The sequence below is a fragment of the Hyalella azteca genome, unplaced genomic scaffold, assembly GCF_000764305.2.
Source record: "Hyalella azteca isolate HAZT.00-mixed unplaced genomic scaffold, Hazt_2.0.2 contig15387, whole genome shotgun sequence".
In the NCBI taxonomy this organism is placed as follows: Eukaryota; Metazoa; Arthropoda; class Malacostraca; order Amphipoda; family Hyalellidae; genus Hyalella; species Hyalella azteca.
The window spans coordinates 249239-514464 of record NW_025945243.1 but is presented as its reverse complement, the minus strand read 5'-3'; the positions used below and the strand labels follow the sequence as shown (position 1 = coordinate 514464).

At 39.2% G+C, this 265226-nt stretch overlaps 16 protein-coding genes, 1 long non-coding RNA gene and 3 other non-coding genes across 28 annotated transcripts in view; 12 read left to right on the top strand and 8 right to left on the bottom strand.

Moving 5' to 3' along the window:
- LOC108672848 (high-affinity choline transporter 1) overlaps positions 1–5201 on the top strand; it is a 14916-nt gene extending 9715 nt beyond the window's left edge. Inside the window, exons 11-13 of one of the 2 annotated variants that reach the window (XM_018160597.2) lie at positions 2814–2944; positions 3050–3224; positions 3852–5201. In XM_018160597.2, coding sequence (XP_018016086.1) covers positions 2814–2944; positions 3050–3224; positions 3852–3990 — 445 coding nt within the window. In that variant the 3' untranslated portion in view covers positions 3991–5201. Of the gene's footprint in view, positions 1–1315; positions 1416–2813; positions 2945–3049; positions 3225–3851 lie in introns of those variants that run through there. The other variant, XM_018160599.2, reaches the window with a different exon arrangement.
- A 1216-nt stretch (positions 5202–6417) lies between these two features.
- LOC108672823 lies at positions 6418–10933 on the bottom strand. Its single transcript, XM_018160564.2, has 2 exons — positions 10393–10933; positions 6418–7052 (listed from the first exon to the last, which is right to left on the bottom strand). The coding sequence occupies exons 1-2, from the start codon at positions 10774–10776 to the stop codon at positions 6501–6503; spliced, it is 936 nt and encodes a 311-aa protein (XP_018016053.1). The 5' UTR covers positions 10777–10933; the 3' UTR covers positions 6418–6500.
- A 2394-nt stretch (positions 10934–13327) lies between these two features.
- Positions 13328–28940, top strand: LOC108672836 (RCC1-like G exchanging factor-like protein). Its single transcript, XM_018160577.2, has 11 exons — positions 13328–14054; positions 14904–15050; positions 16164–16339; positions 17020–17122; positions 17810–17904; positions 18272–18456; positions 18943–19115; positions 24725–24886; positions 25395–25522; positions 25982–26113; positions 28361–28940. The coding sequence occupies exons 1-11, from the start codon at positions 13973–13975 to the stop codon at positions 28433–28435; spliced, it is 1458 nt and encodes a 485-aa protein (XP_018016066.1). The 5' UTR covers positions 13328–13972; the 3' UTR covers positions 28436–28940.
- A 53-nt stretch (positions 28941–28993) lies between these two features.
- LOC108672834 (male-enhanced antigen 1) lies at positions 28994–33872 on the top strand. Its single transcript, XM_018160576.2, has 4 exons — positions 28994–30677; positions 31058–31142; positions 31675–31820; positions 33372–33872. The coding sequence occupies exons 1-4, from the start codon at positions 30513–30515 to the stop codon at positions 33609–33611; spliced, it is 636 nt and encodes a 211-aa protein (XP_018016065.1). The 5' UTR covers positions 28994–30512; the 3' UTR covers positions 33612–33872.
- LOC108672833 lies at positions 33804–42401 on the bottom strand. The gene is made up of 6 exons (XM_018160575.1): positions 40543–42401; positions 39364–40164; positions 38913–39095; positions 38081–38212; positions 37631–37725; positions 33804–36582 (listed from the first exon to the last, which is right to left on the bottom strand). The coding sequence occupies exons 1-6, from the start codon at positions 42310–42312 to the stop codon at positions 36306–36308; spliced, it is 3258 nt and encodes a 1085-aa protein (XP_018016064.1). The 5' UTR covers positions 42313–42401; the 3' UTR covers positions 33804–36305.
- A 3386-nt stretch (positions 42402–45787) lies between these two features.
- Positions 45788–58713, bottom strand: LOC108672838 (mucin-12). 2 transcript variants are annotated; one of them, XR_001930930.2, is made up of 8 exons: positions 58604–58713; positions 54669–58288; positions 54241–54364; positions 53295–53742; positions 52040–53082; positions 48242–51671; positions 47875–47947; positions 45788–47613 (listed from the first exon to the last, which is right to left on the bottom strand). XR_001930930.2 is itself a non-coding variant. In XM_018160582.2 (7 exons), the coding sequence occupies exons 2-7, from the start codon at positions 58046–58048 to the stop codon at positions 47937–47939; spliced, it is 8436 nt and encodes a 2811-aa protein (XP_018016071.1). In that variant the 5' UTR covers positions 58049–58288; positions 58604–58713; the 3' UTR covers positions 45788–47936. The 2 variants fall into 2 exon arrangements, 1 of the variants encoding a protein (XP_018016071.1); XM_018160582.2 differs by having other exon boundaries at positions 45788–47947.
- Positions 58714–72739: 14026 nt separating this feature from the next.
- LOC108672813 (leucine-rich repeat-containing protein 4) lies at positions 72740–88495 on the top strand. Its single transcript, XM_047884401.1, has 9 exons — positions 72740–72840; positions 80063–80207; positions 82763–82981; positions 83114–83211; positions 84459–84588; positions 85745–85839; positions 86613–86727; positions 87329–87464; positions 87883–88495. Exons 2-9 carry the CDS (start codon positions 80070–80072, stop codon positions 88233–88235), a joined length of 1284 nt encoding a protein of 427 aa, XP_047740357.1. The 5' UTR covers positions 72740–72840; positions 80063–80069; the 3' UTR covers positions 88236–88495.
- A 235-nt stretch (positions 88496–88730) lies between these two features.
- On the bottom strand, positions 88731–132832 carry LOC108672839 (active breakpoint cluster region-related protein). The gene is made up of 15 exons (XM_018160583.2): positions 131706–132832; positions 126735–126871; positions 98424–98884; positions 97790–97978; positions 97311–97517; positions 96775–96888; positions 96397–96519; positions 95970–96161; positions 95257–95481; positions 94819–95008; positions 94246–94442; positions 93767–93933; positions 92846–92985; positions 92344–92584; positions 88731–92012 (listed from the first exon to the last, which is right to left on the bottom strand). The coding sequence occupies exons 1-15, from the start codon at positions 132719–132721 to the stop codon at positions 91781–91783; spliced, it is 3831 nt and encodes a 1276-aa protein (XP_018016072.1). The 5' UTR covers positions 132722–132832; the 3' UTR covers positions 88731–91780.
- A 1557-nt stretch (positions 132833–134389) lies between these two features.
- On the bottom strand, positions 134390–142898 carry LOC108672820. Its single transcript, XM_018160560.2, has 3 exons — positions 142737–142898; positions 134982–135151; positions 134390–134609 (listed from the first exon to the last, which is right to left on the bottom strand). The coding sequence occupies exons 1-3, from the start codon at positions 142783–142785 to the stop codon at positions 134556–134558; spliced, it is 273 nt and encodes a 90-aa protein (XP_018016049.1). The 5' UTR covers positions 142786–142898; the 3' UTR covers positions 134390–134555.
- A 2038-nt stretch (positions 142899–144936) lies between these two features.
- Positions 144937–156968, top strand: LOC108672832 (low density lipoprotein receptor adapter protein 1-B). 5 transcript variants are annotated; one of them, XM_018160574.2, is made up of 6 exons: positions 144937–145000; positions 152984–153056; positions 153643–153770; positions 154730–154902; positions 155047–155230; positions 155762–156968. In XM_018160574.2, exons 2-6 carry the CDS (start codon positions 153020–153022, stop codon positions 155858–155860), a joined length of 621 nt encoding a protein of 206 aa, XP_018016063.1. In that variant the 5' UTR covers positions 144937–145000; positions 152984–153019; the 3' UTR covers positions 155861–156968. The 5 variants fall into 5 exon arrangements, with proteins under 5 accessions (XP_018016063.1, XP_047740349.1, XP_047740348.1 ...); XM_047884393.1 differs by lacking the exon at positions 144937–145000 and adding an exon at positions 145692–145768; XM_047884392.1 differs by lacking the exon at positions 144937–145000 and adding an exon at positions 146355–146451.
- A 308-nt stretch (positions 156969–157276) lies between these two features.
- On the bottom strand, positions 157277–175433 carry LOC108672831 (GRB10-interacting GYF protein 2). 2 transcript variants are annotated; one of them, XM_018160570.2, is made up of 23 exons: positions 175351–175433; positions 173386–173683; positions 170130–170291; positions 169273–169598; positions 168949–169148; positions 168485–168667; positions 168061–168235; positions 167359–167797; positions 166465–167112; positions 165927–166106; positions 165129–165277; positions 164409–164937; positions 163384–163821; positions 163106–163206; positions 162791–162896; positions 162500–162624; positions 161799–162063; positions 160946–161131; positions 160620–160790; positions 160063–160120; positions 159353–159700; positions 158951–159180; positions 157277–158647 (listed from the first exon to the last, which is right to left on the bottom strand). In XM_018160570.2, exons 2-23 carry the CDS (start codon positions 173497–173499, stop codon positions 158549–158551), a joined length of 5232 nt encoding a protein of 1743 aa, XP_018016059.1. In that variant the 5' UTR covers positions 173500–173683; positions 175351–175433; the 3' UTR covers positions 157277–158548. The 2 variants fall into 2 exon arrangements, with proteins under 2 accessions (XP_018016059.1, XP_018016060.1); XM_018160571.2 differs by lacking the exon at positions 170130–170291.
- Positions 175434–181696: 6263 nt separating this feature from the next.
- LOC108672837 (guanine nucleotide-binding protein G(q) subunit alpha) lies at positions 181697–208675 on the top strand. Of its 2 annotated transcripts, none has more exons than XM_018160578.2 (8): positions 181697–182155; positions 194441–194625; positions 196005–196159; positions 198044–198172; positions 199074–199203; positions 199557–199710; positions 201275–201382; positions 204580–208675. In XM_018160578.2, exons 1-8 carry the CDS (start codon positions 182038–182040, stop codon positions 204660–204662), a joined length of 1062 nt encoding a protein of 353 aa, XP_018016067.1. In that variant the 5' UTR covers positions 181697–182037; the 3' UTR covers positions 204663–208675. The 2 variants fall into 2 exon arrangements, with proteins under 2 accessions (XP_018016067.1, XP_018016068.1); XM_018160579.2 differs by lacking the exon at positions 198044–198172 and adding an exon at positions 197551–197679.
- Positions 208676–215523: 6848 nt separating this feature from the next.
- Positions 215524–221680, top strand: LOC108672843 (mediator of RNA polymerase II transcription subunit 15). The gene is made up of 4 exons (XM_018160590.1): positions 215524–215608; positions 218598–218643; positions 219166–219917; positions 220285–221680. Exons 2-4 carry the CDS (start codon positions 218601–218603, stop codon positions 220657–220659), a joined length of 1170 nt encoding a protein of 389 aa, XP_018016079.1. The 5' UTR covers positions 215524–215608; positions 218598–218600; the 3' UTR covers positions 220660–221680.
- Positions 221681–224420: 2740 nt separating this feature from the next.
- On the top strand, positions 224421–238255 carry LOC108672849. The gene is made up of 5 exons (XM_018160600.2): positions 224421–224942; positions 234588–234614; positions 235092–235585; positions 236002–236148; positions 236414–238255. The coding sequence occupies exons 2-5, from the start codon at positions 234593–234595 to the stop codon at positions 237230–237232; spliced, it is 1482 nt and encodes a 493-aa protein (XP_018016089.1). The 5' UTR covers positions 224421–224942; positions 234588–234592; the 3' UTR covers positions 237233–238255.
- Positions 238256–242396: 4141 nt separating this feature from the next.
- On the bottom strand, positions 242397–243062 carry LOC108672825. Its single transcript, XR_001930925.2, has 2 exons — positions 242846–243062; positions 242397–242484 (listed from the first exon to the last, which is right to left on the bottom strand). It is a non-coding gene; the product is annotated as an uncharacterized LOC108672825 (long non-coding RNA).
- A 4101-nt stretch (positions 243063–247163) lies between these two features.
- On the top strand, positions 247164–247235 carry Trnam-cau. The gene has a single exon. It is a non-coding gene; the product is annotated as a tRNA-Met (tRNA).
- A 320-nt stretch (positions 247236–247555) lies between these two features.
- Trnag-ucc lies at positions 247556–247627 on the top strand. The gene has a single exon. It is a non-coding gene; the product is annotated as a tRNA-Gly (tRNA).
- A 1938-nt stretch (positions 247628–249565) lies between these two features.
- Trnaf-gaa lies at positions 249566–249638 on the bottom strand. Its single transcript has one exon. It is a non-coding gene; the product is annotated as a tRNA-Phe (tRNA).
- Positions 249639–253147: 3509 nt separating this feature from the next.
- LOC108672822 lies at positions 253148–256421 on the top strand. The gene is made up of 2 exons (XM_018160562.2): positions 253148–253229; positions 255564–256421. The coding sequence occupies exon 2, from the start codon at positions 255619–255621 to the stop codon at positions 255952–255954; it is 336 nt and encodes a 111-aa protein (XP_018016051.1). The 5' UTR covers positions 253148–253229; positions 255564–255618; the 3' UTR covers positions 255955–256421.
- Positions 256422–262236: 5815 nt separating this feature from the next.
- LOC108672824 (keratin-associated protein 19-2) lies at positions 262237–264891 on the top strand. Its single transcript, XM_018160565.2, has 2 exons — positions 262237–262268; positions 264420–264891. The coding sequence occupies exons 1-2, from the start codon at positions 262251–262253 to the stop codon at positions 264633–264635; spliced, it is 234 nt and encodes a 77-aa protein (XP_018016054.1). The 5' UTR covers positions 262237–262250; the 3' UTR covers positions 264636–264891.
- Positions 264892–265226: the final 335 nt, after the last annotated feature.

Sequence of the window (265226 nt, the reverse complement as noted above, 5' to 3'; positions counted from 1 at the left end):
TGAACAAGGCACGAAATGGAAAAGAATCGGCGACAGGCCACATCAGGCCTACACTTCAGCGCCGACATCACTATGTTATGTTATGTTATGTTAACTTATTGAATCCTTAATTTCACAATAATCGTTAATAAAGACGCTCCATAACCACTGAGCATTGGCGTGAAATGTTTCCGCCATCTAAAATTTTGTCGAACTATTGAAAATGTGCATGAAATGAATCATGGCTCTAATAACTCAGCTAGCGTTCAATGGTGTCGAAAACATTTTTAGGCTGAACTGCATTTCCACAAAGATGAACTGCGCTATGATATCGCAATGAACGAAAATATCATCTTACCAGACCGAATGTTACTGTGCTTATAATCACCTGATGGTTTTAAACTATATTTTATCTGCAATATTTTCCCTATTAATAATAACAACGATATGAAAAAATTCTATTTGATATTAAACTGTAGACCAATTGAAAATTGAAATAAACATTTCATATACTCACGGTCCACTAATGTCGTTTACCCCTACTCGATCATTCTTGCTTGCGGTGTGTGATGGAACAGGGAATCTTTCCTGTAGCATAATTCTAAGAGATCCAGATGAAGTGATGAGATGAAGCCAGACTCCACAAATTTACTTCAAGTTACATGGAGATAGACTTATCATTCATAAATATTATCCCTGAAGTTGGCGTTGGTGATTGTCTTTTTTGGCTTTTTCATAAGTCAGATAAGTAGCAAGTTGAAACTTCTACTGAGAGCTGATATAGTAAAAATACGTGATTTCATACTCGATTGGTAACGTTTGGCATTGTTATAAACAAAATCTTGTTTGGGACAATAACGAGTCAGTGGAGTCATGATTAAACCTTTTCATTACAATAGAGTGTATTCCTGCATGTTTGGATTGTTTCGCATTGAGTTCATCACATGAGTGACCATATGCATAGGATTATTTCAATGTGTTTTCAGTTCTGTTTGGTGCCGAGGATATATAAACAAGCCTTGTGTAGGGAAGTTCATTCATTCCCATACGTTCATGTTCTTTAGACTTTAGAGCGTCTTCGTACGATAAAATATCACTCGCCGCTGGAGTAAATGAGTTTGCGCAGGACAATAATTTCCATTCAATTGTATGGCCTCCAAAACATCGTTAACTAAGAGTACAAATAAGTTTTCATCAGTCATTTAGATGCTCCTTTGCGTGACATTCCCTTGCAAGTTCAATGTGAAGACAGCAACGCATTATTACGAGTGTGAGTAATCGAGAAGGAGCGACCACAATTTGTGTCCATCCATGCCTTCTATTTCCTATGTTTCAGCCAGAAATCTTCGACTCAATCGCCTGCTAAGGACACACTTGGGAGGGGTCCGAGCCGCCCAAAGAAGACAAGCGTCTGGAGCAAATTTTCCGCTCTCACGGTTGTTGTATGTCCTTTGTAATAATGTTCGATTACGAAACGGATGCAACATTCAACATTTGCCTTGCATGACTCGGGGAGTCAACTGAACCTGAGCTAATTCTAATATTTTGATCCTAAAACTTCATTCAAGTGTTGTTTAGAGTCTACAGTCTAACTTTTTATTCATATAACTGTTCAGTCATCAATTAAATATTGATTTGAGTTCAGGAGTTATGGCCTTTCATTTACTTGTAAGTCGCAAGAATTTCTTTTTTGCGTTATTTTGGGCATTTTAATTTAGAATATTTGTATCTATGCCATGTCACTTTGCTAACAGGAGCATTTATACTCTCTTCACACTCGTATTTATTCCCGAAGATATTAAATCCTTTAAACCTGCATTTGAGTCCAGTCTCATGATCAATGAATTTGGTAACCTTCCGTTCTCAGCTGTCAAAACATTTATCTACCTGCATGCTCTGGCAAGTCGAGCTAAGCATCGTCATATGACCGTAGTACCCATCTATGAAGTGCTGCATCTATGGGCAACATCATTCAAGCATCTTTCGACATTCATCAAGCGTCTTTCTCATTTATATTAAACATGACAAATTGTCTTCTTATTAATTCATAATTTACTCAAGATTTTACCGACCGGATTGCACATCCTTTTTCGAGCTCTCGGGGTCCTTGTATTGAGTGTTATCGTTATTTGCATGTTCTCACGGATATGGAAAATCTCACTTTGGTGAGAATACTTTTAATTAATTTTAGATTTATTATCTCATTTTATTAATACATTATTTTCATCCGTTACCACTTTTTAGCTGCAATAAGTCCCTTAGATGTGAAATACTAGGTGCTCCATATTTTTAATTCAATTTAATCATATTTTATTCTGATTTTGATGATCCGTTCCGGGAAACGGCTTGAATTAATGAATGCACATACCAACTCACTTGTTGTGCCAGCATTTTACTTTCGTTTGCCCGCCTGAGTTTGACGGCAATAGAACATCTCGGCAAAAGACTTGCAATACGAACCCGCGAGAAACGTATCATTTGGAAGCTCGTATCAGTCAATCAAGACATAAGTTCATTTTTTCGTAAACTGTGAATACTGATTTAATTTATTTAATTTTTCACAGTTTTTGCGAGTTACATTTGAAGCAACTTGTAATTTTTGTAGATAATTGATGGAACTGGTGGTCCAGTTGAAGTTACGTTTTCTCGAATGGCTTATCCGTTTCACGCAAATCATTTAATCATAATTAAACATCGGTGGATCGAAAGCTTCTAGCCAATATCGCTTTTCATGACTGCACCAACAGAAGAGAGCCCATTCATAACCTTAGCAGAGCATTTATACAGTCTTCTGCATATTCGATTTATTTTATGTCTCCGTGTTTTGTCGACAGTAAGCTGTGCGGAGACTTGGTCTACGTAATACTATTCCCCCAACTGACAATGGTGCTACACTTCAGTGACCACATCAATACGTACGGATCTTTCGTCGGCTTCTGCATAGGCCTAGCAGTACGGCTACTTGGTGAGTCAGCAGTTTCAGCGACTATGCAATGTCATGTTTCCTTAAATGCCAGACGAGATATGTTCAAATCGGGTTAAACTATGCTGAAAATTGTAATTTTTACAGGAGGGGAGCCATACATCCACTTGCCGGCTGTGATCCACTACCCGTATTTTGACTGCGCGAGAGGAGAACAGAACTTTCCTTTCAGGACCATGTCCATGTTGGCCTCACTACTGAGCATCATTGTTTTTTCTGCACTAGCAAAGATGTTTTTCAAACGCGGTATTCTTCCTCTCAGGTATGCAAAATCAGCAAAAAAAAAACTCTAATTACAACTCTGCTCTTTAACTTCACTTCTTGTTTGATTGTTTGTTTGTCTGTCTGCTACAAATCTTATAATCGATATTTAACACACTTCTACCTCTCCTATCGATCTGAAATTTTGCACACTTGCATAAAGTTGGAGACAATGCATGAATCAATTAAAAGAATAAATAATTTTAAAAATTAAGAAATAATTTTGTCTGTTACAAATCTTATAATCGATATTTAACACACTTCTACCTCTCCAATGGATCTGAAATTTTGCAAACTTGCGTAACGTCGGACACAATGCATGAATCAATTGATAGAATGAATAATTTGGAACATTTAATTTTGTTTGAAATTAAAAATATATACATTTTTTAGTATACGAAAATAAAATTAGAAATTCATCGTACATGTGCAACATCCGAGACACTAGGTTCTTAAGAAGTGATGTCTTTAAAAAGTAATTTTTAAACCCATATTATTTTTCATTTCAAGAGCTCTTCAACGCTTGCGATTGCAAACAGAGAAACTATTAGAATAAATATAATGTCATTACAGCTTCTTAAGTTCTTAGAAGCTGATCGCAATATTTCAACAGTTTTATTACCTGCAGGTATGACTTATGTCATTGTTTCGGACCGGACGCGGTTGTGCTACACGGACAAAAAGATGAAATAAGCATGTGCGAGAAATCTACTCTCTTGAACGAGCGACCGCGTCAAACCAGCTCGACAGAAGCCTGCTCCACTTGAATGCTTTTTACACGCTGATGATTGTGCTTGCAATTGGCTATAAGTGGAAGTTGACTATATTCTTATGACTTGAGCACGTAATAATAAGATGAGATTTTCATATTTAAATCATGTTCAACCTTGCCGTACCCTACCATACTACACAATACGCCGTTCATTTGTATCATACATCATCTTCGTATAAAAATAATTTAGCGAATGTAAATAATCAGGTACTCGTATTTTGCGCAGGAATATTATCGCAGAATAAAATATATACATCGTTTAATAATTTTTGCATACAAAATTATGTGGTATTTATTGTTTTCTCAAAAATGATCAATCAGATAACATCCCTAATGCGAGATATTTATCAAACTTCTGATGTTTTTAAACTTGAATGAATTTCTCTCAGCGGGGCAGCCGAGTGCTTCGATCGTGACGACAAGATTGGAGCTGTGCGTTGTGGGTTTGAGCCCCAGGTAACTGTAACATTTAAAGCCGATATCAGCGAAGGTTCGAAGATCAGCTGGCTGTGAAACTTCTGTAATGTGTAAAATCAGTGCCAGGTCAGACAGGCTTTACGTTCAGTAGAGATGTAACTATATTAGATTCTTAATTTATTGTTGCATTAATTGTGCGAGATCGCATTAACGTTACTTAATTCTCAGCTATGGCAGCTCTGTAAATACTCAAAATACATAGATAATAACTTTCTTCTTACTCATACAAATCAATAGATGCATCTACCTAGCTTTGATAGTTTAGACGTAGACAATTTACGAAAGCGGTGATTATATACTGAATTTTTGTTAGGCTCGTTCATTTGCATCGTCGTTAAACATTCCGACGGTAAATAGATCTAATTATAGTTATACATTTTCGTGATCTTATAATGTGGTAAATTATTTTATGGTATCTTTAATCTGATTTATTATAAAATTCTAATCTCCACCGTCACGAGCCCTATTTTTACACTGCATCATATCATTTTTTTTTGTCTCCAGTTCTTTCAATGTATTTATAGTCTACATTTTTATCACGCTAGCATGGAAAGTTTTTCTTCTTCACATTCACTTTGTAGTATTTTATATTCAGATTTATGAAATTTTACTTACATAATTGTGTATTTTATTTTCATTCCTAAATGATCACGGTTTTAGTTTGAGGAACACTCCTTGAACTAGGCAAAAGTAGGTCCAATTTTTTCCAAATTTTCTTCTTTAGATAATACTATTCAGAATTGAATTCAACCGGACAATTTGCAGCGATTGGCTTTGAACTTTGGTAAATTTTATCATTTGTTCTGATACGAAAAGAGACCAACCAAGATAGATAGAGCCTGGATAGTTGAAAATCTAGCTGTATTATGTCCAGCACATACATAATTATTATTTGAATATTCTCGTCCATATTTTTATGAGCAAGAAAATGATTTTAATTGGAATATTTGTCAAAATTAGTCTCATAGAATCCTGACAAATTTCGATTTATATTTTGAGCCCCCTTCTTTGACGGAATTTTGCATCAGTATAATGTTATGATTCATTTTGTTGGAATCAGTAAAGAAAACTGTGCAGAGTCTCATCTTTGTAGCCATTCTCATGATTATAATAATTAGCGATTATTATTTAATTGCCATACCATTATCATCTTCAATTTTATACGACCTCAAAAACTTCATTTAAACTAAAAACCTCACGGACTAACTACCCTTGAGACCTTACGGGTAAAGACCCTTTCTACTACGGGACTGACTCTGAAGGATTGAGACTGGCCAGAGACCAATAAGCCTCATGGCTGGGCCTCAAAACTGGCGTGCTCATTTCCACTAAACGCGCATGTGCTGGGATCGAGACTGAGTTCCATCTGGGCTACCGCTCGGCCGCGCTCGACATTTCAGTTACTCGTTAGCTTTTGAAGTCGTATTGTGCTGCCGCTCTTGCTTTACTAGCTGTTGTCACTATGCGCAGGCGAAGGCACAGGAGGAAAAAAGAACCATTTGATGCAAAGAATGGCTATTGAAAAGGTTTTCAAGAGGAAGTTACGGAAAATTGTTTCAAGAAATATAATCGAGAGAGAGCGATTTCTTCAGTTACTTGCGAATCCCTTCGAATATTTTCTATTACATCCATGATAAAGTAACGCTATTGATTTCTCGCAAAAAAACACACTTTCGTAAGAGTATTTCTGCTGGTGAAAGACTTGAAGCAATTTTAATTTATTGGCTACAGGTGCTTCATATACCCGACTGGAGTTCCATGCGAGAATTTCAAAAACATAACTCTGTCCCAGATAGAGTTCTGCAAGGCAATTTACAGCGTGCTGAAGGAAGAGTACATGAAGGTGAATAACAAATTGAATAGCTATGTGTTCTTCATATCTGATTACCCTCTGTAGGACTCCACTCTTCGCACGATAATAGGGGAAATAATTCTACAATGATTATAAGATTTTTATTGTTATTAATGGCAATTCCTTTTGAAATCCCTTGTGAAATATATATAAAAAACGCCAACCTCGTTATGTGATTATGTTGTTTTTAGATCGTTGAATCCTGTATTAGGTTGAAGCATATTTAAGGAAGCATAGAAAATAGTTTCGCTGATTAGTTTCTTTGCTATTATGCATTGGTGTCTATCAACTTTTGCCAAATCGTTGGCCATTGATCTGCCCCAAATCGAAAATTCATCTTCCTTAGCTTCCTTGAGTAATGTTGCAACCATTTGCAGTATTTCAGCTTCAGAATCTTCCGCGCGTTTTCGTTTCTGAACTTTATTTAAAGCGGGCCTTTCCTTGAACGCAACAGACTTCGGTGCATTTGGCTGAGACAGGGATGAGTCACTTGTTGGTGTAGGACTTCTCGTCACTCTTTGGGGTTGTACTGCTGGCCTTATTATAGCTTGTTCTGCTGTTCCTGATGAATCGAACTGCCCTTTCTGGGCAGAAGTGTTTCCTCCTTCGACATCTTCAAGGTTGGGCAAATGCACTCGCAGACATGTTGAGTCATTACTTGGAACTTCCAATGCATCAGAGAACATTAGTGACGTTTCGTTCTCATTTGAAGTAGTGGGAGTGCTGGCCTGAAACAAAAAAATAAGAAAGTAGTCACTACTACTTTCTAATCTACTAATAGTAGATTAGAAAGTAGTAGATTAGAAAGTTAGTAGAAATTTACTTTCTAATCTACGAAATACTAATATTTTATCCACTTAGATAATTCAGCGACACTGAGACCAGTAACTTGGATGTATTTCGAGTGTCTCAAGAGCAAGACAGCTGCCTCAGTTCGAATGGATAGAAATATTTTAACGTATTTATAGACAGGATGTACTCATTCATTTCCTTTGTTGCATAAGTTCTGGCATTTATTCGTTTTTTATTCTCTTGTATAAGGGTGTATTTTTTAGTGTATAGCCAGAGCTGGGCAGCGCTACTTGGAAATGTAGCGGCGCCACCGCTACATGCTCTAAATGTAGCGGGCGCTACCGCTACCGCTACATGCTCTAAATGTAGCGGGCGCTACCGCTACCGCTACATGCTCTAAATGTAGCGGGCGCTACCGCTACCGCTACACCCACTAGATTGTAAGGGGTTCTACCGCTACAGTAAAATGTAGCGCGCTACATTAGCCGCTACAATGCCCAAAATTATTGGAAATCTCTAAATATTTATTGTTCTGCTATTGGGATTTACTCATTAACATTTAATGNGTAAACAAAAGAGTTTTGTTGGAGGGTAGCCGGTCCCCTTAAGTAAAATCTAAAGGCTTTATCTATAAATGTAGCGGTAGCGCTGTAGCGGCAAAACCTCGTATCGCTACTTAAATATGTAGCGGGCGCTACCGCTACCGCTACATTGCCTTAAATGTAGAACCGCTACCGCTACCGCTACTGAAAATGTAGCGGCCGCTAGTAGCGGCCGCTACATGTAGCGCGCTACTGCCCACCTCTGGCTATAAACTAAAAAAAACAGCACTGCAATTCATCCACGCGACAACATTCCTTCTCGCATCGAAGCACCGACATGTGGAACAGTCTCCCCGATTACATTGTTGGCGCTCCGAGTATGACTATGAACGCGTTCAAGAACAGACTAGATAAAGCTATGGAAAAATATATGTTCAGACTTGAAATGCCTAGCACCATATCGAACCCGGTGGAAGTCTAGTAGCTATTTCAAACTATCGTCAGTCTTGAAAAGATCCGGTCAAAGGACAAGATTTTAGATCTTCTGTGAACAAGTCACGAAAAGTACAAGAATCAGCGACAGGCCAGATTAGGCCTTCTCTTCAACGCCGACATCACTATGTTATGTTATGTTAAAAGGACTTGAACAGTATTCCAGCTATTGCGGAGCGCCCAGTCGACTCTAAATTAACAAGTTTTGAAATACAAGAAGAAAAGGAACTAAAGCGCCTGATCGCTCTAAATCCAAACAAGTCATGTGGACCGGACGGCTTCCACCCCAGATTATTCAAAGAGTTAGCAACTGTCCGAGCCGGCCCTCTGAGGTCAATTTTTCGAAAAACTTCGAACGAAGTGATCTTGCTGGCTGACTGGAAAGAAGCTCAAATGACACCATTGTTCAAAAAAGGTTACAAAAACTGTCCGGGCAACTATCACCCTGTCAGTTTGACAAGTGTCGTTTGCAAGGTAATGGATTCCGTTGTGAGGGATCGATTGATCGATCATTTGACTGCTAATAATCTCCTATCAGACTGTCAACATGCCTTTTTTGCCGGTAGATCAGCCATCACTAACCTCTACTCTGAATGAATGGACCCGCCTGCTGGACGAAAGGGAGCCAGCAGATGCATTGTACCTCGATTTTGCCAAGGCATTTGACTGTGTCCCACATGAGCGGCTGTTGCGTAAATTGAAGTCTTCGGGAATTGAAAGTAATGCACTCAAATGGATCAGAGATTTTCTAGTAGGGAGACGACAACGTGTCAGTATTAATGGCTGGGTCCGTATCAGACTGGGCCTCAGTGCGCAGCGGCGTGCCACAAGGAAGCGTTCTCCGGCCTGTTTTATTCGTTGCGACACAAAAGTTTATGATACAGTGAAGAATACGTCGCAAAATGTACAGATGCAAGGTGATCTTGACAGTTTGTTGACTGAGCTGATAAGTGGCAGCTGTGTTTTTCCGCTGACAAATGTAAAGGAATCCCCCTTGGCAAGAATAATGAACAGCAAGATAATAGTATGAGAAGACACGGTTGCAACGACAGAATGATGATGATGTCGAAGTCGACAATGGAAAAAGATTTAGTAGTTAATGTCGACAATGAGTTGAAATTTTCTAATCATATTGAAGCTCAAGTTTATAAAGCCAATAAACGACTTGGACTGATCAGACGCTCTTTCGAGTACATAAATGCTGAAGCTGTGAAACTGTTGTTTGTCGCCGTCGTGCGTCCGAACCTAGAGTTTGGAAACGCCGCGTGGTTACCAAAACTAGAAAAAAATTTAGTCGAGAGTGTTCAAAGACGTGCAACAAGGATAATTATGGGATTAAAAGGCAAGCCTTCTGAAGAAAGGTTAAAGATTATGAAGCCCAAGCCTCTATTATCGACGTCTGCGCGGAGACCTCATTGAAGCATACAAGTATACTCATGGCTTATACAAGGTCCCAGAAGGATTACTAGAATTTGAAACAAGAACCAACACCAGGAGCCACGGCTATAAACTAAAAAAGCTGCGTTGCAATTCATCCACGCGGCAACAGAACAACTAGATAAATCTATGGAGAAATATATGTTCAGAGTTAAAATGCCCAGCACCTTATCAAACCCGGTGAAAGTTTAGCAAATATTCCAAACTATGGACAGTTTGGAAAAGTTCCGGTAGAAAGACCTATTTTTAGATCTCCTATGTACAAGTCACGAAAAGTACAAGAATCGGCGATAGGCCACATCATTCCTATTATTTAGCGCCGACTTCACTATGCTATGCTAGCCTAATAGCAGCTATGAAACGCAAGAATATTTTCAAACTTCTCATTAACATAGTTTTTCTGTGTAATAACATGCATTCGCCATGGGATTAAAAACAACATTATCTCATTATACCTTTAGTGTAGCTAGAAAAAGTAAATACAATAAATACGTCACAATGTTTAACCGTATCTTATTTTTGGTCTATAGATATAGATATGTATTATAGCGTGTTCCACAAATACTGCACCTATTACTTTTGTATTTATTTACTCTTTACTGAGTATACATACACTAAAAGTATAATAAGATAATTAAGGTTTTTTATTCGACGGACGAGTGAATGCATGTTAATAAATAGATAAAATATGTTAACAAGAAGTCAGGAATTATTATTTTCATTTGAATCAATGTATTTGTATTGAGAGTCGAATTAAAATAATAGTTTATTTCTAGTTCATAATAAATTTATAAAAACCACTTACCGAGCTTTCCATTTCATCCAGAGATGAAATTGACGGTCGTTTCTCATCTTCATCTGTGAGGAATGATAGTAGATTGAAACACCACAACCGCGGTATAAATCGATCCTCGGCATCGGCACAGGCTCCAGATTTCAGGATTTCATTCTTTTTATTCATCTCTGTTCTAAATTGACATCGCAGAGTGTGAATTTTTTTACGGATTTTTTCAATGTTAATGGATGTATCTAATTTCTCCAATTCTTTACTTATTTTCTCTAATGCTTGAATTCTCAAGATTCTGTCTTTGTAAATAGAACTTTTTACTTGCCAGAGGCAAGGTGCTTCTCTATATAAGTCGATAAGCCTTTCAGTTATATCTCTGCTCCAGACTCCATCCTGCGACATGGTTAGCAAAACAAAGAGACAGGCAATGGTTCGTATATTGGAGCGACAGCCGCACTTAACCTTATGGGACGGAAGTCACAAAGACACTCCCGCTGCCCCGCATGTGTGCGCTAGTCTCGATTCTCGAACTCTCGATGGGCCGGACTGCCTCAGTCTGGACTGAAAAAGCCAGTTTTTCAGGCGCCATTTGCGCAGAGACTAAATTCATAGTGGAAAAGGGCCTCAAGCCTGTATAGATCAGCAGCTGGAGCCTGTAATCTGATAATACTCATTTAATACTTGCGCAGGGTGGCGGTTAATTTTTTGATTAAAATAGGAGTCCATGACAATGACATGATGGTGGTAATTTTTTTTCAATTTTAGAGTATTAAACTAGAATGGAAAGTGAATCAACATTGTTCATATCAACATTGTTTCAACTTTGAAATTGCATTGAAATCTGACATTGAAAGTGCATGTGCGTTAATTAATTTAATTAATTAATCATGTTAACATGTTCTATTATAAATTTCATAGTATATATGACTATGCAGTATGCCGGGATAATGCCGCTATGCGCACTGTATTACAATAAATAAAATGAGCTGTATTTATTACCTATATAGAAATGCTACTTGCTACCCTAATAATAGGGCCTATTATATATATTCAAGCCCCTTTACTTCTCCCCTTGTTAAATCAAATCAATCTTAGCGGGAAGCCTGGAATGGAACCCCAACTTTGGCTTGTGTCTGCATGCTTTGCCTTTGGGTTTTTCCCAATTCCCACCACTCCACCAGTTAGGTACTACCAGAGACCAGACCACATTGAATCTTGCATTGCAATTTGCAAAGAAGTAGAAGGTTAAGCTATTCTATCAAAATTTTTACATCATAACACATTGAAAAGTCACTTCTATCTTCAATGACTAAACTATACACTGACTGGTCTAAATTAAGCCTGGTGCAATATAGGGCATAGGGTAAATGCGGTATATTTTGTCACATTAAGGACGCATTGAGAAATGAAAAACTATAAAAAAATAACCGTATGCGTTACTCAAGTTCTGTTTGCTTTAGGTGACTCTCTAAACACCATAGTACGCGTTGGCAACGATGAAACATCACACAATGTTGCCATATTTATGTAAAAGCCTTTAGAATGCAAACCTACCAAATCCCTATATTCCGTCACTGTGTGTGGCAATATTCGGCACGTGGTGAAGACTGAAGCGTATTCCGTCCACACTTCAAATTCTACTGATACGTAATGCCATCATCCACGTGTTCGAATTCCGTTTGCTGTGTGAGCTGTATTGGGATACAACACGGCTTTGAATTAGAACACTAATTAATATTGAACACTACTTAATTACGCTTTTAATTAACAACTATTAAGCTTTTAATTAAGCAAATTTTAATTTTTGTACATAGCTTGGAACGATCTGTGTGTGTCCAATTCAAGTTGTGATGGAATTAGTTTTCATGTGTCTAAATCCATTTCTCAACTTAATCATCTATTAATTTATTTACCACTTGAAATCAGCAAATACAACTTTACAAGTATACCTAAAGGATTCCTAATATATTCACAGATGTATTTAAAAGTCTCAAACCATAATATTCTTCCTATACAAACAGTTATTCACTATTTGGTAGAGCAAGGTCAACTGTCAAATTTGACACATTTTTCGATGATCTCACTGGGTAGCGTGCATTGGCTCTCTTTGGATCTCAATATTTTCCCGCTAGATGGCCAAGACCTAGTGTTTTGGCATTAGTTTTACGCTCAAATGTGTGACGTCACCATTTCAACCATCAACAAACGCATGGAACTAAAACAAAGCTTAATATAAAGGAAAAACTAGAGAGGTGAGGGAATTACCCACAATGACGGAATATACCGTGTTTACCCTAGGCTAATAAAGATAATATAAAAGTACATGCTTTTTAGAGATTTTGAACCAAATCCACCAATCAATGCTTTTTATGGAACATTCCATGACACACTAGCATCTTTCCTCACAAGACACACCAGGGTACTGAATAAACAAGGTGGACAGCGTCAGCCAACGGCCCAACAACAAGAACAGTTCAATGGACAAAAATGTGAACTTTTTCAAAATGAATAGACTTGCTGCAGTCAGGTTTTGAGTTATTAAATGCCTAAAAATATTAAAATTTGATGTTTCAAACTTACACTGAATGGGGCAGCTCAGTGTATAATGTTTGTATTAACAAGATTGTGGCAGTATGTTTGATCCCTGCTTCAGCTTTGATCCCAGTGTCAAATCTTTGTGGTGGCTGGACTGTAAAGTACAGCGTACGCAAGTGCAGTGAGTTGCATGTTTGAGAGTAAATCAAAACCAGCAACAAGGTGTGTCTGGTGTGAAAAGTTATGCCATGTTCAGGATCAGTGATAGGTGTAAATGTAATAGCCTAATCTTCTACAGCAACACCACTATAATAATTTTAAAATATATTATGATATTAAATTCATTTATTTCATTAGAATTCAAGAAATTTCAGAATGCAGATATAAGTGCAATCCTGCAATGCATGCGGACGCGGAAGGCTGGGTAGGGGTAGCTTGTGAGAGCGGTTACGTTTTTCCTACAATATGGGTCAATAAATTTGTGTTCTTGGCTGTGGCACCAATCTTGTGTTATAACATTCTCTATAGTAATAGGTAGATTTTGTGATCACTTTTTTTTTGTTTCAAACTTGCTTGAAAATTGTTGTAATCTTAAGTTTTGATTCTTCATAACCCAAAATGGTTTTCTGTTTCTCAGTCAGAACAGACCTTGCTGCTGCCCTCCTCACACTTTGGGGCCTCAGCCTGGTTTGACACTTTGGGCTTTTGAAGTTGGCCATTTTGGTTTGCTCAATACCAAAATCTTATGTTTCTTCTTATTTTTTTCATTCTTTTTTATTTTTTGTTTCTTGGATGAGCTGAGGGTCTGAGGCTGAGCTATGCAGAAGCAGAGAAGGCTAGCTCAGTAGCTGGGAAATTGAGCAGAAGCCACCTGTCACCTGTGAATCAAACAAAAACACCCATGAATCTGGCCAATTTCTCTCATTCTTATGACCTTTTTTCAATTTATCCTATTCCTAATTGGCTAATCTTATGGTATTTTCCTGATTTACTGACCATTTGGAAATAAAAAATACAGAAATATTTTGTTTCCTATTATCTCCAGACTCCTATCAATTACTTGATGCTTGCAATGCTTCCAAATACTGGTACTACATATTCACTATACAGGTATGGAAAGCAGCTTTCAAGAGTAAGCAGTCCATGTGAGTATGTTTATGACTGTGCCTTTCCCCTCATTTATATAGAATCGTAAAACAAAGTAATGAACTTATGATTAATTTATTATAGATACTAATATGCTTCTTAAATAGCATTATATATTGCACTAAACTCTCATTGCTTGGAGATATCTTGTTCCTAGGATGCTGAAATTAAACTTGACGTTTGTTAGAGGTCTATGTATATTGTAAAATCATAACTTTATTGCAACTACTACTCTATTCTTAGTTTTAAATGAGATATTTGTTTAATACTTGTGAGGTTTTTAAAAGATGTATACATATATATATATATCTTCAATCATTAATACTGTTAATGGATTTCAGGTGCTGCAAATTTGAGTGGGTTAACTTTAAAAAAATTGTATATACAGTATTCCTTTGTAACCATAATTGCTTTAAATTTATAATGAAACTGTGTTGCAACCTGGAAGAAAGACCTCTTTTGATCCAGTATGGTCAGAAATACCTATAACTAAGACATTTGTTTTGGAAATTCATGAAATTTGTAATTCAAGGGAAAAGTTGAATTGTTGCAGTTATTACTAGATGTCAAGTTTTAGCAAATTTTAATAGTATGGCCCCATGACTTGCTATTGCATTTAATTGGAATTCATGTTGTGTAGAAAATGTCAAGTTGAAAAATATTTATGTTTGCATTTGGATCACAAGCAATATCACTGACTCTTTTCAGCCTACAGCTAGATGAGAAATTGGGAAACTATAATATATAGTCATGCTTATACAATACTGTCATGAAGAATAGGGCTTGGCACAGTTTATTTTGTTGAAATATTTTTTACCTCGTGTTTAAATTTCCTCAACTTTCTGCAGGTCAGCGACCAGCTGCTCAATTGATTCAGTGCCTCCACCCTTTTCTGTTGGGGCAACAGAATGGTCAATGCTACAGCAAGGATAGCAAAAAGCTGCCACTCCGTGACACACTTGATCATGAACCTGATCTTGGCCTTGACTTGGAAGGTGATTTAAGTATAGAATTTTCTTGCAAGTTCTTGCATCAATATTACTATCATATATGCTGTAAAATGGGTTAACTTTGACCACTTTTTTTTAAATGATGTCATTCATTTACTAAATAAGCTAAACTTAAATTGAAACATGCAAAATACAGGTCTATACTTTAGCTTATCATCAATTTATCACCATAAATTGCTGGCTCCTGCCTCTCATAGTTTTGAGGTAATTTAAAAAAAAAAGTGATGGTCTTTGTTACCTCAGCTCTTGGGGTTTCTTTGACTGGGTGGTAAAATCAATTTTATTTTTTGTTAAAATAACTCCAAATAACTCCAGGTTTTGGTGCATTGTAGTAGAACTCTTCTAGTTACATATGCAAATGACAAATTTTAGGAAAGTGTCATAGTTTACAAATGGGGGTGCCACCCCCAAATGGGGGGAACTTAGACCACCTAATGGCAGCTGTGATGGGGTAACATTGATTGGCTTGGAAATTAAGTTAAAATTACCATATATAAGACTCTGTAGAGTCTGAAACATAAAGAAAAAATATTAATAGGTGTATCAAACATAAAATAGGTTATATAGGTACCTATGGTAATTTTAACTTAATTTCCAAGCCGGTCAATGTTACCCCATCATGGCTGCCCTTAGGTGGCCAAAGTTCCCCCATTGGGGGGGCGGCGCCTCCCATTTGCAAACTAAGACACTTTCCTAAAATTTGTTATTTGCATATGTAACTAGAAGAGCTCTACTACAATGCATCAAAACCTGGAGTTATTTTACCAAAAAATAATAAAATTGGAGGGGGTACTCCGACAGGCTTTAAATAATAGCTCTTTTTTGTGGGTCACATTTTTAATTTTTTAACCTTTTAGTTATGCAAACTTTTTAAATCTTTCTATTGTGTTACGTAGCCTCAGTATTAGGCCTTTAATGACCATAGACAAAATTTTTTTATGTCAATTAGTTTTTGAGTTTTGGCGGTTTTTGTTAAAAAAACGAAAAGTGGTCAAAGTTACTCCAGGAGTTAAAGTATCCCCATTTTACGGTACTTGCATAAATAAATGGGAGAGATAAATTCCATGAGCTTTATAATAAATTTTGCACTTTTCACAGAGCATGTGTATGAAGGCAAGCATCATAAACTGGGCACAAGGGTGTATATATGGGGTGTAGCGGCTCATGGGGCTCTGGGCCGTGCTTCATTTGTGAATCCCATTCTCTCCAAGCGTCAGACACCCATTGACTGTCGTCTTCACCCTCACCGGCTTGAATTTGGAGAAAAACACAAGGTGATATGGACATACAGCTATTTTACTTCAATAACCTTGTATGCTTCTTTCACAAAAATGTATATTTTATGACTCAGTAAAGTTATCATCTAGATTTGTTTCAAGTGGTCTTTAAATACCACATGAAATTTGCTATACATTTATGAAAAAGATTGCATGGAAAAACTAAATTTTATTATAATTCATTTTACTTAATTTGTGGTAATTCTTACTTAAACATGTGTTGCCATTACAAAATTGAGCAACTCGTCTCATTGCATGCGGAGAACCTGGATTGATAATGATACAGTAAGGCACTAGTATGGATCTACCTAGCTGCATGAAACTGCAGCTTGCAGTGAAAAATTTTCAAACTGTTATTTGAATGACTGAAATAGTTGGTTTGTAATTGATCAATAGTAAATCTTGACTGACAAAGAATTTTAACTGAAGGTGTGAGAATATTTGGAAAAAGACAATGAGGTCCACTCCACTTTTATTATGAATAACTTTCATAAACTATTGTCAGTTTCATACCTATATTTACATGTATTTTTTTAATAGCTATCTTATCTCATCGCCTACATTAAGAGCCAAAATGAATTTGAAAAATTTCTTGTAGTGGTAGTTTGAAGGTCGTTTGGGGTCCGCAATAATTCTTACTTTGTGCTAAAAATTTATAATGATGTCAATGTTTTCAGGTACTTGATGTCAGCTGTGGTTATGGCTTTACTGTGTTTGCCGTTAAGCCTAAAGGACAACCCTCTATTTTCGGCACTGGGCTGAATGGAGAAGGGCAGCTTGGTGAGAGTACCGAATACAGATCATAATTCTCATGCCAAAGTTAAGGAATTTATTAAACTTGAAAACATTGTTTTTGTCATGCTATAGTGCAGATCAGGATATCATCTCATCCCTGTAGAATAAAAGGAGTTGGTTACAATAACCATGGTAAAAGCTGACACTTATTTTTCTTTTGTGCAATTATTCCTTTGAATGTTAAATATCTCATTATTTATAACAAGTAATCCCGTATAGACAAAGCCTGAGTTTATTTCGAAGTACAAGGTACCGGTACTATGGGAAGAAAAAAAAATCTTACCTGGAAAGTAATGACCATTCAGAATGAGGTTTTATCTATGGAAAAAAAAGGGACAGTACAGAACTGCTTGCAGTAAGACTTTTTAATTATTTATAAAAATATCACTTTTACAAACTGTTGAAAACATTGAGCTTATCTCAAGAGTGACGAGCTTAGGCCTACATGCTTAGTAAGACTACAATTATAAAATAACAAATGAATAAAAAATACAAAACTCTAATTAAGTGTTAGGCGAAAATTAATTTTTAATTTGATATGAAAGTGTCTTTCATGTCTTTTTAATGTGATAACGATTAACGATTTAATGTGATAATGTGAAAATTTTCTGTATACAGAAGCAAGAATTTAATTTATATGCAAATTATATATCTAAGAGATATTTTTTGCAGGCATTCAACGTACCAAGAAAGGCAAGGACATAACTATTGTTCCTGAACCTGTACCCATCGAACTGGGGCTGCAGCAAGGTGATGCTGTAATCAAGGTAGGACTTGCATGCCTATGTTTGTGCTGCTGTAATTGAATGTCGTATTTACCAAGTCTGTTTTTATCTAACTTTGGTTTCATTTGACCGTATATAAATGATTTTGTTAATGGGTATGGAAAATTGTGAAGATTTTGCACCAATTTTCATTTCGTATGGGGAGCTGTTTTTATACTACTAATAAAAAATGACAAAGGTTTTATTTCGAACAACGTCCTGCATGGATACATTTGAGACATGCAAAGGACCTTAAAATTTTCGGAAATGTATGCTTAGAATCAAAAATTTTTCCTTGCTAATATATCTATGTAATGATATCAATAGTTAAACTCGTTTATAACGCTAAGCTATCGTGGACTGATGGCAGGTGTCATGTGGACGGGCGCACACCCTGGCGCTGGCCAAGAGTGGCGCGGTGTACGGCGTGGGGTGCAATAGTTTCGGGCAGTGCGGCCGGCCTGTTGTGCCTGACGAGGACGTATCGTGGCGTCGCTCTGCTATCCAGGGCCTGCCGCCCGATGTCGTGCAAGTGCAGGCTGGTCAGGACACCAGGTGATGGCGCTCTGCCATTCTTTGCAACTCTTGGTGTGAAATTATTTTTTTTGTGAATATCACTCCAAGGAACCTTAAGATGACGAAAATTTGAAACAGAGTTTAAATAAAGCGTACCGTTATTCAACTTGAATGCTAAGTAGAAAGAGAGAAGATATTTGATCATTCACAACAGTGTGATTCAACAACTAAACTCAAATGTTCACTTCCAGAATTCACATCATTTGGTTGCTGTTATTACATGCTGAGGTAAAATGAATGTAATTAATGCAGCTTGCTGATTTAAGTAATCTATTGAACAATTGTCAGAGTTTATTTTTTTATATCACTGTGTTAGTCAGGTCCATTTTTGATCGCATGTGCCTCTCTTTGCTGTACAATTATGTTTACGTTAGCATGATAACTTATACGCTAGCATAAATTTAAATTAAGAAGTATTTCTAGAATGGAACAAACATTTTATTCTAATTCTGTTTGATTGCACAGCTTCATGGTGACTAGCGGTGGAGAAGTGTGGTCGTGTGGTTGGGGCGCCGATGGTCAGCACGGCCGAGGACACTACGGCTCGGAGACGAACGTGGGACTCGTCAAGGGAGAGCTCCAGGACCTGAAAGTAGTCAAAGTGGCTTCCAGGGCTGACTGCGCCTTGGCACTTACTGGTAATTGCGCCTTGCAGAGACATCCTATATGTAATATGTTCCAGCAAAGTATAGGCTGCGTCAGAAAACTGACCGTCTAACAATGTGTCTAGAGCCAAGGTATGAATGTAGGGAGCTTAAATAGGATGCGTCTGAGATGACGGGTCTTCAAACTTTCTTCGCTCTACTTTGAGTCGCGATCATTCAGTAGACTGGAGAGCATCGCGAGTTTGCGTCGAAGCATGTTCTGGTAGGGTTGCTCCATTTTTTCACCTAACATGATTTACAAGCGAGCTGCAATAGTATTCTAGATTATGTGAAATTATTTCAGATTATTCTATTACGGGTACCCTGCATATTCTTGGAGCCAGATTCCTGGCCGAAATTCGGTTCTCTCGCTCTCCTTGATTACCGCAGTCAACTAGCTTTTGGCAGTGTCATTAAATGCTCATTACGAGCTGTTACAATGGCCAATAGCCATTAATGCGGGAAATTTTCAAGAGAGTAAGGCAGTCATTTTTGCAGTCTGCGCCGTTCTGCACGCTAGCATGCGGTAGCTGTGAAACTGTTGATCTCTGCACTGAAACTGTTGATCTGCCTCCGATCTCTGCCGCGTCTACGTCGTGGGGGTACCCTGGCCTGCGCGTCGGCCGGATGCCCGGCTTGCTCGCAGACCATGCCAAACGGCAGAGGCCCCCCCGCCCGGATCGCTACCAGACGGAGGCTCCTTTCTTCATTTTTTTCGACCAAGGGTCGGGGAACCTCGGCCTCCCATTCCCCCTACCCACTTCTATGGCCGCCTATCTTTCCTGAGGCACACTATGCCCTTCTCTCCTCTCACCTTTTCTTCCTTTTCGTCCTTCTCCTCCTGACCCAGGGTATCCATCCCAACCCTGGCCCGGGTCGCCATCCCAACCCTGGCCCGGGTCGCCATCCCAACCCTGGCCCGGGTCGCCATCCCAACCCTGACCCCGCCGACGACCCCTGCTCAGTCTGCTCCCTCCCGGTTACAAAGCGATGTTACTCGTTCTGGTGCTCCACGTGTAACGCCTGGTGCCACAAGCGGTGCTCCGGCCTTCGCTCCATCCACCTACACTCCGCAGACTTGTCCCCCCCGGCCCTCCCCCTTGCTGGCCCCCTCCCACGTCTGCGTCCTCCAGTTCAACTGCAACGGAATTCAATCCAGTGCAGTTGAACTGGCCACTTACCTCGCCGAGAACGATGTGGCGGTTGCTTGTCTCCAAGAGACCAAGCTATCAGCAGCATCCCGCCCCCTTCCTTTCCCGGATACGCGCTGAAGCGCAGGGACCGCCCCGGAGGGCACGGCGGTGGCCTCCTCATCCTGATCCGCCACGATGTCCCGTACACCGGACGAGACATCTCTCCCCTCCTACGCGACGACACCACCATGGAGGCCATGGCAATCTCCACGCCACTTAACGGCTCACCTCTCTGTATCATCAATGTATACATCCCACCGGCCTCCTCCTGCCCCCCGGGATACTCCCCGGAGCTCACGGGCATTATCTCCATCCCGGAAGACTGCCTGATAGTGGGTGACTTTAACGCCCACCATCCCTCCTGGTTTTCCCACACGGAAGACTAGAGAGCCGCAGCGCGAGGAACCGTAGTCGACGACCTCGTCGCTGGTTCTTCTCTGGCCTACCTCAATGAGGACTCCCATGCCCGCCTCCCCTCCCATGGCCCGCCTTCATCTCCGGACCTCGCCATCATCAGCGATCACCTACTCCTCAGCACCTCCTGGGCTCCACACGTCGCCCTCAACTCGGACCACCTGCCCATCCTGATCCAACTCCCTTCCTCTGCTGATTCACCAACCCCCCAGGCCGCCCGCTCCTATGCCAACTTCAAAAAAGCTGACTGGCCCGCCTACACGGCAGCCATCGAAGCGGCTCTCCAGACGGTCCCTCCCCCCACCTCGTGTGGCGGTGAGTCGACCTTGAGGGAAATCTTGATTGCTGCAGCCAGACAGCATATCCCTGCCGGTTTCCGCAAGGATTTCTCCCCCTCGGTCAACCCTGGCACCCGGTTGCTCATTGAGCAACGGGACGACATCAGGGCACGTGATCCAACAGACCCCCGGCTCCCAGATCTCAACTTGGAAATTAGTATTTCCATTCAGGCCCACGCCAAAACAACATGGCAAACACACCTTGCGTCGTGCTGCAGGCGCACGAACCAGTCCAAGCACTGGAATCTCCTACGCTCCCTAGCAGGAAAGCGTAACCGTCCTCCCCCCAATCAGCCAATCCAATTTGGTTTGAATACCCTCTCATCTCAGCGCAAGATCTCATCCACCTTCTGCAAGTTATTCACTTCGCTTGCCTCCCACTCCCAGAGCCCCTCCACCCGCTGCCTCATACGTAGAATCCGGGTGGAACATCCCCTTGACAGGGACTTCTCCCCGTTCACGCCCGACATGGTCAAGCTCGCCGTCGCGGCTGCCAAGAACTCCTCCGCTCGAGGCCCGGACGAGCTCACGGTCCTGCATTTTAAGCACCTCGGACCACGCGGTATCCAATTCCTCACCCGCATTTTTAATATTTCCGTCGCCACAGCCTCTATTCAAGCCATTTGGAAAAATTCAGTAATTATTCCAATTCTCAAACCGGGCAAACCCGGTAACCAGGGCTCTTCATACCGCCCTATCTCCCTCCTCTGCCCTGCAGCCAAGATCCTAGAGCGACTTGTGCTCCCTTACATCTCGGGTTCTCTCACTACCGTCCCCTCGCAGCATGGCTTCAAGCCGGGACACTCCACTGTCACCGCCCTCCTCCCGCTCGCGCATCAGATCACGACGGGCTTTAACTCGCGGCGCCCTCCAGCCCGCACAGTCGCCGCAGCGGTCGACCTCTCGAAGGCATTCGACAGTGTCGACCACCCCCTCCTCCTGAGCATGATCGCGGCCTCGGACCTAAATCACAACCTGGTCCGCTGGCTGTACTGCTACCTCCGAGGCAGGCAGGCATCTTGCCTCTATCTCAGGACCCAATCGCCTTTCAGAGCCATCCACTCAGGCGTTCCCCAGGGCTCGGTGATCTCGCCAGCCCTCTTTAATCACTTCATTTCCGACATCCCAGTGCCTACCCCCAATATTGCCTCATACGCGGACGACCTCACCATCTTCGTGTCGTCCCCGAGACTCGACGCTGCGGAGGCCGAGCTTGCCTCGCTCCTTCGCAACGTCTCAGACTGGTCGGCAGTCAAGAAACTGGCCGTGGCTCCTGGCAAGTCCTCGGTCACGCTCTTCACCCCAGATATGCACCAATCCCGATACAACCCATCTGCCACCATCTGCAACGGCATCATCCCACTGGACAAAACCCCCAAAATCCGAGGCGTCACCTGGGATACACACTTCACTTTCTCCCCTCATGCAAGAGCCATAGCCACGAAAGCGACGGGTTCTCTCCGCATATTAAAAGCCCTTGCTGGCACCAACTGGGCTTCTCCAAGGAGGACATAGTTGTCACCTACCGTGCCATCACGCGCCCAATTCTCAATTACGCGGCCCCCATCTGGTACCCTGTTGCCTCCCGTACAGCAGTTGCCAGCCTGCAGACTATACAGAATACCGCATTGAGACTAGCCACCGGCTGCCTCAAAATGGCCCCGATCTCCCATCTGCACCAGGAGACCGGCGTCCTCCCTTTGCCCGAGCACCTGGACCTGGCCTGCGCCCAGTTCCTCGCCAGCGCCCTCCAGCCCTCCCACGCCGTCTTTCGCATGGTTACTGCCCCTCTGGGTGACCGCCCTATGAAAGCCTCGATACAGTCGAGGTTCGGCCATCTTGTCATACCACTCTTGACAAATGGTAGCCTGCCTGCCGGGACATACGGAGAAGCCAAGCGGTCTCTCCGCAGGGAGATTACCTCCCGCGTGGCGGCGACTGCCGCCATAAACGCGGTCCTTGCTGCCCCGCCACCGCCGATTGCTTCAGTGGAGACCTCACTCTCTCGCCCCTACCGCTCAGCGTTATCCCAGCTCCGCTCGGGATACTGCATCTCCCTGGCGTCCTATTCCGCCAGGATCGGACGCTCCCCTAGCTCCGCCTGCCCGGAGTGCGGGGATCCTCTCCAATCTGTTCAGCACCTCTTCGTCTGCCCCGCCTTCCCCACGTCTCTCAGCGTCTCCTCACTGTGGGACAACCCCGTGGAGGCAGCGGCTTTCCTGGCCACCCTCCCTGCCTTCGCCCACCTCCCTCCTCTTCCGGTTTCGGTCCTCCGCCCATCACCAGAGCCTCCCCCCCGGCGAGCGTGAGGGTCGCGACCAACAACAACAACAAACTGTTTGACCTTACTGAGCGGCGAATTTTTAACAAAAAATTCAATATTGTCCGCACCAACTGGCTGCCGCCGAAGAGTTGATCGAGCAAGAAGTTGGGCCTCCAAACTGTATGTGAAGCTCTCCATGAAATCCATGCCATGACGCGATAACGTTCTACAACAATGAGGCTAACCTCCGCCTAAACAGCTGTGCCAGCAAACAGAACTTGCACAGTTGAGGTGCTTGAATGAATGTACATTGTGGATGGGTCGTTCTAAAAGATGGAGTCACAGCCCATACAGTGCGGACCTCCATGGAATTGTGATGGAAACCCTCCCTCATATTTTTCAGGAGGCTTTTGACTGGTACGAACTCAAGGTTTGGTTCCATGCGACAAATTTCCAATGGCTAAAATGACGATAATCCACAACATAAAGCTAACTTAAAGACAAGCATTTGGACCGCTATCGCTTGAACACCAGCTAACATGTACAGTGTTGTCATATATGATAAGGCCATGTTGTCCTTTTTCCGATTCGTAACCGCCCGACCACCTAGCCGATTTCAAATAGAATTTTTACAGCTACTTGCGGATTTTGAACCGCCAACTCTCTCCATCATTGGGATCTGAACCAATCAGTCACCCTGAGCCACGACATTCTCCGCTAACTGGCGTGCGACTTCAGAAATGGACTTGATCAATGCTCAACCAAGGATAGATTTAATATTGATACTAAATAGATTTAATTTTTAAAACTATATATAAAAAATTATCAGGTGACCTGTAAGGGCAAACTTGCATTGCACATGCCATATATTTTTTTCTACTAAGCCCTCAATAACTAAGTTGTGACTCACCCTGTACATTAGTTTCATTTGTTTTAAGGGAATCCACCTTTTTGTTTATTGAGAAAATGAATTAATATCTCTCAAATCTTTCCAAATTTAAGAAAAATTCTTCAGAATGAATTATTGCGTGTATTCTTTTTTTATTATGATATGTGTAATATTGATGTAACAATAATAATTTTGATGTGTCCATCTCAAAACATTATGTATGATATGGGTGCAGGATGAAAAGTATTTTTTTTTAATATTCACTTGACATTTTTAGCAATTTTATATTAATTCTTATGTCTGACATCTCTTGTTTTTTCAAGTGTCACACATTTGGAATAAATTGAAATTTTGTACATATGAGTACTACTTGTAATGTGGTTTTACAGAGAGCGGCTGCGTATTGGGCTGGTGACGACGACTACGGACATAACGTTTATTTTAAACTGTGTTAAGGTTATGGTGTATGATGCACTGCGTTATGGTATGGTGCTGTGGTGTTACAGAGAGCGGTGACGTGTTGGGCTGGGGTAACAACGAGTACGGTCAGCTGTTGACTGCTGCTGATGAGCCTCAGCTGCACACGCCGCGTCGTCTCCCCCTGCCGCCCACCGTGGGACGTATCGTTGACGTTGCCGCATCTGGGTCTGCTTGTTTTGTTCTCAACGGTGCGTCTCATTATTACGTTGGATATTTATATGATTTCAAAGAAGTTACATGAAATTGCTAGAAAATTCAATTTGAACGTTCATAGCATATAAATAGTAATAAATAAATATTTTTTCTCTTCTTTTTCGGAAATTTATATCTTGATCGGCTAATTAGGTTTAAGACAGATACAAGTCTCCCGGCATTTTATGTATATGGTTATCTTGGTTTGTCAGCAGATGGTTAACAAAATAAAAAAGTGAACGATACACACAGGAAGATTTAAACAACCATTGTTTGTAGGAAAATACCCATTAATTATGAAGTACTTCACCTGGCATTCTAAGGAGAGTAAAGGATGCGGTCTTGATCCAGATCGGGCTGGCTCGGCTCCCACGTTAAGATCTTGGTAGCGAATATATCTGCATGTCAATTATTCCTCTGAGCCGTGAATCTTACTGTGGTATTTTCATTGAGACTTCTTAAGTTCTTCGACTGTATACTATCTATTAATACTGCATGCTACAGATAAGGGAGATGTATACAGTTGGGGTTTTGGCCCTCTTGGCCGAGGCCCTGAGAACATCCAGTGCAGCTCACCACAACTCATCCCGCCTCCTTTGTTCGGTCGAAACGAGTTCACTCCTGACGTCAAGGCGAGTTGTGGAGATGAGGTGTGAAGCAATTAATATCATATGGATTTTTGAAGCCAGCTAGTGCCCAGATTTTGAGTCTACTCTCCTCATTGTTCTCTCTTGTGTTTTGTGACCTGGAAACATTTGTGTTTACTTCTAAAAGACTGAAAATGTATTTTGGTTTCTTATGGTGACCAAATGACCGTCAAAATGACGCCAATTTGCTGGGACAAGAAATGTTGAATGTGAAATATTGTTGAATCTTTCTTCTCACTGAAATTTTTTGTTAACTAATGTTTAAGCTTTCTTGAATTTTTTTGAAAATATGATAAAATGAGCGGTAACATCGTTTTCAATGAACAAGAACTACAATATTTTCGTTCACCACTATTGAAGTGAAAAATAGTTTAGTTTTTGTTCAATCAGCTTGAGTTGATGACAATCTAGGGTGCACTAGATGGAAAGTTTGATCATTTGCAGGTGGTGTCGGTGGTGTGTGGGGTGCACATGGTGACGTGCATCACAAACAACGGCAACCTATACTCCTGGGGGCGCAATATCGGCGGCAACCTCGGCTTAGGTCACCGCCACGAACAGTCTTTCCCAGTGCAGGTCAGACGTGATTCTTCATTGCTTTTTTTACTCTTGAAATTATCCACAAAGATTTTCAAAATAATATAACTTGTGCCTTTTTATTTGTCTGAAACTTGAACCATGTAATTTAAGAGTTGAGCGTAATGCTCCATAGATGAGAAAAGTCATTTCAGTCGGATCTTCCAGAGGGTGTCGTACTGTAGGTCCTTAAAATGCCTTTGCGCTTTAAAGTCCGACACAAATTATTTTCATGATCCAGCTCGCACAACTTATAGTAATAACTACAGGGCTTAGTTGGGATGCGATGGACAAATTTTTTGTCCATCATTTGCCTTTAGGTAGAAGGTGCGTGCCTTGCGATACGAACTGCTATATTACTTGGCCCAATAGTACTCGCAGAAGGGGACCAGTGGAAGTGTGAATTGAGTATTATTAGGAAATGAGCGCATCAGATGAAGCAGAGAGTGCAATAAACATTGTCCTCAGTAAAGAACGAATTCAGTAAAGAGGTGAATGCAGCCATAACAAGAAATGTGTGTTCGTTTACTCACGGGTGCGGAGTAATCTACTGCTTCCGTTGGTTAGATAAAGTTTCGTTTCCCTGCGGTTGGAAAACCTGATCCCAGGCCACGTTTTTCAGAACAGTGTTTGATAAAAACTTCAAATTATTGGTCAATTAGTTGATAAATAATTGTTTATTGAAATTAGGTAACTATTCCATCTGTGAAATTTGCTATAAAACGGTAAGAAAGCAAAATGTCTAATGATCGCTGCAGCATCATCACTATTTTTTTTGCGGTACAGAGATGGGCTGAAATCATCGTGGTGTGTTTACACTTTGCAAAAGCCTTGAATGAAGTTAATCGCGAAGTACTCTTCAGAAAACTGTGAGTACTGAGCCTGGATGATATTTGTTTGCCATGGATTCATAACTTCCTAACAATGTCCAAGCTGTCGTGGTTGGAGGCTTGACATCAAACAAAGCAAGAGGCGAGGAGGTAGACGTGGAGTGCCGCAGTGGACGGTGTTTGGCATAACCCTCTTCCTCAGCCGAAGTACATAATAGTGACCCACGCACTATATTCATCGTTATTTACGGACGACACGAGGATGCTGGTGACAGTACGGGTAGGCTAGTCTGCAAAAGGTTACACAAAAATACCCGTCCGCAATTTACGACTGGGCCTAATTGAACAGCGGGCAATTCAACGGGACTGAATTTGAAGTACTGAGATACAGTATTTGTGTGGAAGTCAGGATGGAGCACTGCTATCTGGCATCGGACGGCACAGTAATTGGGAAGCAACGCGTTCGCTACCTCGGAGTATCGGGCATTACATCGGTGACCATTTACCGATGTGAGCAAAATCAATTTTCACACTTTTCAAAGCTCTTATTCTACTGCTGCCAGCTGGGAACCCTGTTCAATGAGAGCTTCGTGCAACAATTGGAAGCGACCCAGAATACCTTGACGAGCAAGATAAGTGGAAAGATCGAGTTGGACTACTGGCAAAGCTAAAGTATCGTCTTCACTTACTGGAGAGGAGACGCCAGTATGTCACGTTATTCTGCACACGTTGGAAAATAATAACCGGTCCAGACTCAAAGTTTGTGAACGAGACCGTGAGCATGATGATGGATCACAATGTGTGAATGAGACTAAATATTACAATGCCCTTATTGTACATACATGCGGCGGTCTGATCGCTGTACACATTTTGTGTGGGAAGAATCCTTTTTCGTAGTGTGGCAGATGTTATTGAAACTTTCCCGATGAAGTTGAGAGGGTGAAGGAAGTTCATCTTGTAGAACTTCAAAAGACAGCTAACTGAGCACAATCCTTGATCGTCCGCCTCTAGCTCAAAACAATCGACTAGAAACAAGCATCAGCATCGTACATCAGCTTGCCCAACTAAGCGCATATGAGCATTACTTTTGTCTCACTGATACCCAGGGATTTGGTGGCGAGAACGACTTGGGTGCCGATGATTGGGGGGAGGGGGGAGGGCGTCGGAGACGCTGGTGGAGCTCGTGCGCGTAGCTTTACTGAAGATTTTTTTTTGTACAAGAACAATCTTTAGGGAAAGGATTGTCTTTTCTGAAGACAATCTTCGACAAGTGGGCATCACGAACCATGCCCAAGTTTCCGTCTGAGCGATACACCTTCTATTGCTGAACAACCTAGAAATATTTCCTTATCACTGCAGGTGTGAGAAATATTCTTACGCTGCAGGTGTGAGAAATAATATTTCATTCTCACTGCAGGTGTGCATGCTGGGTCGTGTGCTGCAAGCAAGCTGTGGTGTTGATCACTCTGCTGCACTCGCCCGCACGCTCTGAAGCAGCGGACAACCGCGGGCCCAATAGTTGGGGACTGCCATAAAGGAACGCTACAGTGTGACACAAACGAGTGTCAGGCCGACTGCGTTGTTGATTCGGCTTTGAGAAGTGATCGTCGAATAGGAATTTCTAGGAAATCTGTTATGCAGAAGAAGCATAATGAATATACTTCCAATTGTTAATTTTTTATTAATTTGTGACATATGGTATCGTTTCATTGGAGGATATGTGAAGGCCAAAAAACTTTTCGATGTTAATTAACGTTTTTGTTGACGCACGTAGTACGGTATTTGCTCCCATATTTTTTTAAACGAATTTTAGGCAAGAAATCTCCATGAGGAGACAAAAACATAACTGCCACAATTTAACCAATATATGCGAATCTCCTCCTGTTTGTACAAAGAATGTTTATTATTACCCTTTCGAACCGATTGATGCTTTGCCTCAATCGACAATTATATAAAATTATTCCATTTATAGCACATTTTCTCATGTATGGAAAAAAAGGCGCTATTGTGCTCGTCATGTCCGTCAATGTAGGTCGACGAGAAAATGCGCTCTCTGTCACTCACTGCAGTGAGTACTGAGTTATATTTTTTTTCATTGTGCTGGCTGCTGTCAAGAGAAAAAGCCTGATAAATTCGCAAGATGGTGTGTTGCTGTTCATGCTTGGCTTCCGTGTTTGCGAAATTTTATTAAATTAATAAAAATGATTGGCAATAATTCCTTGGACGAATGATTCAAGTTGAATGATGAAATATTGGCTTCATTTATGGTAGAACCATCGGCATGTATATATGTTGCTGCTGCCTCATTTGCCTCGATTTAGACTTAGCCAGTATTAAAATTACGGATGTGGGCGATTATTTATAGTCTCATGCGTTTGCAAATCGGCCAGTAAAGTTGTATTTAATTTTGAAAATTCCTTCTTGTCGAACGCACTAGCAGTACTCTTACCTTGTATTCAGTAGTGCGGATCGAATAATTAAACAATGTAAGCTTCGTTCGCAGTTTTTGAAACTTTATAAAATTGGCGTCTCTCGTAGTTTACGCCCTTAAATGTTCGGTTATTGTATTTTATATACGAGATGATCTGCAACTCTCACTTTTCCTGTTATTGAGATTCCAACAAATAGATTCGTTAACCTGTTCCCTGTCGTTTCTTCCTACAGGGGATGACCATCAGTTTCCCTAATTGTCTTCGCATTAATCGTTAGCAAGTGTGTTTTTAGGGATATTCGACCTGTGTATACTCTATTGAATGACGTTTAATTATGACCATTAAACTAAATATTAGATGAACGCAATAATTCCATGTTTTTTTATTTTCTATTCTATGTAAATACGTTTCGGGCAAATCGAACTAATTTCACTCGAAATATATTTCAGATGCGAAATCCATTAATGCTCAAATGGCCACTCAAGACATGTGTCTGGGTTCGTCAGAAGTCCTATGGGATTTTGCGTTCCTAAGAGCTTTGTTCCTGATCCTTCGCAGAGCTCGTTCTGTATGACGGCGGGTCTCAGTTGTTTTGTAGGCAGGGCAGTTGAGGGGTTGTCGTTATATATGCTGGATCCCTTGCATCTCCCTCGTTCATGCGGGCGACGTCCCGTGTAAGCGACTTTTTTTCGACTGTCTTCGTTGCTTCCGCCATTCACCAGCTCCTATTGTCTGCACAAGATGCTAATGCGGGTTCATTCTTAACGATTTCAGCGAACAAGCCATTTGAGACCTACCGCCTTTTTCGTGTGATGAGCTAAGAATTTTCATTAAATAATGCTTTTTAATTTGCTGGGAATGTTTATTTTCGACTTCCGGTGCAAACTAGCGGAGGTGTTAGTAAACTTTTCCTTCTACTTAATACCTTGACAGTCGTATTGTCTCTCTTTCCTTCTCATACTGATTGAATTTAAGTTTGTGTTTATATCTAAAACCTTGATTGCGGTAACATCGAGATTTCTGTATCGTGAAACTTTTGCTTCTTTTCAGAAAAATTTTATCAATCGTTAAAAACATTGAAGAGTGCAATAAGGTAGTAAAATAAGTGATTTAGTGCGCCTAGGAGCGCCATTCAGCATGAGTCCCACGCCAGAGCCTGACCACTCCGGCAACCTCTCCGACGAAGAGATGCCTCAGCAGCCGCCGATCTTCCTCTCCTCCTCGAGTGACGAAGAGCAAGAGGAACCAAACCCTGACTACCCTGCAGGGTACATGCCCATTGGTCACCACATTGAGGTGCAGGTGCGACTTTATTGCCACTTGTTGTTGCTGTTTCAATGAACTTTGTCAAACTTCACTACTTGGAATTTCAGTAGCCACAATCTTATAGAGACTCATAGGCTGAATTTTGTAAAGATCACATAAAATATGAATAAATTTATTTAGAATAACAAATTACGGTACCGTATTAGCTGTCCTCTAAATTACGGTCGAGGATGATCTCTCCTCACATCCGCACCGCTTTCGGATTAATATCAGCGTAACTATAAGTTTACAAAATGTTAACTCTTTATCGTAATCCTGATGAAAGCAAACTAGATGTGTTGCTGAGAATAGCCTTTACTAAACTTTGACTCCAGATAACTTCCCATGATTTAATTATAATTAAGATCCGTTTTCAGTGGGCGTCAGATACAGAGGAAGAAGACTGGGATGCCGCTTCGGCGCCAGTGCAGGCGCCAGTTCTGCCTTCACCTTCTGAGGCAGGTGAGAGTTTCACGTGAAATGTTTTGCGTGTGACTTTTGTGTTCCAAATTCAAGTGGAAGCATTGCTGAGAAATATATCGCCAACACAGCAAAGATAAAATTAATGTTGCTGCGATTCCATATTTTTCTTTAGATTTGATAACAAATTTTCCTCCACAAGTCGTATTATAGAAACAATTTTTGTCGAAATTTACCTGATGGTCTGAGGCATGACAAATAACTGAACAATGCCCTGGACCATGACGCTTAATGAACTCTGTAAAAACAGAAGTACATCGTTTACTTCCGCTTGCAACTTATGAGTTTTTAGCACGTACGAAAAGCTCGTACCGGGGATTTTATAATACCATTTCTCTTAATATGCTTAAATATTACGTATGCTTTATCCGATTATGACCGGTCGCCGCGTTGAAAGAACAAGTTCGTAAATTTTTCACAGCCTATCGATTCTAGGCCCTTACTTGGTGATCATATTCTGGTATCAATTCGGATGTTCGCTCTAATTATTAGCTTAGTCCGTTTAAAAATGCAGAAGAAGAGGAGATCGACTACAGCAGCTTAGCTGGCCTGATGGGGGCGCTGCAGGCGCACGGCCCCACTGTCGTCACGGACACTCACGGCCTCGAGGACGTTTATGCCAACGAAGAATCTCCTCCCTTGGATGTCAATCGCATAGCGGTGACTATACTAGAATAAATTAATAATTTTACTTAAAAATAACAGCTTAACCCTGCGTTCCGAATCCCGTCATCTCTAATCTAGTTGGTAATTATGAAACAAAAGCACTGTATGTAATTGAAGAAACTCCATTCAAACCCACATTTAGCACGGAACTCCCATTCAAGTTCAGCGTTTTGAAATTTAAGGCAAGCGGGAACTTTTATTTTCAAGTAGAATTTGCATTGACTAAATTTAAAATCAGATTTTGATTATAAATCTAACTCAGAATTCCACTACTAAAAAAAGGATCATAATAATTCTCAAATAATAACCCGACATGATACGTATCGCGGATACGTGCTTGGACTGCCCCTATACATTTACTGTGCCAGGCATCAGAAACAGACTTTAACAAATATTTATCTAACACGACATATACGCGAGTAGCAGTGGTGACGATCAACAATGAATCTGGTAGTAAAATGTAGATAACCAGTACGATATCTGAATAAAAGCATGTTTATTCAGAGCATTATTTTTACTTCATCTGTGAGGGGTCTTCGTAAATGCTGCATATAACATAACATAGTGCTCTTGGCGTTGATCGCTGAAGCGTAGGCCTCATGTGGCCTGTCGCCGATTTTTTTCCTTTTCGTGCCTTGTTCACAGATCTAAAATCGTGTCATTTGACAGGATCTTTTCACGACTGACGAAAGTTTGAAATAGCTACTCGACTTCCACCGGGTTCGATATGGTGCAAGGAATTTCAAATCTGAACATATATTTTTCCATAGCTTTATCTAGTCTGTTCTTGAACGCGTTCATACTTGGAGCGCCAACGATGTCATCGGGGAGGCTGTTCCGCATGTCGGTGATTCGAAGCGAGAAGAAATATATAGGAGACTAGGAAGCTAAGATTCATGAGTTGCTGACTGAATTGATAGAAGGCGCTGAGTTAGCATCATCAAGGACGTGAGAGCGAGATGGCGTTAATCGCTAATCCGTTTAGGATTAATAATAAATATCGGCAAAATTGTTAGTACTGATTGTTTCTCAACGATTGTATGGTCCTGTTTCATTATAAAATGTTAACGAAGATTAAAAACACCTATCTTTTTTACTTTCTCTTAATTTCAAAGAGTGATCTTGATTTCAGAAGTGGTGCTTGAAATTTTTGCCAGGGCGAAATAGTTAACAAGGTTATTGGTTTAGAAGTGCTAGTTCCGTCGTCAACGGAGGCGTTTTCTTCAAAAAAGGCTGCTACTAATAAATTGAAATTGGTTTCATATTAACAACCTTCAATTATTACCAAAGACATAGGTATTTTCAAGTACATATTTTTCAATCAGAACCTCCAACTAAAAGTCTGGAAGTCAGTTAGTTAGTTTAGTGGCTAATGTTTACTAGCGATTCAGCTAAAAAAGTCTGGAAAATTCTTCCAAATTTCTGCACTAAGAGAAGTTAAACTCGTGCTAGATCTGCATCTATTTTTTCAATATTTACGACGCACATTGTGTGCATCAATTTATTCAGCCAGCGAATATTGTTACTCTATTATTTCATGTGCAGAGTAGTCGCGTCGCCTCGTTGGCCATGGCAGCTGCGGTACCCTCCGCCTTCAACAGCGAGCCGCTGCCCAAGGAGCAAGAAGACGCCATCTTGAGTGCAATGAAGGGTTTTTCTCTGCCGGCATCGGCGATTCCTCCTTGGGCAGCTCAGGTACCTGATGATCGTCTGACTTCTATCATCAGAAATAAGCTAAGCGGGAACGCAGAATCTCGAAACTGCGACAGTTCACTTAATTCTTAACATTTCCTGGGAAAATCCTATGAGTAAACTTTGAACCCAAGAAATGTCTTTTAGAATTCCGTTTCTTCAACTCTAGGAAAGTTGGCAGAAGCAGATTCTTAAACGATGTACTATCCTTTGCATGGACAGCGATACAGCTATTAGCGGCCGTTGAAGAACATAGTATATTAGTTACAAGTAACGGAATTATATAGATTCAAGAACTCTGTATTTGAAAGTTTTTATCCATCTTTGCCAGAATTACATTCCTTTCCTATTTTACCCTCGTTTCTCGTGATCCCATAGGCCGTGAAGTCTATAAATTAGAACTGTTGCGGGACAAGCGGTGGCAGTTGCAAGAGCTAGCACATCATTAAACTACTTCAGTCTAAACTACGTATCGAGAGTCTGCTATACATTAATGGTTTCTCAATCGTAATCGTTATAATCAGATAACTTTGTACAGTAGTCACTTCTCACTTATTTAGCGGGCAACTTCTAGTCACTCATTATTCATTGGGTCTCTTGACGTTGCACGACGAGAACAGAAACGCAATAATCGCAGCATATATCCTTACGACAATACAGGAATCCTACAACATTTATGTTCATTAGCTTGTTGTATCAAGAGAGCACTTTAGCAACAGAAATATTAAAACTAATAATCGGCCCACCAACAAAACCCATTCTTAACTCAGCCCACGGCTGAAAATGAAAGAAAAATCGTTGCCTGTTATGTTACAACACTAATATGCACTGAATACAATTACGATGTTATTGACGAGATTTTCTCATTACTACGTAAACAACAGTTTATAGGGCGGTACACAACACAGAAGTTATTTCAAAGACAGCAGTAATGATACGAAGCATAATACAACACTTGGGCCAACTTGCTAGCGACAGTATTAAGAGGTGCACTGGCAGAATGCATCCCTGTAAATGGCCTTCATGATTCACTACACAATATAAATCTCTGCACTAAGCGGACGCTATATTAATTAAAGAATTTCATTATAATTACTTTAGTACCTATTCCAAAGTAGGGTAGCGGAAAAGAAACCGAATGTATCCCTCAAAAGACAAACTTAAGTAAAGAAGTCCAACAGGTGAACAGCAGAAAAAGACATCTTGCACATGTGTATAATAAATTGTTTTGCAAGATGCATGCCAACGCAATTTTTGGGCTGTGAACGAACAGGTGCGAAAAATGTAGCATTTAACTTAACTCGGTTGCATTGGTCGACATCTGCCTCCATTGATGAACTCGGAACGAGAATTGCTAATTAGAGAAAGTAAATCACTGCATAACTTAACCATTCGTCAAGAACATCAGCCGTGATCAACAAAAAAATGGACTTGAAGTAGCTTAGCAAAAAATTGTCAGCATAGCTACTTATTGAACATCCATGAATAACGAAAGACTAATTTTACTATCATAAATGATTGAACAGATTTATTCTATAGCACTGAAACAGGGTCTGATAAAGAAATTCGCACTCGAAAAGAGATATGAATATTATGCTAAAATTCTTCAGCACTTGCATATTTAATATTCGAGTGTTCATTTCTGCTACATTATTATGTTTTTCATCGTGAGAACAAATGGAAGCAAACTTCTGCACAATTCTTACAATGCGCCCTTGACCATCACAGACTACACGTGCAGTCCACAACAGAATGATCCCACTTCTTCACGGCGCCATAAATCTAACGCGTTGCGATTTAACGATCTGTCGAATTCTGGACTTAAGGCTTGAACCAGGTCGCAACAACAATTGAGAAGAAATAGAATATTTGGCGCTTAATTTTATCGGTATAACCGGGTTCTGGTCCTCAGTCAGACTCACGAATGTCCTTATGGTCAACGAACTACAAATTAAGGCTTTTATTAATTCGTACTTCGTCACCACAGTTGGAGAACTGCACTTCGTCACCATAGGAGAAATGTAAATTTGAAAGCTATGTGTCAATGACAAATGTAAACATTGAACTAAAATAAAAAACTTGAGAGTGGAAAAAGCAACTTTCAAAAGAGCGATTCGTAGCCCTCATGCAGAACATAAGATTGATACGAGAAAGGCTTTCAACGAAATCGCATAGCTCTACTCCAGAAGCGTCAAAGTTAAGGTTGCTAACATTCAAACGAGCACTAAGTAACAGTGCTCATCATTCATTATCTTCACAGCGCATGCCGCAAAGCTTGGTCACATGGCATGATCGTTCATTTTACTAGCTACCAAAAGCACCAGCCTCTCATTTCACTACGTTATTGATGACAAGTAGCTTCCTATTGTTATCAAATACCCAAAATTAGACTACCCGCTGATAAGCCACATAAAAAAATAGAAACGGTTAACGGTTTTGTCTACTAACAATGTAGTAACTCAAGAGATCAGCAAATATGAAATGCACGATTGTTTGGAAATAGTTACGATCTTGATGATCCACCTGCGTCGCTGGAAGAGATAAGACAGAGGGACAACAAATATAGTTTTCGTTGAACGTGTTATTCATGAGCTTTCATCGCTCTAAAAAAAAAGCATACAACACAAAAGAATAAAAAAAATGTATAAGAGAAATGAAATGTGCAACCTGCAGAACGATTTGAAGGAGACATTAGAGTATTCTTTAAATATGTACAGAAATTAGGTAAGAAATAATTTAGTAAGACACTACACTAAGTGCTAGTATTGAACACCAGTGAAGGCCGCATTACACGCCCGATGCGTCCATGAGGCGCTGCAGTGTTCGGTCGAGCTCAGCAATCTGAGGCGAGTCAGGCGAGACTGAAGACAATAAGCGGCGCCGCTCCTTGGTGAGGCGGGTGATCTCGTCGAAAATGTCGGCGTCATATTTATAGGGCACTGAAGTATTGTTGCCATCACGCCTGCTATCAGGAAGTACCTGTGCGCTACTGCCTTCGCCAGAGCTCCCGGCAATGGTGGTGCTCCTTACGCCACAGGAAGACGACATACCCGATTCCGTGGCCCTATAAATACCAAATATTAACAGGAGATATTTTTGTCTGAACAGTTTCCTAATCACGAGCTCCAGCAGACGCAATCGTGCAATAATAAAAAATCTAATCCTAATTAATTACAAAATGTAAGAAATAATAAGAATAAAATATCAGCAAAGGTTCATCGTGAAATATTAGTACCGTCAGAGGGCTCGCAGCATACATGGTAACAAGGGTCTTGTTAAAATCGTAGCATAGGTTACTAATTATTCACGTCGCCTCAGTGTTCATTAAAAATTTAGTTCATGGATCACAAATTATTGCCTTTTAAAATCCAGAACCAGCTTAATGATAATTTATGAACTATCGCATTTTCTTACCGCATTCATACATCAGCCACAAGATCAGGAAGATCAACTGTGAGTTGAATAAGCTCAGGGAGAACCTAACAGCAAGGCTGACAGGACACAAATAACTTCCCAACTAACTAAACAACTACGTAGACCAAATCTCACACTACCCGATCCCTTCTTCCCCAAGTCTCCACTATACTACTCAAATTTATTTTGCACTCTCTCATAGTCACAGTTCCTCCTTTCGCCAAACCTGCAATGAATACAATTTACTTCACTTTAGTACCCTCAATAACCTAAATCATCTCAATTATTAAACGTTTTTTCTCACATGCCTTTCATTCCACCGTCACGTATTCAATTTACTGCACATGTATAAAAAAAACATCCTCTCTTCCCTTAGTCATGTATGTAGGAGGAATTAACTCTAGGCATCGCTGCTCTATCGCCAAACAGCAAGTCCCTGCCTCCAATACCAATAGTATATAACACTGGCAGCAATATTGGTCACTAGGGATGGGAATAGAAGGGAAGGACACTGTGTTAAACATTTTTTGGCGTTACATGTTTGCGGCACACGATAGGCAACAGCTGTGCATAACCATCGCCATGTGCAGTGTCTCAAACAATGCCCCAAGTACTTCTTACCTATGCGGATTACAGGGTCCAATGATATGATATTCTTGAGGAGTTCAGCAAGCGCTGCTCAAGGCATTATAACTCACCATCTGCGGTGCGTGCTAGCCATGCCTCTTAGCCACTGTCTCTTGTAAAACTCTTTGCTGCTGCTGCTGCCACCGCCGCTATTTCTGTCTTCCTCCTAAGGACGAGATGAATGTCAACATCCCTCATAATTCAATACAAAATCAGCAAAAAAATAGCTACCAGCCAACATTTTCTCATTAGAACAATTTTCAGGACTTACGTAGGAAATTGTACAAGAATACACATTTACAAGTGGTTAACCCATCAAATATTCAAGAAAAAAATAGAACGTAAATGATCTACATGAAAAACAAACACAATTTTGAGTTGCAGTAACTGAGCAAGAAGCCAAAGAAATTTTCTTAGAAGAGGTGACATTTCCTAATAACACATTTCCTTAGATTCCTAAAGCCATTTCCTTAGGTTCAGTGCACTATGTACACTGAAGAATGAGAAAAAAAAAAACACACCCTGCCAGAAGTGATGGACCTCAATCTGTCTGCGGTGCGAGGCTCGAAGCTTCTCCTATTGCTGCACACTTGTTGTAGCTGAGAGCTCAGTGATGCTTGTTGCTCAAGGACATGTTGCTGCAACTCTAATAACTGCAACCAAAAAAAAATGATAAAAGAATCCAAGTTTAAATGGAATTTCGACAATTTACGTTCAAAAAATTTTTGTAATAAAAAATGATTATCTGAGGAGTTTAACTAAATTTATTAGCAGAATTAATTAGCCTAGAGCAGGAGAAATTATGTCAGAAATGTCTAGTTATAATATGATTAAGGTAGTGCCACAAGGCAGTATGACAAACACACCTTTGAAAGACTAACAATAACGTGGAAACATAAAGTAAGAACGAAATACTGCATACATAAATCTATCTTTGTCAGGATCTTGTTCATGGCAACAATGTTTATGTTTCCGCCCTATGCACAGGCACCATCACAGCAAAGTAGCTACTAAGTCGGAAGTATTTCACGTAACGCAACACTATTAATAATAGCACAATAGTCCTTCGTGTGATGGTTGATCCATACTGATCTCTAAAATTTTATGGCCTCCTCACAGCAATCCGTTTTAATTATTAATGCCAAGACAGGATAATAATATCCTTCAACTGAGGTCTCATCCAGCACTGGTTGTTGACGGCAACTGCAATAGGACATGCAAAACTGCACAAGCAATTGAAAGAAAAATAATTTTCACTTTAAATCCTTTAAAAAAGCACTCAGTGAATATAGGAATTATTTAAGGGAGTATCAGCTTCGATGACCAAGTAGCAGATTAGGACAATTCACAGACCTTATCTTCCCGGCGCCGTACGTCAGCTTCACGTTCTCTGAGGCGTCGCCACTGGTCCTCGAGCTCTGCTCTCTCCTCCTCAACCTCCTGCAGCTGCTCGAACAGCATCTCCTCCATACCTGCCACATGCTGCTTCCACTCTTTGCTTAAGGCCTCTTGCAGCTTCTTATCACGCAGCACCACCTACAATACACACAACAATATAACGTCCATTATTTACAAGAAAATTTGTAGAAAATGCTACTCGCTTCACAAATCTTGCACAGGCACACACTCGAAAATTTTCTCTCAGATATAAGATGGCATTAAATTGCACATAATTAAACTCGATTGATATACATGCAACCATTGATTTTAAATTGCATCAAGAACCTTAGAAACAGCTGAATTTAAATTTTTCAATTAAATTATTGTCTTCCCCTGACCATATATAATAACTATTGAGTAATACCTGTTTATAATACATATTTTTCTGAGCTTTTGTCCATTGATGCATATCTTCCTTAGCTGCTGCCTCCAACTCGGATCTTTCCCCAACAGGATGTTCTTCAGAATAAATTTCTTTCTCTCCACCATTTTCAGTAAGTTTTCGCTTCTTCATTGGAGGTTTAAGTTGATCTCTTATGAGTTGCCTTGATGCACTCATAGCAAGGCTGTTGTCCTTAATGTCCGATGCTTCAAAGCTGAGGTAGTTGCTGCTGGCGCTATTGTCTCGTGCTCGCTTTTTCCCAGAGTTGAGCGCTGCATAATCAATTGACACTTCACTGAGATGACTTAGGACACGTTCTACCTTTTTTCCATTTTCATCATGAACACTTGCAGATGTACTTCTGTTAACATTACTCTCAGATGCGCTAGGTAGTGTGGTGCATTCTAGCTCCACCAACACACCCACCACAGCACCACCTGAAGAACTAGACCCAGCAATGTTGCCTTTGAGAGGAACTAGCTCATATGAGCCCTCTACCTTAGTTTTTTCCCCAGCTGTAGTAGGAACAAGTGTAGACAAATCCACTGAACTTGCAGCCAGTTCTAGCTCACCAATGCAAAGCATAACAGAGAGGATGCAGTGTTGCTGTAAATACTGTGCAAGGTTGGTTGTAGTAGCCAATACTCGGGCTTGAGCACGCTCACCCGGGAACTCGCATTCACTCAGGTTGGTGATGGGGTCAGTGTGCACAGGACAGCCAAGTAATGAATATTGGAAATGTGGTCCTTCTTTGCATGATCGAAGCAGGGAACCAGGGATGATCTGTTGAGAATAAATTGAGGATATGAATTGAATTTTGACATTGACTTCTGCTATCTGGTAGTATCAAGTATTTAATTTAATAGCATTTTATTAAAAGAAGATTCAACTGTGGCACAAAAATTTTAAGCGCATATTACTAATGTCTATAAATAGAATTTATCATAGCACAGATGTAAAAATAATAAAATTATGACATTTTCATACTTCAGAATGTATATACCTACACACTTGTTTGTATTTTAGAATCATTCTGAAATTAATAAAAAAATTGTTCAAATAAAGTGCACATCTTAAGCAGGAATGAACAATACTGTGCATCAATCATCATAGACAGTGAAAACACAGTAAATGTATCTCATGCATGTCACTGTAACTCACCTTACTGAGTTGCTTGGCATATACTATTGTTATTGAGAGAAGATGCATAGAGAGTTCAGGGTGATCTCTGCAGGAACCAATCTCAAAGTAGCCTTTAGTTTCATTCAGCTGAGCAATAATTGGAGGTTGATTGATTTCAGAACGATCCACTACAGCTGCTAATCTTTCAGCAGCCATACTTGGTGAAGTTGTGCACTTGTCTTGAACAGCAGAAGAATGAGTCATGTGTGATTTGGCAGACTCAACAGGAGGTTCAGGCACTGACTGAAACCCTTCTTTGACTGATGATTTGCAGGAAACTTCAGCATTATTGATATTCACTGAGCCAGAAATTTTTGAAACCCTTCTTGCTTCAGTACTGTTAGGTACATTATCATTAAATTTTCTTTTATGGTGCTGAGGGGAATCAGGCACATGAAACCTGGAATGGCTTTCAGTTGGATAAAGGTCTCTATTGACTTCTTTGCTTTTCATTTCTTCATTTTTCATTTGATTCCACTCAGCAAGTTCTTGCCAACCTTCTTCTTCATCATTCAAATCTTCCATGTCATCTTTATTGCATTGGTCAGATTCAATAACTGGACTTTTACGCTTTATCAAACTAATTTCTTGATTATATCTGACTTTTTTCATGATTGATTTGTGGTCTCTTCCCAAAAAATTATGAGTGTCACCATTATATAAAGATGAATTTTTTTCATTTGGAGTTGCTCTCACCTGGTTTGCAGGAACATTTGACTGACCTGTTTCTATTGAGTGTTCTACAAGAGAAGTTGCTTCCTGAGCACTTGGAGACTTGCCAGAGCTGGAGTGATCTGAGCCATAGTGACCATCCATTTGATCTTCTTCTTCATAATCTTCAAGCTCACCTCCATCCTCTTCTTCTTCTTCCTCTAGCAGCTCTTCTTCTTCCAAGTCTTCCTCTCCTTCTAAGTCATCATCACAATCACCTTCATCATCACTGTCCACTAACATAATGGAACTATCACCTGACTGATCTTTTTTGTGACTCAACACTGCAGCCTTTTTTCGGTGCTCTGCCTCAGCAGCTTCACGATCTTCATCATTAAATTCAGCAGATCCATCTGACTCATCATTAACCTCCTCTTCCACATGACTTGAAGCTTCACAGCTTGAATGCATATTAGGAGAACCATTGACATCATGAGAGTCCATTGGAGTAGCACTGAAACTAATTTCCTCTTGATTGAATTGTAGAGAAATAGGCAACTCTTTATTACCATTACATGTAGATCCATTTGAATCCTTTGGCAATTCAGCTGCAGATGGGTGATAAGATAGTTGGGTGTCATAATTGGCAGAACTATCAATGGGCATCAAGTTGTTTTCAACTTCAACTTCTGCATCTTCCAATGTATCAGATACTAATTGACTGAATGCCTCAGAAATAACTGGCAGAGGAGTTTGGACGTGCAGTTGCTTTGAATTGCCTCCATGAGGAATAAGTTGTTCACAATCAAAACTTTCAGAGAGTTCATGTCTATCAGAAGGGTCAGCAAAGCGCTGTTGGATCTGCCCATTACTTGAAACACTATTCTTAGGATCCATGTCATCATAAAGATTGACTTCAGCTTCATTGTCCTGAGCAAACTTATGTTCAGCAACAGGAGGAGATGTACAATTGATACTCTCATGATTGCTTGAATCATAGTTGGACTGTTCAATACTTTGTACGTCTTCCACCTTGCATAGCGAGGAAGCTTCATCAAGATTATTCTTGTCCTTCATTGCCTCACCACTGACAATCATATTACATTGGGAATTTCATACAATCAGCATGAGTATGCCATAATCTGGAATGACTGAAGGTACAATATAAGCAACCAGCATCGATTGACCTGTAATTTTAAGCAAATGAAAAGATTATAACCATGACCAGCCACATTCACAAGTAAATCCAACAACTTATTATAACAACTAAGAGCAATTGTTGAAATGAACAGGCCTCACATAGGTCACAATTGGAAAGGAGAAAAAAGTTGTTTCAACATAAATTGCAATAGAATTTGACATACTGGGACAAGTCTATTTTGTTGAGAAGCTTGTTGCTCTCAATGCTCTGAACTACACTGGTTTTTCACCTTCACAAAGGACAAAGGTGTTTCAACATCAGCAACAGTCAGCATTGTTAGACAATGTGTACTGTCAAACTGTGTAAGAAGGAACAATTTAAAGAATTTTTGTTAATAACTTCTTAACATGAAACATTTCATAAATGACTTTGGGCTCATTTTAACCCTTTCCCAGGCACTTCAAGGCAGGCAGACATAGAAATTTGATGAAATGATGAATTTGATGAAAAGGAAAGCTATTCACCTTGGCTAGGTGAATAGCTACTAGTATGGAATATATCTACTTGGCAAGCCGCGACTGAATTTTTTGAGCCGTGGTTTTATGGATTTGCCAGCCGTGATTCCATTTCTACACAAACAGTTCAACACTATTTGGTGGAGCCTCGGGTAAGTTTCATTCAAGATGTCGTGCGCTACGTGTGATCGGTATTATTGCAAAAAATCGGTTTTCCGATGCCGACCGCCAAAAATGGATTTCAGATTCGTAATCTACACCCCAAAAAACATATAATTAAAAAAAAACACCCTTTTTTTTGGATGTAGTTAATCTGCAATAATACCTTTCATACCTACTGAAATTATATGATATTAGAGCCACGATATTTCAGACAAAAATAGGACTTTTCCAGACTAGAATAGCTATTCACCTTGGCAAGGTGAATAGCTTTCCTTTGATACAGTGCTCTGCCAGGTGACTGACTATAAATGAAAAGGTGGATCAAAAGTGGACAAACTGTTTCAATTATATAGTACCTACATCAGGTTTGTTATAGAATTAGTTGGATGTCTCTTGTAGTCTTGTTTGATAGACATCTTTCATTTTCATTTTATTTAATGGATTTTTGAAAAATTTTCCATGCCCTTTGTTTGTAATGATCAAGTTTAAGTTAATTATTTAGTTAACCAGTAGTCCAGTACTGTAGTAGGTACATATACCACATTTGGGGGCAGGGCTTAGGTATGGGCAAAACTAAGCTAAGGTAAGATTTTGTGACACAAAAATCAAAGAATGCTAATTTGCGAGTGGATATTCACAATAAGTACACAAAGTTGAGCTATATGAGACGTTTAGTAGGAACGAATATCGAGTAGTGCGGAGATGGTCAAGTAAAAAAAATCAAGTTAATTTTTTGTTTTATTTGTATTTTGTAGCTACTAACATTTAGTGAAACGATGTTCGTAGTTGCGAGGGCCTCGTACTGCTAGAATAAGTTGCAAATAATACTAGCACTTCGATCACAAATGCCACAAAAAACGCAGTTAATAGTTGTTGAATTAACTAATAGTAAAAAGAACACATCACTAACCATGGACACCTGTGAAAGTAAACGGCCCAGCAATCAACATGAATGTTGATGGCTTGATGCAAATGCAACGGCAAACACGCTTCCTGCAGCGGCTGCACCGTTTCAGAAACAACTTCGGTCTTCGGTAGATGGCGTTATTTCGTCAAGGAGCAACGCATATAAAGAAAATTTCATATACAACAACCGTCTTTTGTAAATTGAAAAACAAAGAACATCTAAATTAGGTGTATATAATGCTTATTGAGTTTTTGAAGGATAGTTCTACTGAATTTACGTTCTCAATAGAATCTGAAACACATAGGCGCGACATATAGCGCGGAATTAAATTGTATGAGTAGGAAAAATGGTAAAAATATTATGAACTGAATTTTACAATTTTAACTAACAAACTAATTTTACAATCTTAGCATGAATAAAATTCATGTTTTTTTGTGACCCAATCAATAAAATACAGTTCTAAACGTTGGCGTTTCGAGCAGTGAAAAACCATCACTCGCATAAGCTGGGCGTGCTCTGTGCTACAATACACGTTCTAAAAACAGCGTTAATATTCATACATGAAAAGTATGGGGTCACCATTCAGTAATTCACAGATATATCTATCATGTCTTCCTGTCCCTGTTTGAATGCCGACAGAATGGGGGAAGCCACGGCTTCCTGGGTCAGAGAGTTTCACAGTCTAGTACCGGGTGAAATAGAGTGGTGGTATAATCGCACATCCGTTCCTGATGTAATACCAACACCAAGAACTTCTGTTATTGGCCTCCTCGGGTGCTGCGGACAGCGGCTGAAGCATGTAGAGTGAGACACTAATGTCCACCGGTTCTACGGCGATTTTAGACACCATGCAGGCTTTGCCCGCTGCCCTTCTCTGTGCGGGAGCTCGTGGTCTAATTTTACCACAAATCACGAGGCTCTTAACTGTGGGCTGAAGAGTCGAGGATCCATCTCGAAGATCTACACTAGACTGCCAACATCGCGGAAACTATGTACTGTTGGTGCCACACGAAAGACGCGCACTCTATGATTATTCAGGATTCGGTTGGTGACGGCTCTCGCGGCCTCGCCCGTGTGGCCTTCGCTACAATGGACAACAAAAAGTTTCGCATAAGAGGTTTTTGATGATGGTAACGCCATGGTGAGACCATGACTGTCCACACAAACCTTTCCGGACCAAACCTAGCCCCATTAGCTGCAACAAGGTGGAGAGACGGGGTGGTGTGTGGAGGTTCTTGGGGGTGGTGTGTGGAGTTGTTCGTACTTGTTAAGCTACGTACTGGCAATCAGTACATAGAAAAACTGGAATTTCGCGTTATAACAGATTTTATGGACGAAAATTGTGCACGTTGATGTTCGTGTATTATGTAAATTGTACCGTATTAACGGTATTTGCAGTGTCCAATAGTTTTCCCATTTATTCTTTACTTCATCATTATAGCAGCCATTTCTCGATCAATCTCCTTGTTGTAGATATGTCATAACATATGTTATAAACTAGAATTGCGAAATAGGGAGGGCAATTCTTTAACCATAAGCAACAAATTCATTACAACCAACAAACTGCAGACTTAAAGAGATGACAGGAAATGGAAAAAGACAGGATCTTGTCTATAAAATAACTCCATCCTGAACAGACACTACTCGCAGATTCCTATTAGTACTATACCCCCTAGGAAGGAACGCTATAAAAAAGCAACGCCGCAGAGATTAACGAAACCTTCGGGACTTCAAACGAGCCGGAGACACTAACAGAGGTCGACTTAACTTTAGTTCCGGTACTTGGTTTTTGTGAAGCTACCAAAATGAGATACCTGTACATACTGAGGTTCTAAAACAAAAACAGGATTTCATAATAAAATTTCATTTGACAACGTAAATACAATTACAGTTCAGCATCAATAATAGAAAAAAAATTGAAAGTAACATCGAGACGAAGATGAACAACATAAGAAGCAGAGGTCTCTCACGAAGCAGGACATACATTGCTCTGAGATTCCAGAAGCGCAGCTCCACTGCAATGTGAGGCAGGATATTTACAATAAAATGTTCATTCAATCAAATAAACCTAAACAAAAGAATATGAGGTCATGAGAGGTGAACTTACTAACAAGTCTAAATATAATTACCTGCTCATATCTACTGAGTAGTTCAAGAAAGAATTAAAGCATTGATATCTGGACTCGTGAACAGAAACAGATAAGCTGTTTTGGCTGAAAAAAAAAAAAACAATCCATTGAGGTGATTATCCTCTTCAGTTTTTCTATTGGATAGAATGTATCAAAGGCCATCGGGGCAGAAAGTTTACAAAGTCAAATATAACAAACACACAACAGACGTGTTTTTATTTGACTTTGACATTAACAAGGGTGCAAAGAATATACATGACTTCAGGTACTACAAATGATTGAAAATGAAAGGAATAAGTACAAACTAATTATATAAAGTTAATCAAGAAGCATAAAACCAATGACTGGTAATAACATGGCATCCGCACCATTTGATCGTAAATGAGATGCCACACGTTGAAGAATTATTAAATTTCTAATAATTGGGAAGAAGTGAGAAGAAATATGGCATTTAACTGGAGTCTTGAAAACTTTCTAGACTGCATGATTATCAAGAGGCATCGCCTCATAAATACAAGCTGTTACATGAATGACATGACCAGCTGCCGTAACATCTTACGTTACAACATAGCAGTTGTAATAATGACGGGACGTTAATTACAGTTGTATTACTAGTTGAATGCAGCCACGATGCAAGACATGCTGGGATGGAAGAAAGAGGTAAGGACATGTGCAGGAAGTGCTCGTATCATTCGACTTAATACATTTATGAATAAGAGAGCAACGTGACAACACTGTATCATGCTACGTCAAGTTATGGAGACATTGCACCCATCTTAATGCCGAACAATGGCCGCTTTGTACAGTAAATACAATAAATCTAGATTTATATCCATTCTTGTGTACATCAACACTGACCGGTGTCTAGCGAAAATATAAATATACCTTTGAATAATGTTCTATCAGCTAACTATAACTAATATCTAACTTTGCATTGAGTAACCATAAAAATATACACAACGTCTGACAATACATCCTTGTACAGTAAACTCTTATTACAAAATTCACGGTACAAGCCATATTTTCTTCGTACTAGGCGGAAGAGGACAAGACTGTCTCATTTGATCATTGTAAAATGAAGGCGTAAAACTAATCTATTAATTCAAGACGCCTTATTATATAGAAGGCATAAAAGAAATCAAAAGCCTAAAAAACGTACGAGTCTGCTTACAAGAAGTTAGAAAACCGAACCTCCTACCTGCGCATACACTCAACGAGCGAGAACAGAGGATTTCATCACACAAATATTCAATACTATATAAAGACATAATCCCACAGTCGTGCATGTCTCAATTTCAAGTAGCAAAACAGCCTTACATGATTTCAAACAAAATGAAAAATGCTATTTATAATTTTAGGAGCAAATATCAAATAAAATTAACACATAACGAGATGAATTCATGGTATTATCACGGGAATACAATATAACGTTTAGAAACAGGTAAAAGTTAGAAGGTTCGTGTTCAGAAGTTCAAAGAATTTGAAGACAATCGAAAGCTTGGGGGTCGCTTTCCGTGCTTTATTTCCGCCTGTACTCAACTTCGTCTGAAAATGGTTTAAATTTTCATTTAGAAGTCGAATAATAAATCTAACAGAAATTTCGACAAAAGAGCTAGGTACACAATTCAATATGAAAAATCGTTAATGGCGTTTTGCTAGCAAAGCTGAGACGAAATATTTATTTTAATATCTCAAAGTGAACATTAAATTCAATTACAACAATTCGAAAGGCGAGAATGACAGTGAGCGAAAAAAATGAGTGAAGTGAAATCTGTAAGAAGTTAATAGCAGCAGTAAAACACTAACACGAGGCCAGGAGCAGGACAGAGCAGCTATGATGCCCCTCTCGTTGCCGAGAGAATGGACTGTCACCACCAACCTGCGAAAACAAAAAAAATTATTGTTACAAGTGAACATTGATACTGAGAATACTTCTATCAAGGTAAAGTTCCTTACAATTATAAATTCAAAGAAAAATTTATAAGAAACAACTGAGTGATTATTAAAATGAAAATAACTTTGTATCTAAATGTAATGTGCTGCCAATGGGGGCCAGCATATTGCATTTTCAAGCTCACGCAGCTAATGTCAGGTGTCACAAATGACACAATTTAGTGTTTTTCATGATCCAAACACTGGAAGTCGGCTTATTGTTGAATGGGGCTGAGCTCACCTGAAGCCTGATGAGGAGGAGTGGCAGAACTTGAGAGGCAATCAGATGCTGAGGGAGGTTTATGAGGAGTCGAGCTAACGCGCTGAGGCTCCTCATCAAGCCTCGTCGTGGTTACCTCAGCGCTCTGGTGAGATGGCGAGTTGGGCGACACCGATGAAGCACAAGACACGCGGCACAGCTGAAAATCTCCTGTGCTGCTAACGTCACAGTTTTCAGATTCGTTCTGTAACGTTTGAGTTGAAATGGATACTGATGAATGGCCAGCATCAGAGCAATTACTGCTGCTTGATAGTAGGTGCTGCTGGCCGGCAGAAATTACGGTGCCTTGGGGACTCAAGCCTGCAATGCTCGTCTTTGCTACGAGTGGCTGCTGCATGAACACGTGTTGCTGGTATGTCAGGTAGTCGGGCGCAAGCACGGCTGCAGGAGCGCCCAGACTCCGGGCGCTCATGACAGCTTGGTTGGCGTTATGCGCATAGAGATGCACGCCGCCGCTGTTGTTGCTCACAGCTGGCGGAGAAGATAGACACGTGACGATTTTTCCTCCTTCAGTGGAGGCGCCTTGAGATCTCACAGCCACCATTTGTTGAGCAGGAGATGCAGTAACTCCGACTATCTGCACGGGGTACGTGAGGCACGTGTTGGGATCCGTTGACAAGAAGGTGGCGTCTGAGGGAAGTATGACGCCAGGCGAAGCACTAGAACCCACCAATATAGCGGGAGGCTGAAGCGTTCCAGCCGTCAGAGTGCCTGCCATGCTCGGCCCCACCATCTGTACGACATTGATTGCAGTGGGTGCAGATGCAGCAATCATACTGCCAGCACTGACATTTGTGATCACTTGGTGCGTGCCAGCGCTCGATGCTTGAGAAGTGAAACGCGCTTGTGATCCAGTGACAACTAACTGCTGCTGCTGCGGTCTGCTGTTCACTATGAGGGTTGGCAAAATGTTTGGTAGGGCCTGGGAAGATGAGCTGTTCCTACGACGACGGCGCTTTCTCGGCGGTTGAGGTGAAGGTGCAGGATCTGGAGGAGTGGAGTGAGGAGTGGAAACTGTGGAAGATCCAGATGGGGAGCCAGTGCTGTCAAGACGTCCATCTGTGGTGACCACGTGTGCCACTTGGAGCTGTGGGCTGCTGCTGCTCAGAGGCAGAGGAGTGCGCGTTCCTGATGAGACAGGAGTGGCTTGCTGTGTGGTAACGAAAGCCGTACAAGATGTGGGCAAAATCTGCGCATTACTGCAAATAGCGCTGATGCTACCAAGGCCTCCAATACCGGCAGTTTGTTGAATGATGAGTGGCGTGGCTGACGGGAAGGGGTTGACGAGATGGACGAGAGGTTGAACAGGCTGGAGAGCACTCAGTGAAGCCACATGAGAAGCGTGTTTAGGGCCGCTGACCACCACAACACTGCTGCTACTTACTGCCACTGTCGGCTGCTGAACAAGAATGCCACTTCTTACAACACCGTCGTAAATGCGGTGGTGTAACGATGTCGCTAGAGTGCTTTGCTGCGAGCCCCCTACTGCTTGTGGCAGGAATGGAGGTGTGTGGCGAGCTGTGGAAGCAGTTACAGATGCAGAAGATGGTAAGCTACACGACACGCCATCCGATGGGAAAGAAGAAGCACTGGAGCACACGTGGGAGACAGGAGGTAAAGGAATGCTGCTCACAATGTTTTGAACCATTTCCAATGGCGTCTGCGAACATGTACTGCTAATAGGTCCTGGGCTGAGTGGTTTATTGCTACTATCGCTCTCATGAGCATTGCTTATAAAAGAACTGTGTCTAGTTGCAAGACGACCGCGCAATGGTGTATTTAGCACATCAGGGTCGATACTTGTATGATTATTTGGTTTAGTAGCCTGATTCTTCAGGGTAGCCAGAGATGATGCTGAAAGTGCTTCTGCGCTATTGGAGCAGCCATCATCAGGATCGGAAGTTGTATCGTTGCTGGCATCATCGTCGCCACAGTCCGTGTCTTGTGTGTCATCCTTATCCACATCAAAGTTACTCGTGGGACTTGCCCGCAGCACCCGACTCCTTATGGCGAGCATCTCTGTGCCTAGAGCCTGAGAGGCTTGGCCAGTTGAGCCAACGTTGCTCCGCCACTGCTGAGTCTTACAATCTGATGTAGAATGAGAGCTGTCAAAACTGATGCACGCTTTAACTCCTTCATTAGATTTGTCAGGAATATTAGTGGCTTTAGGACTAAAAGTTTTCCTAGTACTAGTGACGTCATCACTAACACCACTTGTCTCAAGCCTAGCTGAAGATCGCGTAAACGCCATTTCACCATTTGGTTGAGAAGTCTCCGCTTTAGAAAATGTCTTATGGCCAGGATTTTGGGTGAAACTTGACTGGGTATTCCCATCAGGACGGTTATGATGTACATTTTCTGGCGGAGAATTGTGAGCGCCTGCACCACTGGAAACAAGATCACACTGAGATTTGAGGTCAGGAACGCGAAGCTCGGAGGAAGCGGAGCTTGACTCGGGCAGTGCCCACTTTGGCTTTTTATCGGATTGGTTGACACTACTATCATTTCCCTCCTGTTTAACACTATTTTCTGACTCTGGCCGAGAAGGTATCACAGATAAGTAGCCTCGTTCACTTACACGCGGGGAAGACGATTTAGGTCTGGCAGGCAAGGACGACATCTTCGGCGTCGGCGTGGAAGAACATATTGCTGTGATAGTTATGCTTTCGGCCATGGACGGCAATGCTGATATTGAGCTACTTTTTGCTGTCTCAGAATTTCTGAGTGAAACGTTTCCTTCAGACTTGAGCTGCAACAAGCCATTTGGTAGTGTACAAGGAACACTGGGGGATCGTCCTAAAGTTGTTGAACCACAAGATGAAGTGGGCAAAAGCGTATTATTGGGCTTAGTAGAGGATGGAGGGATGGGAATGGAATTCTTCGATGAGATTGTCTGTAAAGAGTTATTGAGCAAATCTGTAGAGCAGTTCTGAGTCATGGCACTCGGCGGAGACCCTAGAGCGCCAGATGCTGACAAATTTACCACGGGACCATCTGACTTGAGTTCCACTGGGCAAGTCTGCCTAGGAAAAGCCACCGATCCTTGAGGGGAAAACTGACCTGGCCCACCGGCCATTGTGCTGTTCAGCATTGCGGTCTGCTGGGCAAGGTAAGCATTTGGATCCTCCAAGAAGGAAGGCACAACAATAGGAGATCCTTCGTCAGCAACCTTGGGACGTTTTCTTGCCCTGCTTATTGCAGCTCCACCCCCACGGCGTCGCTTGATGCCTCCAGACTTGTCATCTTCGGGTGGCCATTGAGAACCCATACGCGGCCCCATAGGCATTCGGTACCCTCCTGCCGGGGCCGGGAAAGGACCTCGCATCATTGCGCCGCGTGGCACCATGGGCTGCATCATGCCACCTCGCATAAAGCCCGGTCGACATGGGTCCTGCGGCATAGTATGACAAACATTACTTCATGACTAGTAACCATGATTTGCCTAGCAGAATTATTCAACACTTGGATTTGCCTAGCTGTCAACATGATTTGCCTAGCAATCAACAGTTGGTCTCACAGTTCTATTGAAATTTTTTTCTTGCAGTAAATATGATTGCACATAAATGCGACTGATGAATGGTAACCTGGTAAATCCTTTCATGCGTTTCATAACTGAAATTATTTTGCAACATACAAAACCAATGAGCCACTCAAGAATATTTCGGCTGAATAATTTAATTCCGTGATGCCAAATCAAAAATATTTCAATGTTAATAAGATATGACCTCACTGGAGCAGGTACACAAGCATGAGGCTCACCTGCATTTGATGTTGCGCTGCAAAGCCTCGTTGTTCAAAATGCGGACTTTGGAGCATCATTTGCTGCTGAATTGGGAAAGCCTGATGATGGATCATTTCTTGAGGCTGCATCATCATTTGAGGCTCTGGTGAAGGTTGCATCATCATTCTCATTTGCTTCTGATGCCCCATTTGCATAAACTGTTGCTGCCGCTGATGGCTAATAGTAGGACAAACTGCGTCATTTGAACCAAACCCGGCGTCGTTACCCTTTTTATTGTCAGCCAAGGACACAGACCTAGCGGCTGCATTAGCAGGTCCTCGAGCCGGACCAGCAGCAGTAATAGGCTCGGCTGCTGACGCTGAGCATGACACGACTGGTGCAGTACCAGCCACGGATGACACAAGCGACACGCTGCACGCCGGCGACGATGTTACTAGGATAGAAGATGACGTCGCGTATGCTTGTGACGCGGATAGCACAATATCGGCGGCGCAACTGGCGAATTTTTTAGGGGATAAGCTATTATTGGTGCCCATATTTCTTATAGATATCTCGGATATAACGGGATTTGGAATAGAACTGCAAGCAATTGTTGATGAATTGGCTGGTTTTGAAACCGGGACGTTCAACGAGGACGGATTAGATTTAGGCAAGTGAGGCGCAGCAGCCGAGATAGCAGAATTGGAAGAGGTATTCTTAATGGCAATACACATGGAAGTGCCAGCTATGGCAGTAAATCCCGTTGAAGAACTAGCTACGGCCAAAGAATTTTTCAAAGGGTTTTTTGAAGGCAAGCTGGAAAAAACGGATGCAGTTGTTGGCGATGGCGAAATTGATATAGTTTTAGATGCAGTTCCTGAGGCACTTTGAGCAGGCAACACAGAACTGCTGAGGGAAGCTGTTGCCGGGAAAGTAACAGTAGAGGAGCTCGTGACTACGGCGGTAGAGCTCAACACTCCAGGAGACTTGGCGATGGTTGCGAGGGCGCCGCTTGTTCTCAGGCTACCCGGTGACACTGTGCTGGATGAGCAGCCAGGGGGCGGTGCAGAACTATTCCCATCTGATAAACGGCATAATTTCCAATTAGCAGCTTTCATTCGAAATTAAAAAACAACAAAAACACGACAGAAAAAAGGTATATGAATGTGTAATTCCTGGCAACTAAGAAAATATGGATACAAAATATCAATATGAATAAGTACAAAAGATATACTGCATCGTTAACAATAACACTGAAAGAAAATTTTTTTCTATCCAATTCGGAAAACTCACGCGAAGAGGAATGTGTGTGGGTCGGCGTGACACCACCAGTCTTGGGCTGAATGGCCTGCGTCAGAGTGGCATCACTGGAGCTGTCACAACTGGCTGGTCCAGGTTCAGTCTTCGGGCAGGGGTCGGTTTGCTTGTGACTGGCGGCTGGTTGAGGGAGTTGGTGGTGGTGAGGAAGACAAGAGTTAGCGGACATTTGGTGATGAAGAGGAGGAGTTGCATGTGGTGGGTACCCAGCATGAGGAATGAGCTGTGTGTGAGGGCCAGCAGGAGACATGTGGTTGTAATGACACACAGCTTCATGACAGGGGCGCGACTGTAGCCCTAGGTGCTGCTGTCGGGTGGCAGTCATATGCTTGGTGAAGGCATCTGCCAGCTTGCGGCGATGAGTACACGACTGTAGCACGTCTTTATTGTTCAGCTCAGCCGGAAGTGTGGGCCGGTCAGGTACCTGAAATATCAAGAATAAGAAACCAATATGAAACATAGTAGCGCAAGTAACAAATGCACGTTCTATATATCTGTCAATTTTGAAAATAAATTAAATGCAATGATTCTGCACCAGAAATTATTCAATTCATAATTTGTTGCCTAAAGAAACATTATTATGATTTTTTTTTGTGGCAAAAGTCCATGTTCATATTTTTGTTCTGTAGTACCGGTACCGCTAGAGATATAAAGCGTCTTGCAAGAAAGTGCCCAATAGAAAATTACAAGGATAATTTCTGAGAGAGATTTTCATTTTTTGGAACATTTAGCCAATGGTTCCCACAGGTGCATTTAAAATATTGATTATTTGCACGGAATACCTTTAACAACATTCATTTATACGTATTGTTCATATTTATTAACAACATTCATATCTTAACAACAAAATCAACTGACTAAGAGTTGTTCTAGTTTTTGCCATGCACGAAGAAAATCTCTAAAGTGAGAGCACAGAACTCACGTTTGGGTCAAAACAGAAGACGCTGGCCACCTTCAAAGGACACTGCAGCCCACACTTGCATGTGCCTTCAGTAGTCAGGTATTGTGATACTGCAAGTGCTGAGCTTAGTTCATTTCCACTTGGACTGCACAAAAACAGACGATAAATCATTAAAAGACATTAATAGTTAATATGGTTAACAGGAATTGACAATGAATAAACAAATTTAATGGTTTCCATTCATTATTTCTGTAGTTAATTTGGATATTATTAAATCTAATAAAAAAAGTTCCCGGCAGCTACATATCATGAAAGAATCTCTTTCATGCAATATAATAAAACAAATATGTACCAGAAGATTCAATAATACAATCAAACCAAAGAACTCTTCAGCGCAAAAGGTTCACTTACACAAGTGAATTTAAAAAACAAATCAGTAGCTAAATTACCTGACATAGACAACGCGATTAGCTGAGATAATCCGCCTCCAGCCAAAGGGCACGACCACGAGAAGTGCTCCAGGATGACTTGGTGTGGAGTGCATCAGAGAGTTGTTTGTAGGAGCTACTGAGTAGGCGGTGGGAGTTATTTCATCTCCAGCTAGATTAGGATTTGAACTAGAGAAGCTTTGAGTATTTGCAAAACTGACATGACACTCCTTTGAAGGCACAACATTCACTTGACTAGATGTAGATAAAATTTTACACGCATTGGGGCTTTCGACCATCATGTGAGATGCATTAGGTGTTGATGACCTTCCTGACATGAGCTGCACGCTGTCACTGCTACCAGACCGCACACTTGAATCGACGCCACTGTCAACAGATGCACCGTCATATCCCACTTTATTGGTTTCGTTTTCCGAGCTATAATTGTTCGTGAAATTTGGTTTATCGGCATCAATTGAAGGACTTGGAGTAATACTGTGAGGCACAGGAGTAGAGATGCCAGGTAGCTCTTTTTGCTGAGGCACCTTCTCACATTCATTAACTGGCTGCCTTTGCTCAAAACTGGAAGATCTGCTGGGAGAAGGCCACACTGACGAAGAACTTTTTAGCTCATTTTGAGAGGATAGTTTTGAGCTAGTTGGGCCGTTATTTCCTTGTGCCGAATTCAAGGACAAAAAAGCATTATTATCACTATTAATGGAACTCTCGACAGCCATGTTTGGCTTAGTTGCAGTCCCAGTACCAGGAATCCCACAAGCTTGGCGAGGACCGTTGAAATTTGAATGGCTTAAACCAGAAGAACAGTCATCACGAGCAGTTAACTGATCTGTGTCAATGTTTGTTCTTGTTCCAATGAGTGCAGGCTGTGGGGAAGTGCTATTTTTAATATTACTCGAATCAGAGGAAATAGAAACAGAAGGCATACTGTAATTAGAGGCTAATTCTTGATTTGGAGAAATTTCTTGGTCGGACTTCATTGGTTGATCTCGCGTTGGGCGTTTTGCTGGCCCAATCTGTACTGCAGCACGAGGTATTGCTGTCGCCACAGGATGATCTGAATGAGGCAGCTGAACATCAGAAGTGCGATTCACGTTGGCATTGTCACTGGAAGATGAGCAAGCGCTATCACAACGTGGGCTCTCTTCACTTGCAGTTTGCGCCTCTGTCCCACAGCCTGGTTTCTCGCTACTACACACTACTCCTTTGTTGCCTATGCTGCCATAATTATTAAATTGTTGAGACGAATTGGCGACAGATGTCATACACGCCTGGCTCAGAGAATTACCTCCTCCATTAACATACATTGCCTTGGAAACATTCATCTGAGGCCTGGCAGGAGTAATCATAGAATTGCACATGAAAGCATTAGGATGCTGCATGTGTTGCTGGTGACACATGAACTGCTGAGGTGTAGTCTTGTGGTGAGCATAATGTCCCATATGATGCTGGTAGCCCATGGGCTGCTGGCAGTAGTGTTGGTTGGACTGTCCACAATTGTTAGCACCACAGACATCCATGTATGCATCTCTCGACATCATGACGCCGTTACTTTTGTAGTGCATTGAGCGACCATCCATGCAGTGCATGAGAGGTGCACCTGCTGGGGAACAGCCCGTACCAGCAATGGCCCCGGGTGCCCTCAAGGCTGGTGGTGACATCACTGGCCCACCGTATGCAGAGCAGCTTCCATCACCAAGTGAGCCCACACAGCCCATGCTTCCCAGTCCACTGGCACCCACCATAGGTCCTGGCAGACGTGGCCCGCACATCATTCGTGCGTGACACAAGCCCACACCACCGCTGGCAGACATGTTCATGCCACCATTACCTGGCATATTCATCCCATTATTGCTTAGCATATTCATGCCATTGTTGCTGGAGAGACTAATGTCATTGTTGTTAGGCATATTCATGCCATTATGGGTCATCATATTCAATCCATTGTTGCTCATCATGTTCATTCCGTTGTTACTCATCATATTCATGCCATTGTTGCTGGGCATGTTCATGCCATTGTTGCTTGGCATGTTCATGCCATTGTTGCTAGGCATGTTCATGACACTGTTGCTGGGTATATTCATGCCATTGTTGTTTATCATGTTCATCCCATTGTTGGTGGTCATATTCATGCCATTAGTGTTAGGCATATTCATGCCACTGTTGCTAGGCATGATCATTCCATTAGTGTTGGACATGTTCATGCTATTGTTATGCATGATCATGCCATTGCTGTTAAGCATGTTTACACTATTGTTGTTGGGCAAGGTCATACCATTGTGGCTTGGCGTGTTCATGCCATTATGGTTTGGCATGTTCATGCCACTGTTGCATTGGACATTCATGCCGTTAATACCAGGCATATTCACACCACCATGCCCCGTCATGCTCATACTACTACTGTTCATGCCATTGGCTGCCGTCTGGCCGGGAATATTCATACTGTTGCTGGAAGGCACACTTGTGCCGACACTGGGAGTCACGTTCATAACACTGCTAGAAGACTGGTTCAATGCATTCTTTGACACCACATTTATACCACTATTGATGCATGCAGAATTATTAGAATGAAAATTTATTGCACTTGGTGATACATTAGCAGCGTTTGGGCCATGGTTGTTGGCAGGGATGTTGGATCCCATACTTGCTGCATGATACTGGGTCATGCTGACACACTTCTTGACAGGTCTGTTCATGGAGTGGGAACCCATCATGCTCATTGCATTATTTGACAAACTACCAACATTATTGGGCATCATGTACATGGCGTTGCCGGGCATCATATTCATGGGAGCATTAGGTCCCATGTTCATTTGGCCATTGGAAGCCATACTCATAGCAGCATTTGCAGCCATGTTAGGCACACCATTGGCCATCATGTTCATAGCATTGTTGGGTACCATGTTCACATTGTTTGGTGGCATATTCATGGGGCTTCCAGGCATCATATTCATGGTGTTATTCGGCATCATATTCATTGCATGATTGGGCATCATGTTCATACTATTTGGACCCATATTCATGGAATGATTAACATTATTTGGAGCCACATTCATTACACTACCAGGCATCATATTTACTCCACCATTGGGCATTTGCATGTTTGCAGAGACATTCATATTCATACCATTATTGTGCATAATATTCATGCCACTATTTTGCATCATGCCTGTATTGCCAGAAGCCACGTTCCCTGGATTGTTACCAGCCATGCTCATTGCATTCACAGGAAGCATGTTCATTGTACTGGTAGGTGGCATAAGTGATGCCTCATTACTTGAGGCCATATTCATTGGAGGCCCATTGTTCATGTTTATTGCATTGCTGGGATGCATGTAGCCAGGAACTTTCCCAGCATCCCCATTACAGTTATTGGCATACATGCTGGCATGTGTGTGGCTCTGCAACCACTTTTTGACTAAATGAAGTAGTCAAAAGTGCTTCCACCTCAGGGCATAAGGTTTCTGAGGAATCACATATTTTGTCAGGAGAGATGGTCATGAGGAGAAGAGACTCAAGTGAACTTGTACAGAAGTTCACAATAATTTATTGTTCATGAAGATTCTTCATGGAGGAGTGTTGACAGGGAAGCTGCCTTCATTTCACATCCTGATAGCCCAAACCTGCATTACATAAAAAAATTAGTAACAACTTCCCAGTGATTTTGGCAGTGTGAAATAAATGGATTCACTGCTTAAAATTTTCACAGATCAAACAATATAATTTTTCCAAATATTTTCATACTGAGGGTTCAATTGGGTTTTTATGATTTACGGTATATATCTAAACAACAATCAAATATCATGGATCTCATTTACGTAAATTTATATAAATATTGACAACTCGTCACAAAAATGCTATATGGTTATTTCAAACTTAGGGTATGTGAAAAGACAATTAAATTCATGAGGCTAGCAAAATTACACAAAAATACTCACCACTTGAATTAAATGCCCATAAAGAAACCATCAAATGGAATTATGGCATAACTTCACATGGTTATTCCCATGAATCTGAAATAAAAACACTGTCAACTTTCTTAAAGCCACTCACTATGGTACTTAGACATTCATCACAAAAACATGTATATACTACGGACGGTTTACTATGACAATAAAATTATGCTTTAGAAATGTTAGACTTGCAATAAAAAATGAAAGTATAATTCAACTTCAACAAAATGGCTAATGGAGAATGAAAAATCCTTTGTCTCTTTCCATATTGATTGTAAATTGGGCTATATGGAGAAGAATATATAATTAAAGACTCCCTGATATAGGCTGCACTTCTTGATCTAGTTTTCTCTGGGGCAATGAATTTGGCATCCTCAACATACGGTACACTGTGTTGTGTAATATACCTATACTGAAAACCTGCAACTAAACATGATTGCCAAATAAGCACATGATGTCCATATAGAAAACTTGAAACAACACTAATATCTTGACATAAAAGGCCCAATTTTACAGCTTGACAATCAATTAATCTATTTATGCTTTTTCTCGAAAATGTTCAAATTACATATAAATGACAATTTTAGACCAAAATGGCTTGATTAATAGCAGGAGATAGATCAACATCTCAACCTAAAAGCATTGTAACAAACAAATGACCTTCTAATTGAATTCCTTTTCTGAGTCCTATCAATAAAATAGCAAAGTAGGTATCATGGATACTACTATACCAGCATTATTGTAACTAAATTTTTGAATAAAATCTATGAATATATTGGAAAATTGCAAATTAATTGGAAAATAAAAAGTTTTTTTTATGCAAATATGTAAGACTAAAATGACACATAACTGGCTTGCATATGCAATTAAAAAATTCCAACTTCATTATAAATATAAAATCTCTAAAGTGGTGCATTTTAAATAAATTTGGAATCTATGGCTGACTCATGCACTTTTGATAACAATTAGCTGGTAGATAACCTATCTAGCATGAATATCTTGCACAATGAATAATGTCACAAAGGCTCTAGTCTTGACCGTTATTACCCCATTTGATGCTGTATGATGTATAGCCCAACTAAAAGCTGGTGCTACTGATGGCTGTGACAGGCCTTTAACAGATATGCAGTCACTAATACTCATACATATGTGGACCCACAATGCATATAAACCTTTGTCTACAATTGCGTAGCCTGCATCCATATTTAAACTATTTTTTGTATAAAAAATATATTTTAAACCTTCATCAGAAATGATGCAAATATTAATTAGCTTGAACTGAATATGTAGTAGGTATATTAAAGGCTTTAAGACTAGAACATCCATTCCAGTTCATTATAAAATCAAACAAAGATTGCTAGTGATGCCTGAATATTAGTGGCATAGGAGGCATCTTGAATTGGCTCTGCTCACTATCAATATTTAGGATTAAATTTACTAGTAATCCTTTTAATATGAGATAGTTGGAAATTGTATATTGAAATGTCTTCCACATTGGCAACTGGAATTCTGTTAACCCACCAAAGAACAGAAATTCGCACAGTTGAATGCGTGATTTCATTGCATAAGCAAAAATGTTAGTTTGCTCCGTCAAATAGCTTACGCAGTGTGCATCATGTTAAACTATTGTTGGTGGCATGATTGATTATTAATTCATAAATGTTAATTTATTGTGTTTGACTTAAGATGAATTGCTAATGAATTGATACTTAGTCTAATTGAAATCTCAAAGTGTTGCAACCTTCTTTCTTGATTCTTTCAAGTGTAATTTTAATCCCTCTTATTTTATCCTTTCTATCTTAACTAAAATTTTTTTTACCGAAAAAGTGGCAGAAGTGGATTGAGAATAATACCGTATAATACCGTCAACGTATAATACCGTCAACGTATAATACCATCAACCAGGGCTACTTGGGACAGATTTGAACGATTAGTTTTAAATAACAGTTAATAACTTCTCATGATGAAACATTTCATAAACAAGTTTAGTCTCATTTTATAGCTAATTGGCAGGGCTATGGAATGGCGTTGTCAAAAAAATTCCATATGCTATTCATAAGGTGCCAGAGGCAAAATAGAGATTGTCTGGAGTAGCCCGGTCGGTGGGGGCTACTCGGGACAATGGGAATAAAACTTCATTTCAAAACATTTGAAGCATGCAGAGCCTACTCATCCATTACTAACAATACTCAGAAGTCCTCCTCTTTCATTGTAGATGATGTAGAATGGGTCATAAAAGCCAGGGTCGTAAACAAAGTCAGAAATGCTGGAGTGACTTTGGCCATCGTTTATGACCCTGCTTTTGTTTGCAAAACAAAAGCTTATTATTGATGGGATATTACTGTATTATTGATGTGATATTAAGGTATCCATGAACATGCCATTGAGCATTTACAACAACCTTGTCCACTGCAAGCTTCATATCAGCAGCCTTATAACATTTTTTTCCTATCTGTAAGCTTACAGGAAGGCTCATAATTTCACATCATTTTAATTGGGATTTCCTGTGATCATTAACTTCGCGTGATCATTAACTTTGCGTGATCATTAACTTGGCGTGATCATTAACCTTGGTGAAAGGAATGTTTGAGTGACAACCAGCCTATCTTTTGGAGAAATAAATCATAGTTTAGGTCAATTACTTTTCATTCTATAATGCCTGGTGCACAATTCTATACATGACATGCTATGCACAATTTTGTGATGACCAATGATGTACTAATTTTTCCATAAGTGAAATTTTTTTTGCTGAGCAAGGAAAATGTGATCAATATTCTTTGTTTTTAATCAATTTTTTTCGTAATTGAAGCCTTCGCTAACTGAGGTTCTACCCTCAATGCGTGTTTGGGGGTGTTCCGAATAGCCCCGGGGGGGTGTCCCGAGTAGCCCCGCCGTGCAGAAATGGCTGCCATTTCTTTTTGGAATGAGATAGGCAAATTCTGTCAATAACATTTTCAAGCTGACACCTGGGTGCAACTTTTATGTAAGTAAAATTTTTTAATACAGCGAATATTTTTTTTGCTACATACCTTAGCAGTTGCAACTTTACAAAACATAGTTTTTCACCATTTTTTTCAGGAATTTTTCAAAGCAAGTAAATGTAGTGTTTTTCGACTTCCTTTATACTAGATAGATAGGAAAAATAGTTACGTTTACACCACTATTTTTAGTTTTGCAATATTCCAATTAGTTTCGCTACTACAACAGTTTTACGACGTGTCATAGGCCTGTCCCGAGTAGCCCCGCCTGTCCCGAGTAGCCCAGGTTGACGGTAGCCATAATTCTTAGAATTCCATCCTGACTCAGGGAAAGGGGGCTGGAATGGGAAAAGATGGCAGAACAACCAATGAAAGTAAGTCATTGCCCTTTTTTTAAGTCATTTATGGCACTTTGGAACCAACAGAAGAAAACTAGGAAATTTCACAGTTCAAATCTGTACTTTCTTATTTCAATCAATTTTGGGAGTTGTAACGGTCCCACACGGTCACAAGCGTGGAAAACATCTACCTTTAGGGCCACAACAAGAACTTTCCTGCCATTTCTGGAACTGGGAAATTTCTGTCAGATGAACAGTCAAAAGGGGTAAAAAGGGACGGCAGGGTAATAAGGGACAGTCCTCCAACATTTTGTAGAAATGTTGTAGCAGCCAAACTAATTAAAATATTGCTAAACTAGAAATAATGGTGTAAAGTTCAACATTTTTACTATCTATGCAGCATATAGAAAGTTGAGAAATCATACATTTATTACCTCTAAAAAATCCCTGAAAAAAGTGTGAAAATGAGATTTTGGAAAAGTACCTCTGCTAAGGTCTGTAGCAGAAAAAATATTTGTCGCATTGAAAAAATTTACTTACATAAAAGTTGCACACTGGTGTTGGCTTAAAAACGTGATTGATAGAATTTGAGTTTCTCATTCCAAGAAAAAATGGTGGCCATTTCTGCAAGACGGGGTAATAAGGGACACCCCTAAAATGGCATTTACAGTAGAACCTTGGTTAACAAAGGCTCCAGGTAATGAAAAAATCAATTAACAACAAAGAATTTCGATTACATTTACCTTGCTCAGTGAAAAAATTTCACTGTATAAAAAATTACTGCATCAGTCATCACAAAATTGTGCATAGAATGTCATAGATAGAATTGAGCACTGGACAACAAAGAATGAAGAGTAATTAACCTAAACTATGATTTATTTCTCCAAAAAATATTATGGTTGTCACTAAAATATTCCTTCCTGTTTCAGGTACGTTTTTTACAATCTTTTTTGTTATAGGGAAATCACATGACTTGATTAAAATTGTGCGAAATTACAAGCCATCCTGTAAGCTTACAGATAGAGAAGAAATGCTATATGGCTGCTGTTATGAAGCCTGCAGTGGACAAGGTCATTGTCAATGCTCAATGGCATGATGATGATGATCACCACAACGTCACTCGACTGAGTGCCGCCCAGGCCCACCCCCCTCCGGAGCGCCGAGCCGGTCTTGCCACACTCTGACCAATTGGGACACTTCCACTGGCTTATTCCATAGATCTTCAGGCTGCAGGCTGGTTGGAATTTCAGTACACCCAAACAGATGTTGTGTGTTGTGGGTGTGGTTTTGACACAGAGGGCATGATGGTGTTGGGTAATTAGCCTCATAGATCTTATTGAGGTATTCTCTAAGCATTGGGCATTTCCCCGCCCTTAACTGCGCCAATGTACGCCTCATGCCTCGGTCCAAAGTCCTCTCTATTTCGTTTACTTTAGGTGCAGGTGCATTTAGAATCTTGTTGGGTGTTCTCGATTCTAGGTATCTCTCAACTGCGGTGGTATGCAATGTCCTCATGTTTCTATTCACCACCACGCTGCTATCACTGTTGTTGTTGTTGCATTCATACACTTTTATGCTATACTCGCTGTTGTATATGGTCTTTTTTATGAGTCTGATTGGTTCTTGGTTCATCAGACTTCTCAGTGGGTGTTCTTCCAGTTTGCTCTTCTCCCTCAGTTGCGAGGCCGTCATCTGCACATGGTTCTTCAGAGGCAGGACAGATGTTTCGTCATGAAGATGTTGTGCGTTGGTGTTGCGTGTGTGTCCTGTGGCAATTCTCAGGGCAGAGTTCTGAACAGTTTGTATTTTCTGCCAGCCACTTTGCAATGTTATGGGACCCCATATACTACTTCCATACTCCAGAACTGGACGTATCAGCGCCTTGTAGGTTTGCACAATAGTCTCCGTGTCCTTTCCCCAGTCAGCTCCAGATAGGGCTTTTAATATGTTGATGTTTTTCTTCACTTTGCTCGCAGTGCTTCTTACATGTTCAGAGTAGGTCATCTTTGGATCAAAAGTCACTCCCAAGATTCTCGGATGTTTTTCCATTCCCAACGTTGTTCCTCTTACATTGAGCTCCAGGTTGACACTGTACTGCTTGGGATCCGGTGTTAATAGTGTGACTTGAACAGGTGGTTGTTCTCTATCCATTCTGTAAGGCTGTTAAGGTATGTAGTGATGTTGGATTTGGCTGTCTGTAGATCTTTATGACTTGCCAATACCGTGATGTCGTCGGCATAGGTCACCACTTCAATTCCCACTCCTTCTTGCGGTGTTGGTAGGTCCGACATGCATATGTTAAACAGTACTGGGGACAGCACTCCCCCTTGAGGTACTCCTCCATGATAAGTTCTTTGTCTGGATTTGCTTCCGCAGTAGTCCACATAACCTTTCCGTCCTCTTAGATAGTTTGCTAGGAACTTAACAATCTGTTTAGGTATAGGTGTTAGCAGTAGCTTTTCTATCATGCTTTCATAATTGATCGTGTCGAAAGCGCTACTCATGTCTAAGGCTACCATTATCGTTCGTTTGGGAGGCGCCTCTTCATTAAAACCGGCACAGATGACATCGTTTATTTTGTGCAGTGCTGATGTTGTTGAATGCAATCTTTTGTATCCATGTTGGTGTTGGATGTTGGGGATGTCTCTTTCAATTTTGTTCAATAGAACTCTTTCCAGGATCTTCACAATTGGCAACAGGAGCGAGATTGGTCTGTATGACTTGCCGATCTTACGATCTTTTCCCGGCTTTGATATGGCTATTATTCTTGCTAACTTCCATTGTTCTGGTATGTTATTCCTGTTGACCACTTCATTGAATAGCCTTGTTAGGTGTTTTATGGCCACTGGTCCAAGGTGTTTTACGTGTACCGGTGTTATTCCATCTGGACCCTCTGATATCTTGCTTTTCGATCTTGCTATTGCCTTCCTCACCTCATCTTCAGTTATTACAACCTCCTCTCTCACTATCTTCTCTAGCTTCCTGTTAGTTGTTCTTTTGAGTCTGCTGCTCACCTTCTTTGCGGATCCTGTGTATAGCTTGGCAAAACCTTCTGCAATTTCTTTCTTGGTCTTTTTCAGCTTCGTTCCAAATTTGATCATGATATTAGTTACTCTTTCCTCGGTCTTACCCTGAATTCCCTTCATCACTTTCCAGTATTTATCCGTGTTTTTCCTTTGATCCCAGTCTTCTGCAACAAATGTTTTCCATTTTTCCCTCTTATGCTTCTTGATGTTTTCATTGATGTTGTTGTTCAGCTCTTTTACTCTCTCTGGGTCTTCTCCAATGAGTCCAATCTCTCTGGTGTTGTCTCTTTCTCTTATTTGTTCCTTTATGCACTCCGGCAGGGGATTTATTTTTAGTTTTACATTTCCTTGTGGTATGAATTTCTTGCTTGCTTTCCTTATTGCCAGTTCTATTCTCTTTGTTGCCTCTCCGATGTTATATGGTCTTCCATCGTCTACTGTTAGCATACTGTCAACATATTCTTTGTAGCAATCCCACTTTGCTTTCTTGAAATTAATATAGGTCTTCTGTTTTCTTATACTCTTTTCCTTATTGTGGGTTTGTATTTCCAGTATTATTGGGAGGTGGTCTGATGATGTTGTTGTCATCGTTTCCCATTTTTAGTATCTCTTCAGGTCTTGTGAGAGTACTGTGATACCGGGCGATGTTCATCTTTGTGTCTGATCAAATGGTATTCTAGTAGGTGTTTCTTCATTCATCATGGTCATATCTGAGGTGAGTAGCAGCTCTTCTATGTATATTCCTCTGGCATCTGTGATGCTGGAATGCCAGAGAGGAGCATGCGCGTTCACATCTCCTGCTAGGATGGTATCAGCTGTTAGTAGCTCTTGGATGCACTGGTTTGTTCTTATTTCATCCTGATCAGCATTGATATCTCTTGGTGGTATGTATATATTTGCCAGCCTCAATGTGAAGTTCCTTCCGTCTCTTATTTCCACTACAGATCTCTCTGCTCCATTAATATAAGTTTGGAAGTTGGTGAGCTCCCTGAATTGAAGATTGCTATGGATGTAGGTTAGCAACCCTCCTCCGCCATTTCCTTGTGGTCTGTCACATCTGACTGTTGAGTACTCTTCCAGTATTGGTGTTTTGTGCTGTTTTTGAAGTTTGGTCTCCTGGATCATTATGACATGCGGTTTCTTCTTTTGCACTACTTCCTTCAGTTCCTCAAGTTTGTTTCTTATTCCGTTGATGTTAAGCTGTAGTAGTGTGAGGTTTATTTTCCTCTTTCCTCGCTCCTTGTCCTTGTGCTGCTGACACGTCCACTTTTCTGTGTATTGCTCTGCCTTTATTTTTGCACATCTCTCATGAACCCAATGCTGCTCTCTTGCATTGCATCTAAGTGAGCACTGTGTCCTCTTGATGATGTTATTGCACAGGCTACATATCCACTTTGGACCAGGATTGCTCTCAATATCTCCCGCCAGCAGTAAGTATTCCCTGAGCCAGAGGACGGGTCTCCAGCTCAGCATCACCGAAAAAACGGTGTAGCCTGACTGCATCTTGTGATGCAGTAGGATGATTGCTGTGATTTGCATCCGAAGATGGTACTCCCACGACGTACACGCCACAGCATTGGGAGCTGCTCATCCATGGACATGCTCAATGGCATGTCCATGGATACAGTAATATCACATTAATAATATGGTAATGTATGGATAAGGTAATATTATATCAATGAAGACAAACCAATTAAAAATCACAGAAATTTTCATTTATTCTACATTTACATCATCTGCAAAGGAAGAGGAGGGCTTCAGAGTACTGTTAGTAATAGACGAGTACACTCTGCATGCTTCAAATGTTTAAAATTTAGTTTTATTTCAAGTGTCCCTTTTTACCCCATTTCCAGATTAATTCAGGAGCCTTTTATATTGTGTCTGGCCAGTGGTGGGCACAGTTCCGCTAATCCGCTAACCGCTAATTAGCAAAGCTAACTTTTTCCTTATCGGATTAGCTGTTCAGCTAACTTTGAAAATCTTTAGCAGACCAATTAGCTTCAGCTAAATTTAGTTCCGCTAAAAATGTTTAAAAATCTCTGATTTAATGCTAAGTATTGTAAGCTGTGTGCCCTGCCCACACTGACAGCTGACTCCATCATCATATGTACATCAGCCAATCACGCCTTGTGTTACTGCTACTGTGCTACATCATGTAGTAACACAAGATGCGATTGGTTGACGTAGCATTGTGTAATTCTGCAGTTCAGTTCACTTTGGATGGGACTCACGCAACACGTTAGTCTTACCTACAGTGTCAGACAACAAGGTACGTTATCATAAATATTATCATTCTACAAGTTTTAGCAATGCAAATTGAAAACGCTTTTGTTCAGCCAGAGAATGTTAACTTGTTGAGGAGCCTAGGGTGGCTGCGGATTAGCCACCAGGCTAACCGGGTGTTAGTAGTTCTTCTTTGCTGCTTCCTGAAAAAGAACAAATTTTATAAAATTCTAAATTTATATATTAAAAGTTAGTGACTAGCGGTTAGCGGCAAATTTCGCTACATTTTTTGGTGATTTATTGGTTTAGCATTATCAAAGCTAACTTTTAAGTTAGCGGATTAGCGGTTATCGAAGCTAACTTTTAGGTTAGCTGTGCCCACCACTGCATCTAGCACCTTAAAAATAGCATATGGAATTTTTTTGGAGATGCCATATGATAGCCCTTGCAAAGACCTTTAAAATGAGCCCAAACTTGTTTATGAAATGTTTCATGGTAAGAAGTCATTAACAAAACGCTCAAAACCGTCCCTTTTTACCCCGTTTGATGGAATTACCCCAGGGTGCAGAGGGTCCAAGCGCAAGCAGCGTCCCCATGATATGGTTTTTTAGCCCAAAGTATTGCCAGCCATTTTCAAGATCCGTTGCTAGGTAATTTTTAATAAGAAAGTGCTTTGATAGTACTATATCCCTTACTAACCATGCACCGCAACACTTACATACATCGCAACTGATTTCTGGACAAGCTTCACTGCATCCTGATCCTTCTGGCGTACCAGAATCCTTACTGTGTGTGCTTGCAGTCTCTCAGATTTCCAGTAATTTTGAAGTTATTTCTCATATGCAATAATTTCAATCCAAATGGGTTGGCAAGATCTTCAGAAGACGTAAATTTTGATACAGATGCACTGCCAAATATCTTTCAATATTCACCCACTTTCCGCACAGTGGGAATTACCTCCTACCTAATTGTTCACAAAAGTGCACAATCGGGCTGCAAGATTCCAATTGTACTTAAATTTTGTCACGTAGGAGCTGCAAGATTTCAGAAAAAAAAGTAGAAAAATTCCAATCCTGCAAGGTCAGAGTCATGGTGGCAAACAAATTTTTTGCCTGACTCATTTTTAGACATGTTCATAACTTTATAATTCATGTTCACTTTTTGTTATTTTACTACACTGGGCCCGATTTGGCATGTATTAAGTATTTTCAAATATGTTATGTTTGAATGTTCTACTTTTGATTTGATTAATGTTTTGTATCACAGGTTCACAATGGTAAATGCAATGGCTTCTGATTGCTGTTGCCACAACGAGATCGAGAAGTGAACAATACCCCCGTTTCAAGGAATACCAGCTGTTACATGTTAGATTGGGATTCAGTCACTATATTAAGATAAACGAGTTTGATCAAATATTGGTTATCTCAAATTTTAACAATTTTTTTCAGATGACAAGACAATTTTTACAGACAACCTTATAAATTTTGTCTAAACTATAAATTAGATACAGGCTTGTTAATCATAAAATAGCTTACTATATTACTTACAAAATTGACACTCATTTAGTTGAGGTCAAATTTGCTATCATGGTCATACATAACTTATGAAAACAAAAGACTAATGATATGCAAACTATGGCACAGCTCATTTAGATTGGTTGCTGTAATCTTTGGCATCTTGAAATTTCATAGATGATATCAAAGATATCGTTAAATGAATGTATATTAAATTGATTAGGCCTTTTTTTATTTACATCAAGTGAGAGACATCTCGGACAATGTCCAAGACGTAAGTGAGAGCGAGTGCCTTAGTTTATTTGAAAACCTATTTTGAGCATAAAATGAGAACAAAAAGCAGAGAAGAATTGTATTTTGACAAAAATTTAACAATGATTATTTGGGGTTGTGTTTTTAAGACATTAGGTTCCTCTATAGATACCTATTATTTGTAGGATATGTGATTTAGTATCACCAATTTTATGATAAATATACATATATACACTCCCACATTTCCATTTTAGATGTAACTCCATTACAATAAACGTAATAAGTTGGTCGTTTTATTTTTGCCTCTATCATTAAGGTTATTCTAAGAAATTACAAACCCCTTCCTGCATTAAAAAAAGTCTAAGAAACCTTTTGTTATGACAACATGCATCCCTGCTTGGTGTTGCTGGGATTGGTAATCCCTTATATTAGAGAATCCCATTGCAATTATCAAATACCATATACCAAGAATGCAGCTCCTGTACTGACATTGTCTTATCTGCTATCATTATTATTATCGAAAATGATTCGTATCATTTCAGAAAAGACACATTAAAATTCCTATTAAACATTTGAATAGCGTATCTTTGCATACTATAGGTAGTTAATTAGATTAACTTAGCTCAGACCTTGTAGCAGGTGTTAGCAGAGCGCATTATCATAACATACGTTAGTAGGTAGGGCATATTACCATAACATATGTTAGCTACGTTAGCATAGTGCATTCTCACATTTAGCACACATTAGCAGAGCAAGTTAGCGTACATTACCAGAGCACAATAGCACACATTAGCATTACACCATAGCACACTTTAGCCTTGCACATTGCTACACGCTAGCCAAAAATGTTGCTCATCTTAGCAGTGCCTGTTAGCAAACATTAGTCCAACCAGTCGTGTCAACAATTTTGGGATGAATTTTTGGAATGAATTTTTTTCATAGCAGGTCTAATAAGCATAAGTTGGACATTTCAATCATGAAAAAGCTAAGATAATACTCTTCAGCGAGCGCTGTCAGATTTAACTTAGATTTTAACTAGCACAATATATGCTCATTTTTTGCACGTTTTATTGCATAAGTTTATATAATAGAAACCAAGCTTGACCCTTTCAAAAACAAAGCTATATATTCAAAATACACTACTGCAAGCGCATAGGGCAGTGTTTGTAACTTAATTAATTCGTTAATTCATTTTTAATTTGGTACTTATAACTTAGTTTCAATTTCATAAATTTATGCATGGAAAAAGTGCTATGAAACTTAGTTCTGTAAATTTGTTTTAAAATATCGTACACGGTGTCAAATCGATATGTCAATTGCAAAAAAATCCCTCAACGAAGAGTTTACTCTAAATTAGGAATTGAAAACAAAATCCAGCGTAGAGCAGATGCGGATAGGAAAGGAATGAACGTCTCCTCTATGACAAACAAGAGCATCTATTTGGAAAGCATTGAACGAACTCAACTTCTGAATCTGATCTTTGAACATGAAGTTTTGAACGAGTGTTGTTGTTGCCAGAAGTATGTGAACTGGCAGCTGGCGCCGCCGCCACGTGTGGTTGTCGATGCCTGCGCTGCACTGCCAGTACCAAACTTGCATTGTCGTCTCAGCAGAGCAAAACCTACTAACATTGGAGACAGAGATATGTAAAATCTAATTTTAAAATGAAAATTTATTGGTAAACTGAGTTATATTTTGACTATTTACATTGGCGTTCATAAAATTGTGAAGCAATGCATATGCTTAATTTGCGTTCAGAAATTGTATGTTGACCCTAGAAAAATATATGTTCTCGATTGCCACTATGGTCAGAGTGCTATTTGGGTTGAATTGTAATCATGCCAGGTTTAGATCATTGCAAGGGGCTGTCCACAGTGTCCAGTGTGCAGAGAGTGAATATCTGAAGATTTTTGGAGATGCTGAAGATCTTGGCGACACATTTGTGATTTGAAAACCTTCTTGAACCTTTGGCTACAATTTTCTCAAAGCGACCTTCTCAAACCTTTGGTAACAATTTCTCAAAGCAACCTTATCAAACCTACGGAGATGATTTTCTCAGAGCAACCTTCTCAAACCTTCGGCGATGACTTTCTCAAAGCAACCTTCTTGAACCCCACACTCAGGAAGATGTATATAAACGGGGAAATTTCTCGCGTAAATCAATCTAATTATATTTTTTCACGCAGGCGTTCGTGCAAATCACGGTCATCGATTCCGCGCCGCGCAGCACTCGGCGCGGGCCATGGAGCCGTCCGACACAGTTCTGATTTAGACACAGTTTTCATCTGAATGGAATGGCAACATCGTCTGTAGATGATTTCAAGTAACGCTGAACCAGCATTGCTATAAAGGTGAGTGGGTAACGTAAGTTACGTAACCCCCATGTTAGTAAATAAAGGTGAGTGGGTAAGGTAAGTTACGTAACCCCCATGTTAGTAAGTCGCGAAAAAAATCGGTTTTCCGATGCCGACCGCCAAAAATGGATTTCAGATTCGTAATCTACACCCCAAAAAACATATAATTCAAAAAAAAAACACACTTTTTTTTGGATGTAGTTAATCTGCAATAATACCATGATTTTCTCCAGCAACCTTCTTGAACCTTTGGCAACCTTCTTGAACCTTTGGTGACAATTTTCTCAAAGTGACCTTCTCAAACCTACAGCAATGATTTTCTCAAAGCGACCTTATCGAACCTACGGAGACAATTTTCTCAACGCAACCTTCTCAAACCTTTGGTGATTTACTACCTCAAATAACATTGTTGGGTCGAAAAACCGGTCTTGGTGGATCAAAATAATACATGAACCTTCAAAATTAGAATTCCATCCTGGCTGCCGCCACTGGTGACTCACTGACTGTGACTGTCACCCCCAGACCAACAGACAACAGTTTTTAAATATTATTTCTAAAGAGCATCAAATCTGTGCAAATAACCTTAAGAAGTCAAAAATAACTTAAATGTTTAAATTTGGTCGATAATTAACGTAGTTTTTTAATCTCGCTACACTGAACTTAGACTTGAGGAAAACAGAATTGGGCTTAAATCTTAATTGTGATTTCTATTTCTAACTCGCTTTGGTTTCGATCTGCCTAATTAAAAATCGTTGAAAAATCAACGAAGTTGAATATATAAATGATAAGTAAAAAACAACATTTCAATACATGTAAAGAAATATTAAAGATTTAATTACGTTTGTTATGATTTTTAGACCATTAATTTCGTTGAATAAAATCCAAACAAACAATGAATCAACAACTGTTTTCCTTCTTGAGAACGTAAAATTTCCCCAATAAAATTAAAATACCCTAAAAATTAAAAATTTGTCAAATAATTTTCAATCCCATTCGAATTTTTATGGAGCACAAAAAGCTTAGTTAAGATTTAATAACGATATAAATGTTATTTTAATCAAATAAGCCGGATATAAAGACATAATAACAGTATTAAAATAAAGTTGCATAGTTCATTAATAAGCATTCCCAGCATCTGCTGATAAGCTTTTTTTTATGATTTTAAGACTATTCTCCAAAAAATTAAGTTAGACACCTGTAAAACTCGGGTTGCAAATTCTTTCTGTTGCATCGCATTACGTTTTGGGAAGCAATCTCATAGATATATGACATACATTAATATGCCTTTAGCTTATGTTGGCCAATATTCCCTTCGTGTATATCATCGATATATGATTCAGTAAATAGTTTCATTTAAATTAATTTTTGTCATATTTTAGCCTCAGTGTTCCCAAACACGAGCTGAAATAACAGGTCAGTGTGTGTCGAGTAGCCGCCAGGTTGAGAGGACGGCGCCTCTCTCAGCCAACATCGGAACATCGCTACAAGCGTTGTAAAACCAATCATCACCAGATAATCTTTTTAAACTCTCTCTCAGGTAATTAAAATAAAATAGCCTAAATAAGACACTTATTTTATTTGTAGAAATTTTAGTGGTAGGCGATTTCTTTGTAAGATTTAGAAAAATCATTTAATTTCGCACTAATTAATAAAAAGTCTGAGTATCTATACGAAAATGCTTTTCGTGTTTTTTTTAATTTAGAATTATTGAATAAACAAAGTATTAAATAAAAAACTGACATGTTATAAATATTTCGTACATTAATTTTGCAGGTAGAAAGTGAAATCCTACATGAGACAATTTCAAGTTAGTGGATAAGAAAGTTACTCACACTGCGAAATATAGTACGCACGTTAATTACGAACATTGATTTAATGTCACGCAACATCTATATTGAAGTAAATAAACCTCATGACAGGAGTAAAGTGTGATAGAATTCCCCTAAATTATTCATCTAATTCTACTGAACGAGTACTCATTGAGCAACATGGACCAATTAATACAGAATGTGCCTATTTTTACAACACTTCTCTTTAACTTCACTTCTTGTTTGTCTGTCTGTCTGCTACAAATCTTATAATTGATATTTAATACAGTTCTACCTGTCCAATCGATCTGAAATTTGGCACACTTGCGTAAAGTTGGAGACAATGCATGAATCAATTGACAGAATAAATAATTTTATAAATTAACAAAAAAATTTTTTCGGTAATAAAACAATTTAAATTTCGTCTGCTACAAATCTTATAATCCATATATGACACAGTTTGACCTGTCCAATTGATTTAAATTTTTGCACAATTGCATAAAGTCAGAGACAGTGCATGAATCAATTGACACAATAAATAATTTTGAAAATTTACAAAATTTTGATGTCTTAAAAACATGTTGGAAAATCTTTTTTTTTTAATATTTTAAAATAAAATTGGAAATTCATTGTACATGTGTAACATCCAAGACACTGGATTTTCCAGAAGTGTTGTCTTTAAAAAGTAATTTTTAAACGCATATTATTATTATATGTATCTAATTCCACGTTTGACTCAAACGGTCTATGAATATTGATGATATATTTCGATTGGAAGCGAGTGTAGTACATGACGATTGGCGAATTGTTAAAAGAAACATTTAATGCGTTATTAATAATTGTTACCAATTAGTGAAGCCAGTACCTCTATATTGTATTCAATGAACGTAACTTGTGAGATATTGAAACGACAATAAATCCATAGGTTAGTTAATTACCTGAAACTAAGTATCGATTAATGTTCGCCCTGATCAATTTTGACACCCTGTATTATTTTAATGGATCGCGCTAATCTAAAAATCAAAACAATTTGATGGCAGAAGAATAATGCTAATCAGAGCAAATTAAATTGTACTGAGTTTTAGCTTATACTTTATTGATATATTTATATCCGCAGAGTGGAACATAAGCAGTATTTCTCACTGCCGCTGTTTCGACCTGAATTTTTACAGCAAGCAGCGGGTACCAAACCCACAACTCACTGCGCCAATCTTGATTCTCTGAGCTTCAATAACACGACCACGCAACCTTTTCACCATTCTACTATGGATATCGTTACTAGTTTAAAATTATCGATCACATATGGTTTTCGTCAAAAAGAGCTCAGAAACTACGAATGGTAGTTATTTTCGCATCGCGATATTATTAAAATCTACAGATTTTACATTTATCCCTCACCGATGCAGTTAGCGCAAATTTCTAATTGCAGTAGCGATTGAATTTATACATAGCCGGAAAAACTGGCAAGAGATTCCGTGGTCGCGTTCAGGCGAGCGGGTCATTGAATAATATTTAAACATTACAAAATGCCAACAACTCCCGCCGATATTGTGTATGGGTTAGCGCGGTTATTGTTATGCATGGGAGCGCCTCAAGGGATTGGCGTGCATCTCAGGTGACGAGCGCAAGCGGCAGGTGCGCCGAGCAATGAGGCAACTGTGCGTCCGACGGACGTCGAGTGATGAGACCTTATTGGCAGACTGGCTCAGCGAGGTCTGTAGGACAGCAGACCTGGGTCAGGGTCTTATTGGCAGGCTGGCGCAGAGAGGTCTGCAGCACTGGGTTTGTATTAAGATTTTTCGCATCACCAACAGATTACTTACTGAGATAGATTACCTTCGGTTCAAGGATCTCAGGACCACAACGCTACGTCGAATCTGGTGGACGATTTCTGTCAAGAAAGAGGTTATAAATTGAACATTCTTAGGAAATTTTCTTTACAGCTCCCTTGTTTAAAAAATGTCTTTTCAGTTTTGTCTTAACAGTTTTGCAGACCTGGATCTGTCCAGACAAAATCTCTGCAACTGCAACAAATGATGCTGGTTGCAGAAACTTTGGCATGGCTAACTTTTTTTCCGACATCTTATCAAAGAAGTTGTCCCAATGATTGATGGTCGCGGGAAAAGCAAATTACGGTGAACTTTAGCTGGGCGGATATATTATTCTTTTCGGGTAAAATTTATATGTATGTAAATAAAATGCAGATTATTAGAGTAATAATAATATTTTGAAACAAAATTTAACTGAATAATTATTAGCATTGAGAAATCGGTTCGATAAATGATAATTTTGAAAATAATTAAGTATTTTTCGTAGAATTCATCAACATTTCTTCCGAAGTCCAACACATAATTATGATTATTTTCTTTGACGCTTATCTCACTGAGTTCTTGATAACATTTAAATTTGACTAAGTTACAATTTTTCAAGGTGGCTTGTGATGTGACCGAGGTTGAACGTATAAATGGTTAAGACAAGGGACACCGCAGTGGGAAGAGGTTTATTATGAACTGAACAACATCGTACATTGGTTACCACAATGACTGTTCTTATTGTCATACAGGTAAGCTAAACGCTAGTTAGAGGAATACCACACTTGAGTAACCTAAACACCACTTTGGTGCGCCGCCCCCTTGCGCTGCTCATATATTTTGTTGACACACCTCACATGTCAGCACGACGGCAGCAAGCCGCCGTGGCAATATTTCATGATTTGGCTGGACCAGATTACTCTACAGGTGCGAGCACGACAAATTTCTGAAGCTAAACCTGGATAATTATTATTCCAAGTCCCATGCAATGGTTTTGTTGAAGTTTATAAAAAATGCAAGCATTCCTGGGAATAATATCAGAATGCAAGTTAAAAATCACATCAGAAGTGTTTTGCATTTCTTTTTAGGAGGGAATCCAAATAAAGAAATTTAGAAACGAAGAAAAGCGCGTAGAAAACATGGTTGCCACGTTTCATTTATCTCTAAATCATTGAACTTGCATTATGAAGCACTAGTAATTGTATCTTTATAGATAATATTAACCAGAAATTGTCACTAGAGATCGCTACTAGTAACAAGAAATTAAGTTACTAGAGCTTGCGACTAGTAATAAGAAACTGTGTTACTATAGAGCTCGCTACCAGTAACAAGAAATTGTCAGGATATTTCGTTACTATTATCTAGTAATTGTGTTACTAAAGCTTGCAACCAGTCACAAGTAATTTTGTTATTAAACTCTGCAAGTTTTAATTAATAACTTATTTTAACTAATAACCAGTAACTGTGTCGCTTTAGCTAAAACGCGCAATAGTTAAAACTCTGCAAGTTTTAACTAATAACTAATTTTAACTAATAACTGGGTCGCTATAGCTGGCTTCTTAAAATTAGTAATTCTGTGCGCTATTATCTTGTAATTGTGTCACCAGAGCTTACTTCGTGTAACTCGTAATTGAATTACTAGAGCTTGCAACTAGTAACCGCGGGAATAACTTCAGTTTTGCAGGTCTGTGTGAACGCAACATGCAGAGAAAAATAACGGCTGTAACGAGGCGCTGGCGGTAAGCGCACTCGTGCGCCGACATAAAGCTCCGTGTTTTGCCTCGCGACTGCGATTGTTGACGATGTTTCGAATCCTCCTCCCTGCATTCAATGCCTAAATTTGTGACAACTTTTATGGTATTATTCGAGTGCTGATCCCTGGAGGGCTGAGGCGAGGCGCTGCATGCTGATGGCCAAGCCGCGACCTTGGCCCCTCGTGGTGCCAGCCACCGAACTTTCATTTGCGTATGAAGTTTAGGACAAATCGTGAGCATGTGAATATCACATGAATAAAAAATTAAATTAAACAGCACAATTAGCATTTGTTGATAAATAATACAGTGACTGACAGAGGCGCTAAAAGGAGGGAAGGAAAAAATTATGGAAGCCTTGGAAGAGCCTGTATGTATTTTACTGATTTCGAGGAATCACAAACAGTTCTGGGTTACTCGGACGTAGGTAATATTAAAGATATGATAATATTTATACAAAGAATATTTTCTTTTTTAGTGTGAAATTATATCCGTTTTGTTAACCATGCGAAATAGGGTATCTTGGAATTTTTATACACCACATACACTGAAATGTACGCGTGAAGAGTTGAAAATAGAACATTCTGCACATGTGGCAATATTGAAGATACATAAATCGTTATTCATTCATTTATCCACCAACATTACCAGTCATGGATAAGTTCAGCCTAAACCCATGCACTTAAGCGTAAATTAAACTATAGAGATGACTTTTGATGCTTTAAGTGGGATTTAATGCATTGGGAGATAATTCAGCGTGCATTTGTTATCATTTGGGGAGCGCGATCGCTCGCTCGCGTCTGGCAGTTGAAGCAACAAATGGACTTGTTATGCTGGAGCATCGCTCAGCTCCCTCGGCTCTCAATCAGTGGCCCGGAGACGTGCTATATATTCTTCGAGACGAGGCATTTCTTGCGCTGTGTTGGTCCATCCCGAGACTGTTGGCTGTGGCAGGCTAAATCAAAGCTTCCCACGATATTGGCAGCTGAGCAAACTTACTTTAGTGCTCGCGGCTTAGGGAGATGAGGCGAACGCTCTTCGGCTCGGATGCATTTCGTTTTCGGTTCTGCATGCATTAGAGATTAGTTGTGCTACGGTAGTTGTGTGAATGTGTGTTTTCTTCTATCTCACCTAGTAGTTGGATTTATGCAGAATTTATTGAGGCAAAAAGGAAAATTTTTGGTGCATAAATTCTGTTAGTAATAATTTATTAAATTCGAGGCTCATGCAGGCGCCGAACATTCAGCAAATGGCCATGTCAAAAGTACGAGGGGATCTTGAATAAGGCATGCCGTTAGTTTTTTTGCATACTGCTCGGTGGGCTGAAAAGAAATTCAAGATATTTTTCGCGTATCTTGCGAGTCATTTTTTTCTATTTTTTATTTTTGCTCCTGCGGTAGCTGCTTGGGTCAGTCGTACCAAAACTTGTCAATCAAATTATAAATAAAATGTCGTTGTTGCTTCAAAATGTCAATATGTCAGTAGAAGCTCAATTAAACTTTCAGCGTTAACAGACCATGTCCGAATGCCGAGCTTTAGTTATTAAGCCTCCACATATTCCAGTCCGACTGAATCCCCAACAACTCTAATTACTAGCGGAAATAATCGGAGTTTAGCGAGCCCGTCAAATGAGCGACATTACCGGCATATTCCACAGAAAACTCGCTAACAACTGCAGCTGCAGGCCAGGGTCTCCACTCGTGGCAGGTAATTGAGCGTCCGCAAAATTGCGGCATCAGAGCCAATGTTTTATAGTCATTTGGGCGGAGAAGACGCTCGGGGCTGCTATACCCTGCAGCTCTGACGAACTTTGAGGTGCCGTCACTTGTAAACTTAATTATTTTATCCATCATATACGTAAAGTTCGGGTAGTATTCTTATTTTCTTATTTGTTATTATTGTATTATGCTGAATAAGATAGGTTGGCGCATAATTTGTACAACATTCAGATATGAAAAATAAAATTTATGATAAGGATAAGTGATTGTTGTTATGCTGGAGCGTATCAGGTTATCAGGTTAAAAAATTCGTATCAGGTTATCTTCGCTATACATTGCCAAAGTAAGAACTTCCTTCAATAATAACTCTAAATCATTGCTTTATAATTCGTCGTCTCCAATTTTTCGTAATTGCATCATATAACTTGCAAATCAAAAAATTCCTGAATTTTGAAAGTGAATTTGTGGAACCGTATAAATGCAGTATTTCTATAAGCCGACAGTTTGTTTCGCAAACATTTCCCCTCGCACCGTTTACTCCTCTCCTTATAGCTCTTTTTCGAGATGAATTGTAATTTTTCTAGATTATTTTTGTTGTTGATTCTTCCATTGATGACCCTACGCAACTAGACTTCATCACATAATCTGCAAATGACTTTTGTTGCTTGACAAGCATTAACATCGAGCAGTCGCCGAACAAGACTTTTTGCCCGAGGTAATTGGGCAAATGTACAACGAAAAAAGTTATTTGTTTAGTCTAAAAATTTGAATTCAAATGAAATGAAAATGTTTTTACATTGATGAATTGTATTTAAAATCCCTGGACAATAGAACTGCAAGAAATAATAATTTCCATACGTGATTTGGCTAATTAACGCAAAAAAGTCGATTTCCTATGATGCCGATTCTAATATCCAGAAATCACTTATCGATTTCTCACTTTTAATTATCCTTGCAAATTGATTATCCACGCAAATTGATTATCCTTGTATATTGATTATCCGTGAAATTAATTATCGACTTAAATCAATTATACTTGTATTTTAGGATCGAAATAGCTTTTAGGTTGACAGAGGACGGGAAAGTGTCGAGATGGGAGGGATCAGATGGCGCATCAGCAGCTGCGTCTCGGGAGGACGAGTTTAGTCGAGTCAGGACAGACTGATGAGTTAGCAGGAGACCTAGGGTGAGACCTATATAGAGTCTTATTTTCAGAAGGATTCGCAAAAATAGACATGCATAAACCTATTTAGAACTCAAATACAATCCGTATCGCCGGGACTCTATGCGCAGTTAACTTCTAACTTGGAAATTAAAAAAAAAAACGTTAATATCCGATTACTCAGTCCGGTAACCAGGGTATGGAAGAGAACGGTTGCAAATTTTCTTAACATAATTATTTTACAAATAAGGTTTGTTTCATATTAATAAAATTGAAAATTTTAAGTGATCAAAGCAGTGAAGCCATATTTAATTCGTTGGTAAGAAGGGATTTTAGATTTTCTCAGCATTATAATTTGTGTCGACAAGTGCCTCTTTCTTTCATGTTTAGTTTGATTGCTCGTACATTTAAATATAATACATTTCAGTGAGCGGGTTAACGGTTTTGATGACGCATGCTAACAAGCGTACTATTCATGTTTATCTAACAAGCATATTATTCCCCTTCAGTTCCCCCATGACAATGGGGGAGCGGCTGCGGCTATGTCGGGTCATGACGCTCCTGTGGCTGCTGCAGCGCTGTCCCGGCCGCCTGGCTAGCGCGCCTCCCGCGTTCTCTTGCCCTGCCGTTTGCATCTGCCTCTCTGGCTCCCAGGTTAGAATCTTGTACTATGCTTCCTTAGTTTCCTTAGTATTTGTTTGGGACATAGCAGTCCCAGGCCACGATGGATCGCCGCCTCTGATAATCGTTCCTCCGCCCTCATTTGGGCCACCTGATGCACGATATATGAATGCGTTAAAAGTGATAGGGCGGTATGTTGGTTCTGAGGGACATATATACAATATATTGAGTTACAGGCTTTGAATTTAATAGTATATCGCAGAAATTGAGGAGGGATAATGTCAATTCAGGAAAGTGATTTATAAAAAATGAATTCAAGACGCTCGAATAGAATAGAGAATTGAAAAAATGAGAAGATAGTTCATACGCAATCATTCAATTCCGTATTTTCGCTAAAGCACTGAAGATTGATAATAACCAAGAGGCTCCTCAAAAAGGATTCTATTCCAAAAATAATAGTCGTTATTAGGAGGCAGACGTAGCCAGTAGGAGCACTTCTAACGGTACTTCAATTATTATTCTCTCTTTAAACGAAATTCAATCTTCCAAATTATGAAAGCTACAGCAATGAAAAATTCGCCAAAGTCCCCGTAGGTATGCCAGGGATGACAGAATGACGTTGTCCGGGTAGCGGGGGCCGCGATATGAGGCTTATCAGGCGGTCTCGTCAAGAGCCCTCGACAATGGACTGATGAACTTGGCTAACATTGCCTCGATATTGTGGGGGCTTGACTCCTGTCACGGTGGGGATGGAGTGGGATGTGAGAGAGGGGATGAGGGATGACTTATGCAGGGGGAAGGAAATAGTGGCTAAGGAGAGAATTCTGCGAAAGTATACTCGAGATTTAATTATTAGAGATACAAATGATTATAAACAGTAGAAAATATACGTTCAGCGTAACAGAATTCTATATAAACATTTTAGCGTTAATCCTTAATCCAAATTGTATTCAGCAGCAGTGTATTGTATTAGTATACATTCTACAATCGAAAGAGTGCGGCTCAGTTTCCTTTTATGTTGTTAGAATGACAGCCGAGAAGAAGTTTAGAACATAACTTTTTGCCATAGAAGAACACATATCGAAGAAAAGAATTTATTTACGTGTTATTTTTTACACAAAGTCAACGGGGTTTACTCCCAGGATTTAATTAACAACATTCCTGTGTGTGAGTTCAATAGTTTGAACTAATAATTTAAATGAAATTTTCAATCGCTAACGCCTCAGTTCTTCCGATTGAAACTAAATTGACGATAAAGATAAAATTTCCTTGCTGAATGCCTACTTCACTGAAATCTTGACAATAGGAATTAATGAAAGTGACTGTAACTTTGCAACAACAGTTTTACTTTTGAAGTGATGCCGGTCAACATTAACTCATAAACTTATTAACATTAAGCCATTGCACTTCTCCACGCATCATCATTCGTCAAAATTTTCATGGGTAATGGTAAAAAATGCAGACCACAACTCAGCTTTATTCCGCACAAGATATTTTGAAACATTCGAATATTTCAGTCATACTTCCATTTCACTCAAGTTTTGCTGAAGATCAGCTCTGTAAAGCCGCTCAAGCAAATTGCTCCGGGAAAAACACTGCTTTTATTCAAAATAAAATGGTGTAGAAGGGAGTTAAAAGCCGCAGAAATTGGAACTTGAAATAACAACTGATCTGATTGTGAAATAAACCAAAAATGTTGTTATTTGTAAATAAAACCGTAAATTCGGTGAAGCCATTTACATATTTACTGAGACATGCTTCAAAAGTAAGTCGATAATTCCTGAATTGAAGTTAAAAATCAACGGCAGCAGCAAATTTTGATCTGCTGAAATTCGGGGAGTTAATTAATACACCATTTAGATTAGCATGTTCTCAAATTAAATATTTTAGATTTGTTGATAAGCATACAGTTAATGACCAGAGAATGCATTACAATTTTAAAAGAGTTGAACAATTCTTTAGATTACATTGGTTGATCAAAAGGTAGGTTTAGCAAGTAAAAACATATCTTGAAGTTTCGAATGTAACAGCATTCATTATCAAGTTAGGAGAAGCATTGAATAATGCAATTTTGTTGGACATACGTACACAATCACGCAAATTGGATACAACACAAAAATTTTGAATCAGAAAGTCCATCCGCAAACAATCTCCAAGTTTAGAAAAATCTGGTAATTTGGAAATAGATAGCCGGGGTCCAGTCCATAATGACGAGGGTTCCAGCAATCGTTGGTCGTGGTTAATGTTGTGCACCTCTGCATGATGACGATGTTGGTGGGTTCCTTCAACACAGTGCGAGCGACGGTCTTGTGAGTTTGTCTTAGGGGGTTTCTCTGTCCTTCAGACTAACAACTCGATGTCGTGGTTGTTAGTCAATTACTACAATGTAGTCAAAATGATGAAGAATTTTTCAGTTCATCAATTGTACGTATGTAAACAAGAAAATTCTGCCATCTAATACTGATTTTAGAATTATATTCATTATTGTTTTGAACAAACCTCGAACAGAAACATATTTTATTAGTCCATATTATTACAGCTAACATAGAACATAAATTTGTACGGCCTACCTTGTTCTGTGTGTTGAGGTGCTGTGTGATGGAGCTGGTCTGAATTCAGTGCCGCGGGACACGCCGTCTCTGGTCGAGGAGCTCTCGTTCAGCCGCAACCAGCTGAGTAACCTCACCACTGACATGTTCTCCAGCTGGCCTAAGCTCAGAGTTATCACTTTAGATGGCAACCAAATACGATATCTGCAGCCCTTCGTATTCAGGGGGCTGCCTAACGTCAACAAAATTAGCGTGCAGGTACCTTTTGTTTTCTAACTCTTTATTGTGTTTGAGATTTACTGTACTACAATACATACATAATCATTGTTTTCAAATACTTACCAGTTGCTCGATAATATCATCATTAAAAATGCATGTTTTTTTCTGCAGCGTAACCCTCTTGCCGAGCTGCCGGCCTTCTCCTTCTCCAGCTTGGAGAACGTTTCTCAAATAAACTTGAGGAACAATCAGATCCGCACCATCCATGCGTGAGTATCAAATGTTATGCTACTCATTGCCATGAAGCTTTTGAGAACTTCGCTGCTAATTTAAGCTCAGCGAGGTTTCATCGATATGGCCACAACTACAGTCGGAAAGTTGGTCACGGTTCAAACAAATGTTCTAAAAAGCCTAAACTAGCATCAACATTACTTGAGTTACAAATTAGTTTTCGAATATACGAGAATATATTTCTTATATTTTTATTGTACCTGAGAAAAAATCTATTCCGTTTCTGCAACTTTTGTCTGACGCCATCGTAAATTGTATGGCTTATCATGAAAACTTAATTTAGGGTTTGCATCATTCATGTTGAACCATATGATTCGAATCTAAGAATTGTTAGGTCAACATTATCCAGAAATAACGTGGCCGGATAAATTTCCCAATGCCTGGAGTGAGAACACGATAGTCGCCGAGCACGGCTTTCGCGGTTTGTGATGTGGAGGAAGGATGGCCATTTGATTGTATTTTATAGCGTCGTGTCAGTGCGGGAGATGTGCTGGCACTGCTCTCGTCCTGCCAGAACAAGAGAAGGATAGCAGCGTCCTAGCACTGAATCGCTCGTATAGTCCGGGCAACTGCTACGAAAAGTAATAATTCAATTTCTTGAAATTTTCTTCAATAGTCAAATAATCTCATGGAATTTCACGCCCATTAGTTTGAATAGGAAGGAATGAAGCTCAGATGATAACGATCTTGAAAAATGTGCTATTTTGCATATCTTCTCTACCGACTAATCGCATCAGCCGAAGTACCTGATGACATCTGTGGGAAGAAACTTGATCGAAACAATAGTTACCTCATTTCTTTACTCTACACACTATTCTTTAATTGATTTTACCTGAAAATAAGTAATACGCGTAAGTTTACACAAGCTATTGAGGTGTAGAAATATTAACTTTAAATTAATTAAACCAAATTAATCATATCGACATTTGCGCCAAATTCTCTTAGATTCTCAACGATTGATATTACATTGCATAATGGACTCGCTGTTTGGTTCTTTGAGACAACTTTGGCTTAAAATAAATTGTTAAGGTTGATCAACAATTCAAATGTGCTTTGCAATTATCACGTATGAAATACAGATAATATTTTCGCAATAATATTTTTAGAAACATTAGCCTGCAAAACGAATAAAAAATTACCATCTTAAAAAAATCATTACTGCATCTTCATTAATGAGTAGCGACTTGGTTCATATAAAACATTTTAATGAGAAATATTCGCGCAGGAACGCATTCTCAGGATCTCGCAACATTGGCATGCTGTTGCTGCAGGACAATCCTCTCAAGTCACTGAAAGCAAAGGCTTTCTCAGGGCTGAACACCGTCCAATTCCTGTACCTGCCTTCCTGGATCACCGTGAGTAATCACCACACCACCAACGGCCCTAAAATGCTGAGGCATGTGCTGGGGAACTGACTGTAAACCGTGCATGCTGACTTCTCTCGTTTTTTTTTATCGTCAAGAGAGAACATTTTTTTTCTTAGAAGCTACAGATTAATTGCTTGCTTCAACAATCAAATTATGGATATTTCTCTAGATTGGAAATGGGCGAATCATAAGGAATGATGTAAAACATGAAGTGTCGTTTTCCTCGAGAAATTCTCAGATTTTGATCTCGCGGCCCACATCATGGGCAACAATCTAGAACAACACAAGAAAACAAAGTACGAGGAGCGAAGGCAGACATTCCAGTCCGATATGTTGTTGCAGCATAGGAATTCTGAACGAGTCCTTGCATGGTTACAAGAGACCAAAGCACTCGGCGGGAAGAAATAGAATCATTTTATTTCTCTGCAGTTAGCATTAATGAGGCAGGAAAGTGCGGAGCTCATTCTCTGCACTGCATTTAGAAGAGAGAGCTTATAAAGTGAGCCGTTGAGGTGAGTCGCTCAGCAATGCTGGTCAGGGGCGCCGCTTCAAAGCGTCGTCTAAAAACAGTGTTGGGCTGCGGCCGACGCGCGCCTCTGGGGAGACCCGGTGTTTCGATCGCGCCATTCACTTTGCACGCACTTTTTAGCCGCTGAGCTTTCAGGCGAATGTTAGTGCGATACGTGACGCTTTAGGTCACCGTCTCCCGCCCTCAAATGCACTTCTCTGGACTTTTGCTGACCGTAATGGAGTGATTTGGAAGTGGTCACGCCTCTCAAAGTGATGGCGGGGGAATTTCAACACCCTTGCAATGTAATGAACGAGTACTAATCTCAAATGAAATGACACAAAGTTTCAACTAACTTTAAGCTTGAAGAAATAAAAATTAAATTTCTTAAGTTAAAAGTTATAGTTCTAAGCAAAGCTAATTTGAATTTATCAGGGAAGAATAAAAACATTTCAAGGATTAAAGTCTCTACAGCGACAGCTTAAGCGATCCGAAAATTAGAATTGGAAGATTAAATGAGCATTTGAATTCTATGGACACATGATGATTCATGAAACATCTTCATACGGAAAATCAAACTAAGAACTTTAATAAAGTTTTTACTTGGCAACTGATGAACATGTGGCTCGCCAACAGGAGCTGGAGGCAGACGTGTTCCATGGGGTCATGGGTGTAGGGCTGCTCAAGCTGCAGAGCCTCGACCTGAAGGCCTTCCAACCTTACACATTCAGGTAAGGGAATTTTAGTATATGTTGGCAAAATTTGTTCGTTTAAGCAGGTTTCATTGAAGACCAGAGAATTCGTTTTATTGACAATTTTCTTATTATTTGTGAAAATAATAAGAAAAAAAATATTATAATATTAAATTAAAATATTAAAAATAAATAATAAACAAACAGGGCTAGGAATTAATGGAATTAATAAAGCAGTGAAATTTAAATTAATGGAGCAGTGCTTAAAATATTAATAATATATTTAAATGAAAAAACTTATAAGAAAATTGTCAATAAAACGAATTCTCTGGTCTTCAATGAAACCTGAGTAAGGGGATTTGTGTACAATTTTGATAATGCTAACTTCAGCTCGAGTAGCTATTTATTACAATTCAAATAAAAAATGTATTAAAAATAACTAATTCCTAATTTTAAGATTGTTTAGCCTGGTGCGCGAGTGAATTCGCAAGCCTGCTAGCATCTTTCCAAGGTGAATTTTTTAATATTTTAAACCTAAATCGGGTTGAGCCTTTGGCTTATCAACGTTGCAACTGTGCAGTGTGCACTGCTCCATTAATTCCGGAAGAATAGCTTCTGGAATCCCAGGTAGTGATGAAATACGTTCCGAGCTGCTTCCCTGTCAGCTTAAACCTTACTTATCGTACATAAAAAATTTGTCTTCGAGTTCACAACCAAAGGTTGTTTATTTGTTGCGTCAATAATAATTGAAGACGTTTATCATTTTTGTGCTGTTGGATTTAAAGTGAATATTGAATTTTGAAATTACACAGAGGCCTGAGCAACGTAACACAGATCTCCATCCAGGACTCGGACCTGGGCGTCCTGCGCAGCGACGCCTTCCAAGGCCTCAGGAATGTCGGCGAGATCCGCATGCTCAACAATAAGGTGATTAATGTAGCATGCTACTTAGTGGAGTGCAGGGCCTACATGCTCAATATTATCAAGAATGCATCATGGATGACGGCATGAACGGGCCTTCATGCTCAAAAATATGAGGAATGCAGCATAGATGAAGCCATGAGTGAGGCATCATGCTCAATAATATGAGGAATGCATGGATGAAGGCATGAGCGGGGCCTTCATGCTCAGTAAGTCGAGGGGTGCAGCATGGGTGCAGTAAGGAGAAAGGTCTGCATGTTCGTCAACAAAGTGACTGCTGAAATAAGTGGCAGTCAAGAGCAGGATCTAAATGTTTAAAACCTCTGTAGGTGCTCTGACCGTTACTAGGTAGATCTATTAAGCACTATATAAATTACCCTTTGCTAGTATTATGTGAGAGTTGATTGCAGAGTAAGAAAGTGACGTATACGAATTACAGTAATTGTAAAAATAAATTATATTATTTCGTTTCTTAATTCAGGTTACTCTAATATGATCAGTATCATTTATGCGCGGCAGAAAATGTTGCAAGCTAAAAAAATTTGAAACTGTGTAATTCCATTCAATAATGGTTTAAATTATTTAAAATTTACTGTATTGCGTAAAGGTTGACTCCCTTGAGGGTCTGCGGGTCGGTGAGGAGCTGAACGTGGACGCGGTGGTGGTTCAGGGCAACCACTTCCTGCACATTACGCGCCCCACGCCTCTGCTGCTGCAAGCTAACAACCGCAACGTCGTCACGGGTACGACGCAGAGATAATATCTTGAATTGCATTACTAGTTTCTATTTAGAGGAAAGTCACTGAAGAAAGTGACCAAATTGCAGTTGTAACTGACTTTTAAACTTGAGTGTTTAGTCATTGATTATTTAATGCATAATAAATTTGAATTTAGAAATTATTAGCAACTTGGATAGCCATCACGTTTCTACGACAAATGCAATCATACATTCGGACAAATTGATTTATTGAAGAAGTATAATTCAGAATAATAAATTGAACCACAAGCTATTTGAGAAAAACGTTAATGCTTTCAGAAAGGTAAAATAATTGATGAAGTCTTGACTTTGCTTAAAATCTACTCAATAAGTCTACAGCTAACAACCAATATTAACGGGTTACGGCTAAGAATGTTAGCTCAAAACCTCGATTTTATCTCCAGGTAACTTCTTCCCGTGCACATGTCGGCTGGCATGGTTGCTGGACACAGATGTGGCCCGCTCCACACCACAGTTCCTGTCGCAAAACTTCTGCGTGTCTCCTTACGCGGTCCACGGCGCGCCCATCGCGTCGGTGACTCAGGAACCCATAAGCCCTTGCCTGTCGTCAGAGCGCGCGCCGCCTGTTGAAACGCACGTGGAGGAAGAGCGGGACCAGATATACGGCTCCCTGGACGTGTTCCATCCAAAGCTACGAGAGGCAACAAGAATTTTTTCTGGTGCAGGTGAAACGAAATACTGTTCTCTCGTCTCAGTCCTGAGTGTTATTGTAGCCCCTATTTTCATTCTGAACTAAGATTGGACAAGTCCGCTCCGGAAAGCGAGATGGAGCAACAAAATGTGGTCTATCGTCGTTTTCTTTGGAATGTGAAACGATTTTCTGCTAAGAATACTCATTGATTGTACTTGTTGGAGATTTTGTAGCATCTAAGTTAGCAATAGTTGAACCCGGCACACATTCTTAGAAATGGGCTTCCTTTAACTGCCCCGAACATTTTCTCTGTGCTATTGTCACTCGCTAACGTGATTCGATTCGAATTAACGTTCAATTAAATATTTAACGGATTTTATTTCAGTAATCATCGTTTCGTCTATGGTATAAAATCGTTTTAGTATCCATCTCTTCTACCCAATCGCTTCAAGCTGCCCTCAACAATTAGAATACATTACTATTCAGAAATATTCTCAGTTCTCGAGCTCATGCTGAAGACTATGTGCCTACCTCAGCCCATGTTTTGTGGCTTAGTCATTCCTGCGATAGAAGTGTCATAAGGTAAATGAAAAAGTTTGTTACAGACGCATTTACTTATTTCAATAACAGACATTCATGCCGCGCATATTTATGAACGCTCCTAGCAGACTCGTGGAGAGGAGCAAATGATCGTCCCAGACTACTGGCAGACATGCTGCACAAAGTAGAAGAATAACCTGAAATCGACCAATCAAAAACTATAAAAAATCCTTCACTACTAGAGCAAATGACCATCTCCATATAACGAAATAGAAATGCCACACGGAAAATCGTGGCTAGTTTATTAGAATTCATAGCCATTGTCAATTTACGTGGCATAGTTGAAAATTTACGAGTCTAATTTTAGAAAATTACAAAATTAGGTGCTTAGACACTGCGCATGCGCATTACACTGACGAAAAATTGGTAAATAAAGCCGATAATTAGCAACAGGTCAGGTTAAGAAAAAATAAAAATACTGAAGCACATCCAGCAAAATTGAAGAATCAAATGAAAGCGTGATGGAATCATTACCAACAATATCTCCTAAGATAACAACGGTTTCTTTTAAAGACAAAAATAGGAGTTTGAGGTACGAGACGCTGGTAAGGAACAACCATAAGTATAAGCCGCACACGAAAACAGAACAAAGCTGGCCACCAGAAGGCAAACAAATATTTTTTACAGGCATCATTTGGCACAAGAATCATTTGCAATAAACCGGGTGGAAAATTCAGAGAGAAAAGTATAATTTATCCACGAAGGAAGGACACGAAGTGTTTGACAGTCATGATATATTCATACGATATATTTGATATAAATGCATGGTGCAGATGATGGCTAAGGTGCATCTACTGAATATTTAAGACTAAGTCTAAGGTACTAAGAGCTAAGTAATATCACAGATGGAGCGACTATGTAGAGAATCAGAGGCCTACACCATGAGGCGGATTACGGCCTCAAACTCGTGGCGCAGGCACCGTTCATTCAAACAGCGATGTGCGACGTGCTTGACTTGTACCGAGTTGTACGGCAACGCAAGACTTTACTGAGCGTGGCGTGGACGATCTCAAGGCATCTCTCGGCGTAACGCGCGACAGTAACTTCGTCCAGCTGGCGAGGTAGAGCCAGCTAGTGCACATGTCTCCGTCGAAAATTTCGCGGCACATTCCTCACATTTCCGGCATCAGAGATCCATCAAGTCGCACAAAAGATGCAACACCTAATGACGGCAGTCCCAGCCAACAACCCCACGACGCACAAATTACACAGGACACAAACCTCAACACAAATATAAAGGACATAAACCACAACGCGAACGAAATATTACGCAAACTGGATTATGAGAACAAACATGAGGGATCCACCATCTTAATTGCAGATGAAGTCATGGGTGAGACCTGATTACCGGATTTACATTGGCCACAATCTCGCAAGTACTGGCCGAGCACAGGCAAGAACGACCGCTTGTGTCGTACACATTAACAGAATAATATCGAGAGATTAACGGAATTGTTTTGACGAGTGACTCAACTTTGTAGATAAATATCAAAGCCATGCATCAAACCTGTAGGTACTCTCTCGTTATGACGGCCTTGGGTAAATGTGTTCCAGCTCGAGCTACTTGACGATGAGTGCAACGTTGGGGATGGGTGACCAGTTATACTATGAAGTCAAAGATTGAATCAATTATGGCAGATAAATCAATCGTTCTCAAGTTTTCACAACACAAAGAAGAGAAATCTATGAACAAAATTTAGGTGCTTTCAATGTTTTAATGTTAAGCACATCTAGAGAAATCTGGGAAGAATATCGAGGTTGATTGTGCGTAAATGAGAAAATCACCTTAAGCCGCTAGCCGAAATATTGTTCCATGCTCTGGGGGGGCAGGCAGTCCGTACTGTCAGGCGTCTCTCTCACGAAAAACCTACTGGATGAGGATGGCTACGGTCACTCACTAGAATTTATAAGTTGAACATTTCCTTACAGTCTATTTACATGCCACAAACCAACAAGTTTTTTTCTTAAGTGTTCGAGAAATTAATGATTTAATGGCAACAGCAGTTTTCTTTCATCATGGTTCTCTATTATCAGTAATATAAATATTGAAGTCTCGCCTGGATATGTCCAGGGACCTAAGAAGAAGAAGCATTTCTGAAGGTGCGGGGCGAGTAGAATTATATTTTTATATGTAAATTTTTGTGAAGTATATAATTCTTTCAAAATCATTTAAAAACGAACCCCGTTTGCTGCAATATCGCTTACTTGTAATTTAAATTACACATCTTCAAAAGAATTACAGACATTTAAGGGGCTGCATCGAGACAATCGAGCTAAACAGAACACAATGTAACAGTCGTTGCCAATAATAGGACGATCATCCACGTAAAAAAAAATGTCTTCCGATACATGCGCAGGGACAATTAACTTGTTTGTACTTATCCCAAGATCTTACACCGCTCCTTAATCTAAAATTAAGTTGGCTACGCCAAACTAGTGCAGTAATACAACTATTATCTGATCAATACAATCTTGGTAGCAGGAATCATTCTCGTAATAAGTTTATCACATCGACACTCACAAGACACGTTTTTCCTATGACCCATGTACAAAAAATGAGGTCATTATTAAAAAAATGGCACAAATAGAAATGCACTTTGTTCAATCTTGAACCGCAATCACCGTCGCAGGCAACGCGTTAAGGCGGTGACAAAACCTGTGAGAGAACAAAACGAAAACTGCAAAAAAAAAAAAAAAAATTCAAAAGAACTAGTATGAAGACAATTCTCCGTTTGTGAGTTAACTCTCATTTAATCAACTGTAATTGTGGAAGTATATTTTTTGGCTTTTATAATCAAAGAAATCCGGAATGTTTTCACGTTTGATAAGAAGTTAGAAACCAAAATACCGTTATCAAGCAGGAAATTCAGGCAAACTTGTCACATCTACTTTCGTTGGTACGTAGAAAGCTCCTAATGCAAAGTGAATCTTCCATATTTTCACACTCAAGTAGCTATAATTTCTCCGAACACAATAAAGGCTGAGAATACTTCATTATAAAATCGCTGGCACCACAAGTGAGCCTAGAATTAGAGCTCCACCTCCAGGAGCTACTCGACTTCATCGCTGCCGCCGCCGGCCTGTATGGGCTCGCCGCGCGCACGTCTGTGGAGGAAGAAGTGCAGGATGCCGGCCTGCGCCATGACGTCCATGGTGCCAGCAGCGAGCAGCTCTGCAGGGTCAGGAGTGCCTTGAGGCGGCGCAGGTCTCACTAACGTCGGCCCGAACACCGTCGCCAGGTTGTGCAGCGTCATCTTGTTCACGCCCTCCAACTTGTGCACTCTGTTGTGCAAATTACAATTAATAATATTATACATGAAAAAATGGTGTTGGAATGAATAAAGATCGAAAATGTAATTTAATAATTTCAAACATACGAAATAGATGTAAATGAAATAAAATTGCTTACATGTGTTTTAATTATATTATTACTGAAGAAAAAGTATAATTTCCTTAATGCTTTCGATTCAGTCGAATATACCCTATGTGCATAAAATGCACAAAATATTACTTGCTGAATCTCTTGGAAAATAAAATAAATTTAGATATTAATGTGACACGAAAAAAAGCATCTCTGCAATAAAACAATTGCGCTCTGTCTCAAAGCACTAACTTGACTAAGTGCTCAAGAAGGTAGACAATGATGGACTGGTTGACGCGCGGGAGTTGAGAGAAAAGTGCCAGTAACGTGTTTTTCTTGAGCTCGGGGTCACTGGAGACGTAGGCGTTGAAGAAGCTCGGGTACAGAGAGCTCGTGAAGAGCGCTTCAGGCAGCTCACGGAGGAACAGCTTCAGCAGCCCCGTCACCGAGTGGATGTCTACCTCTTTGATGAGCTGTTCGGCTTCGTACGGGTCTGATACAGAGAGAAAAAAAACGAGAATGTCAATTGTTTTGTATGAAAAGAGTTGTATGTCAGCTTTTTTGATTGGGTCTGAACAGCCGCGTGCATATATAGCATGGGGAGAGTCAAACGACGTTCAATCAGGAACTAATATGGGAATGGGGAAATCATTGCTGACCAAAAATTGAGGACGAAATCGCAAGAGAAAATAAAAAGCATAAGTCAATGGTTGCATTATTCTATCGGGAAATAGGACACGTGCATTTAACTCACTGGTTTCAAATGACTTCTTGAGCCTGGTAATGTCGGAGGACATGCCAGACACGCGGTAGATCCCCAGCTCTCCGATACCACGTCGCTCCACCTCCCGCACGCAGCGAGTTACCACGAAAGGCACGCATCGCTTTTCGCGTCTGCAAAAAAGCAAACATTTAGTAATGAGCTCTCATTTTGGATGGTGTGAAATTTTTAATGAGAAATATACCTAATTATTTGAGGTCACTTGATGGTCCTACCATCTTTGTCAATAGTAGCGAAGTTAGCTCGTGGCTTCAAGTTTCTGATGGGTAGCAGTTGGCTTGTCGATTCAGTGTTTTATTTAATAGACAACTTGGAGCTTTTGTTTCACTTCCAATGCTAAGCTAAGACCCAATTACAGCATTAATAAACACAACGTGGAGTCTTTTGCTTTCGGGAATTCGGTGTTATGATGCGATGGATGAACGCTACGTATAGTATTATTCGAGAGGGCAAGACATACAAGAGGTTAAAGGAGTAGTTAATTTCTGTGTTCATTTTGCAGCAATGAAACGAACATCATCGAGCACACGAGCTGTAGCTGTTAGGGCATTTTATCTTAGCAAAGCACCTCACCTAAGTCAAGTTGTTCACTCGCAAAAGATCGACTGCCTGCCAGTAAACGAACAAGGGAAGTAAGTTTGAAATGTCTACGGAATGCACGTGCGTGGCAACGATTAAGATACGTGGCTTCAATCCAACGATAGTTCATCTTCGTTCATTCCATGATGTTCATGACGTTATCGTTAAATGAACATCACCCGCTTAGAAGCGAACGTTATGACTTCAAGCCTCGCCACCGTGGAAACATCCATTGCTTAATAGCGCCCAGCAGTTCTCTGACGGAAAAAACTCTCTTATTCACTCGAAGATATAACAAGTTGCATGATAGCTCACTTGGTGACGGAAGCGATGGGCGCGCCAAATAGGCCATGAGGTTTGGACGTGGGCACTCTCCTGAGGGTGGCTTCAGGCGGTAGGTACTTGAGCTGCAGCGACAGCTGTAGCTCTGATATAGACAACACCCGCTCCTGCAAGCTCTCCGTCAGCCACGACGTCGACAGCTGAAAACCAGAACATATTTCCTTATAGTTTGAATTGCCATTTACTAGGTGACGGATTCAACCGTTTCTCTTAATGAGGGTTTAACTTTAAAAATTATTTGGTGCGGATAAAATTTTCCTAGATCCAATTCCGGGCACAAAATATAGCTAACTTTTCACTTCTTGGACGCATTGAAGCCCAACACAAAAGAACATTTTCATTTATAACAACATACACGTGATGCCTAGCTAAAAAATAGAAACAATATATTTAAAAATTCAGTGTAAATCCTCAAGAGCAAATGAATATATATACATGTTCTACAGACTCACATCAAGTTCAGCTTTGCCTCTGAGTTTGTTGCCGTCGGCCTCGGTTTGCTCGTAGCACAAAACCCTGAGCGTCTGCGAGCCCTCGAGCTCGATGATGAAGTCCTGGTTCCAGACAGGCTGCGGTCCCTCCACCGTCCGCGTCTTCGCTTTGCGGAAGAAATGCCCGTACGAGTCCACTTCGAAACTCAGAAATAAGCCTGAATAGACAGAAAAAATAGTCAAAAAATTACCTCTGATTAAAATCTGAATAAACAATAACTCACATAAATTTCGAGCAACTGGTGTTTATTGTCATCAAAGGAATTAAACAGATGATTAAATAGATATTTTACTTAGCGACATTAAATAGATTTTACTTAGGTTGAGTTTCATTTACAGCCAAAATCGTCAAAAGAAAACAGTTGAAACCAACGATAATTAATTTTATTACAAAGTATAAGAACAAATAGCATGAAAATGACGAGAAACAATAATTTCTTCAGCTGCATATACGCCCCATTGCTATACCTTCTCTCGCATCACCCCCTAACGAGAAATAATGCCACAGTCTAAGTGTTAGAAATAGAGACTAACTGGCAGGCTGGGCGAGTCCCTGCATGCCGGTGACGAGGAGGTGGAGGTCGCCCAGTAAGAGCGGCTCGTCGCGTCCTGAGCGCAGCAGGAAGTTGCCCATGTTGGTCTTGAGGAAGCTGCGGTAGGCGGTGATCCAGCCCTGCAGCTCCTGCGCCGTCAGCGAGTTCCCGCCCACGCCCGGGGTGTTGTTCTGCAAGAAGATTTTCTTCGTTGACGTGAATTGTAAAAACGCACAAAAATGACATTATTCATTGACTGATGGAAGAAGCGGAAGAGAGAGTGTTTTTTTTTTTTTGCATGGATATTAATCGCTTGGCAAGCCAAGAAAAGGTCGAATTCCTGCGTTTCCATTGACACGGAGGTCACTAAATTTCACAAGTTTATACTAAACACCAGGACGCAGTGCGTTACTTTACAGTGTACCAGATGACGTCATACCTGCAGGACATTAACAGCTTCAGTCCACTCATGTCGCTCGTACTGCGACGAGAGCAGGAACGTGTGGTGGAGGTTGGACAAGCATCGCCTCCCCACGCGCCACGGCAGAGACGGTGAGGCCAGGATGAGCTGAGCCTCGAGCTCAGAGAGGCGCTTGCGCAGCTTGTCAACGCGCGAGTTGTGCAGCAGACCGCCGCCCCCCGACTGCACGCCCCCCGTACCGCTCTGCACGATGCGTCATCGAAACAAACACTTTTAAGCCTAAGGTACGCTTAAAGACAGTTTCATCACTGTGTTGCAGTGTAATCTGGCAAAGGCCTACTTAGTTGGAACTACTCTTCAAATAATATTATTAACAAATGCAAATTTTTCTACGTGTTCAACTTGCGCGCTGACTAACTTGGTTAATTATTTTTCCGTTTTGAAAAGCATACACGTAAGATAATTTGTTGCATGTCTGCAGTGTACGATGTTTCACTATCATTAGCTCGAAGAAGTGTTAAAACGTTCATCAAGATGTTACTTTTCAATTACAAATGAATCTATAAAATTCTTGACTGACAAAGATAATGAATTACGTCAAAAAATAAGTAGTAGACGCGTTTAAATCATCAGCATCGCAACAAAATTTCCCCGCTTGAGCTAATCTGATGACAGAAATGGGTCAACGCGTCGGCTGGGGGAGGAGATACACGGCATTCATGTCGCCGTACCGGCTTGTCAGAGGAGCCCTCGAGGCGTCGCAGCTGGTCCCGCACGGTGGCCGCCTGACTCTTCAGGTTGACGAGGTTGGGTGGGTTGGCTTCCTTGAACTGCTCCAGGCTGCTGCACGCCTCGATCAAGATGTCGTGCAGACTGATGAACCACTTCAAGTCAAATGTGAATTTATCCGCTCGATTTGTAGCCTGCGTCGAGAGAAAATTTCAATTGAAAAACTTTGCGACAACGGGTTTTTTCTAACACTTTCCAGGTCATAAAATCCTCAAGATTTAAGTAACGACATATTGTAAGATGCCTTATATGTATTGTATCCCTTCAAACGACGAGTATTTTTTTTCTCTTCCTATTCGCCCCACAAAGGTAAAATATGCTGGAGTTTAAAAGCGGCCAGAGCGCCCCCAGTTTCAACTCTTATGGCACCTTATACTTGGCGCACAAGAGGACGTCGTTGAATAAGAAGAGATGGCGCAGCTTGCGACTGCCGTCCACGAGCTCCACGATGAAGGAGTTGCGCACGAGGTGCCGTTGAGGTCGATCACACAACTGAAGTTCAGGTAGAAGTCAATGTACAATCATCAGCGCTGATATCATGACTGGCAATAACAAGTAAGTGGATCACGACGAGGAGTAAAAATATTTGTAAAAATATTTCCATGAAAGAAAAAAGTTGTAATAGTCAGCATTCAGCTACAGTGACCTCAAGGAAAATTCAGAAGATCGTTGCTCTATGTAGTGATGTTATACTATTATACTAGTGAAAATCAGTACCAAAGTAGCGTCACGTATACGCATACTGACCGGCAGCATAGCGTCACTCTGTATCACAGAACAATCTGAGAGGAAGCTTTGGAAGAGCCGCAGGGCTTCCTGCAGCGACTCGCTGTCTTGCTCAGGCGTGTGCTTCAGTAAGTCCTGAAGGTATAATATACATAGAGTGCAGAGTGATGGCATATGTTCTAGAGTTTATTGCAAGATAAAATTACTATGGTATGTACATGCTCAGAACGTACAAACTGTAATTTTTTCCAGGTGACTGAAAAATGAACACATACAGGGCACCTATGATGCAGGCCACAAGAGAATTAGCACGAGTTGATTGACCATTATTTTTATATTTAAACTCTAAGCATTTAAATTGATTATAAGAAGATTTAATATGCAACGGCTGGTAAGGTTCAATTAACGTTACACTACAATATCACTTTGTAAATTATCTACAATTTGAATTAAAAATGGTACGAGTTTTATCTTGACACGGGAAAATTTAAAGTGATCTACGTTCATCAGACATCTGCACTGACAACTGAAGCTCATTAATGAAGCCTGTGACTCACGTGGAGCACGAGTGTATTTTTCTGAACCCTGGCGACGGGCCTGTGCAGGAGCTCCTCGAGCGTGTGCTCCTGACCATGCAGCGACTTGAGTTTGATGGAGCGGCTGATGGTCGCAAAGCAGCTGTTCTCGCAGCTGCAACGACGCACCGTCTCCACTGCACGCGAGTAGTTCGCCAGAAACTGCCCGTAAACCTCCAGCTTCTGAGCCTGCGAAAAAAGTCTTTCTTAACACACTTTCCTTAAATATCTCATTTTATAATTCTGCCCATGTCGAGAAAGATATTTTCATTATAGAACAGAGTACTTATATAGCACATATTTGTAAATTTACTTCGCGTGTCAGTTACTTTTCAAATTACGAAGACACAAATCTTGCGAATGCTACATCAAAATATTCATGATCTATAGGGATGAAGAACTGCATGGATGAGATAGACGCGGGATACTCTACCCAGCAACATGCACAGTTTGATTCGTACCAGAGATAGAAAAAGGCTGCCGATGCTGCTGTTGGGCGCATCGTGCTGGCTTGCGAGTTCCTTTAGGCCATCTAGGAAATCCTTGTGTGTGTTGTAGAGCTCAGGGATGCGGTAGAAGACGGTGGAATAATCGTCTGGGGAGATTACGACCTGCGACGATGTCAGCGTCGCCTTCAGAGCCTTCATGTACTGCACAAGAAACGAGGAATTAGAAAAGAAAATTCAAGCAAGGCAAGTCAACTAATGGAGATTTAGGAACTTGATATTTACTCAACATTAGCGAGAGAGTGATGGACAGCTCTGTTAATACACATTATCTATGCAAAGCATTGGTTCCCTCCATTCTTCACAAAGCGATGGAATGGCGACAGAAAAAAATCTTGAAGTTTATTTAGCCGTTTATTTATCCATCATTTTGAAATTATCAACATAATTTTGTGGTATATCTTAAAGAGTAACATGGAAGAGGTTTGGGAGCTACTAATGATAAAGGCACAGTCACACAATCCCTCACACTACACGACAACAACAAGCAACCTACTTTCCATGAGCACAAGAATACTCAGAATACTCAAGAATACACAAGAATACTCGCAGCACTCTCCCTCCTACGAGATATAACCTGGCGCCTCACCTGCAGCACGACCTGCAGGCACTCCAGGTAGACAGTCTCAGACTCGAGTATGGAGGCAATGATACAGCGGCACATGGTCAGGTGCTGAGCCTCCGCCAGCACAGGGTCTTCGGCCACGTCACTGAGTGACGCCCATCGTCGTCCTCCACTCTTGTCGTGACTGCTAATGCTGCTGTCGCTGCTGCTACTGCTGCTGCTCTTGTTGCTGTTACTCTTGTTAATGTTAACGCTGCTGTCCCTGCTTGTTTTGCTGCGATTCGTACCAGTGAAATCAGTAAGGTTGCTGTCCGCGCTAACTGAGCTGACGTTGCTAGAGTTGCGCAGAATGTTGTTGTTGAGGTGGTGGTTGACGTTGGTGTGGTTAGTGGTTGTTGTTCGAACGACACTTGAGCTTACACACGGCGGACTATCGGGAGCTGAAGGCATGTGGCTCGTCGATTCCACACTGCTGCCGTACACGCCTGCAATTAAATTAAAACCACGCCTTGACAAAAAATCGCGTTTTCACACAAGTCTAACACAAAAAAATCTCACTTCACTGAGAAAATGCTTGGCAGAGAGTGAAAAATACTGACTAAAAGTTTAACATTTCAATCAAGATGCGACAAATGATGGAATAATTCATTTCAAAATTTCAGGAAAGACAAAAGAAGTACCTAACCTAGTTAATACCTCACATTGTTCATGATATGCACAGCAGTATAAAACTTAAAATATATATAAATATAACGAATGCTAGCAAGACAGCTTTTTGACACAAAGAAAATGTAGCAAAAAAGGTACACAACTGAACACTTTTATGGACAGTGAAATCGAAAAAATATGCTGATATGGGGAACTATAAAGTTGCTTCCAGGTGCCGCGTAGAATAGAAGACATTCTAAGAACAGTGGCCTCAAGAGCAGCACAAGCCGGAGCTCGGGAGGCAAAAGGCGTGCCCTGATAGTCGTAAAAAGCGTGAAAACGCGACCCAACGACGCCATAAAGGAGACGCCGTCGCTGGTGCACTGCATCGTCGCCCTATGGACTCAAGAAATGCCCTGCCTACACCGACCACTCTTGTGTTCAGTGTGAGCCCACACGACTGCATTAAAAGCTCACTCAATGAAGATAGAAGGCTTGACAAGCATTATTAGATTACGTAGACGGCAATTTTACTAGAAAAATTAAATCTTTGCATAGAATCTACATTCTTTGAAAATGTTTTATGTGATTCTGTACGACTCGTGCAATTTATAGAGGTTTGATTATGGATCTTTTATTCGTCTGATCAATGAAGTAAATAAATAAAGCATGCTAATACATCAAAAGAAAGTCTCGAGATTGGTCTCGCTGCACCACGTACAAAGAAATTAGACGAACCGGTCTTTAAAAAAACCTTTCACCCGAGCTGGGTTTTCATGCCCCTGACATTTGTTTTAAATTAACCGCCATTGTGTGCTGGTAATCAGGAACTTCAGATATAAATAGGATTATTTAAGCACCACAAATATAGCATCAAAGTCATTTTATGATAAGCAAGCGTGCAGAAACTACTTATTAAATTATGAACTTCATCCTGCCTGTTTCGGATGTAATAATAGGAGGTCGTAAAGGAATATCACAATTGCCGTCTCCAGACGTGACTTCCAGGAGCTACGCTCACAACGCGTCCTGCGAACGCAATAAAGCTGAGATGGTTATAACGAGTGTAGCTGAAGAAGAGCTCAACAAGCCCACGGCGAACAAATGCATACTTCTATCGATAATGCACTGAAACCAGGGAATAAATCTATCTGGAAAAGAATTCGGGAACTTCGAGAACAAAAATTGACGGAAAAACATCAGGCAATAGAAGCTTTCATCGTTGCATCTCCTAGAAGATCTCTGAACCCAAAGAGGAAAAAAATATAATGACGGTTTACTAAATAAAGCATGGACCAAGTCAACGAAATTGGGAACGTAGATCTCCATTAAATAAGCAAATCTCTCGACAGTCACGTTCAGCCTCTAATGAAGGTCACAAGTAAGAAAAACTGTTGCTTCTTTCATTGCCGCTTCTAAGGGAAATGCTATTTTGAAGAAAGTCACGGACGAACGAACTCCAGACAATGTGAATCAAATACAATGAAGTCACGTCAACACTGTTTTCGACAGTTACATAGACACAACCACTAAACAACGAAACTGCCAGTAGTTCAACATGCGAGGGCAAGGTGCATTTTCGTTCTGCCTAGATCTGTACGACTGCCACTTTCATGGCATATTGAAAGTTTAGCCCAGGTTCTTACAAAGCACAATGAAGTGTCAAAACGACTCCATAACGTGAAGACAATCAGTGTTAATTTAGTAAAAAAAAGTCCTTATTAGAACTCAAATAAATGCAAGCAGAATGACTGGGCAGAGTCATTGGGTAGGAAAATTTTCTCACAGCAAAGCACATCACACGCAAATGACGGCTTGGATGTACAGCTCAAGGGACTCCACGGGAGGATATTAAGGACATCGCGTTCGCAGGCAGGGCTCAATACGCAAGGTTCAGAGCCACGCTAAACTTCAACGTCTTAAGATAAATATTAATTTGACCGAAAACTGATGAATTCTTAACGAAAAGTTGCTATTGTCCTCAAGTGAACTGAAATGAACTTGTTTCCACCTCTTTGTTAAAGACTATTTCGGCAAGTAGTGCCGAAATAGTCAGATCCTGAGTGCCGAAAAGAAAGTAAAATACTTGAATTTTTGAAACGGATAGTAATAATTCATTAGGGGCATTTTTAAAATAGATAAAATTTCACTTGAAACGAGATAACGAATAGAAAAAACGTCTTGTAACCATCAATAAGAAAGCCTAACTTTCTATGGGTGATATGAAGAGATGGTGAGAACATGCGCAAGCTCAGCAGCGTGTCGAACGATCCGTCATCCGGATGCAGCGAGTAGCAGCACCGAAGGAAGCATAGAAAGGATGAGCTAAGGCCGAGTTCCCATCGTTATATCTCGTGCTTAGTGGCCTGGCAACGTCGCGTTCATGTCACACTTTCAGTTCTTTTCTTGTTTCACGCGTTGGAAATACTGCTAAGATCTCAGTACAATTCTTCACCAGGAGATGCAATTTGAAATTTATAAGATGCTGAAGGAGGTGCACAACAGAAAGCGCAGCAGCAGCTGCAGGTCTGGCGAGGTTCGGTCAAGTAAGTCGCTGGTGTTGCCGGTCAGTGGCTAGCTGCGTCGACACACGAGAGCAGCGGACCGAATCCGGCCCACCTCGCGGCCAAACAGGATTTCCTGCGACCGAAGCTGCAGTGTGGGACACGCATTCAGGCTCAAAGAGCCTTATCCCCGTAGGAAGACTCAATTAAATGACATATGTATTTCACGGAAAATAATCAAACATGGCGAACAAAATCAATTCACATGTAATAAAAAAAACATAAAAACTTGCCCAGAATGTAATTTTGCATATGTTGATACCTCGGGTTAAATAGCCATAAGAGAAATCGGTACTGAATGGAACGACGCAAAGCCAGAAGTCGAGGTTTGCAAATTATATTTGTAAGCCAGAAAACTAGATTTTCGCAAGGAAGATTTTTTGCAAATGCAAGGAATGGCAGAAAGCCATACGAAAGACCTCATGAATATTACCAGATTATGGTAAACGGCAAAACGGTGCCTCACGCTTTTTTTTATTTTAGAACAGAAAGCTGCTTCAAAGTGTCTGTAAGTTATAATGGCGGTTTTCTTGTTATGGTAAGTATAAGAGGTGTTACTTAGCTAACTTGTTTAGCGCATAAAAATGTGCGGTAATCGCTGAACTATTTTAAAATCATCTATGATACAACTATCGTAATTCAAGATTTTACACACTCAGGACAGTTTTTTCAAATGAACAATATGAAGTGAACCCGAATTATTACTTAAAAAGACAGTGAAACAAACTGCACTCGGGAAGAGGAGGCGTAAGTTAGTTATTGCGAGCAGATTTTCCACTCTTCTGAAAATTCTGCCATTCGCTCGTTTTATTGAGAGGATTGACACATTTTTTCCAAGAGGCAATTTCGGCCTAGAAAGTTGGCAACGAACGGCATCGAAGAAACTTGCCGGAGGCCAGACATCCGCAGTGATGCTTCGATTGATGGTGCGCCACTGCAGCGCAGCAGTACCACCACTGCACCACACGGGTACAGTGCAGCAGTACCACCACTGCACCACATAGCGTTCAACAGAGCATCGTATATGAATGTTAGCCGCTGAGCTCATCGGCTGAAGTGAAAGTGGATTTACTTCTTAAGAGAAGAAAGCCACCACCAAATGAGCGTAGAATATTCACGGGAACTCATTTGAAAATAATTTCAAGTGATAAAATAAACAGTTTTTGAAAATTATGCATTTAAATTGGAAATAACACGAATTACAAAGTAATTTTGTGCCTAATTATTCTCTTGTACCGTTCTTTAGAAGTTTTTCGACAAAAACTAGTTTCGTTAAGACTTAATAAGCAAAATTCGGCATACGTTTGGCTGCAATGCCGCTAAAGATCGTACAAAGCAAGCTCTTATCTTATCACACTATCAGATTACTTCCATAAGAGTACCACACAGCTTTTCTTAATTCGTGGAAGAAATATCATCTGAAAATGGATAGTTAAATTCATTCAATACCACAAAGTAGATTGCCAAGAATTCCCCACAAACGGCATTGAAATGCGCAAAGAAGATCTACAAAAATTAATGAAAACGTTTATTAGTCATGCCCGAAGTATTCTGTCGCTTGGAAGTGCTTCAATGCTTCTCGATTTGAAATATAACTTACGCGAAAATTCCCAATCATAACGCCAATTTTTCAACACTGAATGAAACCAATACTCTTGGAAGATTGAGAAGTAAATAAAAGCGTACAGGAATAACATATGAGCTCACATGCCCACACCGGAACTAGTTGAGTACGTTAATATTTTAATTATCACCACATTGTCGTTTGAATTTAGTTACGCACGGAATTGAATAAGTGTTACCTACCCTGACCAATTTTATGACCGTACCAATCGCCGAAAAATCGGAAAATGAAGTAACTGATATAATAAAATGAAATAATGCTTAAACAAAAAAAACCTGCTCAATAATCGACATTTTTATTTGTATTCAGCAAATCTTGATTTACCGACGATACAATTCAGTGAGCGACGGTTCCACTTCCGACACAAACAAGTAATCGTCGAACATCTCCAACCAGTCAATGAAGTAATCTCAGCTCGAGCGGAAGCTGTTCAAGCGCTTCCAAGTCGCGGAGTAATTCCACTGCCGGCCTAACAAACGGACCAACCGACGACCACTCTTAAAGATTGAAGAAAATATCGAGGTAAGTTATTTTCGACTTGAGGATATGCATCTATCACCAGGTTTGGACCATACAATGTGTAACGAGAACAACTTGAGCAACCAATATTTTTTTAATATGCATGAAAAGCTCCCTCCAAAAAGGAGAGAAGTCAAACAGATGGAGTTCTAATTTCATTTTAAATTCTGATGGAATTCCCTGTTGCACAATCAATAGAGAACAGCATCAGGAAGCACGGAGTCCAGCAGCGGTCGATATCGCACCCTTCAAGCGATAATATCGCGCTTGGTAGATCGATACTGCGACCAGCATTCCTCTAAGCTTTGCACGATACGCAAGCGAATGAGCAGGGGTGAATTACCGCCAAAAACGCGTGGGAATAATGAGGAACTTAACTCTGACTGAGAAACACTGTGCACACTATCTAAGTTGAAAAGTTGCAATAAGAAATCACCACAATGCAGCTCGAATGGGTACGACAAGAGATAACCATGCAGAGTCGTGAGAGTGGATGTACAGGGTGCGGCGCGGGAACTTACTTATTTGAATTGCGCGCCACGTGGCGGCCATTAGTCCTAGGAAGGTGGCGCCATGCGCAATATGGTGCGCGGGCTATGAAGTTTTTCGTCCACTCATCAAGATGTAATATTCAAGAATTAAACTTGTAAGTAAACCCAACGAAACTTTAAATGTAGCTCTTTGTAAAAAAGAAAGAATTAAAACGCTATCTTTAATACTTTTTACTTTGTGATTTTTTTAAAAGAGTAAGTTCCCACGCCGCACCCTGTATTTTTATATATATATTATATATTTTTGTATTTCAGGAAGAACATTCGCTATCATTTTTTGCACGAAAATCCCTGTAAATTCAAAAAACTTACATAAAAGTATTCAGCAATGAGAGGCAGTTGTAAAACATGTTTCCTTCATCTCCTAAAGCAAATAAGTAACGTAACGCAGTAGGTATCTTTCTGGTAAAATGTATTAGCATGACCACTCAGAAACTTAGTTGTACATTACAAATAAAAGTTCAGTGTAAAATCCGAGGCAATTCTTCTCCACCATTCTAATTAAACATCTCAAATTTAGAGCTGCTGGTTTAGACCTCATTTACTAGAGAGTAGAGACCGCTGACCGTGATCTCTATGGAAGGAGTTCGTGGGAGGCTCGCGTATACACTTTTCCATGAGCCGCGCACACAGCGACTAATTTTCATTTACCAATCAATAGCCTAAAAATAAGTTAACTAAAACACAAAAGTTTGATCGTCGAAGTGCTATGCTCAAGCTCTGACAATGCGCTTGGCTATTTTTAGATAACAAACAAACAGTGACCGAGTATCTCTAGCAGCTTGCGGCGGAATTTCCAAAGTTACATTAACCAAATGTTACGACTTGAGTGTGTGAAAATTTTTTTCGCGACTGTAGAAGTAAAATGCTCAGCGGTTGCAACGAAAATGATGAAAAAGTGGTCTAAAAACGAAACAAGGTAGAACAATAATAGTTCAAAGTATTTTTGAACTAAAAAAACACTGGATCGCAAAAACAATCGAATATGTGACAATCGAGCAATTTTTTTATCACGATTTAGGTAAAAAATGCAAATGTATTCTGATACGATCGGATTTTTATATCATGCCCCCTAGAAATTGATTTAAACGCAATTTAAGCGTCGATCGGGATGAGCAGGAGACGGTGTAGTATCCATGATACTACATCGAAGGCTTCAAGCGAGTGCACATAAAACTAGATATTAATAATATGCGTTTAAAAATTACTGCTGAAGACAACACTTTTGAAAAATTCAGTGTCTCCGAAGTTACACATGTACAATGAATTTCTAATTTTATTATCAAATATTACAAAAATTAATTTCTAAATTTTATTTTTAAAATTAAAAAATTAAATTCTTCAAAATTATTTATTCTGTCAATTGATTACGCAAGTGTGCAAAAATTTTGATTGACTAGCGTAAAATTATTTTTACGGAAGTGTATTGACTACGTCTTTACGCAAGTGTCCAAAATTTCAGATGGATAGGAAAGGTAGAATTGTGTTATATATCGATTATAAGATTTGTAGCAGACGGACCAACAAACAAACAACAAGAAGTGAAGTTAAAGAGAAGTGTTGTAAAAAATACGCTGTCGATATTTTGCCCTGCATAAAAGAGGTTTATATATATACATATACATTTCAATAAAGTGAAAGGTAAGAAAACTAGAGGAACGATTATAGAATGATAACTCGGAAATTACGATGTCCGCCAAACCGATTATACAACAAGAAGTAAAAGTAGAGCGTAGTACTCAGAAGACGGGCCAGCAACAAGGAAGCTATGCCGTCGATGAAAGTGATAGGAGGGGAGTTCCGACACCTCCAGGAGTGAGGGTCGCAAAATGTGTACATAAACTAACTATTACTGAGTGCTAATATTTTGAAAAGATACGATACACTTCATTTAAAAGGGTGGCAAATAAAATGATGACACGCAGCCAGCATTATCCGCAGCATAGCGAGGTGGTGCATGCAAAAAAATGCATGCAAAATAAGTGTAGGGAATTTTAACCGAGAAAATCAGGGGCAGAATTCAAGATAGGGTCTGAATATTAATTATCAAGAAGAATGTCCCAGTGGCAACGGCGCTCAGAGGCTAGAACTTTGTTGCACTATTTTAGGAGCTCATTTTCCAGCAGGACTCTTCTATGCGTTTCTGCGCCACCCCAAGTAGCCTGAAGATCCTATAGATACATCAACCCAATAAATCGACTTCTGTCTGAGTACACACCGGGTAGAGAGTAAAAATGTAACAAAGGAAAATGCGTTATCGCGGTAGGAATAACCCCGTAGCGATCACGGCACAAGAATAGAGCGCATTCGAGTGCAGTGTGAGCGCACTCCAGTCAAAGCAGCCGCTCGGCACAAGGCTTGAAAAATGAGCTCTTAAACACGCGCACCGGAACAGCGGCTCTGCAAACTTCGGGTTACACGGACCTGCGCGTCGCTAACTCTGATGGTAGGGGAATATAGGATTTGGTATTTTTGTAATTTGGATTTTCAGTTTAGAAATGCCGAAGTTAGATTTGAAGTTACCCGTCCATTCTAGTCGGTCCAGCCTTTGCACCCACAGTGCCAAGCTGCGTTTTAATTTGTTCATCGGTATGATACCTTTGTTTTTATTTAGTGATTATTTGAATGTCATTTATTATGTTAAATCCGGCATAGTTAGATTAGTTTATTCGTGAGAAGTGTTTTTTTATATTTTGTCTGCTGTTCAGTCATTTTTTTAGATCTTTTATTTGTTAATATTTTCCTTTCGTGAGAGTTTGGAATTCAAATTCAAGAGAAATGATTCAAGAGAGTGGATTTGTGAAATCGTCTGTTATTACATGCCTTTGTTGGGGTCCATGTAACAGTGCTTAATGTACAGCTGGGCGAACCTGGGTGACCCCAGCACTGACTTCCAAAAGTCGGTTTTCGACTACTGCGCATTTCTTTTAAATGTATAATCTACACTAATACGTACTAAGACGCTATGCAAGACTACAAATGAGCTAAGAAAGATTTTTTTCAGAACGAGTGACGACGTGAAAAATCATGTAAGGCTCGTAGGTACATCATTATTTCTCGCTTCTAGTAAAGTAGTATTCAGTAATGATTTTGTCGGTCGTACAAGTCTGTATTTCCAGTTTTAACAGAATACACGGTGAACTTGATTTCATTTAGTTTAAACTCGTGGCACAGCGTCAATTCAAAGAGTTATCTGGTAAAGGATATTATGAATAGTATGTCCCGTATTCATACGTAAGTCAATGTATTACGAGTTTTATAACATTTATTCAACCTAAAGTCAAGTGTTGCATATCCGCTGTATGATATTGAGGGTATCATTAACACGTATCCAAACTGAAGTCAGGGTATTATGAGTACCTATCAAACATGCATTAAAACTAAAGTCAGGGTATTATGAACATCATAACACGCATTCAAACTGAAGTCAGGGTATTATGAGTATGATTGTAAGTGCTCACAGAGCAGGGGCTTCATATACGGTTCGTTTTGGCATTCGCTATATGTGGCAGGATAAAAAAAATGGAAGTGCCCACTGAGCAGGTTTTAATGAAGAGGCTTTGAGGAAGTAATTTAATGACGGAAAACCCATGTCGGGGACGGCTACAGAACACTGAACTGATATTGGCGGTTAACATACAATCGTGAATGTAACACGCATTCAAACTGAAGTCAGGGTATTATGAGTATCATAACACACATTCAAACTGAAGTCGCCGGGTACGCGCAGGCAGGGCAGGTCCGCGGGTGAGTTTGGCGCGCGGGCGCAGGCCGCCATAGGCGCGGCGGCGCAGGTGAAGGGCCGCCCGAAGGTCGCGCGCGGCCCTTGCAACGACCGCGCACACCGCCCCCTCTCCCCGCCCCATGCTTACCGCCCGAACCGGTGACACCTCAACCGGTCATTGCAACCACAACCTCGCACCGCACCATAATCATGGCCGCAGACGCACTCATGGCAAACGCAGGAGGAAGTAGGGAGCAGATTACCTTTAAGTTACATCGCTATGCAGAGATAATTCATATTATTTTATAGTGCTTTACCATTATTAAGCAGGATGGTAATAAATTGTGCGCGATTTTAAAAAGGTTTGCTCAGGAACAAATGCAAGTAGAAATGATGAGAAATCCTCTGTTTTACCACGGATGCTTGAATACGATGGTATGTCAGCGTATCAAAATCTAGCGGTAGTACACAACAAAATAATGAACACTGACATGAATTTTTTATATTAACACAGAAGCTCCGCATCCGTGAAGGCCAATCGCAGTCATAGGAAATGCCTGGGAGCACAAATAACCAGAACGCGCAGTGCATTTTGATCGCCACGATGCGACGGAGCGGCTGCCCCGTCGAGTGCCTCGCACGCTCCGAAGCTGTCCTCCACACTGTCTGTCCAGCATGAGTGTCACCTAAATATGGCATTCAATTATGACATTCAATTATGACACGGATCGAGCTGTGGAAGGTTCCGGATCAGGATCCAGTAACGAGGATTCTAACAGGGTTTAGATTCTAGACGAGGCTCTATGTCTCCGGTCAACTATGGATGATGCTTGCCTTGAAGACGATTAATTCAATACCTTCCACGAGTTGGTGTACTAAAGTAACTAAACCAAAGACTTGTAGAGCTGCTAAGTCATCATAACTTCAATCAAGGAAATGAATTTTTTTAGTATGATAAACGTAAGTGTTATTTCATGCAAGGCTATTTCAGGTAAAATGGATGAAATGCCAGTACTAAAGAGTTAATTCAGTATGCCTAAAATGTGTGTGACGCATTCAATGAACTACGCACACAAAACATGGTAATTGCCCAACACAGCTAACTCAAAACAGACTTTAAGAGTATGAGCATAACACAGCTTACTCAGTACACAGGAACAGAGACAAGCGTTCCCATAATAAGCGATAGCACGACACGCTTTCCTGGCAAAGCCGACAAAGATAAGGCGACCAGGATGAGAGGTCACGGATACACCAGCCAAGTACGTGAGGTCACATACGTAGGAAGTGATCGCACCCGTGAGCAAGACTTCGTGAGAACCCGAGTTCTACTAATTTCGTCTTCGAGGATGATGAAGAGTTGTCAATAACTTATTATGTCAACATTCATAATCAACTATCTTCTCTACATTATGTTTGTTCACTTCAACAGTCTGAAAATAACAGCATTCGTGTACAACATTAGTATCGAAGCTAGTGGAACAGAGTCAAAATGTGCAAATGCATTCAATGCAAAAAATCAACAAAAGTAAAAAAACAACGGGCGTAGAAATCCAAACGAATAATTCATAAAAATAAAATTAAAAACTAATGTATAACAACTTGTCCAGGTGTTTCTCAGAAAAAAATATCCATATTAATGAATCAAATGTGAATTCGTTGATGCTATGAAGGAAACCCGTATCATGACACGCGCAAAAGCCTGGCCCAGCAAGCGCAGCTCACAGAACTAAGAGAAGGTTAGCGGGCACAGAAAGCAACGCTTCGTCTGTTCCCGTTGCCCATGCCCGCTTCGGGCAGCTAAACCATTGACCTCAAAACCCCACCACAACCCTACAGTACATCCCCGAGTCCCATCTGCTCAGTCGTATACCAGAAATAGATTGCGACCTTCCCGTCGTGATTGCTTCCGTACAAATCCTGGATTCACGAGATAACGACCGACGATTAAAGCGCACCTGATCGCTCGACGCGTAATTATATCTTCGCACAAGCGGCCGGCACGTCGGTTAATCAGGACCCCGTTAACGGTCTCCCTACTCGACACAACGCTCGTGCAACCTCAACAGTTAGGAGTTCATCTCGAAGTTCGTGCTCTGAACTGCGAAATAAAATGCCGGAGATCTTCAGTTAACACATCTTTATTTCGGTGTATACAATCAAGTTGCGAAAAGGATCCAAGAAGAGGTAGCAGGAGCGGCACAGGATAGCTCATGCTTCAAAATGTGTAATTCCTAAAGTACATGCTGGAAAATTACATTCAAAGAAAAAACTGACAAAATTTGAGCATTCGGAACTAACGTCAAAATATAAAAAGTCAAGGTCGGCTTCAATTAAATGCTAAACACCTCTCCGAATTTTATCATTCATCGAGCTCAACGAATAATAAAGAATAATCAGAGATCTGGATCTAAAAACATTAATTCATCGAGAATAGTTAATATGAGTAGAACTGTTCTTATTCCTAAAAGATGATACAGAAAGAGAGTCGATATCAGTGGCTTACTGCCGTTAAGATAAGGAAAGCGGCTGACTCAAACCCACAAAGCAAGGAGCGACACACTGATCTTCAATGAACTTAGTGAGATGAAATTGCTCGGAGTATTTTCGACATAAATAAATCGGAAACCTTTTAATTGCTTCTATGCCGCTTTCACAGAGTTGCAGCTAGTAAACAGTAGATCACCACCATTATGGAGGGGTGAGATCTGCACCTCAATTGAAACTTAATTATTCCTCAGAATTCTAGTTGGGAAAGAATTTCCATGGCCAGCTAGTGAGCACTGTATTGTATAGCTTCCATGAATAGCATTACCAGGCTGATTTAGAAAGTAGGCTGGCGAGCTCTGATCCACTATGTTTGCAATTGCTTTTTGCAATTTAGATAAACTCAGCGTTAGGTAAGCAGAAAAAATACGTTTCTATTTATTTTTAAAATTTAAAAATTAATCACAACTTTTATTACTTCAGGCTATCATCGTGAATGACAACAATTTGAAAAATTACGGAATGAAGTACGAGACGAGGACAGATGCACAGAAAAAATGAGCTCAAGTAGAAGAGATCAACGAACTGGTCGCCAGCAGCAACGCTTTGGATTCACTAACATAAAAAATGTCGCCCACCTGATGCCTATCAAAAGCAATAACTTTTTTAGGACATCGTTGAACACACGAACAACTTCTTATGTGGATATTTTATTGAGCTGATTTTACCAACTGCAGTTCTTGATCGAACTTGGATTCGAACTTATGAACTAGGGATTATTTATATGTTGAAACTCGTTATAATGATTTCCATACAGCCATTGAAATATATGTATTGTAAGAACCAGAGTAAGATAGCCAAACGTAAAATAGCCAAACCTAAAATAGCCTTGTATGTACATTTTTGTTCTAGCAAATAAATTGATTGTTTAATTAATATTTCGACATGCTCGGAGCAACATAGCTCTACATCTATACTGAAACAAATGCTTAGTTTGCGACCTCATTAAAAAGTTACATACTTAAGTTTGCATTTAAAATTAGTTGCATCATAAAGAGGTTTTTACGAGGCTGATGCAACACGCCGTGCATTTCGATTGAAGACAAACCTGTGCAATTCTCTGCACCAAGCAACAGTTGTTGAGTGCCTTGCTGGCATTTACAGCTAGTGTGGAAAGCCTGCGGCTCCAACTTAACGACACGTTGGTATAATTAAACATGCACGTTCATTACAGTAATAACTGACTCGATGATTATTTGAAAGTTTTAAAGTAGATATAACAAGGCATAGTCCATGTTGCATAAGCTATAGCCAAACCCATGACGGATTAACTTACATAACATGACCGCAATTAAAAATAGAAACGTTGTACATATTTTTGTAAAAAAAATTATTCAGACATTTCAGGCGAGACTTAAATTTCATAAGAAAAGTGAATGTAAGGCAGCATCAAATGCTGAAGTGTTTGATAGCGAGTATAAGAGTTGGAGGAGAGAATGCGTGGCCCGGCCTGTAGGAGCCTGGGCATGACTCATTCAAGCTGACAGTCTCTGACTACTCTCAGTGTATCCAGGGGACGAGCGCAAAAACTAGTTCGTGCCACAGATTGTTCACGACAAGTGTGACAAGCATCACAGTAGCTGTCACTTTTAACGCGACTAAAATGAGAAGCCCGGATCATGGTTTAAAATCCAGTAGCTTCTGTGAAATGGATGACAAATAGAAGTTTCCATGCATTGAAACGAATTTTATCCTCTGAAAAAAGCACGAGGTCAAAAAGGAAGAACAAAGCCCTTCCTCAAATTGAATGATGATAGGAAAGACATCAACTGTGAAGTTGTTCAAATAGCGGAGAGTAAATTTTCTCGCTCTGCAATTACTTACAACAAAAATGTTGAATAAATTTTTGCAAAATATTTTACCCGTGCCGCGATGGGTGGTAAACGATATTTTTGTGTTGAATGATTTTCGCATACACAAATCAAAGGCGCGACATCAGATCAAACGTTCAAGCAGTATACATTCAGTGACTGCTATCAAAGAAACGTGATCCAGTGTTACTTGAAAACTTTTGATCGCCGATGAAAAACAACTAACATGATTGGGCTCCAGGTAAAAACAGGAACTCGCGGTGTTTGCAAATAAACGCAGGCCTGATTGCAAAACTGGCAACCATCAAGAGAGTTGTTTGGCTCGTAGAGCAGGACTAGAACAAAGCGCACGGCCGGAGAGCGAGCGCACTTCAATACACCTAAAAATTACGAAAACTAAAGATTGCTGGCCCAGTCTTCATTCAGAGGGACTTCAACAAACTGATAGCTCAACTCGACTCCAGCAATGAATTGTTCAAAAAGACAATTGTGAAATTCACGCAAATTTCTGCAACAAATAAAGCTCAAATTCAAAGAATTTGATGCATTATGAAACATGACACATAATAAGTAATCCTAAATAAAGGTACACCATAGGTTATGTCTGGCAACTAAAAATGTATTTTAATTTATTAAACAATGGTCCGAAACACTAACACTAGACGTCGTTTCTTTGACGTTTAGCTAACGTAACATTTTTCGAACGAACAGCCACGTCCTACACAATATAAGTTCTTTAATTGCTCAATGATGTTTTGCGCAAGTCTTTGAACAAACTCGAATCACAGTTTCATTCATGACGACTCTTATAGCGTATGACAAAACTATGAAGTACAATACAAGTGCATGTCGCAACACACAAGTCTCCGCCAGATACATGGACACGCCGAGGTATTATAAGGGAGGGCGCATGAAGCGTCACCTCGTTTAAAGACGACCTCATCCGACGGCGTACGTTGCGTCACGTACACTACGCCACTGATTTGAAACGTGACGCACCGAGAACAAAAAAAATTTGGATGGTAGAGTGTACTAAAATTACAGGCTGGTAAGAACTGCAGGAAGAATTTGTATATGACTGCTCAAGAGACAAAAGTCGTCACCCTTAAAAGTCGTCGGCCTTACAACAAATTAATGGCAACAACAGCGTTACCCTCCGACAGTGCAAAACAAAATTCAGAAATAACAAAAGAGGAGAAAATCCGCTAACTACTCTACGTTAATAATATTTACAACAGCGCAGGATGTATGTAAACTCGTCGAGCTGTAGTACTGGCCTTCCTTGCAGGCACCGCAGGATTGAGGGCGTCCGTAGCTCGATCAGGGAGCGAATGTCGGCATGAATATAACGGCCCTAGCGGCGCACTGGACTTCTCGTGGCATCTGGCGGCCACATTCCGCTTTGCCTTCAAATGAAAGACAGATTGTCCGCAATAAAGCTTGGTGTATGTCTACCTCAAGGTTAACCCGCATCAACACCGATTAAGGCAGCGGTAAATCAAACCACTTCTAGTACGTGTAAAATACGACTATGCGACCGCGATGACATGCACCGATCGATGTGCTTCAAGATCTCGAACTATAATCTTTTGCTGATAATGGTAAGATCTGCGCGATTATAAATATGTAACGAATTAAAAAATGCATGGACCTGTACAAGGAAATTTTCTAGAGACAAACTAATATTTCAATCCACTGTAACGAATTCAAAAATGCATGGACCTGTACAAGGAAATTTTCTAGAGACAAACTAATATTCCAATCCAGGCGACGTAATAAAAACTGAATTAAAAATCTGTGTAACTGCTCCTGAAGCATTAACCTACACAAATAACACGTTAATAAAGCAATAACTTTGTAACACGTTCAACCGAGTTATGTCATTAAAGCACTCAGGGAGGTCGGAATGATTGCATATTATGAGGACCACAAAGCCAGCATAACCAGCAAAGTAATCTCACAGTGCGGGGATCTGAAATCATAAAAGTTAACATTTTAAAAACTTTGGGACTGCGGCTAGATTTCGCTGCAAGTCTTGGCTGCGTGATTGTGGTTGGTTTCTAAGGCCGGATGAACTAGAATTGGTCCAAACATCGTTTGCTTCAGGAAGATAGCAAAAAACGAGCGTCAGGTCTGCATTTAACAGAATTGGTTAGAAACACAAAAAAAGTCTATATAACGATGAGGTAATGACTATGGAAAATATGAGCATGGTAGGGGTAATAAATATGAACGTGTTATAGAGCTTGCAAAAATTATATGCAAACATATAAGCATTCAATGGTGGCCGAATCCCGAATTGACAATCAGCAAGCACCAGAGTACATCGACGTTACTTAAATCATGATTAAAAGAAATACTAATCCAATTTTACGCGTTAGTATCACCAAACGACAGAGAAATAAACAAATAAAGGACACATATATACAACATTAACTTACCTTTGCACTTCAGAGAAATTACTTACCTACATTTCAATGTATATTTTTTCTTTTTAGGATATTAATGCAGGAAACACAAGCGCTTAAGAGCATTTAATGGTGTTTACAGTGGGGGGAAATAAATATTCGTACACTTGAAAAATCGTATTTTAATGTATGTAAGTACACAAACTTAACAGGAAAAGTGATTTAAATTATGTATAGAGACGCATAGTATTCAAAAATACTATCAAAAGAAATTAAATCTCAATGCAACAAAAAACAATGCAACATGTTCACTTTTCGGGGTGAAAAAAGTATTCGTACAAAACAATAAATCCGCATTATTTTAATTTAATACTCGGTTGAATACCCTTTATTCAGCTCAACAGACACCTGTCTATTTCTATACGTCTCGACCAATGATTTGCAGATGCTGACTGGTATTTTATACCATTCTTCTTGGCACACCACCTTAAGATTCTCAATGTTTGTTGGGGACCTTTTCTTAATTTGAATCTTCAAATACCGCCACAAATTTTCAATCGGATTTAAGTCCGGCGACTGGCTTGGCCATTCCATAACGTGTACATTTCTATCAGCGAACCATTTCTTTGTGGATCTTGCAGTATGCTTAGGATCGTTATCCTGCTGGAAAATCCAATCACCAGGTAGCTCTAGTTTCTCAACAGAAGTCGTCAAATTATTTTCCAGGATGCTCTGGTAGTTTGCAGCATTCATCCTACCATCTATAAGTGATATGTTACCAACACCTTTTGCGGAGAAACAGCCCCAGATCATGATGTTGCCACCACCAAACTTTACACACCAAACTCACCAAACTCGCTCACTCACTCACTCACTCACTCACTCACTTACACCAAACTCACCGTCTTTCCTCCACACATGGTGACGATAATTTCGACCGAAAAGCTCAATTTTTGTTTCGTCCGTCCAAAGAACCTTTTCCCAAAAAGCATAGTCTTTGTCCTTATGCTCCTTGACGAATTTCAGCCTGGCATCTCGATGTCGTTTCATTAGGAGTGGGGTCTTTCTTGGGGTGCGTGATTTTAATTCGTTTCTGTGAAGTTCATTGCTTATCGTTCGTTTGGTTACTTGAATTCCTGAGGCACTCAGGTGACTTTGCAACTCTCCTCGAGTAATCTGTGGATTTTCTTGGATTTTTCGTCCCAATAATCTAGCAGATCGTGCAGAAATCTTCCTAGGAACACCTGATCGTCTTTGGTTTTCAACGCTGTCACGGATCTTGAAGCGTCCAATGAACGAAGCAACTGTACTAAAAGGAACATTCAAGGGGCTAGCAATCTTCCTATAACTTTCTCCTTCCTTCCAACGCGATAGAATTAGTTGTTTGTGTGGCGGTATTTGAAGATTCAAATTAAGAAAAGGTCCCCAACAAACATTGAGAATCTTAAGGTGGTGTGCCAAGAAGAATGGTATAAAATACCAGTCAGCATCTGCAAATCATTGGTCGAGACGTATAGAAATAGACTGGTGTCTGTTGAGCTGATTAAAGGGTATTCAACCAAGTATTAAATTAAAATAATGCGGATTTATTGTTTTGTACGAATACTTTTTTCACCCCGAAAAGTGAACATGTTGCATTGTTTTTTGTTGCATTGAGATTTAATTTCTTTTGATAGTATTTTTGAATACTATGCGTCTCTATACATAATTTAAATCACTTTTCCTGTTAAGTTTGTGTACTTACATACATTAAAATACGATTTTTCAAGTGTACGAATATTTATTTCCCCCCACTGTATAACTCTCCTATGATAGAGTCAGAGTTCGTCTCATCCACAGGCGTTTCACTGAGCGCGAAGCAGAGGGCGGATCGCAAAATGTTTGGTTTCTTTGATGTTGTAAAAAAATTCCGCCCTTTGATAGGAAGCGAACCGTGAATATATGAAATGAGAAACAGAAACGTTAAAATGAATTGCAGTCATGCGCACCAAACTTTGTTATTATCTTCGAATAAAATATTAAGCCAACATATATATAGGGTTCGTCGAAGATGCACAATTTTCCCTGCGGTCTTCATAATGTGACTTGTGCGTATGCATATTTTTACACATCTTCGGAGGATTTATTCCACATAATTCCCTAGTCCTCAATGATTTTGTTTTTGAGTAACTAATTGCTATTCCTCGAAAAACTGCACAAACTCGTTTATAGCTTTGTTTAATCAGCGACAATATAGTCGAGAAATGTGAACTCCTTTTCACTACAATAGCAACCTCGCCATTAAGTAATTCATTACGTAAGAAATGTAAACAGTTTCCGAGTTCACAATTAGGATTAACACAAAGGATCCACCGAGCAGCGCAAATTGCGTCAACCCTATTGTTCAGTCAAGATAAATTGAAAGGATACAATGAAGTCCTCGAGTGACAAATTTTTTCATTGTATCGTACTAATATTTAGGTCATAATGCACTAATTTTCAAAAAAATATGATAATATTGAAATGAACAAAACTATCAGAACATCACATTCGGCTGTAGAAAACTCCGTCTTTTTTGTGAAATGAATTCTGGAGAAAAAATATTTCCGTGCTTCTCGGCACTTCCAGTCTTGAAGACAATCAGGCCACCGAATAAAATGCTAAACATAATAAAATGCTAATGAGCAGAAGAACAATGAAAAATCCGCTAATGAAAGTGGTAGGTAGATACTAAAATTTTCCAACTACTGACAGTGAACTTAACAGTGTTCAGTTAACCACGTACGCAAAGCACAAAAAAAGCTGTGCGAGGTGGCCTTGCTATAGTATACAGGGGCACAGCAAAGGTCATAGGTTATACGATAAGAGGAAATAAGGAAAGGTTCACGATAGGTCACCAAGTTGACCCCCATCACTCGAGCTATAAACACGACCTGGGGCCGCACCGGACTCATCCATGCAGTGATGAACATCGCAAAAATGCAACGCTAAAAGCATCAGCCCGGGTACGTGCATGGTTCTATATGCTTTTAATGCAACACGCTACAGACCAAACTGCGTACCAGGAAAAATAAGAAAGCGATCAGAATTGAACGGGTTTCCGTTCAGAAATTATACAATTGCAGTCAAACGTTCAGTTTAAGCAATATAAAAAGTTCGAGGTTGCATCCTTTCGTTTCAATCGACTACAGCTTCACAATTTAACTTCCGCCGAGCAATTCAAGATAGCTCTGTATGAGTATTTTTTCTCCTAAATTACATCGAACTGCCTTCGCACTTCATGGTTGTTCTTGGAATACCAAAAACGTCTGACCTACAGGGAATCACGCAGGTCCGGCATGAAAATTAAGGATGTCCAGGAATATGAGGATACATGGATATTCTGGTCAACTAATACGCGTCCTGCTCATACATTTGCAGCAGGAGCACGCGGCGCGAACAAGGCCATCGTCAGTCACACGAAGAGTGCGTGGGCGTCGGCCGAACAGAAATTTACCCCACAAGGACTTGTGCGCATTGCTTAGCCTTGTATGGGGATCATAGGTAGTGAAAAAATTGCTTCAAAATGTACACTGATATGTTACAGAGTTTAAATTACGTTCATTCTTTTGGCTTCAGCTGCAAGCCTAATCTTTTCAAATATTTTCGGCGAACAAAGTTTCCGGTCTTCCGTTGACCATGTGTCATAGGGAAAAGGCATATTACCTCCCACTGACTTCCAATTGGGAAAGATTCATTGATAAAACGATGCAATAATTCATCTATGGAGCACATCGCCTCGTCATCGAGGATGATGGAAGTGAAAGTGACAGAAAGATGTCGTCCGTGCGTTCGAATGAGGCTGCCATGACCCAATGTGCCGTTATAGGAGCCGTGTAAACGTCCGTGAAATTGGCAGCACACAAAATGGTAATCGCCTGATCCTTGTAATACAGCAGTTCCTAATGGATATCTTCCTTTCATTTACTGCAATGGGCCTTCGTTTGCAACTCAATTAATGTGACCTTGAGACTTGGCGAGCATTCCAGCAGTGAAATACAGAACGCAATCGCATTCGGGATATGAAGTTTATTTTCAGAACGCAATCGCATTCGGGACAGTATGAGGTTTATTTGCAAATGCAATCGCGCTCGGGATACGAGATCAAATTACAGAAAACAATCGCGGTCAGGATGCGAGGGTAAATTACCGAATAATGGGTAAGAGGATATAAGAGTAAATTTGTGTGAAACGCATATAAAAATATGCTAGGATTAGAGTGTCGATTAAGAACATCGCGTGTCGGCGAGCATAATTATTCCTCAAGACATAAAAGACATAAATTTTCGAATAAGAAACACGATAATAATAAAATAACGTACAAAAGTGAGTGCACTGTAAAATGAGTAAACAAATTTACGTACTTTCCGTATACCTTAAATTTCCTAAGACATTCCACAAAGCATATATTTTCGGAAATAACTTGTTTTGGATTTACCTTGTTTTGGAAATAACTTGTTTAGTTGAACACCACGGCATTGATGATGAATGCTAACAACTCAATACAATAACAACTCAATACAATAACAACTCAATACAATCGCTCACGCAGAACAATAAAGTCTCATTAACTGGGGGACATGATTACAGAAGCCAGCCCAGCGGCACACGGAAATAAGACCGCGTGTCCTTGTTTGCGGTGTTTACGAGCTGTAGCATGACTTACAACTCAAGCAGCATGAGCTGTAGCATGACTTACAACTCAAGCAGCATGAGCTGTAGCATGACTTACAACTCAAGCAGCATGAGCTGTAGCATGAATTACAACTCAAGCAGCATGAGCTGTAGCATGACTTACAACTCAAGCAGCATGAGCTGTAGCATGACTTACAACTCAAGCAGCCATGAGCTGTAGCATGACTTACAACTCAAGCAGCCATGAGCTGTAGCATGACTTACAACTCAAGCAGCATGAGCTGTAGCATGACTTACCACTCAAGCAGCCATGAGGTGGGGCTGGGATACAATGATAAAGAAGAGTAGCAGAATTCATGTTTGAATTTTAATTCGCACAGAAAATGATTCAGTTTTTACCGCATTTTCTCATTTATGAAGAAATGCACTATTGTGCTCGCCCTGTCCGTCTGTCTCTCCGTCCGTGACTTCACGTTTTCGTCGACGAGAAAATGCGCTCTCTGTCACTTACTGCAGTGAGTACTCAGTTATATTTTTTACTATTATGCAGTTCATGTTACAATAGTATATTGCAATTAGAAGGCACATCCCTAACTATGAAGACTGAAGATAGATAACGATCATTAATGCTCAAATTAAAATGAACGCAAAATTTTTCAACGTTTGTTCTGACGTCGTGTGAAGCGACTCATTTTAATGAAGTAAATATGGTGATGCAAAAAAACATGGCAATGGAAGCGAGAAGGTGGGAGTCTTGCCTCGCACGCCATACGTTGTCATGGCCCTGGCATTTCAGTGTGGACGAAGCAAAGCAATCGGGTCACGCCCTTGTCTGATCAGCGGTAGCAGAGGCCGTCGTAATGGCCATTAGCAAGGTGGCCGCGACCCTGCTATTTAAGCCACGTACGTCCACGTCTGCTAAGGGGTGTGTGGTAAGACAACACGAGGCCGGTGCAAACGGAACTGTAAACATGATATGCAAATTCGTTCTAAATATTAGGCTGCACCTCATAACTGTGATATAACTATGCCCATTGTCACAAGGAAGTGAAACTTAATTTCTCAACACACAGTGCTGTGAACATAATTTATTTAATTAACATGAGTGTTCAAACGGACATCAGAAATGAAATGTTTACATAAAAGACCCACGTAGTGCAGCCTTGAAGCATAAAAACATATAAAGAAAACGACTCTGGGATAGAATCAGAAGGGCCGAAGCATCGGTTCTGCAGGGACTGAAGCATGTACAGACAAGTCAGTGTAATGACACCATCGAGGAGGCGCGCACTCTCATCAGGTACTCTGATCTTGCTTGTCCAGCGCCATGGCGCAGAAGTGCGTCTCGCAATATTCACATTTATGTTGGTCGTGACTGCGACTAAGAATAGTCATTCACATTCGAGCAGAGGTAATGCCACTACTATTAGTATTTTTGGCAGTAAGTGAATACGTAGGTTTGTTTTAGTTTAAATCAATGATATTATGCTCATTCCATAATTTGGAAGACTTGCAGCTTTCCCAAATTATAGCTGCAAATGTCATGAGCTGAGCGAGTCCCGTTACAATTAGGCCATAGCGGTTCTCTTCAGAGGTGCAGCATTCACATGCAAACTGAGGCAGAGATCGAGAGCAGCGCTACAATGTCATACGTGAGGAGCGGGTTTCGTTCTCAGCAGCAGCACTCGCACCCAACGAATGACTAACAGAAGGCGCCCCAAAGTACACACTCGTATACATACAAGGGGTGGGGCCTCTGCTTCCTCACTCGGCAATGGGTCAGACGGCAGCTTAAATGCAGTGTGTAACTATGTAAAGTAAGCATAACCTTCTGGTGTTAGAACATGACTTCTACAAAAACTATCTTCGTACTATTAAACGACGTAAGTAACTGGGGGGCAAACACCGGTGGGCTCGTGCATCTGCCTCGACAGTTTTCTATGCGTATCTATCGTCAGAACCTAACTCATTAAGGAAGCGTGTGAATTTATCCTGAAATTTCTTAACAAATACAACAAATTTTATAGCTATAGCAGGCATATAACGGAACTCGGGGACAGATGATTTTTCAAAAATCTCCCTCAAAGATCTGAGGAAAAAATTCACATTTTCTGCTTCTGATGAACTAAGGGACAATTCTAAGAAAATCTTGCAAACCAATCTACAGACAAGAAGATTTATAGAGGCAATTTTCCCATATAAAGCAGGCGGAAATCGGAAAATATTGCAGAGACGGTAGCGATGTCTCGAAATACCTCCAATGACCAAGCAGAAACTGGTCGAGCTGAGCAGCGGGCCATGTTTGCTGGCACAATGCAACCCCTTCTCTCACTTACTTCGACATCGGCAGTCGACTGATCTGAGGATTTCCCACAATCCGAGTGTTGTGCTATCAGAGTTAGCGGCTCGACCGACAATCTGATTAGCGCACAATAATTTCTTATTAAGAGTAAAACTCGAAAAATAGAGGCCACTTGTGTTGAAAAAAAAAATTGTGGCAACGAGAGTAGTAACTTCAAAGTTATCCTGAATCAGACTAACATTCAGTCGTCCGAGGAGCACACGAGAACGCTTTAAAAAGATAGTGGAAAAAAACAACAGTTTCAAAGAAATGATCAAAGTTATAAGGTTTATTTTTACTACATATACTCTATCTAGGTCGATACAAATCTGGGAACGTTGATACCAGCCATGAAGTTCATCTATGTAAAATTGAGTCATGCGATTTGAATCATGTTTTGGCAGCTCTTTTTGTAGCTTCAATTAATAGCAACTTGGTACCAGTCAATGAATTTTACAGGTTTGTAAATAAAAATAAGTCGGATGGGGATAAGTCAGTCCTATAAGGTGGATGCTGAACGATTTTCCATCGAAATTCGCGTAGCACAGCTCCTGGCTGCAGAGCGTCATGAGCGAGTGCATTCAGTCAATCAGGACTTGATCGACCGACGCTGATGTTTGAAAGAGGACGCGCCGATGTTGCTTCCCAAAGCGTTTTTCGGCGATTTCTTTTGAAAATTTTATCAAATCACTTCATAATTAACAGCTGTAATACTTTATTGTTCAAAATTTCCATAGAAAGATCTGTCCTTGATTCATGCTGATCTGGGCGAAACAGCCGAGAAACCCATCGAGCGGAGAGCTTGCTCAGTCCCAAACTACCCACTATAGAATTGTGTGTGCGCAACAACACAGATCTCTGCTACAGATTCGGTGGTTATTCGCCTAACTTTTTCAATGAGATTATGCACTGCATATATGTTTTCGCCACAACATGCTGTGCGTGGCCTGCCTCTGCTGGGCTAATATTTGGTCTCGTTTCTTTCGCTTCTGAAGCGACTAATCCATTTGTATAGGTAGCCGATTTATTTGAGGCACTATAGTCACCACAAACTTGTTCCAGAGAGTCAATGATTTGGCTGTTATTCCACCCAAGATTCACCATGAATTTGATGTGTGACCTGGCCTCGATTTCGACAGATGCCAGGTTGCATAAACGGTTGTTGCTTTTCAAACAGCTACAATGTTTTTTAATATTAATTTAAGGTTCATGTGAGAACCACCTTGATACAGGATCGTTCTGGTGCATTGGCATCATAGTCTTTCTATAGAATTTTCAGTTATGTCTATTTTCCACGAACATTTTTAAGCCCTCTCGTACTACTTGAAAAGCATACTAATCTACACTGTATTGACCACTGATCAGGGGCCATACTTTCAAAACTCGCAAAGTGAACGTAAGTATTTACGCTCTATTTTCTTGTCTATGATTGGTGAATTTGGCTTGGAAGGCCGTCAATGATTGGCTGATGAACTTACGATCTCTTAACTTATTTTGAAGGTATAGGCCCAGGACTTACAGCGTTAATCCCGCACGTTCTGCATAGATAGGGGGGGGGGAACAGATAGTGGCCAAAACTAGGAGAAATCAATGATTCTCAATGAGCTAAAGCTCGCCGAGAACAGTAAAGTGAAGCCCAGATAAGGTGTGGTGACCAGGTTAAGTTTATTATGAGATTGCTTTTAAATATAACACTCGCAAAAAATTTCGTCAATATTAAAAAAATAAGAAACGAGTTGTCGTTGCAGACAAAAAATACGTAGGGCTAAATTCAAACACACTCTCAACATGGTAAAAAATGATGATAAGTAATTCTTGCCTGTCAGTTCATGACCTCAATGTTGTCAGTAATAATTACAAGCTAAAGAACTGTGAGGCGCACTATATAAATATATACGTATAAACTGCCTCGAGTGGTCACAGGCAAAACTGGTCGTGAAGAATGCCATCGCGAATAATATCTATACAATTCGCCAACTAAACTCCAAGTCTTACCTTGCGTATATCACAATTATTGAGCAGGCTGTACGCAGCTGTTAAGTATTTAGAGCACAATTTGCACGCGATCGCTGAAGCTGTGCTCTCGCGACTAGTGAATTTCTGACCACAGCACATTGAGTATATGAGCTCAGCGATATGGAGTTTGAAGGAGAAAAAGCGAAAGTGAAAACGATCAAGGTAATGATTTCATGCGATAAATAGACCCGATTTCAAGTAAGTTACTCTGAATTTTACCGCGTAGCGGTCACGATTAATGGAGCGTGACATGCGACCGCAAGGTCTATCACCATATATAAAGTGAGACTTTGACGCTGACAGTTTCAAGGACAGAACAGTAATTAAAAGCCTCCGATATGAAAGCCTCTCTATGCACGCAAGGCTCGGTTCTATGCAGCGGTCACTTGACCTGCGGCAACGGTGGCAGCTTTCCTTTAGCGCCTGGGACGTGAAACTGTGCGCGAAAAAAACAGGGAAAATGAAAGATATATGGCATCAAATTGACCCACTTCAGAACCGCGGCGTCGGCATCGGGAGACTTGTGCCCTACCAGGCATCATCACAGCAGGGGCACGGCAGGGATTATCGATCAAAGGAGCAGCGCACAAATTACTTCGATGGCATGATATATTGTACTTACTGGCGTCTTTATCATAGTAATTTGTTATTTCCATTCGAACCTCATAGTCCTTAAAAAGATGAAGCTTATTACCAAATTGCTTTTATTAACTGAGTAAACTAGACTGAATACTAACTTTGGGACGAAATAAAGTTTTACCGTCAAATTGTGCACTTGAGAATTAGGGAAAAAGTGAATGCTTTTAGCAGTGTGCAAGATATGAAACAATAGGACAGAATGAATCATTCAGTGTTATCAGTGAACGAAGAAGAGCAAACATCTGACCGTACGAACATCCTGCAATAAATATCCGGTGCCAGCTCATCGAAGGATTAAGACATTGAAGACCAGCAAATATTGGGTATTCAGCCTAGTTTAACTGCCAGAAAGTCATCAATTCAATGAAACTTTCCAAACACCAAGAGAACCCTGCCACAAAAATTAGACATGCACATACACTCAAACAAGAAGGCAGTTACCACAATTCCCTTCATTAATTTCCTCGCTTGGCCGCCAACAATCACGAGTCCAGAAAATTCAGATGACTTGAGGCTACAATGTAAAGTATATTCAATACTAAACGTGTTCTTAGAAAGACAAATGCAGGATTGCCTGGTAAAATAACGCTCGAAGCATTCCTAATAATTCTAATATACAAGTACAAGCTGCGGCTTCAAGGCGTGTGGTGTGAGGAGAGTCGCATACTTCACTTCGGCTGAAGGCTATTCAGGGAGTGAAGCTCACCTCCCGCATTGCAGGCATTTAACCTTAGTCGATGACTCCGTCCACTCTATGATAATTATATTCTTACTCAGATCTGCCTATCTGATTTCAGAGACCAAAGGTTAATAACTAATGTGGTCTAGGCAGTAGAGCATGTAGTGTTATGAATGAACTGCTTCCATATGTGCGCATGAGGCACTCGCACAGTTTGAAAGTTTAAAGTCTAGCACGAGCTTCCGTGACCGATCGTCTATGTTCAGAAGACAAGCGTACACCCGGCAATATTTATTGGTGAAAGAAAGAATGGTATACAGGCACTTGGAGTGAACATGTGTTGCAGGAGAGTTGGATTCGGCATAAGAATAACAAAGCAATTAGTCCGTATATCCACAAGATAATAATCAATTAACGGCCGCTGCTCGATGTTACGATAATTTGGATATTTCTTGTATTACAGCACGTAATGGATCGGCCAGAGTGAAGCTCGCTCACATAATTGGACACTGAGTAGCAGCTCAAGACCAGCTGCACCAGAGCCTACAAATTCCAATCAATCCTACTCAACAACTACGCTGCATAAATACCGTCCATCGTTAATTATACTTGCATTATTGGTTATTGAACTGATTATGGAGCTGTTCTTCAAAACATTCTCAAGTGAAATATTTTTTGTCGTGTTCTTTGTTTTTAAACTGTTTGTAAATGAATATATTATAGAAAGGGTGAGAATTATTAGGAATTTTAACTTACAATACAACTGATAAATTGTCCTGTATGCTAGACATAAAGTTGATATATAAGTCACCACAGGTGCTGACACGAAATTAAGAATTTTCTTTTCAGAACCTATTTAACGCCAATACCCATCAAGAAATCTATTTTTAGACACAATTTTAGTAGTGAATAAAATAAAATATAGAGCCTAATAAGCCTTGTGATATAACATGCACTAGAAAACTGTGGTAACAAGGGAAACGTATAAAATTGTATCAGAAACATCAAAGAAGATACTCAGCAACGCGTGCGAGCACTCAGCGGTCGGGACAGGGCTGTTGAGAAGCGCATAATGAGCTGCTGCTATAGGGCCATCCACTTTAAGGCCTTGCAGCGTACAAGCCTTCTACTTGCTTCACGAATGCAATACTAAAATTTTCGAGGATGTTGAAAGTTGAATACAAATTTTGTAGGTTGGATCAGATAATTATTTATGGAGTGTAAAATATTCAAACTCTGAAATAATAAATCACCATCTATCAGGTTTAACTCTGGGCGCCTTTCCATAGATAGTTCCAGCTGAAAGTAATGCATTCATTTACAACGAGGAAACTTACTCCATTTTTCATCGCAGCCAGCATAATATTTACATAATCAAACCGAGATTAAAATGCACAGGAAACATCTCGGCGCAATGCAAAGATACTATATTTTCCCAGACTTTCGGGGAATTTTCCCGAAATAAAACTTTAGAAACGACGCTACAAACTTGAAGGCACATCAGCAGGACGCAAGTAACTCCACGGCATTGCAGCCATAGTATAAAAATCTGCGAGACAACTTCAATAAGATACGTGCACGCAAGTAACGCAAGCAAGTGCGTGTACTGACCTGAGTCGATGTCGAGCGCAGCATCCCTGGCCTCCTCCTCAGGTTCGGACGACGGCGCGCGCATCAGACTACGCGACGAAGACACGTCCTCGTCCTCGCTGTCGTCTGCTTCAGGCACCTCGATGCCCTTACGTTGCCTGCAACACACATGCGGTACTATTAAAATATAAATATCAGATTTGAAATAAATAATAATTTGTGGAAAAAAGTAAATGAAAAGATACCTATAATAAGATTGCACAGATATTACTGTGGCATGCCTGCTCCCGGATAAGAAATTTAGAAAATCAAACTTCAAAGAGCCAAGATATTCTCATCAAATGCGACCATCTGGAAGCAATCTGGGACGCTTGATGATGAAACCGGAAATCGCAATATACAAGATCTCCATTCCAGAATTACAAGAGCGAAGATTTGCTGTTATCGGAATAATAATCTTTATACAATAACTAGAAAATCTCAAGCTAAAATTTTCACACACCGTAAACTTTCGAGACACCTCAACAAGTCGGGGGACGACGACAATAAGCTTTCGTTCCCAACGGAGCTAGACTGGCGAGGACTCTCTTCGGCGTCGTCGAGGGAAGAGTCCTGCGTGACGCGAGCGGTCGAGTCAGAAGTGCGGAGTGGGACCATCGCAATGCAGCAAACTTCGTTATGCTCGCTTATGTCACCAAGCTGAGGTAGTTTACTGGCAGACTTAAGGCAGCCTTCGTGTCTTCTTGAAGACGTGCACCGTAAAAGTATTTCGCTCGGCAGAGACAGGAACTTCACTCTCAATTCTTCCATCGTGAACGCAGGTTCGATGTCATCAAGGTTCGGAAAGTTCCTGAAGACCGCAGTGCTCGGACCAGCGGGGGATGATTGGTCGTGTTGTTGAGGGAAGTACGTGCTCACGGTTCGACGCTTGACAATAGGCGACGCAAGGAAGCGAGAGATTCTTTTGATGGTCGGAGATCGCAGGATCGATTTGTCAAATCGTGCTGTGCCCGATGTTCTCGAAAAGAGAGAACTCGTGGAACCCCTTTCTTGGCTTGATGATCTCAGGAGAGACGCTACTGAAGGGTCAGAGGTGGAAAGACTTCCGGATTCCTCGGCTTGACACGACGTGCTTGCCATTGTTAATCAGAGTTTAATTTACAATTAGTGTCAATTCATTACCACTTCGGATGAGACAGATATCTATAAAAAATTTTCACATTGAAGCTATTCCTAATCTACTGTAGCGGATAATTCACAGTGATGATAGACACGCCTGCGATTTATATAAAAATACTAGCACAACACACATAGACAATATAACGCATGAGAAAATGTATCGAAGATTGCAGATACTTTCAGATAAACAAAAGCACAGCATTCAAGCACAATTCCGTAAGGCTGCATAAAATCATCTTCTGCACCATACACCCGAGTTTGGAATCAACGTGTCAATGCTACGCAAGCGAATATAAGTGCACAATAATCTATTACTGAAATTATATTATTGATCCATAACAAGAATTGATAAATAAATAAAAGATTGCCAGCAACACAGTAGGAATGCTGCCAACATAAAGCAACCACCGTGAACATAGTCCAAGCCTGGTCTCCGCATGTAGGAGCAACAGAATTAGCCACAAGCTTTAATTATTACAAAATACGAAACTTGCTCGAAATAAATTTAAATCTTGATTTATATAAGTGTATTGAGTTTCAGTACTGCGAGGCCCAATCAGAAAAATATTCAAACCAATCTCAGGTAACGTAGCACCAAGGGATGGAGCGCACAAGAGATCTACACTCAGACTGCCATCGGAGAGAGTGCAGCGCTTGAGGAGACACAGCACGCCTATGATTGCATGACATCACTGCATGATGCTGCTGAAACGCACCTCACTTACCCCTCCGCCAACACATTAATTGAACATTACGGGGAGAACAACATTGAGACAAATGGTCCACTTGCTACCAGGGGAAGTTAAGAGTTCAAATTTCACAAGAATTAGCATTTTAAAACATTGAGATGCGTACGGTCATTGAGATGCGCCTGAATCACGCATTGTATCCACAAAAAGATTAGGCAACATAACTTTTATCACTCTGTGTCTGATATTTGGTACCGTAGTACAAAAAAGTTCAGAAAAATAATAATCAACTATAAGAAGCAGGATAGATCAAAAATTAATCGGCTTTTAAGCATTGCTATTTTTTAAGTAGCCTAATAATTTACAATAGCTATGGCCGATTCACTGGGCGTTGGTTCAGCAGCCGCGATGGGGTCAAGCACTAAGCAATATCAAGATCTAAGGCAACTACAAATGATGGAGTGCTGACAAACGTGGGGGTTTATTTATAGTATACACACCTGAAGATTACATCTCTCTGGGACAAGGTTTATTAAAAATTAGAAAAATCAGTCGGATGACTTGAAATCAAGTTATTCTTTTATATTATACCTCCTCTAATTGTATTAGTAATTGACCGAGTTAGAGCATAACCAATGCTACCGCAAACATTGAAAATAATAATTTAGGTATGAATAATTATCTTCACATCATTTCAATATCACAAACTTTAGATAAAATTCAATATTTTTATATAAAAATAAAAAAATAGACTAATAGAATCCAGCAACAGTTGAAAAATAGAACAGTCTAATGAAATTCTAATGGAACAAAAGCTGTATTTGATAATCACACGCGATGCGATGCGTCATTTGAGGCGGTTTTACCAGAAACTCAGGTTAACGTGCACCAGCTCATGAAATAAAAATAGCTCTTCATGTTGAACTTGTGATGCGCTAACAACGCCTGTCAAGGATCCTAGCACACAAAACTAGCAAGGATCCTAGCACACACTTTGAACACAAAATCTCAGATGTCGCCGAGTAGAAACCAGTTTATACGAGGCTGGAGACAAAGATTTGTCAAGTAACACATAAATAATAGCAAGACTACAGCCATTGCGCCTAGAAATGAAACTATCATTACATTGCTGATGGTTAACGGGAGTAAAACCTTTAAATACAGCACGCTTCACATGCCCATGCACAGCAGGCATGCGACGTGCCACTGCTATGACACGAGCACCACTTCACTGAAGAACACCGTGCAACAGAAGGCAGCTTGGCATACTCCTCCGCATCCCGGCATCCGCTCGAGATAATTTCTCATCTCTATTATTATCCCCAAACGAGATATGGGACGTCGCAACCACATCAACTCATTTTATATAGGAAATGACACCCGAAACTATATGTAAGCGTGTCATGCCGAAATCGCGGAATTGCTGATTCAATGGAATCGGCAGCCAGTTGCCGAATATGTATAATCAGCATTTCGTTACTGATTCAGAAAATTGGACGTTAGAGTTAGAACATAAATCGACAGCTAGAGTTAGAAAAGGTTGGGTCAAGTTCGGTCAAGTTCCTTTATATTTAAATAGGTATTAAAAAATAACTGGGCTGACTGACCTAACCCCAGATTCCTATAGTAATGAAGAGCTGATTCTATAGATTCGTCAACTGGCTACTGATCAAATAGAATCGGCTATTCCGCGATTTCGGCACGACATGTTGTGCCGAGCCGACACAGATATGTGCACCGACATAGATATGCTTTGAGATTGAAACTATTTTCGCCAGTAGAGCAATTTGATAATGGAACAATTTAATTTAACAACGCAATAAAATATGCAAAAGCTCGCGTCAAATGGAGTATGCAGAAAAATAAGGAAAACATTGATAGCAATAATTTAAGAGGGAAAATATTTCTTCTCGACTCTTAGCAAATGATTATACCTCTTAATGAAACTTGTATAAAACGAAGCGTATCCTGGACGAGATATATAAATATAATATAAATGAATCAAAGCTGTTAGGATTGTTTCTAGCATTTATTCAATGACACTAGACGTGTGCAGCATTGCGTTGACTGTGCACAATAATGAGCATTAGCGCCCTGAATAAAGTAGAAAACGTTCATCTAGTACTCGAAAGCATGGGAAGTAATTCAGTATTTTGTTTCTTCAGACCTCAGACATAAATAACACGATGATCATAATTCCGTGCAGCGGCAGTGATTGCTGATAGTGGTTTAATTATCCGGTGGTTTAATATGATAGTTCAAATTTCCTTTTAACTTACAATTCCATAAATAAACCTAAATTCACATTACTTCTTTTCGTTATATCTTGATGCGCTACAATGAAACCATGTATATACAGGAAATGATGATAGTATGTGGTGTTATAGATTTAGTGAGTTAATAACCCTGCATTCTTTTTTAGTGAACGTGTGAATTTCCGCAGGAGATAAGTTCAACATGAATCCATTCATTTTTCCGAGATAATGAACTAAAGATAAATGCAGACCTAGAGCCAGTCAAAACTGGATGGTTTGACACGTTTCTAGATACTTAGTGACTTTGATTATCGAAAATAATATTTTTTAAAATGTTCAGTGCATATACGTAGAATTCGATTTTTTATTTCAACTAACGAATGCGTCATCAACAAAAAGTTGTCTTTCGTATTTTGATTAGTCACACGATATTCCTGGAATAAAATTCATGCCAGCCCCTTCCCCCACTAAAGAGTAGCCTTTCTACGCAGAATTACTCCAATGCACCATATTTATATTACGTACATAAAGCCTATATAGTACGTACATGAGGCCTCCGCATGCTTCGTTGCTCAGGCCTCTTTCGACGGCCACAGCTCAGCACTGTCAGCGCATCAGAGGCAATAATCACATATGCATCGCAACTATCACATCGCAATGCAATAGAAAATGTTCAACAAATAATTTAACGCGTGAAATTTGAATTGAACATCAATCTTAAATCTAGCAATAATTAATTAACAAGAGTAAAATTCATTAATGAATCGCCACAAAAATTATCTTGCATTCAACTACCTCTACTGTCTCCGTCGTAGGAGCAGTTTCAAGAAGGACAACAAATACGTAGAATAAACAGAGCCACGCCTCACCTTTTGAGGAAGAAGTCGAGATTGACGTAGTTGCAGTGCTTGGGGCTATCGAGCGTGTGAGGCCCCGGGGAGCCGCAGGGGGAAGACAACCCCTCCCCCGACCCGCCACTCTTGGAGGCAAGGGACGTGCCAGACCCGCCAGACTTGAGGGTGTCGTAAGGCTCGTCATCTTCGTCAGGAGCAACCGTGTCATAGAGATGCTCCTCGTCGCCGCTGAGGTCAGCACAGTGCAGAGCGGGAGGCGTTGCAGGGCGCCGACCGCTGTCTACTGACGACGATGTAGAGGCAGATTTGTATAGAGCATTTGGCCGCTCCACAGAGGACTTGACAAACGGTCGAGTATTCAGCGGTGACACCTGAGATGCGGTTAGTGAAAGGTGGGGTAAAGGTGCGGGAGGGCGTGGCTCAGACGCGTCCCCAACTGAGGGAGGACGAGGCGTGAAATTTTTCGGAGGGACCCGAGGAGGCGATCTACCTTCTTTGGAGTTCTCGTCTCCGTCACCCGAAATGGGGATGACTGTTACGAACGAGGAAGGCTCGCAGCTAGAAAGACGGTGTTGTGACACTAACGTGGGAGCTGCAGAGGCTGCAGGCACAGAGGTACTTCTAAGGAAGGCTGCAGGCCTGCTACGCACGTTGCTGTTCTTGTTGAAACGCCGCGTGAGCTGTTTCACGCTGCTACATTGCTCCTCTTCTTCCCGCTCATGGTCTGGTGAGCTTCGTTGGCCCAAAACACTTTTAATAGTTTCGTCCACGTGTTCTTGGTCAGCGGTGTAAGGGGTATCTGCACCTTCACCTTCTCCTCTTTCCCCCCTGTTATGCAACTGCACATCTTCCACCAAGCGCTCCAGATACTCTACGTAGAATTGTTCCTTCTCTAGTTCCTCGCTCAAGATCGCAGCTCTTGCCCGGTGCTTTGCTAAATTTGCTCGCACGTCTTCTTCCCAGGCGCTTGGTAGTTCTCTACCAGGGAATCGAGAACGCCAAGCCTTATGAAAATCGTCAAATACACTCATCGCACACACTAAAGAAACGACACTGAGCTATCGTAAAGCACAAACATTGTCGATCTCCCGGAAGAACAGCGCACACCCACTCTGCCGCACAGCGTAACGTCAACTGCCCGTCCGCACTCAGAAGCCAGAATCAAATGTAGTCGTCCTGCAGCCGCGGGCCGACGCAACCAGGGCCACGAAACAGCCTTGAGGCTTTTCTTCATTCAAATTTTCAACTTATCATGCAGTGAACACCTTAATCGAAAAACAAAACTTCCATCGACAAAATCCAAAAGTGGCACAGAGGAATTACTTAACTGTATGACATTTTGCCCACCAATATGTAATTGTCCACCGTGTCAGGAAATTTTTGAGAATGTGTTCTGAGTTCACAGCTTTAGCAAGATAGATTACAGAACTTATTTCTGTTTAACATTCACCTCTAATTTAGTCATGACATGTGTGCAGTGAAAAAAGTTCTCATGATAATGCGTATTGTATAACTGGTTCGGAAAAGTGCATCGGTGTTAGATATAATCCCTTTTATTTGGACTAAACTGCACATCATGATAGGCGCAAGAGATAATATTGATTTTTAACCTACAAATGGACTTCATTTTCTCATAGACGAGCAGCTATGTCATGAGCACTTCCGTTATATTGTGCTTCGGTTATGACGTTACTGTACAACGTGCACTTTATTTTCATAGCACGGTTAATGTTGCACAATTAGTTAAATTTCTTAAGACTGAGATACCAAACCATTTGCTGGAATTAAGCTGTCTTATATAGATTTTCCTGTAATCGTTTTCCATTCGTGTTGCACAAATTAAATTCAACTGCCATAGATATCTTTGTTCATTTTTTCTTCCATTTAGATTCTATAGCGGATATCCTTTAGTGCCCAGGGTAATTTTGTCACGGAGCGGCGGCGTAGTCTCAAGAGTTGTTATTCAAGGGTTCCTTTGTTTCTTGAAAAACGAAGTCCTGAAGTATGAACAGTCGGGAAAGGCCCGCTGTTTAGATATACCAAGATGCAGATTGACCGTGAGACCCGCCGTAAATTTGTTCGAAACGTGCCGCACGTCTCCCGACAATTTTACAAATTTGTCCAAGACGTGCCCCGAATAGTTAAATAACTTGCACCTTCCGATTTCATGCATCAAGGAGAAGAAAATTTAATTGAATTTATTTGCGATATGAGCCGGAAGAACATCGTAAAGCAGGCGCTACGTAAATGTTTCTAGAGTAGTGAAACATAATAAGCCGATCAATTGGTGCAACCCATAAATAATTTTAACCGAAAAAATATAAATAACCTCTATAACACCAAAGAGTAAAGTGAAGTCAAGAATCAAATCTGCACTAACAGGAAGCGCCTACTTCCAGAATTACTTCGCAATTAATCCCAACACTGGCAATAGAATAGAAGTGTCGGCGATGAAGAAATAGGCTCCTGGCCTGTTGCCGATTAGTAATATTCTGTACTGAATTGGATCAGTTAGAATAAGTTTCTGAGCTTAGAATGAGGCTATGTTAAGAAAATGTTTTCAATCGGCAATTGAATACATGTGAGAAAAATAAAATTTGTTCTTCGAGAATAAAATCTTGCGAACATACTGGCAAGATGGGAAGGTTACCTCACAGGGATCTTCTTGTCAGGCACATTTACACAAATGATACAATAGCGAATGTAAATAATTTATTTCTACAAATACCGAGGAAGTGATGTTGAGAAAACCATGAGGGATAACTTTCAGGAAAATAATTGTAAAATATTACAATTGCAATTTATGATGTACATCGTTGGAGAGAACTGTTCGGAGGGACGTATTTACAGCAGATGTCGAGTTCTTCAGTCCTTGTAAGCAGGGCCCCACTCGATCTTAATGAGCTGACTCACTTTGGCCTGCAAACAACATTTAACGTTATTTTCATTTCATCATTGAGGCTGGTTGTCACGATTACAAATTTTTCTTTATAATTAAAAATTATAAACTAGTTTTTCAAATTAAGTTTCAAGGGTTTAATGTTTCAACAAATATTGAAGAAACAGCATTTGCCAATCACTAACAGGGTTAAATGCATATTATTTCCAATAAGTTATTAAGAATAATGAATTTCTACTGTTCTCTGTCAAACATCTACTAACTAATCTGAAAAAATTATGTCCATGAGTATTCTTAAGCCTGCATAATTAACAAGGAAACAAACAATTAATATGTCGATGATGATTTCATGCTTCATTTTCTTCAAGATATTCAATATGATTTGAACTCACGAAAGTGAGGGTGGCAGCGCAGAAGATAGCGGAACCAAGAAGAATCATGTTGTATTTGCTCTGAGTCTGAGCATAAGCAACTTGCCAGGAGCCAGAGGGCACAGGTAAGTCGTTCATGGTGGGGGGCTTGACGTGTGTGAGGCCATAGCCTGCCATGCCACGTCTTCCTGCTAAACAGAAACAAAACATTAGAAATGATGATAAAATGTGACACAATTTCACATTTTGAATCAAGTTGAGGAATCCACATTTTCTTGAGGATAAATGAAGAGTTTCTGTTTAGTGAATAACCCATACTTAGTACAAAATAAAATGAAAGCTTAGAAATGTTCAAAAAGAGTATTCTTGCAGAACATTTAGGCTAATGCTCAAATGTTTTTACCTTTTCTGTGGTATTTTTAAAGGTTTTATTTTCAATTTGTGTGCAGATGGGAAAAAAATGATCATTGCTCTACACAAATTATAGATATAAATATCCAAGAAGTTTTTCAAATTTTTCACAAGACAAATCTTGCTATGACCAAAAAAAAAAAAAAAAAGAAAAAACTTCATGATGTTATGGTAGGCAGGCATAGAGAAGAGAAAAATGCAATGAGAGCAGATACAAATATTCCAGCCAAATTAGGTACGGTATAGACATAAATCAGCCAAAAATCATTGTTAGAAAGATAGTGACTATCTGAGAATGCATTAGAACACTTAGTGATATAAGGTCAATACAATGATAATGCTTTATTTTAATGAAGAACATACAAATCCCTACAGATAGCAAATTTCATGTTTAAATATTTTCTGCTAAGCTCACACAAAAGTGGTTAGTTTGCTATTTTGAAAACAAACTTTGCAATGATAATTCTTTAATTATTCAGTAGTAAATCAAACAGCGCCAAATTAATGCATCTTCAGTGATTAAACTTAAGAGATCCTAATTTTACAGGTTTGTGAAGTAACTGAAAATTTTACTGAAGATGAGTATGGACCAAGCCTCAAAAAAGTTCATCTAAAGAAGAAAGGCTTCTTCAAACTGCATGACTAAGGTGCAGTATGCATCACGATGCATTCCCTTATACATTAACAGAGTTTAGAATAGTACAGTAGCATGGTACATAGTATGGGAAGGAGACCTGCTTCCTAGACAGACAGGCTAGAAGGCAGCAAGGAAGGTGTGACCCCCCCCCCCTCATAAATTGGCTGAGTGCTTTTGTCCCTGGTAGAGCTTTCAGGCCTGCTGTTTCAACAAGTTTATCGGAAAGGAATTACATCTAACTAACTTGACACTTTTCCAAGTAATTTTTGTATACACAGTGGGAAAATTTACCATCAAACGGGATTATAAGGGACGGGCAGGGTAAATCAGAACAGTCGGCCCACATTTTGTAGCAATGTTGTAGCAGCTAAACTAATCAAAATATTGCTAAACTAAAAATAGTGTTAAAAGTTCAACATTTCTACTATCCATGTAGCATAAAGCAAGCTAAGAAATCATACATTTACTACCTCTAAAAAATCCCTGCAAAAAAGTGTCATAAGTGAGATTTTGGAAACGTATCTCTGCTAAGGTCTGTAGCAAAGAAATGTTTGCCGTATCAAAAAATTTTACTTGCATAAAAATTACACACAGGTGTTGGCTTGAAAACGTGATTGACAGAATTTGCATATCTCATTAAAAAAAAATGGCAGCCATTTCCACAAGACCTGGGTAATAAGGGACACCCCCCAGGGGTAATAAGGAACACCCATAAAAATGCATTTACAGTAGAAACCTGATTAGCAAAGGCTCCAGTTAACAAAAAAATTGATTAACAACAAAAAATTTTGATTATATTTACCTTGCTTGGCAAACAATATTTCACTTAAGGAAAAATTGATGCATCATCAATCATCACAAAATTGAGCAGAGAATGTGACAGATAGAATTGTGCACCAGGCAACATAAAATGAAAGTAATTAACCTGCACTATGCTTTATTTATCCAAAAAATACAATAGTTGTCACTAGATTATTAATATCTGTTTCAGGTATGTTTTTTTTCTGATATTTTCTGTTACAGTGCATTTACGTGACCCAATTAAAATGGGGCAAATTTACAAGCCATCTTGTAAGTTTACAGTTACAGAAAAGTGCTCCACGGGTGCTGAAATGAAGCTTGCAGGGGACAAGGTCATTGTAAATGCTTAATGGCATGTTCATGGATATGGTAATATCACATCAATAATATGGTAATGTATGGATATGGTAATATCATATCAATAAAGGAAAAACAAGTAGAATCACAGAAAATGTCATTTATTCTACATCTACATCATCTACAAAGGAAAAGGAGGACTTCAGATTGCTGTTAGTAATATACAAGTACATTCTGCATGCTTCAAACGTTTAATAATCAAGTTTTTTTCAAGTCTCCTGGATTAACCTGTTCCCAGGGGTAATTCGGGATGCTTTCATTTTCCATCTGGCACCTTACAAATAGTATATGGAATTTTTGAAGATGCCATATGATGGCCCTTGCAAAGAGCTATAAAATGAGCCCAAACTCATTTATATCTTTATGAAATGTTTCATGGTAACAAGTTATTAAAAAAAATGCTCAAAACTGTCCCTTATTGCCCCATTTGGTGGTACATGGATGAATTAACTGCTCAAAGCAAAGCAAATTGACCATTTGTTCATTTAAAATATTTTTTATTGCAGCACATACAAAAAATTGCCAAAGAGTACATTATATTCCAATTTGCAGGGATTCAAAACTCTTCAGATGACATTAACAGATCAAAAACAGGTCTCAGCAAGGATTTATAATATATTTATAATTCAACAACATTTCTAATGTATTAACATTCATATTCAAGTTAATAGAAGCATTGATTCCATCAAAGAATGAAATTTTGGTAGACATAAGTAAATAATACATCTAAATAGGATACAAGGAAATTTTAAATAGAAAAAGATGGCTTTGGTCCTTTGGAAACAGATAGATGGAAATGTTTAGGTTGACTTATTTAGGGTAAACATGGTATATTCCAACATCGTGGGTAATTCCGACACTTCTCAACTTTTTCCTTTATATTAAGCTTTGTCTTCGTTCCACGCATTTGTTATTGTTGATATAGTGACGTCATACTATTGCACGCCATACTATTGCCAAAACACTAGGTCTGGGCCGTCTGGCAGGAAAATGTTAAGATCCAAAGAGAGACAGTGCATGACAGTCACTGCACGTCACCTAGTAAGAACATCGAAAAACGTGTCAAAGTTGATAGTTGACCTTGCTCTACCAAATAGTGATAAACTGTTTGTGTAGAAAGAATATTATGGTTTGAGACTTTTAAATAAGTCTGTGAATATATTAGGAATCCTTTAAGTATACTTGTATTTGCTGATTTCAAGTGGTAAATATACACAGGGCATCGGAATTCTAACACAGGGCTGCCGGAATTAGTCTCACAATATGCCTAATTTAGTCACACACAGCATCTGAATTCAGGGATTTTGTAGGTTTGAATTCTAAAGGCTTTTAAATAAATATGGCAACAGTTTGTGACATTTCATTGTTGCTGCGCGTAGTGTGGTGTTTTGAGTGACATTAACTGATGTAAACCAATCAGAACTCGAGTTGCACATATGGTGATCTATTTATAGCCATTCATTTCTTGCTACGTCCTCAATGTGTTGGAATATACTGCGTTTACCCTACATTACATTAAAATGATTACATTCTGTATGATATTTGGGCTGGAATGAATGATCAAGCAATGGCCAATGGGGATTGTGGAAGTTGAAAATTTTATGAAATGACATGTTTGAAAATTGCAAACCGTGATTTTTTCAATCAAATAAAAATTGATGACATTCATGATTCAAGCAGCAAGATTTCATACCTACTGAAATTATATTATATTATAGCCGCAATATTTCAGAAAAAATAGGACTTTCCAGCCCTGTTTTAGCTAACCTAGCTATTCTTAATAAACTTCAAAATGCTATTGCATTGCTACAACCTTAAAGCTTAGAGATATAGGGTAAATGCGGTATATTCCGTCACATTAAGGACGCATCGAGAAATGAAAAACTATAAAAAAATAACCGTATGCGTTACTCAAGTTCTGTTTGCTTTATGTGACTCTCAAAACACCGCACTACGTGTCAGCAACAACGAAACGTCACAAAGGGTTGCCATATTTATTTAAAAGCCTTAGAATGGAAACCTACCAAATCCCTATATTCCATCACTTTGTGGCAATATTCGGCACGTGGTGAGGCGTATTCCGTCCGCGCTTCAAATTCTACTGATACGTAATGCCGTCATCCACGTGTTCAAATTCCTTTCGCTGTGTGAGGCTGTGAGCTGTATTGGAATACAACACGGCTTTGAATTAGAACACAAATGAATATTGAACACTACTTAATTACGCTTTTAATTAACAACTATTAAGCTTTTAATTAAGCAAATTTTAATTTTTGTACACAGCTTGGAACGATCTGTGTGTGTCTAATTCAAGTTGTGACGGAATTAGTTTTCATGTGTCTAAATCCATTTCTCAACTTAATCATCTATTAATTTATTTACCACTTAAAATCAGCAAATACAAGTATACTTAAAGGATTCCTAATATATTCACAGACGTATTTAAAAGTCTCAAACCATAATATTCTTCCTATACCTACAAACAGTTATTCACTATTTGGTAGAGCAAGGTCAACTGTCAAATTTGACACATTTTTCGATGATCTTACTGGGTAGCGTGCATCAGGATGGAATTCTAATATTAACTGTTCATATATTATTCCCGATACACCTACACCAGTTTTTCGATACAACATTATTTCAGGCAAAAAAGAACTTCTTATAGGCTTAAAACACGTATGGGTATGCTAAGTTTCTATAAGGTAGGCTAACTCACTTGGAAATGTTGTGTGCCAGCAAGGCTGCAGGCGCAGCTTCCACTCAACAATTAAAATTATACAAAGTATTAGTTTGTTAAAGATTTGTCTCTTAATATGACTGCAAAGAAGTAAACTTAATAAAGTAATTACAGCTACCGTGACTACGCTGTCAAGCAGACTTTTCGATGATGCATACACTAAACACGCAATTCATGGGAGCGAGTGCGAGACTACATAGAGCAACAAAACAAGGCGCCCGGCATGCAACTGCAAAAGCAAATGACGATCGCGGCAGCGGCGGCACGGATCATAACGTTAATATAGTCAATGCAAGAGAATGATTAATTATGATATTTCTGATAGAGATTTGAAATATTTTCGGAAGCCTAAAACTATAACAAATTATTTTGTTACTTTGACAGGGTTGATTTCAAAATAAATATTTTAATGCAAATTCATGAAAAATGTTTAAAATAAATTGAATAATGTTCATTTATATCTATAGGTGGGAGTAATTTGAGTAAACAACTACGAATCGATTTATTATCCTTTAAATAAGAATCTTTGCATTGAAACTTCTGGAAGATGTGTCCACCGCAATATTTGTACAGTGGTATCAAGAGTCAAAGCCCTCAACTGATCGTTGGATGGCTGCAAATATGTCGCATCATTCTACCTATTACAGTCAATAGAACCTAAATAAACTCTGTTCATCGAAAAGCTTATGTACCAAACATACGTGGTAGTACAATAAATTTTGAGATCTCCAGTCAAGTCATGAGATTTAAATTCATACTCATAGGTGATCTTGAATTTCTGCACTGCGTTCAATTAAGCAATTTGTAAAATCATAAATTTCAAATAGGTACCAACTTTTTCAATTTAATTCTGAATGAGTCGCGTCTGTTGAATTCTAATAGGGATCATTAATTTTTGCATCGTATTTCTGAAAATCAAGTATTGCATTTCTTTTAAATTAAAAACATTCTTTTACATAAAAAAAAAGATTTTTTTCTTACAGCTTCTTTGATAATTGATGATCTCACTCGTATAACTTAACACGTTTCCTGCGACGGCTCTTTTGCTGCTATGCACGACACCTGCAATGTGACCCACCGGTGGGTCCCAGTCTTCTTTCCATTGTTGCGATTGTGGGTCCCATCGCATTACAAGAAAAACATTATCTTCAGATGCGATGGGACCCACCCGTGGGTCACTGTTTTTCTTACCTAATCAAGCTGTAACATATGAGAATAAAACTCTGACAACCTCACTCCGAGCTATCTCAGATGCAACTGAAGTTATCGTACATATACCACCGTCGCAACAGGAGAATAGCATCGATATTGGCCGTCGCCGTACACGTAACACAGTGGTGACCCACCGGTGGGTCACATCGCAGGAAACGTGTTAATATTTTAAATTTAATGATTTTGTCATTTCGATGACTAAACTTTCTTTGGTTCATTAAAATAAAATAATTACTGCTTATAAACAACCAAAGTTTTCTAAAAGACACAAGACGTTCGAAAACTCCCCATGGGAGACAAAATCATTCAGGATTTGTAGTGAAGTGAAGTTATTAAGACAAATTCGACATTATAGGGCAAAAACATGAATAATTTTGTATTTAGAAGCGTATCAATTGGTGTTTAAATTTTGAAACAATTTTCCATCATTTAAATGTTACTGTGAAATGTGGATCAAATCTATTTATTATGAAATTGAACTTTACAAGACCAAAACAAGGTGTCTGACACCATCTTGTCTAATGTCAACAGTCAACACAAAGTTGCCATACACCGTGAAAGATTAGCAGTTTATCCCATCATTCTGTGTGGATTCGAGAACTTTGTTGGTATTGGTGAAATCGTGAGAATTTTCTGCGAAAGTTTACGTAATTTTTATTTTTTATTTTGGAACATATTCATTACAAAATTTGTCGATACGGATACACGACTAGTGATGTATTGGAGGGAAGAGTCACCTACTTTTTATCGGTTTTCGAACCACACGCAAGCGAGTTAGAGGAAGTGCAGCTGTCCGGGTGTCCGCACCCACAGTTTCTGACGAGCTCAGTGTAAGAGTATGAGTAATTGAGTATCAATTGTCACTTCGGTGGAAGGTGTAAGGTGGTAAATTTTTCGATACATTTTCTTTTGTTAACATGATAATATATTACCTATACAGAATTCCATACTGGGCCGTGCATCGTCTCTCTTTGGATCTCAATATTTTCCTGCTAGATGGCCAAGACCTAGTGTTTGGGCAGTAGTTTGACTTTGACACGCAAATGTATGATGTCACCATTTCAACCATCAACAAACACATGGAACTACAACAAAGCTTAATATAAAAAAAACTAAAGAGGTGACGGAATTACCCACGATGTTGGAATATACCGCGTTTACCCTATAAAGGCCTATATTACAACTCCTTTTTTTATCAAAATAATTATAAATATTTTGATGAAAATCTATTGCAATTTCCATACATTTTCTTTTCTTGACAAATTCTAAGCAAGTAGGAAATTAGAATTTCAGCAACTCAAATTGGAAGGTTTTCAATGGAATTAGACCCTACACTCAGGACTTATTTTTATTCCTAGATTAGAACTTTTCAAGTTATGAATGTAATTTAGCAGCTCCCAAGTGCAAAGTGACAAGTTTTCTAGATATTTGGAAATCTTCCGGTCCGATCTTGCAGTTCTATTAACAATTACATAAGAGATAATTCATCGAGATTCTTTTATTCATTTGAAAATACCTACTTAAAGTTGGGTTTTGTGACAGCATAAGTCAAAATATTTAGTCAATCATGTCAACTCAATGGTCTTTAAATTTTCTCAACAACGATATCTCAAAAACTTACCAATAGATTTAACCAAAAATCTCGACGCATTCATCCTAGCTGCAATCATTTTAATGGCAAACTAGAAGAAACTTTAAGTGAAAAATATTTTTCACTTCGCAAAGACTGCCTCGCCTCAATCGCCTGTGACTGCCGTAAAATCCGAAATGATCTGTAAGAACCGTGCGAATGAACGCTAAAATAATAAAAATTACCCTAAAAGCACTAGCGTTCAGCAGATTGATACGTCGTGAGCCAAAAACCAAGGTAATTTACTGCGAACGCTGTCCAGAACATTTTTGTCTGCTCCATTTTTACGTTCGCACGCGAGTTCGCTGAAGTGTCGAATCGGTCTTAAACGCTAAATTTTGTCCTCCTTTGCATGCCTAACAAACTTAGCAAAATGTGTGAAATGAGAAATATCCGTATTATTGTATTAAATATATATTAGAAACTCTGTGTTTGCTCAATAGTGAAGAAATTTTAATCAAATTTCAGTATATTGCTAATTATTATGTCTATCAGTTGCTTGGGATTCTCAAGAGGACATGAACGGCAAAATTGAAGCTGAGATTTGGGGTTCGAGATCGCAAATAGCTCTTGAAATTCAGCTATGTCCCAATATACTGGAAGAAGAAATATAGGCCCACGACTTGAAGTGAACCATTGTATGGCAGTGGGTTCAAACACTTTGTGATAGAGTACCACTTTAAGGGATCGCATCATCGCACAGTCACCGCGTACCACCAACTAATCATAGCTAAATGTTAGACATCTAAGCTGTCATTAGACTGCTATCATAGCTGTATTTTGTCGCTAAAAATTTGCGCCTCAATTACGTAATTTGACTATGAACCACTGGGACTTAGCAGGTGGCACGTGGTACAGTTGCAAAACTATTTCTATGATATCGAAGTCAGTATTAAGCAGTATTTAAAAAGTTTGGGAAGCAAGAAAGGCTAACTAATAATCGTTCATGAACCCGAAAGTTCTAACGATCCACAGTACCCGTGTTCCACTATTCACTATTGGTACCTATACCATAGATAAGAATCCACTCACTTAGACATTGAAAATAAATGTGCGAATTTGGACCAAACAAAAGTCAAATGAATGAAGTAACAAAAAGGTACATGAAATAAATTGAACAATCATTTGAAGTGACGATAAGTGAACACTAAATTCATTCGCCTCTGAAACTTTTTTCAGGTGAAATGGCGACGTATAACGTAGTCTCTTGTAGAAGAAGAAATCATTATCGTCAACCATTGGAGTAGGGATGTTCATGGAGCTCATTGTCATAGAGCCGGTGGTATCGAAAAGCTTGTTAAAGATTTTGACATTGAAGAACTGACATCATGGCCTGGAAATTCTCCAGATCTGAACCTTTTCGAAAATTTATGGGCCTTCCTAAAACAAAAGGGTAAACACAAGCTCACTTCTACAAAGGACTTACATTACTTGACTTTCTTGAATGGAACTCTTCTGATATGAACATCATTCAGAATTTGGTTTCTAGAAAGCTTAAGAGAATAGAAAAGGTTCTTTGTAATTGGAGTCAGCACTGCAAACATTGATACCTAGAGGAAATTTGACATAGTTCGAATTTTTCGTGTGGGATTTCGTTCTTGGTAATGTTTTCTTTTTCGTTCAAGTTAAAAATAAATATTTGAGGTTTCCTGATTTTATTTTTTAGACTACAAAATTAATAATAAAAAATATCACTTGTTTTGCTTTGGCCACGATTGTGTGTTGGCCAAATAAAAGTTTTGGCCATGATTGTAAATACCGGGCATTTTATGCGTTTTGTCCTCTTCTTATTTTTCGTGGTTTTAAAAAGCATTACGAAATTTGGTTTTGGGTCAGTAGAAATACGCACCGAAAGATAAGCTAATGCCACACAGATTATGAATGTGATCTAAGCCTGAAAATAAATAGCCTCAAATTCAACTCTTTGAATTGGAAAATCTGTAGAAATGAAGTTTCTTCATGAAGTTAACACTTCAATTGATATTTGAGGCAAATTATACAACAGATTTAATTATGGATATGATGATCGTTGTTTTCGCTGAGCCGGTCTAAATGTCGTCAGTTTTCCTGGCTTATAAGTAGCAAAGTAGTTATCACTACACCTGTCTCAGGCGTCTCAAGTAGAGCTAAGACCGCTTTACGATAAGCAAGATACGAGAAACTTATCGCTCTCTCAGTACTGTTTCGGCGATCGTGGAGTGCTCGTCGGGAAGTTTTAGTGAGCCATACATTCTTTTAGTTGGTTGCATGTAAAAGTAAGTTTTGACATCTTCTTTAAATCGATTTTAACAGTCAAGGCTTGTGGAGTATGCTCTTGCCGCAAAAGGTTCATTTTTTATTCCATATATAGGAAGAATTTCAGAATGCTTACGGCAGTACGGTGAGTGATTAATCATAACAACTCAACGCTTGACTCTTATTGAAATTTTGGTACCTGCCAAGCTGCGTTCACTTTTCACCAAATATATTGAATTCGTCGACATTTTTGTGTAGAAAATCTAATAATAATTTTAATAAATTAAAATTGTTCAGGAGCTTAAGAATATTTTATGAGGGCTTCAGCCCACTAAAATGGGCCCATCGACCCCACTGATACTGCATGTACACTTCAGCCATATTCTTTTATCCCTTAATAATCCCTTCTCAACCCTTAATCACTTGAGCTGCATATCTGATTTATTTTAATGTACAACGAGGCCGCTGCTCAATGGATTGTTTCCTACTAAAACGCTGCTTGCTATTTGACATGAACTTCCTCGTACGCCACTGCTTTTGAATCTCGATGCTGACTCCCACAGCTGCCAGCCAATTGTACTTCACATTGAGATTCATGGACTCATAGATCACAAATAATTTCAAGTGAATTATCCTTCGCAATATATGCTGGGACAACGTGTTTAAGGCAGCCTGTTGTGTCAGTCCTGCGACAGAGAGAGGGTGGCGGCGACCGCGTGGTGTGACCGTGTGACTAGCACGCAGCCTGCCTGGGCTACCACTGTCAGTGTACGCACAGCTGTGCTCCTGTCAGTTGTGTGTCTGAGTTGCTGTGTAATTGCAGTGCAATTATGCACTACCCTCGTTGTGTTACACACGCTTGTTGTTAGTTATTGTAGCAACGAATGTGAATTGAGATTACTGATATAGCCTGTGTTACCTGCCCTGTGAATTAAAGCGACTAGACAATCTTCGTCGACCCTTCATGCCAAGTCACACTAATAAAATGCTACTGTTTGACCTTTTCATTATTGAAAATATTCATTTAGAACGAAGTTATGTGCCAATCATATAATGACTGCATGTAATTGAATAATAGAGTGAATAACTGAACGGTACTATAATGTTTGTGGGATAATTGTCAGGGAGACGAGATTGTTTAGAAATATTCAGTAGCAGCTGACACAAGACTCGTCATTAATCTTCAAAAGCTTTGAGAAATTCAGAAATTGCAATCCTTATTGATTAGTAGATTAAACAACAATCGATTTTTTCACAATTTGAAACTTTTATGAACATCCGAATTTCGCGGCTCCTACTTGGAAGATTTCAACCCCAGAAAAAATTCATCCTCTTGGATTTACGTGACACTTTTTCAAGGTCATGACTATGGTTAAGGAGAAACATCTGATAGAAGGAGAGAGTCAATTCGTCAATTGATTATTAGAACGACATGACAAAAGAGCGATCGCTTACAAAAATCATTAAATATGTAAGTTTGTTTAAATAATGTATCAGAATTGAGTTAAAGGAGTTTCAAACTTTGATTTGTGATTTTTGCTAACTGCTAGAAGCCGTTAAGCAGAAAAGAATGACGCAGTAGACCGTCTGTGCGCTACTACCACCACAACAGCACCAGGTGGCAGATTTGGGTCGCGCTCCAGCCACCGACCCATAACCTTGTCCAGTTTGTCCCGTAACTTCCGTACATTTTCAGGTTGTATTGTATACAGACCAAAGTCTACGGTTGAATATTACAAACACTCCAAATAGGAACTAATATAGACGTTTACTTTGGGTTTTCTATTTGAATACTCGATAGCTTGTAAATTTTTACTGCAGCGCAGATTAATTACTTTAATTAAATAGCTTTTATTATGATAATGAACTTACAAGTTACCATTTAATAATTGTTACGAATAATTGTAATTTGTGCGGATGTCATTAAGTATCATACTTACCTTTAAAACTCATTGCATGCCGTCGTTTTGAGGACGCATTTCACCGCGATTATAATTCAAGACGACCACTTATGTTTAATTGGCGTCTATGTCTCAAGATAATAGCATAATAAAGTTTTTTCCTCAGAAGCTGGGGTCTAAACTCACTCTTAGGAGTACATAATTGCAGATCATAATTCGAAACCTTGAACTAATAATTTAAGTGGAAATTTTGTGACCATCATGAAAGATCAACCAACGAAAGCCGGCCAGTCAAAGGTAAGAAAATGACATTTCAGCGTAGCGGAGGTACACGTTTCTAACACACGGTTTCCTTATGGAATGGCAGAAAGATTTGCTGGGCCTTTTCGACTATTAGGTAATAACTTCAAGGATGAATTGTAACATTTTTGCCAAATCATTTATTAGCATTCAATGATTTGACCTTTTTAACATGTTATGTGAACTGATTTCTCTTCCTTTATTAAATTTCAAGTCGTAACTTTCTGCTATACGCATTCGCATTATGCTGACGTTTTTCCATTAATAGAAGATTGCTGATCGTCCAAACTCACTCGTTCCCTTCTGCTCCTGAAGCCATTGTATTGCACTAAACACCGTACTACATCGCACTATCATAGTACGTATGGTACTACATCGTAGTTTACTAACTGCAATCTTCCTGCTCGTGAAACCATCGTATTGCATTGAAAAATATCGTTCGTAGCGAACTGCAAACTTTTCGCTAGTTAAACTATCGTAGTGCACTTCTAACCCTCTGTTGTGCACGGCAGAACGAAATTCACTGCAGACCATCGCAGCACGCTGCAATCCACAATAGCGCACTGTAAACCATAGCAGTGCACTGCAAAACATCATGTTGCACTGTAAACCATAGCAGTGCACTGCAAAACATCATGTTGCACTGTAAACCATANCAAAACATCGTGTTGCACTGTAAATGATAGAAGTGCACTGCAAAACATCATGTTGCACTGTAAATGATAGAAATGCACTGCAAAACATCGTGTTGCACTGTACACCATAGAAGTGCAGTGTAAAACATCATGCTGCGTGCTTTGTAAACCGTAGAAGTGCACTGCAAGACATCATATTGCACTGTACACCATAGAAGTGCACTGCAAACCATGGAACTGCACTACAAACTTTCCTCCAGCCTAGCGTGATCCGTGAAGGCACAGCGTCTAAAATGGCCATCTGTCGGAGAAACTGATGCGTTCTCAATTTTTCGTATACAAAGAATTGTTTTCCCCATCAATTACAAATTTTCTTCGCTGGAATGACAAATTTGACAGTTTTATTGAATTAAAAGTGATGGTGCAAATTATTAGGGGGATAAAGCTTGGGATCAAGCAACTTTTAAGACGAAGTTTTCGATTAATTTGCAAGAAAAATGTTTATATGATCCTATATACTATCTCACCTGATGTTCGTTTCGTACAGGCGTTATCTCAAGCATGGTTACTGGAATGTGTCACGATTGATTACGCCCAATCGAAACACGCATTTTATTAAGTATTAGTCTTTAAATTTTGAGAGAAGTTATGTGTCTCTGAAGGACGAAATAACGTGTCTCCTTCATCAGTGTAATAATTTGTTGTTATGGCAAAATAGCGGGTATCCCGACATTACGGTAGCAACTGTATTGCGGATCGGAGCTTACCAGGAATTAGTTATTTTATGTATCAGGGTTGTTGTCTGTAAGCTACCATCCTCGTCGGACGTTTCTCTCTGATCTATGCTACGGACAAACTGATTGCTGTTACTTCAATAAAGTACTAATTGGCAGCGCATGATCTGTATCTATGGATATGTTATGGCTGAGGTGGAGAACCAACTGAAAGTCTGCAATCACCCCTGACCCATATAGGATATGCGGTCCTCTTTTGCATTATCATCTCATGCAATAAATTCATTCATAATTCCCAAGGTTTTTGGCTATGTTACCCACTTCAAAAACGATCTAGTGCCTTGATCGATCACGATATATCATGTCGATTTTCATTGTGATTATTCATGAATGAAGTTTCCACACACAGTGATGCAGCAGTTGACCTTTCGCGTAGAGCAGCTTTCACGGATGCGCGTGCAATGATTTTGCAAGGCGGTTCTGAGTGACAGTATTCCATACATGTCACCCGCTTTAAGCCTAACTCTAATAAACTCTTTTAAACTGTTTAATATAATATATTTTTATCTGCCTGTCACGTTTTTACCAACAAAAAGCGCCAAGAAATATTTAGTTAAGAATGTCCTGAGGAATTGCTTCGGACCGACAAACTTGGAACTGAAATTTTTGCTGGTCTTTCGCTGAAGTTTAAATTTAAAATGTGAATAATGAAGTGTTTCACGTCGAGCATAAAAGGGCACGCTGCTGTTTGCTCGTCGCTTCCCTGCACCACCGGAAGGACGGATGACCAACAACGGAAGTTGCTCCATGCGCGGCTATAGCTCAGCCGTTCTAGCCAGCATCGAATGTTCTAAAACATACCAATCTCTCCTAGCGCATGTTAATTTTAATCATCCATTGTTTTTTTTTCTGTGCGTGTTAGTCTCGATGGGCGGTTTGACAAGCAGTGCATTCAGATGCTATTAACTGAAGTGAGCCTTTAAAAATTTAGTTAAGAGGACCGTGAAAATGTATTGTATTGTTTGGTTGCACGTATAGTTCAAATGATGAAAATTCGAGCAGTATTTAGAGCAAACTCGTGTATCTAGATGATGTTTGACTGGTACGATCATTTGAGGTACCGAGCCAGCGAGTTGCAGCAACCCTACACAGGGAGAAACAAGTCGTTTTCTAACTGTCACCACAGCAGCGGTCCGTTATGAACCGCTCAACCAAGAGCCTTAATATTGTCTCGAAAATTCTCCACGCCATCCAAGGTTACTTTTTTTCGCTTAAAAAATTGGCTCATTAGATTCCGGTTTCGATGATTACTTTTTTGACTGTCAGAAACCACTGGAATTAGTGGAATTACTGTGGAAACCACAGTAGCTACATTTGCCAGTCGAAATTTGGTCAGTTCAATGCAATCTTCACTGACAAATTGACCATGATTCGCAGCTTCTTTGGAAAGGTTTATTTTCAAGCCTTTAATATATAAGAATATTCCGATTCCTCATGCAATGTTTCGTTTTGTGCTAATCGTTCTAAAAATATGTTGATTTGTTTAATGAGGATATCATATCATTATGCCTCAGCGAACCTTATATCAACAGCTGTGTGAAATATCTATATTGCTTGTGTCTGAGCTTAACTTCTGTCTTTATATATTTTCTTTGACGACCGTTGTTTTTCTCACCCCATAAGTGCCCAGAAATTATGAATTGAAGACACAAATAGTAGAGATGTGAAGTTACTTAGGATAAAGTTATATCAAGTCTGTTGCTGCATTAATATATAATCGGTTCAATTTCATTCGATATCCGCTATTATTTTTACGAAACGGTCTCTTTTATTGAGCCTTTAGAGTTTAGTTCATGCACGACGCTTACACGAGGCAAAATGACAATATCTTCCAGAGCAGCCTAGGTGTTCATTACATTCATTTCCTTTAAAGGGAATTGACACTTGGATTGTCATTTTCATTACGCTTTGTTGCCATAAATTGTCTTACTTATTCACAGGCATTTCTTAAACGGTAGAATCGTCCTGTCGTTCCACATTACTTTTTTATGTTGTGGTTGCATCTATTGCGATATTATTGAGTATTAACACAATTTCCAAGTGAATACGTCAGATATTTTTTAGGAGGTGCATAGCCGGCTGCCGTCTTTTGTTCTCGCAATGAAGGCGCAGGAATGGTAGCTGAAGGTAGCCGGCATAACAGATCCCGACGCTCCGTGCCTCTGCATGAGCTCCGCGCTCAGCACGCTACCTACTGGTCCACCGGTCGGCTATTTTCATGAGGTTGGTTACTCTGTCTAAACGACTCTCCATTATATTTCGTCTCGTGGTATTCGTGTTTCGCTTACTTATGCGCGTGTTTACGATAAAAATTTCACTAAAAAATTCTCCTAAGCTACTTACGAAAGATACAATCAATGACCTGAAAGTCAGCTGGAAAAACGAGGCTAAAAGCATCTGCTGCGGCCGGCATCGACATCTAACCTGAAAATTCCTTAGTCACATTCAAATATCTTCTCACAACTTACTAAAAATTTTTTGAGTGTGTGAACATCTCGGTGCGCTCTTTTCTTGTATTCCAGTGGAATTTGATTTACATATTTGCTCTTCGTCTCTATCTCTTTAAACCCTTTCTAAAAAAAAATTTCTAGGAGCTGATGGGTTGCCGTCTAATGTCTTCCCGCGATTGCATGCGAGGAAAGTGATCACCTAACCGCCACGCTCGGGTGACATTTGCGTGCACCTCTTGATCGTAGTGGCGAGGATCAGTTCTTTCCGCTCTGGATAACTTGATCGCACTGCCTTACTTCCTGTTGTGTCATGATCGACTGCATCTTCACCAAACGCGTCGCTTTATTGTCGTGCTCAATGATGTAAACATTCATTTACTTGAAGATTGCAGCTTTTACTTAAGAGTAACGGAGTAATAGAATTAAAATTTAAATTGAGATCGCCATTAGTATTTATATACACTATATTTAAGCATACATTTCACTGCATGTAAACTTTTATTTATTTCCAGTGAATGCTGTAATTTTTAAAAAGTAGTGCTTGAATTGATGGTTCGCAAGTCACGTTAACTTTGACTGAAGGCAGGACTTCTTGCATGCAACTGCTTCATCAATTCGAGAATCACGCAAATCGGCGCGAAGGAAATGGCTTTGATTGCCGCACAAAACTGCCTTTAGTTCTCTGAGCGTGGATCGACTGTACAGTGTACATAACCTTAATATGAATGGTGAGAGAATGTTACACAAGCAGCGCATGTATGCCAATGTACTCATCTTTCTCATCCATCACCAGGCTACATGCAGCTTTGCCTATTTCTAGAGAAAGTGCTCATAGTTCACTGATAGGAAAGCGACAATACCGCATCACAATTTTGAGAACTAACCTAGGTTTCATGCATCTAGGCTGAAATTCTAGGGAGCAGAGCATTAAGAAGAAATTAAGCAGAATTAGAAATAAAGAAAAATTATTCTTAAATATTGTATCGTGATCTCATGACGTTGCGTATGGCCCACTCATTTGGTGACCTCAATGACCTCTCACGTGCGCGGGGTACGCGTCTGGCGGCCAGTGAAAGGTGGCGTGACATTGCTTGGTCCTGACGGCGGCTAGTGCCTCCATTGCGTCATGCCAACTCTTGCTAGCCTGCATCATAACTCATAGACGTTATTTCTTTACATTTTTTGCAATTGTAGATTTATTGCTGAATAATATTTAATTTCTTTCATTTGTCATTATGTTAACGTCACTTTGGCGCCGAACAAAACTTTTGGCTGTTGCTTGAAATTGAATTAAAAAAAAAGAATGCGCGCAAACTGTGATTTGACGTAGCTTGTCATCTGTGAACATTTATATCATGAGTAACAATTTAACAATTTCTGAGCGCATAGACAATTCTAGAGAAAGTGCATATTTTTATATTCGCATCACGTGTCAGCCACGAGCTGTAAAGGAGCACGTGTCCCTGAGATGAATTTCGAGGTGAAGTCCTTGAGTGCAACAAGCGTACAAACATTCCAATCATATTTACGCCATGTGTTATTTCCTTTCCAAACGACGTGCAAAAATTGAAAGGCTGTCAATATATTGTAGAATTGTCTGGAAATTCTCGATTGTACTCATTAGATGTTTATGTTGCAAAATTATTGAAATAGATAAAGCAGTTTGAGCGCAAAAATTAAGTCGATATTCATTGCTCTTGCAATTTAATTCCTCTAAAATTATATAATTTTTCATTAAACTTGCGCCAGCGTATAATACTTTTATTCGCCAGATCGTTTCTTTCATGCACATCGAGGGTGCGACGAGATACCCATTCCTGCACAATACCCATTTGTGCAACTTAGATTCCATGCAATTGAGAGACTAGATGTTTTGGTATATGTTTTAGATGCGCGTGTTGACGATAGATTTGTTTGTTGTAGGTTGAGACGTCTTCGCAGCCCCCCAACCCTGACAAGATGAGCGCTGACGCTACCACAAGTGAAACTAAGACAGGTGCGAGTAACAAGCAAGACCCTATAACTACATACAATTTTATCCTTTTGTAAATTAATTATTATTGAAAATTGATTATAATTAAGTTTTGTAGCAAGCAATGAATTAGGATTAAAAAAGAAATCCCGTAATTGTTCTCAAAATATGCCTGCAGCAAGCGTGAGCTGATGCTGTACAAACTATCATCTGCAAGGCGCACAAAGTAAATTCAAAGCACGGGATCTGTACTTCAAAGTCAATAAATATCTACACCCAATTACTGTTCAGTATTCATCGCCAAAAAATGTATATTTATGCTAATTGTCACTAATTTTCATTTGCTTACAATATATACTCATAAATAAAAATACATATTTTTACACACATAATGAATATAAACTCATAGCTATAACTAGAAAAGAACATGATAACTGTTATTTTCCCATTTATTCGCATATCTTAAATTATTTGCGATATTCTGACTTGTTTCTCTCGCATGATTCAGCGAAGGTTTTAAAAGGATTTCTTTACGAATATCATTTGGTAATAAATGCGTACATTTTTTAACAACTATCAATACAACCGTCGCATTTCATATTTCTGACAGAGAAAAAGGCGAAGGAACCGCCGGCCGCTGCTGAGGCCAGCACCAACAAACCAACCATCAAGTTCCCTCAGACTTTCGAAGTCAAGTACCTCGGCAAGAGGGAAACTGGTGGTCTATGGGGCATCAAGGTGATCATTCATGCATATATCGCTTAAGTTTGTGGTAAGGTAAAGCCTATATCGGCCTTACAGTTATCTTTTCTATTCTGGTAACTTATCGATTAATCCGGCGGCTATAGGAGATGAGTGGAACTCAGTCTTTCGCACGATATTAGCCGTTGTTTCAGTAAGTGTTTATTGCAAATACATGCTCTAGAATTTCAGAGATTTTTTTTAATAGAATAGGATTAATGTCTTTATTCATGGCTCATTCGAGTCCAATAATAGGCTCTTGAAAAATAACTCGCTTAAACTTCCATCTAATTTGTGCAGGTGAATTTAGTTCAGTTCAGAAAACATTACTATATTACTTTCAGAAAACATTAAAATTCAACTCGATTCTTCCTTGCCATTTTTCCAATCAACACTGAAATTGGTTTAAAGTGACTCATGATAACGCCCGTCAGCTCGACCTAATTCTTGACCGAGAAAATCATGGCCGCAATGTTGCAAGACGAGCCAGCTTTACGACCCGAGTCAACAATAGTGGGCATTGACCTTTGCTCTATAAAATTAATTTACTCATAAATTATTAAAGTTTGAAGAAATGATATAAAATAATTGTTTGTAATTATACTGCTAAGCCCTTATACCTTCATATTCTTTACAAAATGATTTAAACTAAGTGTTATAGCTTCAAGGGGCCTAGGTGCCCCGAATATCTTGTTATACACAAGTATCTGTCATCCACGTATACGTATATATCATCGTTCACTAATTGTATTTATGCTTTTAACTATTATGAAGTACAATTTTGCATTCATTATTGCCCATGGTAATTTAAACTTGACATATCGGTTGCAGCAGTCGCTAGATTTTTGTTGGTGACGCAACGTATTCAATAACACGTGCCAGCTTAACATTGAGGTGGAATATATAAAATTAATCCTACTCTTTTGATGATTTTTGTTGCTATTCGCATTGAGCAGCACACCAGACGGCCAGTCGACGAGATGGTTGAGAGTGCAAAGTCACCTAAAGCGGGCCAGACTTTGCCATTTCTTCACCTTGAAGTCAGCGAAAAAGGGGTCAACATCACCGGCGCGCCAAACAATCTGAATAAAAACTTTGTTGCCGGATTCCATCCCATAGAAACAATAAGGTGACAACTCGTACGCATTTCACTAATTATAAGTAGCCTGATGCATTCTATAATTTTCTGTAGTTAAGAACAAATTCGGCCGAATTGATATTTCTTAATGAAAGATTTAATGAATAGAAGTTTAGTTCATTTCATCCCTTCCAGCTACGGCGTACAAGACCTGATTTACACACGCGTGTTTGCGATGATAGTCGTGGATGACAGCTCGTCGAACCCTCACGTCAACCGCCATCCCTTCCACGTGTACGCCTTCGTGTGCGACTCCCGCCACAACGCTCGTCACCTAACCTTCTCCCTCGCACAGGCCTTCCAGCAGTTCTCTTCAGTGGTGCGTAATGTTGTGACACTTCAATTGAGTATAGTTTACGATTTTTAGTTACATTTTTAATCTTAAGTCACGGAAGTTTAAAAATTGGCGACAGGACTAACTTGGCCTATTCTTCTGCACCGACAGTACTATAGCGTCATGTGCACACTTTTTATGTCATTAACTTGCAGCTACCTTGGCCTAGTGGCCATTTATATACAGCTGCAAAACTTGCTCGGCCTTTCGAACATTCAAGTGAGTACTTCCCTAGTAATTCAGATATTCAAGTGACTGTTTCCTCACATCATGAGCATAGAAGTGACTTCTTCCGCGCAAAATTCGTCAATGACATTGGGCACCTCAATTCTCTTCATTTGTTTCCTCATTTATCTGTGACAGTCTTTAGTGACGGCTTCCACTCTAAATTAAGTTCTTAGAGGTCAATTCATTGCCTTTTGTTGGATAAATATTGATACCAACATAAACAATAGTATTTATAATTAAGTTTGATGTACTTGTCATTACTATTTTGATTGATTTTCACATGCTCAGGTGAAGGACAACCCCAACAAAATCAAGAAGTTCGCAATTGATCTACGATCTCCCGAGGAGAAGGAGGCGGACCTCAAAGAGCCAGATTCTGAGGCCTAACGAATGCTTAGAGTGAACTGCTCATTTTGATAGTTTGAAGGTAACATACATAGCAAGTTTGGGTATAGTTTCTACCCGTTCACAGACGGCTTTGCGACATGGTTGAATTAATACATATATTAATTCAACCTTGGCTATGCGATACCAGATATACGGATCTACAGAAACAAACGGCATAAACGTGAGCGTAGGCCACTTCAACGTCTATAACTCTATATGATTAAAGATCTTCAAGCTTCATTTAGGACGACATGCAAGCTGCAAGTTTCAACTTTTAGTTTCCTTGTCACAGCGTATAGTATACTAACGAATATGGAAGTTGCAATTTATAAATTTACTCGACCATTTAGATTCAGAAAGAAATTTTCAGTACGTTCAAGCATTCCAGCTCATCGTCTTTCTGCAACCGAGGCGTAAGATTTTGAATCGCTTAATTATTTTCTTTGATATCTTCAATCCAAATAAAAAGCAAGCATTCTCAGGTATGCATAAATACCATTTTTTTCTAAAGACTATATAAATTTACAGACACCCGCACGACGTTCTCAACCTATTTCAGTTTTCTCTGATGTAAAGTTCATATTCGACGCTCGTTGCTCTCTCATTTGACTACATTCTATTTATAAGTTATCTCGTTCAGCGAACAATCATATCTACAAGGCTGTTTATATCAGATAATATAATTATTCAATAGATATACTGCAACGTTTTTTGCCGTTGCTAGTATAAAACGGATAGTATATTAAACTAAGACGATACAAATGAAATTATTCTGTGCCACGCACCGCTATAAATACTATCAATAATGGCCTTCTTCAAGATTTTGTAAAAAATGATGTGGATTTTAAGAGCCCAGCTGGAATGCATCTCTCGTAGCTTGATGCAACCAGAAATGCAATATCGCATATAATGGCTCACCAGGAGTTTATTGTGCAAAATTTTTAGTACTAGGTTTCAACTTCTTCAACCTAGTAAGGTTTCAACTTCTTTAGAAGTAGCTACAAACTTAATAGCGATGTTTAGTTGACCAAGTTGATTGAATGTTAGTCAACTGCTCTGAAATGTATTCTTTTAAATTTTTTTTACGGAATATATATTAAATATTTAACTTGCGTTTCAAATCATCAGCTGTTCAGAAATCAGGTGAAAGCATAAATGGAATAAGAGAGTATTACGAGGTTATGACATGAACTGAAAAAAGTTGGCCGATAACGGTAAGAAGAACTGGGGAGAAAAGCGCCGATGAACACCGCATAATTCCTAGGTCCATCATTACCAAGCACCATTCCGTGAACTGCTCGTATAACTCGAAAATTCGAAAATATTGCGTCAGCGACAAAACACGTAAAAAATACTGCAACATACGCGAGCAGAAATGAAAGGATCACTTCAGAATAACAGGAAAGAGAAAGTACGTTCATCATGAACCATATACTCCACACAACTGAGTACTTTTCATTCCTCACATATCAAAGTTGCCTGCAATAGAGCAAAAAGATTGCCAGACATGATGAGCTGATCTGCTTTGTAGGATCCACGAGTTTGTGCGAGCGGCTCCGCTTGGAGGCACAGTCAAAGGGTCAGGTACTCAGGAATCCGTTCCTTAGCAGTTGCAATCGTATTTTCCCAGTTTCACCAAGATCGTTCCATTGAATTCCTCGCTACAAAAAAACAGCTTAGAAATATTCAATATTCTTCTCGATGACATGATAAAATAGAACCTGACTTGTAAGAGAAAACATCATTTCTTCAAGAGAAAAATAATTCCCGACTTTTTGTCTAATTTTCATTTACGAGAAGGCAGAACTTGATAATTTTATGTAACATTTCTTGCATATGTTCTTATGTACGGCACTGCATTCTTCGGTACTAACAGAAAGAACAAAACCAGTAAGAAATCACGTCAGATGTAACACAAACTCGCGGAGAATTGCTAGGCTGTGCTCCTCGTCAAAGAAAATTCAAACGCGTCCGTGATTATAAAAAATAACGCCATAGTTGTACAAACCATACGAGTAGAACATTCTATACTCGCATCTAACACTCAAACTCGGACTAATATACCGGTAATGATAGAAAATTCGTACCAATTTCCATCGAGCCAACCGGCACTATGACTGTACGACTGATGAATGCGCCTTGTTGTCATAAAGCGAATCTTCGCTTCGACAATCAAACGATAGGGACGGCGCACCTTCCGTTTGTGACAAATTCTTACGCATTTAGTCAACCTTATCGCAAATAAAACCAGATGCAGACTCTTCAGATGCAGATTTTATTCGTTTCAGTAGATAAATAAATATTTATGAAAAGTCAACATTAGACTCTTTTAATATACGTGTATGAATTTATTTAGGCTGTATCGGTGTTTGAGGCAACAAAAAGGACCCGCTTAAATTCGCATCTCTAATAAGCAAAAAGATGAGCACTCAATTGTACAGCAAAAAGTGAACATGGCCAGTTTTTCGAGAATATCGTAACGTAACTTAAACGACGAAAGCTCACAGATGGAGATGTAAGTGAACCCGTTAATTTACGGCATTTTAGAGCAGCAAAAATGACCAACGCTAGTCTTATGAGGAACTCTTTACAACTACAATTGGACAGGTTAGAGGGCAGAACCACTGATTAAGCCAAGAAAAACCCAGGTAGTCGACAGGATAGAAGATGAACAAAGATATTGGTTCACTATTGAGTGATGCCGTCACCACTTTTGCCTCCCACGGTGAAGCCCAGCAGACCACTGTCAACTTTTTGGATTTTCTTCTTGCCTTTTTGCTTGCGGTTCTGAAAAGAAGCCATTGGTGCGGAATTTTTTCAATTGATGAAAAAAGCACATGAAGTTGCTCGTGTGAAGAAAACATATTTAGCTCTTTTCCGCAACTTCCAATGATTTCACATAATAATGGTTGTAAACGCAAAAAAAAAAAATAACAGAACAATTAGAAATTACGCTAACATGGTAACTTGCGTAATTATCTTGGGAATGAAATTGTGTTTTTCAGTAAGGTCAAATGTCAGAAGTGATTCCAACTTCCCGCAATTGAGGGAATTTTTTACGTGAAATTCATTGAACCAAGCGAGCCTCACCTTGGTTTCCTGGAAAGAATCCGATGCGGGATTGATGGCAGGTGCCGGGCCCAAGATGTTGTCGTGGGCCATGTTTTTCAGGCGCGTCGCGTTCAGCACAGCGCTACGACGCTCCAAATAAGCACGAGCAAACTCGCGAACATCGGCGTTGTCGCCCAAGTAGGAGCGGATGTAGTCGTGAACTTCGTACGGACTCTCAACGTCACGTAGGAAGGTGATGAAAGTTGGTACTGCAGTAAAGTAAAAACTCAATAATGAAATAATTTGAGAAAACAGCATTTAATAAATAAATATACTAGTAAAATTAATGAAACTGGATGCAGTATGGGGTTTAGGACGAGCGACATTAAAGGTTCATTAATAACGCGATAAAACCTTCAATAATTAGTAATTTTTGCCCACCGTCAATGCCTGAAGTAACCTTGAGCTTGGCAAGAATTGCGAAGCACCAGTCAGCGAGATCATCATCGGGGCCCCCAACGCCCTCCGAGAAGATTTTCTTGACCGCATCTTCATCTTTATTTTTCTTCTTTGAAGCTACTTTTGAAGCTAGGTTGGTACTTGATGTAGTGATCTGTTTGTTGTTGAGGTTTTGCTTGACGGTCGTCTTATTCTGTTTGTTGGCAACTGGTGGCTGAGCCAGAGGCGACTTGCTAGCACCAGGCTTAGCAGGAACACGCGTGGCAGCCACAGAAGCAGCAGTCTTGGCGCCTGGCTTCTCGCTGTTTACCGTGTCCCAGAAGCCGACTCCTGCACCGCACGAAACTATTAGTTGACTGTCAATACTTGCGAAACGTTTGAATCAACTTAATTGACCATAATAACACTTTTTCATTATTATTGGTAAAAGAAAGTTAAGACACGTGAGATATACAAAATCTCGCACATAACAGAAGCCGTTGTCGACCCACAGGAGAATGTAACTCAGGATTGACATCACTAAATTGATTCACGATCACTCAATTAAGTTATTGATAGTAGGCACAATTTCTTTCTTTCACGCATAACTGACAAAAAAGCTCGTGTATAGATTTGTTATGCGTTCTACAAGAAACAGGAAAGGACGCGAAGTTAAAGAGACCTAGGCGCTGGGTCAGAAAGAAATTACTTACCCGCGGACGCAGTTGTGTTGTTCCATGCAGATCCACCGCTGTTGCTCTCGTTCCAGTTCTGATGAATTATTAGCTTGAAAATCATAATTATACTTCGCAAAATTATTCAGAATTTGATAATAATAGAAACCAACAACTGAAAATGAGCATCCAAAGCTTATGGAGCTTCTTTTCAAATTTCCGAATGAGTTCATTAACAACGTAAAAACCTAATAGAATAAAAATGCGGAGTAATGTTTCTTACGGAAGTAAATAGATATCAAAATCAAAATTGATTCCCCATATGGATTACTTAACCAATTATCAAGTGCAAAGATGAAGTCAGAACACTCATTCTTGGAGGTAGAATCTTAGTTCATCACCAATGCCGTCTTTCCAACAAACTAAAATATTCGAAGAAAATGGTTATAATTTGATGATTAAATGATTCATTATATAATAAATTCAATATTCATTATGAAACATTTATTGAGATAAGTTATTCTTATAATATGAATAAACCCTGTTTCCATGTTAGAATAATCGTGCTAGATGACAATCGATCGCTGAATTTCTACCTTTCCGGAAATGTTGCCATTGGGGAGAGTAGGCGGCAGCGCGTTGTTGCTAGCTCGTGATGCCCACGAGAGCGGCTGGTTGCTGGCACCCCATGAGCGACTTCCTGCGCTGTTGGCACTCGGGTTGTTATGGGCATTGCCTTTGCTTTCCACCTGCTCGCGGGTCTGTCGCTGAACAGAAACACAATCTCGTCAATAAAAAGCATTTGAATTCTCTATACAATACAATAGCAATGAATGGCTTGGTTAAAAACTCGGTTACAATCTCATTATAGTCAGTAACTTTAAACGAAGATATTACAAAACAAGAGATATTTGCAGCTAACTTTTTTCATCTCCTTTTCTTCCTCGGCTTGTATCTGTAGTAAGCTTTTGACGCTGGAGCCACTGCCACCGTCTTGTTTATTGGCCCACTTAAGCATCATGGACGAGGACTTTTTCTTCTCTGCAGCTTCCCGAAGCATTTCTTGCTTACGAGCTGCTTCTTCTTCTTTTAGCAGTCGATCTCGTTCCTGGGTATTAGTAAAGGGTAATCAGGAACAAGACTGAATAAATAATTTAAGTTAGTAAGGAGATATAGAAAATAAAAAAAATTTCAGTAAAATTAAGGCCCTTTTAACCAATTAAGTTAGTTTCCTAACTTAAAAAAAAATAAATGTAACGTAGTATCATCACAGTAGTAGTCACCACTATCAAGGGAGTATTGTCATCTAACAAGCGGCGGAAGGTCTCATGTGACCAGCGCACTGATGCTAGCAAGAATAAAAGCTTAAAGCACTTGAAAGACGCTAAGGAAGGATAGGTGAACAAATAAAATCCAAATGCATCCTAAAAGGTTTCGCTAGCTCGCGACGGCGAGCGTTGTCCGAGCGTGAAAACAAAAATATATGAAAAAACTCTAATTTCAAACACATTTTAACAACTGGGAATTCTTTCCGATGCCACGAGCTCGGTACTGGGAGCACTTATGAACAGAAACCTCATAGGACTTCGAGGTACGACTAAAAGCAGTTAAAAAATGAGGATTACGCCTCAAACGAAGATCGTGGACTTTTATCTTGATATCTGAATACAGCTAATATTTTCTCAAATCATTACACTAAATTTCCATCTGAACATTTTCATGGTAGGTACCAAGTTACTGGAATGCAAACCCGATCACATGAGAGGAGCACTCACCAGCTTCTCTTTTTCTTGCTGAGCTTTTTGTATATGCACAAGTGATGGGGCTTTTTGCCCACCATTCGCTGTAGGAGTAGCAGACGCAGCTGCGTTGCCCCAGGCAGCTTGTTGCTGCTGCTGCTGTTGCTGTAAGCGAGCTGCCTCCTGCTGCTTAGCAATCTCTTCTTGCTCTATCATGTGCATGCGTTTTCGCTCCTCCTCTAAAGCAACGCGCCTCATCTCCTCCTGTTGCTGTTGTTGCTTGCGTAGTTGCTGCTCTCGCCTCCAGTAACAAATTTGATCCATCAATCTCTCAAATAAACATGGCCAATGCATGCATTTAAAAGCTTAATTACCAAAAAAACTCGCTACTTTGCATGCCAAGTGAATAATCTGTTTTGATTATTGTGATTGTTTTTCCACAAACAGCAAATGCATAAAAGAAGTTGCTTATAATTGCTGAATTTTCCAACCATTGCCGGCATGTGATGAGAATTTTCATAGCCGTACACATCTTACATAATTTCGTTCATTATTCATGCTGGTGACAATGCATCATGAACATGTCAAAACAATACCCCTAACAGATATTAGGTAGTAGCCAACCCAAAAACATCCATAAATTGAGAACACGCACCTTAGTGAACGCAATATCACGCCGCCTCGTAGTAACATTAATTTATATAATTTAAAAGAGATGACTAAGGTGATCCACTCACTTCTTTTCCTCCGCCTTTTTCTTGTTCTCCTCATCAATACGCCTTTTCTCTTCTTGCTTCCTGATAGCCTCTTCCTGTTTCAATTTCTTCTTTTTTTCTTCTTCCTTGCGCTTGGCTTCATTTGCCTGCATCAAACACAATTAAGGATTTTACTTTAATATTAGCCATTCAATTGCAACAATCAACATTCACTCCTACTTTCTACGTCAAACATAAAAATCCAGTCTCACACTACTTCCCACAAACCAATTAGAAGTACTACATCAATGAAGGTTGAAAAAAACGACGTACCTTCTTCTTCTGTTCTTCTTCCAGCTCTTTCTTCTTCTGTTCTTCAAGCTGCTTGTTTCGTTCCTCTTGTTTCTTATTGGCTGCTGTCTCCTCCTCTTTCTTTGATCTAAAAAAAGGATTTTGTTGATAGTTTTAAGAGTTATAAATGACAGCAAATTAATTCAACAAAAATTTCACATAAAAGGTCTTCATTAATAAAAACAGAGTTTATTTTATCTGTCCCAGCATTGCTTTCATATCTCTCATCACATATCTTTCAAATCTCTCATCACGTATCTTTAACATCTCTCATCGCATAAATTTCATTTCTCTCACCGCATATCTTTCCTCTTTTCCTCCTGTTTTTTGGCTTGAGGTCGTTTCTTGTCTACTTCAATAATTCCAGGCTCCGAAACTTCTGGCGTTGCTGCCTGAGTCTAATAATACAGAAATGTACCATAAATGTAAGGAATTAAATCAATCTAATAATTCTTTTTTCGTACCTTTTCGATGAACAAGCACAAAAATTACTATCCTCTTTATAGTAATTGTAAATAAGCTATTATCAATAATATTAAATATATAGTGATCAACAGATGTGACGGCAAAGCTACCTGTTCCTTTTGATGCATTTTTGTAAGTTGTTGCATAAAGGTTTGCAAGACATCTTCCTGCGGCTGGTGAGAAGCCGTCAATAATGTAGTAGTAGTAGCAGCAGCAGCGACAGCAGCAGCAGCAGCAGTAGCTCTGTTCTCTTCTGCAGGAGCTGGGGCGACGGGAAGCTGCGAGCTGAGAGCAGAGCTAGTAGAGGGGAGCTGCAGACCGCTGCTCAGTGATGAAGGAGTAATGATCTGCTGAGGAAGAGATGGCAAGGCAGGGAGAGCGCTGCTGCTGCTGCTGCTCACGTCCGACTGCAGTTTGAGCAAAAGTTGTTGCAGGGGGTTGGGCTGGGGCGTAAGTGCCGCTAAAGGTTCCATGGATGCAGAGAGGTCTGGCATAGTCAGAGGCGTGTTGAGGGGAGACGCGCTCTTCTGACTCAGACCCACCGAGCTCTGGAATTGCAAGTTAGCAATTAATCAAGTCTTCAAACATAAAAGCGCCACTTAACACTTGTGAATTAAAAAAATATTGGGTGTATTGGGTGATTTGTACGTAGGTATAAGATAGAAAAATATTATAAAGATGACAAAAAATCTATCAAAGGTTGATTGGAAATCACAACTATCTCACATAATGAGTTGCTGATTGAATATCATTCTGATGGCGGAAGGAACGTTGTGATCATCGGAAATTCCCGGAATCAAATATCATTTATCCACACTAAGCCGGTCTCAAATTACCAGCCCACTGCAGCTGACGACAGCAGCGCTGGTAATTTACAAAAAAAAAAAAACAGGTTGGCAGTAACAGACCACGTGCGCAAGAGCCAAAGAAGGAAAATTGGACAGAAGCCCTACTAACACAACTCAACCCCACAGTAAACATCGCATTCAGGAACGATCATTCAGAAACGATGCACATTGGAGCTTAAAATTCCACTAGACATCTGGTGGGAATCAGTATGCATTTCTGGGAAGTAGCATTCGGATTTTATTTCACATAGATATAGTGCACGACTACTTGACCAAACCACACACACCATTTGGTTCACTAGTTCTCTGATGGGGTCACGAGAGAGGCCCGAGTGCTGCGGTTCTGGCAGAGTTACAGGCAGAGGCTGGAAGTGAGGCGAGTGGCTACTTTCAGATGTCGAAGCTGCTGAATGGGTGGAATGTTGAGGCATGTGCTGCAGCTGTTGTACTATGTTACCAACATTGGCCGCAGTTGATGCAGCAATGATAGAAGCAGGCATGGAAGCGTTTAGTTGTAGAGCTTGAGCCACGTTGTTGTTCGTAACCTGCTGTTGCTGTAGACTGGGGGCGGCAGCTACGGCAGACAACGAGGTCTGCGACAACTGACGGTGCAGATGCTGTGGCAGGTTCAACAGAGATAAAGTAGCAGCGGACGAGGATGACGGATTGAGTAGAAATGAAGGGAGTGCAGGAGCAACAGGTTCAGATAACGGGATCAGGTTCATCCAGTGCTTCATAAAAAGGTTCTTTTGGTCCTCATTAGTAAGCAGGTCCCAGCCTTCCATAGCGCTTAGAGTGTTTATCAGTTGAGCCCGTCTGCGGACACAAGGAAGATGAAACTGAACTAGGCGGTTGCAACCTGATAAGGCAGTTATTTGGCTAATAAAAACATTCAAAGGCTAGTTACATCATGCTATCTGAATTCAGAAAGTTGATGAAGACAAAAATCCTACAGACTAAATAGTTGCACAAAAATTGTACCACTATTTTTTGCAACTTTTACATACCTATTACTGAACTGTTGATTAAATATTTGCATTTGCACATTATAAACGTTGTATGCTTGCTCATATGCTTCTTTTTCAGCAGCTTGTTTTTGAAGAACTTCTTTTTCAGCATCTTGTGGTATCTGAGGAGACTCCCGAAGCTTGGACATCTGCTCAACAAGCAAGATTTTACTAGTAAATGGGTACACATACAGCTATTCAAATTAAGTATGTGAAACTCAACCTACAGGTGCGCAGAACAGCCATTGTTGAGCATGGCAGTTCATCAACTCAACCACTCACTTTATTTCTCAAGTTAAAATCGTTGATTTTAGTTTAAGAAAATCGCGTTTCCAGCAAAAGTACAAAGATAATTTATGAATTTCATATCCCAATTGGAGGCATTAGAATATCACCTAAAATAATGACTTACGCTAGAGAACTAGATATCATGCATCGTAAGTAAACCTTTTTCCTTTACAAGCAATTTAGTCGAAATAGTCACAAAGTCTGGGACTGAAATCGGCGCGGTAGGATCAGTATCAACATCTTGTAACTAATATTAATAATTGAAAAACGACAAATCACCACCGGGTGAAAAGGTCGCTCGCATGTAGTAGGTAGATCCCCCACAAGAGGGAGACGAAAGGAAGTTGCAAGGAATCCCAACCCATTAAATCATACCTACAAATTAGACAGGTTTATCGAGGTAATCACTATTGACGTTGCATAGTGAGGAGAAAATATTACGCTTTGGTTTAGATAAAGACAAATTTATGGTAAACATATTTTACATTCATCACTCTAATGAAATCTCACCTTGAGAGGAGGAACTTGACGTCCAGAAGCAAAAGGTACTCTTCCAAAAACCATTTTAAGATCGCCCAGCTTTGCAAATTTGTCGTCACAGTCACGCCGCAAGAGAAGATCGTCACCGAAATAGCCACTCTCGTACCACGACGCCATTGTCATGGCTGAGAAGGGGCCTTGAACTTCTTGCTGTAGGAAAAGCATGATTTCCCGGCGTTGAATCAATAAGTGGAAATAGTTTTTGGGCGTGAAATCATTCAACTTTTGAAATGAAAGGGGGGACCGACAAGATGAGGCTGAACTTAAGATTAGATAATTGATTTATCTCGCGGCAGTTTTAGAAAATATTAATTGTTGATTCCCTATCAACTTTTGATCTAATTTATTCAACCATATCCTTTATATAACTCTGCAGGTTAATAGTATTAGTTAAAACAAGTAAAAGAGCAAGAAATAAATTAAATCTATGAAATTAGCTGCAACATTAGACAATTGCACAACTTGCAATCAAACAAAATGTATGGAATTACATCCCCGTATCACTGACCTGCGGATCTGTGTAGTACCACTGAGGGGCGTCGGCGGAAGTGTTATCAGCCAAAGGCAAGAAGCCTGCAGGCGGCGAGGGATTAAGGCGGCGCTGAGCATTGGCAGATAGGGGGTCACAAACCTTGGGTTCCTCGTCTACTAATTTGGCAACGAGATCATCGGCGTTGAGCGCCATGTGATCTAATTCAGGTTCTCGCAGTTTTTCCTCTTTACTGGAAGAGAGGGAAGGCTGAATAATATGACCAACTAAATTCCTTTGCGCACTGGGGAGTTGTCCGCCAACGCCTGAGCTCTCTGACGTATACAATCCACTAGAAACGGCAGGTTCACTTTTAGAATGTTCCAAGTGATTTACAGGTGGTCGTAGCTGGAGATTCGGGTTGACTTCTTCCGACGTTTCCCGGCGATGAGCACCAGCAAGTTTGTCCTCGGAGGCGCTCTTTCTTGTCCCAGGCAACTCCATCATGACTGGGGCAGGATTCGTTCCTTCAAGGTGAGCCTGGCTGCTTTTTTCCGAGCTGAGAGGAGAACTTGAGTCCTCATGACTGCTCCGGCTATCGCTTCGACTATCGTCCGCATAACCATTCATTAGAGGCCGTCCCTGCCTACTCTCGCCATGCACTTCTAATGCTTCTGACAACCGTTTCTGGGAATTAAAAAAATAAATAAAATTATCAGGGAATGAAAAAAAAATTAAATGATCAAATTATCCTTTTTTTCCAATTGAAACCACGCAGCAGCATAATCGCAAATTTTCGACAATATTACTTCAAGGCTAATCTAGATTCTCAAGATAGGGGCAGCTTCAAGTCAAGCAAAAGCTACGAGCCAGAGATATACCTATATAAAGTGACAACTAGAAGAGCTACGTACGATGAACTACGGTACTCACTTGCGGGTCATTTGAGTGGAGATTTTCGCCATCAGACGTAGTTCGAGACGCGATTGTGCGATGGAAACCGTTCACTATTGAGGATGCATCTTTATCTCTGTTGCTACGGGATGGATCTTTAGAACCACTGCTGTGCCCATCAGAGGAAACCAAGTCAGAGGCCAGTAAATCACCAGGTCCCATACTGCCGCTCTTGTGTCGAGCTCGTAAGCCTCCAGCCGTAGCAATAAAGCTATTGCTACTGCTAGAATAACTGCCGCCCGCACTAGAGTAAGTTGTGCCGCCTACAGAATAATGATTAGTGCTGCTGTAAGCGCTGCCCGAAAAGCCGTTACTGGCTCCATGATCGTCATCAGCACTGCTCCAAGAAGGAGTTTGGAACGCTCCACTGGCATCGAAGCTTCCTCCACGCGGTGCTTCGTGGCCGATATCCGTTGCCCTGTAATGTGAATTCACAACAACCTAAACGACTATTACTTTGGGTTATTCGAAGCTAAAGTTAGGAGTGAATTAAAAATGTAAAATAACTGCAACTAAAACCAGGATGCACCAGTAGTGGGTCAAGTAACATTTTTAGTCCTGTCAGTTAATAAAATGAACAAATAATTTTTCCAAGAGAAGATAAGAGAAAATTATCTCTACTATCAAGCCAAATGTAGTGAAATGGTGGAAATTTACTAAACGTAACAAAACCCTACTCACCATTCTGGAAGTCGGTCTTCCTCGCCCCAATTGCGTCGGTTATCCCAGGCTGGCCTGGTGCGCTGCTGCCCGCGTCCTCTCGACGCCCCGTAAGCATATCCCCCACCAAAGCCGCTCGTCTCCTCTCCACCATCCCGGGGCCGCCACCCGTTGCTGTTGCCTAAACGACTAGAGCCTGATGACATAGGCTACCGTTAGCCTCATACTTCACTAATTTCATACTAGAAGGAAACACCGAAATCCTACATCAACTTATTTCATATGACAGAATAAACTTTGCATTACTGCAAAAAAATATTACAACTAAGGGTGAACTTCTTGTTCAACTATCTTAGAATTGGTTTCAAGCTCCAAAATAGAGAAACTACTAATCATGATGAATGTCCGAGTAACACTTGCATGTTCTTTTGAATATTTGACGTACCCCACTTGTCAGACTGTGGCCGGGGGCCCAAGGCTGAGCTACTCAAGGAACTGGAGGAGCGCCATTGCTCCTGCAGCCCCGTCACGTCTCCAGAGCCTGAACTCAGGTCACGATTACGCCAGTTTTCAGTGGAGGCTCGACTCTGCTCTTTGCGGGGGCTTGAAGCTCCCCCACGATCCTCGCCTGCAACAAGATTAGATTTTATAACTCCAATTTAACAAGCAAATCATGATTTTTTTTTTTAGTCTTTAAAGAAATTTTGGACTTAGTTGTACTGCCCATTCAACACTAATAGAAGACTGCCTTAGAGCAAATAATGAATATGAAAAACTGTAAAAAAGAACAGGAGGAACAAGGCAACTTTTACAACAAAATTATGATCCAGGAGCAAAAAATGGCACAATATCGTGTACAGCTTCCCCATAAACCCCGATGAACAAGTCCCATAGCTACAAATAGTTTACCCTGCAAGGAGCCTCGAGACGAGTGATCGATATTTTGCGAGGAATGATAACCAGACCCCGATATCTGGCTGGAGGGTTGGTCACCAGTGATGTTAGGTGTTACTCCCCACGCCCCCAACCCGGCACGACCATCACCTCCGCCTCCAGAAAGCCCCACTCCACCTGACAGGCTTGATGACCGCTCAAAGCCACCACCTCGTCTGCACACAAAAAAATGACCTGCATGAGCATACGGCAGTCACACTCAGCTAATAAATTGGCAGTACCTGAGAAAGAACAGAGTTAATGTTGACAAAATGCAATGTTCTGACGCCATTAACTCACCGCATGGCCATGCCAGGTGGCGCCAATTCCCTGAGTCCCGTGCCCCGACCAGACTCGCCGTCCTCCTCGTAGCTGAGACCACGCATGTAATGCTGGGTAGGGCCGCCCCTCGCTCGGCCCCTTCCACGGTCCATGCTGCCTCCTCTACCACGGCCGCCTGGCCCCCCGGCACCCAGAGAAGTGGCGCCACCCAGAACACTACCAGGCGCCACCAGCCCACCCCCTCCACCGCCGCCGCCACCACTCACACCACCACCACGTCCCGTGTTGCCGTTCGCCATGAAGCGTAGGGCACTGTCACTGTTGATGTTGCGCTGCCACATGCGCTGCACACCACACAACATTAGGTCATTCATTACATGACATTGTACAAGTCTTTAAAGAATAACCTGCAGAATAATCAGTGTGAAGCTACGGCAAATAAGACTCATAACCACAAAGTACATGCCAAGATCCCCCTAACTGTAGGACTACAATACTGCCATCGCCCATACAATAACAAAGTTTTCAAATCATGACATTGTTTGCAAGCAAATCAGACAGACAACAGAAGAAGCCCACAAATAAGTTAGTGAAGAGCTTAAACGCAGTCAAAATCTTGACAAAAGAACACATCTTGCATGACAATGGCCCACGCTGGATGAGACATGTTTGAAGCCGAGTAACTTACATATTATGAAAAGCTGAGTAACAGATAATAGGAAGCTCAGTATGTTATAGAATAAAGACGATGCAAAGCTGCGTAAGTTACAAATGATGAGAACTTAGTTATATTCACACTGAGGAGTATGAAGCAGTGAAGAGCAAGTAGGAAGCCTAGAGAGGGACTGAAAAGAAGTTCCTAGAAGTGTCTTTACCTGCTCTTCTTGCGATAAAGAAGTGAAGGCGAGGGGAACAGTACACTCTTGATCCCCACAGAGCCCAGCTGGATCATCGACGAGATGATCAGGGGGCGCCTCCATGCGCGAGCACAACTCCAGCATCTTCTCTTTGCTATAGCGGTGCTCGGCCACGGCAGGCTGCGGTCACCACACCAGGTCAGTCCTCCACATCCCAACCACAAAGCAACTCCCACACATTACCCAGCTAATGATTACCGTCCAAATAAATACTGCATTCAACTCCACTAACTGTCGATTTGTTAATGCTTGCAGTTTGACCAACAGCTATTTACAAATTTCCAAACAAATTCTATACAAATGTCAACATCTTCGATGCTGAACTCAATGCTAACCAAATCCTAGTTTACACACTGCCCATAGCTGTTATAATCAAAAACGAAATCCGCAATATTTTCTTACATGAATAATGGTCAGTAAAATTCATATTGACAAGTCAATTAGATTTTTGCGAGATTGCATAACCAAATAGATGATAATGACCAGAACTTCAAATAGATGTCTACAATTCAAGTTAGACCAAAGTTATTGATCTATTTTCTTCAAGCAGCAAAATCTTACCAACAAAAAATTGAATATTTGCAATTTTTTAGATGAAATAAACAAATTTCAAGGTAGAACACATCACTAGAAGAGGTTTAGCTTAGCCTTTGCAGCAAAGTACCCGCTGGCAGAAATCTCAGTTAAAAAAAATTGTTCAATACGGACTAAACCCCATCAAAGCAAAATTGAAACCTTAGTTTCTACAGCTAATGTCTCAAGCAATTGAGACAAGATTTACCTACTTGGCCAATAGTTCATATAAACAATGAGATTGTCCCTTTATTTGGTGTGGTGATGGTAGTCTCTAAGAGAAAAAAGCTGTCGCAAGGAAAGTTCAAGAAGTGGCATGAAAATGTTTCAAGAAACTCAGAAAGCAAGCAGGAGGCAAATTGGGGATGAGTAGGAAATGAAAATCCACATTTGAAATATAATGCTAAGCATGATCACTTTGCTTCCTTGAGTATACCTGGTATATAAAGAGGCTGAGGAGGCATAACTTATCAGCCATGCAGCATTTGGCAAATAAAAAAAAAAAATCTGCCAGAAAGGCTGTGCCATTCATAGTGATAATATTATGAAATTACAAAAATTGCATTATTATTTGAATCCCAACAACAACTATTTGAAAAAATAAACGATTTACAAGCATAATGCAAACAAAGTTATGACTTAAATGAATGAAAGTTGATGCATGATGAAAATGTGGAAAACTTTGTTCCAAGCAATGAAGGTTAATTCAAGAACCTTACAGTGGGGGGAAATAAATAATCGTACACTTGAAAAATCGTATTTTAATGTATGTAAGTACACAAACTTAACAGGAAAAGTGATTTAAATTATGTATAGAGACGCATAGTATTCAAAAATACTATCAAAAGAAATTAAATCTCAATGCAACAAAAAACAATGCAACATGTTCACTTTTCAGGTGAAAAAAGTATTCGTACAAAACAATAAATCCGCATTATTTTAATTGAATACTTGGTTGTATACCCTTTATTCAGCTCAACAGATACCAGTCTATTTCTATACGTCTCTCTGTGGTACAAGACCCAAGCATACTGTGGTACAAGACCCAAGCATACTGTGGTACAAGACCCAAGCATACTGTGGTACAAGACCCAAGCATACTGTGGTACAAGACCCAAGCATACTGGGGTACAAGACCCAAGCATACTGTGGTACAAGACCCAAGCATACTGTGGTACAAGACCCAAGCATACTGTGGTACAAGACCCAAGCATACTGCAGTACAAGACCCAAGCATCTAGAGGTAAATAATCCATGAAAGCATTAATGAATAATCTGGCATAAAAACTGGATGGTCAAAGCACCAATGCAAACATCATTCAAGCAAGCAATAACAACCTTAAACCTTATATATACCATTACTTTGTTGCGAGATACTCATACTATGAAGTTCAGGGCAGATCACAAGGCAAAATATGAAATAACTTGTGTTTGGTAATTCAAATAGTATTTTTTGTTACTGAATCAATATAGAAACACAAAAATAATAATTGGAAGATAGTAGGCTGGTGCGCAATAGAATTCAATGTAAATGAACAGAACATATTCAAGCAGCACATCCAGATCAACAATGATTGCATTTTATGAGTATATTTTAAGGAAGTACAGCACCTGATTGATCTCTGTATTTAAAAAAAATGCTGATTATGACGAGGCTAAACAAATGCTTCAAAATATGACCTAAGTGGAATAATACAAATCCAAAAGGAAAGTGTGTGAGGGTCATTAAGTAGATTTAAATGCAATTTTAACCAAATGATTCCAATTTTAAATAAAAATCTCAATTGAAACATTAAATATGAAGATAGGTATACAAACAAAAATGCTAGTAATTCTTAAAATGTACAATTTTACTAATTGAAACCATCACTCCTGCATTACCCAGCATAAGATGTTCAATGATTTATATAGTGTGTACTACAGCAAATCCCCTCTGGAAAAGTGTTATTGAGGTTTAGAGACCAGAGTGATCACTAATACTTGAATTACCCCCAAGAAATGCTGTAGCAAAGTGATCACAAGGTTAATCATACTTTAAATAGGCTTTGAACACTTGTCTGTGATCAAACTACCTCAATTCATCAACTCTACCTAAAGTGCTAAAATAAGCTGCATCCAGCAAAACCAATTGCTTAAAGAAAACTGAAACCTAAGGGTCATTGTCACTATTGACATGAAGAATAAATTGAAGAATAGGGTATAAAACTTAGGCTATTGAATTAATGGATTAAAATGTATATTGGAAAATTAATCTTAAAAAGCCCAGGAAACATTTAACTTTTGTGAAGTTTCTTCATAATTATTATAGAAACCATGTCCCTGAGAACGAACAAGGGATCAACAAGAACAGAGAAAAATAAAACAATCTCAAGCATCTGGTGAATTTTTTCCCAAATTTTTGCAATACAATAGTAAAGTCAATAAAAAAAAATTAGGTTAAAAGCCACATGCACCATAATAGAAGATTATGCTTGAAACACATCAGTATAATGAGTTTTATAATTCCCAAAGTTGCCAAATTCTGAAATAATGATGTGCAAGATCATAGGAAAAACTCGACTGACAAACACACTAACAGCATTCAAATTCAGCAAGTTTTTTCCATATATTATGAATGTAATTACAACATTTAATCTCTTGCCTTTTTGTTAGCAGGAACTTGTTGATGACAGAGGAGTGCACTACCACCAGCTTGGCCACCATAGGAGAGTTGCCTCATCCACTCGGGTCCAAACTTGAGTTCAGTGTCTGACATGTCGCTAACACGAGAGCAGATGCCAACAGTGATGGCAGTGATGATGTGAAGGTGGCGGCTGGCAAATGGACTGCTTTAGATGAGCACTTCAATGATCACACCACTATCACGATCAGGCCCAATTTAGATGTTGTATAGATGATAGGTAACTTGATGGTAACAGATGATACTTGAACAACAAATCCTGCACATATATCATCACAGATTAGGATACCATTTTAGACATTTTTCTAGTTATTCAAAATGAGAACTTTCAACAGACATTATGGTAATTAAGGAAGAGAAAATACAAAGCCTTTTCAGAATGTTATTTAATGCAAGACAAATTGGCTTTAAGGAGAGATCATAATGAGCTAATTTGCCATCAAATTAACTTCTTGGAAAATGTATAACATTGATCTTCATATAGGACGTCTGAACAGGTGGCATTGTGGCTGAAGCACCCAGTGAGTGTAACAAAATAATAATAATAACAAAAAAAAATCTGGGCTTAGGATAGCTCTCAATTTTACTTAGCCTTATGTTTCTAAACAAATTTATTTGGTAAAATTTAGGAAAAATGAAGCGTTTCACTTTGGAAAATTATTTGTGAAACTATTATTTTTTACCAATTCTCTGAAAATTCTGTCAAATTTTCTAGTTTGCTCAGTGATTAGATAAATATTTTTAACACCAATAGCCAAGTCTATAATTAATAATGTCAGGCAGCTGGTGAAAAATTCAAAAAATCAGGAGTACATAAGTTTCTTGGGTATTTTTTTATAATTGCAGACAAGAATGCATTCTTTTTTTTAGTTTTTACTGATAAATTAGTCAAGGGCTATACTAGAAGTGCTGTGGGACTGGGGGGTGAAATTGACTGAATCTGCAAGCATCTGCACTTTCATCTTATTTATGGTTGGTTTCCACCTAACTTCCTACTAGATTCCTAGTAGATTGTGGGCCTAAAAAATATATTTATATTCCAATTGCTTCCAAACATGGTGGCAATCCATAGGTTATTCAAAAGAACCTGTTCTTATGTCATTTTGAACCGATCAACGCTTCTTTACGGACCGATCGTAAAACACCTTCACCGGCAAAAGCTTTTGCACTTCTGAAGAAAGTCAGCTGACAGCTACACTGGCCGTGGGGCGTGGTGGACCGAATTTGAATTTGAATCCCCCCCCCCGCTGAGCCGGACCGGTCGATGCTCTTGCAAACGCATACGTACTCACAATAATTCCCTGCCACCATGCTTCCAAATTCAAGGAGAATGGTATCAATTTCAACAATTTGTAAGGTGCAAAGCAACAGTTAGCAACTTGCAAGTTGAGCTAGACTATCAAACATAAAGAACTTGGTAACCACTTCTCTGCTTACTAGTGCTTAGAATATGAATTCCAGACTTAAAAGTGAATGTTCTACAACCAAAGTAAAATGAGCGAATGTGGCATGACAATCGACGAATAATGTCACGCGGAGCACATGATTTTGAATGATATTTATTGGCGCAAAGCACAAAGCGGTTAATTCCGGCGCTTCGTTGTCATCAATGTCATGATTGTGCACTTGCTCGAATCTTGACAACTGAAATGCTTAGGCAAGAGCAAATAATAAATGCCACTAAACCATGTTTCAATTATCAATGCCATAAAAAACAAATTGTCTGCCCAGTGCCCACTACAAATATTTTCTTTTCGAGACTTTTCACATCGTGTTTTGAACCAAAACAATGGAGCCCGTATGAATTGTATTGATTTTTTCAAGCAAATCAACGAGTTTCATAATACATGCATGGTGCAGGTGAAAGTTTCACGTTGTTATTGATCCCCAGCATTCAACAAATAAAATTTCGAGAAGATCATTTACCAATGATAAATGCGTAGATACTCGCAGTAGACTCTTCTGACAAGACAAAGATGGCTGAGTTGGGCTGGCGCATGCGTAGTTGCGTGCTTTGAAACAAATGAATGACGATCAAAATAAAGCTATCCCTCTATTTTTTCGCATCGAGATGAAAAAATGTAGTAGATTTCAGAAAAGAATAACACGATGCCAAATTTATGTCAGAGGTTTGTCTCTGTATGCGACAATCATTGTTATATTTATGAAGAACTCTAAGGAATCAGCAATCCATTTCGAGAATTTTGCGTGAACTATTACGGTTTTTACAAATTAGCATGCTTGGCATGCCACTGGCTTCCACCAGCCTATTAAAGTAGCTAAGACGAATGATGCATAGCACCAAACATTTTTAATGATCGCAAAAACCACTGCGTGACAAAAACCGCTCACGCATATCGGCATATGTTTCGAGCACTGCGACATACTGTAACTACACCGAATCGACACTTCTCCGGACCGCCCTGCGAACTCCGGAGAAGTGTCAATTCGGTCACGCAAGGAGAGTATTAGCTAACAGTATTTTCTCATCCGCAAGAGTTAGTGCGTTGTTAGAAGTCGTTGAGTGATTTTTGTGTTCGTTAGATGAATAAGGAACGTGGCAATAATGTCGAGTTAGAGGAGGCTTTTGATGTAGCGGATGACGAAATCGTGGCGACTTTATCTGAGGAGATGACAAATGTCGTCGATTAACGTAGAATTTGGGCAAATAACTAAGAAGGACGGAGAAATAACTTGAAAAATATTCGCCATTGTTCCGTGAACTCACTGAGCCGCGCATATACGTACATCTCGGCTCTGCAACTGGTGTCGCTTTTCGGCGCAATGCATAAAAACTAACCCTTTTAACTGCAAGTATCCGCTTCCAACTCACTTTTCTTTGTAAAGGTATTAGCCCGATAAATGCAGTTAAAGCACTTGCTGAGAATACTTTTAGCGTGAATAACCGCCTTGTCGCGGGCTACTGCATTGGCCATCCCAACGCTGCGACACGAGTAACACGACTGAACCGAAACATAAAATTCCTTCACATATAAGGTGCTTGTACACAGTGATAGTGCAGACGGCTAGTAAATCTGGCTAGTGTCGGTCGCTTGGTGACTATCCGGCTAGTAAGCCTGTACACACGAGGAGAGTATAAGGTGTTATTCTAGCCCTTAAAAATACAGCGTCGGGAACAACTAAACCCTGACTAATAAGGTCTTCTTTCCGTTTCAAAATACTCGTTTCTCTCTTCATTTTGTTGGAGTAACCATCATGTAAAACATTACATTTTAATTCATATTTTTGGAATATTTCAAAGAATAATTGAATATCGTCTGGAATCCACTTTGTTGGATTCCTCTTAGAAACATTATCGTTCAAACAAACCATGATTTACGTGACCCAAGATACTTCACAGGAGCGGCACAGATTCTCTCACCATGGCTGCATCAGCGCTGCTAGCCACTTCTCCAGCCAAAGATATCAACACATCGTTGTCTCTCTCGGCCGCGCCTCGGGCACTTGCCGGCGCATGCCTCTGAAGCGGCTGAACCCCTATACACGAGGCTAGTAGCGTGGACAGTTCAAGCGCCCGATGAACTAGCGGCTAGTACTATCCCTGTGTACAGGCACCTTTAATTAATTAATTGAAGTATAATGTTTTCCATGATTGTTACTCCAACATTAATCCTGTGAATCAGATGACACGTAGTTTACGCATGCGTATTCTTATTAATTTTGGGGTCTTTTTATTGCTAACTGGATAGTTACACAACGTTAGATGCCTAAAATTTGACATTCATCTCGGCCTCATTAGCTACAAAATGTATACATTAAATTGTATTGCGGGGAGCAAAGTCTTATTTGTTTATTGGAATTCCCGCTCCTAGGGGGATTGTTCCTGAGCGCCCCACCGCTGAGCTCGCGGTGTCTGACTGCAGGTCTCAGTTGTGGGGTTAAGTTATTAGGTAGGTAGGATTCCTTACATTTCCCTTCTCTGTCTCTCTCGTACGGGCGGCCGACGTCCCGTGTAAGCGACCTTTTGTTCGAGTGTCTTCGTTTCTGTTGCTTTTCACCTGTCCCTCCTTGTCACTTCGTCTCTTTGAGATGCTAACGCTGCTTCCTTCGAGCCAGCTTCAGCGGGCGGGACAACTGAGACCTCCCGCCCCTTGTGGGTGATGAATAATTGAGACCTTCCACCTCTATGGTGATGTTCATCTTGACTTTCGGTGCGAGATAGCTAAATAGCTGAAGCGCTAGTAAACATTTGGCCACTAAACTAACTAACTGACTTACTGGAATTCCGTTTTTACAAGGACAGGGAAATTGAAGTCGCGGTTGTTGTTGTTGTAGCAACATCAACCACTAGTCCGCTCCGAGGCCGATGAAGCGCTCCACATCGATAGGCTGCGTCCAAAGATCGAGTGCCGAAAGTTGTGTCGGTTTGGCCGGGCAGTTGAACAAATGTTGTACGTCGTGTGGGCCGATTCCACAATCCGGACATACGTTGTTGACATTGGTGTCGATTCGGCTCATATAGCTGTTGAGCAGGTGGCACCATCCCGACCGTAGCTGGGCCAAAGTGGTCCTGGTTGCGCGCGGTAACCGACGTTCCTCCGCGGCGATGGGTGGTGGGTAGCCCCCGAGCACCACGTTCGGCTTGTAACCGGCTATTCCGTCTGCTACTGCTCGTCTGTGTATGTTCATCAGGCATTGTTTGTATTGTGTGTGGTCGGCGTTGAGTACTTGTATGTATTGACCAATTTCGTACAAGTAGGATGTTACATCTTTCCTGATATTTCTTGGCGGTCGCGGTTGTGTGACGATGTTCCGATTCGGGTGTTGGGGTTGATGGTCGTGTCGCTTTCTAGACTCGGCCGTAATGAATAGATCCTTCAGAATAAAATAACCGACGAATACGTTTAAAATTATGAATCTACCGACATATAATTCAATACTAAGCCTATCATTCCCCTAACAACGACAAATAACATGAATGCTATTTGTCGGCTCACTCATAAACAAAACTGTTAAGTCAATACTTTTAGAATAGAATAGAATAGAAGTGTCGGCGCTGAAGAAATAGGCCCATGGCCTGTTGTTTGGTAAATCGCTTCCTGCATTTTTAAGATCGTAAGGTTAGCTAAGATAATTTAAGTGTTGTTTGCGTCTAATACAACAATGTCCAAACTTCGATAGCTTTGCACTCACCCAGGCGAACACGGGAGCAGTCACGTAGGACTGTGTAACTCCTGATAGCTTACCGCGTTTCTATGGGTACAAAACGCAAATTTATCAGCAGAAGATATGTATATCAAGGCAGTCATGATATACCATGTAATATTTCACTCGATACATTACAAGCTTGTACGTTAACCGACTGCGTACACAGCAAGGGAATACTCGGTTACATAACATAACATAACATAACATAACATAACATAACATAACATAACATAACATAACATAACATAACATAACATAACATAACATAACATAACATAACCTAACATGGTAACAGGCAATGGTTGTAAATCTGTGCCACATTTTCTTGTTTCTATGGCGAATATTATTCATAAGTAAAAAATATAAAAAAACTAAAGAAAGTTAAAGGCACCACATCAGCACTATTGGGACGAATTTCCATTGCAGGTTTTCAACGCATAAGTTGGTCAAATCGAAACCGATCATGACGAATTGAAAATGGACATATTTTTTTACATTACGCTCATTCTAGCATCGGCAGAATTTTTTATCGATACTTTTTGTTTAGACCCCGCTGCACGCCTAACTGAGGCGCGTGACGACTGATGGTGCGTTTTACGTAGTGCGTATAGCGCACTACAGAAAAACAAACAGGACAAAAGTAATTCTGACAACGCTTGCAGGAGTTTATAGTGAATAAAAGACTTCCTTGCTATTTAGGTGAAGATCGGACTCAATCGACAATTCTACGGACCCGCCTGCGAACTCGCTTGCGGACTCGCGCAACTGGGACACTCATAATTCCTTCAATACATAACGGATCTGTATGAATTTCGGAATATGAGTTTTAATTATCGATACGCTGCCGCAGGGATTATTACAGATTTTTACATGACTTATTTATAAGTTAAAACCAATAAACGTATTTTTTAAGCAACTGGGACACTCATAATTCCTTCAATACACAACGGATCCGCTCGAATTTTGGAATGTGAGTATTAATTATCGATACGCTGCCGCAGGAATTATTACAGATTTTTACATGAATTATTTCCTAACCTAACCTAATAATAAGTCATGTAAAAATCTGTAATAATTTCTACGGCAGCGTATCGATAATTAATACTCACATTCCAAAATTCGAGCAGATCCGTTAAGTATTGAAGGAATTATGAGTGTCCCAGTTACTTAAAAAATACGTCTATTTGTTTTAATTAAAAAATAGTTCATGTAAAAATCTGTAATAATTCTTGCGGCGGCAGGAGTGTCACATGTTGCGCGAGTCCGCTGGCGAGTTCGCAGACGGGTCCGTAGAATTGTCGATTGAGTGAAGATGTTAAAATTTATAACTAATTAACTCGTTAATGTGTATACGCTTATCGTTTGTCTCGTGTTAGGAGGCAGAGTCGACGCTCGTTAGCTCTATCTTACTGACTATTGCTTTAAACCTTACCCGAGTGAAGACCTCTTGCTCAAACAGTTTTACCAATTTTGTCAACTCTTGCTTATCTATACCTTAATTTGAGTTTGTGCGAGTGTGTTTTCATTTTATTTTGTTCAATTTAATGCATGTTAGAACTTCTGTGTTTCGCTCGTTGAAGATCTTGCTTTACCGGCTTTACGCCAGTGCTTTGAACCCGTAGGGGTTATTGGCTCCTTGGAGCTTCGGTGTATACACCGATTATGTCACATGCCCTGTGCTGTGAATTAACTGCATGCTTGCATGCGCTTTACTCTCTTTAAGTACGAGCGAACACTCCTATTACTGTTTTCACTATTTTCTTCCTAATAGTTCTCTCCATGAGAACTCTTGTCTAGGGTTCCTCAACGGAAACAAATAGGTTTGTCATTTTGATTATTTGAAACTGTTATCATTATTCTGAATTTATATTATTCTTTTTCTCGTTTCCTCCTGGCTTCGTTCTGCGAACCAATTCTCTTTGCGGAACCACAATAAAAGTTTCAACGCTTTCTTTGTTTTTGATTTCCAATTGTACCAAAATTCAACAAAGATCGGCATCGATTTGATGAATGTATGCGAGGGAAACTTAGAGTTTAGCGCGCTAATTAAAAAGTAAGCGGAAAAAATTGTCGATGCTAGCATTGGCGTAATGTCGAAAGGTATACCCTTTTTTTAATATCGTCATGACCAGTTTCGATTTGACCACCTTAGGTGTGAAAAATCTATCATGGAAGTTCGTCCCAATAGGTGGCATACCAAGGAGTATGAGGGCATACCTCTTGGTATGCTCTCATATACCGTTTGTTGGACGAAAGCCACTGGTTAAAAGCTTCTGAACAAACTAAAATTATCGGTCCTAATATAACCACAGTCGTTCATACAAGTGGTGTAAACGAAAAATATTCTCGATATCTTCTATAATCAGGTCAATTTTTTATTATGATAATACATTTATTTCGTAAGAATGGAGGAAACATAAACTGAATTGCAATTTTTGACTTTGACTTTGACAATACGATTTAAGGTCCCTGACGGTCCTGTTCATCGGTCGACAACAATTTTTATCAGCACCGCGACCGTCGCGGTGTTTTGTACAGATCGACCATGGCTTCCAGCTCCGACTTCTTATTACTGAGCGAGTCCACATTACTGTATAAATATATGCACTGCCTATTGTGTTCAGCCTTGTCTTGCAATGGATCTGTCTTGATTTTAAAGCTATGTACATTGGGATCATCCCTTGCTAGGAGTTGCCCTGATTTCGGCTTGGCGATTGGGAAGAAGACTTTTCGTACAGTTTAACATATTCAAATGAAGATAATGCTCGTTTCTAAGATATTAGTTTGAAATCCAGCTAGTGCGTAAACGAGAGAACAAAATCATAGAGATCCATAACGAATCGCAGGCGGACAGCGTAAGGCATTTGTTTTCGGTGGCACTGGGGCTGAAAAGATGCCAAATAGCACAAGAAGTGTAGTTTACGAATTAATTTCATTTGATTTCTCTATTTAAATGTAGTATAGAATATATCAATCAAATAAAAAAGAATATGAATAATATCTACTAATCACATTATTCAATTCTGGTGATTTCTACTTCAGTTAGCCTCTAATTTTGGTAGCGATAGTACGGCATTTAGAAATTACTCCGGAACTTATTATCTAGAATTTTTGTCCCAACAGAACAACCTGCAAAGTCTTTAGCTATGATTGGATTAGGAAACCTTTCAAGTCTGGTCTGAGCTGGTCTGTGAGCTTGTTCGGAGTGCGGTTAAGCTGCTATAAAAGCTCCTGAAGAAGTTTGATGTTCTTCAGTATTGGAGTATTTTTCATCGTACGCGAGTCACCCAGCGGCCTGTCCCCACCCAGTTGCTTATGAATCTTGTGAATGCAGCAGTAATGATTCGGAACTATTTTTTCTTTACGTCAAAAAGAGGTTAAGATTTCGTTTTGTTTGTGCGGTTTGTAGTTTTTAGTGTTTTAAGTTTTGTTAGTTAAGTTAACATGGCGTGCTGTTTGAGTGAAGAAGCAAAAGAACAAAAACGAATAAACCAAGAAATTGAACGCCAATTACGACGAGATAAACGAGATGCCAGAAGAGAACTTAAATTGTTACTTTTGGGTAAGTTTTGGTAAAATGATATTTACTCCCTCAAATTTTTTAGGCAATCATATAATTTACATCCATTTTTGTTTCACTCCAGTTCATTATAGCCTCAGCCCTCAGGATTGTGGAGGATAAGTCCTGCACGTTAAAGGCTCAAACTCAAACTTTACCTGCCTGCCTATAATGTGTTTGATATTGCTATCCTAAATCTCTGTATATACAATTTAAAAATCAGATTTTTTGACCAGAAATTGCATAAGTAATTGGTTTTGATGACAGTAAAATTGAAATTCAATGATCTTACTACATCACCATTGATCAATGTAGCCTACTGTTTAGTTTGTAAGGTTTTTACCTCTAGGATATAGGTAGGCTAGCCTGTATGAAAAATTTTCAATGAAATGGTGAAAATGCCTTGATGAATTTGATCATGAAATGTACCTCAAGACATAGTGGCAAAGCAGAGAGTTTTTTAGACTCTCCCTCAAGTTCATTTCTGAGTCTTATAAGTAGAACAGTACAGTATCCTGGATACCAGCATTATCATACTTAAGAAATTGGTTTAAATCATGGGTAAATGAGGAAACTAAAAATAAACTGATTCTAAAAAAGCTCTGGTTTGCCACTATGCCTCAAGGTGTTTGTTATTGAAATCACATCAATAAATCACTAGGCCAATTATCAAAGCCACTAAAGTTGCCATCTCATTAAAGTTTCCATGCTACAGTGGACCACTGTGCAGACTGCAGAGAGTGGTTTAATATCGCAAGATCTTTGGCGACGCTTGAGTAGCAAATTTTACGCCTTCAGAAGATCTTGCTGACACATTTAGATTCCAGGTTTCATAGTGTGGCACAAGAGTTGTTGTAATAGTATCTCAGGGATCATCTGGTCATTGAAAATCCACATGCCACTCGTTGGTCGGTAGGTTTTCCAGTCGTTAGTTGGTAGGTTTTCCAGTCGTTAGTTGGTAGGTTTTCCAGTTGTTAGTCGGTAGGTTTTCCAGTCGTTAGTCAGTAGGTGTCTTAGTCGTTTGGTCACACGTCACTTAACAAATCATCGTTAATAAGAAAATAACCTCAAGGTTTTGTAAATTCTATTGTTAATATGCAACACACCACAGGTATAATGCATTAATGGTTTAATTTCTTTACACCAAGCACCGTGCCATCTTTACTCCTGAACACTGACGGTGACGGTCTGACCGGCGACCGCTTCTGATAGTAATACCTACGTAAATATTGCGCGTAATCAAACGCAAGCTACCTATCCCTAAAATACGGAGGGCGCAGCTGTCTCGGAACGGCAAACTCATTTTAAAATACAAAAACTAAGGTATTAATTTTGTTTCATTTTCAACTCTTTATCCTATGCGGATTGCATCGAATTCCTTCCTTTTTAGCGTTGTCAACTGCACCTGACAATAAAATATAAGACATCAATGCAGCACATTCCAATATGTTAGAGTAATCGGCAATACTTGAAATTAAAAAAAAGCACAGAATAGTCAAATGAAGCTTGTGCAATGTATAACAAGCTACGACAACATTCTTGGTTAATAAAAGGGCTTTCTTTGGTCAAGAAGTTCAAGTTAACTTTATTTTCAGGAACTATTCCTACTAGACTACCGTACCTGAACTCGCCATCAAAAATTGTTAAAGTTAGCTCTCAAGATATAAGTGATTTTAGAGAAACTGTAAATGCTTTTTCCGCCATGACATTACTAATGAAGGTTCATTTTATGTACGGACAAGTTTTGGGCAAATTCTTTGTCCTATCCAAGACTTTGCTCCGCGCGTACTTGTTCTTTGCCCGCATCCTAATGTCAGTGAATATTTTGTTTAATTTAGCTAGTAAAAAAATGGCATCATTTATAATAAAAAAAGTGGTCTAAGTTACCCCATTTTACAGTACTTCAAGGGGAGAAGATGCACTCGAGAGCTTTATAATGAAAGAACATTCAAGAGCAAACACGGTATCGCTTTTTGACATGGTTAAGCTTTCCACAAGTGGATCACTCTCACCATCGATTTCATTAAGAAGCTTTTCTTTCAGCACACCGCGATTTACGCGGAACATTTTGCGGCCAACATCGCTGAAAAGCTCCCCCCAATTACCTATTCAATGAACTTCAATCGTATATAAAAACAATACATTTCTGCCCATGCTGCTCCGTTTGGTTTGGTCAACATGGTTTCGTGATTTCGATACTTATCTAGTTGAAAAAATTGCACTTCGTAGCTTTTAACTGATCATTTAAAATCATTTGCTAGTGCTTTCCTTCTAGCAAAATTACACTTCGAACATTTTTGCAGCAGGTAACGTGGCATGGTGGTAGTGACCAGATCTATTTTATTATCCCCATCTACTGAGCATATTTCAATGAAACTTTGCGCGTGAAATGAAATAATTAATCTGATGTGTTTAGCTTGTGATAAATTTTATAACTTCAGCTCCAATCACATGCCACACAGCAATACGTGCAAGAATTTCCTGTGGCGATTGGCGAACAAATTCTTTCCGAATTGCTGAACAAATCTTAATAAACTCAAGAACTCGGACTCACTAAAGATTTTCGCATGTGTTCAGTCGTTCAGATAGCAATATTTTTTCGAATTACCGCTGCATTCTCAAGTTATATGGCTGATCATTAGACATTCATACGAGAAGAGCTATAATCTATAGGGAAGGAATAAATTTTGAATAGAACATCGACTTTAAGCCTTCAAGTTTGAGGTCTAGAAATTTATTACTTGCTACATCCTATTACATATTACTTGCCTATCCAGGCCTATTTATTTAATGCCGAAGATACTATACTACATTCAGTCAGCATGTTACGAATGTAATAGTTTAAAATTTTCTCTGGATATTGTTGTGATCGGTAGATATTGGTTATAATTGTGTGATTAATTTTGCTCTTTGTGCAAAAACTACCTCCATTTGTACCAATGGTATGAAGGTTACAGAAGAGGCACACAGAAAATTTTATTGTAGTCAAGTTTCAACTTGAAAAGAAGTCAATGACCAGCGCCATCTGTCGGATTTTTCTTCCAAGCTTTAACACATAGGACAGACAGAACCAGAATTTTGTAAACTTGTGACTGATAATCGGCGGATGCGATGCTGTCTTGTACATTTCTGTTTCAAGCGGTGGCGTTACTGGCATCTGATGATCTGAAACCAAAAAAATACCTGAGTGATAGCAGTCAGTGTATTATTTTCCAAAAATATCGTGTATTACATTATTCATAGTCGTTGTAATATATAAAATTAACTATCAATCCAGGTTTGGAGTCATTGTAATTACCAAAAAATGGTCGTTAACTTTACAAAAAGTCGTTGAAATTCCAACGACTCCTGCCACACTATGAAACCTGGTTTAGATTGAAATTCTTGCATTTAATGTCAGTCTTTGGCCAACTATTTAGAAAAAAGTAAGGTTTCCAGTATGTTGGTCCGTTGGATGGATCAGGATGCAGTGAAGCTTTCTGGAAATCAGTTAAGAGGAGTTCCCACCAAAAAAATGTAAACATCAAGTTTACAATTAAGTAGGTCCTGGTGCGGTCACATTAGAGTGGTCAGACTGCATTATCACATGTTTAGTTGACACTTGCTCTACAATCAGACTGTTTTTAGGGTAAAATTAGTTATTTGGGGTGACATGTGCATGCCACCTTGTAAATACGTTGGTTGCTTGTAAATAGTTTTTAATTACTCAGCATAAATGGCTTTTCATTAAAAATTACCCGGCGATGCATCTTGAAATTGGCTGGCGACGCTTTGGGCTTAAAACCCATATATTGGCAATGCTGCATCCACCCTCTGCACCCTGGACAGTGGAAAGGAAATATTTCTTAAGAATGAAAATAGCCCCAGGGCAGGATGGAATTCTAATAATGAAGGTTCATAGCTATATTATTACCAATCCACCAAGACTAGTTTTTTGATCTAACAACGTTATTTGAGGTAAGAAAAAGAACTTACTTGGAGGCTTAAAACACGCATGATATATCTCATATGGGTATACTAAGGTTAAGCTTCTATAAAGTAATTAAACTCAACAATTAAAGCTTGACTTATAAAAAGTATTAGTTAGTTGATGATTAGTCTCTTAAGTTGACTGCAATGAACTAAATTTCATAAAGTAATTACAACTACACTGCCAATCAGACTTTTCCATGATGCACACTAAACATGCAATTCATGGGAGTGAGATTACATATCACAAAGAAAGCTGGCATGCAACTGATGATCCCAGCCCAGAGCCCAGTGCATATCTACTGGAATGATCATGGTTGCTGGCAGGATGGAATTCTAATTTTGACGGATCATATATTATTTCAACCCACCAAGACTAATTTTCAATCAAACGTTATTTGAGGCAAAAATATGAACTTCTTAAAGGCTTAAAACATGAATGATAACTTGCTCAATTTCTATAAAGTAATCACTTGGAAGCATGGTGGCAGGGAATTATTGTGAGTACTTGTCGGTCCACCGCCCTGCGTCGGTCTTAACCCTTCGCAAGGCACCATGCCCTTGGCCCTTGGGCCCCTCTTGCAAGTTGTAATGGTCTAAACTCAACAGTTCAACCCCATCCCCATGATCTCATCACTACTCCTTTTAGAAATATGTGGAGTTTCGAAATTGATAGTAATAAATCAATAAATATTTGAACTGGGAAATTCCTTAGTTACTTACGTTGGTTCCACAATGATATCAATGACGTAAAAAATTACAATGACATCGGTTAAGCGGCCATGATTCTAGCTTTGCTAAGTCCTTACACTCTTACCTCGTAATTCATGATGTTAGAACTTTGATATTCAAATGTTGAATATCTTTCAAGTGTCAATATCACAATCAAAATTATTTCACAATGAGAAATATGTTATAATATCACAATCGAAAATATTATTCACAAATAACCATCCATTTCAATGCCGAACTGGACTCCCATCTTCACGCTAGGCTGCTAGCCATATGTTTACATACGTCACAAACGGTGACGTATGTCGTCTCACGGTGACGTCACACACAAGAACACATGGAGACAAAAAAAAGCAATATTTTGCTGTACCAGAAAAGTTTTTCTGGAACATTTTGAGACTGTGCCTAAGCAGAATACGATATTAATAAATTATTAGTGAAGATACTAACAATAAAGTAGTTCATTTGATGGCTGCTGCTAGCGCTGGCATCTGAATACGGGCGTGCCACCTTTGTTTAGAATTTGAACAATTCAATATCTCACTGCAACACAAGTCAATACATTTGAAAAATTAGTAATGGAAAATATGATGCTGGAACACTTTAAGAGACCGGACCTAAACAGAATACGATATTATTATATTATTAGTGAAGACTGAAGATACTAACAATAAAGTAGTTCATTTGTTTGCCGCTGCTAGCGCTGTCATCTGTAATATGTGAAGCTTCTATGGGTAATTTTACTTCTATGGGTACAACTTCTATGGGTACAACTTCTATGATCAATTTGAATCATAAACATTTACCTAATGCAAGAAATTAGCAATCAATAATTCAAGGTTATTTTGTAAGTTTTGTAACAAGGGAAGACTACATTAAATACAAATTGGCAACTTATGCTAAAAAAATGCACTGAAACTGGGAACAGCTGTGACAGAAGGTGCCAGAAAGCGCCATCGATTCATTTGTCATTTTTTATTTCAAATCGCTTTCAGTTCTTTGATGCTGTTCTTTGATGCGTGGATTTTGATGCTGTTAACATTTAAATACTTGAAAGTATCTCTGATGCAAGCAAGAAATACTGGCTAAATACATTTTAATTTAGAAATTAACATCAATCGAAATTACTGTTGTTCCGGGCTGTGTTGGTTCTTGCAACCAATTTTTTGCATCCAGTCGCTTATAATGAAAATAAAATTGTTTAAGCAAGTATTTCTTGCATTAGAGATACTTCAAAGTTTGTTAATGTTAACAGCATTATAATCGATGCAGAAACGTACATTTTTATATAGATATTAAAAATTTAGGCTCTTTGACTCATATACTATGGCCCTATGGGTCTAGGATTTCAAATGGATGCATGTGTTCAAATTCAAATAAGGCCCGCCCACGGCCAGTGTCAGCTCAGCTGACGAACCGCCCCTTTCTTCAGAAGCAAGAAAGCTTTTGCCGGGTAAGGTTGTGTTACATGATCGGTCCTTGGTCCGTAAAGAAGTGTCGATCGGTTCAAAATGACATAAGACCAGGTTCTTTTGAATAACCTATAGAATTGCACCATGCTTGGAAGTTGCATGCCTGCACCTTGCACTCAACAATTATACTTATAAAAAGTATTAGTTAGTTGAAGATTTGTCTCTTAGGTTGACCACAATGAACTAAACTTCATAAAGTAATTACAACCACGCTGCAAAGCTGAGTTTTCCATGATGCACACTAAACACGCAATTCAGGCGAGCGGAACTACATGTCATGAGAGCCAGCATGCAACTGATATAGCTTTATTTCCTCCTCCCGGGCATAATCTAGTGGACAGTGGACAAGTGGAGTGATCATTGTTGACGGTATCCAAGTCCAACTAATCCACTATCATTTGTATATTAGTGAAAGAGATTGATTAATTATGTTATTTCTGATAGAGGTTTGAAATATTTTTGTAGAAATCTAAAATTCAAACAAATTATTTTGTTACTTTGACTTGGTTTATTCATAGGAAATATTCAAATGCAGATTCATGAAATGCTCTTAAAATGAATCAAATGATATATATTTATATCCATAAGAGGGATTAAATAATTGCAAAGCAATTTAACATCCTTTAAATAAAAATCTTTGCATTGAAACTTTTGGATGATGCAAATACCACAATATTTTTACACCATTAATTAGCATTATCTAGAGCTGAATGTCAACCTATCATTGGATGGCTGCTAAATGTTGCATTGTTCTACCCATTACGGTATATAGAACCTAAATAAACTTGGTTCATCAAAAGGACAAAAAGTACATAGTACAGTAAATTTTGAAATCTTCTCCAGTCATGAGATTTAAATTCAAACTCATAGGTGATCTTGAATTTGTGCATTGCATTATGCAATTTGTAAAATTATAAATTCTAAATAGGTACCAACTTTTTCAAATTGATTCTGAAAGCATAACAGCTATTGAATTCTAACACAGATAATTAATTTTAGCATCGTATTTCTAAAAATTGTGTATTGCATCTCTTTTAAATTAAAAAAATTTCTTTCACATCAAAATCAATGAGTTTTTTCTTACAGCTCCAATGATGATAGATGATCTTGCTCATATAGCTGAATACATTAAATTTAACGATTCTGTCATTTCAAAGACTCCATTGATTACAGAACTTTAGTTTTCACGAGTGTATTCAAGAACAGTTTCTGAAATAGTAGGGACATTTCCATTACCATTTATAAATGAGGTTCATAAAATACTTACCAAATCCAATCATTGTCATTTTATTCAGGATGTACCATAAAATGGGGTTACTTTGACCGGCGGGGTAACTTTGACCACTTTTCGTTTTTTCAACAAAAACCCCCAAAACTCAAAAACAATTCGACATAGAAAAATTTTGTCAATGGCCATCAAAGGCCTAATACTGAGCAGGGTTGGCGATTTTTTTGATTTTTTAAAAAAATCAAAAAAATAAAAAATCAATGATTTTTTTGATTTTTTCATGATTTTTTTGATTTATTTGATTTTTTTGATTTTTTCAACTTTTTTGTTTTTTTGAAGTGGTATTTTTTATGTTGCAATTAGCCTAACTAACAATAACAGTATATGGATCATAATGGATGGCTAAAAAGGGCACTTATTGCCATCAATAATGGCCAACAGGCCAAGGTGGTGTTTTACTTAGGGATTTTGGGGTAAACGATTATTGGTAAGTCTATTCATTAGCTTTGTAAAGTTTGTATGGAGCAAGGTAATGAGCTAAATATTGACCATTTAACTGGCTTCAATATTAACTTCAGGTTGTGGTGCATTGTAGTAGAACTCTTCTAGTTACATATGCAAAAGACAAATTTTAGGAAAGTGTCATAGTTTGCAAATGGGGGGCGCCGCCCTCAAATGGGCAAAATGTGACCATCTAATGGCAGCCGTGATGGGGTAACATCAACCGGTTTGGAAATTAAGTTAAAATTACCATATATAAGACTGTAGAGTCTGAAACGTAAAGAAAAAAACATTAATAGGTGTATTAAACATGAAATATGTTATATATGGTAATTTTAAATTAATTTCCAAGCCGGTCTATGTTACCCCGTCAGGGCTCACATTAGGTGGTCTAAGTTCCCCCATTGTGGGGTGGTGCCCCCCATTTGCAAACTATGACACTTTCCTAGCCATGCCTCACACTACTCTCCAGCATGCCAGAGAACTCTCTTTGAGGGTCAATTTATGGATGAACCAAGCATAGCTATGTGCACAAAAAAATTTTTTCCTTTGATCGTAATGAAAATTACACCACTGAAAAGAGAAAAAAATTTAGAAAAATATCATATAAGTATGAATTAAGTAAGTTTAAAAATGAAAAAGATATTAATTTTTTCTTATTTTCAATTATACCGCAAAAATGGACCAACTTCTGTCACTTTTTTTGGAAAAACTATCATTTGTAGGTTTCCTATAAGCCAATTTCAAAGTTTTTAGTACAATTGGAAAGCTTATGTTGTAGGCTATCTATTCTAACTAGAATAAAACATTTTGGTTGAGACTTTGACTGCAGGTGGGTGGGGGAAATGGGTGCAACTGCTAGATATGAATGCTATAACTTAACTTAAAGGCAGAATTGGATGGAATAAATTTCAGTTTCATGGTCTTGGCCTCATAATTGAGCGTAAAAATATGAAATTAAATAGAATACACAAATAAAATTTACTAGTAATAATATGATTAATTTTTATTAATATTAATTCTTAACTAATTATAATAAATATTAGTGAATATTGATATTAATAATAATATTAAATATGACCATTATCGTCATGTCACATCTCATCTTGTCTTGTGCCTCATCTCATCATCTCGTCTCATGCCTCGTCTCATCTCATCTCGTGCCTTGTCTCATCTCGTCTCAAGCCTCATCTCATCTCGTCTCGTGCCTTGTCTCATGCCTCGTCTCATCTCCTCCCGTGCCTCATCTGATATCGTCTCATGCCTTGTCTCATCTCGTCTCATGCCTCATCTCATCTCGTCTCGTGCCTCGTCTCATCTCGTCTCATCTCGTCTCATGCCTCATCTCATCTCGTCTCGTGCCTCATCTCATCTCGTCTTGTGTCTCATCTCATGTCCAATCTCATTTCTTGTCTCACATCTCGTCTCATGCTTGTCTCCTTGTCTCATGCCTTGTCGCATGTCTCGTCTCACATCTCATCTCAAATCTCGTCTCATGCCTCGTGTCATGTCCAATCTCACGTCTCGTCTCATGTCTCATCTCCTCGTCTCATGTCCAATCTCATGTCTTGTCTCGTGTCTCGTCTCGCATCTCATCTCACATCTCATCTCATGTCTCATCTCGTAGCTTGTCTCATGCCTCATCTCATGTCTTGTCTCATGTCTCATCTCATGTCTCAGTCTCGGCAGTAGTTCAGGACCAGCGTACCTCACTGGCTCATGACTGAACTGAACGTAAACTGTGCGACAGGACATGGTAGAAAAACTGTCAGAATGGCTGCAGAGCTCTGAAATTTTGAGAGCATGCTCTAAAAACTATAATCTTGATTTCAAATTATCTTTCATTAATTTCAAAATATGATATCAATGTTTATTTCTATCACAAATCTTACCCCTTGCACACCCCAGCTAAGCAGGTACATGTACTTGATAGACATTTCTTGAAAAAAAAAAAATGGTGTCATCATAGTTCAAGTTTTTTTAGTTCGTTTCCAAACACAAGTCAATCAAATTAAGCAATCATTTGGGTGGAACTTTCAAAATTAAATACCTTTCGCGCGCCGATGCAAAAAGTGGCTGTCCGCCATTTTGCCCGCATTGTTTACATTTGTGTGTACTTTGTGCACATACCTACCAAGCACTTCCATGTTACTCTCAACTTGGTATATGCGGCATTGATTTCCAACAAGTGGGATGTCAGTAAGCACTAGAGCTTTTAACCAGCTGAGAGGGTAGATTGCACATGAACCAAGTAGTGGTCATTTCTATTTCAGACAAATGTGGATTGGTTGGGGACTGTGGAGTCTAAAATTCAAATCATTGCACTGGAGTCTCCTCCTGCAGCGGAGCTTCACTTGCCCAGCAAAAATCTTCTCGTGGAAAGCGGTATAATTTTTGGATATAAAAAGTATCTTCCTCGCTGCTGGAGAAGAAATCCTTTGGACATTGCCATCTGCTACACATTTTTTCTTAAGTGCAAGTGCCGCAAGTTTCTTTTTTCTAAAGCACAAGTGACGTTGGATGAAGTGCCAGTAGACCTTGAAATGCAAACTGATATTATTAAAAAGAAAGGAGAAAAGTCAGCTCCTTGCAAGGCCATCAGGGAAGAAAATAAAGATGGATACTATCCTCTAAACATCTTGAAGCCAGCATCCCAGACAATCCAGCAAGGACAATTTTTCTCTCCAAGATAGCAAGTGCTTGATTTGTGGATATGATTTTTGTGGTACTATGTATATACCTCACCACTTCTGACAAGTCTTGAACTTCCATTTTATCCTATGATTGAACAATGAAGAAATATAGTGAATTTTCTCAAAAGTTGGAACATGAGTCAACCTTGCACAAGTGTTCCATTTAAATTTCAGCTTCTTGATGTTTTGATATATAATTTATTTAACAGGTTTTCAGAAAGTGTGGCATTGTTTATGGTTTTGGTTGTATGAAAGTTTATGTGGCTTTGACATAAGCTTCTTTGCAGAAAATATTATCTTATTCTTGTTTCTTTTTTAAAAGAAAACTTAGTTTCTGTCCTCTCTGCTAAATGCACTACCGTATCAAACATGATTTCCTGTATAGTGTCTTTATCTAGAAATTGAGGATTTGAGATCTCCGAATTTGCTTAGAATACTCAAATTAATCATGTTAAGTGTTCAGTTGAATTTGTAATAAATATATTGTCAAAATATTAGTTTATTTGAATTTTTTCTCCCTAAATTATTGATTCATACTACCAACTTGGAAGGCTATAAATAAATATCATGATTTTGTTGCTACTAATTTGAATTTGTATGGCATGACCATAAAAGTATGAATGAAAATAAAATGAGAATAGCATGACCACAAAATTATGAATAAAAATAAAATGGGAATAGCATGACCATAGAAGTATTATTAAGAATAAAAAGGGAATAACATGACCATAAAACTGTGAATAGAAATAAACAGGGAATAACATGACCATAAAAGTATGAATAGAAAAAGGAATAGTATGACCATAAAAGTATGTAAATAAGAGTGTCAATATATAAATATATCTCTGAATCTTCTTGGCACCAGTGGCTAGAGAACATTTACCCACATCATTAGATGTTTGGTCGTCCCAAAAATTGTGCTAGTATATATTTTAGACTCATAATTTTTTAATTGATTCCATTATTAGTTCAATTCGATGCAAGTATAAGTTTTCATTTAATGAATAGATTTATTTTAATGTGTTCCCTATTAGAATTTTTCAGTAGCATTTTTATTTTAGAAGCAAAATTTTCTACACAATAGCTATTTTTAGCAGTGTTGAATTAATGTATGACAGAAGCTGGATAGCAGCTTAAGAAAAAGCTATATATTTGATTTTGAATAAGGGAATTTTTTTTAGAGAGAAATGTCAAAGTAATGAGTAAATTTTGTACAGTATACTTTCATTTACATTTCGCACTGACTGTTGAAACACAGAACTTTATATTTACCTGCGGTTCCATCATACATACATTCATACTTGAAACTTGATTTCATTACCATGGGTACATTGAGTAGATACAAATGCCCAAACTTTTTGTATGGTCATTGCCAAAATAAGTTCAATTATCCAGCAACATCTTTTCAGGAAAATTTTTTCATGGTTGGTAACTGTGTAAATGCGTTTCAACTGCTGTTGAAATGCATAAGAATTTATCTTATATGACCACATCTCAACTTCATATAACCTAGGATATGTTAAGATATTCAATTAACCTATTTTTTCTTAAATCACTTTATAAGGGAGATATTAATCAAACATAATCTCTGCACTTAAGGGAAATACAAGTTTTTTTTATCTTCTTCAAATCACAATTAATGAAAGCATTTTTCTTTGCTGTATATACAACTCATGTCTTTGCTGTTTTGCAGGGACTGGAGAGTCAGGCAAATCAACCTTCATCAAACAGATGCGCATCATCCATGGCTCAGGCTACTCCGATGATGACAAAAGAGGCTTCATCAAGTTGGTCTACCAAAATATCTTCATGGCCATGCAGTCCATGGTGGATGCTATGAAGCTCTTGAATATCTCCTATGGGGACTCACAAAATCAAGTGAGATTATCTTGCTCATTTTTATCAAAGTTATATGGCTCAGAGGGAGGTTTCAACAACATTTGGTAGATAACTCTGTGACTTCTCTGTTGTTATTTGTTAATCAGATTATTTCCGTTGAATAAAAAATTGTCAGCATGTAGTGGAAATCCCACACATACCCTAAAATGGGGTAACTTAGACTACTTTTTTTTTTAAATGATGCTGGCCATTTTTTTACTAGCTAAATTAAACTTGAATTGAAACATGCAAAATACAGGTCTATACTCTAGGTTCACTCACCATAAATTGCTGGCTCCTGCCTCTCATAGTTTTTCTGTAATTTCAAAAAAAAAAAAAAAAATGATTTACCCCAGCTCTTGGGGTATCTTAGACTGGGTGGTAAAATCAATTATATTTTTCGGTAAAATAACTCCAAATAACTCCAGGTTTTGGTGCATTGTAGTAGAACTCTCCTAGTTACATATGCAAATGACAAATTTGAGGAAAGTGTCATAGTTTGCAAATGGAGGGCGCAAATGGGGGGTTCCCCCGAATGGGGGAACTTAGACCACCTAATGTCAGCCGTGAAGAGGTAATATTGACCGGCTTGGAAATTAAGTTAAAATTACCATATACAAGACTCTGTAGAGTCTGAAACATGAAGAAAAAACATTAACAGGTGTATCAAACATGAAATATGTTATATATGGTAATTTAAAATTAATTTCCAAGCTGGTCTATGTTACTCCGTCAGGGCTGACATTGGGTGGTCTCAGTTCCCCCATTGTGGGGTGGCGCCCCCCATTTGCAAACTATGACACTTTCCTAAAATTTGTCAGTTGCATATGTAACTAGAAGAGTTCTACTACAATGCTTCAAAACCTGGAGTTATTTTACAAAAAAAAAATAAAAAAAATTGGAGGGGGTACTCCAACAGGCTTTATATAATAGCTCTTTTTTGTGGGTCACATTTTTAATTTTCTAACCTCTTAGATATGCAAACTTTTTAAATCTTTCTATTGTGTTACGCAGCCTCAGTATTAGGCCTTTAATGACCCTTGACTAAATTTTTCTATGTCAAATATTTTTTGAGTTTTGGGTGTTTCTGTTAAAAAAAAAACGAAAAATGGTCTAAGTTACCCCGGGAGTCTAAGTTACCCCATTTTATGGTATCTTACATAATCTGTTTCCATGAGATACAAGTTGCATTTCTTTACTATTTCAAATTATATTTCAAATTCAAATATAATTTCATCATCATCACAAATCTTGTGAATGAGTAATTGTAATTGAGTAATTTAACTAGTTCTTTCTAGCCCATTGTTGTATGTTTTTTGTTCTATAATGCTCTGAAGCCACTATGGTATTTTACTTCAATTGTTGTTTCTCATACTCAGGAGTATGCCACTCTAGTAAAGTCAAAGGTGTACGAGAATGTGACAACATTTGAGGAGCCTTACATAACAGCCATCAGAAGCTTATGGCAAGATCCGGGCATACAGGACTGCTATGACCGGCGTAGAGAGTATCAGCTCACTGACTCTGCTAAGTAGTAAGTGGGATAAGATCTTATGTCTCCCATCCTCTTTAGCTATTTGCCATTAGTGTACAAATTATGACTCATGTTGAATAGTGTTTATTGTTGCAAAAAAATAACTTGCTGCTGTAAAATTCTTGAGGATGAAATTGTTTGTAAAACTGCAATTTCAAATTCTACCAACCCTTGCATCACTATATTCATTAGAGTAATTTAGCTTTCTTTTAGTTATTATGATTATATTATTATTGATACCATAATACTGCAAGTGTTGTATCTACGTCATGAATAGGTAAATTTTTAGAATCGTTTGAACTCTAGTTTTGCTTTGGTAAGTTCTTATGCATTTTTCCTGTCAAAATGCCATTAATGATTCTTTTATTCACTGAAATATGTTGAAGTGCCTTCTGCCAGTTAATCTTGATAAGATAAATCTAAGAATTTCTTGAACAAGTATAAACTGAATTTAATCCATAGATCCCAGGTTTTTTTCTGTGATGTGTAATTTATTAATACGAGTGCTCAATTATTACAGGTTTGAGAGCCTAAGGTATCTCAATGTCATTTCAAGGCTCTTATTTGTTAACAGTGAATGCTGTTCATATTGTAAATGTAGGTACTATTTTAAAAATAATCTTAGCAGTTTTGAGCAATACTTCCACAGTATTTTCTTGTTTCTGTCCTTGACTCTTTGATTTCTGCAGATCTTTTTTTAAAAGCCTTAATGATGTGGTAACTTATTATTAGAATTTGATTTGATCAACAAGTCTCTACTAATCTTAACCATTCTTATCACACTTCTTGTCTGACACCAACACGCGCATATGCTTATCACTATTTTTGAAGATACATTATATTTCCTTGAGCCGGTGATTAAAGTCTTGGAACATTTTGGTTCTCTTTCATTCACTTTTGCTTTGTAACCACCAAGTGTATTGTATTCTACTCTTCAGTGCCGAAGCAACAGGAAACATTGAATTCTATAAGCATTTCATCTGCTAATTCTTGGTGGATCCATTTCAATAATTCTTTGCGAATTTTTGGTGAAAGACTTCAATCGCAACCAGATTTATCACACTAATAATTTTTAACTCAGTGACACCACAGACTCATAACTCTTAACAGAATATTAAACTTCTGTGCCTTTGATTAGGTATGCTTACGAGTTTATGTACCTATTTATTTTTTTTTACAAATGGGACTTCAAATTTCAGATTGAAGTGTAAGTTCATTCTCAAATAATTGTATTCATTCATCATCTAGTCTTATTCAATATACTAATTGCTCTGCGGTTGTCAACGGCCAGTGAAGCTTTATGAAAACAACTGCTTATGTTGATGCTCCTGTTGGCTGAAATAATGGGTGATGTGTGATGTGTTAACGCTGCCATCTCGCTCATTTCCCAGCTATTTATCAAGTATAGACCGCATAGCAGCTCCTGACTACCTGCCTACTGAACAAGATGTACTTAGAGTGAGAGCCCCCACAACTGGTATAATAGAATACCCTTTTGATCTGGAAGAGATCAGATTTAGGTAAGGTAGGCACGTGGCTGTGCCGTGGTGCATGGCTTCATGTTAGCTTCTAGCCACAGACGATTTGTTGTAAAATTACTGCTGCTGCTCGTGCTGCTGCTGCCGCCGCTGCCGTGCTGTCTATTATTTTTTTCATTCTTGTTTTCTGTCTCTTCACGTTAGGAAGTATTTATTGCCATGATTCTATTACGTAGACTCTTTTTCGTTATTGCGATCTTGGCATGTTTGTCTTTTTTTTCTCTGCACTCATTCTTTATTTGTTCCTTCCAATTACTATTGTGGATGTCATTCATGCTGTACCGTATTTGATCATTTTACTCTCATAGCACTCTGAGTGGCATGTTTTTCTTTTTCTTTGTTCCAGCTACCTCGATGATTTGGAACGAATTGTTGACCCTGAATTCTTGCCTACGGAACAGGATATTCTGAGAGCTCGAGTACCCACCACAGGCATCATTGAGTATCCCTTTGATCTGGACTCGATCATCTTTAGGTAGAGTCCCAACAGCTGCTCAGTGCAATGTACTGTTATACTCACAAGACTAGTAACCTACAATGAGACCGGCGTCTACATCAGACTGTGCCATGTGCTGCTCATTGTCTCATCTTAGTTGTAGCTTATTCATGGAATGATTCATGGCTTTGAGCTCCTAATTTAATTCTTATTTATAAAATACTCCTTTTTGTAGCTTTGTAGTAAGGCAATAGTTGACTATTTATTCGTGTTTCTATCCGAGTCTGAGCTCTAGTTTCACAAGACCTACAAGGCTTGGCTGTGTAACTGCTACGTCTTGCATGTTCAATTTATTGTTTTACTGACTTCAATTATAAGTTTTTGCTTTGAACAAGCAATGTTTGTGTTCGCAATCAAGTTAATTTTATGTGTCCAATAAAAGTTGGAAATATAAGTTCCAATGGAGTATTAATTTTTATTTGAAATAATCAAAATCCTTGCTGTCCGTTTTGCATGCCTTTCACTGTAATTTGTTGCAAGATACGTATTGCAAAATTTGAATTTTTTGTTGCAATTTGCGATTCAGAAATGAAGTGATATCATTTCAGCCTAACTTTGATGTCAATGTTTTAGTAACTGAGGCATCAGGTCAATGTTTGTGTGGGTAGATGTCCGAGTCGTCTTGCATCTTTTAACTTTACGTTCCTTTAGCACGAGTGTCGTCAATATCTTTAGGGCATGTCCACTTTAACGCGCAATTGAAGAGATATTTAGACTTGATCTAGAGTTCATATTATCTGCAGTTGAATTACTGAATTCTTTGTGCATTGATATATTGAAAATATTTTTATACAAGACTTGGCTTTTTTTTTGTACTCTATAAAGTTTGAGCTTTTTAAAAAATATTCTTGAATTATAAAGAGGTTTGGGGGTGTTGCAGAATGGTCGACGTGGGTGGGCAGCGGTCAGAGCGAAGGAAGTGGATTCATTGCTTCGAGAACGTCACTTCCATTATCTTCTTGGTGGCGCTCTCTGAGTACGATCAGATTCTTTTTGAATCTGATAATGAGGTAATTATCAGGTTGGCTTCTCATCGCCAAAAAGAATTGCATGCATCGCCAAACAGCATTGCATGCACGGTGCCGTTGGGTGAAGGGTGAATTGAACAATTTGAATGTGGCATTTGTCTCTTAGCCCATACTGCCTGCAGGGGGCTGGTGAGTGCACCTTACTGTTTCATGATTAAAAAGATGGATGAGCACCAGCTTCATTTCACAAGTAAATTTCTTTTTAGGACAAAACTTTATATTTTATTCATTATCAGTTTATAATAGTCTGTGCTAACATTTGCAATGACTTTGACATGACATTTCCGTAGGGATACTCGTTTACTTGAGAATTGATTTTCTTGCTTGCCTGGCAGAACCGCATGGAGGAGTCGAAGGCGCTATTCAGGACGATCATCACGTATCCGTGGTTCTTGCACTCGTCCATCATCCTCTTCCTGAACAAGAAGGACTTGCTCGAGGAGAAGATCTTGCACTCTCATCTAGTGGACTACTTCCCCGAATATGACGGTAAGTGGCCATTTTTTTTCAAAGAAGTTTTGCAATTCAATTTCTTCTTTGGTAAAGTTCCGGTTAACCCTCAGAACTACCTAGAAAAAGCATAAGAATGGAAGTAGTTGACTACCAAGTTGAACCTTCTGCGTCGAGGATAATTGAGATCAAGATTGGCGTTTGTCCTAAGTACTTTTAATATATTCTGATATCGCTCCTAGTGGATTTAGTAAAGGTAAAGGTATCCAACAACCTAAGCTGTTGATAAAATGAATGTTTCTGTGCAAGACGTCATGAAGATAAATATTATTAAAAGATATACAATGTGGGTTTTTTACTGCGGCTCTGGATGATATTAGGCCCTAAACAAGATGACGTTGCAGCACGGGAGTTTATCCTACAGATTTATCTCAAGACTAACCCCGACCCTGACCGCATGTGTTATTCTCATTTCACATGTGCCACAGGTCAGAGATGATTGCAACGTAAAGCCCTCGCGCGTGTTACGCTATGTCTACGGCTATATTATCTATCATTAATGATTATAACTAAATACCTGGTAACAAGGTTATTATCAGTAGAAAAGAGGTTAATGCTGACAATGTGTCACGAACGATTGCCACGTAAATTGCTTGCTTGTGTATAATGTAATAGCATGTCCATGGCTATGTAACTCAACGCCAATGATTAAAATAATTATCATCTTCAGTAAGGGAAAGGTTAGCGTTTAAATTACTGAGGTTGTGTCTTTGAATTTATAGTTTTTTATCTGGTAATTGTTTTTAATGAGATTTTATGAGCGCTCTGGATACTGTTGAAAAATTCTGCGTAATTTGTACTGGTAGTTTTATTATTTAAGTATTCTGTTCAGTATTCATATGGGCTCTAACTTCCAGTATTTTAACCTAAAAATATTAGTTTTTGTAAAGGTCGTAATGGTCGCCAGAAAATACAATAAACAACTTCGATCTCGTGTGTCTCCGCCACTCGTATTCTAACATGGCAACTACTAAATACTTTTTTGATATATATTGACATCTTCGAGCGACATTTATAGCTTTCAACTGCTCACCCCCTTTGCATTATCAAGAGATTGGTAAACCCGAGTTACGCGGTATGTTGACGTGCGTGCTATGTAATTTTTGACGGAGTGATTGCATTTTTCACTCCCTGCAGTGTGAAGTTTGGTTGCTTAATTTCTAATTACTGTTTGATTAATCCTGACTCTGGCAATGCTTGCCACAAATCTGCACTGCTGGACCCTGAATTAAGGTTCCCAGAAACTATCAGGTTTTGAAATGTTTTTAGAAATAAAGCTCCAATGTATCAAATTAACTTCAAGATCACGATTGTATGACAGCAATTAATAACGCATCACTGTTGACGTGTGAAAAATTATTTACTGACAGTCAATCATGCATTGATACTCGATCGAAGATGTACTGTTATTGGATCCCTGTACATTCTTGCGCCGTTGTAGTTTCATATCAGCTTCTGTAGTTGAATCATTTGTTGAATAGTTCGACCAAAGTATTTAGTCGGATCATTAGTTGTATTCTTTACTGCTATTTGCTTCTTACAGGTCCAGTAAAGGACGCCATCGCTGCACGCGAGTTCATCTTGAGGATATTTGTTGACCTCAACCCTGACCCTGACAAAATAATCTATTCGCATTTCACATGTGCCACAGGTATTGCTTCCTTGTATTGCTTCCTTGTATTGCTTCTCTTAGTCGTAGTTGGTCTCGACGTATGCGTGCGTTGTTACAGCTCAGGTAAGTTTGCTTTGCTTTGCTTTTTCCGGAGTTTGTTTTTGTTCGTTTTCCGAGTGTAATCGTGATTCTGTTTCAGTCCATGTTTTCTTAACCATGTAGAGCAGATGGGGTTACTGCTTTTGACTATTGACTTATTCTTATTCTCGCCCAACGTGAGCATTATTATTCTATTCATAATAAAGGAAAAAACTGACATTATAATATAGGTCTGATCTATTGAATGCTTTTTGAGCATTGGACTTGTGCTGTTTGATTAATGAGAATTTTAGTTCTTAATACGCAGAATATTGTCTTTCAAGCATTCATACTGATACTTAGTGATTTACTTAATTGATGTTTGTGGATGCATGATATACTGTTAAATGTCTACTACGTAGTTGTTTTGTGATTTAAAATTCCGTTCTTTTGCATGTTGTTTGCAGCTTCTAGGACACTCATTCTCCTCCTATTTTGTTTTCTCTTGAATGTGCTGCATGGATAACACTGTCCTCTCATAAAAAAATTTCCTCAAATATCGACCCTCAATGGTTAATCTCTTTATTCTTTTAACACTCAGTATATCGCTCTATCATCAAATGCTTAGTAAGCATATTAATAACATCGTGGAATGTTCTTGGTATGTTGTTTCGTATTGTTTGAATGGCTTCATATTTTCTTGCAACTCGATTGATGCTACAGACACGGAGAATATCAAGCTTGTGTTCTGTGCCGTCAAAGACACGCTTATGCAAAATGCTCTCAAAGAATACAACCTGGCCTGAGCTAGACTCTCCGCCTCCCTTCTTGCTCCTAATATGTCTATAGTATCTGTGTCGAATGTTTCTAATGTTTGATTATTTTTTCTTTCTGCATGCACTAACATGAGTTTTGATTTGATTTAGAGTGTAATTTGCTTGCTAAAATTTGTACATTTCTAAAGCTTATATTAGTGCCAGTCTAATACTAGTTGAATAACTAGTAACTGTTGAATGATGGTGTTTCCTGGCTACCACGACGCGTTTTTCTGTAAATATATTGTAGGGAATCATTCTAAGTGCTGAGTGATCAGCTAAATTCACACAGGAAGCTGAAGTTAGCTGCGCTTCAAGTAGTGTTCTGTCTTCTCAACTTCGGGTGTTGTCTTCAGCCAGGGTTGGTGATTTTTAAGATTTTTGAAAAAAATAAAAAATTGATTTTTTATTTTTCATGATTTTTTCAATTCTTTTTCAGTTTTTTTATTTTATTTTTTATGATGCGATTAACCTTCTAACAATAACTGTATTTGGATGGCTAAATAGGGCAGTTATTGCCTCCAAGAATGGCCACGGTGGTGTTTACCACTTTTGGACTTTGGGTAACCATTATTGATAAGTCTATTCATTAGCTTTGTAAAGTTTGTATGGAGCAAGGTAACGAGCTAAATATTGACCATTTAACTGGCTTCAATATTAAACAACACTTCAGGAATGCAGATCTTTTAAACATTGAAGAGTCACATAACAGATGGGTAGCTAATAGCACAGTGCACAACACTATCAATGGATCTGCTTGTTTTATGTCCTATAAATCTACCAGACTCTACCCTCTGAATACACCGACTAGTAGTGACTGACTGCACTGTTCCCATTTGATTCAGACCAATAAATCAAGATTAAACATAAACTGAACAACAACCAAACCAACCTCAAACGACTTGAAACGAGACTTATGTTATGAGAAAAGCTAACACTGTTTGAAATTAACACAATTCAAACATTTTATTTCCATTCTTTTATATATAGTTTTATAATTGTAATTGTTTTTTTCTAGTTATAAATTCACATATTTGAAGATTGAAATTAAATATTTTAATAAGTATACTCATATTAGTGTGGAAAATCTTTCTAAACGCTGAAAAGGTCAATACAATCGCAACCAACCCTTCTTATATAAGCTAGATAACATATGTAATGTAAATTGTATAATGTAATTAATATATAACAAATAGTCAAATAGTTAGTTGAAGATTACTTATAGTCTTATAAGAATTAGCTAAGCTGCTAGCTATGTACAATGTATTGCAACACTTGATGCCTCTGTACCAAAAATATACAATTCATTGGAACGTAATACACACTAAAGGCAACAGGGTTATATTCCAATTTGTCGTAGTAAATTTACACTAAACCGTGAATAACAATGCCTCAAAATAAATTAAAGACTGCCACTCAATATATTTTAATAAATAAAAAATATAAAAATCGAAAAAATGAAGAAAAAAAATAATTTTTTATACAAAAATAAAAATATTTAATCGCATGATTTAATCAGTTTGATTTAATCATGGCCAACCCTGTCTTCAGCCTACACTTCTTGCTTTCATTTCTGATTATCATTTCCGAATTTTTGTGAGCATGAAACGAGCAGATTATGACCATAAGAATTTAAAATTTTAGCAATTTAGAGATCTGCGTAATCTAACGTATTACCTTTATTACATGCTGAACAATCATTTCATTATATTTATTGTAATATTTGGACAAAATTTTACTTTAGATTACGGTACACGTTTGTATTCTTTTATTAATAGCATTGCATCAACAGTTCTTGAAGCCCAGTCCTGCTGCGTTGTTTCTGTTCTTAATTTCGAAAACCAATCCTCCTGGACTTAGCCTATTTTTCCAGTTTTTATTTTGCCCATGCGCGTTGTTGCCCCATGATGATCTTCACTTATTGATTTTTTTTTTACGAATTTTACTGAATTTTTCTTGCATGGGTTGCATGCTCTTAAGTCGGGACTCTCACACTGTCGGAGGTAAGTTCCTGTCTGTTGATTGAAAACGAATGATTGATCATTTTGATGTTATTTGAAGATTCTAAATAATTGTTTGGCTAAACCTCTATGTGTAGGTCATAACTTACGCTTCCGATCTAATTTTTTAGTCTAGATACGAACTAATTCAATCATCACGAGATATTGGTGCACTTAACTTAGCCAAGTATAAGTTCTCATTTAATGCCAGCTTACGATATTATTTCTCTTCAACACTAATTTCTGAAAATTTTAAGCATCAGACACGAACTTTTGAGTAATAGTTATTCAGTGTGTGCATTGGGTAATGTTGCTGCTTACTAATCATTTTGGCATTTTTCAGACACGGACAATATTCGATTCGTCTTTGCGGCCGTGAAAGACACGATCCTTCAGTTGAACTTGAAAGAGTACAATCTTGTGTAAAGATTGGTTGCACGCCACGACTTCTGCGATGCAAATCTTTCTGAACCTGCGGCCTCGCTAAGCCACAATAAGGGACTTCTAGAGCCACTGCAACAAGCCTCAATGACCCACTGCAAGAGTTCTCACTGGGTCACTAATAGATGCATCATTGGACAATTGCTTAAAAGCCTCGCCGATATATTGCAAGGGGATTCATTGGGCTGCTACTGTATGCCTCCATGTGGTTACTGAACGTGCCTCACTGGGTTACACGTTGCTGGTCCATGGTTTATTGCACTGGTCCACCGCTTTAAAGAGCTGACTTGAGCCACTGCCAATGGCCTCGCTGGGTCACTGCCAAGGGCTTCTCTAGGGCACAGCTATTGGTGTGAATGAGAATGGGTAACTGCTATTGGTTTTAATATGACCGCAGTTTTTGACTTCATTAAGCCATATAAGAAGTCTTGCTATGTCAAGCCTAACTGGAGATAGTCGCGGTATCGCATTGCTTCATAAACCTTCTGTTGCAATTCTGATGAATTGCTGTTTTTGAAGCACTTTTTAAGTGCATTTCTCAATAGCCTCTTCAAAGATCTTAGGTAAGACGCGCGCCATGCGTCTCCCACTATAAGTGCTTTGACCACAGTAACCGCATGACCCAACAGCGGTTAACAACATAACAGTGTTAATGCATTTTTCTTTATCTAATGAACCCTGGGATTATTCAGGGTTATTTCTCTATTAAATTTGTCAAATTTTTGCTGCTGCACTATAGCGTTCAAGGTGTTTCCCCCATTGGAATTTCGTTTTATATTGTGGATGCACATCCTGTTTTGTGAGAACTGCAAGCAGTGAGTGCAGTGTGTTGTATTCTATTTTTCCTAGTCTACTGGAGCTAATGCCGCACACGCACAGTTGTTGTCCTAATATTTTTTGTTTCGAATTAACCTCTACTTCATCATTTGTTCCTTGAATCTTCCATGTCGCCAATACTTTGCTACATTTCGATGCATTTTTTTCAGCCTCATTATATTGACACCATAGCTAGTCATCACTATGCAACAATTTGGTCTGAGAGGTGTTATTTCTCCACTAAAGACCACCGATTAGACGAAGTCATCAAATCAGTTGTCAGCGAATTCTACTCGACACTATTCGCTTGCTCTCACTCCAATTCAATTTCAATTCTACTATGCTTTTCTGTGTTTGTGGTCAAGATCGTAACACTGTCACATGAACCTATAAACTCAGTCATTCTAGCTGAGTTGGGAATATTCCTTTTATGTAAATTTCAGTATTTTTTTGGACTATTAACGTGGAGGGAAAATTTGTGATGTTGCTAGTTCTGTTGTTTGCTTTATTGCTTGTACAGCGTGATGGTACCTAGGTAGCGTGAGCGCGTCCTGTGCGAGTGTATGTGCTAGCGTGTGCGTGTGGGCTGCTGGAGATATCCGTGCATTCCCTGTGGCAGTGAAATACTTGGTGTTCTTCATTGTGCTCATTTCTTCTCACCAACACAACCACCACTCGTGTGCTGCTAGTCCTGCTACACACTCCCCGTACTGTCTCACTTGCCCTATCACGATCATGAACTATAATCTTTTTTTCTCAATTGTCCCTTGCCACGCTCGTGTACGCCAGTCGGTCTCCGAAGAGTGCATCGTGTTCTGTGTTCTGAACTCATAGCTTGATTTGGGCGGCTCTACTGTCGCGTCCCTTGTGTAGTAAATAAACTAAACTCTGTGCCAAATCCACACCAGCTTCATGATTTGCTCCTGTTGTGCTGAGAGCCTTGCCATTGAACCCACGTGACACCTCCGTTTAGCTATGTGTCGTCCCAGACTCTTCTATACTAATTCATTTTACGATGTTGGTGGTTGGGTGATAGTGTGTTACCTCTAAGCATTTAGTTATTTTGTTGACTTTGATCACAATTTTATATATTATTGACTATTTAATTGTGTTGCTGTCATTGGAGGATTTAGGCTTTATCAGCAAGATAGCATTCGACGCCATTTTTTAATGCTGTCTCATTCCGCGTACGAATAATGTCTTTACCTTGTCTATACTTTTTCCTTCGTCTGGCTTCGGTAAATGTTTTTTCCGGAAAAAGATGCTTTATATATATATAGTGTACAGTAATAACGTTAAAGGGCTTTTTTTTTGTTGATTTTCAACTCTGTTCTCATTACAGAATTGATTTTTTGGGCGTATTATGCTATTGGTACGTTTCAGTCTTACTAAATACGACATTACTTGGTCATATGTATTCTACTGCCACAGCTCGTGTTAGGCAATTTACGTGATGATCAACTAGCTTTGAGGTGAACTTGTGAAATGAAGTGACTCGAACATAGATTGCAGAATTAGTGTCTCTCAAGTCTTTCTGATGGAGCGACGTTTCAGATTCCTTTGGTGTAACCACCTTACTGAAATGCAGTGCGTAATTATACTGTCATATTTATGGTGCACTGAATGGGATGCATTTTGGGTGATTTGAACTCTTATCAATGATGAAACAGTAGGTGAAATGATGATAGTTATCCTTACGATCTGAATGAAGCTCCATAGTGTAAGAAGAGATGTGAGCGCATTTGTTTTCTACATTCAGGTGCAACGTTGCTTGTACTAATGTTTGCTAGAATTTCAAAGAATAGGTTATTTCTTCATTAATATGCACCAGACCGCGGTCACACATACTCGTATTTTGTTTCTTAACTTGAACTAACGTAATTGGTTCTGTACCGGTTGGTGACGTAACAGACTGTAATGGATTGATGGTAGAATTTTCCTCTTCATTTGGACTTGCTCGGCGCCTCTAATTGACTGCACAGGCGCGGAGTGTTGAGTGAGCGCGCCGGACCTCTAGTGCTCGGCTCATGACATCGTTCAGAAGTCCCACTGAGAATGACGAAAGTCTTGCTGTGTTGGATTTTCTAATGTTCGTGTATTTTATGTTGTATGTAGGTGTCCTTATGTTATTTAGCATCTTGGTTTGGCGAGTGGTGACAATATGGAGCGCCCTAGTATGTTTTTTGGCGTGAGAAATTACTACCGTCGATTGTCACCCTCGACTGTGGAGTAAGACAATAGGGGTTTTTCAAGTGATTGTTTCTTACTTTATTACTGATAACGCTGTCTTGTCCTGGTGTGGTAATCAAGACTCGTTTTCTTCCATGCGCCTCGTGCACGGCACTTGTCGTGTATGCCCCAAATATATCGATAGCCGTGCAGTGCTTACAAGCAGCGCCAACCTCTCGGCTACTACATTTCTAGAGGCGTCCCTGATCTCTCAGAGCCTCTGAAAGGCGCGTCACTCAATCTTTAGCTCCTCGTAGCCTTTTTAATCACTTGCTCTTGATATTAATCATCCCCTTCTGTTGTGCATAACCTCTTCAAAAGCTTTGTTTAGTAGCTGCTGCTGAGCCCTGTTGTGCACCATTACGTTGCTCCTTGTGTCGCATCAGTTAGTAACTGCCTTCTAATGTGCGCGTCAACTTAGGAAAGTTGCTAAGCCAGCACTGGCAGGAGTCTATGCTACCTGTCTGCCCTCTTAGGAGCATGTCTCATCTTAGTGAGAGGGGAGTGTATGGGCGCTCACCTTCCCCTCTCCCAAGGCCTATGCATTTACTTGCATCGGTACCATTTTGTAGCTTGTACAGAAAACCTTTATTGTATCATTTTTATGATGTTTATCTTGAGTTATTTTATTTTTGGATTTTTTGCATTTGTACTCACAAAAGCAAATTCGATAGTTTTTTATTGTACCAAAGTATATTGTTTCTTGATTGGCTCGATGCGTTGCGTGTGCGACTTGAGCTGTGTGGAAGCGCCGCCGAGGCCCCGCTTCCGTGCCCCTTGCTTGTGCAGCCGACGCTGCAGTCTCCCCCCAGCTAAGCGCTCGGCCGCTCGGGGCTCGCGTGCCATCCATCGCTCATTCCCATGAGCGTTGCGGCACGAGTGCCTCTACATCGCACACACATCTGCATCAATTGCCCCCTTCTGATTTCCCAATAAATATTTATTGAAACTAATTACTCTTTTATTTTCATGATTTTCATTCTTGATAAATGACTAACGAGGGAATGGCGCTACGTGAACTGGTTAAACAAATGTTAGTTAGGTCGAAGTGTACGTTTTTATCGGCATATTACGGACGACAATGGAGATTTCAAATGTTTTCCATCGGTTTTCCATATTTTAGTAATGTTTTCCGCTGAGTAAATTTATGGATAATTTGCCATCGGCTGTTGCACGTACAGCGATTTATTCTGCATTTCTCGAGAAAGCTTGATTGCAGTTAAAGTTTAAACGAACGTCGTAAACCATGATATTAGATGTGAAGTTGCCTCAAACAGCATATTCGATAAGCTGATCGAACCAAATTATTCCAACATGAGCCAAAGCCCATGCCACGTTGCAAGCACCCGATTCAAACCTGAGTGAATGCCTCAAGAAAACACTGTTATGTTAAATACATGCGTTCGATAGCAGTTCTTGTACTTTTTGGCATTTCTGCCTTGAGGAATATTGATGCCAAAGCCATCAACGAACAGGGGCATCCTATTGTGATTTCATTTACAATGAATATTTTAATGCTCGAAAACGATCTTGGAACCTTGGTAGCCGCCTTCACCATCGTTAAACTTTCTTAAATTCAGAAGAGCTAAACGACTGAGATCTGAAAGATAATATCGAGTGCCGCTGAAAGTTTTGTACGGCTGCTAAGAACCACCTGAGACCTGCCATTTACTGGATGCGTTAATAATCATCAGGTTGATTCAATGTACTGTTAGAATTTAATGGTGGGCTACTGTGACAGATGAGTGGCGTGTGGCAATCGTTGTAAATTTTCAGATTATGTTGTGTCAGGCAGTAATCGTTTTTGAGAGGTAAAACGTAACTGACGTAAATCGTTCATGTCCCAAAAGTATTCTCGTACCACCCGATGTGTCATCGCGTAGCTAGGGAACCAATGCTCCAACATTGATATCTATTAAGTTCTGTGGGGAGAAGTAGATAGCTAGGGAATCAATGCTCTAGCATTGATGTCTTTTAAGTTCTGTGGGGACAAGTAGAATTAACTCTTGTAGAATTATTTCCACGATGTCTGTAGGAGTTTCCGTCTTATATGACTTGATATTTTTCTGCGCGAACATAGTTTTTAGTTACTATTTGAATGCGTGGCATCGTTGTCGTGATTGACAATTGCGTTAAAAAGTAATTAACGATTATATTTCTGGAGACGGGGCTGAAAAACGGCTTGCCTGAATTTCCACGATCTTGCTGCTTAGTTTGTATGAGACCTATGACTGACTTCTTATCATTTCAGTAAGGAGCAAATGGCCTAAGCCCCATAGACGAAAAAGCAGACGAATACAGATATTATGTTTTTGTTGGAGTCTGCTCTCGAGGCAACTACCTCATGCACAATGGTCACCAGACATTGGTCAATGGGCGCGAGGTTTTAGGCCCCAAGTTTCTTCAATTATATGGTAACATATGATCGCGCAAGCTAGACGGATGTTGTAATTAATAACATTTATGGCTAATTTACTTAGGTTGAATCCATTTATCAACCACCAATATTTTGTATAGATAATAATCTTGACACTTGTGGCAGTAACTGTTTCTCATGATGATATCGAATGCAAGTTTGATCCAACCGGTCGCTGCCTCACAACTACAGCTCTCGAGTGGCGTAAGCAACCTTCTGGTGATTTTCCTGAGTTGCTATTGAATATATAAGCCTGCGGTTAATTGTAGGATAACTCTATCCATATTAATGTTGCACAAATTTCTCTAATTATCGCCAATGAAAACGTAGCTTTAAATAATTATCTTGAATTACTTTCCACTCTTCAACACAATAATACTAAATTTTAGTGTTATGATTGTTAGCTTTTGTTAATGAGAAACGCATCTTAAACCGCTAATCTGAGAGTTCGCTCAACTTTGGTTTGGCATTGTTCGTCCTCCAGTTTCTACTGTCGATGTTGTTATTTTTTTGTTGTTGTTGTATAATTCACTTAATTCGAACTGGCGGCTCTTGAGACGTCGAGAGAGAAAAGTGAGGCGAATTCATATGATCTGTAGCCTGTAGGGCTCCATTAGCTGGAAGCTCTCATATGATGCAGCATCCACGCGCGCAGCAGTTTCCGACATGATTCACGATCGTTCTTTACTGAACTTATCGCAGGACAGTGCAAGGCCCGCTTTATGAACCAAAAAGTGGCCATGTCCTGAAGCTTTTAACCGTTACCTGGGCATATCCCGAGGTTGCTGTCCTGACTAGAATGTAGGACCTGCATTGTCCTAACGCTCAAACGGGTTGTGCAGACCTATCCTCTATATCCGCTCACTGCAGTAACTTAGCTTGAGTTGTAGCCTGTTGCTGGAGCCGAACATGAATTCTCGTCTGCAGTCTCATTAGCTACTAAGTTTGCAATCATCTCGTGCTTCTCCCAATAAAACTGTAGAGAAAGGTTATTGTCTCGCACTTTATGCCGAACATTAATTTTTTAATCCGTAGCAAGTTTCCATTATTTGGTTTCTAATATAAATGGTTTCGGTTTCAAATGAATTTTTTTCTTGGTTTTGATGGGATGGCAAGATAGGTGGTACTGCCACCAGAGGTAACAGGCTTTTTTAATTTATTAGCATGAGAGAGGTCCATGAGATTATGCGAATAGATGTCTTCGAAGAATTTAGTTGCCGTTTAATTTCGAAATTCAAATATCTTCTACTGGTGGTAGTAAATCTTTTGAAATATTCGTAGAAAAAACGCAGTTTTATATTTTATATTTGAGTCGATCCTGCTGTACAGAAGTAAAAGTTTGAGCTTCAATTTGTGTCTTAATTAATTGTTAACTCCATTGTGCTCTAATAAATCGTCTGTGATATCAAGAATTGTCGGGAAATAACTGTCGGGGTTTTTTATCTTTCAGGACATGTATAGCATTAAAAGCTTAATTATGTAAGGAACACTAAATGTTGCGCTTCCCTCGTCCATCTGCTAACCAGAGTATTCAACAACTAATTAAATAATCTCCTGCTGAGCATTAATTTTAAATCATTATTTCTCCCAGATTATGGAAATCCACGAATTCAGCGTGTGTGCAAATTTGGGCAGACGATAACGTAGGACACGATAACTGGTAGAAACATAGCTCAGGATTTCTTTATAACGATCATGAGATGAATTCCATAATAATAATTCTCTTATATCTGAATTTTCGGGTGCATTTGAGGCCACCTTCATTGTTAGGGCGAATTTCAGGCCCAGTGCAATTTAGCGCAGTGGCCGCTGACTTGCCAGACAAATGCTTTGGTATCTACAGCGGTTATTCAACCATCCCACAGCCAACATAACGTTGAACACATCCGGACTATTGTAAGCTAAAACTAATGCGAGATTAACAACTCTCGTTCGGAATGAGCAACTGTCTACCAATATTATGATCAGTTCGCGTTATTAAATCTGAAATTATAACGATTTTTTTTCTATTTCGTCATGAGAAGTTGTCTAGAATATTTGTTAATATACTACAAAACAATACACGTAATGAAATATTTGTTGTATAGATATTATACAGGCGTAAAAACAATGAAAATAACTCTATGATCAAACCAGGAAAAATTTGGAAGAGAAGGCATCTGCCTTATTTTCCCCCACTATTTTCTTTATACCAACATTACTCGGACATGCACTGCCCGATACCATTCTTAATTATGTAAAACGTGTTAGCCACGTAGACCACATTCTTTTTTATTCTATGACTTGTGAGATGAGTTTTTAGTAGTAAAAATCATGCATATAAATTAAAAAAAATGTTTATCGGAGTAAAATAAGACAGTCAGATTTACGTATGGGTATTTATGCCTTCAGATTAAAGACCAGAGACAGAGTAACCCTCAGGAATGCTGCGACACGACACTTTTGCGGGTTCCTGCGCGACAATGAACTTGATGCGCCTATATACTTCAGATGAACGCAACCGGTTCCCCCCTGCAACGAAAGCCGCCGACGTGGTGCAAAACCGTTACCCAATTTACACCTTACCGCGAAAACCATATTTATATTTTAAAGTCATGAACACATAGACTATTTTTTTCAGATTCCCTTCTCACTTCAATATCGACCTCATAGGCATTGATGAGATTCGTTTTCATGCAAGAGAAATCACTCTTCGTGCAGTATTTAATTAAACAATTGCATTAGTTACATAGTTTGGACATTGTCACGTGGAAGAAATTAACGTCATTATTTATTGAACAAAATGTTTAATCAATGATAAACACATTTTGAAGCGCTGTTAAATTTGTTTAAGTCTACGGATTAAAATAAACATGTTTCAGTGAAGTAAGCTCATTAAATTTTTAGGAACATTCATTTCACGTTAGTAATTAAGAACTCAGTCATCGACCACACTGCTATGAGTTATAAAGACGTCCGTATACTGCGTAAAAGTCATATTTGCATGCAGTCTACATTCTCTGAGTTTCATTTTGTACCGAATTAGAAAAAATCGTCTATGGAGTAATATAATATACTTTTAATTTTTGACACATGAAGATAAAAATTATCAAGCACCATGGATGGACAAATTGACGAAAAAAATTTAGTTATTTGCATTTTAAAATTGTGCTTCTACTATTGCATTTGTCTGGAAGCGTCCCACCGTGCAATGACTCACTCAAATCCTATTGAGCTACGACGATTTTTAGCAGCTGTATTTAAAAGATCAAATGATGGAGACCATAATTGAAGTCAAAGGGCAGCTGTATGGCGAAAACATGTGGATGGTGTTGTGTTCACTGTGCCTCAGCTGCACAATATCGATTCCAAGAAGGTGTTCAATTTGATATTTTATGATCTCACTTTGACGATAACGCAAAGTGTAAAATATGTAATGATATTTTTTTTTCTGCACAGGTGTAAATTTTTCAAAATAAGAATCCATGCTGCACTATAATCCTGAAGTTATACTTGTCTGATGCCCGAGTCTCATAAACAACTTCAATAAAGTAGCACGATATCTGAGACCAGGATCGGAAAATGGCGTACGGCAGATTACAAGTTATTTAGTTATTTAGAATAAATTAGCTCCGAATTAATCTGAAATTCTGAGCATGTTTTTCAAAATCCTAATGTCAGGCTGTGTCTTAAATCACTGCAAAAGGTATTTTATTATCGGTGAGCGACCCCATACATTTATGGTCTTGCTGCATGTCAACGACATTTTTTGCGGTCGTTATTTATATAGGATGGATGGTGGCGGTGTAAAAAAAAAGACCAATTGGATCAGGTAAGCGTCGAATGTGGCAATGTAAAATAATTGCGGCACCATTACTAAAATATTTATAATTTCATCTGCTTATTAAGCTCCCATTAGTTACCTATATACGTACACTTACTTACATATTAGGTTTTCTTTCATAAGGCAATTTGAAATAAAGTAAAAAAAGTGTAGAGTTTTTTTAAGAATTCGTCGGTAAAATGAAGCGCTAGCGTGTGCAATAATGAAGAGAAAAGTTGCGTCCAGTGGTCGCTGGGAAAAAATGAAGCGGCACATAAAATAGTAGAACAATATTGGCCTGTGGTCAATTCAAATTACAAGCCACAATTATACACAATGCAATCAATAAGCATGGTCAGTGAATATCCTTCTAATTTTATTTTACTTTCGGCCTTTATTTATTCACTAAAATATCTTTTAATTAACATTTTAGTCGACTAAAACACTTTTTTATTCGACCATGCGTGGCTGGATTGCAGACGTTTTAGGGAGTTCGTTGTGCTTCCTAACATCAGACATTTCATGCGCTTCAACATGAAATTCACGGTCAATGTTTATTGAGTGTATTATAATTGTGGCTTGTAATTTGAATTGCCCACATGCTACTATTGTTCCACAATTTCATGTGTCGTTCCATTTTTTCCTAGCATTCATTAGACACAATATTTATTTTTTATTATTGTACACACTATCGCTTCTTGTTACCGACGCAGAGCCTAGATCTGTTATCATCCCTAGTGGGATGATCACAGTTTCAATTCTAATTGACGATTTAAAGTCTCAATAAAAAATTTAATCTTGTTGCCAGATGCTGAATCCGTCACGGTCGATGCTCGGTGTCACACCGAAGATGCTTCAAGGGCTGGTCACTCGTTAGCCGACAACAAAGGACCGTGAACTTGAATTTTATTCAAAGTTTATTAGAGATATGCAATAAGTGTTGAGCGCTGCAGCCCTACACACGTTACTGCAGGGGATGATCACTCTCGGCTCTTGTATTTTATGAAGTCCTTAGGGGAACAATGAACAATAAAGACCTGGCTGCACTGATCATGCAGCTTGCTGAACTTGGGCCCAAACTTCTTCATAAATTTTGCGCTCTAGTGTGTCGTAATATTATACACTTTAGAATGTAAGTGCAAAATTCATCTGAAAAATATCACCGAATTTACAATATTTGTTGGAAACTTTTATTTAACAACGGAACAAAAGACTTTAGTGTACGTGTATAAAATTATTTGGCGCATTTAAATTGTAGTTGTAGGGGCTATTCTGTAATTCGGAATAAAATCCTCGGTATAGATTTCGATACTTCAGGCTCTGAAATTAGTATAATTTAGAATAACTGCATTCGACTAGAGAGATCAAAGATGACCTGATGTCTGCCGGCGGCGAAGGCACTCGGCGCTGGGCGCGCCAATATAATAAAAAAGACCTACAGAAAGGATAGAATATACTTATGTAAATGCTGCATATAATGCTGTTCTATGCAGCCACCAGGGTACCAGGGGTCACCAGAGAGCGTTATTCCCTTCCCGCCTGACCGGAGCTATATAAAAGCTAGGCCAGGTTCCCAACACCGCAATCACATCTCAACCCTCGCGGCCAGAACCCAGCACGTACACGAGCCTCGCGTTGATACTTCGTCTTGCAGCACGACAAACTCCGGTGAGTTGCAATAAGGAACTGTAGCAAGCAAGTGAAAAGTGAGAGGCAGGTTGAAAAGTTGTTTGCCAAACTCTATGATACATGTAGCTCTCATCTTTTGGGTTGAAATAGTCTCGAAAGTATTTTTTCCTTTTGAAGCTAATTCAAATATAGTGGTTTCAAGAGAAAATTCAACAATGAAAAAATCTTGAACAAAAATTGGATTCTGTTATCTGCAAGCCTGATTGATTATGACTGGGCTGTACTTGGATTAAAATAAGCAAAATGTTTCAATAAAATATTTTACATTTTCGCCCGCCATTAAGATACTCGTGCTTAATCAACAAAAAATTAACAATATGTTTTGTCATGCTGCATTTATTTGAGAAAGTGAAACAAAAAGACGATGCTATTTTAGTTGAAGCGGGAAATTTCCACAATAATTTACATGATACGAGAAGCAGATCTATAAGAAGTGTTCCTATGTGATTTAGGACCACCCGCACCTGCAGGCGTCTAGAGCAGGACGACGTGGCGCGAGCTTCGGTCCGCCCGAACAGAACTGGTTCATCCCGTTAATGCTGAATTATTGGCCAGGCAATACGAGAAGGTCGAAGCCACTGCCGCAAGAGGGAAAGAAAACCCACTCTCTGGCGTATAACACGCAGAAATTTAGAGATATTATTTAATGCAAATAATTGTGTCTGAGTAACGCATGCACAACTAAAGCTGCACCATAAATCAATGAGCGAGCAAATACTGCCCGCAGTTGAAATTGTAACAGCACAATATTTTCATAGCAATAAATTCTTGGTTGAACTTCAGCTCCGGCTATGAAAGACGCGGCATATATTTAGTTTTGTTCATTTTCATTTCCTCTGAAAAAAAAGTTTTTTATGAATGTCGACATGGTGCAATTAATTCGTATAATGTGTGTCGCGATGTGAGATGAAAATAGTCATAAAACCGTTTATCTGTTGCCTCATTATTTGCTCATTATTCTGTTAAATATTTTATATCAATATCGGTCAGTCTACATTTAACAAATAAAGAGAGATCATTAAATAAGAGCATCACTGTCTTGTCTGAGAATCACTGAAAATACCGATCATTCAAATAATAATTTGATGTTTGTTTTGAGCTCCGCTTAATTGTGGTTCTTCTTCTCTCTAGTTGAAGTGAGGAAATTATAACTGAAGCGAATTATGGGTAATCAGCAACAAAAATAAAAAAATTCTTGTTCAACGACTGATGCTGACAGCATGAGAATTCTTTGCACAACATTTGTCTGATAGCATTTACAATATCAGACTAGACTGCATGGTATGAACATTTTGTTGATGTGAAATCCATTCAACACGCAAACGACAGCGGAGAGCTAAACACTCCAACGATCAATTAAGTGATTAATTAAAGTCTAAACAAATTAATAGCAATTCGTCGATTTTTCATGTGTGACGCGGTAGAATTCAAGTCGTATTATGTCGATAACAGATTTAGGACAGCAGATTTGAGGGCGAGTTCATTTAACATATTTTCCAAAATATTAGCTTATGCGATATGTTAGATTCTCTTCAAAAATTTATTGAGCGTTGATTGTAAAATTTCTTGCTAAATATACTAAAAATTTCAACAAAACATTCTCTCTGCATTCAAGCGAAATCGAAAAAAAGAACAAAAAAGCTATATAGTTCCAAAGACGCACACGCATGAAAGACAATTATCATACATTAAAAACTTAATACAATTGCACAAAGAATGCAAGACAAATGAATGGTAATAAATTAAGTAGATAATGAGATACAGTCTGACGGAGAGGACCGAGCCGTGCTTCTTCCAGCCTGTGCTCGGAGACGTAAGCTGGGGCGTCTGGCCGGGAGCTGGTGAGGCGTGCAGGTCGTTGACCAGAGCCGAACTGCACGGCGCCCGAGTCTGCAGGCTGCAGTATAGATTGCGGTCAAAATTATAGACTTTAGTGCAGAACAATTTACATCCTAGACTGCACGGCAGTCATGACATTTAAGATGGTGCCTAATTTTAAATGGTTATTATAGTCTCTTGCCGAGATCAACAACTGCCATCGACGTCCTTGTCAAATGGACCGGGACCCACAACTGCAGTTTACCTCGTAGCCTCTGGCCTACCCGCAACTTCCGTGTTCCGCAACACTCTGGTCTCTGGCTTGGACCCATAACTGCAGTGTACACTGTACACTCTGGTCTCTGGCTTGGAACCATAACTGCAGTGTACACTGTACACTCTGGTCTCTGGCTTGGACCCATAACTGCAGGGTATACTGTACACTCTGGTCTCTGGCCTGTACCCACAACTGCAGTGTACACTCTGGTCTCTGGCTTGGACCCATAACTGCAGGGTACACTCTGGTCTCTGGAGTGAGCTCACAATTACAGCCTAATCCTGGTTTATTGCCTATGCAAAGGCAAGCTCACAGCGTCCACGTAATTGTCACTGAAGGCGCTTTGGATGAAACAATATCTTGGGAACACGTACGCAATTTCAAATGTGCATACATTGAATACTAATGCGTAACGTATTTTTCTCTTTGCCACCGCTTCAAGGACACAACTTCAGGAAGCGCGCGCTAATTGCTTGCGTTGTGAACTGCGAAACCTGCAAACTTCGATTGAAATCTCGAGTCGGGGTGACCTCAGACGAGCGGTCAAGAGAAGGAAGTACTAGTTTACCTTCAAGAGTGAAAATTGAAATCACTAAAAATTGTTACTTCATTACTGGTTACCCTTATTTGTAGTAAAGATTTGTTCGTCGATTTTTATAATTTTTAGGGGGGGGGGGAGATTAAAACTTTGAAAATGCAGGTAATATATATCTGATTGAATGCAAACTATAGGTCGGAAAACTAAGCCCACATGACAAGAAGAGATGTTATTTAGACCCATAAACATAAAGCACATTATTCGTTTGATTTTTAACTTAATTAAGGCAACATGAAGAATGTTTATGATGTTCACGATTACCTTCCCATCCACAGATCATGGAGCCGAAGATATTTATTGCTGTGGTCCTCATATTATCAGGTAAATTGGTAGACGTGTGTTACGAGGTCGTATATACATACTATTGTAATTAAACTGAACCAGATGCACGTTTAATTCTGCATTTTTAATTGGAATTTCTGAATAATCAAACTATTTACTGAAACCAATCAATAATTTAATTTAAATTATTAAATTGGAGAAGAGTTATTGACCGATATCTTCGTGATGACATCATTCGTAACAGTTCCTGACATGACGCATGACATCACTCGTAACAGTTCCTGACATGACGCATGACATCACTCGTAGCAGTTCCTGACGTGACGCATTATACCAGTCTTAACAGTTCTGAATATATTAAATTTCTTGTAACAATAAATTATAATTATTTGCATATGAATTCCATAAAACAATTTTTCATAAATCCCTACTCTGGAAATTCATTGTTATTTTCATCTATTATTGTTTGCATTATAACAAAAATATATTTTGTTATAAAGTTAGCCGTTCTGCCGTACCTTATATTTACCTCGTTTTACACGTCCGTTTGATCGCCTGCAGTGGCTACGACCTGCGCCGACGCCCGTGAGAGACGCGGCAAGGTGTGGGTGAGGCGGGCGAGACAAGTACAGCCTGGGTCGTCTGTGGTAGAGCAGGCGGTCGTCACGAATGTCTTGCGTAATCCAAACACTGCAGCTGAGTCTGCGCCTGTCGCTGCTACTCGCCAGGCCCCGCAGTACCAACAGCAGGGGCAGCAGCAATACCAGCAAATTGGGCAGCAACAAGTCGGACAGCAACAACAACCATACATTCAGCCGCAAGGAGCACAGCAACAACTGCCCACAGTGCCGCAGCAACAGTACCCACAGCCGCAGTACCCACAGCCGCAGAACACACAGCCTCAGTACCCGCAACCTCAGTATCCACAACCACAAGTGGTACAGCCACAGCAGCCGTACCCTCAGCCTCAGGTGGTACAGCCACAACAACAGTACCCTCAGCCTCAGGTGGCACAGCCACAACAACAGTACCCCCAGCCGCAGGTGGCACAGCCACAACAACAGTACCCCCAGCCGCAGGTGGCACAGCCACAACAGCCGGTAGTGCAGCAGCCACAACCGTACCCCCAGCAACCAACACTACCATCTTACCTGCAACCCAACGCCATCGTGAATCAAGTCACCCAGAACGCACCCTCGTACTCGCAGCTTGTGGCGGTGAAGACCTACGGCTCGGTCCTTGAATCGAAACTTCCGTCCAATGCTTCGCGGATTCGACCTAATCTTCTAGACGGGTTTTCCTGCGCAGGAAGAGTAAGAGCACGTTCTTGCTAAGGGTTCTTCAGAACTCTAATACAGTCTTTGAAATGAGAAACATTTGAGAAATTATAATTCTAAAAATGTAACAAAGCGAAATTATTTGTGAATAATCAAGCGTTTTATTGTTTTTTTCTTCTTAAAGCTCATGTGAAGAATTTTTCTTCATCAACCGTATGCACTAGTTAATGTTTAATTTTCGTTGGGAATATTTCTCAGTTGGCAGATTTTTTATTAGACTAAAAAAAATATTTGCTAATTTGTCCTTATTCATTTAAGAGCTGTAAAATTATTGTTTATCGATGATATAAAACCACACATTTTACAGAAGATGTATTCCTAACAATCATTCCGATTTTTACAGATCTATGGATATTATGCCGACGTTCTGAATGACTGCCAAGTCTTTCACGTTTGCTATCCACTGAAGTCCGTCTTCAACAATCATCCGGATGTCCCTGACATAACTTATGACTTCAGTTTCATTTGCAACGATTTTTTGGCTTTTGACCAACTATCCTTAACTTGCGGCTGGGCCACGGAGGTCATCCCATGCGAAAACGCCCAAGAATTGTATGATGTAACCAACCAGAAGTTCTTCAAGATCCCTCCTCCTGAACCGCAGGGTCAGGGAGGATATGTTGTTCCCGGCGGTACACCACCTTTTTATCCAGGGGTTCCTCCGCAAATCGGTACTCCGGTGACAGGAGCGGTTGCGCCCGGTACATTCCAAGGCTGATTTCCAGGAAGCTATGCTAAAAACTTGTATCTCTCCCAGGCACTATAAATTAATCATATTTAGCCGAAAAAATGAGTTGATCACCGCTTAATAAGCTTTTGACGTGCGCCTTGCCTGAAATCGAAACTCATTCGTACAGTCTTAGCTACATATGAATTGCTTGCCTACACAATAACAGGAAATTCGCGAACTTGAATGATATGAGCTGACAGTTTTTGATACATACAACAGATATTTAATACTATAGGGAAAAATTTCATAATTTATTATGTACTTGAATAATCTACTCGCAATCGGGGATGAAAATACAATTCAAGTTTGGAACAAATGTTGCCGTTTAGACTTGCCAGTGGGCGGAAAGTACAAATAGGATTCAGGATTTGCATTCCAGTGTATGAGATGCTCATTAAAAAGTATGTTATTTCGATGCTAGCATGTAGGAGTTGCTTCCTGAAGTTAATTTCAAGTACTAAAATGGTCTTCTTATTTTAATATGAAGATAAATCTCGAACAAACCTCAGTAGCTGCAAGATATAATGATGTAAGATCATTCGCCATTTTTATTTTGGGCATTATTACCATACGTACTTTAAGGGATATTGTATTAAGCATTGAGGCGTTTTTCATTGTTCTTATTATTATGTTACAATCTAATAATGACCATATTGTTATGATTTTATTTACTATTGCTCCGGCCGGTACAGACATACTGAAACGGCAGCATAAGGGATTTTAAACTGTTAATTCTTATCCAATCAGCCAAATGCATGAATGTGGTAGGAATGAACCTCTTTACGTAACTCATTGTCTAAATTATGTTATTTTAAATTTACAAAGTTCTTGTTTGTTCATTTTATTTTTAATGAACCATTGGCTTCATACTTTCTTAATTTTTTTTACTGCCGAATGTGGTTCCGCCTGACAAATGGTAAATCGATTGCTTGCTTGGATTGCCGAAATTGATCGAATGATCATGCTTTGCTGCACTTTCATTTAATTGATAATAAAATGAAATTACGTATACATTTTTTATTAAAAAACCTATAAATTTGAACAGTACAAAGTTGCTTCATATTATGTGAGCGCTAAAATCCTGAGTTGATCACCGAGAGGTTGATGGGTCAGACACATCTGCATGAACGGAGATGGCATCAAATTAATGTTGATATAAAAACTAAAAAAGCATTTTCGGGCGAGTTGTCAACCAAGAAACGGGATAACTTATTACAAATATCTTTTTGTAACTGCGCACTTAGAGTAATGGGCGAAACTCGGTCGTTTTTGACAGTTCTAGCTAGGATACATCGCCTGGAAAATAAAGCTGGAGACCTTTTCATTCGAAATTTAACTCCTTTCATAACATCACTTGAGAAGTCGGAGATCTACCAAGAAAGTATGGGTGGTCTCCGGTATAGATGCCCTCATATTACAAGTGATGAAATTCAGAATGATATCTTAAAGAATTGTCAATGGTGAAATAAATTGTTCGAGCACGTAGAAGTATTGCATCGAAATTTATTGTAATCTATGGAAAACGCGAAAAACTTTTCCCCATTAATCTGATATTTTATATTCGTGGGACAAGTTGAGGGGAAGATAAGTAGTGCGAGTCACGGTAATACAATACCGTGACCATTTGCTTTATGTTAACATTATTAATCATTTTTCGCGTGAATAAATTGCACAAATACTTTGCTTTTCAGATTTTAACTGTCTAAGTCTGACCACACCAACAATTCCATGATGACTGCAAACGAATAGGTTGCCGAATAATTTCTGTATAATTTTTACCTCATTTAATATGGTAACTTATCTGATTAATTTTCCCTGTTTTTACCGTGACTGAGCGCCAAACATGGTTGAACTAATACAAAATGATCCACACGCATCTCAGCCTTGCGGATGTCGTCATTGTCGTGTATTGTTCCGCCTGTGACGTCACGGGTAGCTAAAAATGTAAATATTGCTCGTAAACTACATTCAAAAAGTGTCCTCTTTGCATTAGCTCTATATATAACTGACAACCTCGCATTCCTGAAAAATGATCACAATGTCAACACATGTCTTGCTCAACACATTGCCGCTGTCCAATGCAATTATTTCGTGCGGTAAATCAAATAAATGGAAAAGAAAACAACCAATCAAGTGGACTGACTTCTAATGGTTTTTAACGGAGACCCTTAATTAGGCTGAACTTCAAATAAATGGCTAAATAAAAAATGAAATGCCCCTCCAATATATCACGTCATTGTCGACCTTGCATTCGTGAATTGCTGTTATTTTTGCCGTTTTTATTTATAACTCTGACGCTTGTTTAGTTTCTTGTTTATAATCAATATAATGATTATATTGATTATAAACACTATTGATTATAACTTTCTTGCCATTCAATGAAATAACTAATCGTGTTATATCGATTTGAAATATGGAAGAGATGCATTAAAAGGGTAAAAATAATTAATAATATCAATCAAAGAGTAGCATAAATCCACTTAACCGACAAAAACCGAATTTGTTTGAGGACATTTTAATTTTTTTCAGAAAATCAGACGAACGATCAAAGAAGTGGCAGCCATTAGTGAAGCACGAAGCTGCATGATAAGTCAGCACCCAGAGCCTCAGGCCGGAGGTTTCATTATCTACGTATTCATCTTTCCGGGCGACAGAATTGGTTTCTGACGCTGGCATGGTTAACACAATTATGGACAAATTTTAAAAAATTTGCGAATGTTTTTTCTTTTTTAAATTACTTTATAACCGACACTTTTAACACATGCTTGACGTCACTTACGACATTTGTTTACGTTTTCCGATATATGTGTCGTCACAGTAAAGATACGCAGAACGGTGTCGAAATTTCTCAAAGCATGGGTCAACCTTATATATTTTGACCATGGCTCCAACTATCTTCATGAAAATTGTTTTGGAAATTTAAAGCCTTATTTAGCTTTGATTGAATCTGACCTTACCAAATTGAAGACTATTTTTTGTTTTGGTGGACTTTAAACCATTATTCACTGGAGTAGGATCACAAACATCCGAGAGACCTACAAAATATCATGTGTACCTTAGATATTTACGGCGTTCGTTGTAATTGCCTGCAAAAAACATTGTGGCTTTCTACCTTTATTCGGATTTATAAATGATTTTAAATATAAATAAACAAATTACGCAGTGAAATAAGTAAAGAGCTTTTTTGTTCTACAGAGATGAGCAAATCTCCTATAGCGATTTCCTAAAACTCAGGAGATGTGAGACAGAGTAAATTTTCCGATTCGGGATGAGTAATTGCCCAAAAATGTTTTGGAACGCCTGGATTGAGTCCATTGATATCGGTTTGAAACCTGAAGAAATCCCAAATACGTTGAAGAGGAACATTGAAGAGGACTATACGGTTGTTACGCGTAGAAAGAAACGCGAGCAGCGGCTATGTCTGTCGGACGTCGGTGCAAATGTAGAGTTGGAACTATAGCATGGAGGCTTTTTCATATATTAAAAATGAGTGGGAAGTAATGTCACTTTCATCGAACTTTTTGAAATGTTTTTTTTTTCGTCGGATTAGTTGGGTGACGAGTTTCACGTGTAAAATCGGTGAAATATTGATGGGTACTTATATACTTAAATAACTAAACGTTCAAATTCGTGCAAGGGCGGTGCAAGGACGGTTCGTGCGATAGCTGCAGATCGAGGTCGCCTCGCATTCAAGAATCCTTATAGCGGAGACTGGCTGGTACAAGTCAGCCACAGTCGATCTCCAGGTCAGCAAACCTAACGCTTGTTTTATTCAGATTTAAGCGCAAACAACCGCAGTCAAATTCCACTGCATAGCGTAAATCTATGCATTCACGTGAGAGTGCCTCACTATCTGATAGGTAAAGCAGTTCAGTAAATATAAAGTGAGAATAAAGTTTCTTCGTACCTTCAAAAGGTCGCAGAAGAACTTGGGGCTGCAGCCAGTCGCCAATAAGGTGAGCGCTCGCGATGGTTCATAACTGTTCGCTTGCGGTCACACGCTTATAAAACTATGCGCACCGGCGCACATCCTCACATTGAGCTTCTAGCTGTCTCGTTCGTAGCACTGTCTCGGGCGCGCTCGCGCGTGAAAAAATTTCCATCATAAGTTTAATTGTTTTACTGTGGACCATATATTGTTCGCCCCCAAGATAAGACGATCGCAGCGTCGAGTGAGCGACGTGCTAACCCTGTGTCCGGAAATCGCTTAGGTTACAAAGAACTGCAACCCGTTCGCAAAACCGGATTGGCCAGCGTTCAAAAGAGCGCAGGTGAGTATCCCTCTCATATGACCCCCCTTTTTGATGTTATTTTGTCCTGAAGTTTAAGTGTTGTTTAATTTCTGAGTGTAGCATTCAGCGGTACAGCTAATAAATTTTTATGATCCTACGTACTGGCTTTTTTAGGCTACCCCAAATTTGGGGTCCCAATATTTGAACGATTATTCAGAGGGTTGACGACGGTTGATATTATTTGGGTGTTGAAACATTGAAATGTTTATTGAGATTATAGAATTTACAAAACTATGCACGTGGATTGAAAGAGGAATTCGTAACAGTGCACAACACTCCGTGTTACAATTAGTGCTGCGTTAATTCGGGGTCTAAATTGATTGTTTTAACGTAAAAATTAATTTATTATATATTCAGTTTTCAAACGAACAAGCGACAATATTCTTAATTGAGAACCTAAGTTAGCACGTATCCTCAATCAGATAACTGAAAGATTATTCTCTTAATTAACATCGGAAGGATTAAAAAACAATCAGGAACATTGCTTAATCAAAATTATAAATGAGATTCAATATTTTGTACTACCGTTTGTTCTATGGATAGCTACGAATTTCTTCTGCAGGACGCTTTGAAAGCAAAACTTACCGTAGCCTCATTCTTTTAATTGTTTAACTTATCGAAGCTGAACCCGCCTGGAGCGAAATCTTCCAGGTTAACCATAACTACGCCTTGTTACATGCATGACGCGAGCGCTTGCGAAGTAATAAATGCGACTGCTCCAAATAAGTAATGCCTCAACTGATGAATCCAGCGTCTATATAGTTCTAGGTGAGTCATGTCGACCTGGTTTACGTGGAGGATCCTTACGGTAAATTTGTTCACAGAAGTCGAAGTTTATCCGGTGATTTTGGTAATTCGGTTTGTAGTTCAGGTTGCGTGATTTTTGCATAAAATTAACAAGAATGCTAGGCACTAAGATAAGGATAACATTAACTTAGTTAATTTAGCAAAGGCAAAATTACGAACAGAAGAGTTTCGCAGAAGCCGCTGCGCCATTTGTAGAAGATATGAGTACGAAAGTTTTGCCTCGAATATTCTGAAATAATTCTCGCAAATCTATGTAGCATTATGTAATTTTCAGAAACATGAGTATCAGAAAAAATTATTTTAGATGCAAACATATGCTAATAAATGGAAAAGTTTAAAGCCATTATGCAGTTTTTCTAAAGTTTCTCTGACGTTCACTATCGCGCAGGAGCGTTCTGTCACAAGTGACCACAATGTTACGGTGAACCGGATTCGTTATCTTGTATTGAGCTCACCGTTACAGCGGCGGTAACTCAAGAGATAAGGGCACTAGGTTGATCCGGTCTAAGCAGCGATCCGGCCTCCTCTCCTTGCCCCTAAAATATGCAGATACAACCTAAATTTAAACCAGCATATGTTCTTAAATTCTGTATATCTATTGATTTTTTTTAAACGCAGGTGAAATGCTGGAATGCATATGCCCTGGTCTCATAAAATTCGTACTGAGCATTGTTGCAGTAGACCATACTAGGACTCATTTAATTTAATGCTCAGCATATTGAACCATATTCAAATGTTTATGCGCATCGGGCAAAGTTCCATAAGGAACACGAACTCCTAATCGAAAAATTTATAATCAAAAATTACTTGATTTCACATTTTTCTAAAGAAGTAATATAATGGAAACAAAAATATTTAGCATCCACCGGGGGAATTCTGACTCAGTACTTTCACTCTAAAATAACAAAATTCATCAATTTTTCTTGTTGGTGAAACCTTGTAGTTCACCGCTCTGTTCCCAAACGGTTCTCGAAGTTCGAAGGTTGCTCGGAGTGGCGGCTCGCCGGCGTCGGAAGTTCGCCATTAGCAAGTTATGCGAAGCATCATCACCAAACTGCAAATTAACCTTCGCCCAGACCGCCCGCCATAACAGTTCCTGGAAGAAAATTAAAAATCAGGCGTGGAATTGCTGCGGACACCACACCAACACGCACAGCTGGCGCAGGCCTTCCTTGTAGAGGCCGTCGCAAGAACAATCGAGTTCGCGTATCACAATCATACCCACAGCTTTTGGCATTGCACTATTTTGTTAAGCTGGTAGATGTAAAAATCAGATTCAAGTTTGTTTATTACCTATATTACTAAACAAACATGCCCGGCATTCACAGTTCTAGTATATCGTGATAAATGTAGCTTTCTTATCGATTATTGAAGTATAAAAATTTCACGGCACACAGAATTTTGTATATATGGTTATCATTCTTGCAAGATTTTCAGACTCTGATAAAATTATTCATTCTATTAATATTGTTGCCTTGGCAACTTTTGTGGTAACATTTCTAATATAAAAAGAAATGAATGTAAAGGTTATTGATCAACTAAAGAATGGCATGCTTTCCAAGAAATGCCATACGCCCAACCAGCAATTTAATCATTTTCTGAGAATTTTTTTTAAATCTCACCATGTTTCTTAGAAAGCAAACTGAACTGATAGCACAGCAACAAAGGGAGATTGTGTTCGACGCCTATACGCTTTTTATGCGCCAAGTATTGAACTTGGCAGCAATAAGTTCATCTCTTAGGCAAACAATAATTTAATTTTCCGTTTAATTGTGCCTGAGGATATCTTGCAAAATTTCCATTTCGGAGCGTTTTAGCAATTCAGAAAAGTTTTTTCTTTTCAGTCACAGGAGATTAATTGCAAGCTTCATTGCTCGGTTGGATCTGAAAACTAGAGTATTTAAGTTGTTTATTAAAGCCGTCTTTCATCTAGAAAAATACTATTTCCAATGTTATTTCCGTAGCTTTACCGCTGTTAGTCTTACTCTACAAAGTTATGCGGCTAGGTTATGAGGGCATTTATTACGAGTACAAAGGATAACTATCAGCTTTACAAGCCAGTGCATTGCAGTCTCCCGTATAACCTGACTACTAAAAAAACAATTTATTGTAATTTTATTGCAACACATCTCAAAAATATTCCTGCCGTTTAAACCGAAGCGTATCATTCATTTATGACGTGAAAAATGAAAAGGTCATCGTTTAAACTTTTTTGCTAGGCAATTAGAGCGAGCCTGCAGAAATGCCCCTCGAGCGGGCAAGTGCATAGCCCGTAACGATTTATGGAAAGAATTCAATGGTAATAGTTTTTATGTGTTGATGTGGAGGTCGCTATAACTGTGGTGACAGTGGGGCTTCTTATCCTGTGTTCCAGTAAACCGGTCATGAACCTGTGGGTCCATGTAACAGCAGGCGAGCTGGCTGGCCTTCCCTCTGCATGTGATCTTGTGCGAATGCAACTTGTGACCTTTGCTAATAGTCTTTGCGTCGCTGCTCGATATTTATTCATAAACGCAACTTAAAATTGCTGGAATTAAATATTTTTTTATTTTGTCTCGAGATTAAATTTGGCATCCTTCTCCGAAGCAAGTTTTATCTTCCGAGTAGCCTTGACACGCATTATTTTAAGAACGAATAGAAAATATTTTATTTGATGAATTTGTCGTATTAACTACATTTTCAAAGTATTGTTCTTTATTTAATATTTCACCTATAGTGTAAAAGTCCATCGGCATTATTGAGGTATTTTCATTTCAACATCTGGCAGGTATATACTGGTACTTAATACCAAATGGATAAAATTCGTAATTTTCTAATCTCAAAACGCGATTGCTTGCATTTGTTTTTTTAATTGCCGATAATGTTGGTGCCCAGTATCGTCGTGCATCCAAACTCAGCCGGAGCGGACTGATTTCTTTTTTTTTAACTGGCAATCCATTGCCCAGAATAAAGTCAAGCCTATCATTTGGTTGGATCATATGAAGCCGTGCAATTTAGGTGAGGCCCGGACACAGGTCATCAGATTATAGTTCCCAAAGAATTCAGTAATAAAGTTGTTCCGGTATAAGTATGACGTCGAATTATTTATGAAATTTTACGACATTATTTATTTTATTTCATCATCCTGAGTTTGGATTTCCTGTCGGACCTCACGATTTTCTAAAAATTAAATCTGTTGATCCAATTTTGGCTTGCGTTAACAATTGCAGTTTCATGACTCTAATTGCTAAATTTATCATTTTAGTAAAAATTTAACGATATCACGCTGGTTCCCCAAACTTGAAGACTGCTTGCATTTTAATTTGTGCATCATCTATTTATGTCTTATTAATACCTACGTAGAGAGCACGTTAAGAAGACTTTCATTCGGATAAATGAGTGAGAAAATGTCTAAAATGAGTGACTTGGACCAAATAGCGATGCAATTTTTAACATAGTGGGGGCTATCCAGACCCAGTGTGTCCGGGAAAAATGCAAGTTGGTGCTACTTGGAAAAAGTGAGGCACTATTTGGTCAATATGAACCATAAACTTCTCTGAGTTTACCAGTGTCGAGCAGCATTCCGCGCGTCGTGGCAGCGCCTCTGGAGGCGCGACGACTGGAGAAAAAATATCAGCCTCTGCAATATAATTTGGTTGAACAGTTACACGCCTATGAGGTTGTAATTCTTGCTCATGCACCTGACACAAAAGATGACAAACGGGTTGTTTGCGGACAAATAATGTCTAAATTTATGATGCACTGCCGAAAACGTTCAAAGAACTGTTAGGACAACCAGCTTCGGCTTTGCAAAACGGCCTCCAGGTCCTTTTAACATGCGATTTCTTGTCGCATGTTCTTCGAAGGCTGTTTTTACTGGATGGGATTAGAAGTGCATCCCTCTAAAAAGTTGAGAAGTTCTGTTACGGACTCTCAGCGGGAAACACGAGATGCATAGAAATGTGACCTGACTAGCGCCGGTGCCTATGGTTGCCAGGCAGTGCTTGATGATTATCATTTAATGAGGACCAAAGTCTTTGTACTTATATTTTATAAAGAACTAGGAGCTTAACACGGCGATGCGAGGTATTGATAATGTAAGAGATTCGAGAATCCCGCGATTAAAAAATTGGTTAATAGAAAATAAGATTCCTGGATTCCTTTAGCATGGCTATCGTTGTTCTGATTCCCGTCATTCTAAATGCCGTTAATAAATAACAAAGTGATGTATGTTCGTTTTAGGAAAACAATCAAATTTGAAATTCAAATTAAAGTTGATATTTTGCATCGACGAAAAAAAGTATCAAAATAGAAATCGCATCTTTATTTATAAATCCAATTAAATGATCAAACTATGGCTTCAGATGATGAACATTTATTGATAAAATTTACATTTTATGACGTTTGCATCGTAATATTGCTGTCGAATTTTAATATATTATATGGTAATTTGTGACTGAGCGAACTCATAAAGAATTTTTTTCCGTGAACAAATAGATAAGAATATGGTTATTCGGTTCCTTTTGATAAGGATCTAGTATTAACTGATCACTTACAAACTGATTGAATAAGCTTTGTCTTAAGGTATTTCAAACCTTAAAATAAATAAATGAAACTTCAAATAATTTATTTACGTAACATATACTGTATTATTGTACAGCATCTAGAAGAGATGCGAGCGAGTTCGATGGAAGGCTATTTGAAGATTGCGCAGGGCGAAGTTCAATCATGATTGTTGGTTACTGATTGGTGAGCTTCCCGAGACAGGAAGCTCACTCCCTAATGAAGATATATCCTATATAGGCGCCCGAATAGCCCCTATATATCTACGGCGCCAGACTTCAAACACATACAGAAACAAATATATGAACTTTGACAAATTTATTTCTTTGATAAATAACAGATATTATTTAGGTTATGACAAAAATATTTAGTGTGATAACAAACGATGCGGTGATCAGGTAACTCTATTTAACTCTACGCAAATATGCAAAAAAAACTACTGATGCCTAATTCCGTCAACAAATATTTTTGCAATTATCATTTATGGAAAATATTAGCGTTCACTGATAATTTCTGCTTTGCTTTCTTTAAGGTTCCATCAGTCTGCATGATCTGTCATCTCTGCATATAATGTTCGGTATCACAAATATTTACCGTATAACATGGCAGTTGTATTTTCGATGCAGCCTAAGCTAATTCAAGCGTGGCTTGGATACAAGGAAAGTCTTTATAAATGTCACAGTAATTGATTGTCCCCCAGTCGCCTGATTGTCTCCTAATGCAGACACGCGTAACATTATCAACATTATCTGGAGGCAATGCACTTGAAGCTTCGGTGAGCGAAGCGCTACTCTCGCCCTCCTATAGGACCTGTGTGATGTAAGGTCCTATAGCCTGCCTGCAACGATGCTAGTCGTGTTACCTGTCTTGAACCTCCTCAGGAACACAGGGTGTTGGGTTGCAGCCTAATACATGATGTGCCAATCAGTTGGCGGCTAGACCATTGTCCTCAACCACAGTCTCAAGGTCAGCTCATCGGCGGCACATCGTTGTGGCAAACAAGAAGGAAAAAGCAAATGATTTGTGAGAACTTGAATTGTTCGCTCCCTGTGGCCTAATATCCTCTATTAGGCCTTGTGGCTGTAATTTTGGATTTTTTTACGAAATAATTATGTTATAGATCCTGATTCAACTTTCTTTGCCGCGGAGCTAATATTGAAGGGTTTTAGTTTGCATTAATGGGTTTTAATAATTTAAAGAGTTAAGACGTAGGTAAAATTATCGAAATAAATGGTTCAAAATTATTCTAGTGGAACCTAGGTGTAGAACGGTTTCCGCGTTTCCGATACACGGGAACTTGGTCATTGGAACGAAGGGTCGGTTAGGTGCTAACAAAAGAGGGTCGGCCGAGCAGTTAAACAAATGAAGTCGACGAGCTTGAGCCAGCCGCTTGGAGCTGCGCCCCCCATGACAGCCTGAGCAGCCCCTGGAGTTGTGTCAGTCACGGAAATGGCGTTCTTTCACTCATCCAAGGCGCGCTGCTTCACTGAAAAAAGTGAAGGAAGTGTCCCACGGTTCGGATTCCAGCCATGAAAGTCAAGGCTGTGATAGGTGCAATTATAATCACATAGATCCTTGGTCCCGCAGGAAAAATGTGATACGATACTATGGTACCGAGATACTGTGGTATCGGGAAACTGTGATACGGGAAAACTATGGTGCCGGGGCACTACGGTGCCGGAATACTACGGTATCGAGATACTATGATGCCGGGATACTATGGTGCCGGGATAATATGGTACCGGTATGTACTATGGCACCGGGAAGTTATGGTACCGCCCGCCGCTATCGGTATCCTACGGTACCGGTATCCTGTGGTACCGGTATCCTATGATACCGGTATCCTACGGCACCGGCGCTGGAAGGCAGTGGGTGACGTTAGCTCCACAAGCATGTTGACCGAGGCCGCTGCTGCATCCGCCTGGCGCTGCATGGGCGCTGCGTGGTGAGGTCGTGCAGCGGCGCGTCCAGGGGCGCAGTGCGGAGTAAAGGAGCAGTGACCCCGCCACTCCCTGGCTCAAGTGCCATCGTGCATTGCTATGCTTTTAGGCCGTTTTTTCTTATATATGCTATAGCTCCAACTACTTAACAACATATAAGTACTTGGTCATGAGTTGCATCGACGGAAGAAAAAAGTCCCGCTCACATTTTTCATTGCCTTATCTACAACCCACCCAGCCACAAATGCATCGCAATGACCAGAACTTTAGAAATTTTATACGAATAAATCCTTAGACCAGCACCAAGAAGACAAGATTGTAAAGGCTGAGGTAGAAAGATTTATTAAAGCTCAAAATAATTGCCAAATATTAACGACTCTCTTGTGCTTCAAGATGTACCCTTTGATTCTGGAAAAATGGCTTTGAACAAAGCCTGATATCATAAGACCAATTTTTAGCCATTTTGTAGTACTGAAAAAAAAAACCCTAATCATCCAACCCATGCGATCTCAGGACCAGGAAAACTCATTTACTCTTGCTTTACGATGCCTGCAGTTATCTTTGCTTTCTCGATGTCTGTAATTAAACCAACAATTATAACCTACGTACGAGACACCGTCAGGATCTGGCTCAATTATGCGTCGGAGGTATGCGCGGCAACGCCTTTTGTTTGGCACAAAAAAACGGTAAAGATGAATTTGATGCCACGACGCTTATTTTTATCCTTTTTCTTCTTTTCGTAGAATGCAAACAACGCCGTATTTTCAATGGCAATGTAATATGTCGTTAAACCAACAAAGAAAAACAAAAATACTAATGTCAGCCATTATTGAATAAGTAGGAGTCATCTTTTCTAATCTAAAATTGGATGATTTAAATATTATTTCATTGTAGGTGTGAATATTCACGCCTCGTATTAGCTGGCTTGTCGAGTTGCTACAATGACTTCGAAAGCTAATTTAGCGAATTAGTAATTTCAGATCAATCATGAGGTGATTTTGTTCCATAGGATCGAGTGTATTAACAACATCAAAAAATGTAAGGCTTGTTATGATGGGTTGAATTTCTTGTATGTAAAAAAACCTATGTTGTAATTGGATAAAATTATGTATTTTAGCCAGTGCCCAGTTCAAGACTCTTTTTAAAACTAAATCATTGTCTAATCATGATAACGGGTGCACCATAAAACATAAAAAATTCGTCGGCGTGGCTCCCGTAGAGCAGTTTTTACAACCAATTTCTGAGAGCGAATAAATAAAGAGCTTACATTTAATCATAAACTAATGGGGCATTTGAGACCCCGTCTCTTGCAGTAACGGTACGCATCGCTATCATTTGATCGATTGGCCTAATTTGCATCACTGGAGGGCTAAGTTTCATGCTCAGGTGGTGCTTTGGCTGACAGCCGTTTAGTTTAAATGGACTTTCAAACGATATAAGGTATCAGCACTGCTATTTAAAAATAGTACTCATTTGTATTCGTTGAGTCTAAATAAAAGCAGACAACCGCTGTCGATCCAATTATTAATGCAGGTCTGCATTATTATGACAAAACATACGAATAACAAGAACAATTTTGATGCCGATAAAATTAATCCGAAATTAACTCACAGGTTTGTTGGAGACGCAGATAGACAAAGACAAGACAAAAAGCTACTTTATTTGCTAAAATATTTGATGTTGAACCCAGCCTTATTTTCTTTAGACAAAATGTTCTAACTTTCTTTTGTGGTACAGAAACACTCTAACCTATTTGTTCTCGTGAATGAACCTTCGGCAAAAATTTGAGGCAATCATGAATCTTTAGAAATAACTTAACGGGATTTGATCGACGGGGTCATGAACCACAAAGGGAAGTAAGACGAGTATTTTTTCTCACGACTGCCGTCGAGGAGCAGAATACAACGCGCGAATGACGTTCGCAGCCGACGATGTAGCACGTCAATCATATATACACCCACCCCTACACGTCACACAACCGCTGCGTAGAGAAACCTGTTCATCGTCCCACACAGAGACGTGTAGGTTCGGTAGGAGAAGTTGAAGGACGTGACAAGGCACGTCCTTAAATTTGCAGTCACATTTCATTTTTAATCCTCAGCAAATTGTAAATTTTGGCTTGCAATAGCAAAGAGAAATATTTTAAATTCCAATCTTACCCTATATTGCAATACAAAAATGCAAAGAACGGAAGGAAGCAATGAACGTAGTCCATATATATGACTTGATATGTTTCTTTTATGACCAAATATGTGCTACTTTGATGAGAAAACTCCTAAAAACTTATGATTAGATTTACCGATCTACGTAATTAATTCCTCTTTTCTTTTTTCAGGGAGGATGAGAATCCTGGGGCTGCTATGTGAGTAATTGTTGCATACTTCAGATACCGCATTAGTATTGCTATTGAGTTCCGTTAGCGGTATAACTTTTCCTCGTGTTGCAGAACACGAGTAAACTTGATGTTGATGGAAGAAAAATTGTGTGTGGTGTGTATATGCGTTTTATACTTGCTGTATTTAGGTGGCAGGAATTTTTGAGAATTTTTAAAAGTGTACCTATTCACTGCAGCAATAGTCTCATGACGTAAATGTAGTTCATGAATTACTATAAAGACTAGCTGATCTAGTCCAATCTATAATAAAAGGTTCATTCATTATACGAAATTCTCAATTTATAAAATCGAGAGACATTTCGAAATATTTGACATTCAATAAGTGTTAGAAAATTGTTATTACCGTTGTAGGAAATAACGCAAAGTGTGAACAAAAGTCTTGCGGATTGAATCTTTGTTTTCATCATTATACGCCTCCGCTAAAGTTTGTTATTTGTCGTGCAGGCGTCGTGAGCGCGGTGCTGCTGAGCGCAGCTGCAGACTTCAGCAGCCGTTCATTCGGTGGGAGCCGCACCCGACGTTCTGAGGAGCTATCCCCTAGCGGTGAGCTCGGCGGGAACCAGCGACCTATCATCCACAATAGGCCTTCAGTTCGGATAACTAACGCCCACTCGGGGGTTGATGTACCAGCTGAATATTTCGCCAACCAGCGTCGCCGAAAGTTGGTTTCTCCACCAGCGGAGCGCAAGCGAATTTTGCGCCGTGTCGGACAACGGCGGCTGCCAAGACGTCGGCCAAGCGAACAGAACGCCGAGTCGAGCTCCGTTAACCGCCGCTTCGCTCGCAAGATCGTCGAAGGGACGCTCAAGAACGTACGCGGGGGCGCTCGCCTGATCAGCGCCAGAGGGAACTTCAACGTGCCGCTCGTCAACAGACTCATTGATAATGCCACGTTGATTAGACCAAACATAGTGGAAGGCTTCAGCTGTGATGGAAGGGCAAGTTTTAATCTTTATATATTTTATAATATATTCCTTTTGAAAAGTTCTGGAAATAATACAAGTTTATAACCCATTTTACACAAATGAAATATGCTTGAAAGTCTTTTGACAAGTATTTGGAATAAGTAGTCAAATGAATAAATTCACTTCAGCCAGATATACTAGCTTGACAATAAAGTTTAAAATCTGGAATGGCTAAAGAATATTATTCATTCCTTTTAGTAGAACCGGAAATTGTCGTAGTCATGAGTCTCTAAAATTGATTTTGATAAGTACACAATTGTATACGTCCGATATTCGTCACTAAACTCAGGATACGAATTAATGTAAATTACATATAATGTTGTTAACTAACATTTGATAACACTTTGTTCTTCTAGAACTTTTAAACTTATTATTATTATTGTTTCCAGATTTATGGGTACTACGCTGACCAACTTAACGAGTGTCAAATTTTCCACATCTGCGTCCCCTTGAAGCAAATGTTCCCGGAACGATTCACCGACCGCGACGTCTACCACTTTTCCTTCATCTGCCCGCAGTACACAATCTTTTCTCAGGTAAATTCATGTGTTCTAGATCTGTTTTAAACATTTTGTTTAGTTACCTCATAGTGTGCCCATGATAAAATACAACGATTTTGGGTGTTTATCAAGAATATTAATGAACCTTTGAGAACATTAATTAGTAGGCTTGTTTACGAAAGTGGCTCAATGATGTTAAGAATGATTTGGTTTTTAGGATGCAGCACATAAGATTCACGAAATTATATGAATTTTAAACGTAAATTGTGTTGGTTGTCTGTACTATTATCATTGTTCACAGGATGCGATGGTGTGCGCATGGTCTCAGAGCGCAGTTCCGTGCTCTGAAGCTCATCATCTGTACGACATGAACAAAAACTTCTTCGTGGTGTCAAATGACGTGCCTAAAGAACCAGTGCAAGGAACTCCTGTTTCGGGATACCCACCGCCTGGCAGTTTTCCTCAAGGCCAGAGCCAAGTGGGAGTTTCTCCAAACTTCCCAAGCAATCCTGTGCCTATTTCAGTTGGTAATTTACCAACGTACCCGACCCCTGGTGCAGGTGGGACACCCGTCAACCCTGTTCCAGTAGGGGTGCCTCCAGCATACCCGACCCCTGGTGCAGGTGGAACACCCGTCAATCCTGTTCCAGTAGGGGTGCCTCCAGCGTACCCAACTCCCGATACAGGTAGACCACCTGTCAATCCTGTTCCAGTAGGGGTGCCTCCAGCATACCCTAGTCCCGGTGCGGGGGCAGTGCCATCCAATACTGTCCCCGTTGGAGTGCCTCCTGCGTACCCAGCCCCTGGTGGAGCGCCAGAAGGCTCGGGCTCCTCTGTCGCAACTGCCCCTCTTCCAAACTCGATTCCTGTGGGTACAGGCATTCAGCCTGGAGCTTATGCAACCTCAAACAATAATGCCCAGCCTTCCGAAGCCGTAGCCTCTGGGTCGTCAGTTGATCCCGTGGTTTCAGGCGCCCCTCTACCAAATTCCCAGCCAGTGCCTACCAGATTCCGATCAGGCATTGAAGAATTCACCGCCATTGAATCTGCGGAGACCGGAACGGAGTCAGCCCCTGGCTCCACGACTGATTACCCTTTAGACGCAACTGAACAGCCATAGTATCACAAAAGTGGTAGCAATTGTGATATAATCTTTGAAAACCTCTTGGCAACTATTGCATATTTACACTAAGGTCATTGTTTGAAAATTTCTGTATGAAATTTTGGGATCAGGGATTCTAACGGATGTTCTATTTCATGTTCTAAGTTTTCGTTAGAAAAGCACTAGAAGTCGAAAATTAAACTTAAGTGAAACTGCAAATAGAAAAATCGCCTTATTTATTATTTTAGTCTTCACTTATGATGTTAATGGAAACTACCTTTATTGCAATGTTGAATGTTTCCAGTTTAGGCATTATGAATGGCATTAAAATTAGTCTTAGTTATAATTTGTTGTTATTAATATGAATGCTTGGCTTCAAACAATATTCATGAGGTAGCTGTAATCATAGATTTGTCTTAAATATTTTATATTGTAACTTATGTTACTATTTTAAACAAACTTCACCGAGTTTGTCTCAACATTTGCCTATTGAAGAAAGAGAAACTTCAAGTATTTTAATTTACTTTTTGTAATTTACTTTTTAGAAGTTAGATTAATGGCCAACCCTGTTTTACACTAGCTTCATTTTTACGCAGTGTGTGTGAATTGATTTCACATAAGAAAGAAAAATCTTTTATATGGTATTCTGCATAATTATTAAATTTATTGTGTAGAAAATATTCCACAATTTCAGTCAAATTTTAAAATTAACCGGCATCACCCTCTCAGCGTTATTTAGTAAATTAGTAAATTTAGTAGATTTAGTAAATATCATTTTGATTCGAAAATACTCGTGTAAAAGTACATTAGCCTTGCCAGTTGAAGCACATTTAGCCAAAAATAAAGTCGGGTTTTTCGTTCTGGTCCAAGTGATCCGAACTTTAATAATAACTAGAATGTTAATTACGGCATGTAGTTAGAGCACGTTATTCAGTCATTCTTGATGCATAAATTATAGCAGAATGTAGATTCCGGTAGTAGTTTTCTCCTTCCACTGTGCAATATATGGTCCAAGACCAAATAAATATGGCTAAAAGCTGAGCTGTTCACTTTTTTTTTCACCCCGAAGTTTAGGGTATGAATTGAATTTTACCGGATAAAAAAATATTTTAATATTGATGCTAAAAACAATTTCGATAAAAAAGTCTTAATAAATGTGTAGCAATTACTTTCGCGTGCAATCAGAGCCCAAGTCTCCACGTAAGAAATATTGTATCGTATTGGAACGTTAAAACTATCTCTCTTTCATATGAACTTGTTGCATGGAAGCTTTTATTTGAGTGTCGTTGGTCAAAGACCCGAGCATATGGAGCTGCGAGGCTCGACGAGGCCGCTGGCGGACGCCGGGCTCGTTTAGTTTAGATTCGGCATTCAAAGACCTAGTTTACGTTGTCTTGCTTGCGTTGGTCTTGAATACTAGGTTGGTTATGTGGATATACTCTATAAAATGAATATATAGGTTGGTTTAAATGTAAGCCTTGAAGGCCTTACGCAGTTGTACCAAACTATTTCGGTCATTAACCTCTGGACGATTGAGAATTTTCGGGCCCTAGCTATCCTTGAGGCGCTGACAATAACATAGAAAAAATTTTATTTTTCAAATTGATCAAACTAACTTAAGTACCAGGACATCTGGAATTTAATTAGCAAAATTAATTAATAAAAAATTCGTTAGTAGAAATAGGACTCAGTGGCGTAGATATATTACGGTGGACAAAAATAATAATGAAATGTCTGAAATTTAGCAATAAATAAACTATAAATTTATTCCCGCATTATACAATTAGCTAATTTTGCACTGCACAACTTTTCAGAACTCGGGAGTAGTCAAATAACTGCCACTCATACATCATATACTCATACATCATATACTCATACATCATATACTCATACATCATATACTCATACATCATATACTCATACATCATATACTCATACATCATATACCCATACATCATATACTCATACATCATATACTCATACATTATATACTCATACATCATATACGCATACATCATATACCATACATCATATACTCATACATCATATACCATACATCATATATTCATACATCATATACTCATACGTCATATACTCATACATCATATACCATACATCATATACGCATACATCATATACTCATACATCATATACTCATGCATTATATACTCATACATCATGTACTCATACATCATATACTCATATATCATACACTCATACATATATAGAAGCTGTGATCTGGCCTTTAGGTTAAGGCGCCGCAGCTATGAGTCTGTCCCGCAGAGATACAATGTGGCAAGGCTTGGCCGTATACATGATACGAAGCTTCGTATCTATGATACAAGGCTCATCTCTGCCCTGCAGTGAGAGGCTCACAGGTTCTCTGCAGCCTAGAACTCCGTCAGAGTGTGAGCTCTGAACCTCAGCCTTTGGAGGAAGTCGCATCGCTAAAAATTGGTCCACTTCAGCACTAAATATATATGATTGCTACATTAAACATAGCAAAGTGGAGTATTATTGATTATTGTCCTTTTCAAACAAAATTGCAAGCTTATGATTATTTTTACTCTCTGCCAATACCGTGAGGGTTTGGTGAGGATCTCACTTGAATAAAAAAATTTTCGTGCTGATGTCACCGAGATTCATAATTGCAATAGACCAAAATATTCAGTCAATTGTTATTCTATTAACTATGAAATGGTAAGTACAGACTAGGAAATATGATCTCTAAATACGAAGATAACAGCAGGTGCGCATTTATTTCTGTACTGCATTGGAGATTCTGTTCAAACCCAACGAGTGTGTTTGTGTTCTGAATGATCGTTGCTGGAGATGTGGGAGAGAAGCTCCTAATTATAATCCCATACCGACAATTTTGCTATCGATTCTACAGTGAGAACACAAGTAATAAAGTCACGTTTATTCAACTGCTGCAGCAGACTGTGAAATGATTCGCTTTGCATTTTTCGGATAGGCATCGGTAACCACTTAGGCACTACATATTAAATGACCATGAATACAGCATAACATGATCGGAGGAATGCAAAGCGGAACTAACTCCAGCATGGCTCCCCTTTTCAGTGAATACAGCCGGCATATTTAGGGCACTACATACTCTCATATACTGGGCACTATATACTGGCATATACTGGGCACCATATTTACTGGCATATGTACTGCATGGGCACCTCGCGCCTCCCGCAGCTGTGTTCTGAAGACTTCTTCCATGCAGCCGGGATTATATCTATTATCAATAAAGGTGAACTTGAAAGACACTTTGAAAATTATAATGTGCTCTAATGCGTCACACTACACTTGCCATGTCTCCACGCCCTGTATAGTTTGGGAACCGCTTGTATTGTGTGCATTCTAGCGCCTCGTGTACATATGTATAGTGCAGTCTGGTTGAGTGTACATGCGTCTAGTGTGCGTTATTATTGTACAAGTTGATCTAATAGTTCCCGTAAAAATAACTGCTAGAAAAATAGGTTCCCCCTGAATAATTTTACTGGGAACCTATTATGTAGCACAATGAGCGTAAGGGGGAGGTATACCCTCTGAAAAAAACTTTTTATGTTTACGGCCGGATCTTTCTGAAACTTCACGCATATATGTAAAGCCGCAAAAGAATCACATTTTGTTTGTGTGATTTTTTTGAAAAAATGCATAGAAAACGTGAAATTCATAGAAAACGGAAAAAGGGGCACTACGGAAAAGCCTACTCCTCCTAGAGTTTTAAAGCTACAGCGATGAGACATATACCATTCCATTTGTAAAGACCATACCAATCGATTACCGAAGCCCGATTCTCGATTTTTGCCTTAGTTTTTTTACACGCATTTAAAATTTTTTTTTATTTTTTCTCATTTCCCCCCCCTTCCCCCCATTTTGAATCCAAACTATGCACAAATATAAAAAAGGGCTTCGTAAATCGATAGGTATGGTCTTTACGAATAGAATGGTATATGTCTCATCGCTGTAGCTTCAAAACTCTAGGAGGATTAGGCTTTTCCGTGACAAAAAGTTGAACTTTTCAGGACGGCGCGACAAAGTTCCGCGTGCCTTGAAATAGTGACTCAATGTAGCATAGAGACCAAACTACAGTCCTCTGTAGCCTAATTCCACTCAAGGATGCTAGCAGCGACTTGCAGCAAACCTCTCCCTACGAAGCGAACAGGGTAACTGAGGCTTGATGCCAGATACACCAATATATATAGTCTTGGCGATTGAATTACCTGCCATCTATTTTGTGAAGGAAATCCACCCCCCCGCCCCCCTTTAAAGCGCAGCCGTGTGCGTAAAAATTCACTTACAGCGATCGCAGTAGTATCGTTGAAAAGCTCAGAATGTCAGCTTTAAGATGAGACTAAGCATGTAACTGCAGCGCAACTCAAGTAGAAATTATATTTAAAATGCTCAGCAGCTAATTACCTTTTATCTAATTAGTGAAGGAACTCCCCCACCCGCCCCCTTTGAAAGAGCCGTCATGTAAGTAAAAATTGTCGTACAGGGATCCCAGTGGTATCATTGGATAGGGCAGAATGTCAGCTTTAAGACGACACTAAATACCAGAAAAGCCGTATACGAAAATTTTAGGGTATACCTCCCCTTAATAGATAATAGGTTCCCCCTCAATAATTTTACTGGGAACCTATTTTGTAGCACAATGAGCGTAAGCCTTGAGTGCGTATAGACATTATGTACGTGGGTTTAATGTGCCATGTGTGTAGGTCATGTGTACGTGAGTCTGCAGTGTCTTTAGGTCTTGTGTACGTCAGTCTGGTATGCGTAAGCCTTTGTAACGTCTTTTTAAGTCCTTTTTGTCCTGAGTGCGTTTATCCGGTGTACGTAAAAATGCATCAGGAACTTAGGACCTCATGCAATCCTCTACCCTCTTCTTTGAAAAATTATCTCCATACCAATTTTACGATAGAAAGCGGTTGGTTCATATATTTTTCATAGTTTTAACCTCACATACACATAGATCGAGTGGACTCATACTTATTGCAACAACTTCAAATATTTCAAGACAATTAGAAATCTGTTTTCGTAACACAATGTTGATCTTTGAATTTGCGACAAATTTATAAACTGATATTCCACTCAGCGTCCGCAACTCCCTCAAGCTTCTCAATTAAAATTTGAGAAAGATATGAACTTTGGAGGATAAAAATGAATCTCATTCACAGTTTCAATAAATATTAATGGAGAAAATGTGTACATCTACAAGTTGAAAAGTCGTCCGTCATCGGCTGCTCTATTTTGTTGTCCTGCACAAAGAAGTGATTTGTTAATTAGATTTTTAATAATCAATTGCGTCTAAAAATTTATTACAACAATGAAAAAAAATAGTTCTCATACAAATAAAACTTTTCGCATGATTTGTAGTCTTAAACGAACTATGTAGGGAAACGCATCGTTAACATCAAGAATTTTGGGTCGAAAGTGAAATATAACGTAAATTTTCATAAATGTTAATTTCTGTCCAACTACTTTTCTTGCCGGCACTCCCATTCAAAAATGACACCGCTTTGCTCGTTATCCGTTTAAACCGTTTAAAAAGTTCAACTATAACGTACTCTGACGAACAATTTTAGTGAAAATTGGTCTCAGAGATGACTCAGAACGCACCAGGGTTCAGTAGTAGTCGTACCCGCCATAGCCAACATCTAAGAAGATGTCATCAACGTAGTGGTGATGGTGGTGATGGTGGGGAGCAACGCCTATGATGTGGCCGTGTCCGTAGCCTCCATAGCCGAGGAGATGGCCGTGGTGGTGATGGTGATGGCCAAGGCCTACTACGGTTGGGGCCGCCGCTGCATAGCCTGCCAGCATCGCAAGGCACACCAGCACAGCGAGGAACAGATCCTGGGAGAAGAAAAAAATATTCATTAGGAATAAAATGACAATTTCTTTTTATTTTTCCTTCTCATATTTATAACGCGTAAAATTAAGCCCTAAAAAAATCTGTTTACAGAGCACAATGAAAGTTGTTTGCTCTAAATGTTGAAGTTAATTCAGTTAAAATTGTAACAAAGTGCAAAAATTACCGACAATAATTAGAAAGAAGCGAAAACGCAATTCGATATAAAATTATGAATATTGAGAAGAGAAATGAATTGCAATATGAAGTTTACTTACATACAATTAAATGAATATTGTTTTAAATCAGTCAATTGCAAATCAAGTGTTAAGTAGTTGTTTTATTGCGTACTGAATGACATCGTTGTTTGTTGCTAATATGCAACTGCACAATCGCATGATCATCGTTTAGCTACTGTCATTATTTTGCCCATTGAAATCGTGAATTATTCGTGATTTCTGTTCAAGGACGGCGTGCAACTCAAAGCTTAACGCCGTTCACACAAAAATAGGAGTAATGAGTCTACTTAGAATTGAGCCGGAGGTGCCTCATAATATGTTGCATTAACTCCGTTCGTTAACTTGAGAAAAATCAACCCTTATTTTCCTCATGTTAAGAGAAGTGGAAATAAAGAATTATTTATCCTATCATTTAGTATAAAATTATTTCTTCCCTGTGCCCGGGCATATATGAAATTTGATAACTAATTTGACAACAGACGTTCATAAAATTATGCTTTGATATTCTGTTATAAATGTCAATGACCTGAAATTACCATTCGAACGTCTATCATTTAGGTACCGAATTAAGTTCTGTCTCATTTAAATGAGCTGTGCCTCACCGTGGCACGTGCCATAATCACGAAGTCGACGTCGCAAGTGAACTCTGTGCCCGGGTCCCCGCATTTATATACCCGGTGGGAGGAGGTCATATACGACCACAGGTGCGCTGGCCAATAGCGTGACGCTCGATGCGTAGGACAACAAAGTTGTGATGAAGGAGGAAGTTTGTCAAAAGTTTGTTCATGAGGTGTTAGTATAACGGGGACTGACAACACTAGCTTGTAGAGCTGCATGTGTTCAACTACCTCACCGTTTATTTGATTCGAATATTAAAGATAATTCCTGCAATAGTAAGAAAATTGCTGTAAACCCGGTTCGGGATTCTGGAAATTGGGTCCGGAACTAACTGGCTTGGTCCTTGGCAAAGGCCGTCTGGGTCCTTGTAAAAAACGCAGCATCACATAAGTGCGTCAGAGGGTAGGGATAAATTATTTATGATAAGCCTTTGACTTAGTTTGTGGATGAAATCCATTTGGGAAAATTGATAATATTCTGCTTATGTGCAGTCAGGCAAGCAGTTGAATATTTAATTATATAGAATTATGTACGAGGGAAGTTGATCAAATTTTAGCGTAGATGCAGCAAGGCTTTTTTCTGCATTTAAATTTTGAGTAGCAGGATTGTCGGTGTAGTTTGAAAAGCAGTCTAGATTACGCGAAAACGGGCACTTTTTGAAATCTTTATCCTATGGGAGATCAAATAAATAATCTACTAGAAAAGAAAAAACTACTTGAAATTCACTAATAAAACTACAATCTGTTACATGGCTCCGCATAAATATAACCTGACTCGTAATTAAGGATTACCCTGTTACTCAGCTGTGCGTAGACGCGCATTACGAAGAGATGCCTTCATTGCTGCATCGCGATGATATGCTCTTTGCATTGCAATTGATGCAGAGAGTTTTCTATCTTAATTATGCCTTTCCGAACATCAAATCCGTCCATCAAATTCGCAAATCAAATCAAATCCGCTCATATCCGCCAGTCAAATTTTTTTCCGCCCATCAAATCCGGGCACCATGCATGGCTAACTGAATTGCAAAAAATGATAAATGACAATTTCGGTAAAAGGGAAATACCAAAAAAAAAAATAATAACATTATAAGGACAATTTATTCAGATCATCTTCATCATCAATTTAGGAAAGAGGTATAATCAATTTGGATGAAAGAATTTTCATTTATTTATTTAAGTGAAAAAATCATAATCTCAATATATTTATTATACTGTTGCTAATGCTTTGTTTTTTTTTCAGATTTTAAGCGAAAAAAATTCCTTGCAAATTCGGCTATCGTGTTCATTGTTCATTCTATTCTATCAGAAGGTATGATCTGAGAGGCTCGTCTTTGAAAAAATGCAATTAATATCAGTCAATTTTTAGGCATTTCTCATTTGCTATTATATTTTTTAGAAGACTTGCTGTCTTAATGCATGATTAAACTGATTTTCGGAAAGCTTTCGTCCTGAAAGCTTCTTGGTAGCCAGTCATTATTTTGTTCTCACTCATATTGCCCATGGCTACAGCAGCGCGTAACTTTCACCACATTCTTTGGCCTTGAATCGCGGCTATGAAGCGTCGCAGGAAAGAAAGATTCGGTAGTGCTGAGGCTGAATGAGACTGAAACATTCAAGGCAAATGGTGAATGAAAGCAAGGAATAACTTTGAAACAAAATGTATGCCAAAAATAAATTAATTAATGTCTAATAATTTGGTATTGAAATGCCTTTTTATACTTTATTTCTTACGGTACAAGATTAAAAATTGATAATAAAAGGCTGTATGTCAAAAACCTTGAAATACAATTCCTTCTCGAAAATCCTAATGTTGGGATAATTCTTTTGAAGGTAGAGAAAGTAACTTTTTTCCCCCAAAGACAGAGACTAAAAAATCCGGTACCATATACATGATCACGCATTGCAGTTCCAATTGTAGCTTAAATTGTAACTTCAATAATACATTGCACGGGCAAAGATGGATGACAATAAGTGTGTTCAGCTTGATGAGCAATTCTTTACAAAACTAGCGTCCATTGAGGCATTGGTGAAACTAATGAGGGATATGCTTTGGAAAGTGTAATCGCGAGTGTTAAAAGCTTCCAGAAATTTATTTATTTGTAGAAGATGGACACCAGATAAGCTAAGAGGAAAGGAACAGGTTCATGACATCCTTTTCGCACAGAAGCCTTGCGCTGGCCTAGATCTCCTGCCAAGAATAAGTGGCCGCCGGGAGCCCGGGATGGATTTCAACCGGGTAAATCGAATCCAGAAAAACGCGGATTTGAACCGGTTAAATCGAACCCAGAAAAACGCGTATTTCAACTGGTTAAATCGAACTCATCAACTCGGCTACAGACGTGGTCAAACAAATATCTCACTTGAATCTGCTTCACGTTTGAACTTTTCTCGTTTAATTTTCATCACGTCTATGTTGGTACATTTCAAATTTGCCTTATTCAAGAAATGAGTGCGGAGGTATCATAAGAAATCAAAAATCATAAAAAGATGAAAAATTAAATTTATTTTCCACCAGTAGAAGGAACGTGCCATTTGTAAGGAACTAGTTCGTGCCTGCCTTGAATGGTGCTTGAATTATGTCGTGATCCCCGCTTGTGTTTTTCAGAATTAAATTTTAGTGATTTATTTATTAAACAATAATTATATATATAATTACACAAGTTTATGACCCGAAAATTGTACTTAATTTTGCCATAATCCTTTTCATCGCATCACGATCAAATTGCTAGGCAAACCTCTTGACGTGATCGCTCGGAGTCCTTCGTGTATAAGCATTATCATCAACAAAGTCCTGTGAACAACACGAACATTTCGTCGCTCGGAGCTTGATAATTTCATTATGATTTGAAGTTTCATATGGAAACGGACTAAATCGAGGATAAGAAGCAAAGTTTTACTCGCATTGCGCTCTGTTAAGGTGGAAAATATTTGGACTAAAAAAATAAAAGATCCAATCTCATAACTCCCTTAAATTCAAGACCATAACACGCGTGCAAGTGATTTTTCCGAGTCCAGGTATGAAGAGGCATCTTGAAATTTATGGGATTATCTTTGCTATCGTTGCCATCTCTCACTCGTTTTTCTATTATAGATATAAATCTTGGTCTATTTACAATACAATGATTTTAATTTCTCGTTGATTGTTGCAAGTACTCTTGAATGAAAGTTTTACTAATGCAAGCCTTGATATTATGCATTTATGAAGTAATGAATGTGCCACACGGCATAGCAGAGTGGCGCAGCGGAAGCGTGCTGGGCCCATAACCCAGAGGTCCGTGGATCGAAACCACGCTCTGCTAAACATTTTGCGGATTCCTTTTATGACACTCACTTGTCACTTTACTGCGAATCATATAAAATAAAATTTTCAACAAATCTTTATATAAGATTGGTACGTTTATTTTAGAAACAGTGACAAGAATTATTAAGACTTATTTGAACACTAACCGAATATAAGTTGTTTAATTGTAAATTGGTTTACTATCATGTGCGGCGGTTGCTATTGCAGAAATTTGACACAAATTTAAATTATGAGGCCAAATGTCAAGTTTCAGTAGTATAAATACTAATTTTGTATTTCATATAATTTATTATTATAACATAACAGATTGTTCGACAGGCGATGGTGGTATAATGGTGAGCATAGCTGCCTTCCAAGCAGTTGATCCGGGTTCGATTCCCGGCCATCGCAGGAATGTTTTTGCGAGAGCGTGCATGTTTTGCCTCCAAGTCCCAGATTTACTTGTAGCTAACCTCACACGCGACCTGCTATGTAGGCATGGAAGTAACTTACGTGTCAGTAGAACTGTCTACGTTCCATGTTCTGACCAATTGAGACATTGCTCTGTCTACGCATATTATGTAATATAATGCAATATAATATAAGTCTCTTATACACATCTAGATGTGTATAAGAGACAGATATACCNCTATTTGTATGCGCCCCTATGATTTACTTGTATATCCGACCTTTAGAGTATGAAGATAGCCTACAACATAACACTCGTTTCATACTAGCTCAGTTCGTAGCCCGCGTCAAAACTGCCCACAATATTTCGGTGCGTAGATTTATGTCTTCATATAAGTTGTTCATAGTTCTGATGATTATTTGTTATTTTTGAATATTGTACGCATACGATGAAGTTTATAGGGTTAATATATTTTTTTGTTCCTACAGATACAACTTTTTAATCCAATAAAAGGGAAATTTGTTGTTGAAACCGTGGATATCCAAAAAAACGCGGACTTACGTTAAACCAAACCCCAACAAAACGAAAAGCGTTTTACACATAATATAATATAACATAATATAATATAATATAACATAATATAATATAATACAGGGGCAGTGCGGGCACGTCTACTAACGACACTTACCGTGTCGAGATGTACCGGGAGCTGACAATTTATTCTTCTTGTAAGAATAGCGGAGGCCTTGCGAAACTGAGAGGAAAGGGTTGCACCATAAATTGTAATTCGATCTTAAATTAAATGTAAATTGAAGATTAAACACATTCATTTAGTCTTCCACATTTCGCAACGAGAGTACACCGAGAGAGCTATGCAAAATTTGAAATGCGAGTTTCAATAGTTTTTTTTTTCATTTTATAGTATACCTCAATTCATACATATGAACGTAATTGTAAAATTACAGGAATTATCGAACACGGGTGCTGGTTATCCTTATATTATATTATATTATATTATGTTATGTTATGTTATGTTATATTATATTATATTATATTATATTATATTATATTATATATTATATTATATTCCAGGATACTTACCGTGTTAGGGTTCTTACCTGGGCTACAATTGTTTTATTAATAAGAGAATAAGAAGCCATTGATAGACAGATAAATTTTTTTCTGTAACAATGTATTATCTATAGAATATTGTATTACATATGTAATACAACATGTTTAGCAAATACGACACATACAACATATATATCATATTCAGAAAATACAACATGGTTAGCAAATACAACAAATGAATTTTTCTCCAAGTTCTTATTTAATTTATAAGACGTAATTTTTTTCTATATTTTGAAAACAAGAGCCAAATGGAACTTATATGATCTGTGTTTATTAATGTGATTATTATTGTAATTGTTATTGTGGTTTTTAATGTAGTTATTATTATGATTATTATTGTGTTTATTATTGTGGTTATTATTGTGTTTATTATTGTGATTTTCATTGTGTTTATTACTATAAGTATTATTGTGTTTATTATTGCGATTATTATTATTGTTTATTATTGAGATTATTATCAACTGATTCCAGGATTCAGGATTTTAAAACTACTGTAATTTACGATCTAAGGTAACGTCGGGCTAAGTTGCTATAATTTAAATCACTAAAATAATAGCGAAATGTACAATTAACGATAAATTTGAGTAATCGACTTTTTAGCATCAATAGTCTAAAAAGACTTTTTTTCAACTCACAGGTCGAGTTATTTAAAATATTATTTTGTTTAAGTGATATTGTCTGCTTATTTATTTGCGAGAATTCAACTTGAGCGGAGATATGGAAAGGCATCACTTGAATCTCTTGTAATGTGCGGTCACAGTACATAATCATGATACTGCATTTGATTTATATTAATATTTAAAATTACCTGCCCAGACCCGGGATCGAACCGGGGACCTTTAGATCTTCAGTCTAACGCTCTCCCAACTGAGCTATCTAGGCATGAAATATACGGCGGTATGTTCCTCACTATTTACTCATTACATCAATATTTTGGCTCGGAAAAAGTTGATATTGCGAGAAAAACAAGTGAATGCTATAATTCTTTTGAAGTGTATGGGGTTTAAATTCATGCGTAGTAACAGTTCACTAGAGTTTTACATCCAAACGTAATGTTTAAATTTTAACATGAATGAATATGGCTTAATAACAATTGTTCTTCAATGATAGTTGATGCACTAGTACTTTGTTGTTTTTTTACGTTGCCGCACGTTAGTATGAAATAACTATAAAAACTAATCAGAAATGAGGCGAGCTTTCGATGCTGATTGAAATAATTCTGTCACATTCGCCGCCTCAATTTGATTCATATGTTATTAAACTCGACATATATGATGTGAGTACAGAAATATTTACTTATTTTATGAAACTGAACTACAAATTTTGGAAAATTCCATATGATTGGGAACGCGCATTAATAATTAATTAATCGGAACGCGCAAATGATTCCCATGATTAATTTCTTCTTCTTTATATATCATAATAAACATCAATCATTGAGATCAGCTGTATTGTATTATGTGCATTGTACCCATGCTCGTTACTAAGGACACCCAAATTTTGTGCATGAATGACTTTGAATTTTACCCGCAAAACCAAACTAAACGAGGTGCCGTGTCAAGGACGTGTAGGACCAGCCACTAACCGCGACTCGAGTCCAAGTCTGAAGCATGTCATTGTTCTGGGAATGTTTGGCAGGACGGCAGCGGGCGTTGGTTACGCGAGATCAGCGCTACAGGCGCCGGCAGTGAACCGTCTCGTTGCCTCGTAAAGCAGGGCAAGCGAACCTGAAACTGACGTCAAAGAACACAATTTTCATTACCAGAGGACGTGAGGCTATGCAGCAATTGTTTCACGCTTGTTTGATTGCTTAGTGAAGCCCATCGTTGTCCTGTACATGGTGAACAAGCCTTGCAGTACAATATAGAGCACGAAGAGTAATTAATTCCGAGCTGAACGATTGTATCTCATTTTTGCTTATTTCTACAGAAAAATTAATACTATTTGTACATCGATGATTGATCCTACCATGAATTTTAATTTATTTAGAATTTAGGCATAATCTATTGAGTAATATATATGGAACATTTTTAACGAACATAATGGGTTCGTAGTCATCACAATATGCGGGGAAGGCAATATATACCTCTTCGTTGCTTAATTGTTGCATGTTTGCATTCGATATTGTTTGGTAACAACGCATGTTTTTGAATGATCTCATTCTCGATGATTGATAGAAAATAGAGTTAATAGCGATCAACGACGAGCGTTACGAGAACATCGAAATGGGAGGAGTTTGTGTTGCAATTGCGTAAGTGCAAAAATGGAAATTCGGAACTCAACAATGAAAAATAAAAAAAAAATCAACGCAGCTAAACGTGCTGAAAAAAGGGTATGCCTGAGTTGACCTCTTTTAATATATTTTATTTTTATATAAGAGAGAACTTTTTAAAAGTTGAGGTGTCGCAAGTTTTTGTAATAAGTTTTAACCGTTTGTGGTAAAATTTCGATACTTCCTCAAATAGATAAAATTTCATGAATAAACTTTTCATGGCGAGTCACTTAAGTTACAGATATATTCACGAATTTCAAGTCGTTGGAGCAGTCAATTGAAATTTTTTCGATGCATTTGAAAAATTGAAACAAATATGTATCGCATACACATTCCTAATTTCAGTTCGTCATTTCTTTTGAAAAGCCTTGATTGCATTTCGTCAGGTTTACTGGCGGCACTACCAACTAAATGTACGAAACTAAGTCTATCGAAAGAATACAGAATTAAAAAGACAATGGATTTTCAATAGATATTTTAATTGAGACATTTATATAGACGCTCGGCAGGAAAATAAGACAGTATAGACAGTATATCAGACGTTTAGACAGTGTCAGGTGCTGCTTGTCCAAGCATGTACTCGCTACTATTGTCACTTTATCCATATATAGTTATACCAACAGCAATAAAGGAATAATCTGATTGTCAGAGTTCATTTCCATTATCCAACTGAAGTGCTAAGAGGAAATGAGCACACCAGGATACACTAAGATAAGATAATATATAATGGAAATAGTTGATTCCCTCGGACAACCAGTTTATTAGCGACGCGACACTCCTGACGAAAGACGCTATACTTATATTGACCGTTTAATTACTGTCTTTGGTGTGACGAAGAAATATTGTTTATCCAGCGTATCTGTAGGGATGTCAATTCCTTCTATAGGGTACTATATCTATAATAGTATAGGTTGGCAGAATTGGTTTCTTTGAGCAGGTTTCCGTGACTCAAAACCCGAAAATTTTGTTTTATTGACAATTTTCTTATTAATTTTTTCAATGTATCTGACAATATTTTTAATTTGCACTGTTAAATCGAAAAGCAGGGTATACCGATGGACACTTTTATTTCGTTAAAGACGTTTCGAAATTTAACGACGTTTCGAAAGTATCAATCATTCGTTATCAAGTTACAAGACGCATCAAGTGATTTAATGTGGATCGACATAAGAACAAAGTCATGTAAATAGGATAATATTCACAAATCAGTGTTTGTCGAGAAATAATAGCCAAATCATGAAAATATGAAGATGAACAAAAATTAAAGCACCAAAAATTACTCTGAAAACAGTCTCGAGGTTCTGACAAATCTAGTAGTTTGAAGCCTCAGCTATCGCTTGTTGGTTGACGTCGGGGCTTCGCATGACGACGCTGGTGCATTTTTCCAGCACCGTACGCTGTGGGCCTCCATCAGGTGGTTCCTTGGTCCACTAGACTGAAGGTGGCACGTGAGACGTCGGCTTATAGTCGTATAGTTGTTATCCCGATGTAGTCCATATTAGGGAGAAGTCTACAGCCTTCTCTATTGCAGGGAAACTAATAGACTACAATAAAATCTCTTGAAAAGCCCCCGTTTTTTTGCAGAGGCTATTTTTCATTGCAAGATTCGTTATTTTCTATACTTTGTTATTAGTTACGCTTAAGATGTTGTTGGGTACGATGGATTGGGGGATCCGTTCATCTGCTTTATAACCGCTGGTCATTTGATTATTGTAGTAGCTTGTTGTGACGTTTGCGTTAGTCTCTGGTTCATTGTTGAGTCTGTTGATTTACGTTAATCAACATCATATATCTTTAGGAAGTTATCAGCAACAACACAAGAGAAACATGACCTTGTATAATTTTTTGGAGGTCAATGTTAAAATTTTCAGTGGTATCCAAATGCTCGAACTTAACGAACGAAATTAACTTATAGCTTGGCGGCGCCAACACGCGCTCATGTTATGCTCCGATGCCGACGTCGCTGCCGGAATTGAATTTCTTTACGAGAGTAAAAATGATCAAATTATCGGGGGCAACAGTAGCCTGAGCTCAATGTCGGTCGCACTTGCGATGCTCGGGCGGTTACGCCACCACAACCGACGGTCTCGGTGTAGACTGAGGACGCCTGAGTTGCTCGCAGTATAAAGGCGGCCACCGCAACCGTCTGTTATCAGTGTACTGACCCCAACCGCAACAGCAACATGAAGCTCATTGCTCTGGTAAGAGTATTTACTGGTTTATCTGACTCGTAATGTAAAAATTCCAAATTACGGGATGAATTTTTATTTTGTCGGCATCGACTTGAATTTATTGTTCCAAAAATTTTATAGACACGCGTGAATACCAAAAATAATGATGAAGTTCACAATCACCAAGCAGTCCCGACTTGACGGATAATTTTTTTGTAGAATTGATGAATTCAAATGAACGATTTATATATTGAATGATTTTCGTCTATCCGGCATTCATTATAGAAATCGTGTGTTAATACGGGTAGGCAAATAGTTCAAGTTAAGCGAATCAAGAAACATGAAATTCACACCCCTAGGGAATGCTTTCAATTTCAAATTAGTTAGAATAGTCTAGTTACTCACTATAATTTAAGAAAATTAATCAATTTGATGTACATTACATATTTGGACAAAATTTTACATCTTCTTTTATGATCTCCAAAACATGTATACGGATTGAACACTGTTTTTCAAAATCATCTTTCTATATATTCGTTTTGCTAGAGCGAAAAAAATCTATCTCTGAATACAGGATTTTTCGCCGTTCTTTTTTATTAAAATCGGTTTCTGTAAAAGTAAACAATACGCAATGATAAACGGCCTCTATAGGTTTCAAGGACAGGGGCTGAGTCACCAAGTTTTAAGGACACAGAGGGTTAAGTCCCTTTGATTCGTGATCATATTCGAGTTATTAATGACTGGTTGTATGATTATTCATTTAAACTACTATTCATACCGCATTTTTTAAAATTTATTTTCATTTGGAGAAAAAGTAAGAAATTAGCCTATAATTATTTAGTTCGCCTTAGGTAATTTTTAGGGGCTGCATGAAGCCCTCTGTAATGGGCCTAAAAACGCTACGGACTTGATGGAAGGAGATGGTTTGTTGCAATCAGTCGCGTTGATAAATTCGTTTTTGCAGTACGGAGATTTTTGATGATTTTCGCCCCCTCAAAAAAATTCTTTTTTAATCGGACTCTCAGTTATAAGCTATTTTACGTGTGAATTTGTGATTATGATCCTCATGTGATGCGAGACTGACGACGTTTGTTCAAAATTATTTTGAATACTTTTTATGAAAGAATAATTAGTAACAAACTATGAAATCTATTAAGCATTAACTGTTATATTAACCATTCTAACTACGATTAACCATTTCTAACTAACGATTAACCATTTAAAACTACGATTAACAATTTTTGTGTAATCTCAGACGAAACTATTGAAAAATGGAAGGAAATCATTGCTAATTTAATCAATAAAAGGAGGAACTTCACTTAGTATAACAATTTCCAAATCATCACAGAAAAAGTAAATTTCTGACTGTTGCTGGCACTCGCTGAAGTAGGACATAAGCGTTATGTCGATTCCGACATCATTTGTAATCTCGGTTGATTATGTTGTGTGCTACTTAGGCATTCGTTGTCAGTTAATACCACGAGTGGATTCCATAGAAAAATATCGAATCTCGGTGGTACTTAAAAAAAATTCCCCTAACCCCAAACCTCATTCAATCACCATGTACAGTGGTGATTCATCCGTATACGACTACCCATCACTTCGCAATTATCGAATTCATGAAGCACAATTTTAAACATCGTTCATTTCACCCTGTTCAATAGCTAGCCAATATTTGAATTGATCTTTTTCATTCGTGTAAGCAATTTAGCCACTTGGTCAATTAACAGAGTTTCTTCAGCACATCTTTGAACAATACTTTTTGGGAGCAAAGTTGGGGTGCACGCGTCTTAGCTGCATCTTCGCCAGTCGGACCCAATATTTTTCTGCTGGAAACAAAAAAATTCACCCATGACAAAAAAATCTTATCACTCGATGCCTTAGTCATCAACTTCGTCTGGTAAAATAATATACGCGTTCGGTATAAAATGGGACGATTCTAAACTAATGGTCGAACATTTGCTTTGAAAATTCTTACTTAATTTTAAGTAGTAATAGGTTCTATGCTTCTATCTCTCAAAAGAACCGCGCGTCCCGGACTGGAATTTAGATGCCATGCCCACGGAGGCCATGGTTATGCCAAGGGCTCTATAAGATTATCTTAAAAAGGCACAAATCTCTGGCAAGAAATATGGGGGAATGTTTGATATACATCAACGAGTTAACAAGATCAATCAGCAAGGACCGACCAATTGATCGCATGAACATCCCACACGTAAAGGTGGTAGATTTTATAAAGTTACTCGAAAAAACTCTCACGAACTCACTCTTTAAGGTCCATGTTCCTCCTGCTGTGAATCCTTCTGTCTGAGGCTGCGATATTCCTAGTGTCGTTTTTATTTTATTCTGATGTCCCTTTCTCAGATTCTATCCGTCGCATCTCTCCTTTGCGCCGCTTTGGCCTCTCCGACATTGCACCATGGCCACGGCTTTGAAGGACACGGCCACGGCTTTGAAGAGCACGGCTTCGGAGGACATGGTCACGGTTTTGGACACGGTCACAGCCATGAGCATGGTTTCGGAGGCCACGGTTTTGGAGGCCACGGACATGGGCACGGTTTCGGAGGCCATGGACATGGGCACGGTTTCGGAGGCCACGGTTTCGGAGGCCATGGACATGGGCACGGTTTCGGAGGCCACGGACATGGGCATGGTTTCGGAGGCCACGGACATGGGCACGGTTTCGGAGGTCACGGTCATCATGGTTTTGGAGGACATGGCAGTCATGAACATCATGGCTGGCATCACTGATTGAATTTGACTGTCTCCAATTGTGATTTATTTAATGATACATGCACTGATAGTAAACACTCCAGGAGGCTCGGATAGCATGTCTCTTTTAGTTTTTATCTTCAGCTCTATGCGACATTAAAGACTCAAAATTTCTCGCACCACTTCTACTCCACTTCTCCTCACTTTCAGTAAGTTACTTCATATAACGATCACTGATCATTCTAAAGCAAAGACGGTGAGTAAAATTCACTAAAAAATTTTTTGGGGATCGTTTGACTGAACATTTTCATTGCCAATACATCTTTATACGAGCAGTTGCAAAAATAATATTCAATTCTTGCATTCTATTGTTTCCTATACATAATTGACGGTTAGTATTTCAATCAAATTCAATAGCATTCAGCGCACTAGTACTTCTGAGGAAGAATTTCCTTTATTCCATCGGAGTGATAACGCACTCGAATAAATTAATAATATGAAGAAATTCAATTTTGTTTGAGTTTAATTCAACCCCTGAGCTCCTAATGTACGGCTGGAGTGTTTAAAATTTAGTTTTTAGCTTAACAACATTGAAGCTTCTTCGCTTAGCTTTAGCTTTTGTTGCTCTATGGAACTGACTTGATACTCAAGTTTTCCATTTCATATGTCAACAGAGAACAATGAAACGACAAAGACTGCATTTATTTATAGCTGCAGAACATGAACATGCAGATCGCTAATCTACTTTCGATGTTTTGTTTGGCGGCCAACAGAGACAAGCCCATGCATGTTTCACGGTGAAATGTTTGTATGAAAATATTCTTAGATATTATGAAATCACATACTCGAATATTAACAACGTCCCTGCGACTACTTGGTAATTCCTCTTTGAAGAAGGTACCTTAATTGTTGTATATTATATACCTAGTGCACGGAGCGTTTAATATTGTATACCACACGCTTGGTGCGTGCGTGCACCTCATGCACGACACGTGCCAGTATTACATGCATGGTACGAGCCAGTATATTACTTGCATGGTACGTGACTGTACCTCATCCACGTGTAACCATAAACACTTTCGCGAATTAGAAATAGTTAAGGTAGCGAGTCAACTTCGCAGAGTTTTACGTATTTGCTTTATGCGTAGGGGCTAAAAAAATGCCTCTTTCATCGAGTTCTAAACTACCTTGCGTTAGTGGGGATGAAATGAACACGAAGGTAATTTTTGCTACATACTAATGATTATCAAGTTGTGCCTGGGAGCCCTCATACAAAGGCACACCAATTCTTCAATACAAGTAGAAACTTATCATCCTTCGTTGACATGACTAGTCCAAGAAGACTGAGGTATGTCACTTGGGGGTAGGAGTTCAACTATACATGCATGAGCGTCCTCATGCATAGCGGTTACGAGAACATCATGTATGGCATGTGCATGAAACTCATGCAGGGTGCGTGGCCTTTGCAACAATCTTCCCCGGCAGTTAAAAAGAGTTTCATAGGTTCGAGGAATACCTTGATTCTAGCGCATAAGTGACCGCAACCCCAAACGTATAACAAAGACAATCGCGTTACACGCAGAAAAAGGAACGTTTTTATTGCCAGATCGCTCAGTCGAACGCATCCCGATTGGGCCAAAGGCGCAATTGGAGAGTATTGCAAGATTGGATCAAAGGCGCAATGGTGATGCATGTTATCAAAATTTTCCATTTTGGCTACCATCATTCTGAACAATATTTGAGTATTGCGCGAGAGGAAATGAAGTTGAAGAGTACAAGTAGTTTGAGATCGTCTTTTGATTACTTGCTTAATGTGGTGGCTTTCTTCAGAACACTTAGTTCAAACTAGTAATGGAAGGAACTAAAAACACAGAAATAAGCCTACAGATTAGATAAGCAGCAGGCCTCCAAGTTTTTAGAGCGACGAGTAGAAATGTTATATGATTACATTAAGCTAATTTTGGGCTAATCGAATTATAATATAAAATTATAATTGATTAATAATCGAATTATTAATTAATATTAATAATTCGATATTATTAATATTAATTAATAATATCGAATATGGATAGTTGTTGCCATATATTTGGTCATTTGCTTTATGCTTATAGCAAGACCTGAAAGCTGAAAGCAGCTTATTAGGTCATGGAATCATTTTTGTTGTAAGTGAGCATCATGAGCATTATAGTTTTTCAATTCAACCAATAAGTGATTTAATCACAGCTATATAGAATTAAATACTCATCTTCGTCAAAATCTAAATACAAAAACTTGTTCTGTCGTTATGTCCTAGCTTCTGCTTGAAGATGAATTGAAAACTAATCAGAAATATGGACCTGAAAACCCAGATAATGGTTGCATATCAGTCGGCTACCGAAGACATGCAGAGGATATTTCTACAAGCAAGAAGGGGCTCATTGTCTCGAATATGGTGGAGTTTATTCAATCTACGTGTGAAGAATATTTTGATATTTCATGGACAATGTAGGTTGTAGTTGTAAAAGTCATTGTAATCGAAAATTAAGAAAGCGAAACACATCCACATCAAACTGTTATGTTGCGGGAAAAAATTCGATACAAAAGTTTTATGTTTTCTGGACGTTTTAGAACATTCTCTGTCGATTAGTTCGATCGAGAAGTGAACTTTTCTGTGACCCGAATATATGGGTCTGGGTCCAGGTTTTAGTCACTTGGTCCGGGGCTCCCCGGACCTGAAGTGAAATTTTTCTAAGTAAATTTTCAAAAATTCGATACAAAAGTTTTATGTTTTCTGGACGTATCAGAACATTCTCTATCGATTAGTTCGATCGAAAAATGAACTTTTCTGTGACCCACATATGTTGGTGCGACGAAATTTTTCAAGTAAATATCAAAATTTTATATGTAAAATTAAAAGTTTTCTCGACGTTTCAGGTGATTTGCAGCCTTTTATTTTTTTGAACCTAGTCCGCCGGATTGGTCCGGGTCCGGGTTTTAGTCACTCGGTCCGGGTCCGGCGGACCGGTCCGGGTCCGGGTTTTAGTCACTCGGTCCGGGTCCGGCGGACCGGTCCGGGTCTGGGTTCTAGTCAGTACCAACAATTAACAATTTTAAACGTTGAGCGGCCAAGATGAATTCAGCGTCACCGGTCAAGGAGACGTAATTATCGGCCAAATGAAACGAAGATGAATTGAAAAACCAGAAGTAATCATTCAGTAAATAAACAAGTATAGATAATCAGCAAAATTGGTCGAAAACGCGTGACCTAGCAACGCAGGAGAGCAAATATGTATAAAGTGCAAATTAACTTTAGGCCGTACAGCAACATTTAACGGTAGGTCAAGTCAGGGCGCGAGTTCAAGTTCTGAACACTGTCAACGGGGCTGGTGCCGAACTTGTACCGGCCGGACAGCGGTCAATATCATCAAAAATCCTTCGAGAAAGCGTAAAAGATATATGGAGCGGCTAAACATCAATCCCACCCATGCATGCACAAAGCTAGGAAGCAAGAACGCGTCGTTATTCCACGACGAAATATTTCTAATTACTAATATCCGATAGACTACATTTCACGAAATATGTATCAAATACAATGCATGGTTAGATAGAAATGAAAATATTGACTGAACGACACAAATATTTCGACACGGTACATCAACAAATGACGAAATCAGTGTAAATCTGAACATAAACACTAAAATTATTTATAACTGAATTGATAACACTATAAACTGACTTTTAACGATCTCTATGCGCATCATCAAAACGTTCTCTCACCACAACAACCAAAATGTAATGTCGAAATACAAAGATGAGGAATCTTGAATACTCGTAGGAGCGGCGAGCTGCGCACAAGCTGACGCAGGCCTCTGGGCAGGTATAATTTAAGGTACTGTGGTTTGTATTTCCCAGGAGCGGTCATCGGAAACTCAAATGTTGCCATGATGACACGCTTCCGAACCCAAAGCCTTGTAAATAAATACCTGACTGTTACATATTTAGTAAAAATCGGCGTCTAATATAGAAAATTCTCATGGGATATATATACGTGATGGACGTAACTTCCTCTTTCCTCTGATTCCACTGATAATGCGTGAATATTTTATTGTATATTGGAGAAAACACACAAGAATAGGTAGATGCAGTTCCAGGCTAATAACAATGAGATATATCCAAATTAATATGTGAAAATGATAGGTTTTCACGTTCGTATATAAGCTTCAATATAAACTATTACAAATATTCCATTTGTTAGATCTCCTATTAATTTTATTCTTGCGTTGAAATGTATTCATATTTATTCATTCAAATATCTATTCTTTATCAACAAGTACATTTGAATAAACCCAGATGCGGTAGTAAAATGCAAAAATACATTAATTCAGACACCATTCTAGACACTAAACATGCGTCAGACTTGGTGAGGCCTGTAGTGGTGAAAAACTTCCGGAATATAATTCAACGGCTTTTATCCACCTCTGGAGTGTGTGACTGCTACGTGTAAAGGTGTCCTGTACTACCTTAGAATATTCTCGAATAAACGATTGGCAGGCAACATAAATGCGGTCCAGTGCATGTACACGAGGACAGTATTGGTGACAGCACAAGTTTTAACCCTTTGGCTGGTAAGTGAGCACTTATGGTCACTTCTAAGTTCTAATCTCCTCCCAAAAAAGACAATCTATGCCCCTCAGTTTGTGATGGAGGCTACGTTATAATGCCTCTGCCAATTATCAATTATCTGACCATTGTTCCGTGTATAGCATTACCCCCTACTATGCCCAATAATTGATATACGAATATTTAAAGTTTAAACGACAGTTACGACCAAAACAATGAAATTGACGCTCTCCTAGCTTTTTGAAAAAAATATAACTCAGTACTCATTGCAGTGAGTGACAGCGAGCGCATTTTGTCGTCGCCGAAAACGTGAAGTCACGGACGGATAGACAGACCGACGGACAGACGGACGGACGGACATGGCTAGCACGATGGCGCCTTTTTTCCATAAATGAGAAAATGCGCTAAAAAGACGAAACAAGCAATATATTTTCAAATTATTTATTTCACTAAATTAAATTGAATTAAATTAAAGTTATGCAATTACTTTTAAAAATTTGAAATTTAATTTAAGAAAATACGCACAAGTAAATATATCATATTATTGTTCATACTTTCATATATTGGATTCAGAGACTTGAATTTCAGAATATTTTCATGCTTACCCGTGAATGGGTTAAAAACAAACCGCTATACTATTTACTTCGCTATTAACTTCTTGTGTAGGACCTAGTGGCCACGGAAGGACCCAATAACCTTTCACGCGAAGCTAGGAGTCTGATAATTAAAATTGTTAGTTGCAACTGGTATTTGGTGTACTCGCTCCGATTGCTAATGCTGTGATGCATTTGTGGTGCACGGGTGGTTCGCGAGCAATAACAAGAACAATGAACTGCAAGGTTACAGTACGAGAAGACACCAGTTGCTTCCAGAGAGTAATGATTGAAGAGTCGACAGTGGAAAAATATGTGCGAGTTTATGCCAAAAAATAGTCGAAAATACCTAAGCATTTTGAAATGCAAGCTTATAAATCCAATAAACTTCTTGGACTGATCAGACGCTCTTAAGAGTTCCTAGATGCGGAATCAATGAAGCTGTTGTTTGTCGCTGTCGTGCGTCCGAACCTGGAGTTTGGGAAGTCCGTGTGGTCACCAAAACTTGAAAAGGACAAAAATTTTGTAGAGAGAGTTCAAAGATGTGCAACAAGGATAATTTAAGGATTGAAGGGCAAGTCTTATGAAGAAAGATTAGCGATTATGTAGCTTCCATGTCTTTATTATCGGCGTCTACGTGGCAAGCTCACTGAAGTATACCAGAAAACTCATGGCTTATACAAGGTCCCAGAAGGATTACTAGAACTTAAAACAAGAACCAACACCAGAGGCCGCGGTTATAAACTATAAAAATTGCGTTGCAACTCATGGACGCGACAACATTTTTTTCGCTTTGAGTCACCGACATGTTGAACAGCCACCATGATGACATCGTTGACGCTCCGACTATGAACGCGTTCAATATAGCAGACTAGACAATGCTATCCAGCTGTATATATTCTGTCTTGAAATACCTAATACTTTACGAACCTGGTAAAAGTCCAGTAGCTATTTCAAACCAACGTCAGTTTTTAGAAGATATGGTAAAAGGGCCGGACTTTAGATCTACTAACCAGTCCATGTGAAAAGTACACGAATCAGCGACAGGCCAAATCAGGCCTATTCTTTAGCCTGAGTCGCCTCCAGTATAAAAGCGGCCACCACAACCGCCTTTCCTCAGTGTACGGACCCCAACCGCAGTAACAACATGAAGCTTATTGCTCTGGTAAGATTAAATTTTTTTTGATCTACGTGACAAACATGCATTTTAAAAGCCTAAATTATTAGCTGAAATTTTTACTACATAACAACCTCGGTTTAAATCTCTCATTCATAAAATTTTAATTGGTGCGCAAATTACCCAAATAGAACTAAATTAAGTGCATAATCGCTATGTATGTGCGAGGATGACTTGGCGGATTACGTTTTTACGTAAAATTTCCGAATTCAAATTAATGATTTCTTCACGTCAATGACAATTTCTCCAATGATTTTTGAATTCTAATCTATTTTTTAAAATTACGCATTAATATTTGTACTTATGTGATGTTTGGATGACGAAGCTCCTTCAGAATTATCTTGAAATTATTCACAACGTTTCAGTTATATAGATTTTGTGTTTATTTGTATTATTACAGAGTAAACCACCGAAAGATTTAAGTAATTGGTTGCACGGTTTATCACTATTGGGCAACCCCACCCTCGTAATCAAACGAGGGATTGAAATTAGCGCGTACTCTACTTAAAAATCTTCTCATAAATATTTTTTGTATGGTATACGCGTTTGTGTACAGTATTAATAATCATACTAAATTTCTTGCTTCACACTTAACTTCTCACACTTAACCACTTACAAAACCGTCTCCTGAACCACTAAATTCATCCAATCCTCAATAGTGCTTCATCTGTACGACATGTACACATGACAGAGACCAGACTCATTTAGACTATTTATCGCATAAACGCACCATCGTACAAAATTGCGTTTAAAAATGATCAGCTGATGAAAATTGATGTTCTAAAGAAATGGGCTGAGCACAATTTAAACTATAGTTAGTTTTATATATTTAAGAAGAAAAAATTTGAATGGATATTATTAATTCCTTGAAGTAATTAGTGTTTTAATTATTCTAGTATCGGAAAATCTTCAATACGTCTATGAAAGCATATTTTACATTGCAACTGAGGCGTACTCTTCTCAGCCAATCGGTCCACCTTTTTTTGCTCGAAATAAACAATTTTTTGACATGTATCACACAACACTTCTATTTACACGACACCATTCTGATGATCACAAACTTGCTTTTCTAAAAGAAATTAATTACTCAAAAAAATTCCTCAATATCATTCTAAACTGCTTAGGAAAAAAATCATATAAATTTTCCTAATATTTTAAATACTTTTCATTCAATTTTTTTAAAGTATAAAATATTTTCAAATTTACATTGTTGATGAAGCCTCCAGATGTCATTGAAACAAAATTAAACCTGCTGAGTCCAGGTGTAACAAGAGGTCACTGCGCGACTAATTCCTCACCTACAAACTGGAAACAACAACAACAACAACAAAATTACATTGAAAATAAGTTGTAGGAGTGAACTTGAATTGCTGATGGGCTATGGAATTTCGCTATTAAGGTCAGTCATTAATATCCTAATACGTTCGAGTGCAACAATCTGAATGGTTTTGATGGACAGATCTCTAGATATATTTACAAGGCTTAGAAAGATTTACAGCGCTAGTGAAATTTTCTCTATAATGATACTAAATCATGGTTGTCTGGCTCATCTAGCGGCTCGCGTTTAAAATGCGAAATCGAACAATTATTCTTGAATATGTCAGTCACGTTGACTTCCTACTGTCAGCTGACGCCAACAAACGCTCACTTCTTACAGCCAGCTGACGCCAACAAACGCTCACTTCCTAAAGTCAGCTACGCTAACAAACGCTCATTTTTAACAGTCAGCTGACGCCAGAAAAACGTTCACTTCCTACAGTCGGCTGACGCCGAAAACACTCATTCTTTACAGTCAGCATGCGCGTTCAGTCCATAATGCTGGAGGAATTTGCATGATAACCGACACACTACAGAGTTACATAATTATGACCGAAGTTTCTTGTGAATATTCATGTACATTCCGGTGTACAAATGCACATTTGAATGTTATGCTGTCAGTGTACAAGACCTGCAGTTATCACGAGATCGCATAAACATTTTCTGATACCTAGTTTTTTTCGATTTTCTGTAATTTACGCTGAAAAGCTCACGGGAACGCACCCTATTGAGGTACCTGTACCTCCGTTTGAGAATGCCTCCATCCCTCTTTCTGAGCCTGCGACATTTTAAGTGTCATATCCTATTTCGTTTCTTTCTCAGGTTGCAGCCGTCGCATCTCTTCTTTGTGCCGCTTCGGCCTCCCCTCTACCGCACCATGGCTTTGGCTATGGAGGACATGGCTTCAGAGGCTACGGCTTAGACTTCAGAGGACACGGCTACGGTTACGGGCCATACAGGCACGGTTTCGGAGGACACAGTATTGAGCATGGCTTTGGAGGATATGGCAGCTTTGAACATTTCGGTTGGGATGACTGATTGAATTTGACATTCGTTAATCATAGATTATTTATTTATAATTACATTCTCTGATCACAAACTCTCAGCAGGAAATCCGAAGAGCTTTCTTCTCTTAGTTATTATTTTCAGTTTTATACGTCATGTCCTCTTAATGGCTTGAAGCACCTCGTACCATTTGTTGCCAATTGCCATTGCTCATTAATTTTAATGCATTGCCTTATACACCCATCATTTATATATCAATCGATACATGCCAATCAATCATCATCTGAGGGTGAACGGTGACCAGAATTCACGATATAAACTTTTTTCGTGGATGTTGAATTGAAAAACTTCGTTCAAATACATCTGCTAACAACCGACCGCTATTCCTTCAATTAATTTGTTAAACCAAATCTTACCATCATTCAGCGCACTCGCTTGAGGAAAAATCTCCTTACATTTTTATTATTGAAATGGTAACATATTCAGTAAATTAACATCTCATGAAATTCCATTTTATGCTTACCTCAATGCCTGTAATTAGCATGCAAAGGTGGAATGACTGAAATTTAGTTCAGGGGTTAAAATTTCAGAAATAATAAGATTGCTTAGAGAAACTCAATAATC

Excerpts from the sequence above, each read along its gene's own strand:
- LOC108672823 (XM_018160564.2), bottom strand. The coding sequence starts at position 10,776 with ATGTCGCAGGATGGAGTCTGGAGCAGAGATATAACTGAAAGGCTTATC. Across the intron at positions 7,053-10,392 it reads TGGATGAAATGGAAAGCTCG|GCCAGCACTCCCACTACTTC; the intron begins GTAAGTGGTTTT and ends TTTTTGTTTCAG.
- LOC108672836 (XM_018160577.2), top strand. The coding sequence starts at position 13,973 with ATGCTTGCAATGCTTCCAAATACTGGTACTACATATTCACTATACAGG. Across the intron at positions 15,051-16,163 it reads TCTTGGCCTTGACTTGGAAG|AGCATGTGTATGAAGGCAAG; the intron begins GTGATTTAAGTA and ends CACTTTTCACAG. Across the intron at positions 24,887-25,394 it reads TGCTTGTTTTGTTCTCAACG|ATAAGGGAGATGTATACAGT; the intron begins GTGCGTCTCATT and ends TGCATGCTACAG.
- LOC108672834 (XM_018160576.2), top strand. The coding sequence starts at position 30,513 with ATGAGTCCCACGCCAGAGCCTGACCACTCCGGCAACCTCTCCGACGAA. Across the intron at positions 30,678-31,057 it reads GTCACCACATTGAGGTGCAG|TGGGCGTCAGATACAGAGGA; the intron begins GTGCGACTTTAT and ends ATCCGTTTTCAG. Across the intron at positions 31,143-31,674 it reads GCCTTCACCTTCTGAGGCAG|AAGAAGAGGAGATCGACTAC; the intron begins GTGAGAGTTTCA and ends TTAAAAATGCAG.
- LOC108672833 (XM_018160575.1), bottom strand. The coding sequence starts at position 42,312 with ATGATTGTCAGTGGTGAGGCAATGAAGGACAAGAATAATCTTGATGAA. Across the intron at positions 40,165-40,542 it reads ATGCCAAGCAACTCAGTAAG|ATCATCCCTGGTTCCCTGCT; the intron begins GTGAGTTACAGT and ends TATTCTCAACAG. Across the intron at positions 38,213-38,912 it reads TACGGCGCCGGGAAGATAAG|TTATTAGAGTTGCAGCAACA; the intron begins GTCTGTGAATTG and ends TTTTGGTTGCAG.
- LOC108672838 (XM_018160582.2), bottom strand. The coding sequence starts at position 58,048 with ATGTATGCCAATAACTGTAATGGGGATGCTGGGAAAGTTCCTGGCTAC. Across the intron at positions 53,743-54,240 it reads TCTTCTGTTTTGACCCAAAC|GTACCTGACCGGCCCACACT; the intron begins GTGAGTTCTGTG and ends TTGATATTTCAG. Across the intron at positions 51,672-52,039 it reads CAGCGCAACATCAAATGCAG|GACCCATGTCGACCGGGCTT; the intron begins GTGAGCCTCATG and ends ACTATGCCGCAG.
- LOC108672813 (XM_047884401.1), top strand. The coding sequence starts at position 80,070 with ATGACAATGGGGGAGCGGCTGCGGCTATGTCGGGTCATGACGCTCCTG. Across the intron at positions 85,840-86,612 it reads TTCCAACCTTACACATTCAG|AGGCCTGAGCAACGTAACAC; the intron begins GTAAGGGAATTT and ends GAAATTACACAG. Across the intron at positions 86,728-87,328 it reads TCCGCATGCTCAACAATAAG|GTTGACTCCCTTGAGGGTCT; the intron begins GTGATTAATGTA and ends TATTGCGTAAAG.
- LOC108672839 (XM_018160583.2), bottom strand. The coding sequence starts at position 132,721 with ATGAGTGTATTTGACGATTTTCATAAGGCTTGGCGTTCTCGATTCCCT. Across the intron at positions 97,518-97,789 it reads GCAGCCTTTTTCTATCTCTG|GCTCAGAAGCTGGAGGTTTA; the intron begins GTACGAATCAAA and ends CTTTTTTCGCAG. Across the intron at positions 95,009-95,256 it reads AAGCTGTTAATGTCCTGCAG|AACAACACCCCGGGCGTGGG; the intron begins GTATGACGTCAT and ends ATCTTCTTGCAG.
- LOC108672820 (XM_018160560.2), bottom strand. The coding sequence starts at position 142,785 with ATGATTGCAGCTAGGATGAATGCGTCGAGATTTTTGGTTAAATCTATT. Across the intron at positions 135,152-142,736 it reads ATTTTTGGTTAAATCTATTG|CAGGAAGACGTGGCATGGCA; the intron begins GTAAGTTTTTGA and ends GTTTCTGTTTAG. Across the intron at positions 134,610-134,981 it reads GCGCTGCCACCCTCACTTTC|GCCAAAGTGAGTCAGCTCAT; the intron begins GTGAGTTCAAAT and ends TGTTGTTTGCAG.
- LOC108672832 (XM_018160572.2), top strand. The coding sequence starts at position 150,777 with ATGAGCTCCGCGCTCAGCACGCTACCTACTGGTCCACCGGTCGGCTAT. Across the intron at positions 150,834-152,983 it reads CGGTCGGCTATTTTCATGAG|GTTGAGACGTCTTCGCAGCC; the intron begins GTTGGTTACTCT and ends TGTTTGTTGTAG. Across the intron at positions 153,057-153,642 it reads CACAAGTGAAACTAAGACAG|AGAAAAAGGCGAAGGAACCG; the intron begins GTGCGAGTAACA and ends TATTTCTGACAG.
- LOC108672831 (XM_018160570.2), bottom strand. The coding sequence starts at position 173,499 with ATGTCAGACACTGAACTCAAGTTTGGACCCGAGTGGATGAGGCAACTC. Across the intron at positions 165,278-165,926 it reads GTCAAGTTCCTCCTCTCAAG|ATGTCCAAGCTTCGGGAGTC; the intron begins GTGAGATTTCAT and ends CTTGTTGAGCAG. Across the intron at positions 163,822-164,408 it reads GAGAACTAGTGAACCAAATG|AGCTCGGTGGGTCTGAGTCA; the intron begins GTGTGTGTGGTT and ends TTGCAATTCCAG.
- LOC108672837 (XM_018160578.2), top strand. The coding sequence starts at position 182,038 with ATGGCGTGCTGTTTGAGTGAAGAAGCAAAAGAACAAAAACGAATAAAC. Across the intron at positions 194,626-196,004 it reads ATGGGGACTCACAAAATCAA|GAGTATGCCACTCTAGTAAA; the intron begins GTGAGATTATCT and ends TCTCATACTCAG. Across the intron at positions 199,204-199,556 it reads TTTTTGAATCTGATAATGAG|AACCGCATGGAGGAGTCGAA; the intron begins GTAATTATCAGG and ends CTTGCCTGGCAG.
- LOC108672843 (XM_018160590.1), top strand. The coding sequence starts at position 218,601 with ATGGAGCCGAAGATATTTATTGCTGTGGTCCTCATATTATCAG. Across the intron at positions 218,644-219,165 it reads TGTGGTCCTCATATTATCAG|TGGCTACGACCTGCGCCGAC; the intron begins GTAAATTGGTAG and ends GATCGCCTGCAG. Across the intron at positions 219,918-220,284 it reads GGTTTTCCTGCGCAGGAAGA|ATCTATGGATATTATGCCGA; the intron begins GTAAGAGCACGT and ends CGATTTTTACAG.
- LOC108672849 (XM_018160600.2), top strand. The coding sequence starts at position 234,593 with ATGAGAATCCTGGGGCTGCTAT. Across the intron at positions 234,615-235,091 it reads GAGAATCCTGGGGCTGCTAT|GCGTCGTGAGCGCGGTGCTG; the intron begins GTGAGTAATTGT and ends TTTGTCGTGCAG. Across the intron at positions 235,586-236,001 it reads GCTTCAGCTGTGATGGAAGG|ATTTATGGGTACTACGCTGA; the intron begins GCAAGTTTTAAT and ends TATTGTTTCCAG.
- LOC108672822 (XM_018160562.2), top strand. The coding sequence starts at position 255,619 with ATGGCCACGGCTTTGAAGGACACGGCCACGGCTTTGAAGAGCACGGCT.